General features: G+C 38.7%; 1 protein-coding gene and 1 pseudogene across 1 annotated transcript; one reads left to right on the top strand and one right to left on the bottom strand.

Moving 5' to 3' along the window:
* Positions 1 to 3692: 3692 nt before the first annotated feature.
* On the bottom strand, positions 3693 to 165754 carry RUNDC3B (RUN domain containing 3B). Its single transcript, XM_047753923.1, has 12 exons — positions 165303 to 165754; positions 134980 to 135095; positions 111436 to 111486; positions 107169 to 107302; positions 95354 to 95439; positions 86420 to 86509; positions 83639 to 83716; positions 67978 to 68146; positions 61585 to 61742; positions 37524 to 37670; positions 29407 to 29519; positions 3693 to 5555 (listed from the first exon to the last, which is right to left on the bottom strand). The coding sequence occupies exons 1-12, from the start codon at positions 165419 to 165421 to the stop codon at positions 5410 to 5412; spliced, it is 1407 nt and encodes a 468-aa protein (XP_047609879.1). The 5' UTR covers positions 165422 to 165754; the 3' UTR covers positions 3693 to 5409.
* Positions 165755 to 192628: 26874 nt separating this feature from the next.
* On the top strand, positions 192629 to 281007 carry LOC125111638 (ATP-dependent translocase ABCB1-like; annotated as a pseudogene).
* Positions 281008 to 288358: the final 7351 nt, after the last annotated feature.

The raw sequence follows: 288358 nt of genomic DNA on the forward strand, positions 1-288358 counted from the left end.
ATTTAAATTTACCTTGATTGTTATGCTTTTTTGATAAGTGATACAAAAAAAATTTAGCTTTTGAACAGTGCTCTCAAAAAGCAATCACATATTTCAACGTAAAGTCACTTATAAATACCAGAAGGGAATTCATCTTCCCCTGCCCCTATACTGACTGCACTTGTGGAAAGTTCTTATTTATGACTACAGTAATAAATCCTACACTTTTTCTAACATACTTTACCTGTAGTGTATCTGGATGAAAAGAAGGCTGAATTGAAGCTTCTCTAGATGTAAGTGGTAAAGAAGCATTAATAATTTGCTTGTGTTCTGAAAGCAAACAGTGTAATTCTGTTAATGTCAAAATTTCTCACCTACACATTTACTATGTGTAAGTTTTTTTAAGAAAAAATGTCTTATTCAAATATTACATGTTTGTTACCTTTCATATAATATATATATGACTTTTTAAAAAAGTAATATATTGGAGTTCCCCTTGTAGTTCAGCAGAAATGAATCTGACTAGTATCCATGAGGACATAGGTTTAGTCCCTGGCCTTACTCAGTGGATTAAGGGTCCAGCATTGTCCTGAGCTGTGTTGTAGGTCACAGATGTGGCTTGGATCTTGTGTTGCTGTGGCTGTGGCGTAGGCCGGCAGCTGCAGCTCCCATTTGACCCCTAGCTTGGAAACCACCATATGCCATGGGTGTGGCCCTAAAAAGACAAAAAAACAAGAAAAAACAAATAAAAAGGTAATACTGAGTTAAAATAAATTTTTCTTTTAGTTCTAGGAAAACTATTTACTATATTTAACCATAATCGACTCTTAAAAATTTCCCTCTTTTTTTCTGGGGCACAAATACCAGGGATATGGGAAAGGTTAGTGAATCACTTTTCAATTTTTTCAAAATTAACTTAAAATAAATTGCTGTTATGTTTTAATCTATCATTCAGCACTTACTGAGACCTTTTAATGTGATAGGTGGTATAGAAACACTGGAGATAAAACATTTCAGATTCTGTCACTGGCCTTTAGGTTTCAGCTGTGAAACCTTTTTGTGTATGCAAAAGGAGTAATGGAAAAGCAGAAGAATTCTCCCCTCAGTCTGGGGGTCAGGAAATGCTTTTAAGTTTGGGACAGGTGATCCAACTAAACATACCTGGAGGTTGGGAGTCTCAATCAGGCAGTGGTGTTTAGTGCCAGTGGCTTGAGCAGAGAGTATTACGTGGCCATGTAGGAGATCGGATTGGAAATGGAGGCCAGGGGGCCTTGTTCGCCAAAGGAGGAATAAGAAGGCAAGAGAAAACCGAGGAAGAATTTTTGGCACAGCTCTAAAAGTTAAAAGAGTTATGCTTTGTTTTTCCACAAGAGCAGTACTTTTTTTTTTTTGTCTTTTTGCCTTTTCTTGAGCCGCTCCTGCGGCATATGGAGGTTCCTAGGCCAGAGGGTCCCAGAGGGTCTGATCGGAGCTGTAGCCACTGGCCTACGCCAGAGTCACAGCAACGTGGGATCCGAACTGCGTCTGCGACCCACACCACAGCTCACGGCAACACCTGATCCTTAACCCACTGAGCAAGGCCAGGGATCGAACCCGCATCCTCATGGTTCCTAGTCAGATTCGCTAACCACTGAGCCACGACGGGAGCTCCAAGAGCAGTGTTTTTTTTTGTTGTTGTTGTTTTGTTTTTTGTTTTTTTATCTGAAAGAAAATAGGATAGCATGGTTTAGCATAGCATAGAGCAGAAAACACTAGAATGTGTCAGGTATTAAGGTCAAGTGTTTTATATATAGAGAGAGTGAAACTGGTTTTAGAAAAATAAAGTTCTGGTTTGGGCTAAAATATATTTTTTGAAATGTACCGAAATGACATTGATATAATTTTATCTTTGTCTTCCTGTCAGTGGAAAACAAAATGCTAAAGCTAAATATAGAAGTTGCTTTGATTACAGAAGAGCAAAGTGGACTAATTGAAAAAAATTAAGAGCCCTGATATTCAAAGCAGTCATGTGACAGTTTATCAAAACTGGAAATTTTAACCAACAATAGGAAATTTTTTTTAAAATTTTTGTTTTGTTTTTGTTTTTTGTCTTTTTTTTTTTTGCTATTTCTTGGGCCGCTCCCGTGGCACATGGCGGTTCCCAGGCTAGGGGTCTAATCAGAGCTGCAGCCACCGGCCTACGCCAGAGCCACAGCAACGCGGGATCCGAGCCACGTCTGCAACCTACACCACAGCTCACGGCAACGCCAGATTGTTAACCCACTGAGCAAGGGCAGGGATCGAACCCGAAACCTCATGGTTCCTAGTCAGGTTCGTTAACCACTGCGCCACAACGGGAACTCAGAGACACATTTTTAACCACTTAAAAACTTGTACTTGAATCTAATAAAGATGATTTAAGTAAAGCCCAGCTTAGTCTACTTGCATTTTTAAGGTTTCTGTCAGTCATAATAATCTTGTATTTGGTACTTACTGCTTAAGGATTTATGGTTTTATTTAATGCTGATACTTCAATAGATGTTGTCATTCTAAAGTATATCATATCATTAAAAAAATGAGTATTGGAGTTCCCTGGTGGCTCATCAGGTGAAGGCTCTGGCATTGTCACTTTTGTTGTGTGGTTTCGAATCCTGGCCCAGGAACTTCTGCATGCCTTGCCTGCAGCCAAAAAAAAAAAAAAGAATTTGACATGAGTTGTAATGAGGATTTCTCCAAAACCATTTTCATATTAGTATTTTAGGTATTACGTAAAATTTACCCCATTGTTGAAACAAAGGTTCAGTGTACAACTTGAATCAAGCAACTTTTTGTCAAGGAAAAAAGATTACTACTGCATGGTACAAAATGTTTAATATACATGCAACAAATATATATAGTACATCAAGGCAACAAAATACACATGGAAATATTAGGATATAATTCAGCATTCTGTTTAGAGGAGAATGTGTGAACCATAAACACTACTACCTAAAATTAAAGACTGAGACATACCTCATGCAAACATTAATAAACTACCTCTTATAACTAAATATGAAATGAACTATGTAGAAACCTGATTCACATTAGCAGATGAATTTTATACCAAGAGCTCCAAGAAAGGAGGAAAAGTCATTAATCCTCAGATGTCATGTTTTAAATCTGCATTTAGCAGCATGTTGATCCACAAGTTACTGTACACATTGGGCAAATTTGAAAAATTTTTATCAATTATGGGATCTTGTATTATTTCCTTTCTATATTATAAAAATGAATGGAAAAATTTAATAGTGATTTTTTAAAATTACTAAAGGATAATAAATGTCATTTGAGAGTGGACCATGTATGAAAGCATTTAAACATTCTGATAGTTGTTAGCAAAACAGCAATTGTGCTTAAAGCCATCCTAAAATTTTTGAAGTTCCTCTCCTTAAACCATTTCTCATTCCCTCCTCCCAGTATTTCTATTGTCCTCATTTAAACCTTCCTTCCATTCTCCGTGCTTATTACTGATTGCTTTATTTATTTATTTATTTTTCTCTTTTTGCCCTTTTCTTGGGCCGCTCCCGCAGCATATGGAGGTTGCAAGGCTAGGGGTTGAATTGGAGCTATAGCCACTGGCCTATGCCACAGCAACGTGGGATCTGAGCCGAGTCTGCAACCTACACCACAGCTCACTGGCAACGCCAGATCCTTAACCCACTGAGCAAGGCCAGGGATTGAACCCTCAACCTCATAGTTCCTAGTAGGATTTGTTAACCACTACGCCATGATGGGAACTCCTTACCGATTGCTTTAGATACCTCACAATAGGGTACACAGAATTAAGAATAGATTAAAGGTACCATTTCTCAAGAATACTTGCATTACTACAAGTACTAAAGCCTTAAGCTAAAGGAATAAAGCTCAGAATATGCTCTGGTACATCTAAGATAATTTATTTTAAGGGCTCCCAGGCCTCCTTTGTCCCTAAAATGACACTGTTTGACCTGTCTTACATATAAGACTAGCCTTTTATTACTATTTATTGTCTCAAATTCCAAATTATGAGAGTAAAGCTCTAAATATTGCAGAGACTCACCACTCTCCCACATTACTAATGACTGTGATAAGTGCTTATCTCCTCTCAATAAAATATTTTAGGAGGAACATTCTTTCTATATGTCAAAACTACTAAGTTTGCATGTAATGTTTTATTAACAAATAGAAATAAGTATATGAAGTCCCCAATAGGCATTGTAGAAGCCTCTTCATGTAAACAATGTATAAAACTTCTTTGGCACAACTGATCATTTTTTCCTCATGTTATTATAGAAAATATACTTCAGATATTTTCTCTCTCAATACAGTGGAATTTTTAGGGACCAAATGTATAGTTCCAAAATTTGCAAAAATTTAAAAGACAGCTCATAGCTTTTTTTTTTTTTTTAAAGAAAACATTTTTTACAGTGTAGAAGTGCAGCAGTTTTTCACAGTAGCATCAGCTTTAAAATGAGATTAGGGCATGATTAATGATAGAAACTGTGAAGCACACATGACACAATTTGTTGCTGTACACCAGGGAGAAAAACAGCACTAGATGTCAGACATAGTGTTAAGTGTGGTGATTAGCCTACTGATCCTTACGTAAAAGCTTCTCAATTCCTTAAATGATCCTGAAATCTTTCCTGATAAAATACTTTTTCAACATTTGTTCTATGTTTTGAAATGTTTCCAACTTATGAGGCATAAGCTTGATCAATTTTTAAACTGATAACCTTTTAAGAAAATCTTGGGGAAACAATGACAAGAAACTTAATCATTTTACCGAAATGACCTAAAATACAGTAAAGTACTTTCCCTATTACCCTAACAAATTCAGAAACTGACTGAAGACACATCCTACAAAATTTATAAAATGTTATGGGGAATGTTCAGTTGATGCCAAATGATAACTGTTAAAATCTGAACAAGCCATTGTGAAACTGTCGCTGAGAGCCTTCCTCCTCACTTTAAAGACAAGGCATTTAAACAATGGAACCTAGGAAGAAATTCATGAAAAATAAGTCATTTTTAGAAAATTTGATCATTGAATAAAAGAGCAAAAGAAAATACTTGGCTAAAGCATCTAGAATAAAAACACTGAACTCAGTTTCTAGTAATTATGATAAATTTAAATATATGTACAATTTGCCAATGGACTGTTAATTTGGAGGATCACTTGAACGTTTTTTTAAGCCTATTCAATTTTATACTTCCTCAGTGACAAATATAAGAAGTTTAAAATGAAAAATGGCAGGATCTTTTTTTTTTTTACTCAGAAGTTTACATGGAATGGACTGAATTATATAATAAGCAATAGAATTCCAGACATGTGCCAGAACAATAGAAAATTCCAAAGGTTTTCCCAGCAGTCAAACTTATGTAAATTGAACATGTGTAACATAAAAACTTTTGGCTTTTACATAAAATTTTTCAAGATGGAGTTAGACCTGGACTTGTCATCTCTGTTGTAGGACTTGCAAGGTAGTCATTAGATTTTAGGCTTGTTAGAGATTTGTAACTTGCCACTGATGTTAGAGACCCACAGAGACCAAGTAGTGAGGGAGTATCTTCTTTACCTGAAAGTTAGGATGAAGTAACAAATATTTAATTGCCCTTGAAGCATGATAGCAATAAGATCCTAAAAGCATTAAAAACTTACATACTCTACAAAATACTGCAAAACATATCTAACTATAAAGTTGAACATCTATATGTCAACATGTTTGATCTTTTATCATATTCAATGTTACCCTTAAATATTTTAGAGGGATTATTTGTGCTTCTCATAAAGTTCTAGATACGGAAGTCTAAAATATGTTTTGGCACAAAAAAATAAAAGTTTAACTTTTTTTGAGAATATGGTCATATTCAGTTAGTAAAGGATAACAAAAAATGAAAGTAATGGTACCAGTGCCGAGGCCCACAGAAGTATCAGGAAATCCATACATAGATAAAGTAATGCAGTAGAAGCAGAATTGCTTCAATTCAGTTGGAGGGTTTGATTCACTTACTGAATAAACATTTATTCAGCATTTGCTCTGCATCACGAATATTGTCATGTGAACTTAAGGAGGCCTATGAAGAAGGAAGGCAGATCTCTTTCCACAGCTGAGGAAAACAAGTTCTTTCCAGAGCTGAGTATGTATGAACCTACAGTGTGCAAAACATCAGCTCTAAGTGGCTGGTGTGAGGCTGTGAAAGGCTAATTAAAGTCTTTGAAAATTAGCAGTTTTCCAAAGAAGATGGAAGGCTTAGGTTTTACTCATGTGGTTATAGAAGTATAAACAGAATCACATATCAGATGCTTGAATATTATATATTGTTTGAAACAAGCCCTCTGCAGTGTTCTTAGTGTGACTATAACCCACCTTGTCATACTGTATATGAGAGTTGTGGGGCTCTCTCCTTTATTAAACTGTAGACTCTTGAAGAAAGGATATGGAATTTATTGTGTTCATTATTATATTCCCAGTGTTAGCACACAGGAGATACTCATTAAATAATTATGTACTTAGTGAATGATTCAGTAAGAACTGTGCTGAGACACAGCAGAGCTCCTGTGTTCTTAATAGTTGTGGGACCTGGGGAAGGCACCTTCTCTGAGCCTGTTCCTTCCTTTGTAAAATGAGAACAGATACTGAAAGATGACTGTTAACTTCATGGTTTTTGCTGACTAAAATAATACAAGAAAATATAGTGGTGCTAGGAAAACATATGGAAGAGTAATTGTTACATTTAGGTTTAACATGTTTTTATCATTTTATGTCAGGATCAAAAGATACAGATATTTCAAGAAGCCTTTTAATGTTTAAGCTTAAGAGACATATTTCAGGCCAAAATGAGCTCTAGAGTTCTTCTAAATGCCCCAGGAACGCAATTACTTTGGATAGTCTCTCCCAAATTTCTAATTCATTATTGACCTCTAATGTTTTAAAGAGATTTCCTGCTAATTACAGATACAGATATATAATTGTTTTCTTTATTGCAAATATATATCATATGTCACAGTTTACCATTTTAACCATTTTAAGTGTACAATTCAGTGGCATTAACTACATTCACAGTATTGTGCAGCTATTGCCACTATTTCCAAAAATTTTCAACGTCCCAAACAAAAACTCCCTACCTATTTAAACAGTAACTCTCCATTCTTTCCTTTTCCACAGTCTCTGGAAACATCTAATCTACTTTCTGTCCATGAATTTGCCCATGCTAGATTCATTCTTATAAGCAGCATCATAAAATACGCCCTTTTGTGTCTGGTTTATTTCACTTAGCATTATGTATTTTTAAGGTTCATCCATGTTGCAGTATGTTATCAGAACTTCATTTTCTATGGCTGAAAAACAGTCCATTGTATGGATAAACTACATTTTGTTTCTCTGGTCATCTGTATGGGTGTATGGGTTATTTTCACCTTCTGACTAGTGGATATAATTCTGCTATGAACAATGGTATACAAGTATCTGTTTAAGCCTTGTATTCAATTCTTTGAGAATGTATACTTAGGTTAAATTTTTTAAACAAAGATTATTGGGCAGAGACAGGATTAAGATGGCAGAGGAGGAGGACTGGAACCCACCTTCTTTCATGAAAACAACAAAATTACAATCAACTGCTAAACAACCATCAATAAACTAGACTGGAAACTCCCAAAAAAGATAACCTCCACCAAGAGACAAAGACGGAAGCCACATGGAGATGACAGGAGTGCCTATGTGATATAAGCAATCCCGTACCTGCAGGATGGGCAATCCACAGACTGGAAAAGCTCACCCACAGGAGTGAGAGTTACAAGCCCCAAATCAGGTTCCCATGCCTGGGGGTCTAGCATTGGGAGGAGGAACCCACAGAGCATTTGACGTTAAGGGTGTCGCAGGGCTTGTGCTCAAGAGGTCCACAGGACTGGGGGAAACAGAGACCCCACTCTTGAAGGGCACACACAGGCTTTCATATGTCCCAGGGCAAAACAGAGACTCCATAAGAATCTGGGACAGACCTACCTCCAGGTCTTGGAGGATCTCCTGGGAAAAAAATTGTGGCTCATTGTGGGGTAAGAACACTGGATGCAAAGGTCTCAGGAATAATTGTCAGCATGAACTCCCCTGGAGGTGGCCATTTTGGAAAAATCTGGCACCATCCATGAGGGCTGAGAAGCCCCAGCCAAACAACAACTGGGTGGGAACACAGCCCCATTCATCAGCAAACAGGCTGCCTAAAGACCTCCTAGACACACAGCCACCTCTAATCATACCCAGAGACAAAGCACCACCCACCAGAGGGATAAGAATCAGCTGTACCTACCAGCAGGCAGGCACCAATACCTTCTATCAAGAAGTCTGCAGCAAATCCCTGTAACGACTTCAGCCACAAGGAGGCAAACATCAGAAGCAAGAGAAGTTATAACCCTATTGCCTGCAATAAGGAGACCACATAATCTACAAAATGAAGGCAAAGATTAAGAATCAGATAAAGGAACAGGAAAAAAACCCCAGAAAAACAGGTAACTGATCTAGAGATTATCAATCTCCATGAAAAAGATTTTAGAGTAGTGATAGTAAGGACGATTTAAGATTTTAGAAATAAACTGGAGGCAAACATTGATAAATTACAAGAAACACTGAACAACAAATAGAAGATGAGTTCCCACTGAGGCTCAGTGGTAATGACCCCAACTAGTATCCATGAGGGCGAGCGTTTGATCCCTGGCCCTGCTTGGTAGGTTAAGGATCTGGTATTGCCATGAGCTGTGGTGTAGATAGCAGATATGGCTTGGATTCCACATTGATGTGGCTATGTCATAGGCTGGCAGCTGTAGCTCCCAATATACCCCTAGCCTGGGAACTTCCATATCTCGTGGGTGCAGCCCAAAGGAAAAAAAAGAAACAACAACAAAAGATTTAAAGATTAAGCAAGCAAGCAGAGATGCAAAATGCAATAAATGAAATAAAAAACTCACTAGAAGGGACCAATAAAGAGGCAACATGAATAAGTGAGGTGGAAGACAGATTGGTGGAAATTACTGATGAAGACCAGAAAAGAGAAAAAAGACTGAAAAGAAATGAAGACAGTCTAGGAGAACTCTGAGACAACTTTAAACCCACCAACATCTGCATTATAGGGGTGTCAGAAGGAAAAAGGAGGGAAAGGGCCAGAGAAAATATGTGATGAGACAATAGCTGAAAACTTCCCTAACATAGGAAAGGAATCACTCTAATCCAGGAAGCACAATGAGTACCATATAAAATAAACCCAAGGAGGGACACCCCAAGACACACACTAATCAAACTTTTTAGGGCTGCACCCATGGCATATGGAGGTTCTCAGGCTAAGGTCCAATCGGAGCTGTAGCTGCCAGCCTATACCACAGCCACAGCAACACGGGATCTGAGCCATGTCTGCGACCTACACCACTGCTCACAGCAAGGCTGGATCCTTAACGTACTGAGCAAGGCCAGGGATGGAACCTGCGTCCTCATGGATCCTCATGGATGCTAGTCAGGTTCACTAACTGCTGAGCCATGATGGGAACTCCATATTAATCAAACTTAATCAATCTGACCAAAATTAAAGACAAAAATATTGAAAGCAGCTAGGGAAAAGAAACAAATAATACACAAGGGAACCACAATAAAGTAATTGGCTGATTTTTCAGCAGTAACTCTGCAGGCCAGAAGGGAATGGCATGATATACTTAAAGTGATAAAAGGAAAAAACCTCCAATCAAGATTACCCAGCATTGCAACAGAAGAAAGGCTGGGGGAAAAATGTAATTGTAATGTATACATGTAAGGATAACCTGACCCCCTTGCTGTACAGTAGGAAAAAAAAAAAATTACCCAGCAAAGCTCTCATTCATATGTGAAGGAGAAATCAAAAACTTTACAGACAAGCAAAAGCTAAGAGATTTCAGCACCATTAAACCAGCTGTATAACAAATACTAAAGGAACTTCTCTAGGTGGAAAAAAAAAAGGCCACAACTAGAAAAAAGAAATATTGCAAATAACAAGGCTCACTAGTAAAGGCATACACATAGACAAGGTAGGAGATCATCCACACACAAATATGCTACCAAAACCAGAAATCATGAGAAGAGGAGGGTACGAATGCAGAATACTGGAGATGCATTGGCAATTAAGAAACCAACAACTTCAGCCAAAAATTTACAATAGATAGACACAAAAATAAAAAACTATACTAAAGATAGTCATCAAACTATAAGAGAAGAAAACAAGTGAAGAATGGAAGAAAAAAGACCACCAAAACCAAATCAAAAACAATTAACAAAATGGCAGTAAGAACACACATATCAATAATTACCTTAAATGTAAATGGACTAAATGCCCCAACTAAAAGACAAAGACTGGCTGAATGGATACAAAAACAAGACCCATATATATGCTGTCTCTAAGAGATCACTTCAGTTCTAGGGACACATACAAACTGAGAGTATTGAAGAAAATGTTCCATGAAATGGAAATTAAAAGAAAGGTGGAGTAGCAATACTATCATAAGGCAACTTCTAACAGCCTTAAAAGGAGAAATTGACAACACAATAATAGTGGAGGACTTTAAAATCCCACTTACAGCAATGGACAGATCATCCAGACAGAAAATCAACAAGGATACACAGCCCTTAAATGATGCATTAGACCACATGGACTTAATATTTATAGATCATTCCATACAAAAGCAGGAGAAAGCACATTCTTTTCAAGTGCCCATGGAACATTCTCTAGGATAGATCACATTCTGGCCCACAGATCAAGCCTTGGTAAATTTAAGAAAATGGAAATCATATCAAGCATATTTTCCAACCACAATGCTATAAGACTAGAAATCAATAACAAGAAAAAAATGCAAAAAACACAAACACATGGAGACCAAACAACATGTTCCTGAACAACTAATGGATCACTGAAGAAATCAAAGAGGAAATTAAAAATACCTAGATGTAAATGACAACAGACACAACAATCCAAAAACCTATGGGATGCAGCAAAATCAATTCTAAGAGGAAAGTTTATAGCAAACAAGCCTACCTCGGGAAACAAGAAAAAATCTCAAACAACCAAACTTTACACCTAAAGCAACTAGAGACAGAAGAACAAAAAAACCCCAAAGTTAGCAAAGGAAAGAAATCATAAAGATCAGAGCAGAAATAAATGAAATGGAAATGAAGAAAACCATAAAAAAAATCAATGAAACTAAAAGCTGGTCCTTTGAAAAGATCAACAAATTAGACAAACCCTTATCCAGACTTATCAAGAAAAAAAGAGAGAACTCAAATCAATAAAATTAGAAGTGAAAAAGGTGAAGTTACAACAGACATCACAGAAATACAAAGGCACCTAAGGGACTAATACAAGCAACTATATGCCAATAAAATGGACAAGCTAGAAGAAATGGACAAATTCCTAGACAAGTACAGTCTTCAAAGATTAAACCAAGACAAAATAGAAAATATGAATGGACGCATCACAAATATTGAAATTGAAACCATGATTTAAAAACTTAAACAAAAGTCTAGGGAGTTCCCGTCATGGCGCAGTGGTTAATGAATCCAACTAGGAACCATGAGGTTGCAGGTTCAGTCCCTGCCCTTGCTCAGTGGGTTAACGATCCGACGTTGCCATGAGCTGTGGTGTAGGTTGCAGATGCGGCTTGGATCCTGCATTGCTATGGCTCTGGCATGGGCCGGGGGCTACAGCTCCAATTCGACCCCTAGCCTGGGAACATTCATATGCCGTGGGAGTGGCCCAAAGAAACAGCAAAAAGACAAAAAAAAAAAAAAAAGTCAAGGACTAGATGGCTTCATAGGTGAATTCTATCCAAAATTTAGAGAACAGTTAATCCTTCTGAAACTATTCCAAAAAATTGCAGAGGAAGGGACACTCCCAAACTCATTCTATGAGGCCACCATCACCCTGATACCAAAACCAAACAGAGCTACTACAAAAAAGAAAATCACAGGCCAGTATCACTGATGAGCATAGATGCAAAAATCCTCAACAAAATACTAGCAGACCAAATCAGCAATACATTAAGAGGATTGTACACCATGATCAAGTAGGATTTAGATCCCAGGGATGCAAGGATTCTTCAGTAACTGCAAATCAATTAGTGTCATACACCACATTAACAAACTGAATAAAAACCTTATGATCCTCTCAGTAGATACAGAAAAACCTTTTGACAAAATCCAACACCCATTTCTGATAAAAACCCTCCACAAAAAGTGGGCATAGAGGGAACCTACCTAAATATAGTAAGAGCTATATATGACAAACCCAGAGCTAACATCATTCTCAATGGTGAAAAGCTGAAAAATCCCTGCTAAGATTACAACAAGACAAAGATTTTTGCTCTTTCCACTTCTTTTCAACATAGTTTTGGAAGTCCTAGCCACAGCAATTAGAGAAGTAACAGAAATAAAAGGAATCCAGGAGTTCCCTTTGTGGCTCAGTGTTAATGAACCCAACTAGTAACCATGAGGATGTGGGTTTGATCTCTGGCCTCACTCAGTGGTTTTAAGTAACCAGTGCTGCTGTGAGCTGTGGTTAGGTCACAGATGTGGCTTGACTCCTGTGTTGCTATGGCTGTGATTTGACCCCTAGCCTGGGAACTCCATTTGCTGCAGATGTGGCCCTAAAAAGCCAAAAAAAAAAAAAAAAAAAGAAAAAGGAATCCAAATTGGAAAGGAAGAAGTACAACTATCACTGTCTGCAGATGACATGATACTATACCTAGAAAATTTAAAGATGCTACCAGAAAACTATTAGAGTTTATCTATGAATTTGGTAAAGTTTCTGGATACAAAATTAATACACAAAAATAAACTGCATTTCTATATACTAACCATGAAAGATCATAAAGAGAAATTAGAGAAACAATCCCATTTATCACTGCATCCAAAAAAATTTAATATATCTAGGAATAAAAATACCTGAAGAGACAGAAGACCTGTACTCTAAAAACTATAAGGTGCTGATGAAAGAAAAAAAAAGATGACACAAACAGATGGAATGATATACCATGCTTTTGAACTGGAAAAATCAATATTGTCAAAATGGCTATACTACCCAATGCAATCCCTATCAATTAACCAATGTCATTTTTCACAGAACTAGAACAAAATAAAGTTTGCTTGGAAACACCAAAGACCCAGAATAGCCAAAGCAATCCTGAGAAAGAAAAATGGAGTAGGAGGAATCAGGCATCCTGACTTCAGACTATACTATAAAGCTACAGTCATCAAGACAGTATGGTACTGGCACAAAACCAGAAATATATGTCAATGGAACAGGATAGAAAACCCAGAAACAAAACCATGCACCTATGGTCAATTAATCTATGACAAAGGAGGTAAGAATATATACAATGGAGGAAAGACAGTCTCTTCATTAAGTGGTGCTGGCAAAACTGGAAAGCTACATGTAAAAGAATGAAATTAGGACACTCCCTGATGCTATAAACAAAAATAAACTCAAAATGGATTAAAGACCTAAATATAAGACTGGATACTATAAAAATTTTAGAGGAAAACACAGGCCATATACTTGCCCCCATAAACTTCAACATTTTCTCAGATCCACCTACTAGAGCAATGACAATAAAAACAAAAACAAACAAATGGGACCTAATTAAAGGTTTCTGCACAGCAAAGAAAACCCTAAACAAAATGAAAAGACAACCCCCAAAATGGGAAAAAATATTTGCAAATGAAGTGACTGACAAGGGATTAATCTCAAAAATATACAAACACTTCCTGCAGCTCAATATCAAAAAAACAAACAATCTTATCAAAAAAATGGGCAGAAGATCTAAACAGACAATTCTCCAGAGAATACTTACTGATGGCCAAAAACCACATGAAAAAATGCTCAACATCACCAATTATTAGAGAAAAGCAAATCAAAACTACTGTGAGGTACCACCTACACCAGTCTGAACGGCCATCATCAAAATGTCTACAAACAATACATGCTGAAGAGGGTCTGGAGAAAAGGGAACCCTTTTACAATGTTGGTAGGAATGTAAATTGGTGCAACTAATATGTAAAACAGTATGGAATTCCTCAAAAAACTAAAAATAGAACCTAGGCATCTATCTGAAGATAACCATGGCTCTAAAATATATATACACCTCAGTGTTCATTGCAGCATTATATACAATAGCTAAGACATGGAAACAACCTAAATGTGCACTGACAGAGGAGTGGATAAAGAAGATGTGGAATATATACACAATGGAATATTATTCAACCATAAAAAGAAATGAAATAACAGCATTTGCAGCAACATGGATGGACCTAGAAACTATCATGCTAAGTGAAGTTAGACAGTGAGATACAAATATCATATGCTATCACTTATATGTAGAATCTAAAAAAAAAATGATACAATGACCTTATTTGCAGAACAGAAACAGACTGTGAAAAACTTATGGTTACCAAAGGAGACAGGCGGTGGGGGAGAAGGATGGAGTGGGCGCTTGGGATGGAAATGTTCTAAAATTAGGTTTTTATGATGGTTGTACAACTATAAATATAATAAAATTCATTGAATTAAAAACCAAAGATGGAGTTCCTGTCGTGGCGCAGTGGTTAACGAATCCGACTAGGAACCATGAGGTTGTGGGTTCGATCCCTGCCCTTGTTCAGTGGGTTAACAATCCAGCATTGCCGAGAGCTGTGGTGTGGGTTGCAGACGCGGCTTGGATCCCACGTTGCTGTGGCTCTGGTGTAGGCTGGCAGCTACAGCTCTGATTAGACCCCTAGCCTGGGAACCTCCATATGCCTCGGGAGCGGCCCAAGAAATGGCAAAAAGACAACAACAACAACAACAAAAACCAAAAAAACCCACAAACAACCAAAAAACAAACAAAACCCCCCCAAAGACTATCACACAGTAATTGTAAGACTTAATATCTAACATAGTTACACAGGACTTCTTGGAGAAACTGCTATCCTAGGTGTGGGCATGAAATATACTAAAGCAACTCAGAACATCTTGTTTTATACAAAGTAAGGAAGCTGTGACAGGCTACTGGAATGTGAAAAGGATACAGGAGCCAGCTTTTTAAGTGTCTCTCAATGTCCAAAAGTGATGGTGACCTCCTGATAAGATACTATGACAAAGATCCATTATTTATGTTATAGTCTTGCCAAGTATGTTTAACCTGAGTATAATAATGATGAAGAATTGGACAAATCTAAATTGGGGGCATTTAACAAAATAATTGGCTTGGGCAATTAAAATATACAAATGTCAAGTGAGAGAGAAAGAAAAGTTGGGGTGGGTGTACTCTGCTAGATGAAAAGACACCAAAGAGATTAAATGCTAAATATACTGAGTGATCCCTGATTGGATCTTGGACCTAAAACATCAACAACAACAGTAACAACAAAAAACCTTGAAGGATATTACTGGAAAAGTGGAGAAATCAGAATATTCAATAATTATCAGGTAATACTGTACTAAGGCTAAATTTCCTGAGATTGTAATGGTGTGGCTTTTTAAGAAAACATCCTTCTCCCTAGGAGATACATGTTCATGTGTTTGAGATAAAGTGTCATGATACCTGCAGTTTATTTTCAAATGGAGCAAAAGAGAAAGCATGGATATGTGAGTAAATAGATGGAGCACATGCACACAAGAGCAAGATAGAGCAACAAGTGTGATAAAATGTTAACAACTGGTGAATCTAGGTAAAGTAGATACAGGTGTTCACTCTCCTGTTCTTTGTTTATAGGTTTGAAATTACCCAAAACGAAAAGTTGAAGTGGGGAAAGAAGGCAAGACACGTCAAGTCCTTAGCTCTAGCCTAAGGAAACAAACCATACAGCAGAGCTTAGTGCATAGCTAGGAAAGAAAGCATGGGGGGGATCCACAGATCCCAGCCTTCAAAAACCTATGGCTGGTTTCTGAAAATGCTGACGATATGGAGCACACAGGGCAGCGTGGTCCCCTCGAGGAAGCCAAAAGAAGCTTCATTCCAACACTTCTTTTAAAAATAAAAAAATTTTGGAGTTCCCATTATGGCTCAGTGGAAATGAGTCCGACTAGGAACCATGAAGTTGTGGGTTCTATCCCTGGCCTGAGTGGGTTAAAGATCCAGAGTTGCTGTGAGCTGTGGTGTAGGTTGCAGACGTGGCTTGGATCTGACATTGCTGTGGCTGTGGTGTAGGCTGCAAACTACAGCTCTGATTCGACCCCTAGCCTGAGACCCTCTGTATGCCGTGGGTCATAGCTAAAAAAAAAAAAAATTTTTTTAAAGGTGTGTAAGGATCTGGAGTTCCCACTGTGGCTCAGCAGAAATGAACCCAACTAGGTTCAGGTTCAATCCCTGGCCTTGCTCAGCGGGCTAAGGATCTGGTGTTGCTGCAAGCTGTGGTATAAGTTGCAGATGTGGCTCAGATATGGCATTGCTATGGCTGTGGTATGGGCTGGTGGCTGTAGCTGTGATTTGACCCCTAGCTTGGAAATTTCCATATACCACAGGTGTGGCCCTTTAAAAAAAAAAAGTGCACAAGGATCCAATATTGTTATGTTCATTGTGACTTCAGCTGTGCAGCTATTATTATAAAAGGAAATTAGCAAAACTGTTTTAAGGCAGAGGATTAAGGTGATTATTACAAAATATTCTTGATTATTACAATATCAACAGCAGCTAATGTACATATATACATACACCTAAACACATGTAAAATTACTGCAGTGGATTAAAAAACAACAAGTATATTAAAATCTGAATAAGGATTTTTTCTTTTTATGGCTGCATCTGCAGTATATGTAAGTTCCCGGGCTAGGGGTCAAATCAAAGCTATAGCCACTGGCCTACACCACAGCCAGAGCAACACTGGATCCAATCCACATCTGTGACCTCCGCTGCAGCTTGTGGCAATGTGCATCCTTAATCCACTGAGTGAGGCCAGGAATTGAACTGGCATCCTAATGGAGACAGTGGGTCCTTAACCCACTGAGCCACAGTGGGAACTCCAATAGTGATATTTTAAAGGGAATTTATTGATATGGGGAAGAATGAACTTGTCAAAGTTAATGAAACTTTCTAGGCCAGATGAATGGGAGAGTGGTAGTTCCTAGCTCAAATAAATTAGTCATCAGGAGCAGATGGATTTTTGTTTTACAGCAAGAAGGATCGGTTTTGTTTTAATTATATTGATATGGAGTCTAGACAACATAAGACTTCAGATGGTACAGATGCAAATTTTATTAGAAATCATTCATTGAGCAGAATTTTGGGTAACCTCTATGCGTTCTCTATCCTAAAATGATAAAAACCACTTCTTGTCCATAGGGAACTTAGTATACGGTGGAAACAGACACAAAATTCTAATAAAATGCAGTTAAGTATAGTGAGAATAATAATTAAAGGGCATTACAAAAGCTCAAAGAAAAAGCATTCAAACCAAATCAGAAGGTATGGGTTAGGATACAACTAGGCAAGTTTCAGAGAGAAAGTCAGCACTGCATGGAACCCTAGTGGACATGAATGCCCAAGGAAGCAGAAGCCCAAGGAGGCTCTGCCAAGGAACAGCATGAACAAAGAAAGGCACAGAGGGAAGAAACAGTACCCAAGGTACAGGGAGCTCCAAGCAAGATATGAGACTAGAGGAATGGGCAAAGGCCGTAGAAGACTTCAGAGGTCATATTAAGGTGCCTGGAAATTATCTTGTAATAATAACACATTTGTATTGTGACTCAAAATCAAGTTTTCTGAATTCAGAGACTACATTCTTGATCATATGCTTATATAGCAGCGAGGCAGTGAAGCCTTTTACATGAGGAAATCACATGTGTAGTCTGCATTTTAAATACTTCAGGGCTCTGTGAAGCATGACTACAGTGGAAATAAAATGGATGCAGGGAAACCAATAAGAAAGTTATGGCAGCTGCCTTAACCACATAAGGGACACAAAGAATGGAACACAGGTAGAAATCCTCAGATAGTTAAACTCGTAGGACTTGGTGAAGGCAAAATGTTAGGCGGGAGGAATCATGAACAACTCAGTACATTTTGAGAACTTTTCAGTGAGATCACTGACCTTATAGGAAGGAAGAGAAGTTTGGAGTAGGAAGGACGGGGTCAATAAAGAAAGGAAGAGGAAGTAAATATGTATCCTAATTTTAAGGAATGCCTAAAGAGATTCTTCAGCCACTGTCATATACCCATAATTACAGAGAAAATGTTACATTGAGCTGTTGTGTTAAGAACCATGTTACTTACCATTTTGAGATATCAATGATCAAGAAAATGGTTGGTCATCATTTTGTGCAATAAAATTTCCAACCACCTGAACCAATGTGTGTTGTAGTTGTAGCTGGACATGAAGGAGATGTGACATAGTTGTTTTTGCATGTGCTTACATGAACTTGGTCACAGGTATTCATACTGATAACACTTTGAGTTACCTGTGTTTATAGGCTGCTTAAAAGGACTTCAAAAATATTGCAGTAAAACGTGCCCCTAAAATTAAGAATTTGTTCATAGAAAAGCATGAAAATGGACAGTAGGATGTAAATTTCACATTACTGAAACAAATATTCATTATAGGAATTACAAGAATTCATACTTGTAAAACAACACAAAAGTGCTTGTGAAAAAGCAGGAATCTGTAAAAAGGAGAAATCTTCCAAGTGATGAAGCTTAGTATACAAAAGAATTGCTTATCAAATGCCAGTCATGTAACCGAAGGCAAACTAAATTCCACAGAATGGATAAAATTTGAAGCATAGGCAATTCTTGTGATTTATTCATGCATCATGCAGGATTTCTGTTAAGATGTCAGATATCAATTTATCATGGAATTCCTGTGGCTTTTGAAGAGAAGCTTCAGGAACATCTGATCCAGTTGAGGAAGAAAATGAAACTAAGGTAAATAGCAAAGTATCTGCATTAAAAATGTGGAAGAGGAGTTCCCTTATGGCCCAGCAGGTTAAGGATCTGGCATTGTTACTGCAGTGGCTTGGGTCGCTGCTGTGGCATGAGTTCAGCCCCTGGTCCAGGAACTTCTACATGCTATGAGTGTGGCCAAAATTAAAAAAAAAAAAACAAAATAATGTGCAGGATACTTATTGGTAATTTGAAAGAAAATCCCTTCAAGAGTAGAGTACTATTTTAGGAAATGGTTTATTGTGGGAACAGATGACGATACTGTCAAAAAAGACATAGCTACTGACAATTTTGATTAAAAAATGATTCAGAAGAGATGTACTCTGAACATGAGGAAGCGCTTGACAATTTGTTTTTATTTTCTCTTCTACAGATACAGAGAAGTAAAGTTAATTTTTTTTTGTGGTTTTTTTTTTTTTTTTTTCCTTTTTAGGGCTGTACCCGCAGCATATGGAAGTTCCCAGACTAGGGGTCAAATCAGAGCTGCAGCTCCTGGCCTGCACCACAGCCACAGCAACATGGGGTCTGAGCCATGTCTGCGACCTATACCACAGCTGGCGGCAATGCCAGATCCTTAACCCACTGAGTAGGGCTAGGGATTGAACCTGTATCCTCATGAATACTAGTTGGGTTCATTACTACTGAGCCACGATGGGTTCTCTGTAAAGTTAATCTTTAAAATCTATGCTTAAGGTCTAAAAGAATCAATGAACAATCAGAAAATAAAATTAAGAAAACATTTCCATTTATAATAGCATCTAAAATAATAAAATACTTAGAAATAAATTTAACCAAAGGCATGCAAGAGTTGTACACTGACAACTATAAAATACTGTTGAAAGAAACTCAAGGTTAAAATAAATGGAAAAACATCCCATGTTTTCATGGATTGGAAGACAATAATATTAAGATGGCAATGTTTCCCAAACTGATCTACAAAGTCAATGTAATCCCCATCAAAATTCTGCCTTTTTTTCAGAAATGAAAAGTTGATTCTATAATCCAGATGGAAATGCAAAGGACGCCAAATAGCCAAAACGATCTTGAAAAGAAACAAAGCTGTAGGAATCACATGTCCTGATCTTAAAATCTACTGAAAAGCACAGTGAGTAAAACAATGTGGCAATGAAGTAAGGATAATGTGGCACTAGCATAGACACACAGACCAACAGAATAGAACTGAGGATCCACAAATAATCCCACATATGTTTGGCTAATGAATTTCTTTTTTCTTTTCTTTTCTTTTTTGTCTTTTTAGGGCCACACCCGCAGCATATGGAGGTTTCGAGGTTACGGGTCTAAATGGAGCTGTAGCTGCTGGCCTATGCCAGAGCCACAGCAATGCTGAATCTGAGCAGAGTCTGTGACCTTCACCACAGCTCATGGCAATGCCGGATCCTTAACCCACTGAGTGAGGCCAGGGATCAAACCCGCATCCTCATGGATGCTGGTCAGGTTCGTTAACTAAGCCATGACAGGAACTCCTGGAGTTTAACATGAATTCTAAGACCATTCAATGAGACAGCAAGACATAGACAACTGAAAATCTACATGGAAAAGAATGAAACTAGCACCTTAACTCACATCATATGCAAAAAATTTACTCAAAATGGACAAAAGCCTACATGTAAGGTCTAAAACTATAAACTCTTAAAAGGAAACACAGGTATGAATCTGCATGATTTTGGATTAGGTAATGTGTTTTTAGATGTGACACCAAAAGCCCAAGCAATCAAAAGAAAAATATATATAGGACTTGGTCAAAATGTAAAATTTTGGGAGTTCCCGTTATGGTGCAGTGGTTAATGAATCCGACTAGGAACCATGAGGTTGTGGGGTTGATCCCTGCCCTTGCTCAGTGGGTTAACGATCCGGCGTTGCCATGAGCTGTGGTGTAGGTTGCAGACGCGGCTTGGATCCCACATTGCTGTGGCTCTGGTGTAGGCTGGCGGCTGCAGCTCCGATTAGACCCCTAGCCTGGGAACCTCCATATGCCGCAGGAGCGGCCCAAGAAATAGCAAAAAAAAAAAAAAAAAAAAAAGTAAAACTTTGTAAGTCAAAGAACACTAGCAAGAAAGTAAAAACACACCCTGCAGAATGGGAGCAAATATTTGCAAACTGTGTATCTGATAAGGGTCTACCATCCAGAATATACGTAAAGAGCTATCACAACTCAACAATAAAGAGACAAATAATGCAATTTTAAAGTGGTCAAAGGATTTGAGTAGATCTATCTCTGAAGGTGATATATGAGTGGCCAATAAACACATGAAAAGATACTCAACATTATTCATTAGAGCAGTGCAAATCAAGATCAGGAAATATCACTTCACAACTACTAAGATGGCAATATTAAAAGATAGATAATAACAAGTGTTGGTGTGGGTGTGGAGAAACTGAAACCTTCACTGCTGTAGGAATGTAAAATAGTACTATCACTTTGACAAATAGTATGGCAGTTCCTCAAATGGTTAAACATATGATCCAGCCAATTCTGTTCCTAGTTATATATCCAAGAAAAGTAAAAATAGATGTTCATACAAAAACTTGTACATGAATGTTCATAGCAGCATTATTCATAAAAGCTCCAAGGTGGAAACAATCCACATGTCCAACTGATAGATGGACAAATTGTGGTATATCTATACAATGGGATATTATTTGGACATAAAAGGGAATGAAGCAAAGATAAATGCTACAACACGGAAGAACTGCGAAAACATGCTAAGTCGAAGCTAGACAAAAAAGCTACACATTGTATGATTTCAACATATGAAATGTCCAGAATTGACAAATCCAAAGAGATAGAAGTAGATTAATAGTTACTCAGGGGCTGGGGAAGGGAATTGGGATTAAATGCTAAGAAGTATAACAGGGCTTCTTTACTGGGAAATGGCAATGTTCTGGAATTAAACAGATGGTTACACAACACTGAATATGCTAAACACGACTGAACTGTATACTTTATCTGTATTTATTATATTATTTTTCTTTTTATGAAGGTACCTGTGGCATATGGAAATTCCTGGGCTAGAGGTTGAATTGGAGCTGCAGCTGCAGTCTACACAGCCACACTTACACTGGATCCGAACCATATCTATGACCTATACCACACCTTGTGGCAATGCTGGATTCTTAACCCACAAGCAAGGCCAGGGACTGAACCCAAATCCTCTCCACACTATGTTAGTTTTTTAACCTTCTGAACCACAATGGGAACTTCTGAATTGTATACTTTAAAATGGTAAATTTTGTATTATAAGAATTATAATAAAACAGTTTTTAAAAAGTCTAAAAAAACTTTTTCATTTATTTTTTATTTTAAATATAAAAACGCTAAGGGGTTTGGAAACAATGTGTTACAGTTTAATTGTTGACATTTTCTTTTTCTTTATTTTTTTTGGTGGTGCATACAATAAATATATCATTTGATTAGATTTGATGAAATAAAGGAGCTACTAGGAGTTTCTAGCATAAGAGCTGTCATACATAAAAGGCTTAAAAAATACTTCTTGAAAAAAATGACAACTTCTCACCATTCCCACCAGCAATTAGGGTATATTCTGAATTTCTAAAAATTTCTTTTAATAAACAATAGAAATCTAGAATTGATTTTTTGTTTTTGATTTCTTGGGTTTTTTTTTTGGGGGGGGAGGCTGTACTCACAGCATGTGGAAGTTCAGGTCTTCTTCAAGAAACAAGAAAAATTCAAATAAACAACCTGACCTATCACCCAGAAGAATTTAAAAAAGAACAAACAAACAAAACCTAAAGTCAGCAGAAGGAAGGAAATAATAAAGACCAAAGAGGAAATAAATAAAATAGAGATTAAAAAAAAGAAAAAGCAATAAAACCCAGAGCTGGTTCTTTGAAAGGGTAAACAAAATGGACAAATCTCTGGCCAGGATCACCAAGAAAAAAAAGAGAACTCAAACAATTAAAAAAAAAAAGAAACTTCAACTGATACCACAGAAATACAAAAAACCATAAGAGAATACTATAAAAAATTATATGTCAACAAATTCAACAACCTAGAAGAAATGGATAACTTTCTATAAACATACAGCCCACCAAAACTTAAGCAAGAGGAAACAGATAATTTGAACAGACTGAGGACTATAAGTGAATAAAATCTTTAATTAAACTCTCTTCAAACAAAAGTCCAGAATCAGATGGCTTCAGAGCTGAATTATACCAAATATACAAAGAGCTTATACCAATCCTTCTCAAAGTCTTTCAAAAGACTGAAGAGGAGGAAACATTCCTAAAGACATTCTATGAAACCACCATCACTCTACTACCAAAACCAAAGATATCACCAAAAAGGAAAATTATTGAGACAGGATTAAGACGGCAGAATAAAAGAACTGAAGCTCAACTTCTCTCCTAAAAACAAAAACATTCACAACTAAAGACTGAGCAATCTCCACCCAAATGGACCGGAAACCTTAAAAAAGATACCCTACTCCAGAAGAAAAAAGGCCACATCAAGAGGTAGGGGGGATGATTTCACGATATAAACAACCCCATACCTCCTGGGTGGGAAGCTCCACAGACTGAAAACTAACTGGTTCACAGAGATTCACTTACAAGAGTGAGAGTTATGAGCCACACATCAAACCCTCACATGCAGGGATCTGGCACTGGGAGAAAGAGCTCCTGGAGCATCTGGCATTGATGGCCAGTGGAGCTTGTGCGCAGGAGCTCCAGAGGACTGGGAGAAACGGAAACCCCATTCTTAAAAGGCGCACACGGGCTTTCATGTGCACTGGGTCCCAGGGCAGAGTGAGATCTCCATAGGAATCTGGGTCAAACCTGACTGCAGTTCTTGAAGGACATCCTGGGGAAACAGGGTGAATGTGACTTGTTGTGAGGGAAGAACATTGAAGGCAAAGCTCTCGGGAATATTCAGCAGCATGCCTTTCTCTGGAAGTGGCCATTTTGGGAAAATCTGGCCCCACCCATCAGTCAGCAGCTGAGAAGCCCCAGGGCAAACAACAATCCATGTGGGATCTACAGCCTCAGTAAACAGACTACCTAAAGACTCCTCAGGCACACAGCTGCCTCTAATCCCATCCAGAGACTAAGCCCCACCCACCAGAGGGATCAGAATCAGCTCCACCTACCAGTGGGCAGGCATCAGTCCCTCCCAACAGGAAGCCTACAGCAAGCCCCCATACTGACTTCAGCCACAAGGGAGGCAGACACCAGAAGTAAGAGAGGCTACAACTCTATTATCTGTAAAAAGGTCACCATGCCAAAAACCTATAAAAATGAAAAGACAGAGAACTATAACTCAGATGAGGGAGAAAGGAAAAACCCCAGAAAATCAGCTAAGTGATGAAGAGATTCTTAGCCTCCAGGAAAAAGACTTTAGACTGTTGATGCTGAAGATGATGCAAGACATTGGAAATAAACTGGAGGCAAAGATGGGTAACTTACAGGAAACACTGAGCAAAGAGATACAAGATATAAAACTTAAACAAGAAGAGATGCAAAATACAATAACTGAAATAAAAATTCACTAGTAGCAGCTAACAGCAGAATACAGGAGGCAGAAGAACGAATAAGTGAGGTGGAGGACAGATTAGTGGAAATTACAGATGCAGAACAGAAAAGAGAAAAAAGATTGAAAACAAATGAAGAGAGTCTCAGAGAACTCTGGGACAACGTTAAACACACCAACATCCATATTGTAGGGGTGCCAGAAGGAGAAGAGAGAGAGAAGGGGACAGAAAAAATATTCCAAGAGATAATAGCTGAAAACTTCCCTAACATGGGAAAGGAACCACTCACTCAAATCCAGGAAGCACAATGAGTACCATATAAAATACACCCAAAGAGGAATACACTGAGACACATATTAATCAAACTAACCAAAATTAAAGACAAAGAGAAAATCTTGAAAGCAGCTAGGGAAAAGAAACAAGTAACATACAAGGGAACCCCAATAAGGTTATGGGCAGATTTTTCAGCAGAAACTCTGCAGGCCAGAAGGGAGTGGCATGATACACTTAACGTGATGAAAGGAAAAAACCTCCAACCAAGATTACTTTACCCAGCAAGGCTCTCATTCAGATTTGAAGGAGAAATCAAAACCTTCTCAGATAAGCAAATGTTGAGAGAATTCAGCAACACTAGACCAGCCTTACAACAAATACTAAAGGAACTTCTCTAGGCAGAAAAGAAAAGATAGCAACAGGAAACAAAAATTCCACAAATGACAAGGCTCACCAGTAAAGGTATATATACAGTAAAGATATGAAGTCATCCATGCACAATTATTCCACCAAAGTCAGAAATCATGAGCAGAGGTGGGTACAAATGCAGGACACTGGAGATGAACTTGCAATTAAGAGAACAATAACTTAAAACAATCTCATATACATATAGACTCATATCAAAACTTCAGAATAACTGTAAACAAAAAATCTACAATTGATACACAAATAAGGAATCTCTGGAGAAGAAATATATCTCATAGTAAATAAGTGCGTAATCCACTATAACCCTAACCCTAACCCTAACCCTTCTTCGAATGCTGTAGTCTTCTTACATCTGATTCTGATTTCCTCTCCATCAAAGAATTTATGATAATTATAATTAAATAATGAAATTGTAAAATTAAATAATACAGTTCTACAATTGTATTATTAATAACCATTTCTCTCCATGGTACAATGTAAGGTCTATAATGTCTTGTTTATCACATCACCTAGAATGGTGTAATGCCTATATTGAAGAATCAATAAGATGTAACAAATTGTGAGGACATATTTATATAGTTACACTGTTTTTTAACCAATTTATGCATTTTATATTTTACTTATTTTCAGAGGGTATATTATTTTCGTTATTCTTACCAGTTAAGTTATTCTTTTTATTATGCTATATAAAATATTTAATGGTAAAAAAAAATTACACTGCAGGAGTTCCCTGGTGGTCTAGCTGGTTAAGGATCTTGCATTTTCACTGTTGTGGGGCTAGTTATCTGAGGCCAGGAAACTTCTACATGCTGCAGGTGCAGCCAATAAATATGTAAATAAATTTAAAAAATAGGAAAATTATTGGCCAATATCTTTGATGAATATAGATGCAAAAATTCTTAACAACATTCTAGCAAATTGAATCTAACAACACATTAAAAAACATCACATACCATGATCAAGTGGGATTCATCCCAAGTTCCCAAGGATGGTTCAAAGTATGCAAATCAGTCAATGTAATACACTAAATCAAAAGCAGAAAAGTAAAAAATCTCACACTCTCTCAATAGATGCAGAAAAAGCATCCAACAAAAGTTAACATATCCACTCATGATAAAAATGCTTTCCAAAGTGAATATACAGGGAACATATCTCAACATAATCAAAGTCATTTATGACAAGCCCACAGCCAGTATAATAATGGAGAAAAGCTGAAAGTCATCCTCCTAAAATCTGGAACAAGATAAAGATGTCCACTCTTGCCATTTCTATACAACACTGTATTGGAAGTCCTAGCCACAGCAATCATACAAGAAAAATAAATAAAAGGTATCCAAATTGGAAGATGTAAATTGTTACTCTATGCAGATGGCATGATACTATATATAGAAAACCCTAAGGAATCCACAGAAAACTACTCAATCTGATAAATGAATTTGGCAAAATAGCCAGATACAAGATCAACAGTCAGAAATTGATTGCATTTCTGTATACTAACAATGAAATATTGGAAAAGGAATGTAAAAAAAAAATGTTTTTAAAATTGCACCAAGAAAAGCTAAAATACCTAGAAATAAATCTGACCAAGGAGGTAAAAGATTTATACACTAAGAATTACAAAACCTTAATAAAGGAAATTAAAGAGGATTCAAAGAAATAGAAAGATATCCCACGCTCTTGGATTGGAAAAATTAATACCGCAAAAATGACCATACTACACAAAGCAATTTCCAGATTTAATGAGATCCCTATCAAATTAGCCATGACATTTTTCACAGAACTAGAAAAATCCAGAAATTTATATGGAACCAATAAAGACCCAGAAATGCCAAAATAATCCTGAGGGGGAAAAAAAATCAAAGCAGTAGGCCTAACTGTCCCAGACTTCAGACAATATTACAAAGCTTCAGTAATCAAGACAATGTGGAACTGGAACAAAAACAGACAGACACACCAAAAGAACAGACTAGAGAGCCCAGAAATAAACCCAGACACCTTACAGTCAATTAATCTTTGACAAAGGAGGCAAGACTATATAATGAGAAAGTAAGAATCTCTTCAGTGAGTGGTTCTGGAAAAACTGGACAGCTGCATGTAAATAAATGTAAATCAAACTAGAACACACCCTCACACCATGCACAAGAGTAAACTCAAAATGGCTTAAAGACTTATAAGACATGTCACCATAAAACTCCTAGAAGAAAATACAGGCAAAATGTTCTCTGACATCAATTATACAAATCCTTTCTTAGGTCAGTCTCCCAAGACAACAGAAATAAGAACAAAAATTAACAAATGGCAGAATTCCCATCATGGTGCAGCAGAAACGAATCTGACTAGGAACCATGAATTTGCAGGTTCGATCCCCAGCCTTGATCAGCAAGTTAAGGATCCAGCGTTGGTGTGAGCTGTGGTATAGGTCATAGACACTGCTCGGAGCTGGTGTTGCTGGTGTAGGCCAGAGGCTACAGTTCTGATTAGACCCTAAGCCTGGGAACCTCCATAAGATGTGGGTGCGGCCCTAAAAAGACAAAAAGACAAAAAAAAAAAAGGCAACTAATTAAACTAACAAGCTTTTGCCCAGCAAAGGAAACCATAAATAAAACCAAAAACCTGAAAAGACAACCTAACAAGGGCTTACTCTCTACAACATACAAACAACTCATACAAAAAGAAAAAAACAAACAATAAAATCAAAAACTTAGCAGAAGACCTAAATAGACATTTTTCCAAAGAAGACATACAGATGGCCAACAGGCACATGAAAAGATGGTCAGCAACACTAATTATTAAAGAAATGCAAATCAAAACTACAATGAGGTGCCACTTCACACTGGTCAGAATGGCCATCATTATTATGTCTACAAATAACAAATGCTGAGGAGGGTATAGAGAAAAGGGAACACTCCTACACTGCCGGTGGGAATGTAAGCTGGTACAGCCACCATGCAAAACAATGTGGCGGTTCCTCAGAAAACTAAAAATAGAATTACCATATAATCTAGGGATCCCACTCATGGTAACATATCCAAACAAAACTATAATTCAAAAAAGATACATACACACCTATGTTCACTGCAGCACTATTCACAACAGTCAAGACATGGAAACAACCTAAATGTTCACTGACAAAGGGATGGATAAGATGTGGTACATATATACAATGAAATACTACTTGGCCATAAAAACAAATGAAATGATGCTATTTGTAGCAACATGGATGACATGTCTTATAATGAATTAACTCAGAAAGACTGATACTATATGATATCATTTATATGTTGAATCTAAAATATGGCACAAATGAACCTATCTATAAAACAGAAACAGACTCACAGACAGAGAGAAAAGACCTGTGGTTGCCAAAGGAAAGAAGGGGAGGGAGAGGGATGAACTGGGAGTTTGGGGTTAGTTGATGCAAATTATTACATTTAGAAAGGAAAAACAGTAAGATCCCATTGTACAGCACAGGGAACTATATCTAATCCCCTGAGATGGACCATGATGGAAAATATTAAAAAGAATGTGTGTGTGTATAACTGAGTCACTCTGCTATACAGCATAAATTGGCAAAACTGTAAATCAACTAAACTTTAATTTAAAAAAAAATGTGAGAAGCAGATCATACAAACACCACCTGTCCAATTCAAAGCGCTAGAGTGCACAGATCTAGCCTATACTGGTGGGTAGAAAAAAACTTCGAGCCAACTATGCTAATGAAGCTTAAAAATGAATAGGTTGAGTCTCGGAAACTGAAATATGATCATATAATTGAAGGTAGCCTGAAACATCACAAAACTGGACCAAGATGTTGCTCAGGAAGATGCAACCTAATGGAAAGAGGGGTCCTTAGAATATAGCTGAAAGTAGTAACAGGAAAAAATAAAACTTTGATGTTTATTCTCCAAGTGATTGAAGAATGAGGAAGTGATCAGTTGGATCAAAAGCTGCTGAGAAGTTTAATAGGATAAAAGTAGGGGACAACATCAGTAGTACGGCAGTGGCTGATCCCTTGATAAGTCATTTTAGCAAGTGGTAGAGACACAAAAGCCAAATCGGAGTGGGTAAAAAAAAAAAGCACAGTAAATGAGGAAATAAAGGTAACAATTACAGAATATCTTTCAAGCAGGTTAACTATAAACATGTAAGAAGAAAACAAGAACAGACCATTTTTAATCATAATGGCAGCTTAATTCCTAGCATGCTTCACAGAAATTTCACTATTTTTCTTTAGCAATTCTCTGTAACCAATGTATATATAATGGAGGAAAACTTGAAAAGTAATTTTCAAGATTTTTTTTTTACCTTCACTTAATGTGTCTTGTTTTCCATCTCCTTCCTGTGACTGTCCTGGATCTAGTGAGGACTGAGAAAGGCTAACTTCAGCTGATAACTGGTCAAGACTTTGACAACTTTTTCTGTAAAACAAGAGTGAAATACCACTTTAATTTCTTCTCACAAAAAAAGAATTCCTAGAGATATTCTTTAATGCTTTTCTTCAAGGTACTGAATTTCTGGTTAATTTTTCCTCAATTTCCCCCCCAAAGTTGGTCTTTATCTTGGTGGCAGTAGGATCTCTATTATACTTTTCCCTCCACCCTCTTTAGAGGTCTGTTTAATACACTAAAAAAAGAAAAAGAGAAACAGTGTGTCAAACAAATTTGGTTCCTTACATCTACTTTTGATGATCAAATTAGTTAAGAAATAGGGATTCTGGTCATTATCAATTATCAAAGGTGTGGAAAATCTTCTATCACTCTTAATGCAGAAATAAAACTGACATAACTTAGTGATGATCTAGTGTTTCCTAAGCACAACACCTTGCTAATGTTATAGATTGTTATTATATAACAATAATAACAAATAATTGTTATCAATTCCTATAACTTAGATGCTTAGAAAACGTTGGGTAGTGAAATACCTGTTTTTGCTAATACATCATCAAGATAATTAACCTTCTAGGACCTATTTTTAAGTGTGAGCACATTTTCTATTAAACAAATTCACTAGAAATAAATTAGAATAGAGGAAAAATTCAGTTATAAATGAAAAGTTAATGAATGTTTATATTTAAATGTTAATGAATGTTTATATATTTGTATAAATGTTTAAACCTCGCTCATATTTGTTTTGTCAGAATAAAGCTAACTCAAGAGATATAGGAGTTCCTGCCGTGGCTCAGTGGTTAATAAACCTGACTAGTATCCATGAGGAAGTGGGTTCAATCCCTCGCCTCGTTCAGTGGGTTAAACATCCGGCATTGCTGTGAGCTGTGGTATAGGTCACAGATGTGGCTTGGATACAGCATGGCTGTGGCTATGGTGTAGCCCGGCAGCTACAGCTCTGACTTGACCCTCAGCCTGTGAACCTCCGTATGCCTCAGATGCAGCCCTAAATAAACAAAAGGACAAAAAAAAAAAAAAAAGATATATACAGCTTTGGTGTTGACATTTCAAGTACATGAACAAAACTCATTATTATTTCTAAATATAAATAATCCAGAAAAAGGAGTATGTTGTTCAGGTTCAACATCTATTTCCCGAAGTAGCCAAACCCTATCTAATTCCTAGAAATGTTATATAGTCTATGATAATGTTATAGGAAAGCATATATAATTTAAATGATTTCTTACATAGCTATTCTCTATTCACATACTCAAGAGTAGACTTATAAATTTATCAACTGTGTGTATAAGAAGTATGAGAAGGATATATACAGTAGGTATCTATTTGTCTTTTCCTCTTAGAAATGAGGTAGAAGAATAAGGTGATGGAGTAACTTTCCCAGAATATAATGCAAGCAGCATTCTCACTTTATAACATAATGCCTTTTCAAATGTTCTAAGTATAAAAGTTCTTAATTATAATTCTAAGTAGCAGGAAAATCTATTGTACGCTACTTCTCAAAATTGTAATAGATAACACATATGTAAGCTATACAACAAGTAACCAAAAATGATACCCAATGTTTATATAGCACTTACCAATAAATGCTAGGCACTGTTCTACATATATTATATATGTTAATTTATTTAATCCTCAAAACTATCCTAATAGGTTGGAATTACTATTACACATAGTTTATGGCAGGGGATACTGGGCACAAAGAGATTAGATTTGAACATGGTAGTAAGGCTCTAATTCTATCCCCTTAACTACTACACTATCTCCCCTCCATTGTAAGAAGAAAAGATCTCGCTTCTAATTTATTAGAAATCTTTCTTCAAGAACAGTCTTATTTGCTAAGGTAAACTATGAAAACTATACTGCATTTAATCAAATCACTGAAACTTTCATTTAATTTCCATTAAAATCTTGTTTCTTTAGCTAAGGCAGAAAGCAGGAACATAGGATTTTTTTATGTGTGCTTTTTTTTAGGTCCGCACTTGGCCCTATGGCATATGGAAGTTCTCAGGCCCTATAGGGGTCAGGAACAGAGAAATTTAATAAAGCAAGTTATAAATGTTTCTTTTCCAAATTATTTTTCTCTGCCTAATAGGTAGAAGGCTTGCTTTTTAAAAATTATTTATTTATTTACTTTTTATTTCCTGGCCATACCTCTGACATATGGAAGTTCTGGGGCCAGGTGTTGAATCCAAGCTGCTGCTGCGGCTGCACTGGATCTTTAACCCATTATGCCAGGCACTGAACCTGTGCCTAGCAGCAACCCAAGCCGCTGCAGAGACAAGACCAGACCCTAACCCACTGCACCTCAGCAGGAACTCACAGAAGGCTTGCTTTTTAAAATGAATGGCTTAAGATGAGTTTCTAACACTGATATTTCACTTTAGGAAGCTTGTTAATTAATATCATTAAATTTAAAAATTATTCATAGAAATATTTACAAACAGCAAAATACCCAGAAGCATAAAAGACTTAGAATTCATTTGACTTTTGTGAATAAGGACTGGAGCTTGATAGCACAAATTTACACTCTCAAGGACTGTCACTTACCAACAAAGAAAAGCCTATGAAAGCATCCTATGATAATGGCAACACAAAATGAGCTTTCTGTGTGACCTACTGAAGTTCTTTTCAGAATATCATACTTCTATATCCAATGTGATCTGGAGACCATTGTGCCCCTTAATGAACAATCCTAAGTTTATAGGCTTTATTTACTTAACTAAATATCAATGAATATAAAAATAGGGGAATTCCCTTGTGGTGCAGTCAGTTAAGGTTCTGGCATTGTCACTGCAGCAGCTTGGGTCACTGCTGTGGCATGGGTTCAATCCCTGGCCCAGGAACTTTCACATGCTGTGAGCATAGCCAAAAAAAAGAAGGAACTTGGTAGACAATGATGTTCTGAAGCAGTAATAAACATTCCAAGCCAAAATTAAGTCCTCATTCATAAGATGTTAGGAATGGTACCGTACAGTATCTTCCTTGCATGAAAGTGACTACTTCCCACCATCTGGGGGGAATCTAGTTCAGCTGCTTTCAGTAATGACAAAGAATGGCTTTGTTTTCCACATTCTTACCTGATTTCCAATGCACCCGGCAGCTCCAACTGACAAACATTTTATTGTCATGGAGTAAACTGTCTATGGGAGTTCTCCTTTTAAAAGGTCATCACGAAGTCCTATCTTAGAATTCTAGACTCATTGAAATCACACTGTAAGATTTAAGTATCACACACCAGACACATCAAACCAAATTAAATGTCTATTCCTATTTCTCAGACTACAATTTTTTAAACGGCAAGAGCTGAATCAAAATGAATACCCAAAATAGAAAGAGTCATGCATTATGACTATATAAAAGTTTACAGTTTAATCTATCATTACATTACTAAATATCATTTTAATTAAATTTGTAGGAATTCTCATATGTTGTGAGCTTTGGGGGCATAACAAAAAGCCACTGAATTCAGTGTCTTACTATTTAAACATTTTAGAACTACTCAAATACAAACTTCTACACATAAAACTGGGTAACAAATAAAGGCAAGATTAAAAGAAAATTGAGCAACAGGCCTGAATTCAATTATTACAAAATTTTTCTACAACTTACACTTTCTATCAGTGCAGACACAATTATATAAATAATCCACATTACTTATTTGCCATTAGATATACTGAGGTCCATAATAATTCACATTATCTGGCATTCATTGGGCAAGAGAAAGTGTGATGCACAGAAGGACACATTATCCACATGTGGAAAATATAATAAATATATGTTCACTGTACACACAGAGGCACACGGAAACAGATACACCAATCTTTTTAATCTTGGTTTGAGTTTCATAGAAGTATGTTTAAGGAGCAAAATAAGCACTTGGTATAGCAGAAGATCTATAAACTCTTGCTTTTCTTTTTTGTTTAGGGCTGCATATGAGGCATATGGAAGTTCCCAGGCTAGGGGTCAAGTTGGAACTGCAGCTGCAGGCCTACACCACAGCCATAGCCACACCAGATCTGAGCCACATCTGTGACCTATACTGCAGCTCACAGCAACGCCAGATCCTTAACCCACTGAGCAGGGCCAGGGATCAAACCCATATCCTCATGAATGCTAGTTGGGTTCATTACCACTGAGCCACAACAAGAATTCCTATAAACTCTTAATTTACTAAAATTAACAGAAAGACTCAAGGGAGCTTGAAAGGGGATATATGTGACTCAGGTCAATGTAAAACTTATAATCTGTTCTTCTAGCCTCAGTGCTTTAGGAGTCCTACTCTAAAAAGAGTGCAAGGACACATATGGGAAGGAATACCTCTAATATACCTGAAGTGATTATATCTAATGCATCAGAAGTCATTAAGAATTAGCCTAAACAGTAGATGAGGGGCATATAAAAAGTCATAATTCTTAATAATTTTGTAAATAACAGCCAAATTGGGAAACAGTGATAAATTCAGAAGAATAGAAAAGCCTAAGTAGAAAATATAGATATGGTGACAATAAATCTGTTTTGGGGGAATGGGAATGAGTGAGTTAGCAATAACCTAACAAAGTCATATAACAGATAATCTAAGAAGATTATAGAATAAATATCTAACAAGCACATGTGACCCAGACTTTGCATATAAAGATATACATTAAAACAGAACTTACTGAGGAAGTTCCTGGGTGGTGCAGCAGGTTAAGGATCCAGCGTTGCTGCAACTACAGCACAGGTTGCAACTGTGGTGCGGATTTGATCACTGGCCCAGGAACTTCACATGCCCCAGGTATAGCCAAACAAACAAACAAACCCAACAACCACAAAACAAAAACAGAACTTAACAGAAATAAAAAAGAATCAATTGCTCTATATGTATGTTAGGGAGTGTGCTCTCTCTATATATTTATTGTAGAGCTTCTACAGTGAGCTTTAAAAAAATTTTAATATTCCTAAATGTGAAATAAAAGAAGAGATATAATAAAATGAAGCATAACTAAACATTTGGCATAAATAATCAAGAAATGAAATATTTTTAAAATTTTATAAACAGTATAGTAAGTGGAAATAAATTTAAGAGATATTGTGAAAGGGGTCCTTCCATGACCAGGTGACTACAGCCAGGTTATCCAATGGCTCTTTTTAAGAAGTGTCACCAAATCCATGAAATCCATTAAATCAAACAGCACACTCTGTTTCTTCTCAAAGCCAATCATATGAATAAATTTTCAAAGCCCCCATAGACTTAACTATAGACGTCCCATCCCATACCCTTAGCAGAAAATTATGACTCATTATGGATCAGTTTCTTTCTTCATGTTATCAAGAGAGCTAATGTTCCTTATTAAGAGGTTTTGGTGTCCTCCTCCATAAATGTTTGTTGGACTTATTTAAGATACTGATCAAATGAAAAGGAATCAGTGATTGAGTCAGTTCAAAAGCTTTGGCTTATATCATAAATTTGAGGACAGCAAAAACTGAATCCTGATGAAAAGATACAATTTGTTTCAAACATGACTTACACAGAGCCACTCTGTTCTGAAAATGCAAAATCTCTATTTTTACATGAAAATTTTGGTATTATTTATTTTGAACAACTGGGGATTTGCATTTTAATTTTATATAAGGTTTTACAAGCTAAGAAAACAGAGCTTTGGATGTTGGGTGAGTGAATATTCTCTAAACATGAAAGATACGAAGTTATATGAGTGTATAAACAAAAAAGATTATGTAAACTATAAATAAATAAAGATTTACCAGGAAGTGATTAGGTGCCAGGCGATTTATTACATCTTACAACTCAGTTTAAATAGGCATTACCCCCAAGTTTTACATGCGCACAAACAAAAGGTAAGAAGAAGTGGTGCTCAGTGTTACACAACAAGGAAGCAGGGATATCAGTACTACCCCTGAGCTGCACACTTTTTGTTCTGGGATATCAGTTTTTCAGTTGGGCCATAGAAAAAGCAATACCAGTACCTGAGGTCAGCCTAGATTAAAGGATGATGCCAGGAAGGAAAGTGTCCCTCTTCTTAATAGAGTAGCTAAGTCAAGATATATAAAATCTGCATCCATGCTAAACAGACAAACAGGCAGTTTCACTGCATTCTTTTCTGAGACTGTAATTTCTTTTGTTGCTACTATAATACTTTATAAAAACCAGTCACTATTACTACATGCCAATGTAAACTAAAAATCAGTATTCCACTTAGATGTCCTCATTCATTCCTCAATAGGCAGGCAGTGGTACCTACATGGCTTTTGGTTAAAATATTTTTTCCCTCCCCCCCATCTAAAGTGACAGTATAGATATTGCAATAAAAAGGCACAGTTATTAGTCTTTCAACTTGCCAGGATATAATATTATAATATTTTTGCAGGAATATTTCATACCAAATATCGCTATAAATTCAGGTTTTCAATTATAAATTAGAAATACAAATAAACTAATATTCTTCCATTCATTAAATATGTCACAAAAAGATAAAATTATATACTAGCATAATAACATATATTCCAGTTATTTATAACTTTCGTAAAGGTAAAGAGGAACTAGATTTGAATCCATGAAAGACTGAGTTAACATCTTGAATCATACTAAGTGTGCTGTAGTAGATGCTGAAGAAATGCTATACTGATTTATTCCATAAATAATCAGCTCATTTCCCCCTACTTATCTCTAACAGTCATGAAACAAAAACATCAACGCCTATAGCATTTTTTTAACAGTAAAAGGCAAAATTTATTTTGATTTCTACCTTTAACAAATGAAAAAAAATCAGAGTAAAGCAGGTGAAAATTATGTCTGTGCTGAACATTCCTTATAGATGTCTAGATACTAATTACCTAGTGAAAGCTGCCCTAAGAAGGACAGAAAGAAGTGTGAGGCTCTACCAGTGAAATTTAGAACAAGGGCGTTAAAAGCAGACAAAAAACAAAAAGAAAGAAAGGAGGAAAGAGAGAAGAGAGGAAAGAAGAGAGGGAGAGGAAGTAGGGAAAAGAGAAGAAAGAGAAGGAATGGAAGAGAGAGAGAGAACAGTAAAGGATGGAGGAAGCAGGGAAAATAATCAAAAAACTAGCTGAAGACTGGGAGGAAAATACATTGAAAAAAATTACCAAGATGGGAAAGTGGCTAAAAGCCAAAAGAAGGTAATACAATTTAAAAGTTCCAAAATGGAGATTAACTAAAGAAAAAGTGTCTAAGATTTTGCAGCTCTCTCAACACTAGGAAACTATGACTAAATGAAACAGTCCTGAATACTGGGACAAAGAATAAGAAAAGGACCTTGCAGCCTATAGGTAGAAAGATTATATCTTCACTATCCCTCCAAAATTAGATTTAATGAAAATGAAAACAAGTATATTTCAGACCCATCAAAAACAAATATATTTCTATGTTTTCACAAGATGGAATTTTGCATTTTCTAACAAGAATGAAAATTAGTCCAAAGGCCAATACAAACACCAAAGCTAGAATTCAAAAACAGATGGCTCGGAGTTCCCGTCATGGCTCAGTGGTTAACGAATCTGACTAGCAACCATGAGAATGCAGGTCTGATCCCTGGCCTCACTCAGGATCCAGCATAGCCTTGAGCTGTGGTGTTGGTTGCAGACATGGCTCGGATCCTGAGTTGCTGTGGCTGTGGTGTAGGCCAGACACTGTAGCTCCAATTGGACCCCTAGCCTGGGAACCTCCACACGCCGTGGGTGGAGCCCTAAAAAGCCAAAAAAAAAAAAAAAAAGATGGCTCATTAAATATAAGACTACAGACTTAACTGAAGGACTGACTCAGTATTAACTGGAGGAGAAATAGGTATCTGGCATAATATCACATAAGCATTTCTCAATTTTTTTAACTTCTCCAGGGTGCCTTGGCATTACCACATTCACTGCCTTCATCTAACCTTACCAAGTCAAAATAGTTTTAAGTCCTAATTTTACTCTAAGCTAATAATAATAATAATAATAATAATAATATGTTTTGGTACAACTAAGTTTGTAATTAGTTGGAAAAAAAAGTATTACACTTACTCATACCACTGTTTATTGTGTTTTCGGTAAAGCAACGTATCCAAGGCAACAGCATTGACATCCAGAGCTCCTGGGGAAGGCCACTGGTTGGTGAGGTGGGTAGTTAACTCTTGTCTTGATCTTAAATCATTATTCTTTAGCACAGTCCTGTGAATATTAAAATGGTGAGTGCTTTTGTCTTCACTGTTCTGCAATGGCAAGGAACCTAATGGTATCAATTTAGGCCCCCAAATTCACCTTTTAAAGTGGTATGTTAACAAACTGTGAACAGAACTACAGGAAGTTGGGGTGATAACTGCTTCATCTCTTGTAGTATGTTTTTATTCTTCCTTTACTGGGTATAGCAAATCACTACTAGTGAAATTCAAACTTCCTAGCTTTCCCCAGAGATACTGCTAAAGGACCTAGGTGCTCAAGCTGTATTTTACATCTTAACTAAAAAACAATGGTGATATCTTAGAGGTACCGGTGATCAGATCTCAGTAAAGATGTGGAAAAAAAAGATTCCATGTGTATGATTCTCTATTTCAAAATTCACCATCTACTAAAGCTATTTAACTCAGCAAACGAAAACAATTAAAATGAATAAAAATAAAATACAGAAAGATATAAAATTAAAAAAACCCATGAGATTCCTATAATTGTTTTTAGTAGAAATGACTGCTAATACACCTTTATGAAAATAATTACATTAATGACATGGACTGAACAATATAATCCACTGAAATATTTCAAGTACAGAATGAAGCCATTATAACAACTCCTAGTTTACTTTTCATTTTGGTAGAGCTGTTACTATCAATAACAACTTACAAAAGAACTAGCTTTCTGCCAAGATTTCAATTTCACAAACCAACTGACCACTGTCACAAGATTAACTCAACATTTAAACCGGTAGTTTATTTAGAAGCATAATTGTTTGCAAAGTTCTTATTCTACCTCTAAAAGGCCTTAAAATACCACCTAAGCAACCTGAATTCTTAAATAGGAGTCCATGACTTTAGCGTTCTGACTTTCAGAGACCACAGTCCTATTTTGGATGGCAGAGAGTCAGTGGTGTGCTAGCCAGATAATCCTGCATTAGACAATAGCACCCTGCACAATATCTCTGGCTATTAACCATGATTCTGATGGAATAATCCCACTTATACATCTCTAGCAAGCTACATATATTTATGATTTTATAGGATATCTGTGGGCATTTAAAAATATTTGCTCCACTGTGTCCATCAAGAAACTTCTGATGTGAATACTAGAGACTCTTTCAGAATGGACTACTAGAGGTGAAGGAAGGAGAGGTCAGAGAGAATGTGTCCCATTAAGATATTCCTTTAGGCCGGGTCCAAAGATTTCATTTCACTAGAAAAGGAATGAAAGGAATTCCCTGGTGGCTCAGGGGTTAAGGATCTGGTGTTGTCACTGCTGTAGCTTGGGTCACTATTGCGGCAAGGGTTTGCTCCCTCGCCCTGGAGCTTCTGCATACCATTATTTGGGGGTTTCTTACTAGATTTTTCTTTTACATATTTCCTCTGTAGGGTCTCCAGTGAATGTCACTGGAGAACTCAATTCCAATGTCATAACTGGCCTACAGGAAATATTCAGAGCAGAATATAAGAAAGGCAAATGTGCATCTGAGGAAACCACCTGGATAGAACTCAGTTAAAAATAATTGAACATTCTCCAATTTAGAATGTATTTTTTTCTGGAAAATGCAAACTTTTACACCATATAAAAAGGAACTGAAGTTTCACTAAAGTTTTTACACACAGTTTGTCCATGGAGGATTTTTGCCCTGTGATGAATTAAGGTACTGTCTTCAGGTCTTTGTGCTTAGAAGGCCTAATATTGTTTTCTATGGGAAGCTGCCTGGTCTTATGAAACCAGAGATAAGAGAATTCAACCTACTAAATAGGCCTAGTTTTAATTCATGCATCTGTTTTCCACCATTTTTGAAGAATATGGACTCAGTATATCCCAGCCCAGTTAGTATGAAAAGGAAAGCTTTGTGGAGGATCCTATGTAAGGAAGGCCCTTTCTATCACCACTCCAGTACACTAGGGCCCAGACAAGTGAATTAAATTAGGTTGAAAATCATCCCTGAATTTTGTATCTTGGCTAGAGTCCATTTAGAGTAACAAATAAACAAAGCCATTTATTCACTCTAGCATTGAAGTCCTGACCAAAATGTATCAGCAAGAAGACAATTTTTTTTTGGCTGTCCTGTGGGAATCCCTGTGCTTCCAATATGCCACTGATCCCAGTGTACCACAGAGGGAACTCCCCAAAAGACGTTCTTGATATTCCTACTCTACCATCCTCAGCCTACCTCTTTCCAGGACTACTTTTCCAGTCTTATCCATCCCATGTGTTACTGATACCTATCTAATGAATTCCATTTGTGCTTAGGAGTTGGTTGTGGTTGCTTGGAATCAACAAATCTTACATTTACCTTAGAACAAGCAAAATATACCTAGTTAACTTCAAGACTTACTCGGTGGTGATGCCAGCACCTCATACACCTAAGAGAAAAGTTATATTCCTTATGCTTCTTTTAGAAATGACTAGTTTAAAACTGAATAGCCTTGTCCTTCCTCTTGGCTTAACTATACTCTAAACACAATCACCTGTGAACTACAGATTAGGCACCCAGAGCACAGTTGCTTGTGGGTCACAGATTATAAGTACATAGTGTTTTTTTGGAGAGTCTTTCCTAGACTTCCCTAATCTCTGATAAATATGTCCTTTTTGCAAGTATTTTTATTTTAGGAAAATTCAAGATATGATAACTCAGAAGACCACCAAGATCACACTGAGATCTTGACACTGACTTCAGTGATCAAAGATTCCCCCCAAAAGAAAAATGCATATTTGCCCTCAACCCTGATTCTTATCCAGAACCCTGTTTTTCTCCTTTTTATTATAAAATTCCCCACAATTCTTCCCAAAGGAAGGCACAGTCTAAGGCATTAGCCTGCTGTGGCTTCCTTTGCCTGGCAAAGCAATAAAAGCTATTATTTTCTCCTTCACACAAAACTGTCTCCACGTTTCTATTTGGCACTGGTAGACAGAGGCTGAGTTTCAGCAACAGTGGCAATCCAACTGATGCTAATATGAGGAATGAGGATATTTTTCCTCATTTGGCCAGAGGTGTTTATAAATTTTGGAGATTAATCCCTTTTAAATTGATTCATTTGCAAAGATTTTCTCCCATTCTGTGGGTTGTCTTTTCATTCTGTTTAGGGTTTCCTTTGCTGTGTAGAAACTTTTAAGTTTAATTAGGTCCCATTTATTTATTTTTGTTTTTACTGTCATTACTCTAAGAGGTGGATCTGAGAAGATGATGCTGTCGTTTATGTCAGAGAGTGTTTGGCCTATGTTTTCCTCTGAGAGTTTCATAGTGTCTGGTCTTATATCTAGGTCTTTAATCCATTTTGAGTTTATTTCTGTGTATGGTGTTAGGAGTGTTCTACTTCCATTCTTTTACAATGTGGCTGTCCAGTTTTCCCAGCACCACTTATTGAACAAGCTGTCTTTTCTCCATTGTATATTCTTGCCTCCTTTGTCATAGATTAGTTGGCTGTAGGTGCATAGGTTTAATTCTGGGCTTTCTATCCTGTTCCACTGATCTATATGTCTGTCTCTGTGCCAGTACCATACGGTTTTGATGATTGTTGCTTTGTAGTATAGTTGAAGTCCAGGAGCCTGATTCCTCCAGCTCCATTTTTCTTTTTCAGGATGTCGTTGGCTATTCTGAGTCTTTTGTACTTCCAAACAAACTTTAAAACATTTTGTTCGAGTTCTGTGAAAATGTCCTTGGTAATTTGATAGGAATTGCATTGAATCTGTATATTGCCTTGGGTAGTATAGTCATTTTGATAATATTGACTCTTCCAATCCAAGAGCATGGTATGTCTTTCCATCTATTTGTGTCATCTTTGATTTCTTTTATCAGTGTCTTATAGTTTTCAGAATACAGGTCTTTTGACTTTAGGTAGGTTTACTCATAGGTATTTTATTCTTTTGAATGCGATGGTAAATGGGATTGCTTCCCTAATTTCTCTTTCTGATCTTTCATTGTTAGTGTATAGAAACAGTCAATTTCTGTGTATTAATTTTGTATCCTGCGACTTTGCCAAATTCATGGATGAGCTCTAACCATTTTCTGGTAGAGTCTTTAGGATTTTCTAGATACAGTATCATGTCATCTGCAAATAGTGATAGTTTTACTTCTTCCTTTCCAACATGGATTCCTTTTACCTCCTTTACTTCTCTGATTGCTGTGGCTAGGACTTCCGAAACTATGTTGAAGAGTAGTGCTGAGAGAAGACATCCTTACCTTGTTCCTGATCTCAGAGGGAATTCTTTCTGCTTTTCACCATTGAGAATGATGTTAGCTGTGGGTTCATCATATATGGCCTTTGTTATGTTGAGGTAGGTTCCCGCTATGCCCAGATTCTGAAGGTTTTTTTAAATTAGAAATGGGTGTTGGATTTTGTCAAAGGCTTTTTCTGAGTCTATTGAGAGGATCATATGGTTTTTATTCTTCAGTTTGTTAATGTGGTGTATCACACTGATGGATTTGTGGATATTGAAGAACCCTTGCATCCCTGGGATAAATCTCACTTGATCATGATGTACAATCCTTTGAATGTACTGTTGGATGCAGCTTGCTAGTATTTTGTTGAAGATTTTTGCATTGATGTTCATCAGTGAAATTGGCCTGTCGTTTTCTTTTTTTGTGGTATCTTTGTCTGGTTTTGGTATCAGGGCGATGATGGCCTCATAGAATGAGTTTGTGAGTATCCCTTCCTCTGCAATTTTTTGAAATAGTTTCAGAAGGATAAGTATTAGCTCTTCTCTAAATGTTTGATAGAATTCGCCTGTGAAGCCATCTGGTCCTGGACTTTTGTTTGTCGGAAGTATTTTAATCACAGTTTCAATTTCAGTTCTTGTGATTGGTCCGTTCATCGTTTCTGTTTCATCTTGGTTTAGTCTTGGAAGATTGTACTTTTCTAAGAATTTGTCCATTTCTTCTAGGTTTTCTGTTTTACTGGTATATAGTTGCGTATAGTAGTCTCTTATGATCCTTTGTATTTCTGTGTCTGTTGTTGCTTCTCCTTTTTCATTTCTAATTTTATTGATTTGAGTCCTTTCTCTTTTTTGCTTGATAAGTCTGGCTAAGGGTTTATCAATTTTGTTGATCTTTTCAAAGAATCAGCTTTTCATTTCATTGGACTTTTCTATCGTTTTCTTTGTTTCTATTTCACTGATTTCTGCTCTATCTTTATGATTTCTTTCCTTCTTACTAACTTTGGGTCTTGTCTGTTCTTCTCTCTCGAGCTGCTTTAGATGTAAAGTTAGCTTGTTTATTTGAGCTTTTTCTTGTTTCCTGAGATGGGCTTGTATTGCTATAAACTTTCCTCTTAGAACGGCTTTTGCTGCATCCCATAGGTTTTAGAGTGTTGTATCTTTATTGTCATTTGCTTCTAGGTATTTTTTAATTTCCTCTTTGATTTCTTCAGTGATCCATTGGTTGTTTAGTAGCATGTTGTTTAGTCTTCACGTGTTTGTGTTTTTTGCAATTTTTTTCTTGTTGTTGATTTCCAGTCATAGAGTGTTGTGGTCAGAAAAGATACTTGATATGATTTCAGTTTTCTTAAAGTTACTGAGGTTGGATTTGTAGCCCAGGATATGATCCATCTTAGAGAATGTTCCATGTGCACTTGAGAAGAATGTGTATTCTGTTGCTTTTGGATGGAATGTCCTATAAATATCTATTAAGTCCATCTGGTTTAATGCTTCATTCCGGGCCTCTGTTTCCTTATTGATTTTCTGTCTGATCTGTCCACTGCTGTAAGTGGGGTGTTACAGTTCCCCACTATTATTGTGTTATTGTCAATTTGTCCTTTTAAGGTTGTTAGCAGTTGCCTTGGATTTCCTTCTTTCTTAAAGGCTGAATAACAGTCCACCGTGTGCATGCAGGATCTTTATATATATCACATTCTCTTTATCCATTTATCTGTGACACATGGATACTAAAGCTACCTCTACCTCTCAGCTATTGTGGATAATGCTGAAATTAACATGAGAATGAAGTTATCTCTTCAAGATCTTGAAACTAAGCAGGACCCTGAGGGGCCCTCCTGTTTACCAATCCAGTCCCACTCCCCTACCCTTTCTTATTTGTAGAAAAAGGCTTTAGCTTTCTAGGCCTTCCCTGAGTTCTAAAGAGAACATTCAAGTGGTTATTAATTAGGGAAGTCAGGAAATGTAGAAACAAAGGAAAACCAGTCAAGAAACGACAGCTCAGTGTCTCAGTTCCTCTTCAGGGGATATACATAACCATCTGACATATATCTTTGAGTTGTTCTGCGGGAACTAAGACCCCCACCCAGGTGGAGGAAGGTAACTACATTCAGAGCACAAGCATGCAGACCATAGACTGGCTGGAACTAGAAGACTGATGACCAAGATTCCTGAAACACCAAGCAGTTATCTCTCACCACTAATCAATCAGAAGAAAGTCAAGCCCTCTGCAACTGTCATCCCAAAGATCATCCCAAAGTTCCAAGACTAACTGTGGATACCTGAATTTATTTCTGAGCTATTTTGTTTCAATGGTCTATATGTCTGTGTTAATTCCAGCACCATGCATTTTAATTACTGTAAATTAACAATACATTTTGAAATCAGGAAATGTGATGATTCGGCCTTTCTTTCTTCTCAAATTGCTTTGGCCATTCAGGGACTTTTGTGGTTCCATACGAATATCAGGATTATATCTTCTATTTCTGTGAAAAGTGGCATTGGGACTTTGATGGGAATTGCACTGGGGGAGTATGATATTTTCACAATATTAATTCTTCAAATGTACAAACTGGGGAGTTCCCATTGTGGCACAGAGGAAACAAATCCGACTAGGAACCATGAGGTTGCAGGTTTGATCCTTGGCTTTGCTCAGTGGGTTAAGGATCCAGCATTGCCATGAGCTATGGTGTAGGTTGCAGATGCAGCTCGGATCTGGCATGGCTATAGCTGTGGCATAGGCTGGTAGCTCCAATTCAACCCCTAACCTGGGATCTTCCATTTGCCATGAATGCAGCCCTAAAGAGAAAAAAAAAAAAAAAACTACAGAGGATATCTTTCCATTTATTTATATCTTCAATTTCCTTCATCAACATTAAAATATTTTCAGTGTACAAATATCTCACCTCTTTGGTTAAGTTTATACCTACGTATTTCATTCTTCTTGTTGCTATTGTAAATAAAATTTTTAAAATTTCCTTTTCAGATTGTTTGTATATAGAAACATGATTTTCATATGCTGATTTTATATCATGCAACCTTGCTGAATTTAACAGTTTTATGGCTGTCTTTGTTTTCTGTATTTAGGTGCCCTGATGTTAGGTGTGCATATGTTTATAATTGTTATATATTCCTTTTTTTGGGGGTGGGGGTGGGAATCAAACCAATGCCATAGCTGCAGTCCAGGCCACAGCAGTGGTGACAACTCCAGGTTACAGCAGGTAGTATATTCCTTTTGAATTGACCTTTTTATCATTATAGAATGACCTTCCTTGTCTCTTAAGAGACAGTTTTAGACAAAGTCTATTTAGTCTGACATTAAGTATAGACATCCTACTTTCTTTTGGTTATTTTTTATATCAAATATCTTCTTTTATCCCTTCAGTCAATGTGTGTCTTTAAACATGAAATGAGTCTTTTGTTGACAGCATAAGGCTAAATCTTGTTTTTAATCCATTCAGTCACTCCATGCCTTTTAATTGGTAAATTTAATCTGTTTACATTTAAGGTAACTACTAATGAGTGAAGACTTACTGCTGCCATTTTGTAAATTGTTTTTTGTCTTTCCTGTGGTTGTTGTGTCTCCCTTCCTTTGTTGCTTTCTTCCTTCGTTATTTGATGATTCTTTGTAGTGATTTGTTTTGATTCTTTCCTCTTTAATTTCTGTGTTTCTATTATAGGGTTTGGTTTTTCTTTTGTGGTTAGCTTGCATATTGAATAAAACATCATAGTTATAACTTCCTCTTTAAGTTGATAATATCAATTGCATACCAAAACCTTCCACCAAACCCCCAAAACCCCTCACCAAACCCCCAAGTAAAGCACTGTATTTATTACTCAAATGAATTTATCACATCTATAGTTGTATAATGACCATAACAATCCAGTTTCACAGGATTTCCATCCCACAGCCCAAGCACATCCCCCCACCCCCCCAAACTGTCTCCTCTGGAGACCATAAGTTTTTCAGTGTCTGTGAGTCAGCATCTGTTCTGCAAAGTTCAGTCTGTCCTTTTTTTCAGATTCCACATGGCAGTGAAAGCATTTGATATTGGTGTCCCATTGTATGGCTGACTTCACTTAGCATGATAATTTCTAGGTCCATCCATGTTGCTAAAAATGCTGGTATTTCGCTCATTTTAATGGCTGAGTAATACTCCATTGTTTATATGTACCACATCTTCTTGATCCACTCCTCTGTTGATGGACATTTAGATTGTTTCCATGTCTTGGCTATTGAAAACAGTGCTTGGAGTTCCCGTCGTGGCACAGTGGTTAACGAATCCGACTAGGAACCATGAGGTTGCGGGTTCGGTCCCTGCCCTTGCTCAATGGGTTAACGGTCCGGCGTTGCCGTGAGCTGTGGTGTAGGTTGCAGACGCGGCTCGGATCCCGCGTTGCTGTGGCTCTGGCGTAGGCCGGTAGCTACAGCTCCAATTCGACCCCTAGCCTGGGAACCTCCATATGCCGCGGGAGCGGCCCAAGAAATAGCAACAACAACAACAACAACAAAAACAACAAAGACAAAAAAAAAAAAAGAAAAGAAAACAGTGCTGCGATGAACATCGGAGTACATGTGTCTTTGCGAGTCATGGTGTTCTCTGGATAGATGCCCAGGAGTGGGATCGCTGGATCAAAACTATTTTTATTTTTCTGAGGAATCTCCATACTGTTTTCCACAGTGGTTGCACCAATTTATAGTCCCACCAACAGTGTACTAGGGTTCCTTTTTCTCCACACCCTCTCCAGCACTTAGTGTTTGTAGACTTTTGGATGATGGCCATTCTGGCTGGTGTAAGGTGGTACCTCACAGTGGTTTTGATTTGCATTTCTCTAATAATTAGTGATGGTGAACATCTTTTCATGTGCTTTTTGGCCATCTGTATGTCTTCTTTGGAGAATTGTCTGTTTAGATCTTCTGCCCATTTTCTGATGGGGTTGTTTGTTTTTTTGGTATGGATCAAGTAAAGCACTTTTAAAGTGTTTTATTATTTTTTCAGTACTCCTGCACAGTTTAAGTTTTAACCCCTCAAACATCAGTTAAATACAAAATATTTCACTGACAGCATTTTCATGAAAAATGAAAAAACATGTTTACTACTAATATCAAGTAAATGTATTAGCTGGACAATAGAAAATAGACCTAAAATATGTGAAGAGCCCACCATCTAAAAGTAAATGTGATTACCATTTTTTTTCGTAATAAACATCCTCAAAAGAGGGAGTTCAGAAAGTACAACTTAAAACTCTTTTTTTATTTTTACCAGTCCCAATAATTGGCTTCTAGATCCTTAAAAAATCTCTGTCCCACTATTTGTATAAAGTTATTTTACTTGCCAAGTAAAATACATTATCTTTTGAAAGTAAAGTTTGATTTTTTTATATGTAGCTACGTTGAAGTATGTGTCAGTATTAATTTGTCAATTGACTATTTCATGAGTTCTTCGAATATACCCTCAGTTGTCTGACCTGTGTATGTCTTTGATGGCAATACATAAATTCAAATACTGTGGACTTATAAACATAAAGCTCTCTATGAAATATGGAGTCCAGCTCTCCTAAAAATCAGTTTAAAAAAACAGTTTTCAGTTAAGGGAGTTCCTGTTGTGGCTCAGCGGGTTAAGAACCTGACTAGTATCCATGATGATGTGGGTTTGATCCCTGGCCTCACTCAGTGAGTTAAAGGACTGACATAGCCAAAAGCTGCAGTGTAGGTCATGGATATGGCTTAGATCTGGCATTGCTGTGGCTGTGGCTTAGGGTGGCAGCTGCAGCTCCAATTTGACCCCTAGCTTGGGAACCTCCGTATGTTGCATGTGTGGCCTTAAAAAGACAAAAAACAAAATAAAATAGTTTTCAGTTAAGGTACAAGGAGCTGTTTTCTTTTTCAAAGTAAAAACAGCTTAGTATTAATTCCTCCTTGGTATGACAGAAAGATTCAATGAAAACAATTCATTCTATGGAAACGAACTAAAGTCTGAAAAGTTCCTATACCTTCTAAATATATAATTTTCACTATATATAATTTGCCACCAACAATATTTTTCCTAGGATTACAATTATTCTTCACATGATTATATTATTTTAACTAAGTATGGTAGAATACAACACAATACAGTAAGACTCTGGACCATACACATCAAAGACTTCACAGTGGAAATTTGTCAATGTTTTTTAAAGAAAAAAACAAATTTAAAAGAAATGTGCTGTTAGTTACTGCCTCTCTCTCTCTCTCTTTTTTTTTTTGCCCTTTCTAGGGCCATATCCACGGCATATGGAGGTTCCCAGGCTAGGGGTCTAATTGGAGCTGTAGCCACCAGCCTATGCCACAGCCACAGCCACGTGGGATCTGAGCTGCGTCTGCAACCTACACAGCTCATGGCAATGCTGGATCCTTAACCCACTGAGCAAGGCCAGGAATCAAATCCGCAACCTCATCCTTCCTAGTCGGATTTGTTAACCACCGAGCCACGATGGGAACTCCCTCTCTCTCTTTTTTTTAATGGCCGCACCTGTGGCATATGGAAGTTCCCAGGCCAGGGACTGAATCTGATCCCCAGCTGTAGCCTATGATGCAGTTGCTATAATGCAGGCTCCTTTAACCCATTGTGCCAGGCCAGGGATCAAAACTGGGCCTCCACAGTGACCTAAGCCACTGTGGTCAGACTCTCTCCTTTTTTGTTTTTTAAATTTAGGGCCACACCCATAGCATATGGAAGTTCCCAGGCTAGGGTCCAATCAGAGCCACAGCTGCCAGCCTACACCATAGCCACAGGAGTGCCAGACCTGAGGTAAGTCTGAGACATACACCACAGCTCAAGGTAACACCAGATCCTTAACCTACTGAGTGAGGCCAAGGATGGAACCCACATCCTCATGGATACTAGTCAGGTTCATTACTGCTTAGCCACAATGGGAACTCCCTGTGGTTGGATTCTTAAACCACTACCAAAGTGGGGACTCCTACTGTTTTGTTTTAAAATAGCATTCCACATCCAAGTTATTAAGTGATTGGCTAAAATTCAGTCTGTTAGAATTTTTCACATGAGTATGGGCCAACAAGAAGGATATTTTAATTTTTAATAGAGGCTAATCTCAGGTAAAAATCTATGGTTCCCCAAAGATATTTCAGTATTCCCAGAAAAATGACTTGCTTCTAATAATACTTAATATTTTTTTTACACTGATCTTTCTCATGATGTTTTGCACCTGTGTTTCTGTATGTGCTTTTCCTTTTACCTAGGTAATCTTCCTCTCTTCCTCTCCCTTGGTCACCTAGAGAATGCCTGAAAAGTCCTATTCAAATATTAACTCCTTAGTGATGCTTTCCCTGAACCACCACTACTGTGTTACATTTGTCAAGTGTATATACTTTTATAATTGTACATATACATACATGTTCCTATACACTCATCACATCATTTAGATGCCATTTAGTTGACTTTGATATCCTTAAGATTATCTCATTCATGTCAAAAATTCTCAGTATCTGGTGCAGTTCTTGGAACAAAGTAGGTATTCAATAAATATTTGTTTATACATAAGAAATACTATTTCAATGGTTTATCTTCCAAAATGGAAATCTGATCTGATACTGGGAACTCCACAGAGCTCCTTAGCATGGCATATAAAGTCCTTTCTCATCTGGGTTCTGTCTCTCTTTTTCTCACACACACACACACACCCCCCTTCTCTCTCTGTCTGAGTAATAAGGAGCCACCATGCAGTTTCCTATGTTTGCTCAACTCTTTAATCTCTCTGTCTTTGGCTTTTATTATTTTCTCTGCCTAGAAGGTCCATCTCTTCCTATACTAGACTAGCAAATGTTTAAACCACTTTAAATAATGAGTATAAACATCACCACCTCCTTAAACCCTTTCCAGTTCATTCTCCTTTACAATGACATGCTTTGTTTCCCATTGTATCTATCACAGCACCTGTGACACCTTTATTTCTCTTTAATATTTATGTCTATACCCTCTGTAAACACTTTGAGGGCCACAACAAGAACAAATTTATTTCTGCATTCTTAGTACCAAGCCCAGCACCTAGGACAGAAGAGGGATTTAATAAATGTCAGTAGAGGAGTTCCCATTGTGGTGCAGCAGAAACGAATACGACTAGGAACCAAGACGTTACAGGTTCGATCCCTGGCCTCACTCAGGGGGTTAAGTATCTGGTGTTGATGTGAGCTGTGGTATAGGTTGTTGACTGTAGCTCTGATTTGACACCTAGCCTTGGAACCGCCATATGCTGTGGGTGCGGCCCTAAAAAGCAAAAACAACACAAACAAAATAAAAAACATCAGTAGAATGAACAATGTTGGAATACAAAACAGTAAATTTTATTGTTATCGAAATAAGCTGTGTCTCACTTTTCTGAATATAAAGGATAACACAGACTCTTCAAGAAAAAGGACCTTGAAAAAAATCAAATTGCAAAGGAAAATAGCAAATGTAGAATATATTCTACTTCAAAACTAAATACCAATGTGTCTTTCTTGCTTAAAATAAAACATGCGGGTAGCTTTAATGTTCAGGGAAGCAATTCAACTGCTGTTAAAAGCATAATAAGTATAACTTTGTTTTGTTAAACATCGCAATAAACTTATAGTCTACTGATTCTCTACTCTGACTATATATTCAAATAACTGGGGAAGCACTTAAAAAATACTGATACCCAAATCTTAGATCAATGAAATCAGAGTCTGTGATGGTGGGGCCCAGGCACTGAAAAATTTTAAAGCTCCCCTTGTGATCTAATATAATTTTTTCCCTTGTAAAATAATAACAAAACTACATTCTCTCTGGCTGTTGCTTCCTAGTCTCCTTCAGTGAAGGTGTCTTCCTCCACTTAATCCTTAATTTTCATATTCCTAACAATTCCTTCCACTTCTATTCTCAAAGTCCTCAAATAGATTCCCTGCAAATACAGGGTACAATGGCTTCAAAAACAATATTTTATATTCTTTTGAGCCTTCAATATTACATTCATTATTTTAAATGAAAGATAAAAAGACAAAAATTTCCAGTTTGGTCTTTCTTGCTTTGATAGATTAGGCACAAGTCTACTGTTACTTACAAGCTCTTTTAAAAGATGGAGAATCCCATACGTGATACTTTGATAGCAGTGCTTAGCCAATTCAAAGCTATTATTTTGTTCATTTATTTGATTCTTTACTTTGTATGCCCAAACTTGAGGTTATCCTCTCTCCCTCACTTTGTTCCTTCCCCACTTACTTCAGAGGCTGTGCTGATGCTCATGATGAAGTTAAGCTTTTAGCTGCTACATATACATAAGGGAGATAACCCTTGGCACTTAGTATTTATTATTTGTGACCCTGAGTATTCCTAAGTGACCCCAAAGGTCCATGATATAAGGCAATTTTAAATTTTTATAAGGCAATACATTTGGAGCCAATGGCTACAAGGAAAGTTTTGAGAGTGAGTCTAGCAAATGCCCAACATCCTTGCAACAAACCTTTGTTATTTTCCACTTACTATTTATTTCTTGATGTACTGTAATTCTCAGGATGCAGTCCAGTGGCTATTTGTGACAGGGCACACTGAGAAAATATTAGGCTATAATCTTTATGAAAATAAAGGATCTAATAATATAGCATGACTACAGCAATGCGGAATTTTATGCTAATGAGTAGAATGATGAGGTAGAGGGCACTAAAGTTTGGGAAGTAGAAAGCCATCAAACACAAGGCGTTGATACATTCCATATCCTCACTCTCTTAGAAACACAGAGTAAGAGAGCTACCTACTTCCAGCCTCTCTAGGCTGTCTTGGAAGAGGAAATGGACCATCACTCAGGCGCTATTTGTTTATTGTGGGTTTCAGTGTCTGCCATTCACCCAATGTAAACTCTATGAGGGCAGGGACTATGCTTTATTCATCCTGAGTTACTAGCACCTATAACAGCGCCTGGCTCTTCATGCATTCTCAATAAATATTTGTTAAGTGAATGACTGAATATTAGAGAAATTACGAAAGTAATTTAGCACCAAGTAATGAGAATTTACTCTTCTTTATTCATTTGAAGTTTACTAGAACTGGAAAATGCTTATATAGCTTGTGAATACCCTAACTTCATAATGTTAATATAAAAGTATTCTTTAATTGTACTTTGGGCTTTTGTTAATTTTAGACACAGCTGTGGTATAAATATTCACTTTATATAACTTTACAATTATTCTCCTCCAAATAAAAATTATTTTGAAAGAAGCCTAAAAATGAGCTATATATCAAAAAATTATAAATTATTTACCTATGCGATATTCTTGCCCAAAAAGTTAACCTAAAATCTAACAAAGTCTTTTAAGTGCTTTTCAACTATGTTTGCACTTTAAGAGATTGAAGTATAGCTGATTTACAATATCATATTAGTTTCAGGTGTATAACATAGTGATTTAATATTTTCATGAAGTGTACTCTTTTTAAGATTATTGTAAAATACTGACTATATTCCCAGTGCTGTACATTACATCCTTGTATCTTATTTTATCCTGATTGCACTTTAGACCTTAACTTGATGGTATTCTTTGAAAAGAAACATTTGTGAGCAATTTAGAACTTCACAAAAACCTCAACTATTTTCTTTTCCCTCTCATTTTAAAATATAAACCCTGGATCCTTAGAGGAAAGGCTGACTCCAGAGCAGGAAATATATAAGATGAACCTAGGATATTCTGTACCAGAAAGCAAGGAAGTTATCAAAGACAAATGGGTCATGTTAGAAGGGACACAGGAATTAATATGAAGGCATTTCCATTTCTTGTCTCTTTCCTTAGACAAAGACAAGAGAATTTGAGCATCAAATAGAAAAATAAATATAAGTGACACAAGTACACCGAATATACAGACATTTTGACTATAATGAAGAAACAAAACAAAACATTATTCTGTAATGATACACTAAAAATAACTGGCCTTATGGGGAGATCAGAGTTAGGGGCTGAAAACACGAAGTCTATTTAACCTTTTAACTAGAATACCTAGAAAAACACTAACAATCCTAATAAAATTTAAACCCAATTAAAAATGTGTGTTAAATTCCTATTAAAGAAAGAAATACTACAATAACTACAACGACAATAACTTTAACAACAAAAAAAGTAAAAGCCAGTTGATGGAAGAGGGTCTTGTGAGGAAAGGTCAAGGCTGCTGAGACTCAGGCTTGCCATGAAGGCACGGACAAAATGCACAAAGGTGGGTAACCACAGAACATGTACCTCTGAGTTCTAGTTCAACTGAACCAGAGGAATGCCTGGTGAGGGAGTATTATGTAAAGTGAGAGAGTGCCATCTATTGGTGGCCTGCAGTATTTGCCTATATTAGTGTATTTTGTATTCTGCTGATGTTATTTGCTTAGAAACATTAACTTCTAGGAAAAATCAACTATGAACCAAGGTGAGTTCTTTGCCATACTGATATCATCCTCTTTTTTATGACTCTTATATGAGTTAATTCACATTATAAAACATTATATATGACAATTTCACAATCTCAAAAATAAGAGAGGAAGGAAAACAAAATCTTCATTAGTAGCTAAGTAGGACATCAGGATCTTATTCTGAAAATTAATAATATCCTACAAAAACAGTCATGGTAACCACCAAACAGCTGTGATGAGAGAAAGTTCTTTATAGATGATTCCAGCCAATAAGCATGGAGGGAATAACAATTAGGATATCACTATTTTATAAATCCTAATGAATCAATTGCTATTAGGTCAAGCCATTAGAGGAAAGGCTGATGAGAACATTTACAAAGGAGAAATAAGGCTGTCACTTCAGGCTGTCACTTAAATCCACTCTTCTATCATAAGATCAATACAAGTGGGACAACCTGTCTGCTTCCCAATATGAGATACACAGCACTGCCTATAAAATATTCTTGTCATAAAAGCTAAATTTAACCCAGCAGTGGCTTCCAACGCTGACTACCCATTAGAAGCACCTTTGAAGAGTAAACACATTACACTTGCCTAGGTCCCACATTTGACCAATTAACAGCTATTGAGGTAAGTCACAGGCAGGCACCTTTGTTTAAAATATATATAGGATCTGGATTAAGACAGCAGAGTAGAAGGATGGGGGTTGACCTTCTCTCATAAAAAGCAACAAAATTACAACCAAATGCTGAACAACCTTCAATCAAATAGACTGTGAACTATCAAAAAAGGTTATCCTACTCCAGAAGACAAAGAGGAGGCCATAGCAAGACGGCAGGAAGGGCAATTACATGATATAAACAAACCCATACCTGCCTGGTGGGCAGCCCACAGACTGAAAAGTAACTGTATCACAGAGACTCACCTAGAGGAGTGAGAGTTCTGAGCTCCGTGTCAGGCCCCCATGCCTGGGGTTCTGGCACTTGGAGAAGAATCTCCTAGAGCATTTGGCAATGAAGGCCAGTGGGGCTTCTGTACAGGAGCTCCACAGGATTGGGGGAAACAAAGACCCCCATTCTTGAAAGATGCACACAAGCTTTCATGCGCACTGAGTCCCAGGGCAAAGCAGAGTCTCCACAGGATTCTGGGTTGGACCTGACTGCAGTTCTTGCAGGATCTCCTGGGAAAAAAGGTGGCAACTGAGGCTCATTGTGGGGGAAGGACACTGGAGGCAAAGGTCTCTGGAATAATCATCAGGGTGTGCTTCTCTGGATGAGGCAATTTTGGAAAAATCTGGCCCCACTCATCAGGTCAAACAATAATCTGAGTGGGATCACAGCCCCACCCATGAGCAAAGAGGCTGCCTAAAGACACACAGCCACCTCTAATCTTACTCAGGCACAGAGCCACCTCTAATCACACCCAGAGACAAAGCCCCACCCACCAGAGGGCTAAGAATCAACTCCACCTACCAGTGGGAAGCCACCAGTCCTTCCTATTATGAAGCCTATAGCAAGCCTCCATACCAACTTCAGCCACAAGGGGAGGCAGACATCAGAAGCATGACAGGCTATAACTCTATTGTCTGCAGAAAGGAGACCACACCAAAAACCTATACAAAATTAAAAGGCGGAGAACTATAATTCAAATAAGGAGCAAGAAAAAAGCTCCAGAAAAACAGCTAAGTTGTCTGGAGATTATCAACCTCCAGAAAAAGACTTTAGACTGATGATAGTGAAGATGATTCAAGATCTTGGAAATAAACTGGAGGCAGAAGAACAAACAAGTGAGGTGGAGGACAGACTAGTGGAAATCACTGATGTGAAACAGAAAAGAGAAAAAAGACTGAAAACAAATGAGACAGTCTAAGAGAACTCTGGGGAAACATTAAAGGCACCAACATCCATATTAAAGGGGTGCCTGAAGGAGAAGAGAGAGAGAAAGGGCCAGAGAAAATATCTGAAGAGATAAAAGCCCAAAACTTCCCTAAAATGGGAAAGGAATCATATACTCAAATCCAGGAAGCACAACAAGTACCATATAAAATTAACCCAAGGAGGAACACCAAAGACACATATTAATCAAACTGACCAAAAGTAAAGACAAAGGGAAAATACTGAAAGAAGCTAGGGAAAAGAAACAAACAACATACAAGGGAATCCCAATAAGATTATCAGCAGATTTTTCAGGAGAACCTCTGCAGGCCAGAAGTGAGTGACATGATATATTTAAAGTGATGAAAGAAAAAAAAACTCCAACCACGATTACTCTACCCAGCAAGGCTCTCATTCAGATTTGAAGGAGAAATCAAAAGCTTTATAGACAAGCAAAAGCTATGAGAATTCAGTACCACTAAACCAGCTTTACAACAAATACTAAAGGAACTTCTCTAGGCAGAAAAGAAAAGGCCACAACTAGACACAAAAATATGACAAATGACAAGGCTCACCAGCAAAGGATACATACAGTAAAGGTAGGAAATCATCCACACACAAATATGCTACAAAAATGAGAAATAAGAAGAGAGGAGTTCCCGTCGTGGCTCAGTGGTGAACGAATCTGACTAGGAACCATGAGGTTTTGGGTTTGATCCCTGGCCTTGCTTAGTGGGTTAAGGATCCAGTGTTGCTGTGAGCTGTGGTGTGGGTTGCAGACATGGCTTGGATCCTGAGTTGCTGTGGCTCTGGTGTAGGCCAGTGGCTATAGCTCCCATTAGATCCCTAGCCTGGGAACCTCCATATGCCGTGGGAGCGGCCCAAGAAAATGGCAAAAAGACAAAAAAAAAAAAAAGAAAGAAAGAAATAAGAAGAAGAGGAGGGTAGAAATGCAGGACACTGGAGATACACTTTCAATTAAAAGACCAACAACTTAAAACAATCTTGTATGTATATAAACTATATAAATACTTCAGAGTAACTGCCAAGAAAAAATATATAATAGAGACACACACAAATAAGAAAAATCAACTCAAATATAACACTAAAGACAGTCATCAAACCACAAGAGAAGGGAAGAAAAAAGAGCAACAAAAACAAATCCAAAACAGTTAATAAAATGGCGATAACACACACAACAATAATTACCTTAAACGTATATGGACTAAGTACCCCAACTAAAAGACATAGACTGGCTGAATGGATACAAAAACAAGAACCATATATATGCTGTCTTCAAGAGACCCACTTTAGTTCTAGGGACACATACAAATTGAAAGTGAGAGGATGGAAGAAAATATTCCATGCAAACAAGAATCAAAAGGGAGCTGGAATAGCAATACTCCTATCATACAAAATAGACCCTAAAATAAAGAATATTGTAGGAGACAAAGAAGGACATTATATAATGATCAAAGGATCAATCTGGGAGTTTCTGTCGTGGCTCAGTGGTACTGAACCTGACTAGGATTCATGAGGATGTGGATTTGAACCATGGCCGTGCTCAGTGGGTTAAAGATCTGGCACTGCTGTGAGCTGTGGTGTAGGTCACAGAAGTGGCTTGGATCATGCATTGTGGTGTAGGCTGGAAGCTGTAGCTCCGATTTGACCCTAGCCTGGGAACTTCCATGTGCCGTGAGTGTGGCCCTAAGAAGGAAAAAAAAAAAAAAGATCCAAGAAGAAGATATAAAAATTGTAAATATAAATGCATCTAATATAGGATCACCTCAATATATAAGTTAATTGCTAACAGCCTTAAAAGGAGAAATTGACAATAACACAATAATAGTGGGGGACTTTAACACCCCACTTACAGCAATGGACAGATCATCCAGACAGAAAATCAACAAAAAAACACAAGCCCTAAATGACACATAGACCAGATGGACTTAATGGATATTTATAGAACATTCCATCCAAAAGCAGCAGAATACATATTTTTCTCAAGTACACATGGAACATTCTCTAGGATAGATGACATTCTGGGTCACAAATTAAGCCCTGGTAAATTTAAGAAAACTGAAATCATATCAAGCATCTTTTCTGACCACAATGCTATATGACTGGAAATCAACAACAAGAGAAAAACTGCAAAAAACAGAAACACGTGGAGACTAAACGATACACTATTAAACAACCAATGGATCACTGAAGAAATCAAAGAAGAAATTAAAAAATACTTAAAAGCAAATGACAATAAAGACAGAATAATCCAAAACCTAGGTGATCCAGCAAAAGCAGTTCTAAGAGGGAAGTTCATTGCAATATAAGCCTACCTCAGGAAACAAACAAACAAAGTTCAAATAAACAACCCTAACTTTACCCCTAAAGCAACTAGAGAGAGAAGAACAGACAAGACCTAAAGTTAGCAGAAGGAAAGAAATAACAAATATCAGAGCGGAAATAAATGAAACAGAGGAGTTCCCATTACTGCCCAGTGGAAATGAATCTGACTAGGAACCATAAGATTGTGGGTTTGATCCCTGGCTTTGCTCAGAGGGTTAAGGATCCAGCATTGCTGTGAACTGTGGTGTAGGTCACAGACATGGCTTGGATCCTGTGTTGCTGTGGCTGTGGTGTAGGCCAATAGCTGTAGCTCTGATTCAACCCCAAGTCTGGGAACCTCCATATGCTGTGGTGCGGCCCTGGAAAGCAAAATAAAGAAATAAAAAAATGAAATAGAGATGAAGAAAACCATAAAAAGATCAATGAAACTAAAAGCTGGTTCTTTGAAAAGATCAACAAAATTGATAAACCCTTAGCCAGACTTATCAAGAAAAAGAGAGGACTCAAATCAGTAAAATTAGAAATGAAAAAGGAGAAGTAACAATGGATATCACAGAAATATAAAGGATCATAAGGGACTACTATATGTAACTATAGGCCAATAAACAGAAAACCTAGAAAAATGGACAAATTCTTAGAAAAGTGCAATCTTCCAAGACTAAACCAAGATGAAACAGAAAAGATGAATGGACCAATCACAAGAACTGAAACTGAAACTGTGATTAAAATACTTCCAACAAACAAAAGTCCAGGACCAGATGGCTTCACAGGCAAGTTCTATTAACATTTAGAGAAGAGCTAACACCTATCCTTCCGAAACTATTCCAAAAAAATTGCAGAGGAAGGGATACTCCCAAATTCATTCTATGAGGCCACCATCACCCTGATACCAAAACAAAAGATACCACAGAAAAAGAAAATTACAGGCCAATTTCACTGATGAACATAGATGCAAAAATCCTCAACAAAATACTAGCAAACTGAATCCAACAATACAGTAAAAGGATTGCACGCCGTGATCAAATGGGTTTTATTCCAGGGATGCAAGGATTCTCCAATATCCACAAATCAATCACTGTGATACACCACATTAACAAATTGAAGAACAAAACCCTCATGATTCTCTCAACAGATGCAGAAAAGGCTTTTGACAAAGTCCAAATACTTTAATTCTGATCAGTGGACTTAATGTTTTACTTTTTGCTGTGGTAGCTTAAAGAAATTGAAAACAGTTGTAAAGCTCCTTTGCAAAGCCAGGAAGATCAATGACACTGCCATCATGGAAGTATGATACAGATTCTTTTTCAAACTAAAAACTTTGAAAGTCTGCTTCCTTTAAATTATCAGATATAAAATAAATGCGATACATTCAAACTTAATTTTTCAAATGAAAATATCTCTGTGATAAAATAAAAACTAATTACACAATTATTTTAAGTTAAAAGCATTTAGACAAATCATCAGTATTGCTTGCCAAAGATAAATCGAATTATTTTTTAACCCTTCAATTTTAAAGAAATAACCAGAAAACTCTATTGTTTGCTTCATAATACATACATACATACATATATATATTTTGTTTGTTTGTTTGTTTTTTGTTTTTGTCTTTTTAGGGTTGCACACAGGGCATATGGAGGTTCCCAAGCTAGGGGCTGAATTGGAGCTGTAGCTGCTGGCCTACGCCACAGCCACAGTGACAGCAACGCAGGATCCGAGCTGCGTCTGTGACCTACACCATAGCTCACGGCAACACCAGATCCTTAACCCACTCCAAGTCAGGCCAGGGATTAAACCTGCATGCTTGTGGATGCTAGTCAGATTTGTTTCTGCTGAGCCAAGACGGGAACTCCCTGATTCATAATATTTTTATCCTTGCTAATAGCAATGATGGGTTTCAGGAGCTATTAATTGGCACCTTAGTGACTAATACAACATAGGGCACACCGTCTTTAATATCTTAGAAAAAGTTTAAGAAATAATATATGAACATAATTCTTTTCATCAAGATACAAATTCCCAGAAAACATTAAACTTTTATGTTTCTTAATAAAAACTTTACTTAAAAAAATCATCTTTTATATTTACTTAGAGTATCTTCTTGTAAAAATTATATGTTAATTACAAAAGGAACAGCAGTAACTACTTAGAACAGAAAAACACCTTAACCAAATGATTAAAATTAACATCACTGGAGTTCCCATCGTGGTGCAGTGGTTAGCGAATCCGTCTAGGAACCATGAGGTTGCGGGTTTGATCCCTGGCCTTGCTCAGTGGGTTAAGGATCCAGCATTGCCATGAGCTGTGGTGTAGGTTGCAGACATGGCTTGGATCCTGCATTGCTGTGGCTGTGGCATAGGCCAGTGGCTACAGCTCCGATTAGACCCCTGGCCTGGGAACCTACATATGCTGAGGGAGCGGCCCAAGAAATGCCAAAAAAAAAAAAAAAAAAAGACAAAAAAAAATTTAACATCACTGGAGTTCCTGTTGTGGCTCAGCAAATTAAGAACCCAACTAGTCTTATGTGAGGACGCGGGTTCGATCCCTGGACTTGTTCAGTGGGTTAAAGGATCTGGAGTTGCCACAAGCTGCAGCATAGGTCACAGATATGGCTCAGATCTGGTGTTGCAGTGGATGTGGTATAGGCCAGAAGCTGCAGCTCTGATTCCATCCCAGCCCTGAAACTTCCATATGCTGCAGGTGAGGCTATTAATAAAATTAAATTAAATTAAATTAAATTAACATCACTAATAAAAAGCCAACAGACTTCATGGACCTTTGAATGTGATTATTTTGAGGATACACCACTTATGTTATATTCCAGCCATAAATGGATAAGCTCATTCTTATCACAAGGAAAAACAAACAAATTCAAATTGAGGGATAGCCTGTAAAATTACTAACCTGCATTCTTAGAAATACCTATCTCTCGTGAGACAATAACTGAAAAACCATTCTAAGTTAAAAGTGACTAAAGAGACTGACAACCAAATGTGAAATGTGATCCTAGATTTGATTCTATACCAAAAAATCAAAAGCAATATAGACATTACTAAGGCAATTGATGAAAGTGAAATAGGAATTATAGGTAAAATGGAAGCATTGTATTGATTTAAATTTCCAAAATTGACAGCTGAATGGTGTGTATTTAATGGCATTTTTTTTTCTTTTTTGACTGCCCTGCAGGGTATGAAGTTCCCAGGCCAGGCATCAGATCCAAGCCGTAGTTATGACCTAAGCCACAGCTGCAACAATGCTGGAAACTCAACCCACTGAGCCAGACCACAGGGGGATCTCCAGGGGATCTCCAAACTGTAGGTATTTAAGAGAGTGTCTCTGATTTTGGGAAAGACACACTAAAGTAACAAAGGATAAAGAAATATTATGTATGCAATCTCTCAAATGGTTCAGGAAATCATATGTTTGTATGACATGTTTGATGACACATGTGGTAAAATGATGAAAATTGGTGAATCTAGGAAGGGGTACATGGGAATTATTTTGTACTATCCTTGCAAATTTTCTCAAAGTTTGAAATTATTTCAAAACCAAAAATTTAAAAATCATCTTTAAGATTAAGTAAATATTACTATGAAAAGATTTTCACCATAAAAAACAAGCTGATAAAATTAAGTTTGACAAAATTGTATGATTACTACAAATGCTTTGAACAGTGTAAGTTAAGGAGCTGTACCAGCATGTAGAACAATACACAGTTTTCCTCATGAATAAATGTCTTGCTGTGGAAAAAAAGTCAGCTCTACTAAACTATACTTAGTGACATTCTGGCACAACCTGGTAACATACAGTTTATAAACAGGCACTGTACTTTGAGTAATACCAGTCTTATATACAATCTTTTTGAAATCAATCAATCAATCACTAAATAACTATTTTTTAAATTAACATTTAACTGTAAACAGCACAACTGAAGGTGAGTTTTATTTTCTTTCTGTATTTTGTAACGTTTCTACAGTGAGCATGGATTACTTTTATAAGAAATAAGTAATTTTTTAAAAAAGAGTAAGCACAAACGAACAGTAAGCAACCAGATTTCTTTGAACTTGAACCTTAGGTCAAACATGACATTTTTCGTAATTCTACTACTGGCAAATTTTTTTCCAAAAGGTTTCACTTACAGCTGATCTTGAAGCTCCACAATTATGTATTCTAATTGTTCCTTCTCCAGTTTATGAGCCAGATCAGAATCTTCAATCCTCTGTAGCAGTATTTTGTTTTGGGAGACAGATTCAGACAGCTGGTTCTCTCGAAGTCGTAAGAGTTCTTCGAGATAACCCTGGAAATACAGATCACCAAGATACAGCAAGTGCAAAAATTCTAATACACATCTTGAAGATAAATGCTGAGTAGACTAAATGCTATTCTTACCCATACTGCAATGAAATCATTTCAAAGAATAACTGATGAAATGGTAGAAAAAATAATTGTTTTAATTGAATAACAAATTTAACATACCTTCTCCATTATTTAAAGCTCTTCCTTAAAGTTCAGTAAAATATGTTTGTAATTTAAGGTAAAACTTACTTAAAACATTATAATTTCTAAGCTCCACAACAGTGATAACACTAAGTGCCTCCTAGCTTCAAAATACAGACCTAGTTACAGAATGATCATTCAAAACCTGCCTCTATATGATTATTTTTCAAAAACAGTTATTAAAATTTTAGTGTTAACAAATTAGTGTGATGTGGTATGATATCTAGGTTAGGCCAGCAATCTTAGGGGTTGCCTTGTGTCATATTCCAGTTCTACTATTTATAAGCTATGTGTACATGGTTGGGTAAATTACTTAATCTCTCTGTGCCTTAGCTTCACCATCTAAAAAAGTGGGAACAATAATTTAAACTAGTTGAGAAGATCAAATGAATCAATAGAGGTAAAGCGCTTAGAATACTGCCTGGTACCCTGTATGGAATATATAATTCCTAGCTATTATTATTAGCAAACTCCTAACAGATATGATATTTCTTAGATCCTCTCTTTTCACTCATTTATTGTTTCTTTGTCCTTTTGCTCTGCTTATAGGAGTCTTCACTGAATTTATCCTCCAAATCCTTAACTTAAATGTTTCAATTTAGGAAATCTTTTAAATTTCCAATATTTTTTCATGCTTCCTACTGCTCCCTTATCATGGCATTCTATTCTTTTTAGATACAACATACCTTCAAATTCATCTCAGGATATTAATTACAATCTTTTTCTTAAAGTATTCTTCTATATCATTTATTATTCTTTCATGCATAACTTTTTCAGCTATTTTGGCTTTACGACACATATCACTAGTAACTAATACTGTTCCTATCATTAAAATGATACTGAAATTAAAGTTAACTTTTACAGGAGTTCCCATCATGGCTCAGAGATAATGAACCCAATAGTATCCATGAGGAGGTGGGTTCAACCCCTGGCCTCGCTCAGTGAGTTAAATGATCTGGTGTTGCCATGAGCTGTGGCATACGTAGGTCGCAGGCATGGCTCGGATCTGGCATGGCTGTGGCATAGGCCAGCAGCTACAGCTCCAATTCAAACCCTAGCCTGGAAACCTCCGTATGCTGTGGATATGGCCCTTAATAAAAATAGTTAACTTTTACAAATATATGCACACATACAGCTTAATATAGGCTATATATGATTGTTTATAAACATCAGTAATTAGCCAATATTTAAATATCCATCACCTAGATTTCAGAGCCCTTAGAATGTTTTTCCCTGATCATCATCTCCTGCCTCCTCTGCAAAGGTAGCAATATCCTGAGATATCTGTTTATCATCCCCTTGCTTTCCTTCTTTACCACAAACGTATGTCATCTTAATGCATTGTTTAGTTTGGCTGGGTTTTATGTGCATTCTCTTGAAATCTGCTTTTTCATTTACAATGATAAGTCTAGCTATAGTTTATTCGCTCTCAAAAACGGATAGTATTCTGCTGTACAAACAGTGCAGCTTATCCATTCACTCTCCTGTGAATGGCCATTTGGATATTTTAGATTTTAAAGGGGACCTTCTGTATAGCCCTGAGAACTCTATCCAATATTCTGTGATAATCTATGTGGGAAAAGAGCCTGAAAGTGAATGGATGTGTGTACATGTATAACTGAATCACTTTGTTGTACAGCAGAAATTATCACAACACTGTAAATCAACTACTTCAATAAAACTCTAAAAGATGAAAAACAATCCAATTTACTGGAACCTTCAGTTATATGATAACTGCTACACACATCTGAGAGCTTCTAGGAGAAGCTATTGGTATTGATAAGTAATATTTATAAAAATTCTTCATTTAAGTTTTCTAAGGTAGTGACATAAAAGTGTTAAAATTATTAACAATTAGGGGGTTTCCATTGCATTTACAGTTTTGTCTGCTCTTTCAATTCTTAAAATTGTCTATCTGTGCCTTAATTCTTAAATTTAATAATGGTTGAGACTATTTCATTAGTATTTACAGATAATCAGTTTTTGGCTTTATTAATTCTGTAAGTATATGCTCTTCTTTTTCAACTGGTTTGATTGTTTTCATCTACTTCTTGGATGCTTAGCTTTTTAATTTACATTCTTTCTTTTCTAAGGTAAATAATGCTCTCAGTACTGCATTAGTTGAAAATTAGTACTATTAATATGCATTGTTTCCATTCATGTTCATTTCTAAGTATTTCCTCATTTCATTTTAACCCATAATTTGGAAGACTTTATTTTTTAAAATCCCCATTGGTGGACTTCAGGTGGTGGTAAACTTTTTCTTTTTTTTTTTGTCTTTTTTTTGCTATTTCTAGGGCCGCTCCTGCGGCATATGGAGATTCCTAGGCTAGGAGTCGAATCCGAGCTGTAGCCACCGGCCTACGCTAGAGCCACAGCAACTCGGGATCCGAGCAGAGTCTAACCTACACCACAGCTCACAGCAACGCCAGATTGTTAACCTACTGAGCAAGGGCAGGGACCGAACCCGCAACCTCATGGTTCCTAGTCGGATTCGTTAACCACTGCGCCACAACGGGAACTCCAACTTTTTCAATTGGATGTAACTTTACTGCATTGTGATCACTACTATATTATTTGATATTTGTGGATATCTCTTTTGTGACTTAGTATACTCCATAAAAATTGGATAGCTGCCCTATGTGTGCTTGAAAAGAATGTGTGTTCCAATTGTTAGCATTTATCATATTTTAGATCAAGCCAACTAATTGCATTGTTCAGGTTCATTACAGCCTTACCAATGTTCTCTCCGTTTAATCTGTAAATTATTAGAATGTTAAAAATTTCTACTATAACTAAGAATTTATCCATTTCTCCTGGATATTCTATCAATTTCTGTGTCCTATTTTTCATGGCTATACTGTTAAATACATGTAAGTTCAGCACCATTATCCATTCGTGGTGAATTCTTTTTAAAAAAGACAATGGAGAGTTCCTGCCATGGCTCAGTGGAAACAAATCTGACTAGCATCCATGAGGATGCAGGTGTGATCCCTGGCCCCGCTCATTGGGTTAAGGATCCAGTGTTGTGGTGAGCTGCGGTGTAGGTCACAGACGCCACTCAGATCTGGCGCTGCTGTGGCCGTGGTGTAGCCCAGAAGCTACAGCTCCAATCCTACCCCTAGCCTGGGAACTTGCATATGTCGTGAGTGCAGCTCTAAAAGAAAGCAAAAAAATTAAAAAATTAAAAAAATTTGAAAAAGACAATGTCTTTCTTTAGTCTTAATAATGCTTTTTGCTTTAATGTCTATGTTGAATGATATCAATATAGAATTATTTTGGTTAGGATTTGCCTATTATATTTTTATTCTCCTAATTTCAACTTCTTTGTGTCACTATTCTATGTATGACTCTTATAGACAGCATATAATTAAAATTTATGATTTAAGAAAATTAAGAATTTGTCTTATTTGGCAAGTTTACATCATTTACAGTGACATTCAGTCTTTCGGTTATACTGAGGTTTATTTCTACCACTTTATGTTTTCTTTATACATCCTTATTTTTTCTCATTTGCTCCTTTCTACTGTATTAATCAAATTTTCCTCATTTCTTTCTCATTTTAAGTTTAAAAGCTAATTTTAAAAGCTAATTCTTTGTCTTTTAATTGCAACTTGGAAAACAGGCATACATATTAAAAAAATGTGTCTATACTCCTTTATTGTAATACAAAGACCTCAAAAGGCTTTAGCTCTGGAGTTCCCACTGTGGCAGAGTTGAAACGAATTCGACTAGTATCCATGAGGATGCGAGTTCAATCCCTGGCCCCGCACGGTGGGTTAAGGATTCAGTGTTGCCGTGAGCTGTGGTGTAGGTCACAGATGCAGCTTGGATCTGGCATTGCTGTGACTGTGGTGTAGACTGGCAGCTATAGCTGACCTCCAGCCTGGGAACTTTCATATGCTGTGGGTGTGCACCCCTGCCCATCAAAAAAAAAAAGGCTTTAGCTTCAATCACTCTCTCTCACTCTTTATGATATTATTAGGTAGTGTTTTAGTTCCATTTTGCTTCCCAGGGTGGGCTGCAGCCAGAACTAATTGTTAAGCTTAAGACATTTGGTAATTCAGTTTTTAAAACACTGCCATTATTAAAAATTAAATTATACAAACTTAAAATTAAATAAATTACATTAAAGCAAGGAAGTAACTACTCAAGATCCATCACTTCCCAAATGTCTTATTATTATCTGTGTTCTTCAAGTCATTTATATTTCCTGTGTCTGTCTTGTAGAAATACTATATAATGGTGACGTACTGTCCATTTCTTCCCAAATCAGCATTCAGTGACATACACCGGTAATTTTAAGGTGGCTGTGGTGGGAGTATCTATCCTGGATAAATCGGCAAATGTTACAAATCAGGGCTCATCTATTTCCTCAGCAAAAGCCATTTTTTTTAAAAATTATTTAACCATAGTTGACTTAAATGTTGTATTAGCTTCAGGTGTATAACAAAGTGAATCATATACATATATGAATATGTATATATATGAATATATATATTCTCCATTCTTTTTTCCAATATAAGTTATTAAAAACTATTGAGTAGATTTCCTTGTGCTATACAGTAGGTTCTTATTAATTACCTATTAAAAGCTAGTTGTTAAACATATTCCAGAATACCACTGCCATCCCATCTTATTCATTAATATTGCTGCTGTTGTTTTTTAATTTATCAATTTCTTCTTCTTCTTTTTTTTTGTCTTTTTGCCATTTTCTTGAGCTGCTCCCATGGCATATGGAGGTTCCCAGGCTAGGGGTCGAATTGGAGCTGTAGCTGCTGGCCTACGCCAGAGCCACAGCAACGTGGGATCTGAGCCGCGTCTGCAATCTACACCACAGCTCATGGCAACACTGAATCCTTAACCCACTGAGCAAGGGCAGGGATCGAACCACAACCTCATGGTTCCTAGTCGGATTCATTAACCACTGAGCCATGACGGGAACTCCTATTTATCAACTTCTGTGCTTACTCTGGCATTTAGCATATCATTTCTGCCTTCTAGGTTCAGTTTCCATCTTGAATGATAGTGGGCCTAGATCTGCTGCTCCCCTGGTGATATTAAAACACAAGTAGCTCAGTTAAGGGAATGGCCCCTCACTGCCACCCCAGGAGCCTGCAGTGGCTTTAGCTCATGACTTATTTCTCTTGATTTTAGGCCTGTCCTTGTTTACAGTACTTAGCTCCTATTCTTTGAGAAAGCAGTTCTGTATGAAACTCTTTCAAAACTTTATTCTACTCAGAATTTTCAAATTTTTGCAATGTTAAGATGTTCAGATTATCTTCATCTGACTTCTTGCTGGATTTTTCTTTAACAGGATGTTAAATTTTTCTTCATATACATTACATACATTTTTATAGCTTCTGTAAGCAGGATCTTCTTTATATTTCCTAACTAGTAGTTTCTGTCTACAGAAAATCTCTTCATATTTGTAAATTTTCTTTGTAGCCATTTTCCTTGGTGTATTTTTTATTGTTCTCATATTTCTACTGCTAATTCCATTGGTCTTTCCCTATATAGAACATCTATGAATAATGATAATTTGAAAGGAAGGGTAGAGCGAAACTAGATATCAGAGTAAAAAAGAAGAGGTTAGAACTCAAGATGATAGAGTTTATATTCCATTCTGTTATATATTCCACTTTGACTACTACAGTGATTAAAACACAAGAGCTGCTAAAATACCTGATTTTAAAAAAAGAGTGAAAGGCATACATGGACTTTCTTAGGCAATCACTGCATTTTTACAAATCAATCTTTCATAAAATTAATCACAGTAATATCTCAAACATATAAATGAAATTGCATACAGAATGACTTATTTTTATATTAAAACATAAATTAGAAAAAATTTAACAAATAAAAGCCTCTCCTAAAACTTGTCCTGATTTTTAATTAAGAGGAAGACAATCCAAGAACAGAAAGGAAGTAGCAATAGGTCAAAACTTATATTCAGCTAAAAGATCTTTTGGTAGTGATGGTCCAAAGGCAGTAACTAAAACTAAATTAAATGACTTTTGACAACTGATAAATACCTTCTGTTCCAGGGTTAGTTGATATTTTTGTTTAACTCTCTTACACTTGTTGAACCAACTATTCTCATCCATGATGAAAGGTGGCCCAACGTTCTCCGGAGTGCTGCTTTCACTACCACTGCTTCCCAAAGTCCTCAGCTCCTCCTCATCACTGCTGATGCTATCAGAACTGAGAAGATTAAAATTTTTAAAATAAATGAAGTTCATAATATGCTTCACTTTGATTTTTTTTTTCCCACTTTTGCATTTTAGGGCCACGTCTGTGGGATATGGAAGTTCTCAGGCTAGGGGTCCAATTGGAGCTGCAGCTGCCAGCCTACACTACAGCTCATGGTAACACCAGATACTTATCCCATTGAGTGAGGCCAGGATCAAACCCTCATCCTCATGAATTCTAGGTGGATTCATTTCCGCTGCACCACAACAAGAACTCCTCACTTTGATTGTTAAGAAATACTTCTGTATTTCCAAGCTACTAGTGAGCAAGCTCCAAAATATTCAGCACTAACTAAACAACTACAATACAGAAGATGAATAAGGTTTAGATATAGGGTATTAACACAAAAACTGTGAGGATGTCCCGAGGAAAGAAAAGACTTCCAAAGAAGAGAGCCAGAAATGCCACATGTGCAGTGAAGAGCTTTCTAGCTGGGTTTTTTACATTGTCCCACATGGATCACTACCTGTTCGATCTCTATTGCAAGGCAGAAAGAGCACCTCCATGGAGTTTCAGTTGTGGTTCAGCAGGTTAAGAACCCAATGTTGTCTCTGTGAGAATGCAGGTTCAGTTCTGGCCTCAATCAATGGGTTAAGGATCCAGTATTGCTGCAAGCTGTGGCAGGCTGCAAATGTGTCTAAGATCAAGTGTTGCTGTGGTTATGGCGTAGGCCCCAGCTACAGCTGCAATTCAACCAGTAGCCTGGGAATTTCCACATGCTGCAGATTCAGCCATAAAAAAGAAAAAAGAGCCTTCCAGTCTGCTGTCAGCAGGTAATAATATCAGGGTAGTGTTCAAGATCAGCTCAGCTCTGACAAAGAGAAGATAATAGTCATGCCCGTGCATTTTCTATTGGGGGAAAAGGAGGTGAGGTAGAGAGAATAGCCATTACAATTCATATCTAAAATTCCTTATGACATAAATATGGTATAGGAATACAGAAAAAGGTGGGAAAAAAGTAAAAGAGAAACTAAATGGAGAGGAAAGTGTGCTAAGATGGCTGTCTGGTTCAGAAGAAAAATACAGGAAAAAAGAACAGGGAAAATAAATTTTACAGTATCAGCAATGATATTAACATATAGGAAAAAGAGCATAAACATAGTCTATATAACCTTCAAGGTACACAAATAAACTCTATTCTATCAAACAGAGGAGCAAAATAAGAAAATACAGTAGGAGTTCCAGTTGTGGCTTAGAGGTAATGAACCTGACTAGAACCCATGAGAATGCAGGTTCAATCTCTGGCCCAGCTCATTGGGTTAAGGATCCAGTATTGCCATAAGCTGTGGTGTAGGTCATGGACGTGACTTGGATCCCATGTTGTGCAGCTATGGCTGTGTGTGGCCAGCAGCTGTAGCTCCGATTTGACCCCTAGCCTGGGCACTCCCAAATGCTGTAGGTGCAGGCTTAAAAAGCAAGCAAACAAACAAAAAAACCAAAAGTACCCCAGTAAATTCAAAACAAAAAATAAGCATTAATACAAAACAAATTATAAAAACCTTAAATGAATTAAACTCAACAACCAGAAGTCAGGTGCTCAGCTTTGATTAAGACAAATAAGGGCCAATAATTAAGGTGTCTACAAGTTACACACAAATAGGAACAATTAACATTAAAAAAATGGGAGTTACCTGGTGGCCTAGCAGCTTGTGATTTAGCATTGTCACTGCTGTGGCTCAGGCTCGATCACTGGCCCAGGAACCTCCACATGCTGCAGGTGCAGCCAAAAAAAAAAATTAAATTAAAAAGATGGAAACACACCAAGAAAATATGAACCAAAAGAACTTCAGGTCAGAAATTATAAATCTGAAGGTTAAGATAGATATTATGGTAGAAAATATGGTAAGGATCAATGAAGGATATTATATATTTCATCCTCTCTGATCTTTGTTAGCATCTGTTGGGTTCCTGAGTCTGGGGTCCAAGCAAATTGCTGATTTGAATCAGACATGATGAGATATTCCCAGTAAATGATCCCAAAACAAACCAATAAGCAAACACACAGCAAAGGAAATTCACCTGTCACATTTTTGGCTTTGGGTAAACTTGGAGAAAAGAAAGCAGTGGCTGATAATAAAGTTCCAGCTTTTAAAAATAGGCCAATTGAACTTTAGATGTTATTTGACATTAAAATTTAAATGAATGAGTAAAAAAATCAGATGAAATTGAGGTGGAAATTAGTAAAATTGAGGTAGATATGAAGAAATTATATACATATATATTTATATATTACTTTTTTTTTTGTTTTGTTTTTTAGGGCCACACCCGAGACTTATGGAAGTTCCCAGGCGAGGGGTTCAATCAGAGCTGCAGCTGCCGGCCTACACCACAGCCACAGCAATGCCAGATCCAAGCTGTGTTTACAACCTGCACCACAGCTCACAGCAACACCAGATCCCCGACCCACTAAGTGAGGCCATGGATTGAACCTGATTCCTCATGGAGACTAGCTGGGTTCGTTTCTGCTGTGCCATAATGGGAACTCCCCAAGAAATTATACTGATTAAAGATTTTCAAAGTGCTAAGAAAAAAAAAATAACTGCTATGCTAGGATAGCATGTACAGAAAGAGAGCAATATAAGTATATTTTCAGAAAACTAAAACTTGAGGGATGTACCAGCAAATTCTCACTAAAAGAACTTCCTAATGGCTGTAATTCAAGAAAATGATCCAAGAAGAAACAGTAAACAAAGAAAATAGTTAACCTATGGAAAAACTGTAAACAAATACTGAGAGTATGAAACACTACTAATGATGCCCACTTTATGTATTTTAAATAAATCAATGACAGACTTAAAATTTTGGAAGGTAATAGCATATGTTATAAATGAAATGATTAGGGAGTTCCCTTTGTGGCTCGGCAGTTAACAAACCCAACTGGGAATCATGAGGATGCAGGTTCCACCCCTGGTTTCCCTCAGTGGGTTAAGGATCTGGCATTGCTGTGAGCTGTGGTGTAGGTCACAGACACAGCTTGGATCCCATGTTGCTGTAGCTGTGGTGTAGGCCATCAGCTGTAGCTCCAACAGGACCCCTAGCCTGAGAACTTCCATATGCCATAGGAATGGACCTAAAAAGCAAAAAAAAAAAAAAAAATTACAGTTAAAACAATACAAAGTCCTCCTTGAATAGACATTTCTCCAAAGAAGACACACAGATGGTTAATAGATACATGAAGGATGATCATCACTAATTATTAGAGAACTGCAAATCCAAACTACAATGAGGTACCACCTCACATTGATCAGAATGGCCATCACCAAAAAATCTATAAACAATAAATGCTGGGGAAGGTGTGGAGAAAAGGGAATCCTCCTACACTGTTGGTAGGAATGTGAATTGGTGTAGCTACTATGGAAAGCAGTATAGAGGCTCCTTAAAAAACTAAAAATAGAGTTATCATCTGATCCTGCAATCCCACTCCTGAGCATATATCCAGAGAAAACTCTAATTCAAAAAGATACATGCATTCCAATGTTCACAGCAGCACTATTTACAACAGCCAAGACAGGAACAACCTAAGTGCCCACTAATGAGGTGAATGGATAAAGATGTGGTATATATATACAATGGAATATCACTCAGCCATAAAAAGAATGAAATAATGCCATCTGCAGCAACACGGATAGACCTAGAGATTATCACACTAAGTAAAATAAGTCAGAAAAAGACAAATACTATATGATATCACTACATATGGAATTTCAAATATGACACAAAGGAACTTATTTATGAAAGAGAAAAAGACTTATAGACATAGAGAACATATTTATGGTAGCCAAGGGGAACGAGAAGTGGGAGTGGGCTGGGCTAGGATTTTGGGATTAGGAGATGCAAACATTTATATACAGAATGGATAAACAACAAGGTCCTATTGTATAGCACAGGGAACTATATTCAATGTCCTGTAATAGACCATAATGGAAAAGAAAATGAAAAATCATATATCTATATCTGTCTATATCTATATATCTAAATATACATCTGAATCACTTTGCTGCAGAGCAGTAATTAACACAACACTGTAAATCAACTATATTTCAATGAAAAAATTTTTGTAAAAATTAGAAAAATAGGAGTTCCTGTCGTGGCTCAGTGGTTAACAAATCCGACTAGGAACCATGAGGTTGTGGGTTTGATCTCTGGCCTTGCTCAGTGGGTTAAGGATCCAGCGTTGCTGTGAGCTGTGGTATAGGTCGCAGACATGTCTCAGATTCCGTGTTGCTGTGGTTCTGGCAAAGGCCGGTGGCTAGAGCTCCAATTAGACCCCTAGCCTGGGAACCTCCATATGCTGTGGGTGCAGCCCTAGAAAATACAAAATAAATACATGAATAAATAAATAAAATAAAAAATAAAAAAATTAGAAAAATAAAAATTAGAAAAATACAAGGCCCTTATTTATCTGGATAGGTGCTAAAGCTATTCAGTTTAAATATGGATAGGAAAAGTAATGGAATAACAGTAAAAGAACAGTAGTATGTAAATTACAAACTAGTACAAGAATAAAATGGGAAAAGTAGAGAAGTAAATCCCACCTCTCTGCCCCCCACCAAAGAAAACAGAAAGAGTAGAAAAAGGGGAGAAGGATCAAGATGATGGAGGAGTAAGATGTGGCACTCACCTTCTTTCACAAAAACATAAAAAAAATCCATCTACATGTAGAACGATTCACAAAGAATGTCTACTGAACACTGAAAGAAGACCTTAAACCTCCAAAAGGGGCAAGGAACCCACCACACAACTGGGCAGAACAAAAGGAAAAAAAGAGAGAGAAGAAATCAAGACAGGACCAGCACTCCTGAGAGGGAGCTGTGAGAAGGAAAGGAACCCACACCGTGGGAAGCCACATAACTGATGGGGAAGATCAGCCAAGATGGAGGGACCTCAAAGCCTCAGATAAAAGCACAGCAACTGGACTGAGGAGGGCAAAGCAGAGTGAGAGCTGAGCAGACCATCTGTATCACCATCCCTGGACACCACAGCCTGAGACACTCAGGCTGTATGCTGAGACTCAGGCTACAGAAGTCATTTCTGGGGAGAACTGGGGTTTGCACATGGAGACAGCCTGAGGGGCTAGGGAGCAGCAGTATGCCATGGGCTGGGGAGTGGAGTGCCACAGCCGAGGGAACTGGAGAGGAGGTTTGGGCTTGAAGGAGATGTATGGTACCATTACTGGGGAGGGTAAGAGGAGGAGGAAGGGCGGACTGCCATAGAAATATCTTTCCTGTGCACAAGTGGACTCTCAGAGGGCAGGGCACCTCTGGAGCAGGCTACATGTGGCAAAGTACCACCTGCGTGGGCTACGGGTGAAAGGACACCTCTTGTGCAGGCTATGGGTGGCTGGGCACCTCTTGCTCAGGCTAAGGGCAGTAGGGGGCTAAGCACAATGCGGCACCTCTTGTGTGGTCCACAGGCAGAGGGGGCAAACCATGGCAGTCATCTCAAGCACCATGGGTGGCCATGGCCCACCACCACCAGGGGTCTGTGAACAGGCACCACCTGTGGCCCCAGTCACATCAGAGGTCGGCACACAGGAGGACACTGAAACAGAGAACCACCTGTTGTTCTCTCACTCCCCTGGGAATGCACAACATGCTGCTGCCACTGCCAAACAATCTGGGTACCACCTATGCCTGCCTGAAGATCACTGTCACTTCCCAGGGCCCTGCAACTAAGAGACGCCTGAGCCCTCCACTCCCCTCAGGTCTGTGCCATCATCAAGGGCCTAGCAACCAGGCACAGGCTACTAGCTCTGCCCATTGCCTCAATCTCCCTGGAAGCACGTACAGCACCCAAAAAATAAATATTAAGCCCTCACAAAACACCTAGTGGTGTTTGCACATATAAACAGCCCTCCAAGACCACATTGGTTGTTTGCCCTAAACTCACAGAATAAGAAAAATATAGGCAAAATGAAGAAGCTCAGAAACAGCATTTCCAGTAAAAAGCACAGGAGAATTCACTTGAAGCAGCAAACAAACAATGAAACAGACTTAAACAGTCTAATAGAGACCAAGTTCAAAAAGGAGATACTGAAAATACTGAAGGAATTAAGAGTGAATATGAAGGAATTAAGAGCAGATATGAACACTTTAGAAAAAAACTAAAAACTGTAGGAAGGAGCCAAGAAAAAATACAAGATTCATATGCAGAGATGCAAGCTGAATTAAAGGCAATGAAGAGCAGGAGGAATAATGCAGAGGAACAAACTAGTGACTTGAAAGATAGAATAATGGAAATCAACCAATCCAGATAGCAGACTGAAAATCAAATGAAAAAACATGAAAGCAATACAAGAGATCAATGGGATAATATAAAGCAGGTCAATCTATGTAAAATAGGGATTCCAGAAGGAGAAGAAAAAGAAAAGGGGAATGAAAATATATTTGAAGTAATTATGGCTGAAAACTTTCCAAATCTAAATGAAACAGATATCAAGATACAGGAAGAACAGAGGGCCCCAAACAAGTTGAACCCAAATAGGACCACACCAAGACATATTGCAATAAAAATGGCAAAAGTTAAAGATAAAGAGAGAATTCTAAAAGCAGAGAGAAAAAAATGAAGACTTAATTGTAAGAGAACCCCCATAAGGCTATCAGATGATTTCTCTACAGAAACACTACAGGCCAGATGAGAGTGGCAAGATGTATTCAAAGTTCTAAAATGGAAAAAAAAAGGCAGCCTAGAATACTCTACCCAAAAAGAATATTATTTAAAATAAAAGAAGAAATAAAAAATTTGTCCAACAAGCAAAAACTAAGAAAGTATGGCAATACTAAACCCATTCTAAAAGAAATACTGAAAGGGGTCCTCTAAATAAAAAAGTAAGAAGAGGGAGTTCCCGTCGTGGCACAGTGGTTAACGAATCCGACTAGGAACCATGAGGTTGCGGGTTCGGTCCCTGCCCTTGCTCAGTGGGTTAACGATCCGGTGTTGCCGTGAGCTGTGGTGTAGGTTGCAGACGTGGCTCGGATCCCGCGTTGCTGTGGCTCTGGCGTAGGCCGGTGGCTACAGCTCCGATTCAACCCCTAGCCTGGGAACCCCCATATGTCGCGGGAGCGGCCCAAGAAATAGCAACAACAACAACAACAACAACAACAACAACAAAAACACAAAAAAGACAAAAAAAAAGGTAAGAAGAAATAGGATGGAGGAAATCACTGTTGGAAAGCAAACACTTAAATAATCCACTATACAGATCTTAAAGAAAAAAAAATATTGTAAAAGCAACGATAAACATAAGGACCAGTGAAAGGATAAACATGAAGATGTTAAAAAAGGATTTCAAAGTCATAAAATGTGGGGAAGGAAAGTAGAAAAATCTACACTTTTTTTAATATAATGTATTTGAGCCTATATGACTATCAGGCTAAAGCAAGCAGATATAGGAAACGGTTAACATATTTGAAAAACAGGTCAATCACAAATAAGAAACAAATATTACATTCACAAATACTAAAAAGAAGAGCATACAGGCATAAAATAAAGGAAATCATCCAATGAAAAAAAGAAAGGAACAAAGGAGAAACATTCAACCAACTGGAAAACAAGGTTTAAAATGGCAATAAATATATATTTATCAATAATTACTTTAAATGTTAATGGGCTGAATGCGCCAATCAAAATACAGCGTGGCAAACTGGATCAAAAAACAAGAGCCTACAATATGCTGTATATAAGAGACTCACCTTAGGGTAAAGGACACATATAAATTGAAAGTGAAGGGATGGAAAAAGATATTTCATGCAAATGGGAAAGACAGGAAAGCAGGGGTTGCAATACTCATTTCAGACAAAATAGACTTTAAAACGAAGGCCAGAAAGAAAGACAAAGAAGGACATTATTTAATGGTAAAAGGATCCATTCAAGAAGAGGATATTACAATCATCAATATATATGTGCCTAATATAGAAGCATCCAAATACATATAATGAATACCAACAGATATAAAAGGAGAAACTGATGGGAACACAGTAACAGTAGGAGACTTTAACACCCCACTCACATCAATGGACAGATCCTTTAGATAGAAAATCAATATCGCAACAGAGATCCTAAATGACTTAATGGAAAAGTTAGATTTTGTTGACATTTTCAGGACACTGCATCCAAAAAAAATCAGAATATACATTCTTTTCAAGTACACATGGAACATTTTCAAGGATTTACCACACACTGGGGCACAAAAATAACCTCAACAAATTTAAGAGTACAGAAATTATTTCAAGCATCTTCTCTGACCACAATGGCATGAACCTAGAAATCAACCACAGGAAAAGAAATGAGAAAAGACTGACTACATGGTGACTAAACAACATGCTATTGAAAAACCAATGGGTCAATGAGGAAGTAAAAAGGGAAATTAAAAAATACCTTGAGACAAATGATAATGAAAACACAATCATTCAAAATCTATGGGATACCACAAAAGCAGTTCTTAGAAGGATGTTCATAGTGACACAGGCCTTCCTCAGAAAAGAAGAAAAATCTCAAATGGACAACTTAATCCACCACCTAAAAGAATTAGAAAAAGAACAAACAAAACCTAAAGTCAGCAGAAGGAAGGAAATAATAAGATCAGAAGAAAGCAATAAAATAGAGAGTCAAAAATTAATAGAAAAATATCAATAAAACCAAGAGCTGGTTCTTTGAAAGGGTAAACAAAATTGATGAACCTCTGGCCACTCACCAAGAAGAGGAGAGAAAAAACCCAAATAAACAAAATAAGAAATGAAAACGGAGAAATTTCAATGGATACTGGAGAAATACAAAAAACCATAAGAGAACACTACAAACAATTATATGTCAACAAATTTGACAACCTAGAAGAAATGGACAACTTTCTAGAGACTTACAGCCCACCAAAATTGAATCAAGAAGAAATACATCAACTGAACAGACTGATGACTAGAAGTGAAAATTAACATGTAATAAAAACATTCCCTACAAACAGAAGTCCAGGACGAGATGGCTTCAAAGGCAAATTCTACCAAACACACAAAGAAGAACTTACACACATTCTTCTTAAACTTTTCCAAAAGATTGAAAAAGGAACATTACCAAAGCTACTTTATGAAGCCGCCATCACCCTAAGACCAAAATGAGACAAAGATACTACCAAAAAAGAAAATTATAGGCCAATATCTTTGATGAATATAGACGGAAAAATTCTCAACAAAATTTTAGCCAACCAAATCCAACAACATATAAAAAAGACCGTGACCAAATGGGATTCATCCTAAGTTCACAAGGATGGTTCACAAATCAATCAATCATATACCACATTAACAAAGGAAAAGTCAGAAACCACATAATCATCTCAACAGGTGTAGAAAAAGCATTTGACAAAATCTAACGTCCATTCATGATAAAAAACTCTTACCAAAGTGGGAATTCCTGATATGGCTCAGCTGTTAATGAACCTGACTAGGATGCATGAGGATCTTGGTTTGATCCCTGGCCTTGCTCAGTGGGTTAAGGATCCGTTGTTGCTGTGAGCTGTGGTGTAAGTCGCAGACACAGCTCAGATCTGGTGTTGCTAAGGCTGTGGTGTAGGCTGGCAGCTATAGCTCCTATTGGACCCCTAGCCTGGGATCCTCCATATGCCATGGATGTAGCCCTAAAAAAGTCCAAAAAACTCTTACCATAGTGGGTATAGACGGTCCATACCTTAACATAATCAAAACCACTTATGACAAACCCACAGCCAACATAATCCTCAATGAAGAGAAGGTTAAAGTCTTTCTGCTAAAATCTGGAACAAGACAAGGATGCCCACTCTCACCACTGTTATTCAACATAGTATTGGAAGTCCTAGTCACAGCAATCAGACAAACAAAAGAAATAAAAGGTATCCACATTGGAAGAAAAGAAGTAAAATTGTCACTCTATGCAGATGACATGATACTATACATAGAAAACCCTAAGGACTCCACACAAAAACTACTTGGACTGATCAATGAATCCAGCAAAGTAGCAGGATACAAGATTAACATTTAGAAATCAGTCACATTTCTCTACACTAACAATGAAATACAGGAAAAGGAACATAAAAAATATATTACCTTTTAAAATTGCACCCCCCAAAATTAAACGCCTAGGAATGAACCTAAGGATGTGAAAGACTTATATGCTGAGAACTATAAAACATTAATCAAGGAAATTAAAGAGGATTCAAAGAATTGGCAAGATATTCAATGCTCCTGGATTGGAAGAATTAATATTTTAAAATGGCCATACTACCCAAAACAATCTACAGATTCAATGCAATCCCTATTAAATTACCCATGACATTTTTCACAGAACTAAAACAAACAATCCAAAAATGTATCTGGAACCATAAAAAAACAACAGGAGGCATGACTCTCCCAGAGTTCAAGAAAGTATTAAAAAGCTACAGTAATCAAGACAGTGTGGTATTGGTACAAAAACAGACATAGAGACCAATGGAATGGAATAGAGAGCCCAGGAAAAAAACCCAGACACCTATGATCAATTAATCTTTGACAAAGGAAGCAACAATATAAAATGTGAAAAGGACAGTCTCTTCAGCAAGTGGTGCTGGGAAACCTGGACAGCTGCATGTAAATCAATGAAACCAGAACATACCTTCACACTATGCATAAATAATAAATTTAACATGGCTTAAAGACCTAAACATAAGACAAGACACCATCAAACTCCTAGAAGAGAACATAGGCAAAACATTCTCTGACATGAACTATACAAATGTTTTCTTAGGTCAATCTCCCAAGGCAACCAAAATTAAAGCAAAAATAAACCAATGGTACTGAATCAAACTTCCAAGCTTTCATACAGCAAAGGGAACCATAAAAAAAAGGACAAACTATAGAATGGGAGAAAATAGTTTCAAACAATGCAACCAACAATGGCTTAATCTCCAAAATATGCAAACAACTCATACAACTCAACAGTAAAAAACAAAGAATCCAATTGAAAAATGTGCAGAAGACCTAAACAGACATTTCTCCAAAGACGTTATACAGATTATCAACAAGCACATGAAAAAATGTTCAACATCACTAATTATTAGAGAAATGCAAATCAAAACTACTATGAGGTACCACCTCACACTAGTCAGAATGGCCATCAGTAACAAGTCAACAAATAACAAATTGCTGGAGAGGGTGTGGAGAAAAGGGAACCCTTCTGCACTGTTGGTGGGAATGTTAAGTTGGTCCAACAACTATGAAAAACAGTATGGAGGTACCTTAGAAAACTATACATAGAACTACCATTTGACTCTGCAGTCCCACTCTTGGGCATATATCCGGACAAAACTCTCCTTGAAAAAGACGCATGCACCAGCATGTTCATTGCAGCACTATTCACAACAGCCAAAACATGGAAACAACCTAAATGTCCATCAAGAGATGAATGGATTAAGAAGATGTAGTACATATACACAATGGAATACTAAGCCATAACAAAGAACAAAATAATGCCATTTGCAGCAACATGGATGGAACTAGAGAGTCCCATACTATCTGAAGTCAGTCAGAAAGTGAAAAACAAATATCATATGATACCACTTATATGTGGAATCTAAAACATGGCACAGCCTATCTATAGAATAGAATCAAACTCATAAACATAGAGAACAGATTTGTGGTTGCCAAGGGGGAGGGAGTGGGATGGACTGGGAGTTTGGGGTTAGTAGATGCAAACTCTTGCATTTGGAATGGATAAGCAATGAGGTTCTGCTGTAGAGCATGGGGAATTATACCCAATCAGTTGTAATGGAACATGATGTAAGATATTATGAGAAAAATAATGTATATATTTGTATTACTGGGTCATTTGCTGTACAACAGAAATTGACAGAACATTGTAAATCAACTATAATATAAAAAACCTAAAGAACAAAATAAAGAAAAAGCAAGATAAAGAAAATAAATCATCTGTAATCTTATTACTCTGATGTAACCAGGGTTTTTTTTTGGCTGCTCCTGCAGCATATAGAGCTTCCCAGGCTAGGGTTGAATCAGAGCTGCAGCTGCCGATCTAAGCCACAGCCACAGAAACGTGGGATCCGAGCCATGTATGTGACCTACACCACAGCCCATGACAACACCATATCCTTAACCCACTGAGCGAGGCCAGGGATCAAACCCACATCCTCATGGATCCTAGTTGGACTCATTAACTGCTGAGCAATGAAGGGAATCCATAACCAGATTTTTTTTTTTTGTCTTTTTGCCATTTTCTTGGGCCGCTCTTGCAGCATATGGAGGTTCCCAGGCTAGGGGTCGAATTGGAGCTGTAGCCACTGGCCTATGCCACAGCCACAGCAATGCAGGATCCAAGCTGAGTCTGCAACCTACACCACAGCTCACGACAACGCCGGATCATTAACCCACTGAGCAAGGGCAGGGATCGAACCACAACCTCATGGTTCCTAGTCGGATTTGTTAACCACTGTGCCACGACGGGAACTCCATAACCAGATTTTTTTAACATCACTCTTTAGTGTATATGGTGTATGTATATTTTAATATATTTATGTAATAAAATTGATGTCATATTGCAAAAAGAAGATACCGATGAAAGAAATTAAAGATGACACAAACAGATGGAAAGATATACCATACTCTTGGATTGCAAGAATCAATATTGTCAAAATGACTATAATATCCAAGATAATCTACAGATTCAATGCAATCCCCATCAAATGACCAATGGCATTTTTCAGAGAACTAGAACAAAAATTTTAAATTTGTATAGAATCACCAAGGACCCCAAATAGCCAAGACAATTCTGAGAAAGAAAAATGGATCAGAAGCCAGGCTCCCTGACTTCAGACTATACTACAAAGCTACAGTCATCAAACCACTATGGTACTGGCATAAAAAAAAATTATAGACCAGTGGAACAGGGTAGAAAGCCCAGAAATAAATCCATGCACCTACGGTCAATTAATCTATGGCAAAGGAGGCAAGAATACACAATGGAGAAAAATTCTCTTCAGTATGTGGTGCTGGAAAACTGGACTGCAAAAGAATGAAATTAGAACACTCTCTAACACCATACACAAAAATAAACTCAAAATAGACTAAAGACCTAAATGTAATACTGGCTACTATAAAACTCTTAGAGGAAAACACAGGCAGAACACTCTCTGACATAAATTTCAGCATTATCTCTTTGGATCCACCTCCCAGAGCAATGAAACTAAACCCAAAAATAAACAAGTGAGAAATAATTAAACTTAAAAGCTTTTTTACAGAAAAGGAAACCAAAACAAAAAGACAACTCACAGAATGAGAGAAAATATCTGCAAATGAAGCAACCAATAAGAGATTAACCTCTAAATTATACAAAGATCTCATGAAGTTTCATATCAAAAAAACAAACAACCCAACTGAAAAATTGGCAGAAGATCTAAATACATTTTTCCAAAGACAACATACAGATGAGCACCAGGCACATGAAAAGATGCTCAACATCAGTAATTGCTACAGAAATGCAAATCAAAATTACACTAAAGTATCACCTCATACTGGTCAGAATGGCCATCATCAAAAACTCCACCAACAATAAATGCTGGAGAGGGTGTAGATAAAAGAGAACCCTCCTACTCTGTGGGTAGTAATGTAAATTGGTACAACCACTATGGAGAAAAGTATGGAGGTTCCTTAAAAGACTAAAAACAGAACTATCATATCATCCATCAATCCCATTCTTGGGCATATATCTAGAGAAAATCATAATTTGAAAAGATACATGAAGCCCAATGTTCCAATGCACTTAGTGGGTTAATAGAAGTAAAGCATTTAGAACAATGCCTGTTATACAGTAAACATTCAATAAATAGTATTACTATTATTTATACTAGCATTATCTTCACAAAGAGTCCTATAATCCAACATATCTCAAAACAGGATAATTTCCTTTCCCCAAAAGTACCCATAAGGATATCCATTCTAGAATTTTTTAGTTAAAAAAAGGATACAGACTAAAGGTTCACATGTGAGGGGATGTTATGTAACTTATGATGAACACATCAAATAAAATTCACTATAGCTATTAAAAAAGTACAATTTATGCTGTTCAAACATTTTTGAACATGTTATGTTCAAGGGAGTTTGTCGGTGTATTTCATTTCTTGATCTAATGTAATAGAACTAGCCCTTTTCCCAAGGGATCCACTTATCTAAGTTAGAAATCTTGGTACCATAATACTCTTTTCCTCCTTCTCTTTCATCATCTAAAACATCTTCACACTTCTAGCTCTAAAATCATTGTATCTCTCTCACTAGATGGTGATTACCTTGGTTACAGGGACTGTATTCCTTTTTAGAAGTTCACAAAGTTCCTATAGTCTTCACATCTATGTATCCCTGGCACCTAGTAAAATTCTTGTTCCTACATTAGGCACTCAATAAATGAGCATGTGTGTGTATATGTATATTACATATATACATATAATACTCACTTTCTCTTCCTCTCTCCCTTACAGCTTTGGCTTGATCAAAACATCTTTTAAGTATATAATGATCATTATTCTATTCAGGAAATCAATTATGTAAGCAAATCTTCAGAAAATCTATAGATTTCATATGATTAATTTCCAATGTTGATGAGACTGTGGGAAATTCATAACACACAATAATGGTAATAGGATAAAATGACACAACTATAAGAACAAACTTTAAGAACCACCGAAATTTTCATTGTACTTACCTGAATAACTGTAAATTTCACAACAGAAACAAAAAGAAATTTTATTTGCCCAAAAATGTTCATTATTCTTTCCTTCAAAATGGTGATAAAATGAACAACAATTTAAATAATGAATTATAATTTTAAAATCTCAATGCACTATTACAGAGCTTTTAAAGTGGACTACGTCAGTTTCCAGCCCAGGGCAGACCAGAGCTGCAGCCTGAGCCAGAGCTGCAGCAATGCTAGATCCTTAACCCACTGCAATGCAAGGGAATTTCCTAAAAACTATATTTATTCTGGGATTAAAATTAAGTAAAAAATGTATATTTACATATATACTAAAAATGCAATGGAGTTTACATTTTTGAATAATTTCTGATACTGAAAATAAATGTTTTAGAAGAAAGTAAGAGAACAGTCCTTTTTTTTCTTTTTAGGGCCACACCCCCGACATGGAAGTTTCCAGGCTAAGGGCTGAATTAGAGCTACATACAGCTGCTGGCCTACGCCACAGACACAGCAACAGGGGATCCAAGCCGGGTCTGCGACCTACACCACAGCTTACAGCAACCCTGGATCCCCTACCCACTGAGAGGCCAGGAATCAAATGTGCATCCTTATGGATATTAGTTGGATTCATTTCCACTGAGCCATGGCAGGAATTCCCGAAGGAAGTAATCTTAATCAGATGAATATATTGTAAAAGACATTCAATTATAAATTAAGATATCAATAACGTCTCAAAATGTAAAGTACCTTTGGGTAAACTTTAAATACGGTGTATAGTCTATTACAGCAGGAAAGTTGCCATCCAATCCTCCCTTTAGGCAGAAGCTAGGACAATAGACAAAAAATATATTAAAACATGAAATTTTAAATTAAAGCATTATAAACAATCTCTTGCTAGAGACATTTGTTTCATCAAATTGCAGGTGAATTTTTTATTTGTAATTTAAATGTGACTTGCTACAAATAAACACCTCAATAAAGATATTCTACCTTCAATGACAAAGGCTTGTGTAAGTGTATAACACTGTTACATATCATGTAAAAGTAAATTTACTGAGAAATCTGTTCAAGCACTGTTTACTTATTTCATACTATCTTGGTTTTCAATAGACTCAAGATGTCACTAGAGAATTTTCAAATTTCAACTTTGATCACATTTACATACAAATTCTCAGGTGACACTGAGTATCTCCTAAAGAGATGTGACTAATTAGAAAATGAAAGTTTTTTTCCTAAACTATCTCGATAGGTAAGAAAGTTGGATCTTATACCTAAAAAGAACACTAAACATTTTCTATAGTACAGTCAATCCTTTTTGAAGCCATGGAGATAAGAAAAAGGTTAAGTGACTTGCCCAAAGTTGTGATCCCAGTAAAGAAACTCAGGATCTCCTGGTCCCCCAATCCAGTAATCTTTGCTCTATATAATGCTATATCCAACTGAATTTTTTCTTTTTTCTTTTCTTCTTTGTATGGCCACATCTGCGGCAAATGGAAGTTCCCAGGCTAGGGGTCAAATTGGAGCTGCAGGTGAGGCCTACACCATAGCCATGGCAAGACTAGATCTGAGCTGCATCTGTCACCTATGCTGCAGCTTGTGGTAATGCTGGATCCTTAATCCACTGAGCTAGGCTGGGGATCAACCCACATCCTCAGACAGACAGTGTTGGGTTTTCAACCCACTGAGCCACAAAGGGAACTCCAATTGAATTTTTTAGAAAGGTAGTTACTTCATTGTTAAAAGAAAAAATACATCTTTTTAAAAAGATAAGCACATGAATATAAGACACAAGTTGATATTTCAAAGAAAAAAACTCATATATGAACTACTACCTTCTGGTTTCTTTGGAAAGTTTGCCTACTGAAATACTTGTTGTAATATATTAACATTAAGGGTACATAAGTATTTTTTCCAGACCTGAATAAGGAGTGAATCAAAGTGGCAACATTTGATATGGGCTTTCCTTCATTTATAGATACATTACCAAGGTATATTTTAAGACATTTGCTCCGCATACAGAAGCAATAAATTGTAATAAACCAAGAGTTTAGATAATTATCCCATTTTTTCCAACCAAAAAATTAACTGCATTTATCATGTGCATCCTTAACAATTACATTAATTAACCAAACCCCACTTTACTGCATCTATCATGTTCATTTTAAACAATTAAGATAATTAACCTAACCATTTTATCAAATTTTAAACAGTACAAAGTTATAAAGTGAAACATGTTTTGGAAAGGAAGTAATTTACTAGAAAAAGGTAACCTCAGTGAAAATGGGTAGCATTATTTTTAATTCATGACCTAAAAGCATATTTTCATTTAAGTTTTATACTTATTTTGTAAATATTATTGGATTTTTAAGTGATACATTTCAATAAAAATATAATACTTCCTTCATTCTTATATTCCAGTTCTTGTTATAGACAAACCTTTCACTTTTAGTTTAATATAACCTGTTGGATCAATTAAAAAAGTGCAAAAGCAGAGTTCCCGTCATGGTGCAGTGGTTAAAGAATCCAACTAGGAACCATGAGGCATTGCCATGAGCTGTGGTGTGGGTCACAGATGCGGCTCAGATCCCAAGCTGCTGTGGCTCTGGCGTAGGCCAGTGGCTACAGCTCCGATTAGACCCCTAGCCTGAGAACCTCTATGTGCCTCGGGAGCAGCTCAAGAAAAGGTAAAAAGCCAAAAAAAAAAAAGTGCAAAAGGATGCTTCCATCAACTTAAAAATTTACAATGTTCACTTTTTTTTTTCTTTTTTTGCTTTTTAGGGCCACATCTGCAGCACATGGAAGTTCCCAGGCTAGGGGGTCTAGAGCTGCAGCTGCCAGCCCTACATCACAGCTACAGCCACAGCCACAGCAACACAGGATTTGAGCCACATCTGTGACCTACACCACAGCTCATGGCACAAAACCCACTGAATAAGGCCTAGGATTGAACTCTCATCCTCAAGATACAAGTTGGGTTCGTAACCCACTGAGCCACAACAGAAACTTCCTACAATGTTCATTTTTAGCACTTGCACTTTTAGTCTTGAATCAATACATCTTGTTGATAATGAAAGCAAATATTAACAATTGTTTTAATGCTCCAGATACATAACAAGAGATCTAAGACATCCAAGAGAGCCTGTCAAGATCTTTTTCTCAACACAGGAGATAATGAAAATCTTTCTGGCTTTGAATCTACTTTTAGTGTATTTCTTTTTCATTTTAAAGCAATATTTGAAAAATACTAAGAGGTAAGATCCAAAACCTTCCTTCAGTGCAACCAGAGTACATGATTTTTCAACTTGGGGGATGTGGTCCAAGCTTTCCTTTTATCCAAACTAGAGAGCTATCCTATCAGTTAATTCCTTAAGTTTGAGACAGTCTCTTTTTTGAGAAAAAACATATTCTGAAAACTGATGTGAGTCAAAAGGGAACAACATAAATCAAATTAATATCCAATTGTGTGCTTTACTCAGAAAACTGAAACAATAAGATTACATTAAATCAGAATATATACTCTTAAAGTACCTGAAATCAATAGCATTGAGTCCAAGCAACATGCCAGCAAGCATATTTGCTTCCTCACCCAAGACAATTGCTCCATCTTCATAAAATCTCCTAAAAAATGAAATGAATATATAAATATTAAAAACAGACTGAATTTTCATCCACAAAAATTATTTAGAGCCCAAACTAAAGTAGAAAGAACTAAATTTAATTTGTCAAAACAAAAACGTACTTGGATCACTCAAGTCTTGTAGATATCTGAGGAGGAAAAAAACTACCACTGTAACAAAAAATATCATTTTAAGTGTTTCCACCTTTCTTAAAATGAATGTCCAAAGCGACTCATTCAATGGGCCTAGAGTGTCTAGCATTTTACCCTGAATGGAGCAGTGTAAATGCAAACTAAGAGGTGTCAAATTCACAATCATTTATACTGGTCTATTTTCAAAATGGTATTAACTACTGTTCTACACACACAACAAACACAAACATACATTCTGTTTTCCTTTAATTCCAAGGGTTATTAACCAAATTAAAAACTAGGAAGGTGTGATAAACAGTAATTTACGCTAGCCTTCAACACTGCAATACCAATAGGGCAGGTGGACTACCAAGGTGGCTGCACATGAGGAAGTATCCATTGTATCTTTTACAAAATGAGGATGCTAATTCCTGGAAAGCTTTCTGTTTTGGTTAATGTTAGTTAATGTTAGTTTTTAAAATACTAAAGTTTTATTTTAGGAGTTCCCATTGTGGCTCAGCGGTAACGAGCCTGACTAGTATCCATGAGGACAAAGGTTTCATCCCGGGGCCTCACTCAGTGGGTTAAGGATCCAGCGTTTGCTGTGAGTGGTGGTGTAGGTCACAGTTGCAGCTTGGATCTGGAGTTGCTGTGGCTATGAAGTAGGCCAGCAGCTATAGCTCTGATTAGACCCCTAGCCTAGGAACTTCCATATGCTGTGGGTGTGGCCCTAAAAAGACCGGGAAAAAAAAAAAAAGTAAATTTTATTTTAAAATATTTTAAATAAACATTTTGGGAAAATATCATTTAATATGGGCTTAAGGTATTTTTTTCCACAAAAGAATGTAAGATCACTGAATCTACTTTTTACAAATAATACTAAGCAAAAACTAGTTTATGTTCAATAACAGGGGCAATTAAATGGTTATAACTATATTACACATAGGCAGTGAAAATCACTCTATATCAAAAGGACACCTCCCTAACTAAGAGGAAAACATCTTTTTTTAAAATTTAAATTTTTTTTTTTCTTTTAAGGGCCACACTTGCAGCATATGGAAGTTCCCAAGCCAGGGGACAAATCCGAGCTATAGCTGCCTGCCTACACCACAACCACAGCAAAGCAAGATCTGAGCCATGCCTGCGACCTACACCACAGCTCATGGCAACACTGGACCTCAACCCATTTAGCAAGGCCAGGGAATGAAACCTATGTCCCCATTGATGCTAGCTGGATTAATTATCCCTGAGCCACAAAGGGAATTCCCGAGAGGAAAACATCCTAGTAAATGAAATTTGTCTTGTTCTTTTCCATATTCATGGGTTTATAAAGGCTGCATATATAAAGTTTATATGCTCATAATCCTATCACTGATTTTGAATAGTTCACTGTTTACCAAATACCTTTACAGTCGTATTTGATACTTGCAAAGCCCATGAAGTAAAAGCAGAAAGAAGTGTCATTCATTTCAAATTCACCATCAAGAAAAGAGTTGAGTTAAAACAATTTGCGGAGTTCCCATCGTGGCGCAGTGGTTAACGAAACCAACTAGGAACCATGAGGTTGCGGGTTCGGTCCCTGCCCTTGCTCAGTGGGTTAACGATCCGGCGTTGCCCTGAGCTGGGGTGTAGGTTGCAGACGCGGCTCAGATCCCGCGTTGCTGTGGCTCTGGCGTAGGCCGGTGGCTACAGCTCCGATTAGTCCCCTAGCCTGGGAACCTCCATATGCTGTGGGAGCGGCCCAAGAAATAGCAACAACAACAACAATAACAACAACAACAAAAGACAAAAAAAACAAAAAAAAAAACAAAAAACAATTTGCCCAAGCATATGTTGACTAACTGCTTAAGGAAGAAACTGAATTCTTCTTACTTTAAGTTCTATATAATTTCTTTCTTTTTTTTTTCTTTTTTTCTTTTTTTGGCTGCATCTGCTGCAATAAGAAAGTTCCAGGGCCAGGGATTGAGTCTGAGCTGCAGCTGCAACAATGCGGTTCCTTAACCTACTGTGCCAGGCTGGGATTGAACCCATGCCTCTGTAGCAACCATGCTGGATCCTTATCCTGCTGTGTCACAGTGGGAATTCCTATGTATTTTCTATTAACCATAATACTTCTTGTAAAACAAAAATATTTAAAGAGAATTTAACCTCTGTTATGGTCCTTAAGGAATTTTAAATGAATAAAAGGTACAAAGGAAAATTAGAGACGACTATTTACTCTCCGATAGATGTAAGCCTGGAAACAAACATCGTGGGAAAATTAGCTTCGATTAGATGTTTTCTCTGCCCTTGGAAATACAGAAAATGCTTTTATTCATTTATATAAAAGGAGGAAAATTAAAATTTCCAGCCTAAATGGAAGGAATTTCTACATATTCAAATAAGGTATTCTACAAAAAGTAAAGATATTTAGACAAATCTATATATCTGAGATTCTGTCCCTGCTCCAATGGCTGAAATGGTTGTTGACAGATTATTTTATCAACTCCTTGAAGAACTATGATTTCAATGATCCTAGAACACCAAATTCTATAGGACATATATATATTTTTTTTTTTTTCTGACTTCTGACATGGGTAATCACCCATTATTCCTAGTAATTTCCTATATAAGAAAAAGTCTACTTTCATTCATTTCTAAAATTTTTATTATTTTTTCTTTTTCAGCTGTCCCTGCGGCATATGGAAGTTCCCAGGCCAAGGAAGGAATCCAAGCTGGTGTTGTGACTTAGGCTGCAACTACAGCAATTGGCACTTCCACAGAGACAAGCTGGATCATGCAATACCACAGAGGGAACTCCAAGAAAAGACCTACTTTTATTTGCCTTAACCCCACCACGTTTAACAGTAACTTCTAAGAGATTAAAATGATTCTTGCTTGTTTCCTACTGTCAATATTATATGAGGAACTACTAAAGAATACTTAAACCAAAACTGATTTTTAGACATCTTTTTAAACCTAAAGGTCACTTACATGTTTGTTATATTGTTCTAATGATTTTTCTTTTGGCTTTTGTCTTACTACTGATATTTTAAAGCTAACCAATATAAGTGAAGTGCTTGCTATATGAGAAACTGAAACAATATTGCACAGACTTGATTTAATACAGCAGTCTTTACTGCAACAGAGGGGAGAAGAGGACAAATAGAAGAGGAAAGGATAGTTAAGAGAACTGTCCACCCTATGCTGAATATTAAGTAAATGTACTTCTAAGTTTGAGATAATGGATTTAAAAAAAAACTTATTTCAGTGAGTTCCCGTTGTGGCTCAGCGGAAGTGAACCTGACTAGTATCCATGAGGATGAAGGTTTGATCCTTGGCCCTGCTCAGTGAGTTAAGGATCCTGCATTGCCATGAGCTGCAGTGTAGGTTTCAGATAAGGCTCGGATCATGCATTGCTGTGGCTGTGGTGTGGGCTGGCCACTGTAGCTCCAATTCCACCGCTAGCCTGGGAACTTCCATTTGCCACACCTGCGGCCCTAAAAACCAAAAAAACCAAAAACTTAATTCAGTATTTAAAAGAATACTGAACTGATCAGAAAGACATTTTTATCGCTTAAAGACTTAAGACATTCATGTACATTAAAGAGGCAGATGCTATTAGGAAAAATTCATTTTTTATTCCCTCAAACTGACATATCAATAATTTGACTAAAAGTTTGATTCCTATTATGAGTACTTTCAAAGACTTTTAAAGGCTGTAAGTTTTCAACCTCTTCATTTTACCTCATAGAAAAACTGGAACATAAGTTTGCTTATATAACCAAGATTATGTAATCAATGAGCCAAGAGCAAAGCCCAAGATGACTAATCCAATAATAGTAAGATATACACTAAAAAAAAATTTCCTTTCTTTCACTGAAAATATTTTTTGTTCTAAAGACAGCATTTTTATGAGAAGGATCTAACCAAGTATAGTGACTTGAAAAAATGTATTATAAATATTGAAAGTACCAAGGTGAAAAACATATTAAAAACTTCTATTTAAAGATTTACACAGTAGACTGTATCTTTAAAGAAGTTTTGTATTTTAGAAACAGAGGCAAATTGTGAACAACCATATGACATTACTGTAATCTGGAAGAAAAGCCTCCACTTTCTATTAGGTATATTCTTTCCAGTTACTTGTATGTTGAGCAGAAAAACATTAGAAACTAGAAAAGTAATTAAAATAATACCCTAATAAGAATAATGCTTCTTTTACCACATATAATTTAATTCCAACTGAAAAATGTCTCTATAATGCTATCCTTTGTATTCATTCTCTAAGACTATTATAAGGCCTTTCAGGTCTTCAATTACAAATATTCTTTGGATGGGATCCAAAGTAAACTACCAGAATAGATTGTGTTGATACTGCACAATATCATGCTTCAGAATTTCCTCTTTTGAGAGTCAGATGTGATTTTACACACTAAAAGTGCAATATTAAAATATGAAGGCACTTATAAACCAAAAAAATTTCATCATCTACATTCTTGTTTTCTTCTTCAATTTAGTCTTTAAATAAGAAACTTAAGGGAGGAGATAAAATTCTCCCTCCTGACATACAAAACAAATTACAGCATTAAAAGAAATGTTCTATTCTATTCAAAGTCAAACTGAATCAAAATGAAAAACTGGCAAAAAAATAAATATCCAAAAAAGTCTTGCTGAGAATGTGAGATTGTTTAATCATTTTATCAACAAATACATAATGTAGCAAGAACAGATGTATCAGAGAAAGTGGTGAACAAGGTAAAGACTCCTCCTGATGGACCTTATAGTCTAGGGGAGAGGACAGGCAACAAAGAAAAAGATGATTAGAGATGATTAGTATAAAATAAATAAATTGGTTATTGAGGTATAGAAAAATTAAAGGAGAATCCAACTTTGAAGAAAGTCATTAAGAAAGACATTCTCAAATGTTTAGCCTGAGACCTTAGGCCCACACAAGTTTGATCACACAGGGCTTTGTAGGCCATACAGCATTAATAATGACTGTGAACATTTATCAAGTATGAGGCATAGCTGTAAGGGCTTTACATGAATTATCTTCTTTAACTTTACCAACATATATTATGCCATGGAGGGAGTAAGCAATTTGCTCAAGGTTCCACAGCTAGAAAGTGGTGAAAACAAGAGATGTGTTTCACAGAACCTGCTGGCTAAAGTAATAAGAAACAATTTCAATGTTTAAATGTGGGAATTGACAGGATCTCTTTTACTTTTAAGAAGACTGGTTGGAAGCTGGGCAGTGACTGGAAGGGAGCAAACTGGAATCTCAGTTGGGAGGCCAATAAGGGAGTTTAGGCAAGCGATGAGAGAGGTACGCCTTACTGTCCTAGTCATGGTGATGAAAGTAAATGGGTATATTCATGATAGATTTTGGAGATACGACTGAAAAGACTTTCTAATGGAATGACTATACAGACTGAAAGAGAAAGAAGAGTCAAATATGAATTTTAGATTTTGATTTCATCAGCCACGTGGGTAAGGCAGTGAAACCATCTGATTAGGAGGAGGTAAGCAGAGTTAAAGGGGAAAAAAAAAAATCAAGAAATCTGAATTATTTAGTGAGAGATTTAAATGTGGTATCATATGTAAGCAAGCACTATAAATGTATCTATCTCCCCTTTTTTGTTCTGGGTCCATGATTGGGAAGTGATTCCCCATGGACCCACCGGCATAATAAAGATATTCTCCATCTTCAAAAAAAAAAAAAAAAAAATGTGGTCTCACGACCATACAGATGGTAGTTAAAGCTCTGGGGAGATGGATGAAATTCTAACAAGAGAGAAAAAGAAGATCAGACAATGGAGGACTGAGTTCAGGGAATACTGATAGCTAGAAGCTATGAAGAGAAAAAGAATCCTCAAAAAGAGCAATTTTAGAGGGAGAAAGAAAAGTCAGGGAATATTATATTGGTTAAAAGCAAAGGGGTTTCTCAAAAAAAGAGGAAGTTTTCAACTATTTTAGCCAGGCAACAGAGTACCATGCTGTCAGAGAAATGTCTGTTAAGTTTTGGTAGCTGTGGATTACTGGGATTCTTTTCTTTGGTGGCATGCTGAGAGGTAGAAGCTGGACAAGAACAAGGAGTAACTCTAAGGTAACAGTGTGTATAAGACTTTTGAGAAATTTGCTGATGAAGTAGAACATGGAAATGAGCAGTATGAGAGGGGAGTACAGGTTTGGATAATATATATTTATATATTGTTACAAGAATATTTTAACTTCATGGACATTTTTTAGAGATGATTCATTTCCTTTTTTTCCAAAAAGAATTTCCCTTAAAAATTTTAAACTACTCACTCTAAAAACAGTCTACTCAAGTATTATTTCCACCCAACTGTATAAACTAAGAAACAAGACCAAGAACTCAGAGAGATTATTAATGCTTTCATTTCTATTTAGAAAAGACTATCATAAATTTAATGCAATCTTGTTATTGTACAGAAGATAATCACTGTATAAACTTGGTTTGATTTCATGAATTTAGGACTTTTGGGTTTGTTTTATGAGATTCTGATACTTTTATTTTTAAAGCCTTACTATCTTCAATATTCAGTATCTTTCATAATTAAATATATTTACTAGTGATGATAAATAAAAGAAAAAATGTTTCATTGCAAAAGGTTTATTTCAAATGTCTAAGAGTTTATCATCACCTCACTGTCCATCTTTTGAAATATCTCAAGAGTGGTATACTGCTTGAAAAGACTTCAGTAAGCATATATCAGATTCACTTTATGCAAACACTTCTTTTAGTTAAAAATCTTTATATCCTGATTTAATCATTTAATCATGATTATCAAATTGATAATCATGACCATTTTTTTCTTTGTATCTTCCAAATAAAAAATTTATTATTACCTAAAAACAGAGACAATTAAATAAAGCTATTATTTGTGCCAACTAGTTAGCTAAAAAAAAAAAAAAAAAAGGAGCCATAATAAAGGCCCAGATTTTCTTACAATCCAAAATGTCAAATATGACATCAGGACATGGAAATTAAGTTGTCATATGATTTCTATGTGTGTGTATATATATATATACACGTCTGATTTTCTCTGTCAAACTGGTTTAGAGTTGTTATTATCTGCTTTTCTTTCAGAAAAATGACTAATGACATAGAAATAAGTATGGTAATTTAAAACTGCTTAAGGCCGGGCTGTCTGATAGAACCTGCTGCTATATGTTCTATACGTGTGCTATATGTGTGCTGTCCAGTTTGGTAGTCATTAGCCAACCCGGGCCAGTGAACATCTAAAATGTGATAAAACAACTTAAGAACTGAATCAGTAATTTTATTTAATCTTTTTTCTTTTCCTTTTTAGCCACCCCGGGCCAGGGACTGAATCCAAGCCAAAGTTGTAACCTACTCCACAGCTGCAGCAATGCCAGAGCCCTAACCCACTCTGCTGGGCTGTGGATTGAACCCACTTCTTTGACACCATCAATCCCATTGTGCCAGAGTGGGAACGCCTATTTAATCTTACTTTTAATTTACATGGTGGCATGTGGTTAGTGGCTACCATACGAAACAGTACATATAAGATGTACTGAAATTATTGAGTATTTTCATTTATAAATACTTTTGAAATGGAAAAAAAGTGGTTTCCTTAACAAAAGCTATAAACATAGGTCAGTAGACCAGAGTTGAGTAGAAATCACTGTTGTCCTAATATGAACTTTTTTTACTACCACCATAAAAAATTAATAAAGTCTTGGGAGTTCCCATTGTGGCAGAGCAGAAACGAATCCACAAGGATATGGGTTCAATCCCTGGCCTCTCTCAGTGGGTTAAGGATCTGGCGTTGCTGTGAGTTGTGGTGTAGGTCGAAGGCTCGGCTGGGATCCTGAGTTGCTGTGGTTGGCAGCTGCAACTCTGATTCGACCCCTAGCCTGGGAACTTCCATATGCCACAAGTGTGGCCCTAAAAAGCAAAATAAATAAAGTCTTGTTTTGCACAATGTGCCATCCCTTATGTCTATACAACCCAAGAAGAGTACTGTACAGACCACCCTTAAAAGATAATTGAACAGGAGTTCCTATCATGGCACAGTGGTTAACGAATCCGACTAGGAACCATGAAATTGTGGGTTCAATCCCTGACCTTGCTCGTGGGTTAAGGATCCAGTGTTGCCATAAGCTGTGGTGCAGGTTGCAGACGCAGCCTGGATCCTGTGTTGCTGCGGCTTTGGCGTAGGCCGGCAGCTGTGGCTCCAATCACACCCCTAGCCTGGGAACCTCTATATGCTGTGGGTGTGGCCCTAGAAAAGACAAAAAAAAAAAAAGACAATTGAACAATAATTATACTATATAAGAATTAAAGAAATTAATGATTCATTTATATTCTTTAAAAGCAATGAAATAGATGTTGTGTGCAAAGAAAAAAATGTTAAAGCAATTTTAGAGTTAGACTTTTCTTCAAAATGGTTAGGAAAAAGTCTGTGAAGAGGATGAAACTTCAAGTGTTGAAAAAGTAAGACTCGGAAATTATTCAGAAAAAAGGTATTCAAAGCATAATGTGAAGCTTGAAAACCAAGGTAGATATATGTTTACTTGACAAACTGCATTTTCCTGAGATAACAGTGGATTTATGTGAGAAGAACAAAAAGGAGGAAATAAAACAGGTGAATAGTTTAAAAACAAGTTTTCATTCTATTCTAGTTCTAGGTCTTCAGTTGAATCTTTAAAATATATGTATTTGAAAATTAAAGGGACTTTTAAACCTGGTTGTTTTGAAGTCTCTCAGAGCTGTAGAGATGTATTCAGATAAGTGTTTTTCCATGAGTGCTACTCTGATCCAGGCTCTACCCTAAAAGGAAGAAGAAAGAATCAAATATGAAAAAAAAAAAATTAGAAGTTACAAGATATTTTGCCCATTATGTCATAAAAATACATGAATTTTAATTTGTAAATAATAAACTATTCATTTGATAAAGACTAAAAATATTTAAGTAGATGAAGTAAAATTAAATTACATATAGTATATAGTTCATTTTTTAAATTTTTAATTAAATTTTTTTTTTTTTTAAGGGCGGCACCCGAGGCATATGGAGGTTTCCAGGCTACGGGTCAAATCAGAGCTGTAGCCGCTGGCCTATGTCACAGCCACAGCAATGCCAGATCCGAGCCATGTCTGTGACCTACACCACAGCTCATAGCAATGCCAGATCCTTAACCCACTGAGTGAGGCCAGGGATGGAACCTGCATACTCATGGATCCTAGTCAGATTTGTTTCCGCTGAGCCATGACAGACACTCCTAGATTTCGTTTTTCTGAAATTGTAGGGTACAGCTTGTCAGATTAACTTTTGAGCTTCTGAAGGGACAGAACCATCAATACTGAGTTGTTTGGGTTAGAGACTTCTTGTGAATTATACAGGGAAATCACAAAACATCTCTTTACTTCAATGCCCAAATCAACATGCTAATTAAAATGAGTCCCCTTATAAAACATGAAGAGTCTATTCTCATTAATAAAAATAATGAGTCTCACACCATTTGTTTCGTCCTTCCAGAGGGAGGTTTTAGACAACTAATAATGAACAAAATTTCATTATTTATCAGGCATCTAAATCATGATTACTGAATCTGGTGACCCCAGAGCATTCTAAAAACTATTACTAAAAATTTGAACTAGAAAAAACAACCACACAACAAAAACACCCCCAGAAGCATACTCTAGAACAAAATCACAAATGTATATAATTTTGACTAAATATGAATAATTTTACTTTTGAATGTTAGGACTAATAATTTATATTTTTCTTATAATCTAAAGCATTTCTTCGGGATTCTTTGTTAAAATGAAAGAATATAAGAGATTTTGTTAGTGAAAATTTTATATTTCACTTCCTTTCATTTTCTCTCAACCTTTTCACAGATCTCCAGAAAAACCTATGAAGAGTGACTATATAGAAAATCAAAACACTGCAGTGACAGCTGAGGATAAATGTGATATTAATCTCTCCCTCCCCACCCTATATATATATATATGATGGTCCACTACCAGTATGGGGAAAAAAAAGGCATTGAAATGTCTACACTGGTAGAGATGTCTATAATTCTAGTGAGTTCGCCAAACTGTGGGACAGGAATGATAAAAGAGGAGTTAATTTAGACAGTAGTAAAACCAGGCTGGCTAGAAGCAGCAGTGTTGCTGGAAAATAGAGGGATGATAGGGGTGTGGTCAGCATGCCAGTCAATTTGCCCACTAACTTCAAAATCCTTTAGCTTGCCCAGTGCTCAGACCATTGTTTCTGCTGAGTAAGCCTAGGGGAACCTACAATTAACTGTAGCTGACTGGAAGAGAGGAAGGAAAAGGCAAGCATCAGCCAGCAGTCTCAAGTTTCTTAAAATTTCATTTAAAAGACACAGAGACTGGTAGTAGTGGCTTGATTTAAAAGGCTACATTTTAAAACAGAAGCAGAGGAAGTTGTTCTGTGGATAAAGTTAGACACAGCAGACTATGCTATTTTTAGATAAGAAACATGGGGGAAAGCCCTGCTTCCTGATTTATTAATTTCAATCCATACACAATTGGGCTGCATCTAGTTTCCTGTCCTTGGATGTTTGCTAAACTCTGTTATACTGTCATAATAAAATGGTTCTGATTTTAGTAATTTCTTTTCCTGCAACAAAAGAAACAGAAGATAAACAGACTCATAAAGTTTGCTGAGGCCATAAAGTGGGAAAAACCAAAAATTAGATTTAAGATTTTAGACTTTATCATTCAGATAATGGTGATGCACTGAAGGGTGTTGTTATTTTTACAGACAAAATATTTGTCTGTTTGCCATTAAAGGTTTTTGAAAAAAATTAGTCAATATGTCTTAAGAATATAATTAATATATGCTTGGCTTTGTTTAAACAGCGTTATACATCAAGATACTTCTTCCCAAGAATTTTGTGTCAGGTTACTTAACTACATGAGGAAACAAAAAATACAACTGGAAGACAGGAAACTCATCTCACCACCAAAGTGACCAAACTGGGGTGTTCCTGTCATGGTTCAGTGGTTAACGAATCTGACCAGTATCCTCATGGCCCTGCTCAGTGGGTTAAGGATCTGGCATTGCAGTGAGCTGGGGTGCAGGTCACAGACGTGGCTTGGATCCTGCATTGCTGTGGCTGTGGCATAGGCCGGCAGCTGTAGCTCTGAATCAACCCCTAGCCTGGGAACCTCCATATCCCACAGGTGCGGCCGTTAAAAGACAAAAGACCAAAAAAAAGTGACCAAACTGTGTAAGTTCTGTAAGAATGAGTATTCCGTGTTTTCCTACATTGATTTTCTTGTACAGTGAAGTTATCTAGTATTATTACTCTTTATATTTTAATTGTATTATCTTTACTTAAAAGCCCATTATCTGCATCTCCAATAGGCCTACTTCAATTGCATTTTTTTATATTTCTTAGTTTTGTTCGTTTAATCTTGTTCCTTATATGCTTGGTGATTTTCTGATTAAATACTAGACATTGTGGAGGAAAATGTGTAGTAGCTCTAATGCTACCTTTCTCCAGAACAGATTTACTTTTCTTCTGGTAGACAGACAGTATGCTTGAAAATCACCCTGCACCACTTAGGAGTTACTACTTTTATGCCTTTTTTTTGGACTGGTCTTCATTTGAATTTCCCTTACCCCACAAAGTACAGCCTTTCTGGGGTCTTAAATAAAAGCCTGGAGTGTTTGCAGGGCCCCTCCAATTTTTCTGATGGCCAGATTTGGGGTCATCACAATAAAGAATTGGAGGTAGGAAAAGTCAATTGGTAGTTTAAAAAGGAGGTAGATTTGTGAGTAAAAGGAATGAACATAAAAATGGTCTCTTGGCAGTACTATATCTTATTATAAAGTTCTGGTACCCGATAACACGTGCATATCTGTGATTAACACTCCATCTGCCTCTGCCTCCTTAAGTAGAAAATTTGCCTAACAAGCCTTTGGGACAAAGCACTAAGGCCGGCTTCTGAACAAAGGAAAAGGTTAACAAGAAGATGGGACCAGGAAAAACTGGGAAGGATTAGGGCTCTATGTCATAGGAATGTATTAAGGATGACACTCACGGCTCTGATGTGGGATACTGCTTAGGAAAAATTTGTCAGGTTGGAAGGATGAGTGGATATGTGAACGGTTTATGTGAGTAGAATATTCAGAAATTGGTCCAAGATTAAATTAAATTCATATTAAATAGAAGGAATGTACAGGATAAGCAATCACAAAATATGAAAGCCTAGTCCAACCAAAACCAATAACTTAGAAAATAAGAACACTCTTAAAAACAATGAAAAACTAAAAAACAAACAAACAAAACCCCCCAAAAAAACCTGACACAAGATATGCTGGAAGGTAGGAAGAATTCAAGAACAGTATAGAGTTCATATTTTGAGGCCAAAAAGAAACAAACTAAGGGGGAAAAAGGATTTCTTGAGCTTGAAATCAGTTGGAATACTAAGAAAATCCAATGGAAATACCTGCAAAATGAGAAACAGAGTTTCTGTCAGAGGTCATATATTATGCTTATATGTAATTAGCCCAATTATAAAATGGGGAAGATGGGTGAATTCTGAACTGAGAGAAATAAGTGCCTGTTGAGATGAAGTTCTTTTTCTGAGAGTGCTAATTCTAGTCTGAAACTTAAGTTGATGTCTCCCTAATCCCTACATACTATAGAAAGAAGAGATGCAAATACATCTGAGATGGAAAGATAACAGACATGATATTTAATTCAAATACTCTATTTCATTGATAGGCTATGTACAGGTCCTGGAAAATAAGCTCAGCTAGGCAAAGACTATGCAAAGAAAAAGAATGGTCTACATTTCACAGATCTTAGGTTAGAGTGACTAAGCATTATATCTTTCATGATGGCAAGTTTCTACAATGTGAATCTAAGTTGTACAGTGATACTATGATACAGACAATCCTGATTCATTCAAATCAGCTCAATTTAAAGACTCTTTCTGTACAGAATCAGTCATTGCTCCATAGTGCATCCTATCTTTTTAACTGTTTTGGTCCCAAATATACTGAACCGCGCATCTGCACGTTTGATTCTTGGGTTCTATCATGCGGTTTTCACAAGTATCAAAGCTGGATGAGAGTGTTACAAATGCTAGCAATCACACTGTACTGCAGCTCAAAGGCTCAATAAACCTGGCACCTGAGATATTTGTTTAATCCTTCAATCTCGACACTTGGCAGAGGTGATTTACTGAGTAGATTAAGTACTTCGCTCTTCACGCCTGTGATGAACAAAGACAGGAGTAAATCTTTGCCTGCAGACTTTTCCCCACATAACCAAGCAAGTAATCACTCTTTCCCTAATAAATGGAATCTGTTTGAGGCCTCAGCAAAACAAAGACATAAATATAAGATTTGGAACATGATTGTTCTGTGGTATTTTGATACTCAACACCATTTTTTAAAATAGAATAAATATTAACTCTCACTGCAGGATAGTATCTTGCTGTGCAGGGCCTAGTCCCAAGAGTCTTATTAAGAGAGCTAAGGTTATCTGACGTTTGGGTTTCTCTGGGTCGCCCAGGTCAAAATGCTACATTTTTAATGTTTATCTTCTCAACTACCTTTTGTATTCTAGGATACACTATTTCTAGAAATATATTCTCTCCTATACTGAAGGGGTTTCTAATATATTTGTAATGTTAACCTTTCCTACTTTTATTTTGAAGATAAGAAAATAAAGTTTATGTACCACCAGGGTACCTTCTATTTTTATAAACTTGATTCATTCAAATTTTAATTAGTCTTTTAATCTTAACCTATAGAAACCAAGATACAAACTCAACTAAGATGTGAAAAAAGAATTCGAATTGCACATTTTAAAAAATTGTAGTCAATCAGACAGTTAGAAGGTAAACAAATAAATTCAACAGTTCCAGAAAATGGAGGCCTGGAGTTCCTGTCATGGCACAGCGGAAATGAATCTGCCTAGGAACCATGAAGTTGAGGATTTGATCGCTCACCTCGCTCAGTGGGTCAGGGATCTGGCGTTGCTGTGAGCTGTGGTGAAAGTCGCAGGCTCGGCTCGGATCTGGCATTGCTGTGGCTTTGGTGTAGGCCGGCAGCCATAGCTCTGATTCAACCCCTAGCTTAGGAACTTCCATATGCCGTGGGTGCAGCCCTAAAAAGACAAAAGACAAAAAAAAAAAGAGAGAGAGAGAGAAAAGAAAATGGAGGCCAAAGGACTACTAAGACAACAGTTGTGATTAAAAAGGGTTAACAGATGCAAACTGTTACATTAAGAATGATAGGCAATGAGATCCTGCTGTATAGCACAGGGAACAATATCCAATCACTTGTGATGGAACATGATGAAAGATAATATGTGAAAGGGAGCGTGTATAGATGTATGTAAGAAATTTATTAATATTTCAAAAAACAAGACTTAAACATCCATGAGAAAAAATTTTTAACAAAAATACCTAGCTATAATTGACTTAAAAATGAAGACATTTATTGGCTTAAAACTGTGTAAGGCAGAGAGGAAAACTGATTTGATCTAAAAGACTTAAAAGATACTGAAGCAGAAAGTTAACTGTTGCTCAGACAACCTTTGGTTGGAGATGGAAAAGAAGCAGAGAAGGAGGAGGGAACAGTTGTTGTATAAAGTAACCTTTACAGCTTCAGTCTTCAAAAGGCGACAAAAATCATAGCTACCAATTTTATCCAAAAATACAATTCTGTAATTATGAATTCTAAAGTGTTAAAGTTTCTAATTATATCACTAAATTTAAATGTTACAAATCTTGTTTTAAAAAATTTAGATATTTGGGAGTTCCCGTCGTGGCGCAGTGGTTAACGAATCCGACTAGGAACCATGAGGTTGCGGGTTCAGTGCCCTTGCTCAGTGGGTTAATGATCCGGCGTTGCCGTGAGCTGTGGTGTAGGTTGCAGACGCGGCTCGGATCCCACGTTGCTGTGGCTCTGGCGCAGGCCGGTGGCCACAGCTCCAATTCGACCCCATATGCCGCGGGAGCGGCCCAAGAAATAGCAAAAAGACAAAAAAAAAAATTTTTAGATATTTGTATAACATTTATATGAGGAATCTAAAAAATAACACAAACCAGCAAATATAACAATAAAAAAAAGCAGATTCACAGATGCAGAGAACAAACTAGTGGTTACCACCGTGTGGGAGGGGAGGTAATATAGAGATGGGAGGTACAAACAGTTGAGTGTAAGGCTACAAGGATGTATCTCACAACATGAGGAATAGAGCCAATATTTTGTAATAATTGTAAATGGAAAGTAAATTTTAAAATTGTAAAAAAATAAAAATAAATTTAAAAAATCTAAATGTTTGGTCTATGTTTTACAAAATATTTAATTTCACTGTATCTGCAATTTTGCTAAAATTTTTCTGAAAGAAAAAAAAAGATTCCTAAATAAAAATAGATACAGAAACAATAAACTTAAAAACTACACTTTTAAACAATGGTTGTTATACCTTTGTTTATTATACAGACGTAATTTATAAGCTTAGAATTGTCAGATAATGAACTGAATTATGTATATCGTAAAACTGCACACATCTAGTATTTTCAATCTTTATTTTCTACTTACATTTCATTCTGTAACCTTTTTTTTTTTTTTTTGCTTTTTAGGGCTGCATTTGTGGCATATGGAAGTTCCCAGGCTAGGGGTAGAACTGGAGCTGCAGCTGCCCGCCACAGCCACAGCCATAGCCACGGCAACACCGGGTCCAAGCCACATCTGTGACCACTTCCCTTCTTAAGTGTCAAAAATAGTAAGGAAAGTTACCTATGACAAGCCAATAAAAATAAATAAATAAAACTACTATACTAAGGCTGATACAGCTTGTCACCAGCTCAAATCTTAACAATATAAAAAATTTTCAGGACTCCAAAGGGCTTTTATTTAGGTTATAATATATATTTACTGTACTGTAAGTCAAAACTGGAAACTTTAAAAATATTAAGCAATTAGGAATTGCTGTTGTGGTACAGCAGAAACGAACCTGACTAGGAACCATGAGGTTGTGGGTTTGATCTCTGGCCTTGCTCAGTGGGATAAGGATCTGGCGTTGCGTGAACTGTGGTGTAGGTCACAGATGTGGCTGGATCTGGTATTGCTGTGATTATGGCATAGGCCAGCACCTTGTAGCTTCAATTCAACCCCTAGCCTGGGAACCTCCATATGCCATGGGTGTGACCCTGAAAAGAAAAAAAAAAGCAATTAAAAAATAATGAACCCATTACATGCTAACATTATAAACCATATTTATATTACTATAATAATGCTACGTTAATTCTATTTACAAAAACTATTAGGGAGAAAAGTAGCTTTGTTTAACATTTTTTCACATTTCATCAATGGCTTAATAAAAGAGAACCAGGTATCTGTTTCTGCATTCCATGTGTTATATGTGTTGTTCTAGTTGAAGCACACTGGAAAAAAAATCTAGTTTCATACAGATACACGGCTAGAAAAAGGAATCTTTTAACAGTCTTTTCATATAATTGTGGGTGATATTCTCCTTTGGTTCTAATTGAAACTCAGTAAATGATAATTTCTATTATTTTTTTCATTATAGCTGGTTTACAGTGTTCTGTCAATTTTCTACTTAGAGCATGGTGACCCAGTTACACATATATGTATACATTCTTTTTTCTCACATTATCATGCTCCATCATAAGTGATTAGATATAGTTCCCAGTGCTATAGAGCAGGACCTTATTGCTTATCCATTCCAAAAGGCAATAATCTGCATCTATTAACCCCAAGTTCCCAATCCATCCCGCTCCCTCCCCTTTCCCCTTGGCAACCATAAGTCTCTTCTCCAAAGTGACCATGATTTTCTTTTCTGTGGAAAGGTTCATTTGTGCTATGTATTAGATTCCAGATAGAAATGATATCATATGGTATTTGTCTTTCTCCTTCTGACTTACTTCACTCCATGTGAGAGTCTCTAGTCCATCCATGTTGCTGCAAATGGCATTATTTTGTTTCTCTTTTTAATGGCTGAGTAGTATTCCATTGTGTGTATATTACCACATCTTCCTAATCCAATTGTCTGTCGATGGACATTTGGGTTGTTTCCATGTCTTGGCTATTGTGAATAGTGCTGCAGTGAACATGCGGATGCATGTGTCCTTTCAAGGAAAGTTTGTCTAGATATATGCCCAAGAGTGGGATTGCTGGGTCATATGGTAGTTCTATGTATAGTTTTCTAAGGTACCTCCATACTGTTTTTCATAGTGGTTGTACCAGATTACATTCCTACCAACAGTGCAGGAGGGTTCCCTTTTCTCCACACCCTCTCCAGCATTTGTTATTTGTGGACTTATTAATGATGGCCATTCTGACTGGTGTGAGGTGGTATCTCATGGTAGTTTTGATTTGCATTTCTCTAATAATCAGTGATGTTGAGCATTTTTTTTTATGTGCTTGTTGGACATCTGTACATCTTCCTTGGAGAAATGTCTATTCCGGCCTTTCGCCCATTTGTCAATTGAATTGTTGGCTTTTTTGCTGTTGCGTTGTATAAGTTGTTTGTATATTCTAGAGATTAAGCCCCTGTCAGTTGCATCATTTGAAACTCATTTCTCCCATTCTGTAAGTTGTCTTTTTGTTTTCTTTTTGGTTTCCTTTCCTGTGCAAAAGCTTTTCAGTTTGATTAGGTCCCATTAGTTTATTTTTCCTTTTATTTCTGTTGCTTTGGGAGACTGACCTGAGAAAGCATTTGTAAGGTTGATGTCAGAGAAGGTTTTGCCCATGTTCTCTTCCAGGAGTTTGATGTTGTCTTGTCTCACATTTAAGTCTTCAAGCCATTTTGAGTTTATTTTTGTGCATGGTTTGAGGGTGTGTTCTAGTTTCATTGATTTGCATGCAGCTGTCCAGGTTTCCCAGCAATACTTGCTGAAAAGACTGTCTTTTTCCCATTCTATGTTTTTGCCTTCTTTGTCAAAGATTAATTGAACATAGGTGTCTGGGTTTACTTCTGGGTTCTCTATTCTGTTCCATTGGTCTGTACGTCTGTTTTGGGCCAGTACCACACTGTCTCGATGACTGTGGCTTTGTAATAGTGTCTGAATTCTGGGAGAGTTATGCCTCCTGCTTGGTTTTGTTCCTCAGGATTGCTTTGGCGATTCTGGGTCTTTTGTGGTTCCATATAAAATTTTGGATTGTTTGTTCTAGTTCTGTGAAAAATGTCATGGGTAATTTGATAGGGATTGCATTGAATCTGTAGATTGCTTTGGGCAGTATGGCCATTTTTTACAATATTAATTTTTCTAGCCCAGGAACATGGAATATCTTTCTATATCTTAGCATCTTATTTTCTTTTAATTATTATTATTATTTTTTGTCTTTTTGCCATTTCTTGGGCCACTCCCGCAGCATATGGAAGTTCCCAGGCTAGGGGTCTAATCGGAGCTAAAGCCGCTGGCCTACACCAGGGCCACAGCAACGCTGGATCCGAGCTGCGTCTGCAACCTACACCACAGGTCACAGCAACGCCGATTGTTAACCCACTGAGCAAGGGCAGGGATTGAACCCGCAACCTCATGGTTCCTAGTCGGATTCATTAACCACTGAGCCATGACGGGAACTCCCTTCATCTTCTTTAATTTCCTTGATTAATGCTTTGTAGTTCTCAGCATTTAAGTCTTTCACCTCCTTGGTCAGGTTTATTCCCAGGTATTTGATTTTTTGGGGTGCAATTTTAAAAGGTATTGTATTTTTATATTCCTTTTCTAATATTTCGTTGTTAGTATACAGAAATGCAACTGATTTCTGAATGTTAACCTTATATCCTTCATACTTTGCTGAATTTGTTGATCAGTTCAAGTAGTTTTGGGGTTAAGTCCTTAGGGTTTTCTATATATAGTATCATGTCATCTGCATACAGTGCATAAGTTTTACCTCTTCTCTTCCAATTTGGATACCTTTTATTTCTTTTGTCTCTCTGATTGCTCTGACTAGGACTTCCAATACGATGTTGAATAACAGTGTTGAGAGTGGGCATCCCTGTCTTGTTCCAGATTTTAGTGGGAAGGCTTTCAGCTTTTCTCCATTGAGTATTATATTGGCTGTGGGTTTGCCATAAATGGCTTTGATTATGTTAAGGTATGTTCCCTCTATACCCACTTTGGTAAGAGTTTTGATCATGAATGAATGTTGGACTTTGTCAAATGGTTTTTCTGCATCTATTGAGATGATCGTATGTTAACGTGTTGTGTGACATTGATTGATTCGTGTATGTTGAACCATCCTTGTGCACCTGGGATGAATCCCACCTGGTCGTGGTGTATGATCTTTTTTTATGTTGTTGGATTTGGTTGGCTAAAATTTTGTTGAGAGTAAATGATAATTTCTTAAAGGTTAATTACAACACGGAATCTATAACCACATCAATGAACAAATATTATATTACATTAAATATACTGGTCTGTCTTGCACTTTGAATGGATTTTACTCATGCATGATTTTGTAATTCCACACATCAGTTATTCAAAAAATAAAAATGATGCAGGTCTACAAGGCTGACACACTCCATTAAACAATATAAATGCCTTTATGTTAGTAATCAACATTAGTGTTAGCAGAAAAGTCTTTAAGTACCAGGAAGCTATCAAGATTAAGATGTAGTGAATACAGTATAAGTGTTCCAAAATTCTAATTTTTACTTAAAGTTTTAATTTTACCATTGGCAACAAATACTGTCAAGGTGTCTTGAAGAAATTGGTAATTTACTTCATTTTTATTTAAGAAATGTTTACAAAAAAGCCTAAGTCTAAAAAGCTCTAGTTTGAATGATTTTCTTTCAAGTAAAATAGTATTACATGACAAAAGTGTTTAGTTAACCTAATAATTCAAACTACTGTGTGAGTACTTTTTATTTGTGTGAGTGCAAATATCAACCCAGTGCAAAAAGGCAAGTGATATTTTCGCATAGTTTTGACATTTTGGGTCCTAAGGTAGGACACTAAAAGCCACTGAATTAAGTAATTCAGGAAATGTAAAAACTTCACAGACTAGCAAATATCTTACAGTGCTTCTCAAAGAAGAAATTCATACAGACTAGCTTCATATCCTCCAGCTATTTATAAAGCCACAGTAAATATTCAAGAGTTATCCTAAAATAACTACATGCAGTGATTAAAAAATGAAACAAGCCTATGAAAGATATAAAATTGGTCAGATACTTAATTCCAACAAAGACAAGGAAATAAATATTTTACATAGCAAAGAGCTCAAAATTTTCTATTGGGGTGCAAAACTGCTAGGAGTTACCATTGTGGATCAGAGGGTTAAGAACCCAACTAGTATCCATGAGTATGTAGGTTCCATCCCTGGCCTCAGGCAGTGCATTAATGATCCGTTAATGATCCAGCCTTGCCCAAAGGTGTGGTGTAGGTAACAGAAGCGGCTTGGATCCTTGGCTCCAATTCGCCCCTAGCCTGGGAACTTCCATATGCCACAGGTGTAGCCATAAAAAGACAAAACAAAAGAATGCTTAGAATTAGATTATACGTGTTGTATATTATTATTTACATCTTACCTTAGCTCTAGAGGAACTGACATTTTCCATGTTTTCAATGCTGCAGATACAATTCTGTGAAACTTTCCGGCAAGCCACTCTGATATAGTCCCAGAAGCTACGAGGACTTTCATAACCAAACCAGGTTACTTGACCTTCAGGAGAAAAATTGTAATACAAAATAAAAGAAAACTAGACTAGAAATTCAAATTTCAAGAACAATAAAGCTCTGAAAAATAAAAGGCAGGAGAGTGTATGATAGTGGAAAGAGTACTGATCTCAGGGTCAAAAAGGCCTTAAGTCTGGTCCTGTTCTACTTTTACCTAGTTGTGTTACTTTGGGCAATTTATTTATTTGTTTATTTTGTCTTTTTAGGGCTGCGCCTACAGCATATGGGGGTTCCCAGGCTAGGGGTCGAATTGGAGCTGCAGCCGCCAGCCTATGCCAGAGCCACAGCAACGCGAGATCTGAGCCGTGTAGTCGACCTACATCACAGCTCAAGGTAATACTGGATCCTTGACCCACTGAGCAAGGTCAGAGATCAAACTCAAGTCCTCATGGATGCTAGTCAGGTTCACTAACCACAAGACACTTAAAAATCTCTTGCAGTTTAATATCCTATTATTCTAACATGGTCTTTCAGATAGTCCAAAGATATCCCTTCCTTGTGGTTCTCGTTAGCACTGAGTTAAATATCACTGGTTGCATCCTAAAGCTTTCTCTTCTTGGAAAAAAGAAAAAGAATTAAAACACAGCATATTTTCTCCTCTTCAGAGAGATGCTTCAAGGAAAAGAAACACTATGTGGTCTATACTGTAAGACTTCCTAGATTACAAACTGAGAAACTAAATAATTACCCGAATGACATATTGCCATGACTCCCAGGGCCTTAAATATACCAACATTATCTTCACAAAACTTCTATGTATCAACAAACAAGATGAGAGGATGACTTGGCTTGATTCTGCCTTCCTTCCTCTTCTATGTGCATCATTTCCAAATTGAAATTCTTATATAAAGACTCTGAATTTTTCGCATTCAGAAGGATATGCTTTAACAGAAGGCAAATTCCCTTGTTAAAACCTCCAAACGAACTCTCATGTAAATTGTCTGCATATTCTAGGATTTTATTTAAACAATTAAATAATTTCTACATCTATGAAAAAGGTTGAATTTAATTAAAAATAATAGAACTGTTCAATTGGTTATTTGAGATATTATTACTTGAACATCACTTTTACTTAAATACAGATTAAATGCTAGCAGAAGATGTACTTGGACTATTAGTTTGTAACCAGTATTCAACAGGGAAGTTAAAAAACAAAGCTGATCATGCCTTTAAAAATAATTATTGAAATAATAATTACTCCAAAGATATTGTCATTTCCTTTAAAAAAAAATCACATACAAGAAACTAACTAGTCTATAATTTGAAGAAATTTTATTTCAGAGATAAAACATTCTGTCACTAACAAAATTCTCTTTTTAAAGAAAATTCTTTTTAAGAGAATTTTGTTGCTGACAAGTAGAGGTACATAAAATGCTTTTAATTATGCATATTTTTAGAGGCTGACTTTTTACCAATGACAATGTTAACCAAGCTTTTTAAAACTTATTTTCAACCCATCAGTCTAACTCTAATTGGTTTTAGGCACAGAAATAAGTGGTCAAAGTTTCCTAGACTAAAATGTGATTATCTACTAAGTAGCCATGTGGTGCTTTTCCCACTAAAATGCCTCATTTTCAACATGTAAAAACGACCTGTGATCTCTAAGGTCCACTGTTCCTCTAATTTTTTTTCTTCTATATTATTTAAGTTAAACACCTATTCACATCATGCAATATGTTTGTGTTTTGCTTATATCTTATTTTATGGCCAGAATGAGATCTTCTAAAAACAAGAACTAAAATTTCCAAAATGATTCTCTATTTGCTAGTGGTTAATGACACATCATCTTTTGATAATATAAAATGTAAATTAATCTATTAAGTGACTTCCTTTCTCCACACTTTGTATTAGTACTTAGCTATGTAAAGAGCCAATGAAAAGATTAGTCTCACAAGCTGAATTTCTCTTTGTGTTACAATATATCACCTAGATGACAATATCAAAGGCAATTATCTTGGAGCTTCCATTCATCTGGATAATCAATAAAAGATAGTCCCATCAAATTTTAATAAGCCACTCTTAACATCACTGCAAAAGTTTCAGATACTTAAAGGAAACTGGTTACCTGTGGATTTTTTTAAATGGTGTTTATTTATTTATTCATTTATTTTCATTTTTGGCTGCCCCACAGCATTGGAGTTCCCAGGCCAGTGATCAGATTGAGCCACGGCTGTGACAACTGCAGATCCTTAACCTATGTGCTGGCCAGGGATCAAACCCGATACCCAGTGCTTCCAAGAGGCCGCCAATCCCGTTGCACCACAGTGGGAACTCCTACTTGTGGATTTATTGTTGCCAATACAGTAATATTTAGATACTTAACTTTTAACTTTTCACTGTATTTTATTTTATTTTGGCTGTGCCTGTGGTGTGTAGAAGTAGCCAGGACAGGGATTGAAACTGAGCCACAGCAGTGATGTCAGATCTTTAACCAAAAGGCTACCAGGGAACTCCTAACTTTTTACTTTAAATTTTGTAGCAGCAATCCTAACTTTATTAATGTTAATTTATAAAAATCAGTTTAATATTTTCTACTATCTTTTTACTAAATAGAGAAAATTCCCATTTACGTAAGAGGTCGGAATATTTTCCTTTAAAAAAAAGCTCTATTATTAGTTAAGTTCACATTTATTATACCACCTAGCTTTAAAGTAAAATTATGAAGAGTTCTCTTGTAGCACAGTGGATTAAGGATCTGGTCTTGTCACTGCAGCAGCTTGGGTCACTTCTGTAGCACAGGTTCAGTCCCTGGCCTGGGAACTTCTACATGCCATGGGTGTGACCCCCACTTCAAAAAAAAGTAAAATTATGACACTGATTAATTTTCTAAATAAAATCTCATGACAATGTTCTAAAAAAAGAAAAATTTAAACACTTTAAAAAATAAATTCAATTACACTTTAAGCTGATGCTGAAGTCTGAGTACAGATTAGATACTCAATGGTACTTATAATACTAGCTCTGCATGTTAGCTATGTACATACAGGATATTAGAGGCTACCTTAAGTAAATCATTTAGCAACTACAAATCACAGTCACTAATCTATAAAATGTGGTTATCATCATTTGGTATTGACAATTAACATCTTGTTCACTAGAAAGGAACACATCCCAAACATCTAAAGTACATATCTATACCATAAAATAGTCAATTCCTAATCTTTCAAAACAAAGAAAAATTAAGATAACCAGGTTCATCAAAAACATGAAACATGAATTTAACTTAATAGGCTTTTTTATTCCAGTAATTTTACCATCTTTTCAAGTAGAGTACAAAGGTTGTGTTTTTCCTTCCACCAGTTTAGAATAGAGGTAGACTGAACTAGAGTACTGAAGGTGGAAGTCCACAGAGAAATGCGCAGCCTGAAGATATCAAGCATAATGTGTTCAATAATGATTACGGTTATACAAGGAGATATAAACAAAAGAAATTGTTTAAAGTGATTGTGGGAATTAGCACTGAGGAGATAAGAAGACATTTGTTTTCTACTTTCTATCCTTTCTTAGTGTTATCTTTAAAATAATGACTACGTATTTCTTTCTAAAGTAAAAAAATATAATAAAAGGCTATGTCATTAGTACATGTATTCTATCTAGAAGAAAGGAAACTAAGGAATATATTCCCACCAGTGGCTTAAGAATGGTAAAGCAGTTACTGTTGACAGTGCCCATGAATGTTTTACAGAGCGACTTTGTAAAACTCACACAACTTCCTTGAGTCCCAGTTTTCATGATTACAAACATTACTACACAGCACTTAGAAAATTGAAAAAATAACCAATAAATCTTACACTCTTCAGTTATAATAAAGTATAAATAACACAGATACACATGACTAAATTTTTTTTAAACCATAGAACTTCATAGAAATATGAAGGGGGCCACACAGGAGAAGGAGAGTAAATGATTATATTGTGTGGGTTTACAAAAAAGTTTTAATTTGAAAATCAGCATAAGCATTGCTGTGCCCTCCAAATTAACAAAAACAAAAACAGAAAGCTTTGCAAAACCCATGCAATGTACTAAAAAAGATCACTTAACTGATACAGCCCTCCCCAGTAAGTCAATTCCATGCTCCCGTGCAGCTCAGTGGCGGGAGACATCACCAGCATAGAGTACCTTGAAGAGGTATTTGGAGATGAGCCAGCCATCTGCAACTTTGGGACATCTCTTTAAAAAAAATAAAACAACAACAACAACAACAACAACAACAACAACACACAGATGTTTAAGAAACCTGACATTACAAGAGCAAATTGAGTAGCTCCAATAATTGGGCTACATATAATCTTGACACAGTAGACACCACTTTTACTTAATAAACAAAATGATTATGAGCTCTACTCAGCACGAAAATCAAGCGGGTCCTTTGCAGCCTATTCTGCTGGAGCGGCTAGGGTGTCTCTAAGCATTAGAAGTGAAAAGCAACTGCTCCCTGTTTACTTTCATCCCCAGCATTTTTACCCAAATATAATAAACCAATAATTAAAGAATACAAAATGAGCAAAAAATTTGACTGAATTAGGTAGGTTTGCACCACAGAATTTTAAGACTGGTTAGGAAAATTACTCACTTATTATACTACATGGCTCAGAAAGTTAACTTTAAGAATAAATAGGCGGAGTTCCCGTCGTGGCGCAGTGGTTAACGAATCCGACTAGGAACCATGAGGTTGCGGGTTCGGTCCCTGCCCTTGCTCAGTGGGTTAACGATCCGACGTTGCTGTGAGCTGTGGTGTAGGTTACAGATGAAGCTTGGATCCCGCGTTGCTGTGGCTCTGGCGTAGGCCGGTGGCTACAGCTCCGATTCAACCCCTAGCCTGGGAACCTCCATATGCCGCGGGAGCAGCCCAAGAAATAGCAACAACAACAACAACAACAATAACAACAACAAAAGACAAAAAAAATAAAAATAAAAAAAAGAATAAATAGGGAGTTCTCATCATGGCACAGCGGAAACGAATCTGACTAGGAAGCATGTTTTGGGTTCAAGCCCTGGCCTCACTCAGTGGGTTAAGGATCTGGTGTTGCTGTGAGCTGGGGTATAGGTCGCAGATGTGGCTTGGATCTGATGTTGCTACAGCTGTGGTGTAGGCCGGCGGCTGTAGCTCCGATTGGACCCCTAGCCTGGGAACCTCCATATGCTGAGGGTGCGGCCCTAACAACAACAACAACAACAACAACAACAAAAAGCAAAAAACAAAACAAACAAAAAAAGAATAAATATCTTTTTACAATTAACTTTTCTAGAAGTTATAAAATTCATTTCTAAAAGCAGCTCTCTCTTTTTTTGGTCTAAGAAGAGTTTGTATCAAACTCTTTAAGAAGAGTTAAAGTTGTATTTTTTTTTGGAAGTATGAAAACAGCCCTTAAACACCTAGCAAAATGTTCTTCAATTTAACCAATGTTGACTACCCTATATAAAATATTGTTTTTCCTATATCTTCCAACTATTGTTTAACAATCATCATCCGGAAAAGTACTATCAATTCCTGCCTATGATGTTTGGAAATTCCCGATATAATTACAAAGGAAAACTTCAAAGCCAAATTTCTGAACTCATATTCCAAAATATTATTTTCTGGTTTCATAAGCAAACACTAAAACCTTTCTTTTTCTTTCTTTTCTTTTTCTTTTTTTTTTTTTTTTTGCTTTTTAGGGCTACACCCTCAGCATATGGAAGTTCCCAGGCTAGGGGATAAATCCGAGCTACAGCTGCTGGCCTACACCAGACACAGCAATTCAGGATCCAAGCCATGTCTGCGACCTACACCACAGCTCAGAGCAACGCCAGATCCCCGAATCACTGAGTGAGGCCAGGGACCAAACCTGCATTCTCATGGATACCAGCCAGATTCGTTTCAACTGCACCACAACGAGAACTCCCCAAACACTAAAATCTTCATGAAGACAAAGTTCCACACCTTTTCAAATACTTAGATCTCTTATGAAACTAAACAAAAGCCAACCAATTACAGTTAGTATTGCATGAAAAATGAAAAGGAGATATATATATATAATTGTGCTATTGGCTACTTCTACGCCTCTACTATTCATCTCTATCCTATCTCCATTTGTGTTGTTGTACACAAATATTAAATCTGTAAGACACACATCCAAAAGGATATATAACCAAAAGTTACCCTAGGTGAAGCCCATATTAGAACATGATGCTCTTTCTACAACAAACAAAATGAACATCTCTCAGCATTAAATGTAAATCAGAACAGAATTCTTTTCATTTCAAATATTAAGAATACCAATTCTTAAATGTTCAAACCACATTTGCTACCTCTGCCTTGAAAATAAAGTTAGGTATCTTATTTGTAGCCATTTATATAATCAAAGAGTTATTAAAGCAAAAACAATTTCCAGGAAAATCATACTTAATATTACTTCCAAAAAATGTATCAAATAAGATATATACCATGTCCAGATTTATGTCATGGCTTAATCAATTTCTGGAATGAAAATGGAAAACCATAATTGATTCTGTTATAAAGCTCAGTTTATAGTTTAGGGTTTTTTAAGCTGTTAATATGTTAGCTCTTATGTCCTGGTTACACCAATTATTTTGATCTTGGCTGTGAAACGCCATGTAAAAATTTTAACATTTAAAACATTTTCACTTAGTTGTAGACATTAATCACTTTAACTATAATTTAATATTTTACCTTAGATTATAAGCAACCAGAGACATCCAGATCAAAGGACAATACACTAGATTCCAAATCATCTGCAGTCAAGTTTCAACACCACTCTCATTTTTTAGATGGGAAAGGAGAGGCACAGAGAGAGCCTGCTAGACCCAGCACATACATCTCTGTTCCCTGTAGCCTCATGCTGATCTACTTCTTTGGCTACAGACAATATATGACAGAGGGAGGAGAATTAGTCGGTTGGCTTTCTGAGGTGGGTATGAGTTCTTCCTCAGAAAGAGGAAAAATAATGGGGCAGTGAACATGCAGTGTGACTGGGGTAAACATTCCTCACATAAAATTTAAATCCTTAACTTAGTTGCTGACAAAAATAAATATATATGTGAATGACAAAGCTTACATTATTTCAAAGTAACTCAAGGAGTGCTTATTAGTATAAAAATTCTCATTTGCAATTTAAATAAAAACTTTTGTTTTAAAATATACAGTAGTAAATATTTACATATTTTATTTACAACATATAACATATATCCATATAAAATAGAGCTATATTAATAAGTACATAAAATTTATTTACACATTTAAAATATGTAATGTTAAGACAAGACAGTTGAGACAAACCTTAAGAACAAAATTCTGGAGTTCCCGTCGTGGCTCAGTGGTTAACGAATCCGACTAGGAACCATGAGGTTGTGGGTTCGATTCCTGGCTTTGCTCAGTGGGTTTAGGATCTGGCATTGCCCTGAGTTGTGGTGTAGGTTGCAGACACGGCTCGGATCCCGAGTTGCTGTGGCTCTGGTGTAGGCCAGTGGCTATAGCTCCGATTAGACCCCTAGCCTGGGAACCTCTATATGCTGCAGGAGCAGCCCAAGAAATGGCAAAAAAAAACCAAAAACAACTTTCAAATGTACCATTATAATTGCATAATATATTGTGATATTAGGTGTTACTTAGTTTCTAAAATTTCAGCCAAAAGAAGAATCTACTCAGAAATGGATATACAATAAAAGAATGCTTAGTTATACTGAAAATAACAGTATTTTCTTTTTCTGTCTTTTTTTCTTTTTAGGGCTGTACCAGAGGCACATGGAGGTTCCCAGGGTAGGGGAAGAATCAGAGATGAAGCTGCCAGTCTACCACAGCTACAATACCACCAGATCCAAGCTGAGTCTGCAACCTATACCACAGCTCAAGGTAATGCCAGATCCTTAACCACCGAGTGGGGCCAGGGACAGAACCTGCATCCTCATGGATACTAGTCAGGTTAGTTACTACTGAGCCACAAAGGGAACTCCTGAAGATACAGTATTTTCTGACCCAGAAGTATATAATTTTCAAAAACAAATAATGAAAATAAATGAAACTTTATAATCTTTATATTAACATAAAAAATGGCCCTCATACATTAAAAATTATTGACCATTGCCTTAAACAAATGAATTGGCCTTGGTGATGAGACTAAACATAATTTTAATCCACAAATATGATATTTATTCTTTTATTTTTTCATTTTAGCCCTTGTCCCAACCTTAGCTTTCTATTTATTCTAATTTCTTTGATGACTGAGCTACATTATCATGATTGATAAAATTTGATAAATGTTATTAACAATTACATAGAAAGTGAATCTTCTGCTTTTGCTGTTTTAGTCTAATTTTTTCTCTTCCTCTCTGTGTCTGTATATACTTTTCTAACAAAGATACAAATAGATGACTTTATTTTTATGTGATCCATAATGGATTCCTGAAAAGATCCCCATTGAATCAATTTGTAAACTGCCATTTATAAGCAAGTAAAAAAACTGATTATAAATTATCAGATAGCAATCAGATTTTCACATTTTCTTTTTCTTTTTATTTATTTATTTATTTATTTATTTGTCTTTTGTCTTTCTTTTGTTGTTGTTGTTGTTGTTGTTGCTATTTCTTGGGCCGCTCCCGCAGCATATGGAGGTTCCCAGGCTAGGGGTTGAATTGGAGCTGTAGCCACCAGCCTACGCCAGAGCCACAGCAACGCAGGATTCGAGCCGCGTCTGCAACCTACACCACAGCTCACAGCAACGCCGGATTCGTTAACCACTGAGCCACGACGGGAACTCCACATTTTCTTTTTAAATGGCAAGGCCAGATAGAATATATTATGTCATTGATAACAATGCGCAAGTTGCTACTATTTAAAATTTTGAATCTTCAACCTTGTGTTCATATGTAAGAAAAAAAAATCATTCAGTAGTTACCGTTGTGATTTGGGATGCATAAGCAATGAGATCCTGCTGTACAGCACAGGGAACTATGTCTAATCACTTGTGATGGAACATGATGGAGGATGATGTGAAAAAAGAATGTATATATATGTATCACTGGGTCGGAGTTCCCATTGTAGTTCAGAGGAAATGAATCTGACGAGCATCCATGAGGATACAGGTTTGATCCCTGGCCGTGATCAATGGGTTAAGGATCCGGTGTTGCCCTGAGCTGTTGTGTATGTTGCAGATGCAGCTCATATCTGGTGTTGCTGTGGCTGTGGCATAGGAGTTCCCACTATGGCACAGGAGAAACATACCCAACTAGTATCTATGAAGATGAGGGATGAGGGTTCAATTCCTGGCCTCACTCAGTGGGTTAAGGATCCAGCATTGCTGTGAGCTGTGGTACAGGTCACAGATGCAGCTTGGATCTGGCACTGGCATGGCTATGGCGTAGGCTGGCAGCGGTAGCTCTAATTCAACCCTTAGCACAGTAACTTCCACATGCCACACCTGCAGCCCTTTAAAAAAAAATCATATTTACAATTGCAATATGAACTGTAATTTGGCTAACAATGAAACAATATCATCTTTTCTATGTGGCCACTTTCCATTTCTTAATAGCTTCTGAAATTAAAATGGAATATATGTAACAAACTTCTTAAATGTTTGCTTTAAAGGGCCATTTACAGGTAGATGGTAGGTACATTAGAAACAAAAGTATTTTGTTAATTGGTCATTCAATAATTTTAAAAACTGAGCACCAAAAACATGCAAATATTTTACATCTGAAGTCATAGTGACCTTAAAGAAATTTAGGAAGAATTTCAATAAAATAAAAATATTAGATTATATGAATGAGCAAGTCACTGAAATCAGAAAAAATCAAGAAAGATGTAGGAAATTATGATGTTCTTCAAAAATGAAACAGTCTGTTAAATTGTGCAATCTTTCCCCTGTACTACAAAAAATATTTACTTCCTTTAAATGAGCAATATTTGAGCATTAAAAGTATCAAAACTGTTGCTAAATTATGTGACAAAAGATTTTAGCAAGACTACAACTTTCCATTACTGAAAATAAAGTACTATTTGATAACACGATAACTTTGATAATTACAAATAAGTTGCTCTATGCTGATGTGCAAAAATGATAAGGTCAAACAAGAAATGTCCACTACTTTTCTGACAGAAACTCAAAGGGTTAAGACAAATAAACATTAACAAGAACTACCACCAGAGGCCAACAATTCTTGCTAAATCCAAGAACTGGGATCACCTAGTAGAGTCATAAAAATTTTTTAACTCTCTCATGTATTTAAAAAAAAAAAAATGTCCGCTGGTACAACAGCATCAGCAGGGTCTTGGGAGTGCTGGGATGCTGGTTTGATCCCTGGCCCAGCACAGTGGGTTAAGGATCTGGCATTGCTTCAGCTGCAGCATAGGTTGCAACTAAGTTCAGATTTAATCCCTGGCCTGGGAACTCCATATGCCCTGGGGTGAACAAAAAAAGAAAAAACAAACACTAAAAATATCCTAGGCAATGTTATCAACAGCAGCTATTATTTAGTCCTTTCCATACTTTCTTAGATGTTGTACTCCCTCTCAGAAGCCAAATATAAATTGGAACCCTTTAATTGGAAGGAGTGTTGTGAAGTTCATATAAAATAAACGAAAAAATTTCCAAGAAAAACCATTAATGAAGAGTTCCTCTTGTGATTCACCAAGTTAAGAATCTGACTAGTATGTATGAAAATGTGGGTAATTCCTGGCCTCACTCAGTGGGTTAAAGGATCCGGCATTGCTATGAGCTGCAGTGCAGGTTGCAGACTCAGCTCAGATCCTGCATTGTTGTGGCTGTGGCATAGGCTGGCAGCTGCAGCTTCAATTCAACCCCTAGCCTAGGAACTTCCATATGCTGTGGGTACAGTCCTAAAAAGACAAAAAGGAAAATATTAATGAGTCTCAACTTCTGTAAATAAGAAAATATTCAAATTTGAAGATTAAAATGATTCCTTGAAAATTGTGGCTTGGTTATAAAATATAAAGACTATTTTGTCTATAACGCATAAGAAATAAAAGTATTTGAGATATTTTTCTTGTTCTTCACCCAAAAATGCCTACCACAAATACAGTAGTTAAGAGTACTATTGAGGAATTCTCTTGTGGCACAGAGGGTTAAGGATCCAGTGTTATCACTGCAGTGGCTTGGTTCACTGTTGTGGTGTAGGTTTGATCTCTGGCCCAGGAACTTCTATATGCTGCAGGAGTGGCAACAACAACAACAAAAACAACAACAACAACAAAACAAAACAAAGTATTGACAGATCAGAAAGAGAAATTAAGGAAGCAATCCCATCTACCATCACATCATAAAGAATAAAATACCTAGGAATAAACCTTATTCAGGAGGCAAAAGACTTGTACTCTGAAAACTGTTAGATGTTGATGAAAGAAATTAAAGATGACAAAAACAAATGGAAAGATATACCAGGCTCTTGGACTGGAAGAATCAACATTGTCAAAATGAGTATACTACCCAAGGCAATCTGCAGATTCAATGTAATCCCTATCAAATTACAAATGGCATTTTTCACAGAACTACAACAAAAAATTTTAAATTTGTATGAAAACACAGATGAACCCAAATAGCCAAAGCAATCCTGAGAAAGAAAAATGGTGCTAGAGGAATCAGGTTCCCTGATTTCAGACTATATTAAAAAGCTACAGTCATCAAAATAGTATGGTGCTGGCACAAAAACAGCAATACAGACCAATGGAACAGGATACAAAGTCAAGAAGTAAATTAATGCACCTATGGTCAACTAATCAAAGACAAAGGAGGCAAGAATAGGAGTTCACACTGTGGTGAAATGTGATTGGCAGTGTCTTAGGAGCACTGGGACACAAGTTCCATCCCCAGCCTGGCACAGTGGGTTAAAGATCTGGTATTGCCAGAGCTGCAGCTTCAGTTGCAACTGCAACTCAGATCTTATCCCTGGCCCAGGAACTCCATTTGCCACAGGGCAACCAAAAACAAAAACAAAGAACATAGGAGGCAAGAATATACAATGGAAAAAAGACAGTCTCTTCAATAAGTTTTGATGGGAAAATTGGACAACTACATGTTAAAGAATAAATTAGATCGGAGTTCCCGTCGTGGCTCAGTGATTAACAAATCCAACTAGGAACCATGAGATTGTGGGTTCTATCCCTGGCCTTGCTCAGTGGGTTAAGGATCCGCCGTTGCCGTGAGCTGTGGTGTAGGTTGCAGACGCGGCTCGGATCCCGCATTGCTGTGGCTCTGGCATAGGCCAGCAGCAACAGCTCCGATTCGACCCCTAGCATGGGAACCTCCATATGCCATGCGAGTGGCCCAAGAAATGCCAAAAAAAAAAAAAGAAAGAATAAATTAGATCATTCTCTAACATCGAACACAAAAATAAACTTGAAATGGATTAAAAACCTAAATATAAAATTGGATATTATAAAACTCTTAGAGAAAAACACAGGCAGAACACTCTTTGACATAAATCGGAGCAGTATCTTTTTGGATCCACCTCCTAGAATAATGACTCTAAAAACAAAAATAAATAAATGGGACCTGATTAAACTTAAAGGCTTTTTCACAGCAAAGGAAACCATAAACAAAACAAAAAGACAACCTAAAGAATGGGAGAAAATACTTGCAGATGAGGCAACCTGACATCAAGGGATTAAGGGATTAATTAATTAAGGGATTAATATCCAAAATAAACAAACATCTTCAGCTTTACATCAAAAAAACAAACAATCCGATCAGAAAATCACCAGAAGATATAAACAGACATTGCACCAACAAAGATATACAGATGGCCAAAAAACACAGGAAAAGATGCTCAACCTTACTATTAGTGAAATGAAAATCAAAGTTCAATGAGGTATCACTTCACACTGGCCAAAGTAACCATCATCAAAAAGTCTATAGGGAGTTCCTATTGTGGCTCAGCAGGTTAAGAACCCTGGCCTTGCTCAGTGGATTAAAGGATCCAGTGTGGCCATAAGCTGCAGCATAGGTAGCAGATGAGGCTCAGATCTGGCGTTGCTGTGGCTGTGGCACAGGCTGGCAGCTGCAGCTCCGATTCTACCCCTTGCCTGGGAACTGTCATATACCAAAGGTGCAGCCCTAAAAAGCAGACAAAACAAAACAAAGTCTACAAACAACATATGTTGGAGAGGGTGGGGAGAAAAGGGAACCCTCCTACACTGTGGTGGGAATGTACATTCGTACCACCATTGTGGAGAACACTGTAGGTGTTCCTTAAAAAACTAAAAAGAGAACTAACATATGATCCAGTAATCTCACTCCTAAGCTTATTTCTAGAGATAACTATAGTTTGAAAAGATACACACAGTCCAACGTTCATGTTTGGCACTATTTACAACAGCCAAACATGGGACCAACCTAAATGTTCACAAACAGGTGAATGGATAAGGAAGATATGATACATATATAAAATGGAATATTACTTAGCCATAAAAAGAATGAAATCATGTCATTTGAAGCAACATGGATGGACCTAGAGATTATCATATTAAGTGAATTAAGTTAGAAAAAGACAAACATCATATGATACCATTTATACATGGAATCCAAGAAAAAATGATACAAATGAATTTATTTACAAAACAGACTCACAGACTTCAAAAACAAACTTATGGTTACCAAAAGGGAAAGGTGGGAGGGAGGGAGAGATTGGGGGTTTGGGACTTGCATATGCACACTATTGTATATGGAATGGATGGTCAATGGAGACCTGCTGTATAGCACAAGGAACTCTTCTCAATATTCTGTGACAACCTACATGGGGAAAGAATCTGAAAAAGAATGGATATGTATATATATTTATAACTGAATCACTTTGTTATATAGCAGTGATTATTACAACAATGTAAATCAACTATTCTTGAATAAAACTTTAAAAAAGGAGTACTATGACAATCACATAGCTCCAAACAGAAGTGAATAATGAAGTATGTGGGGACTGTGTGTTTTAGAATTTTTGACGTTTGAAACTATAAATATTATGAAACTAAGACAAGAAAAATATTTCAAATGTTTCAAAACAGGAATAAACTCTCAAATGAAAAAAAGAATAAAATGAAATAATAAACTTCCAGTAATAATGTCAGAAGACTAATACCAAAGAAAAATAAGGCCATTAATCAAAATGGGCTATATAAGAACTAGTTTCACCTGATTTAAATAATTAGTTCTTTTCTATTCTAATTTAAAAAACTCCATCAAAGAAACAGGCAAAGATCATAATAAATATTTTAGGGAACAAAATTAATAAACACGAACATACATTCAATCTCATTTATAAATAAAAAATTAAAATAAAGTTTTATATACTTCACATTAATAGAAGGCAAAAAAAGATATTTTCCCTTACCAAATTAAAAAGGAAAAATATTAATAACAACAGTATAAAGAAGATGAGAAAAATAACCACATACATTACTGTTGGTACAATCTGATAGACAATACAGCAAAATTTATTGAACAATAACAGTATAGATATCATAATGTGCATGCCATTTAATTAATTACAATTCTAAGAATTCATTGGCTACTATTATTAATAGAAAATGATTTTTTTTTTCTTTTTAGGGCCATACTTGCGGCATATGGAAGTTCCCAGGCCAGGGGTGGAATCAGAAGCCAGCCTACACCACAGCCACAGCAACACGGGATCTGAGCTGCATCTGTGACCTACATAACAGCTCATGGCAACCACTGGATCCTAAGCCCACTAAGTGAGACCAGGGATCATACATCACAGCTCATGGCAACCATTGGATCCTAAGCCCACTAAGCGAGACCAGGGATCAAACCCACATCCCCATGGATACTAGTTAGGTTCGTAAACTGCTGAGCTACAACAAGAACTCCAGAAAATAGTTTTAAATAAATTAGAAAAGTATATAAAAACATATTTTCAGTGATATTTGACAGTATAATTATGAAAGGAAAACTTTGGTAAAAAAAATAAATAGGATATTAGTTATAATTCATTCATACAATGGATTATATATTTGTTTAAAAATGAAATGGAAATATACACGGGGGATAGTAAACATATGCTCAAATTTCCACTGTGGCTCAGCAGTAATGAACCTGACTAGTATCCATGAGGTTGTGGGTTTAATTCTCATCCTTGCTCAGTGGGCGAAGGATCCACCATTGCTGTGGCTATGGTGTAGGCCAGCAGCTGCAACTCCAATTTGACCCTTAGGCTGGGAACTTCCATATGCTGCTGTATGGACCAAAAAAGAAAAAAAAAAAAGTGCATAAATGTTCACAAAAGTGCTATTTACAAGAGAAAAATGGAAACAATCTAAATGTCCATTAAACAATTAATGGATACACAAAATGTGGTGTATCCATATAATAGACTATTATTCAGCAGTAAAAATTAATTAGATACTGGTACACACAACAACATGGATGAACCTTGAAAACATGCTAAGTGAAAGAAGCCAAACATAAAAGGCACATATTTTGTGATTTCATTTACAAGAAATATACAGAATAAGTAAATCCATAAGGACCAAAAGTGTATCAGTGGTTTCCAGGAAATGGGAAGGAGGAGACAAAAGGAACTGACTACTTAGTAGATATGGTGTTTCTTTTTAATGTAATGAAAATGTTTTGGATCTGACAGTAGTGATAGTTTTACTACTTTGTGAACACACTAAAATCCAATAAATTGTACATTTTAAAATGGTTAAAATACTAAACTTTGTTAATTTAGTTTCAAGTTTTAAAATACTGATAAAACAGGACATCCCTTGTAGTACAGTGGTTAAGGAGCCAGTGTTGCCACTAGTGACTGGGGTCGATGCTGTGGCATGGGTTCAAAATCTGGCCTAGGATCTTCCACATGCCAAATATGGTTTTATATTTGAACTTCTTGTCATTTTTACAAGGAGCAGGGGTAACAGGGAAGGCAAAAAAATAAGTGGTGGCTAAAGAAGACAAAAGTATATGTATACAGAAAGGAGTTAAATTAAGGAATCATACTAGAACTTTATTATTGCTTTTATTTATTAATTTTTTTAAAAAAGCATAGTAGATCATTAACAGGAATGCAAACAAAGCAAAGCAGTCTATATGGCCAACACAGGATAAAATCTTAATTTTTTTTTTTTTTTGGTTTTTTTAGGGTCCTTCCCCTGGCATATGGAAGTTCCCAGGCTAGGGGTCAAATCAGGGCTAAGGCTGCCAGCTTATGCCACAGCCACTGCAATACCAGATCTGAGCCATGTCTAGGACCTATACCACAGCTCACAGCAATACCTGATTGTTAACCCACTGAGCAAGGCCAGGGACCAAACCTGCATCCTCATGGATACTAGTCAGGTTTGTTTCCATTGAGCCATGACCAGGACAAAATCTTGAAATGAAGAAAGTGGTTTTTCAAAAGGTATTAGAAAATGAGAAATGATAAAGGCTATACGCTTAAGAGTATATAAAGTATATATGACTTTATTCAAAAAAGATACATGAAGAATATGGAAATTTGAGAGACACAAATTTTTCCAGTTACCTTTTTCACCATACTTGCTTTAGAGACTAAACTTTCTGTTTTTAGAATCTACATAGTTGTATATATACTACTGAATCTTAAATTTATTATATAGAAGTTAATTTAATTTCCTATACAATTTAATCCACTGAACCAAATTTACCATGCTACATACAATCCTGGATGTTTTAAGAATTTTTTCAATATTATGATTTTTCTAAGATACAAAATCTGCTGAAGGTTTCCTAATTTCCAGTACCTAACTTAAAAGAATGTTTTTCAGAGTGGCTTTGTCTACTGCCTAAAAGCCAAACTTTGGTAACTTTCAGAGCCACTTTATCTATTCCACCATGATTTTTGGTCTGAGTAGGTAGGTTTTATTGGGTGAATTGTGTTCATATGTTACCACAGAAACAACTCAAATCTCATTTTATGTGCAAATCAAGAATCAAAAATTGGAAAACATTCAAAAATGAACAAAGAAAATTCAAAAGCCAAATGGATAGGTTTATCTTTGCCCATTGTTTCTAACAGTATTTACACTGCACTTCAAAAGGTGGCCTCATGGGGAGATAACTATTTATCATTTAAGTCAGGAAGAGCTTTGAGGTTCAAGCTAGTGTTCCTGAACAATGCTTAGGTATCATAACAGTTCAACTGGATTGGAGAAAGTCTAAAATGTCAAGTCACAGGAATTCTACTCTATTTTAAGCATCTGAATCCAGATGCTATCAGGAAAGAAAAAAATCCAGAGATTATTAGTTGGGGGATCAAGAAATAAGAATTTCTCAGATTTCTGTTTTCCAACAAATATTCACTATGTTCCTACCATATCTCAGGCACTGTTCCAGAAGATACATCAATGAACAAAATAAAGATCTTTATCCTAATGAAGCTTATATTTTAGCAGAGCTATAGAAAGCCAAAAAACAATAATCATAATAAGTAAATCACATAATATGTTAGAAGACAAAAAAAGCAGCACAAGAAAAAGAAGGCAGGAGTGCTTGGGATGAAAGGAGGAGAGATGAGTTAACATTTAAAATATGCTGGGAGTTCCTGTTGTGGCACAGCGGAAACAATTCACCTAGTATCCATGAGGATATGGGTTTCAATCCCTGGCCTTGCTCAGTGGGTTAATGATCAGGTGTTGCTGTGAGCTGTGGTTTAGGTTGCAGACGTGGCTTGGATCCTGCATTGCTGTGGCTATAGGCTGGCAGTGGTAGCTCTGATTCTGCCCCAGCCTGGGAACTTCCATACGCCACGGGTGCAGCCCTAAACAAAACAAAACAAAACAAAATAAAATGAAATATGCTGGAAATGTTTAGGCCTTGATGAGCAGTTGTGAAATCGATGGGGAGTCATCCATTTGGAGATCTAGGAGAAATGTTTTCAATATAAAAGAACCACCAGTGCAATGGTGCACTATGACAGCAATGTGCCTGCTACAGTCAAGAAAAAGGAAAAGACTGATGAGGTTAGAGAATAGCAATTTAAAAACAAAAAAAAAGAATTCTCCCTATGTAAATATAGCTGAAAATAACGTTCAGAATCAAGGCAAAATCTAAATTAAATATGAGTCAGCAAGCCCAATGTTCATAAGCATAATTAGCAGATATAACTCATAGGAAATTTGACATAGTATCTCATTATATCTGGTCATTTTTTTCTTTAATTAGCAGTGTATTACTAGTTGATAGAGTTTAGTCCACTATAGTATTCAGAAGCTTTTTTTTTTGTCTTTTTTGCCATTTCTTGGGCCGCTCCTGCGGCATATGGAGGTTCCCAGGCTAGGGGGTTAATGGGAGCTGTAGCTGTTGGCCTACTCCAGAGCCACAGCAACGATGGATCCGAGCCGCATCTGCAAACTACACCACAGCTCATGGCAACGCCGGATCGTTAACCAACTGAGCAAGGGCAGGGATCGAACCCGCAACCTCATGGTTCCTAGTCGGATTCGCTAACCACTGAGCCACGACAGGAACTCCTCAGAAGCTTTTCCATTTTAATCAGTTATTTTCCAGATAAACTTTACAAAATTTACTACTATATCCCATCTCCACACCACCTGGCTCAAGTTTTCAAGACTGTTTCTGACCAATGTACTGCTAAATTTCATATTTTTTCTGAAAACTGTCTGGTTTATAATATACTACTATAATCAAAGTCACAGATTACATTTTAAAAAATGTAATTTTAATTTTTATTTGAGGCATTTTTATGCCTCCTTCTTGTGTGGAGCCTTCTCTGATCCATTTAAGCAGAAAGGATTATTCACTCTTGTGGCACATCACGCTAATACTTTGATGACTCAACGACACAAACACACATCATTATTTGTTAACACATCCTCCATCTGCCCTCCAAAACTGAATTTCATATTAAAGCATACCTTATTAATCTTTATATCCCATACTCTAGCACAGGGCCTAGTTGGACTGCTTAAATAAGAGAATGAATGGGATAAAGAGAGTAGGGTGTATATGTGTGGGAAAGATTAAAGGAAAAAAAGGAAAAAACAGGAAGGCATGCCAAATTTAAAGCATCTGATCTAGAAAAAAGAATAGAAAACTCACATGATGACTCATTTTTAAAGTAGAGGAAAAGTAAGTTATATTAGCTCCCCCCCAAAAAAAAATGAAGGGGCGATGGTGAAGGAATCTTCTTTGGGGTTTCTACTATGCTCTATGAAATACTACCCAACATCCTAAAGTAACTGGAGATCAAGAAGTGGGAATTTTAAGTATTACAATGAAAAAATGGGATTTTTGCCATTTTAAAACATTTTAATGCGAAGGAATAAACTTTGAAGGAGTTATAAATATTTTTTTTAAACCTACAGTAAATTTACTAGGAATGATGAGGTTGCGGGTTCAAGCCCTGGACTCGCTCAACAGCTTAAGGATCTGGCATTGCCATGCGCTGTTGTGCAGATGCAGCCCAGATCTGGCGTTGCTGTGGCTGTAGGGTAGGCTGGCAGCTGTAGCTCTGATTCCACCTGGGAAACTCCATATGCTGTGGGTGTGGCCCTAAAAAGCAAACAAAAGAAAAGAGAAACATAAATGTTGCTTTCAATAGTTATAAACATCCTGAGGAAGAAAATCTGCTCTATTTTTGGGGGGGCCATGCCCATGGCATGCAGAAGTTCCCGAGCCTGCAACTGAACCTGCACCACAGCAGTGACAACACTGGATCCTTAACCTGATGTGCCACCCAGGGAACTCCCCCCTCACCCCCAAAATAGGCTATATTTACTCAGATAATCACTACTTCTGTTGCTCCTTCTTTCTTCACCAAGTTCTCAATTTCCTGGTATCATCTTCCTTTAGTCTGAAGGACTCTTGTTCATTTCTTTTAGACCAGGTCTACTAGTAACAATGCTTAGTTTTCCTTCGTCTGAATATTTCTTGATTTTGCCTTGATCTTTGAGGTATGTTTGCACTGGACATACAATTCTGAGTTGGCAGTTCTTTTCTTTCAGAATTTTAAGCTATTGTTCCATTGCCTTCTGCGGTTCCTAATGAAAAACCTGCAGTCATTTCAATTGTTCCCTATACACAATGTACTAGGTTTCTCTGCTTTTTGAGGTTTTTAATCTTTCACTTTCAGAAGTTTGGTTACAATGTATCTAGGAGTGCTTAATTTTGGATTTGCCTTTTCAGAAGTTTGCTAAGCTTCTTGGATCTGTAACGTCTTTCTCAGACCCAGGAACCTATAGCTTTACTTTTTAAAATATATTTTCTGCACCAATCTCTTCCCCCTCTCTTTCTGGGATTCCAATGATGTAAATACCTTCTGCTATTGTCCAACAGGTCTCTGAGGCTCTGGTTCTTCAGTTTGGGTAACTTCTATTGATCTTATTTTCAAATTCATACACAGCTCTATTATCTCCACTCTGCTATAGAAACCTACCTAGTAAACATTTTATTTCAGATAGATTAATGTTCTAAAATTTCACTTTGACCTTTATAAATATTTTATTTCTCAATTCATAACTTTTATTTTTCTATTCATTTCAAGAGTAGTAACCTTACACCATGGAGCATGGCTATAATGGTTGATTTAACATATGTGCCTGATAACCCACCTTGGGACTGGCATCTTTGATTGTCTTTTCCTCTGACGACTGGTCATATTTTTTCTGGTTCTTTGTCTATGATGTAACTAAGGGTTTTTTGTTTTATTTTGTTTTGTTTGCTTTTCAGGGTCATGTCTGTCGCATGTGAAGTTCCCAGGCTAGGGGCTGAATCGGAGCTACAGTGGCCAGCCTATGCCAGAACCATAGCAATCTGAGCCACGTCTTTGACCTGTACTACAGCTCACAGCAATGCCAATCCTTAACCCACTGAGTGAGGCCAGGGATCAAGCCCACATCCTCATGGATCCTAGTCAGGATCGTTAAGTGCTGAGCCATGAAGGGACTCCATAATTAAGTTTTATACTGGATGTTTAAAGTATTAGCTTTAGACTCCAAATGTTGTTAAAATCCCCTAAAATGTATTGACTTTTGTTTTGTTTTGGTAGGCAATCAACCCAGTTAGATTCAGAGAGCCAAATTATTTCTTGCTCTATGTGGGCACAAGTTCCAATATAAGTCCAGTTTGTAAAAACTTAGCATGCTTCTTTGGGCTGAACCCATGTATATGCTACCCTGGGACTGGGTGGTGGTTTGTATCCTAGCTCAATCCTCACATTCTTGGTTGTGAAGCCAGAACTTATTTATGCTGGTCATTATCATACAGAATTAGGGCATTCTGTTTTCCAGCATTCTCTTCCCTGAAAAATGCTCCAGCTACCAGGTCCTTCTTTTTCCTAACACCTCTAGACTAATAAAAAGTTTCCTTTCCGAGTTTTAACCTCCCACACTATGGCACAATTCTGGGCAACTCAAGTTGCTCTTGAGGGGAAGTAGCAAGAAAAGAAAAAAGAATAAAATGGGAAGCCCCAGTAGACTCGGGCCGACAGGGGCTCCTTTTCCTGATACTCTGACCAGAAAAAGAAGGTTACTGTTGGAGCTTTTGTTGTTTGCATCCTTAGTATAATTAAGGACCAAGGGCCCCTCAGGTTAAGGATGAAAATATAGAAGAGAAAAAAATAGCTAAGACACTCACGTCTAGGATGGCTCTTCAAATTTTGATCTCTCTTCCCAACCTAGCTGCTACTGTTGACTTTCCAAAGTACTTAAGTAGTTGCTTTTTGTATTGTGTCCAGAGATCTAGCTACAATCAGTGGAAGAGTGCTCTGGACTGAACTGAGTTTCCCCAACCTTGTATGCTGAAACCCTAATAGCCAATGTTACTATATTTGGAGATAGGGCCGATAAGGAGATATTAATGTTAAATGAGGTAATAAGGGTAGGGTCCTGATCCAGTAGGATTAGTGTCTTTATAACCTGGGACATCAGAGAGCACTCTCACTCTCTATTTCTGCCATGTGAGGACACAGCAAGAGGGCAACCATCTACAAGCCAGGAAAAGAGTCCTCATCAGAATCTGAATTAGCCAGCATCTTGGTCTTGGACTTCCCAACCTCCAGAACTGTGACAAATAAATTTCTGTTGTTTAAGCCACCCATTCTGTGGCAGTTAGTTTTATCAGCCCAAGCATACTGAGACAGAGTTAGGGCAGTAGTGGACTTACTCCATCTTCACTGGGTGTCATAAGTTCAATTAGCTTTTTGAATTTTGAAGGCAATATTGTGGTAAAGTATACAGTATACTAAAAGATATAAGACAAATATTATCTATGCTGTCTGAAAAAGGACAGAGTAGAAAAACAAGGGAAGTTTTCTTAGGAAATTTGCCAGAGATAAGAAAAACGAAAATGATGAGCTTAGAATGCAGTAATACATAGAAAAGAAAGGAGAAAAACCACCTGTGGGAAAAGCTTATTAAGAAGTGGCTAAAGGGAGTTCCCACCGTGGCTAAGTGAAAATGAACCCTACTAGTATCCATGAGGATTTGGGTTCAATCCCTGGCCTCGCTCAGTGGGTTAACAATCTGGTGCTGCCGTGAGCTGCAATGCAGGTTGCAGATGTAGCTTGGATCCCATGTTGCTGTGGCTGTGGCATAGGCCAGCAGCTATAGCTCCAATTTGACTCCTAGCCTGGGAACTTCCATATGCCATGGTATGGCCCAAAAATAAAAAAAATTTAAAAATTAAAAAAAAAGAACTGGGTAGAAAGGAATAGAGGAAACAGAAGGAAGAGTGCAACTGAACCAGAAATTGAAATAGTTACTCAAATAATATTTCAATGGAGTAGACCTCGTCGTCAAGCAGAAAATAACGCTGTATCTACAGGAACGAAAAAGTAATTCAAAGCCAGGGCTAGAGGACAGAAATGGGTGGATTTATGTTTAAAAAAAAAAAGGATATGGAAAAAAGGGTATCTAAACTTTAAAATACATTATACTGTATTACATATATATGAATATATTATACAATGATTGTATATAATATATGTATTATAACATATAATATACAGCTATATATATGTCTACTTTTTAATTAAAAAATTTTAAATTACATGAAAATAGAGACTATTTAAAAGGAACTCATGAATACTTATACTTGGTGCCAGATTTGTTTTACCTAACTTTACATGCTTTGACCATTAAGTTTAACCGTTCAATGAAATCAAAAACAAAGACCAATGATAACTTTCAAAAAAAGAAGAGAAAGTTTTGGAATTTTCTTTACAGAGAGCAAGAATCTCTATGTGGAGTGGGAAACAGAATTTTAGGAAAATCTTTTTCCTCCCCAGACAGAGCAAGAGAAAATTAGAAATGCCTGATAAAATATAATAAGTACACTTTTAAACAAAGCAAGCACATGGAAAAAAACCTCAAGAGGTCAAAAATAAAAAACAAACAGAAAACAAGGGCATCTATTAAAACACTAAAACTGAATGCATCAAAATAGACTCAAAATACAGAAAGCAAAAATACACATATATAAGAATAACCCATTCAGAAAAACAGTTTAAAATTTCTAAGTTATTACTAGATCACACTGACAAAAATGTGACTGGCATTTGAAAAACATAATCAACAATTACAGAATACACATTCTTCTGAATATGGAACATTTACTAAAACTAATCATAAACTAGGCCATTAAGCAAATCTTACAAATTTCAATAAATGTCACACAGACCAAATTCTCTGACCATAATTCAATCAACATAGAGGTAAAAATGAAAAGGTAAAAGTTCCTATTTTCAGAAACATTAAAAATAAATGTCCAAATATCATATAAGCCAAAGAAGAAATAATATAAAGTAGAAATTATCTGAAAATGAGTAATAGTGAAAATAATACATATCCAAATTTGTAAATGTAGCCAAAGCAGTACTTGAAGAGAAAACTGAAAAGCAATCTGCTCAGATTTCAGTATAAACAGAATATACTCAAAGAAGATAAAATGGAGGAACTAATAATGCCATTAGCATGTACAAATGATCGACAGAGCCATAAATTAGTTATTTGGAAGACTAATAATAAAATTAACAAATCTCTGGCAAAGAGAAAAATAACTAACAATCAATATTAGAGACACAAGGAGTTCTTGTTGTGGCTCAAGGGTAATCAACCTGACTAGTATCCATGAGGATTCAGGTTCAATCTCTGGCCTCGCTAAGTGGGTTAAGGATCCAGCACTACCTTGAACTATGGTGTAGGCTGCAGATGCAGCTCAGCTCCCGTGTTGCTGTGGCTGTGGTGTAGGCCAGTAACTGCAGCTCCAATTTGGCCCCTAGCCTGGCAACTTCGAAATGCTGCGGGTGTGGCCCTAGAAAGATGAAAAAAAGATATATATGTTAGGGACACAAAAGAGGACCAAGTAGCTGACATTAGTGTGGAAAATAATAGCAGGTATTCACTGATGGATCTTTTGCTTCATTCTTTAACAGGAGCCTGAACTAAAGGCAGGTGGCCCTCTGTATCCATGGATTCAACCAACCGAGGGTGAAAAAAATTTTAAGTCCAGAAAGTTTCAAAAAGCAAAACTTGAATTTTCTAGGTATTGGCAACTAATCTAAATAGCATTTACATTGTATTAAGTATTGTAAGTAATCCAGAGATGATTATGCAGTCCTCCTGTATAGTTTAAATTCTTAGTTGTCAGCTATATTCCAGAAAAGTAAGACCATCATGTTATTAAGGAATTACTGCAAACAAGATTATTATGTGATTTATATGTGATTTAAAAAGCCTCCTTTTCTTCAGTAATGGGGTTTTTAGAATGAATGAAGCTTTCCACGTTACTTGTGTTATTAGCACAGCCTATATTAGCCTATGGGCGGATTTTATCTTTCTCTAAAAAAACGTGATAAATGAAATGCCCCTTTATTTCAGAAATAAAAAGTAGTTAGAGAAAAGCAAATCTTACAAACCTATGAAGTTACATATTTAAAATTTTTACTTTTATCAAGAAAAACATTGGAAAAATTAGTTGTTATATAACTAAATTTTAAGTGAACACAGGGTACCATCAAAATAATTATAAACTTCTCCAAAACGAAAAGCAATTTGCTACAAATTAGAATGCCAAAAAATAAGAAATACTACATGAAAGTTTCTAGACACTCAAATCTTTAATAAAATGCCTCATCTAGAAAGTTACAGATAATTTCATGATTCATATTTATATGAATAACAGTGACCACAACAGTTCATCTATAGGAAATTTTTTCAAAAGCATATTTTGAATTATTAATCTTACCTAGCTTAAAAAATTCACACAAATCTTACCAAATCATCTTTCTTACTGTCTTTGTCATACTAGCAGAATTCTTATCTACAAATCAAATAGAGATTCTATTTTCAACACAGTAGTTCACTGGCTTCTCAGAAATAACACTCACAATATAGAAATAAGTCTAAAAGTCTATGTCCTATGTTGTGCTAAGGCATGACTCAGAAGATGGCACAAAGACATGCAGGAGAGATCTACTTATGTGGTAGTGAGTCTGTCTAATCACTTGGCATGGAAATCTCAAATGGCCTGTTTTCTATTATAATTGTTTATGTTTTTTGTGAGCAAATCACATGCTAACTGGTATACCAAATCAAGGAAATTGAGATCTTATGATAAAACACTTAAGAACATTGACATATATCAAGCTCTACTGTATTACATATGTTTTTATATATTCATAAATTTATATATAAAATAAAAAATACCTAAATAGCAGAAATTAACACACTGTAAATCAACTATATGTCAATAAAAAATAAAAATATGATCACCACATAATATAATAACCATAACATTATTTCAAAATACTTTCAGACCCTTTGCTTTTAGAAAAACTTATTTTTTCATAAAAGGTAACATATTGACAGAAAACTTAGAAAATACAGAACAGGGAGTTCCCGTCGTGGCACAGTGGTTAATGAATCCGACTAGGAACCATGAGATTGTGGGTTCGGTCCCTGCCCTTGCTCAGTGGGTTAATGATCCGGCATTGCCATGGGCTGTGGTGTAGGTCGCAGACGCAGCTCAGATCCCGCATTCCTGAGGCTCTGGCATAGGCCAGTGGCTACGGCTCCGATTAGTCCCCTAGCCTGGGAACCTCCATATGCTGCAGGAGCGGCCCAAGAAATAGCTAAAAAGACAAAAACAAAACAAAACAAAACAAAAAACAGAAGAGCAAAAATAATAAAAAATCCTTCTTAAATACAGAATAACCAACTTCTAACAGAAAAGCACCGGTGATTTTATGTGTTCCTTTTTAAATTGCAAAGGGCTGAATGAATTCAGATTTTGTTTCCCCATTTAAACTCAACTGTTTGTTTTAAGTCCACAGAACTGTTCAACTGATTTAATAATCATAGTAAAACTTGATACTTTTGGTATCAAAAAGCACAGAACAGAATTAATCTTCAGATAAATTTGAGATTCTCATAAATTATATTACCAAAGCAGATTACTTATTTGATAATACTATACCATTAAGACCATAAACATAAAAACTTAATGTTATCAACTATAATTTATATATTTTTTAATTTATGATTTTTATTTTTTCTATTATAGTTGATCTACAATGTTCTTTCAATTCTGCTGTACAGCAAAGTGACCCATACATATATATACATACATATGTATATATATATATATACATTCTTTTTCTCACATTATCCTCCATCAAGTGCCATCATAAGTAACTAGATATAGTTCCCTGTGCTACAGAGCAGGATCTTATTGCTTATCGACTCCAAATGCAATAGTTTGCATCTACTAACTCCCAAATCCCAGTCTATCCCATTCCCTCCCCTTTCTCCTTGGTAACCACAAGTCTGTTCTCCAAGTCCCCTAAGTTTGTATATTTATTTTTTATTATTTTAAAAATATTTTATTATTTTGAAAGAACACAGCTTCCATCTTCCCTTTTATTTTAAGAGATTTGTTTCTGACATAAATGTACTCACTGATTTATTTTTAAACAGATGAAGTAGCATCTCTTTTAGATAGTTCTTTTTCTAACCTAATTACTGCTAAAATTTTTTCAAAGATTCTGAGTTTATTTTTTTGCTTTTTTAATTTTTATTTTTTGTTAGGGCCACACTTGCAGCATATGGAGGTTCCCAGGCTAGGGGTCTAGTCAGAGCTACAGCTGCCGGCCTACGCCACAGCCACAGCAACGCAAGATCTGAGTCGTGCCTGCAATCTATACCACAGCTCATGGCAACGCTGGATCTTTACCCCACTGAGCAAGGCCAGGGATCAAATCTGCAACCTCATGGTTCCTAGTCGGATTGGTTTCCGCTGCACCGCGACAGGAACTCCAAAGATTCTGAGTTTAAGGAAGATAAAATTAAGCACAAAAACCTTAATGCCTGGGGGCTTCTTTGTAAATTGATTAAAATACCATCCAGTAATCTTTGAAGATGGGTATCCTTTTAATTTAGGCTTTTAATTACACACAGAAAATTATTCTGCTTCTTGTATGTGACATTCAATATATTCAACAATTTTAATGCATCTTGGAAATGGATACATTTCCAAGAATAAAGGTTCTTTACCAGGGACATAAGCCAAAAGATCAGGCATTCTAAAATCACTTTTATGTTTCTCAAGATGCTGTGTGGCTGCTATCTAAATCACACTAGATTGTATGATTTCTAAAATTTCAAGCTGGTTAATAAAAGAACTGTTGGAAGAAAAATTAATACATTAGCACTGTTACCTTTTAGCCGGTGACTTAGAATCTGTTCCAAAATAGCTGCAAAATTATTAAATTCAGGAGAAGAATCATCAATTGTCTCAAAGCAGGATCGATCAATCAGGGTCTTCACAGAAAACCTATGAAAAAAAGGAGATTATTATTGCTTTTAAGTAGAGTTGATTCATTCACCTAATTAGGACAAATCAGAGGAAAGTAATTTGGTGAAGTATTACAGAAATATTTGATAAGATTATACATTCTGACAACTCTATTTACTCAAATTCACTCTGTAAACAGAAAATTTTACATAAATATCAGGCTTTTCATGTATACATTTGCTATCTGTGGTGACTACATTAAGACTTAGGAATAGCTCACTGTCCACACAGCCATTAAAATCAGAATAAAAAAATGATCTAAATTATTAAATCCAAAGCCATACTACTTGTTCAGAGGTTTGAGCATCAGACCAAAACACTTTAAGGGAGTTTTGGAGTGCAAAATTGAATACAATAGGATGTAAGTATTCATGAAGTGTAGCTCCAAAGTTTTTATGTGCTGTAATAGGAAAACTTATAACTCTATAAAGCATGGTCTTTTTCCTTCTCTTTGGAACGTCCTTTGTCTCTATTTTTGACTGCCAAAAATCAATGTACTTTCTAGGACTCAGCTTAAGAGCCTTATCTTCAATGAAGAATTATCCTCCTACATATTCCTAGCACAAAGTAGCATTTTACCTGTATCTCCCTTAAGAGAGGATTACAGTTTACCTGACTGCTGTTATTTGTGTTGTCTGTCTCTATCTTATTAGAAAATAAACTCCTTCAGGGCAGAAGCATATCTTCTGCATGTCTTTATTTTCCTCAGCATGTAGAACTATGCCTTGAACAATATACTCAGTAAGTACTTCTTGATTTATTTTTAAGACCTGTTTTGAAGGAATCACAAGGAAACATTTTAAAGCTAATGTCACAGCAAGACAAAAAAAAAGTTTATGATTTTCAACATGTATATCTTTGTGTAAACAGCACCAAAATCAGGATCTAGAACAGTTCTATTGCCCCTAGCGATTCCCTCAGGCTATCCCTTTATAGTCATACCCTACAAAGGGTGATACCAGAGTGCCTAAGCAAGCCTAGTCAAAAGGGTATGAGGAGAAGGGGATAACAATGAGAGCTGTCAAAAAGTTAGAAATGTAAACCACGAAGGAAATAGAGTGCAAACTGTTCTTTAGCTTTTAGGCTTATCAGCGATGCTTATTCAAGCAGGACAAAAAATACAGGAGACAAGTATAAAGGAAAATATAGAGAGATCTGTTTATATGAGTTGTATCTATCAATTTTACAATGCTAAAACTGAGAAATGTTTAAAATACAGACAGTCCTCCCTTTGTATAATAGGGCAGGGCCACATAAATGACTGCTAGCTGAAATGATGCAGAGTGATCTTAATAATCAATGAAAAAAATTACAACTGTTTTATGACCTTTATGAAATTTTTGTCAAAAGATTAAAATTTTTGGATTTCCCACTGTGGCTCAGCAGAAATGAATCAGACTAGCATCCATGAGGACATGGGTTCGATCCCTGGCCCCACTTAGTGGCTTAAGAAACCAATGTTGCTGTGAGCTGTGGTGTGGGTAGCAGATTCAGCTTGGATATGGTGTTGCTGTGGCTGTGGTGTAGGACAGCAGTTGTAGCTCCAATTCGACCCCTAGCCTGGGAACTTCCATATGCAGCTAAAAAGGAAAAAAAAAAGATTAAAAATTTCTCACTGCTGGCTATAATATATAGGGAAATGGAAAAAATTAGTCAAATATTTATCTAGTACACTGTAATTTAAAACATCAGCAATACTAATAATCTTCATTGCAGAAAAACTTTTACAATTTTTTACAAATCTTTAAAAAAGAAATTTTTTTGTGAAAAAAAGAAACTTCTTTGTAAAAAACTAATCAACAGTAGTGTGAACAGTGCTTGCTTTCTTCTCACTGTATAACAAACATGAATGAGCATGTTTTCCACACCTGGCAAACTGTCATATTCTTTTCTAAGTTTGGATAATAAGTTTCCAACATTTTATCCTTTGCACTTTCAAAGTTGTGAAAATCTCTGAAAGGACCTATAATGTGAAGAGATTTCCTAAATCATTTTCTCTGGGCCATCTTCATATACTTTCCCTCACAACCACTTTACTCATTTATATCATTATGTTCATCTTCAGTAAGTTCCTCTGGCTGAATATCTAAATTATCTTTTTGCAGCAATGTCAACATTCCCATGATAACTATTTCTTCTATGACTCCATTTATGTTCCATTCAAACTTCACTTCCAGCAATGACTGTATTTCTTTGCCACAATTTCATCTTTCTTGGCCAATTCAGTCTTTCAATTATGCATTTTTATGAAATGGCATGAGGGTTTACAACCAGGAGGCGGGAAAGCAATGTTAACTACAGGGTTTTTTGTTTGTTTGTTTTTCTTTTTAGGGCTGAACCCGCGGTATATGGAGGTTCCCAGGCTAGGGGTCGAATCAGAGCTACGGCTGCCAGCCTACACCACAGCCACAGCAATGCCGTGGCTGCGACCTACACCACAGCTCATGGCAAGGCCAGGGATTGAACCCACAACCTCATGGTTCCTAGCTGGATTCATTCCCGCTGCGCCATGAGAGGAACTCCACAACTACAGGTTTTGATTTCTGTGTATGAAGTATTAACAGATGCGTAGTGACCCATCCTAGACAGATTTTGAAAGAAGGGATGTGTTTGGTCACTAAACATGATGTGCATTTCTTATTTACACAGTGATCCATGGACTAAAGAGACAGCAGTCAAATTTTATTTTATGCAATTACTCATAGTTAATATACAATGGTAGTCAAATCAGAACCATTTGGTTGTAGGATTGGTATTATTTAACTAAATTGTAGCAACTAAAATTAGTGTGTATTGAAGTTCCCTTTATGGCTCCATGGTAACAAAAGAGACTAGTATCCATGAGGACATGGGTTCAATCCCCAGCCTTGCTCAGTGGGTTAACGATCTGGCGTTGCCATGAACTGTGGTGTAAATTGCAGACAAGGCTTGGATCCTGTGTTGCTGTGGTGAAGGCCAGCAGCTGCAGCTCTGATTCAGCCCCTAGCCTGGGAACTTCTATATGCTGTGGGTTCGGCCCTAAAACAAACAAACAAACAAAAAAAAAAACCAGTCAGTATTGGAACTGTGCCAAGTGAAGACTACATTACAGATTAATTACAAACAAAATAAACTCATTACAATGTTAGTATAAATATTATTAAAACAATAGTGACAAAGTAATCTATCTTTTTAGAAAAGTATAGCATCTAAGACAGTAATGTACATAGGTGAAATGAAGTGAAAATTAAACTTAATGATAAAAAATAAGAGAGTGCTTATTTCATAAAAAAAAAATGAAGGTAGAACTCAATTTCCACCTGTAACAGTCTGATAAGACTTTTGTCACTATTGTCCTTCAGGAATAACACAAAATTACCTAACAAATGTTCGTTGTAAATGTAATGGGAAGAAAAAGCCACAGAGAGTAACAAATATATTTCTGTAGCATCAAGAACCATACACAAATCTATTAGCAGTCAATAAAATATGAGTCTTTTTTGGTTCCTAGTCGGATTCGTCAACCACTGAGCCACGACGGGAACTCTAATATGAGTCTTTTTGGGGGCCGCTCTCACAGCATGTAGAAGCTCCCAAGATAGGGAATGAAGCTGTACCACTGCATCAAACCAGTGACAATGCCAGATCCTTAACCTGCTGAGACCACCAAGGAACTCTGAAATTTGAGTCTTTATATTATGTATTAGTATAGATTATCTTCTATAGACAACATTATCTGGAGTTCCCATTGTGACTCAGTGGTAACGACCCCAACTAGTATCCATGAGGATGGGGGTTCAATCCCTGGCCCCGCTTAGTGGGTTAAGGATCCAGTGTTGTTGTGAGCTGCTGTGTAGGTCACAGACACAGCTCGGATGTGGTGTTACTGTGGCTGTGGCTGGCAACTACAGCTCCAATTTGACCTCTAGCCTGAGAACTTCCATATTCCACAGGTACAACCCTAAAAAGACCAAAAAAAAAAAAAGAAAAAAGGAAGATATTATCTGCATGACAAAAAACCTAAAATGGTAAATCTCACAGCACTGTAATAGTTTTAACTCAGTCTATGACTAAAAACTGAAACAAAAGCAAAGTGCAAATATCCCAAAGCACATCATTAGATGCAGCTTTTGTTATTTCCAAGCATGAAGATATTTTAAAGGTAAGAAGCCCTTTTATTTTTCATTAATTAATTAAATTTATTTATTTGCTTTTTAGGGTCGCATTTGCTGCATATGGAGGTTCCCAGGCTAGGGGTCAAATTGGAATTGTAGCTGCTGGTCTATGAAACCGCTACAGCAATGCAGGATCCGAGCCACATCTGCAACCTACACCACAGCTCACTGCAACACTGGATCCTTAACCCACTGAGCAAGGCCAGGGATCAAACCTGTGTCCTGATGGATGCCAGTCAGATTCGTTAACTGCTGAGCCACGGCAGGAACTCCCAAGAACGCCTTTTAAATAATTTCTATTATAATAAGGTTAATAATGAAGAAAAATTATGTCTCCTGGCATTGCTTCATTATTTATTGCCTGATAACACAATCCAAAACTTCAGAAGGCAAATAGTTCCTTAGAGTCCATGTTTTGCTTATAGCTAGCTGAGTCTTCCCACTCAACATTCACTTCTCTAGAGTCATGTGGCTAGCTTCATTTTGCCAGAATAGTGGGAATCTCTTCCTCCATAACATAGTAACTAAGACTCTTTATAAAAATCAATCTGTAAAAAGAATTTTAATACATCCAAAAAATATCACACAGATGCTGAGCTATTTCCTGATAATGATGACATTAATATTAGTCATCTATTTCCCAAAGAAGACTAAATTTTAAAATAATTAAATGACAATTTGATGAATATCTAAAAATACCAAATCAAGTCTAAGTAACAGCTTTTACATAAGAATTAAAAAATCAGAAATTTACATAAAGGATCTTTTAATTAAGTGCATTTTTTTGAAATGTCTCTGTCTTAGAAGACTCTTTCCCACCTTCAATGTCCAAAGGAAATTTTTGTAATCTTAGTAATAAGAGTGAGTTCCTGTCATGGCTCAGTGGTAATGAACCTGACTACTATCCACAAGGACACAGGTTCGAACCCTGGCGTTGCTTAGTGGGTTAAGGATATAGTGTTGCGATGAGCTGTGGTGTAGGTCACTGACAAGGCTCAGATGTGGCTCTGCTGTAGCTGTGGTGTAGGTTGGCAGCTGCAGGTCCAATTTGACCCCTAGCCTGGGTATTTCCATATGTCACAAGTGCAGTCCAGAAAAAAAAAAAAATGGAAAAAAAAAGAGAGAGAAAGGAGTAAGAAAGAATGATGGTGACTAAAACCATCAGCTTAAGAAAGCAGACTACCTTTATCCTTTTGGCAACATACTAAGAAAATGAGATGGTTATCAAAGCTATGTTTAAGAAGTCTTCTTTGGAGTTCCCGTCATGGCACAGTGGTTAACGAATCCGACTAGGAACCATGAGGTTGCGGGTTCAGTCCCTGCCCTTGCTCAGTGGGTTAACGATCCGGCCTTGCCGTGAGCTGTGGTGTAGGTTGCAGACGCGGCTCGGATCCCGCGTTGCTGTGGCTCTGGTGTAGGCCAGCAGCTACAGCTCCGATTTGACCCCTAGCCTGGGAACCTCCATATGCCGAGGGAGCGGCCCAAGAAATGGCAAAAAGACAAAAAGAAATCTTCCTTACAACTATATTAAATTAATTCCTTCCACAGTTCATAGGTTTATAACATAAGTATAACAAAAAATTAAAAAGCAAAAAAAATGTGACAAAAGGTAAATTTTAAGAATAATAAAATTCCTTTTTAAAATATCTGCACTCCTTATTAGAAAGAAACCATTTAAAAAGTAGACTTTCATCCTTAAAGCCCCGCATTAGTAATCTACACATATGTATTCACATATATACAGAGCAGTTGAGTAGCAAAGAAATGTACTCCCATCTCTTTACAACAAGCTTATATAATTTTAACCATATACCAAATATGCTTCAGAAAAAAATTAATTTCACAAAAAACAGATTTTATTATCTATACTGTTATATCCCTCTACATGGAATTATACCTGAAGATAACTAAACTACATAAAAGTTTCTAGAATCCTATTTCAAAACTAAAAGGGGTTCAGAAAAGTTACAATCATTCATAAGAGTGAAATTATTAAATAGAAAATAAGTATCCAAAGTGTGATAGAGTAGTCTTTCCATTACTTCACACCAAATTTAGAGGGTTCCTTTTATTGCTAGCACTCTTTATCAAGGGGTGAGGTAACTGTCCTCTGCCATGAATATAATATCCATCATTAATAATCAACAAGGAGTTGCCAAGAGAGATGATACAACCCACCTCAAATGTAATGTGAAATAGTGATTATGGATGATAATGAGCACAGTCCAGATATCTGTTCATTGGAAGGCTTATTTCTTTTCTTATATTTTATACCAGAAACCTCATATCTTTTTCAATCAGCCATTTTCCTTCATTTTTTCAAGTTTTATGCAAGTTAAGAATTCCCAACCAGCATGTGGTTCCCTTTTATTTTCTGTAATTTTAATCTCTTTTATAAACAGAAAAAATACTTTTCACCTATCTGTTTAGCAGGGGTCTACAGATTACTACCAAACAAGCCAAATCCGAACAATTGCCTGTTTCTATAAATGAAGTTTCATCAGAACACAGAAGAAAAAGTTCCAACCATCTTCTCTGGAATATGTACCCTGAAACTCCAAAGTTGTTTTTTTTTTCCACCCACTTTTTACGGCTGCACTTGCAGCATATGGAGGTTTCCAGGCTAGGGGTCATGTCAGAGCTACAGCTGCTGGCCCACACAACAGCCACAGCAACGTAGAATCTGAGCTGCATCTGCGACCTACACCACAGCTCACAGCAATGCCAGATCCTTAATGCACTGAGCGAGGCCAGGGATCGAACCCACCACTAGTTGGATTCGTTTCTTCTTGCTGCAATGGGAACTCCCTCAAAAGTCGTTTTTCGTATAGTGTGTATGTATCATTTTAAAAAATTTCACTCAATATAAAAATCAAAAGGAAAGAGAGAAATGTTTTAAAATAGTTTCAGTTCCCATTGTGGCTTAGTGGAAACAAACCTGACTAGTATCTATGAATGCAGGTTCAATACTTGGTCCTGCTCAGTGGATTAGGGATCTGGTATTGCCCTGAGCTGTAGTGTAGTTCAAAGATGCAGTCAGATCTGGCGTTGCTGTGACTCTGGTGAAGGCTAGCAGCTGAGGCTCTGATTTGACCCCTAGCCTGCAAACCTTCATTGCTGTGGGTGCAGCCCTAAAATCTTTTTAAAAAAATTATCTAAAAGTAGAAAGTAGCAGAGACAGGATTAAGACAGCAGAGTACAAGGACTGGAGCTCACTTTCTCTCATAAAAACATCAATAATCACAAGCAACTGCTGAACATCATTCAACCAAACAGACTACAAACTATCAAAAAAAGATAACCTACTCCAGAAGACAGAGAGGAGGCCACATCAGGATGGCGGGGGGGGGGCAATTACACGATATAAGGAACCCCATACCGGCTGGGTGGGCAGTAACTGTACCACAGCAACTCATCTATAGGAGTGAGAGTTCTGAGCCCCATGTCAGGTCTGGCATTGGGAGAAGGAGCCCTCAGAGCATTTGGCATTGAAGGCCAGTGGAGCTCCATGGGATGGGAGAAACAGAGACTCCATTCTTAGAAGGCACACACAGGCTTTCATGTGCACTGAGTCCCAGGGCAAAGCAGAGACTCCACAGGAATCTGGGTCAGACCTGACTGAGTTCTTGGAGGATCTCCTGGGAAAATGGGGGGGTTGACTGTGGCTGATGGTGAGGGGTATGGACATTCGAGGCAAAGGTCTTGGGAATAATCATCAGGGTGTGCTCCTCTGGACATGGTGATGTTGGAAAAATCTGGCCCCACCCATCAAAGCTGAGAAGCCCCAGGCCAAACAATAATCTGGGAGGGAACATAGTTCCACCCATCAGCAAACAGCCTGCCTAACTCCCCCAAGCACACAGCCACCTCTAATTTCACCCATAGAAAAATCCCCATCCATCAGAGGGATAAGAATCAGCTCCACCTACCAGTGGGCAGCCACCAGTCCTTCCCATTAGGAAGCCTACAGAAAGCCCTCATACCAACTTCAGCCGCAAGGGAGCTTGACATCAGAAGCAAGAGAAGCTACAACTCTATTGTCTGCAAAAAGGAGACCACACCAAAAATCTATATGAAATGAAAAGGCAAAGATTATGACTCAGGGGAGCAAGAAAACAACCTCCATGAAAAAGACTTTAGACTGATGATAGTGAAGATAATTCAAGATTTGGAAGTAAACTGGAAGCAAAGATTGATAAATTGCAAGAAATATTGAGCAAAGAAGTACAAGATTTAAGGATTAAGCAGGCAGAGATGCAAAATACAATAACTGAAATAAAAAATTCACTAGGAGCAACCAACAACAGAATACAGGAGGCAGAAGAACGAGTAAGTGAGGTGGAAGACAGACTAGTGGAAATCACTGATGTGGAACAGAAAAGAGAAAATAAATGAAGACGGTCTAAGAGAGCTCTGGGACAATGTTAAATGCACCAACATCTGTATTACAGGGGTGACAAAAGGCAAAGAGAAAGGGACAGAAAAAATATTTGAAGAGATAATAGCCCAAAACATGCCTAAAATGGGAAAGGAATTGCTCAAATCAAGGAAGCACAAGTACCATATAAAATAAACCCAAGGAAGAACACCATGAGACACATGTTAATCAAACTGACCAAAATTAAAAACAAAGAGAAAATAATGAAAGCAGCTAGGGAAAAGAAACAAACAACATAGAGGGAACCCCAATAAGGTTATCGGCAGATTTTCCAGCAGAAACTCTGCAGGCCAGAAGGGAGTGGCATGATACACTTAAAAGTGATGAAAGGAAAAACCCTCCAAACAAGATTACTCTACCAGCAAGGCTCGCATTCAGATTTGAAAGAGAAACCAAAAGCATTAGAAATAAGCAAAAGCTAAGAGAATTCAGCACCACTAAACCAGCTTTAAAACAAATACTAAAGGACCTTCTCTAGGTGGAAAAGAAAAGGCCATAACTGGAAACAAAAATATGACAAATGACAAGGCTCATCAGTAAAGGCAAATATATAAGTAAAGGAAGGAAATCATTCCCACACAAAAATGCTACCCAAATCAGAAATCATGAGAAAATGAGGGTAAAAATGTAGGGCACTGGAGATTCACTTGCAATTAAGAGACCAACAACTTAAAACAATCTTGCATTCATATAGACTCCAGCATCTAAACTTCAGGGTAACTGCAAATCAAAAATCTACAAAAGATAAACACACAAATAAGAAAAGGTAATCCAAACACAACACTAAAGATAGTCATCAAAACATAAGAGAGGAGAAAAGGAGGGAGAAAAAAGACCAAGAAAAAAAAAAACAATTAACAAAACATCAATAAGAACATACATATCAATAATTTCCTTAAATGTAAATGCACTGAGTGCCCCAACCAAAAGACACAGACTGGCTGAATGGATACAAAAACAATATCCATGTATATGCTGTCTTCAAGAGACCTATGTCAGTTCTAGGGACACATACAAATTGAAAGTGAGAGGATGGAAGAATATTCCTTGCAAATGGAAATCAAAAGAAAGCTGGAGTAACAATACGCATATCAGACAAAATAGATTCTAAAATAAAGAATGTTACATAAGTGGCAAGGAAAGACATTACATAATGATCAAAGGATCAATCCAAGAAGATGTAACAATTGTAAACATATATGCACCCAACACAGGATCACCTCAATATATAAGGCAACTGCTAACTGCCTTAAAAGGAGAAATTGACAATAACACAGTAATAGCAGGGGATTTTAACACCCCACTTACGGCAATGGACAAATCATCCAGCCAGAAAATCAACGAGGAAACACAGGCCTTAAATGATGCATCAGACCAGATGGACTTAACAGATATTTATAGAATATTCCATCCAGGAGTTCCCATCATGGTTCAGTGGAAACAAATCTGACTGACCATGAGGACATAGGTTCAATCCCTGGCCTTGCTCAGTGGGTTAAGGATCCAGAGTTGCTGTGATCTGTGGTGTAGGTCACCCATGTGATGTGGATCCCATGTTGCTTGCGGCTGTGGTGTAGGCAGGCAGGTACAGCTCTAATTAGACCCCTAGCCTGGGAACCTCCATATGCCATAGGTGCAGCCCTAAAAAGACAAAAGAAGAAGAATATTCCATCCAAAAGCAGAAACACATTCTTCTGTAGTGCACACGGAACATTCTCTAGGATGGATGGCATTTCTGGCCACAAATCAAGCCCTGGTAAATTTAAGAAAATCTTATCAAGCATCTTTTCTGACCATAATGCTATATGACTAGAAATCAACAATTAAAAAAAAAACTGCAAAAAACACAAACACATGGAGACTAAACAACATGCTTCTAAACAACCAATGGATCACTGAAGAACTCCAAGAAGAAATTTAAAAATATCTAGAAGCAAATGACAACAAAGACACAACTATCCAAAACCTATGGAATGCAGCAAAAGTACTTCTAGAGGGAAGTTTATAGCAATACAAGCCTACCTCAGGAAATAAGAAAAAGCTCAAATACACAACCTAACTTTACACCTAAAGCAACTAAAGGAGAACAGACAAGACCCAGCGTTAGGAAAAGGAAAGAAATCATAAAGATCAGAGCAGAAATAAATGAAAAAGAAATGAATAAAACCATAGAAAAGATCGATGAATCTAAAAGCTGGTTATTTAAAAAGATCAACAAAATTGATAAGCCCTTAGCCAGACTCACCAAGAGAAAAAGAGAGAGGACTAAAATCAATAAAATCAGAAATGAAGTTACAACGGACATGACAGAAATACAAAGGATCCTAAGTGACTACCACAAGCAACTATAGGCCACTAAAATGGTCAGCCTAGAAGAAATGGACAAATTCTTAGAAAAGTACAATCTTCCAAGACTAAACCAAGACAAAATAGAAGAGATGAACGGGCCAATCACAAGTACTGAAATTGAAACTGTTATTTAAAAACATTCAACAAACAAAAGTCCAGGACCAGATGGCTTCACAGGCAAATTCTGTCAACATTTAGAGAAGAGCTAACACCTCTCCTTCTGAAACTATTCCAAAAAATTGCAGAGGAAGGAAAACTCCCAAACTCTTTCTAGGAGGCCACCATCACCCTGATAGCAAATCTTACAGAGATACCACACACAAAAAAGAAAATTACAGGCCAGTATCACTGATGAACATAGATGCAAAAATCCTCAACAAAATACTAGCAAACTGAATCCAACAATACAGTAAAAGGACTGTACACCAAGATCAAATAGGTTTCATTCCAGGGATGCAAGGATTAGTCAATATCCACAAATCAATGTGATACACTGTTAATGATACACCACATTAAAAAACTGAATAATAAAAACGATATGACCCTCTCAATAGAGGCAGAAAAAGCCTTGGACAAAATCCAAAACCCATTTCTGATTAAAAAAAAAAATAAAACCTCTAGAAAGTGGGCATAGAGGGAACGTACCACAATATAATAAAGGCCATATATGACAAACCCACAGCTAACATCATTCTCAATGGTGATAAAATGAAAGAATTCCCACTGATATCAGGAACAAGACAAGGAGACTGCTCTCACCACCACTATTTGACATAGTTTTGGAAGTCCTAGCCACAGCAATCAGAGAAGAAAAAGAAATAAGAGGAATCCAATTTGGAAAGGAAGAAGTAAAACTATCACTGATTGCAGATGACATAATACTATACCTAGAAAATCCTAAAGATGTTACCAGAAAACTCTGAGAGCTCATCAATGAATTTGGCAAAGCTGTAGGATACAAAATTAATACACAGAAATTGACTGCATTTCTATATAGTAACAATGAAAGATCAGAAAGAGAAATTAGGGAAACATCCCATTTGCCACTGTATCAAGAAGAATAAAACACCTAGGAACAAACCAACCTAAAGAGACAAAAGACCTGTACTCTGAAAACTATAAGACACTGATGAAAGAAATCAAAGATTCCACAAACACATGGAAAGGCATACCATGCTCTTGGACTGGAAGAATCAATATTGCCAAAATGACTATACTACCCAAGGCAATCTACAGATTCAATGCAATCCCTATCAAACAACCAATGTAATTTTTCACAGAACAAGAACAAAATACTTTAAAGTTTGTTTGGAAGTATAAAAGACCCAGAATAGCCAAAGCCATCCTGAGGGAAAAAAAAATGGAGCTGGAGGAATCAAGGTCCCTGGCTCCAGACTATACTACAAAGCTACAGTCATCAAAACAGTATGGTACTGGCACAGAAACAGAAATAAATATCGGTGGAACAGGATAGAAAGCCCAGAATTAATCCCACACACCTACAGTCAACTAATCTGTGACAAAGGAGACATATATAAAGGACAAAAGACAGTCCCTTCAACAGCGGTGCTGGAAAACTAGACATATAAAAGAAGGAAATTTAAACACTTCCTAACACCATACATAAAAATAAACTCAAAATGATTGAAAGACTTAAATATAAAACTGGATACTATACAACTCTTAGAGAAAACATAGACCAAACACTCTCTGACATAAACTGCAAGAATTTCTTCTCAGATCCACCTTCTAGAGTAATGACAACAAAAACAACAACAAACAAATGGGACCTAGGTGAACTTAAAAGTTTTGGTACAGCAAATGAAACCCTAAACAAAACAAAAAGATAACCCATATTGGGAGAAAATATATGCAAATAAATCAACTGACAAGGGATTAATCTCCAAAATATATAAACACCTCAATATAAAAAAAAAAAAAGCCCAAAATATCCCATCAAAAAAGTTGCAGGGAGTTCCCGTCGTGGCGCAGTGGTTAACGAACCCGACTAGGAACCATGAGGTTGCGGGTTCGATCCCTGCCCTTGCTCAGTGGGTTAACGATCTGGCGTTGCCGTGAGCTGTGGTGTAGGTTGCAGACGCGGCTCGGATCCCGCGTTGCTGTGGCTCTGGCGTAGGCGGCCACAGCTCCGATTTGACCCCTAGCCTGGGAACCTCCATATGCCGAGGGAGCGGCCCAAGAAATAGCAAACGGCAAAAAAAAAAAAAAAAAAAGTTGCAGATCTAAACATACAATTCTCCAAAGAAGACGCAGAGATGGCCAAAAAACATATAAAAAGATGTTCAACATCAGTAATTATTAGAGAATTGCAAACCAAAACTATTATGAGGTAACACCTTACACCAGTCAGAATGGCCATCATTAAAATGTCTACAAATAATAAGTGCTGGAGAGGGTGTGAAGAAAAGGTGACCCTCTTAAACTGTTGGTGGGAATGTAAATTGGTGCAACCACTATGGAAATCAGTACGGAGATTCCTCAAAAAATAAAAATAAAATTAGCGTTTGATCCAGCAATCCCACTCCTGTGCATCTATCCAGAGAAAACCATGACTCAAAAAGATACATGTACTCCAATGTTCACTGCAGCACTGTACACAATAGTCAAGACATGGAAGCATCCTGAATGTCCATCAAGAGAGGAGTGGATAAAGAACATGCGGTACATATACACAATGAAATATCACCCAGCCATGAAAAGGAATGAAATAATGGCATTTGCAGCAACATGGATGGACTTAGAAATTATCATTTAAGTTAAGTTAGTCAGTGAGACACCACATCATATAATACCACTGATATGTGGTATCTAAAAATAAGATACAATGAACTTAGCAGAACAGATACTGACTCACAGACTTTGAAAAACTTATGGTTTCCAAAGGAGACACGTTGTGGGGTAGGAGAGGATGGGCTGGGGGTTTGAGATGGAAATGCTGTAAAATTGGGTTGTGATGATCATTGCACAGCTACAAATGTAATACAATTAATTCAGTTAAAAAAAATGTTCAAACCAAGAAAACTTCCCATCTGAAAAATCTCATTTGACTTTTTATATGAAAGAACTCCTACTTAAAATCATTTTAATAAAGAATAACTAGGAGTTCCTGTCGTGGCTCAGCGGAAACCAGCCCAACTAGTATCCATGAGGATGTGGGTTCGATCCCTGGCCTGGTTCAGTGGCTAAGGATCCAGTGTTGCTGTGAGCTGTGGTGTAGGTCGCAGACATAGCTTGGATTCGGTGTTGCTGTGACTGTGGTATAGGCCAGCAGGTACAACTCCAATTTGACCCCTAGCTTGGGAACCTCCATATGCCACAGGTGCAGCCCTAAAAACACAAAAAAATAAAGTAAAAAAAATAAAGAGTAACTATATACTTGGATCATACCTCCCCTTGGAATCCAATTCTTCTTTATCCAAGGACAAATGAAAATATATAAATAACATATTTTAGCAGAGGTAAGCTCCTAGTAAACCAGATATTCAATGAAGCAGTAAGTAAATAGCAAACACAGGGGCTTTGATATTCAAAGGCCCTGGATTCATACCTGGCTATGCTATTATTCCATTCCTGGTCGATACACTTAACTTTTCTGAACCTCAGTTTCTTCAGTAATCAATTACCTAATTACTATGAGGATTAAAGAGATAATATATATATATATAAAACACTATTTAACACAGAATTGACTTATACAAAAATTATTAAACTTAGCACACATTCCATTTCTTGTTAGAGCATCATCATTACACTTAAAAATATTTAAGCATAAAAAAGAGGCAGAGATTTTGAGTCCTTGTACATAAACTGATGTTTTAAAAAACAGAATACTTGGAATTCCCATTGTGGTGCAGCAGAAATGAATCTGACTAGTATCCATGAGAACATGGGTTTGATCCCTGGCCTCACTCAGTGGGTTAAAGATCTGGCGTTGCCATGAGCTGTGGTGTAGGTCACAGACTGAGCTCAGATCTGGCATTGCTGTGTCTGTGGCACCTCTGATTTGATCCCTAGCCTGGTATAGGTGCAGCCATAAAAGCAAAAAACAAAGAAACAAACAAAACATAATACAGAGCAATAAGGGTTTATCAATACCAGAAACGCTAGGAAAATGAAGCTTCACAGTTTCTGATAAACACATACACACACAAACACATGTACACACAAAAACTAGATCCAGTTGGCCTGCCAAAAATACTAAAGACAGCATAGCATAAAAGGAAAAGTGGTAATGTTAGCCCTAACTATAAAATATATGATTTAAATTAAAAAATTTTTAATTAGAATTTTAATTATTAATTGTAAATACTCAGTCTATTTTCCTCCAAAAATCACATTCTCCATGCATTATATAAATTCATGTATTTTCTTCAAATTTTAGACACAGATGGTTTTTGGTTTGGGGGAGGGGTTTGGGGGTCACACCAATGACCTATGCAAAGTTCCTGGCCAGGATTCAAATCGGATCCTTAACCCACTACACCAGGGTGGGGATTGAACCCATGCCACTGCAGAGACATGCCAAATCCTTAACCCACTGTGCCACAGTGGGAACTCCTGTTTCGTGTTTTTTTTCATTTATTAAAATTTTAAATTGTATTTTAATATCAATTTGCCTGCTATATAACAGAAGATTTAGGTTTATAATTACAAATACTAAGAGATATTTTCAAATCTTAAAATTAAACGTTAAATTTTCATATTTGGGGGAAATTGTTATCCTATCTTCTTCTTCTTTTTTTGTCTTTTTGCCTTTTCTAGGGCCATTCCTGCAGCATATGGAGATTCCCAGGCCAGGGGTGCAATCAGAGCTGTAGCCGCCAGCCTGCACCAGAGCCACAGCAACGCTGGATCCGAGCCACGTCTGCAGCCTACACCACAGCTCACGGCAACGCCGGATCGTTAACCCACTGAGCAAGGCCAGGGATGGAACCCACAACCTCATGGTTCCTAGTCAGAATCATTTCCGCTGTGCCACAACAGGAACTCCCCATCTTCTTTTAAGGACAATTACCATCACTGCAGAAAACTGATGATAATTCAATTTAGCAAAAACAAAATGTGTACATTACATAAATTTTCAAGTTTTGTATTTTCAAAGTAGTATGCATTTTAGAATTTTTAACTACTCTTGTGAAATATTTTTTATAAAATAGAAAATTCAAATAGATTGCTTTGGGAAGATAAATATTAAAAATATATTTGTTAAGTAGACTCACAGACATGAAAGCGAAACTTAAGGTAACAAAGGTAACATGGGGGCTTGGGGGTAGGGATAGGAGTTTGGGATTAATAGATACACACTACTACATATTAAATAGATAAATAATAAAGATTAACTCAGGGAACTATATTCAATATCTTATAATAACCTATAATGAAAAAAATCCTAAAAAGATTATATATGCATATATAATTATATATATATATAACTGAACATTTTGCTATACACTTGAAGTTCATACAACATTGTAAATCAACTATATTTCAATAAAGATATATTTATTTATTTAGTTCAGTCTTCAATCTTTTTTTAATTCAAACACTGAAAGACATGATTTTTAATTTTTCCATTCTTACAGCAAATTTCAATTAGAATAACTCCATTCAAAAGAGAGCAAATTCTATTACTTAAGCTATTATATTTTTTAAATTTATTTTTTCACAGTTTTAAAGGTTTTTTTAAAAGCTTTAAATGTTAAATATTTTCAGTTATTATAAAATATTTGCTCTTTTCCCCATGTTGTACAATGTATCTTCATAGCTTGCTTTATACTGAATAGTTAATACCTCTTAATCCCCTACACCTATTTCACCCTTCCTTCCTTCACTCTCCCCATTTGGTAACACTAATTTGCTCTCTATATCTCTGAGTGTAAAGCTCTTAGATGTTTAAAACTCTACTATCATTAGATATTAGTCATTAGGTGACTTTTTAAAAAGAAATGAGTATGATTCTTTGATTCACTTTTCAATCTTATTTTGAAAATGTCCACTGCTATTATTCTTCACTCATTTGATAAACATGCCTACTATATACTACATTGGGAATAAAACAGATGTTGAATAAACTATCATTCCTGGATTTGAGAAATTCACATTCTAAGACAAAAAGATAATTAGATTACAGCATAATGAGTCCATATTTATTTACATAACCTATTCCAGAAAATATCTGAGATTATTTATGGAAGCATTTAAATATAATCAGTTGGCTGCATACATTAAAACTGAGGAGGACAGGAGTTCCCACTTGGCTCAGCTGGTTAAGAACACAACTAGTATCCATGAGGATGTGGTATCGATCCCTGGCCCCATTCAGTGGGTTATGGATCCAGCATTGCCATGAGCTGTGGTGTAGGTCACAGATGTGGCTCAGATCTGGTGTGGCTGTGGCTGTGGCTGTGGCGTAGGCTGGCAACTGCAGCTCCAATTTGACCCCTATCCTGGGAACTTCCAAATGCCCCGGGAGCATCAATAGATGCAGAGAAAGCATTTGACAAAGTCCAACATTCATTCATGATCAAAACTCTTACCAAAGTGGGTATAGAGGGAACATACCTTAACATAATCAAAGCCATTTATGACAAATCCACAACAAATATAATACTCAATGGAGAAAATCTGAAAGCTTTCCCACTAAAATCTGGAACAAGACAGGGATGCCCACTCTCAACACTGTTATTCAACATAGTACTGGAAGTCTTAGCTACAGCAATCAGACAGACAAAAGAAATAAAAGGCACCCACATTGGAAGAGAAGAGGTAAAACTGTCACTGTATGCAGATGACATGATACTATGTATAGAAAACCCTAAGGACTCCACACAAAAACTACTTGAACTGATCAACAAATTCAGCAAAGTAGCAGGACAGAAGAGTAACATTCAGAAATCAGTCGCATTTCTGTATACCAACAACGAAATATTAGAAAAGGAATATAAAAATACAATACCTTTTAAAATTGCACCCCAAAAAATCAAATACCTGGGAATAAACCTGACCAAGGAGGTAAAGGACTTAAAATGCTGAGAACTACAAAGCATTAATCAAGGAAATTAAAGAAGATGCAAAGAAATGGAAAGATAGTCCATGCTCCTGTTGGAAAAATGGCTATACTACCCAAAGCAATCCACAGATTCAATGCAATCCCTATCAAATTACCCATGACATTTTTCACAGAACTAGAACAAACAATCCAAAATTTTATATGGAACCACAAAAGACCCAGAATCGCCAAAGCAATCCTGAGGAACAAAACCAAGCAGGAGGCATAACTCTCCCAGAATTCAGACACTATTACAAAGCCACAGTCATCGAGACAGTGTGGTACTGGCCCAAAACAGACGTACAGACCAATGGAACAGAATAGAGAACCCAGAAGTAAACCCAGACACCTATGTTCAATTAATCTTTGACAAAGAAGGCAAAAACATAGAATGGGAAAAAGACAGTCTTTTCAGCAAGTATTGCTGGGAAACCTGGACAGCTGCATGCAAATCAATGAAACTAGAACACACCCTCAAACCATGCACAAAAATAAACTCAAAATGGCTTGAAGACTTAAATGTGAGACAAGACAACATCAAACTCCTGGAAGAGAACATGGGCAAAACCTTCTCTGACATCAACCTTACAAATGCTTTCTCAGGTCAGTCTCCCAAAGCAACAGAAATAAAAGGAAAAATAAACTAATGGGACCTAATCAAACTGAAAAGCTTTTGCACAGGAAAGGAAACCAAAAAGAAAACAAAAAGACAACTTACAGAATGGGAGAAATGAGTTTCAAATGATGCAACTGACAGGGGCTTAATCTCTAGAATATACAAACAACTTATACAACGCAACAGCAAAAAAGCCAACAATTCAATTGACAAATGGGCGAAAGGCCGGAATAGACATTTCTCCAAGGAAGATGTACAGATGTCCAACAAGCACATAAAAAAAAATGCTCAACATCACTGATTATTAGAGAAATGCAAATCAAAACTACCATGAGATACCACCTCACACCAGTCAGAATGGCCATCATTAATAAGTCCACAAATAACAAATGCTGGAGAGGGTGTGGAGAAAAGGGAACCCTCCTGCACTGTTGGTAGGAATGTAATCTGGTACAACCACTATGAAAAACAGTATGGAGGTACCTTAGAAAACTATACATAGAACTACCATATGACCCAGCAATCCCACTCTTGGGCATATATCTAGACAAACTTTCCTTGAAAGGACACATGCATCCGCATGTTCACTGCAGCACTATTCACAATAGCCAAGACATGGAAACAACCCAAATGTCCATCGACAGACAATTGGATTAGGAAGATGTGGTAATATACACACAATGGAATACTACTCAGCCATTAAAAAGAGAAACAAAATAATGCCATTTGCAGCAACATGGATGGACTAGAGACTCTCACATGGAGTGAAGTAAGTCAGAAGGAGAAAGACAAATACCATATGATATCATTTCTATCTGGAATCTAATACATAGCACAAATGAACCTTTCCACAGAAAAGAAAATCATGGTCACTTTGGAGAAGAGACTTGTGGTTGCCAAGGGGGAGGGGGAGGGAGTGAGGTGGTTTGGGAGCTTGGGGTTAACAAACTATTGCCTTTGGAATGGATTAGCAATGAGATTCTGCTCTGTAGCACTGGGAACTAATCTAGTCACTTATGATGAAGCATGATAATGTGAGAAAATAGAATGTGTACATGTATGTGTAACTGGGTCACCATGCTGTACAGTAGAAAAAAATTGTATTGGGGAAATATCTATTAAAAATAATAACAAAAAATTAAAAAAATAAAAATTCAAAATCTTTTAGAATATTCTCTGTACAGAATTGTTAGAAATCAATAACTAAAAACAGAAAATCCTCAACTTTTTGAAGTTAAAACAATATTCTATCAAATAACCCATCAGTCAATGAAGAAGTTCCAAAAGAAATTAGAAACATTTAAAACTAATTAATAATGAAGACACAAGTTTTAAATCTTATTTGCTATCTCAAAGCACTGTCAAACAAGGGAATGTGCAGTCTTAAAATGCACACATTCAAAAGAAGAAATGCTGAAAAACAATGATCTAAAGAAACTAAAGAAATCAGAAAAGAACAAAAACTTTAAAAAAGTGGAAGGAGGGAAATAATAAAGACCAAAAGAGAGGAGTTTCCACTGTGGCTCAGCAATAGCAAACCCCATTAGTAATCATGAGGATGTGGGTTTGATCCCTGGCCTTGCTCAGTGGGTTAAGTATCTGGCATTGCTGTGAGCTGTCGTAGGTCACAGAGAGGTTCGTATCCTGCGTTGCTGTGGCTACGGCATAGGCTGATCCGACCTCTAGTCTGGGAACTTTAATATGCTGCACATGCAGCCCTAAAAAACAAACAAAACAGAAACAAACAAATAAACAAAAAAAAGACCACAAGAGAAATCAATAAATTATGAAACAAATATATATCACAGGCAATTTACAAAGTCAAAGGCTAGTTCTCTGAAGTTATTAATAAAATTTATATACTCTCAGTGAGAAAAAAAATGGGAAAAACAGAGATTACTAATATCAGGAGAGAAAAATGGAAACTGACTATATTTTAAACACTAAAAGGATAAAGAGTATATTAAGGAAAGCTTTAAGCTTGGTAACACATGAAATGGGTGTATACCTTGAAGAACTCACTGAATTGTTCAGTATCTGTTAAATAAATTGAATCTGTTACTAAAAGTCTTCCCACAAAAAGAGTTTGTAGTTCAGATTTCTTCCCTGGAGAATTCTTGCAAAAGTTTAAGGAAGAAATAATATTCATCTTACGCAAATTCTCCTACAGAACAGAATAAAAGAACATTTCCCCATTTGTTTTATAAGGTCAGATAATTCCAACGCAAATTCTAACAAGGAGACTGTAAGAAAGAACAATTACAGTCCAGTAAACTCCACAAACAAAAATCCCAAATAAAGTGCAAAGATAGGTAAAAATGGTAACACAGCACAACCCAGTTTTTTTTTTAATTTCAAAATGGCTTAGCATTAAAAAGTCCATGTAACTCACTACATAAAAAAGGAAAGCAATCTTATGCTCATCTTGATAGACAAAGTATTTGATAATACAGTTTTCAGTACCTACTTATGATAAAAATTCTCAGCAAGTGAGAAATAGAAGGGAACTAAGAAAAACCTACTGCAAACATCCCTCTTAATGGTAAAACAATTCTTTCTGCAATACTGTGGTCCTAACCAGTGTGGTAAGACAAAAAGAAAAGGCATAGAGTTTGAAAAGGGAAGAAATAAAACAGGCAGAAGATATGGCAATGTACTCAGAATGCTTGAAAAAAAAAAAAAAGGCAGAATATCTATCAGGTAGGTAAACATGGTAAAATTGCTAGATTACAAGACCAATATTTTATTTTATTATTTTTTTGGGGCAACACCCCCAATATGTGGAAGTTCCTGGGCCAGGGATTGAACCCACACCACAGCAGCAACCCTAGCTACTGTAGTGACAATGCCAGATTCTTAACCCACAGCACCAGATGAGAACTCCACAAGACCAATATATTTTTTTTTGTCTTTTGTCTTTTGTCTTTTGTTGTTGTTATTGTTGTTGTTGTTGTTGTTGTTGTTGTTGTTGCTATTTCTTGGGCCGCTCCCGCGGCATATGGAGGTTCCCAGGCTAGGGGTCTAATCGGAGCTGTAGCCACCGGCCTATGCCAGAGCCACAGCAACGCGGGATCGGAGCTGCGTCTGCAGCCTACACCACAGCTCACGGCAACGCCGGATCGTTAACCCACTGAGCAAGGGCAGGGACCGAACCCGCAACCTCATGGTTCCTAGTCGGATTCGTTAACCACTGCGCCATGACGGGAACTCCAAGACCAATATTTTTAAAGGCTAATTCTATGTCTTCATGTCAGCAGAAAATAAATAAAATTAAAAAATTTTTAATAATCTATTCTAATGACATAGAAACGTAAAACATGGGAGAAAAAATCTAAAAAGACATGTATAATAGCTACATGTTCAAAACTGTAAAACATCTTGACAAAAATTTCAGAAGAGTTAAACACATGAAGAGATATACTCATGGATTACATGTAAGTCTTGTAAAGATGAGTTTTCCCCAAAATGATTTATAAATTAAGTGCAGTCTTAATAAAATCCCAGCAGACTGACAAACAGATTCTAAAATTTATTTTGCAAAGGCCAAGAACAGCCAAGATAATCCTGAACAATAAAACTGGAGAATTTACACTACAAAACATCAAGACATAGAGTTACAGTTATTAAATAAAGCCAGTATGATATTAGCTCAAGGATAAAGAAAAAGACTAATGGAACAGAAGAGAGAGTGCAGAAGCAGATACATAATGACCTAGTCACCTGGCTTATCATAAATGTGACACCTGAGTATGGTGGGAAACGCAAGGTCTTTTTAAGAAGTGATACCAGGTCAAACTGACTTTCCTAAGGAAAATTCTTAATCTTGACTCCTATATTTCACAGCATAAACAAAAATAAACTACAGATGGACTGTTGGTATAAATGTAAAAAAGCAAAACAATAAAGCTTTCAGAAGAAAACAGAAGAATATTTTCATTATTTTGGAGAAGGCAAATTTCCTAAGATCACAATGAGCAGTAATCATGAAGGACATTTATGAACTACTTTTCATGATGAACTTCTACTCATCAAAATACACTACAAAGAGAATGAAAATCAAGTCACCAAATGGGAAAAGATATTTGCATTATATGTATCCAGCAAACATCCGTATACAATGCACAGAGACCTACTCTTCCAAGAGTCTGACATCCCTGATGATAAACAGCTTGAACTGGCAATTCACAAAACACTTCCGAATGGCCAACAGATTTATGGAAAGGTGCTTAACATCAACAGACATCTGAAAAATACAAATTACCTCAATCCACCATGTGACACCCCATCAAACACATTAGAAGAGACAAAGAGAAGACAAAAAATTTCAAGAGGCTGGTGAGGATATGGAGCAAATGGAATTCTTACACAGTTGACCCTTAAGCAACACAGGTTTGAACTGCGCAGGGCCACACATATGCAGATTTTTTTCACTAAATACAGTACTACATGATCAGTGGTTGGTTGAATCTGAGGATGCAGAACTGCAGATACAGAGGGGCCATTGTAGTTAAACATGCAGATTTCTGACTACATTGAAGGTCAACCTTCCTATCCCCCACATTGTTCTAGCCAACTATACACTGCTCACTAGTATGCAGACTGATACAATGCCTTTGGAAAACTGTTGTATCCATTGAAGCTGAGCATATGCATGCCATATGACCCAGGAACTCCACACCTATGTATTTATCTGACAGAAATATGTACCTATAGTTACCAAAACACATATTCATGAATATTCAATTATAATAGTCAAAAAGTAAAAACAACTCCAATGTCCATTAGGCAGAGTGGATAAATTGTGGTATACTTATATAAGGGAAAAAGACTAAGCAATGAAAATGAACAAACTACAGCTATGTGCAACAAAAAGGTGAATCTCACAAACATAACATTGAGCATATTAAGCTAAATGGAAAAAAGTACATATTGTATTATTTCATTCATTGCAAATTCAAAAAGAGGCAAAACTAAACCACAGTGTTGAAGGCTAGGAGAATGGTTACCCATATAAGGGCAGTAACTGAAAGGGGACAGGGAAGAGGTTTCTGGGGATTTAGGTAATGTTTGCTATTATTATTATTATTATTACCCCAGAAGTTATTTATTTTAAAACTGGAAGCCTATACCTTTTGACCACCTTCACCCTTTTGCTAACTTCCCATCCCTTTCCTCTGGCAACCACCCATCTGTTTCCTGGGTTTATGGATATGGTATTTTTAAGATTCCACATATAAATGAGATCAAAGAGTATTTGTCTTCTTCTACCTGACTTTTTTCATGTCGAATCATGTCCTCAAGGTCCATCCATGCTGTGGCAAATGGCAGAATTTCCTTTTTTAGGGCTGAATAATATTTCATTGCATATGTACGTATTTTCTTTACTTATTCATCAACTGATGGAGACTTAGGTTGTTTCCATGTCTTAACTATTGCAAATAATGCTGCAATGCACATGGGGCTGCAAATACCTCTCTGAGATAATGATTTCATTTTCTTTGGGTAAGACTTTTTTCTTAACCTGGGCGCTGGCTACAACCTTGTGTTGTCAGTGCAAAAAAATCCACTATAGGAGCTCCCTTCTGGTGCAGTGGGTTAAGGATCCAGAGGTGTCACTGCAGCAGCTCGGATTGCTGCTTTGCAGCAGTTTTGATATCTGGCCCAGGAATTTCTATATCCTATGGGTGCAGCCAAAAGAAAAAAATTGACTACACATTTATGCTGTATTTTTCTATATGCATATTCTAAGTCAATAAAAATTTATATAAAAATGGAACAAAAGTGTAGCTAGAAATAAGGCTAAATACGGTACTATGATGTTCTACTCATGTTTTAGAGGTTGACTACAGATTTAACATTAAGATTTTTAACAGCCGTATGAGAAAAAGAGAAGCCGTCAGTTATACACTCATTTGTGTCCAGCAGATATAAATAAATCAACTGCCTAAAGGTACAATTCTTGGCACTAAAAAGAGATATTTCTTATAAAAGTCTTCATAAAAAGAAGACACTTTTGGATACAATAGACAATGTTCCTGACAATATCATCAAGATCCTCTGTGACTGCTCCTTGATGTAGGCTCAATGTAGGCTGATAGAATCTTATGAATGCACAACAGGGGAAAAGAACTGGGGATAGGAGAGTGTGAAGCAATGCAGTCACATATCCAGCTGTTCTGGGATGATCTGGACTGACACAGAAATACATTTTTATAAATCTCTAAGACTGAATACAATAGTAGATAAACTTTACATGTTCTCCCTTGAATGTCATATTTCCCAACTGAGTTCTGATATTCATCAATCAGCAGTGAAGTTCAGATAATACCCTCCAGTAAATATTTAGGGAGCGGCTATTCTCTGCTGCCAGTTGAACATGAACCCAGTTTAGATAGCGGAAGACACAATGACCTTTTGTGAGTGCTGAGGAGCCTACCTCTGAATAGTAACTGAAAAGACAGTCATCCTACCTCCACTGTGAACACCTACTACGCCACAGCCATGGCAATACTAGATCCTTAACATACTGTGCCACAGTGAGAACTCCCGGCTTTTTTTATTTTTTTAACACCTCATAAAACTATCTCTTTTCCTAGTTCACAATCAATTATAATGAGCAAATCAGGATGGGAAGCACAAATAAAAGAGCTTACAGAAACAGACAGAGCTGTAAGAAATAATAGCTAACTTGATAGGAAGAGACAGCAAACGCAAAAGCAGACCAAGAACTCCACACACTGCCATCTTCTGGGGCCATGTAGCAAACAGCTCTAGGTACATGAACAGTCTCCAAGGGTGGCCACTGCGCAGGGCATATTCATAGATACAGATCCAGAGTAAAATCATCAGTAAGAATTAAACTATACTATGTAGAGTCTTTTTAAACTAAGTTTGGGAAATGCATAGTCCTTTTTTTAAAAAAAATATCCAAAATGTTTAAAATATTATTGTCTACTGCAGTTTAAATTTGATCACTTATATTATAAGCTTCAGCTACACAGAAGATTGCACTGCACAATAAATACTGAGTAAAAGCACTGCAGCTGATAGGAGAATTTTAAGTTTAACTGAAACATTAGTTATAATATATGAGCACTTCATTTCCCAAGTAAAGTGAAAACCTGAGGTACTATTGTTATTTGAAGCAATATTCAAGTTATAAATTAATATCTTGACCTATAAAAAACTAAGAGCAACTATGTAAATGTTATTAAAAGTACTTTAATTTTGAAAATCATCATTTGTCTGCACTGTGCTTAGCTCATTATATGGTCTCCTTAAATATCTCATTATTCCTTTCTATCCATATGACAGGAAATTTAGGATCTTGTGTGGGGAGTTTCTCTTAAAGCATTAGTTTAAAAGGTTAACAAATGTTATTTTTAAATGTTTATGCATATATAGATTTAAACATATATTTTAATAATTTATTTTTCCATAAACTAATGTTAACCCACAGAGGAGTTATATTTTAATTCTCCTTGTCAACAGAACTAAAGTCAAATTAAGGAGTTCCCGTAGTGGCTCAGCAGAAACGAATATGACTAGTATCCACGAGCATGCAGGTTCGATCCCTGACCTCGCTTGGTGGGTTAAGGATCTGGGGTTGCCCTGAGCTGTGGTGTAGGTCCCAGAAGCGGCTCGGATCTGGTGTTGCCATGGCTGTGGTGAAGGCTGGCAGCTACAGCTCCGATTCCACCCCTAGCCTGGGAAACTCCACATGCTACAGGACAAAAACAAAAAAAAACAAAAAAAAGTAATATGTAAGCTTTTCAGTAAGCTATGAAACTTTGAAATGATAGAAAAAATGACTAAGACCTGATTTTCTAAGAAAATGCAGGTTAAAAAAAAATCCTGAAGGACTTTAACAATTTAATTTTTCTAAATGGTAGAGGATATGCAGGGAGAATATTAATTGTACACAGAACCAAAGTCTAAGAATATTCTGGAGATAAGTGTGGAATATTTAGAGACCTTAAAGTACCTACTCTCTCTGTGAAAAATGACAAAACAGTTTGTATTTTCTGAGATAAGTATCACCCAAGTGTTTTTAGTCTACAAGATATAGATATTCGCTTAAAAAAAAAACTGATGAAACAATTATATACATAATTAACAAAGAATCAAAATTCAATTCCTGACTATCCTACATAACCAAATAATTCACTTCCAAAGGTCCAATTATAAGAATATTGTTCCTGTATAAGGCATTTTTAAACCTAAAGAATTCTGTAGTTATATAATCAGGTTTTAAAATTAAACCTTATTGAGAGTATGTCTAAATTGTTTAAGGGGTAATGAAAAGCATTACTGTGTAATTATTAATAGATATATTAGAATGATAGGGGGTGGAGCGAATTTGTTTAATTTAGTTTGGCTTTCTATATTGTTCCTTTTTTTCAGATTATCAGTAGAGAATCACAATATGGGAACTCACAGTTCAAAATGTTTTTGTTTACAGAGAAAAATGCACATGCCTCATCTAGCTACCATTAAACATATGTCTACCACTACCCTACTCATATTTAGAGAAATTAAAACCAAATACAGAGTTCCTGTTGTGGTTCAGTGGTAAGGAACCCAACTAGTATCCATGATGACAAGGTTGGATCCCTGGACTCATTCAGTGGGTTCAGATTTGGTGTTCATTTGAGCTGGGGCCTAGATCCCAAATGCGGCTCGGATCTGGCATTGCTGTGGCTGTGGCATAGGCCAGGTTCTACAGCTCAGATTTGACCCCTAGCCTGGGAACTTCCATATGCCTTGGGTGCTGCCCAAAATAGGCAATAATAATAATAATAATAATAATGAAAACCAAATACCAACTCATTCTGCTTGAAGGCTATTTTAGTTTTAGGGCTGTTATTAAAGGTTACCAATGATCTAGTCCAAGATTACTTTACAAACTGGAAAAAAAGAAGGTTGTATGGCTTGTTAAAGGATATACAATTAATTAACGACAAAGTGAACTTAGAACTTGATTATATTTCCACTAAGCTAGCTTCTTTCCAACTTACATATCAAATCACATTTGATCTGCTATATAAAAATTAAAAAATAAACTCCTTAAGAAACATTAGTGAGATATACCCAGGTTTTAGTAACTCTGGAAGACAAAAGGGACAGAAATGCATGAACACTGATCTGTTCATTTTGCTAAGTTTTAGGTGGGTATATTTGAAATATCAACGTGGCCTAAAGTTGACCTTTTCCAAAAAGAAAAAGTCTTTTAGACAAAGCCTGTCTAATAGATCTCATTATTAGACACGGGTAATAGTTTATATGCACCATCAACTATTTAGACATGAAGATAATCTTAGTAATATTATCCACAAAAAAAAAAATACAGAAGTTGAAATCTAAGTCAAAAATTAAAATTACTTTAGTCACAATACTAAATTTATGTGTAAACTCTAAAGTCAGCAGTTATACTTATTTCACACTGGGAAAGAATAATTAAGCAAATAAAAGTAACAAAAGTACAGCTAGCCTATACAACTGTCCATACAAATCAGTGTGATGTGACTGAAATTTCTTACGCCTAACTTCAAATGTAATTTAAATAAACTTCAAATGTAATTTAAATAAGATTGAAGTACAAGTCCCTTTTCTCTCCGGAACTGCCTCAGATGCCAAAAACGGAGGTGCAAAAGGAATAGGGAGTTCTGGATATCCAGCAGTGGGTTGAGAGGCCCACAGCAGCAGCTGTGCAAGCTTGGGTTCAATCCCCAGCCCAACTCAGTGGATTAAAGGGATCCGGATTGCTGCAGCTGCATCATAGCTCACAGCTGTGGCTCAGAGTCAATCCCTGCCCTAGGAGCTTCCCGTGGTAGGGCCAATTAATAATAATAAAAAAAAAAAAGAATAGTGCCCTCCACTGAAAATAACACTTCAATAAATATTTACTGAGTGTCAGATGCTATATAGCACGAAGTAAGAATTAACGAAAAAAGAACTGAGCAAAAAGCAGAGAAGATCACTGCCCTGTGAAATTTAACACTTACGGAGCTTTTATGAAATACATCACCTGGATAAGCACTGTATATGTTCAAGTCTGCTAGAGAACATCCACTTTTTAAAAATAATTCTTAATAAATGTAAAGTTATAAAAATCATCCTTGCTTATTGTTCTATTAACCCTAATTATATATGTATAAAAAAGATTTGCGGGAGTTCCAACTGTGGCTCAGCGGTTAACGAACCTGACTAGTATCCATGAAGACATGGGTTCAATCCCTGGCCTCACTCAGTGCCTTAAGGATCCGGCGTTTCCATAAGCTGTGGTGCAGGTCGGCAGCTGCAGCTTAGATTTTTCCCCCAGCCAGGGAACCTCCATATGCCACAGCTGTGGCCCTAAAAATCGAAAAGATTTGCTTAGATGTAAAAAGCCTTCCTACAGCCTATCTTCCTCAAAAGGTTGCATCCTAGACAACACAAATGGTAAATTAAATAGATTTCATATTAATATTCCACTCTCCCTAACTCCGAGTGCCTTAACAGTGAGGCAGATGTTCCTGCTAGGAGAAAATATCTGTCACAGTACAAGTTAAAAAAAAAAAGTCACTCAAAGTTATTGAATACAGGTCCTGCTATAAATATCTATATTTCACTTAAGATGCTAGACACATTTTAACACAAGAAAAAATACAGCTATAAATTGCAAATGAGGAAAAAGTTTCATTATTCTCTTATTCTTAGTGGATTTTGAGTGGCTGATGGAGTTTGATAGAACAAAGTAATTTTATAACTTAATGGTTCAAAGAAGTTCCTAAGAAAGGGATGCTTAGGACTTTAAATTTTTTAACACCCAGAAATAAAACGTAAAATGTCAGACTGTTAAACGTCAGTTATTTCGGAATGTAAGGCTTATAGAAAGTAACTATTCCTTTTATGTTTATTTTCTAATAACATTAGAAATGTTACTATTACTATAATGTAATGTAATACTACATTATAGTCGGAAAACATTTAGGGAAAGGCAGACCTTGAAATCACTGACTAGGTCTCCTCCACACTCCCACTCTTGACAGCAACTGCAGAAACAGCACTAGCACTGCAATTTAGAATGGAGAGGACACTGCACACATACACACTTGGCTGGCACTCGACATTTGGGGCCCGAAATGACAACACATATGTAAGCAAGCCAAAACAGAAGGCGCTCCGATTTTGAGGCAACACAGTAAACAGTCACAGTAACCACCACTTTACTAAAAGCTGGCTGACAGCTTCAGGCGCACAGAATCAAAGAGCTCTTCTTCCCGGCCCTCCTCTTCCCCACACACTCGAGAGCCCATTCAAAACACATCCTCCCCCAGCCCCGCCCCAGCCCTGCCCTCAGCAGCTCCCAGCACAGAAACTGACCGAAAGTCCGGGGCCTTGGCGGCTCCCAGCCCGGCCGGTCTCAGGACGCTCCGGGCCGCGGACGCGCCGGGCGCCGCAGCGGCTGGAGCTCCAGCCCGTGGTCTCCGGGACTCACAGCGGCTCGCGTTCCCCGCAGCCCTCAGCCCGGTGCGCCGGCCGCCCCCGCCCCTCTCCCCGAGCGGCGGCCGCGTCGTACCTGCACACGGTGATCAGGTTCCTCCTCTCCACCGCGGCGTTGCGGGCGCTCAGGCTCTTCTTGCCGCTGCCACCCGCGCCGCGGCTCCCACCCAGCCCCACCAGGCTCCGCGAGGCCATGGCGGGCTGACCCCCGCGCCCCTTTTGTCTGGTACGACCTGCCTGTTCCCACACCTGCTTCCCCGGGGACTCCCTCAGCGAGCGACCGTTAAGGCGTGGGAAGGTCGTAGGGAAGGAGCAGGGTCAGAGAGGGGATGAGGAAGACGGCGGGGGAGCAGCCCCCGGGAATTGGCGGCTGGCTCTCCGCACCAGAGCTCCACACACACACACACACAGACTCACGCGCACACACGCATGCACCGCCCCCGCCCTCACGCGCGCCGCCAGCTGCTCAGCCGCGCGTTCGGGCTGGAGTCCGCCGCTCCCTTATTTCCTCAGGGACCTTGACGGTTTTGCGCGCGCCCGCGCGCGCGCGTGCGCTCATGGGCCCCGCAAGCCCAACCACCGGCACCTGGCAGCCACTAGCGCCCCAGCTGCAGCCTCGGCTGGAAGCCTTAGGGCTCGCGCGCGCAGCCCCGCCCTCCCAGCACCTAAGGGGCCGACACCGCCCAGTCGAAACCAATCGCAGTGAGCCAGGGGCGGGGCCGGCCGCAAGGAGCTTTAAAGCAAAGTGCTAGGGCCTGGCTCTGGAGTGTGGGTTGCTGTCAAGACGCCTGGCTTGAGCTCGCTAAACGCGTGCTGCAGGGGGATTGTGGGATGCGAGGCTCAGGAGTGCCTCAAGCGTGTTGCGACCCTTTCCCGGAGCCTGACTGACGGTTGGGCTTTGTAGCTCTAAAGGCTGATTACGTTCCTTGGAGGCCGGCTCCCAAGTCCAGGGGCATCCGAAGATACAACGCGGGCAAACTGCAGTGCCAGTTCCCGCAGTTGACCCAGGGCCTGACTCCCAGGAAGGGAGAGGGGTTATTTTTGTTCTAACGCCCTCCCCTGGCCTAACAGACACCTACAAATAACCCAAGGAAGGAAATTGCCCGCAGAATATTCCTCTTGGGGCGTCTGGTGGTGGGGTTTTTGACCCTCCACACCACGTCTCTCCTCCTCTAACCCCCAGCACGGGCTTCAGCAGGGACTGGCCGCCCACATAAGAATGAGCGCGGAGGGAGTGTACGCTCTGCTCTTTGTGCCCTTCTCCCCTCCTGGACAGTTACTCGGAATTGGGGTGGATGCCATGACTCTTAAGCGCAGTTTGGTCTTGGATGGGCCTGGATGCTCCCTGCCAGAGGCCGGAAGTGCTGCCCCTGTGTGCGTGTTTGGAACATAGTGCCCACTTTACAGAGCTTCTCCATTCCTCCACCCTTAGCAGCAGGGAGGTCCTGGCTTTAGTCTCCCGTTCTCTGGCGCTCAACTAGGTCGACAGTTCACCACTTTGTGCATCATTATGCCCAGATTTTAGAGTGAATTCCTATTGACAGCTATCCCTACGTGGTGAGTTTGGTGCTGTGCATAGAACAGGTTCTCAATAAATGTTCATTTAATTTAACTTGAAGTCACATTTGGCATTATTTGACTCGAATTTTACAGTTTTGGTGGCTCCAAAATCCATTAAACTTCCATTCTTGTTTTGAGTTTCTGTCAAAGAAGAATGCTGTAGAACAGGAGTTCCCATCATGGCTCAGTGGTTAACAAACCCGACTACCACCCATGAGGACGCAGGTTCCATCCCTGGCCTTGCTCAGTGCATTAAGGATCTGGCGTTGCTCTGAGCTGCGGTGTAGGTCGCAAACGCGGCTGAGATCCGGCGTGGCTGTGGCTTAGGCAGGCGGCTACAGCTCTGATTCAATCACTAGCCTGGGAAAGTCCATATGCTGCGGCTTCGGCTCTAAAAGACAAAAAGACACACACACACACACACAAGAAAAGAATATTGTAGAACAGATATATATAGTATAGATATCTCTTTGTATGTTACACAAAGTACTGCAGGAGGTACTGTTACTCCATGTTGAATGCTTTTATTTGTTTTTTGAGGATTTCACCCAGGATATATGAAAGTTCCCAGGCTAGGGGTGGAATTGGAACTGCAGGTGCTGGCCTACACCACAGCAAAGCCTAGCTGTGTCTGCAACCTACGGCTCATGGCAACATCAAATCCTTAACCCACTGAGCCGGCCAAGGGCTCTAACCAGTCTTCATGGAGGCTAGTCAGGTTAATTACCACTGAGCACACCGGGAACTCCCTGTTGAACACTTTTAAAACCCAGAGTTTTCTATATTAAAACTATACATTACTAATTTCTGAGGTTATAAAAAATTCTAAATCTCTATTTTAAATCCTCAGAGCAATCCTTGGCCTAGGAACTTCCACATGCCTCTGGTGCAGCCAAAAATAATTAAATTAATAAAATAAAATAAAATCATCAGAACAAACAAATTTTTTAAATAAAAAGATAAAGACTTCTCATCGTGGCTCAGTGGTAACAAACCAGACTAGTATTCATGAGGATATGGGTTTGATCCCTGGTCTTGCTCAGTGGGTTAAGGATCCGGTGTTGACATGACCTGTGGTGCAGTAGGTCACAGATGCAGTGGGGACCCCGTGTTGCTGTGGCTGTGGTGTAACCCAGCAACTACAACTCTGATTTGACCCCTAGCTTGGGAACATCCATGTGCTGTGGATGTGACCTTAAAAAAAAAAAAAAAAAAGACAAAAAAAAAATCAGGGCAAAACTGAACCTTTTAATCCTCTTAATCTAATCACAGTAAAATATAAATACATGTAAAAAAAAGTTGTCTTAACTAACTTACTACAATAAATATTCACATATTAAAATTATAAGAAAACAGTTTAGACAGACTTTAAACATTATCTTTCACATAAATAAAAGCAGGAGGGTTTTCCAGTACAGTCCATTTATTACCAAACATTTCTTGTCTGCTCTATGGTGACACAGAGGCTCATAAGGAGGTTTACACTACTCAAAGTGAAATTGTTGGCATTTAAACACACATTAGGAGTGCCCCTCTGGCTCAGTGGTTAACAAATCCGACTAGGAACCATGAGGTTTCGGGTTCCATCCCTGGCCTTGCTCAGTGGGTTAAGGATCTAGCGTTGCCCTGAGCTGTGGTGTAGGTCAAAGACACAACTTGGATCCCGCATTGCTGTGACTCTGGCATAGGCCGGTGGCTACAGCTCTGATTAGACCTTCAGCCTGGGAACCTCCATATGCCACAGGTGCAGCCCTAGAAAAGACAAAAAGACAAAAAACAAAACAAAAAACAAAAAACAAAACCCCACATTAAAACTGCACGGGACGAATTCCCATTGTGGCCTAGCAGGTTACAAACTCAGCTAGTATCCATGAGAATGTGGGTTCGATCCCTGGCCTTGCTCAGAGGATTAAGGATCCAATGTGACATGAGCTGTGGTGTAGTTTGCACACACGGCTCGGATCCTGCATTGCTGTGGCCATAGCATAGGCCCACAGCTGCAGCTTGCAAATGACCCCTAGCCTGAGAACTTTTGTATGCCACAGGTGTGGCCCTAAAAAGACAAAAATACAACAAAACAAAACTACATAGGGGAAGAGTGGACAGCCATCAAATATCAAGAAAATTCCATGCAGGAATTCCCATCATGGCTCAGCAGAAACAAATCTGACTAGCACCCATGAGGAGGCAGGTTCAATCTCTAGCCTCGCTTAGTGGGTTAAGGATCTGGCGTTGCCATGAGCTCTGGTGTAGGTCGCAAACACGACTCAGATCTGACATTGCTGTGGCTGTGGTATAGGCCAGTGGTTACAGCTCTGATTCAGTCCCTAGCCCGAGAACCTCCACATGCCGTGGGTACCACCCTTAAAAGACAAAACAAAACAAACAAACAAAAAACCATGATGGTTTGTCTTAAAGGAGGGAATGAACACATAGGTCTAAAACACAAGAAAACAAAACAGAGTGATCACATCAAATGGAGAAAAGCGAGGTGTTCTTATTTTCAAAACTGGCTTTCTAGCCATTCAAGGACATTTTCATGGTATTTGTACTACAAATTCATGACAGAAGAGTTAGTAAAAATCCGTCTTAGATAATTAGGTAATTATTTTTCAAATGCTACTTTTATGGGATTCAGTTGACATTGGTACTTACTAAGCAAGATTTCTCCTTAAACCAGTTTTTGCATGTACAACGTGTCATTAAACTGCCACATGGGGGCATTATTTGATAAAGCTTTTTCTTAATTATTCTGAGCTATATGTCCTAGGTCTCAGTCTTTCCTCAGGTGATTAATCTGGAGATAAATATATCCAGTACAAAATACAGTACTACTGTAGAGCCAAATGAATTTTCACACTAGTTTTTGAACTTATTTTGGCAACTACTGCAGTGATTTATTTTATTTACCCAAGCATTTGCACAAAGATTATTCAGAAATGAAAAAACACAATAAAAATAATGAAAACAGTAGATGCCTACCTTAATCAACAAGAATCCTGTAGAACCGAATGGGCAGATCATACTTCGAATAACCTCCACTTTTCCAACCTCCTTGTTCTCCCCATTAAAAAAGACAAAATTATAACTGTAACATATAAAATATCCTCAAGTCTAAAATGTTCTAAGCCAGACAAATTACCAAGCCATCCTTTGTTCTAATCTCAAATAAGACTTGCCCAAACCTAGCAGCCATACAGAAAAAATAGATAAAATTGAAGAGACAATTTTTTTTAAAAATCCATGAAGCAAGTTTCACCATAAATGCAAAGGAAAAATGACAGACTGAGAAAACATAGTTGAAATTCACATCATGTACAAAAAGCTAATTTCCTTTATATATAATGCTCCTGCACATCAGTAAGCACTATTTCCACAGAGCAGTGAAAGTGGAAGCCAAATAGGAGAGACTGAAAGAGTGGGAAGTGAGAAACACACAACTTTATTAAAAAGTTATTGTGAAAGGGGCCACAGGTGCCGAATAGAAATGAGGAGACAGAGTTTTGGGTGAAGGAGAAAAAAACAGCTTTTATTGCTTTGCCAAGCAAAGGAGACCATAGATGGCTAATGCCTTAAAGACTGAGCCCCTCTTGGGAGAGAATAGAGATGATCTTATATTTGGGATTGGAAAATAGGCTGCAGATAAGAATCAGGGTAGGTGCAAGCTTGCATTCTGCACTGCTGTTTAGTGGCCCTGGGACTGGTTCTGGTGGTCCTCCCTCTTTCTTGAATGAAGAATGCTTCTACAAGTAGTTAACATCTTTCAATTGTTGAGGGTTTTATGTCTACAGAAGAGGTGAAAGATATTGCTTTTTTGTTTTTTTTCCCAAAGATATTGTTATGTGTATCACTCGAGGGGGAACTAGGGCCCTGCCCCAAGTCTGCACTATTGTTTCTTGACTGCTCCTCACTTGGCTCAGCATCCACTCCCTTCCCTAATTAGCAACTGTTTGAACCTACCCTTTGGAACTCAGGGAAGGTCATGGAGGCTGAAGCTTATTTCTTAAAAACAAGAAATGGGGGACCCAAAGGCTTTGTGCTCAGGAGCCCCACAGGCCCGACTCAGTTACATAGGAGAATGTTGATTAGAAGAATGATAGTATATTATCCCTTTTGTGTTGTTACTTTTCATGGAAGTGACTTGAGCACTTTTTAAAGCTGATGGAATGAATCCACCGGAAGGAAAACATTAGTAGTGCAAGAGAGAGAAAAAAATGATAATAGGTGAGAAAGTGGAAAAGCTTTGGGATCTAAGGCAGAAGTGGAAGGATTGAGATTTGGTTAAAGGTACTAATTCTAAATTGTAACCATAGAGAAGCTTAGAAGTATGGGTATAAGTAGTTTTAGGCTTTTATTATTAGAAAATTAAGGAAGTTTCCTCATGATAACTTCTGCTTTACATGCAATTTTAAAGATAAAGTCACTAGCTGAAAGATTCAAACAGTTCTTCTTTCAGTGAGTAGTAGAATAAGTGGACTAATGAAATTTACAACTCCTGGTCAATGTTTGAGGACCAATTTAAAATCAGTGATGATGAGGGTTGGCGATCCGGTGTTGCCGTGAGCTGTGGTGTAGGTTGCAGACGCAGCTCTGATCCTGCGTTGCTGTGGCTCTGGCGTAGGCCGGCGGCTACAGCTCCGATTTGACCCCTAGCCTGGGAACCTCCATATGCCGCAGGAGCGGCCCAAGAAATAGCAAAAAGATAAAAAAATAAAATAAAATAAAATAAATTAAAAAAAATAAATAAAATCAGTGATGATGAATTTACAATGAGACACAATCCATTCTATTGTGTGAGTTTCCTTGGTATTGTTAATGACTTAGTCATCTCCGTCATAACAAAATATCATAGTCTCTGTGGCTTAAACAATAGAGGTCTGTTTTCTCAAAATTCTTGTGGCAGGGGAGTTCAAGATCAAGGTGCTAGCCAATTTGGTTCCTGGTGAAATCTCTCTTTCTGGCTCATACAGGGCGCCATCTCCCTCTGTGCTCACAAGAGCTCTGTGTGCAGAGGGTGGGGTAGGAGGTGAGAGTGCAAGCAAACTTTCTGGTGTCTCTTCTTAGAAGAGCACTAATCCTATTTTTATGGCCCATCCTCATGACCTCATCTAACCCTAATTACCTCCCAAAGGCATGATTTCCAAATACCATCACACTTGGGAGTTAGCGCCTCAATGTATGAATTTGAGGGGAACACAGTATTTGGAATAATTAGACTGCTGGTATTCAAATAATCAGGAAGATTTTTATTTTAAGCAGGAATGTGATTTTTATGAGAGGGTAAAGCCATAAATACAAGGAAGTTTGGGATATTACCAGTGTGATTATAAAACACTTTAGGTTGGATACAAAGGGAAAGAAGAAAAGAGACAAATGATGGAGGATGGGGTAGAGAAGAGGCATCCAAGGACTGGATGATCAGTTGAGTTTGAAGAATAACCATATGGGTATAGTTACACAAGCATGTTAGGAGAGGAGATTAGAGATTGTGGTCAGAGAGTGATATGCATGAATTAGCAGTTTTGGAATTAGAGCAATTATAGGTGATGACAAAATCCAAGGTTTATAACCACTGTAATACGTGCCAATGGAGGAGTGGAAGAGTAGAGCTGGTGATGAAATGAGGTAAAAAAAATCATACGTCAGAGTGTTGAATGACCATTTCCATTGTTAGGAAGTCATCCAGAATTATGGCAGGATTTAGAGCACAAAATAGCTATTTTCTCTTCAATAATTCAAGGGCAGCAACTGGGAGATTAGTTAATGACAATACTGTCAAATCACCTAAGCCTCAAGGATTGAGAGCAAATATTGTTGGTTTGCTTGCTTTTTATTAAGGGGGTGGAAGAGTAATGGTTAGGCAGTGGCAATAGAGGTGGCCAGAAAGAACACTCCTTCTCTGGGCCTGAGGTATAAGAGAGATGAAACTATTTCAACAAAAAAAAAAAAAGAAAGAAAGAAAAAAAGAAAGAAAAAGAAAAAGGAGTTCCTGTTATGACACACAGGAAACGAATCTGACTAGTATCCGTGAGGATGTAGGTCTGATCCCTGGCCTTGCTCAGTGGATTAAGGATCTGGCATTGCTGTGAGCTGCCCTGCCGTGTAGGTCACAGATGCAGCTCAGATCCTGCGTTGATGTGGCTGTGGTGTAGGCTAGCAACTGTAGCGCTGATTCAACCCCTAGCCTGGGAGCTTCCATACGCCACTGCTGCCGCATTAAGAAGCAAAAACGAAACAAAAATATCCCTTTGAGAATTTGACAAGGGGAGTTCCCGTCGTGGCGCAGTGCTTAACGAATCCGACTAGGAACCATGAGGTTGCGGGTTCGGTCCCTGGCCTTGCTCAGTGGGTTAACGATCCGGCGTTGCCATGAGCTGTGGTGTAGGTCGCAGACTCGGCTCGGATCCTGCGTTGCTGTGGCTCTGGCGTAGGCCGGCGGCTACAGCTCCGATTCGACTCCTAGCCTGGGAACCTCCATATGCCGCGGGAGCGGCCCAAGAAATAGCAACAACAACAACAAAAAAAAAAAAAGAAAGAAAGAAAGAAAAAAGGCTGATCAAAATAAGATGGCATTGATCTTACAATTTTTTGACGAGGGCCATGTGACCTCTTCTTTTTTTTTTTTTTCTTGGACTTGGAGAGTGGTGTTAATAAACTAAAAATTACAGACTCCAGATACTGCGTGGATTATATTAAAGAATCTTCAGAGTCATTCTCTGATGCAGGAGCCATTCTCCATTTATAAGCCAGGAAACAGAGACAGAGAAGCCAAGCAACATGGTCACATAATAATTGGCAGAGCTGAGATTAAAATCTTGATCTGTTAGATTCAAATGTATCTATTAAATCCATTCTTTTTCCTAACATGTTTACTATCTTTTTGAGAAAGTAGCTCCAAGTAAGGATTAAACACAAAACCCCGGCTTTGCACACATCATACTTAGGAGTCATGAAGGGTTGTAGGAAAGGACCAAATCCGTTCTTCAAAGAATATAGAGTCTTGGGAGAGTTGTGAGCACTGAAGCTCAGGCTTCCATAATGCTTTACAAGAAGGGTAGAATGAGTTTCACCATTGGAGCTGGCAGGAGAGTCACCTGGTCCACTTAGGAAGGGCAGTGGTTCTTCCATTTCTCTCCTCTCTCTTACCCTTCTTTTTGGACTAGAACCTTAGCCTCATGTTGCACCAAACTGAATTATTTTACACCAAAGGAAATTATACCAAAGAGAATTACTGTCAGCATTCTCCAGCACAGTTCTATCCTCCTTCCCCCTCTTTTGTGCTTCCATCACATATCATCAACATTTTTCTACGTCACCTTAATGACAATAAAAACTTTTCTGCAACATCATACTAACAATATTCCATGGTGTGATTGTATCATAATTTACTCTGTCAATCTCACGTTGTTGAACTTTCAACTTGATTCCAACTGCTATGTTATTATGGGCAACATAAGCACCACAGTATCTACATACCCATGATTCCTGCTTTAAGGGAAAATTTCACATACACTTTCTTCTCTTTCTTTTTTTTTTCTTTTTTTTTTTGTCTTTTTGCCTTTTCTTGAGCCGTTCCTGTGGCATATGGAGGTTCTCAGGCTAGGAGTCTAATCGGAGCTGTAGCCACCGGCCTACGCCAGAGCCACAGCAATGCAGGATCTGAGACGTGTCTGCGACCCACACCACAACTCATGACAACACTGGATCCTTAACCCACTGACCAAGGCCAGGGATGGAACCTGCAACCTCATGGTTCCTAGTCGGATTTGTTACACACTGCACCACGGCGGGAACTCCTATACTTTCTGATTCAGAAACTATGTGCTGAGTCAAAGGATAGAAAATTTTTTTTTTCTTTCTAGGGCTGTACCTGCAGCATATGGAAGTTCCCAGGCTAGGGGTTGAATCAGCAGAGCTGCAGCGCTGGCCTACGCCACAACCACAGCAACGCCAGATCCAAGCCTCCACTGCAACCTACACTGTAGCTCATGGCAATGCCAGATCCTTAATGCACTAAGCAGGATCAGGGATCAAACCTACATTTTCATGGTCACTAGTTGGGTTCATTACTGCTGAGCCACAACAGGAACTCCAGGATGTTAAAATTTTAATGGTTAAAAATTAATTTTTCTCTTGAGATGTCTTACCAATTTACTTTCTACTCTTAGCACATAAGAGCATTTTCCTAAACCCTGGCCCACTTTGGGAACTATCATTCCTTTGCTGTTTTTCTATATAATAAGCAAAGGGCAGTATTTTATTTAATTTTAATGTTTTAAAATTATTTGTGAAATTGCACATGTATTTCATGTTTTTATTTGTCACCTATATTTTGTCTTTCAGTTTGCCTATTCAAGCCCTTTGTCCATATGTTCTAAAAGAGTATTATTCTTTGTTATAGTGGCTTATTAACATATCGGTCTATTGTATGTACAGCAAATAACTTTCTCTAGCTTGTTGTTGCCTTGATAATGTGGCCTAAAGAGTTATTATATATAAAGATGTCGAAGGAGTTCCTGTTGTGACTCAGCAGTACTGACCCTGACTAGTATCCATTAGGTTCGATCTCTGGCCTTGCTCAGTGGATTAAGTTTCAAGTGTTGCCATGAGCCGTGGTGTAGGTCTCAGATGAGGCTCAGATCCTGAACTGCTGTGGCTGTGGTATTGGGCAGCAGCTGTAGCTCTGATTTGATCCCTAGCCTGGAAACTTCCATATGTCACAGGTTTAGCCCTAAAAAGCAAAAAAAAAAAATGTTGAAAATGTTTTTATAAATGTAATTCCTCATTCTTTTCTTTTACTGGTCTTTCCTTTGATCATTTTGAGAAGGCCTTTGCTACCAGCAAGGTTGTACAGATATTTTATGGTTTCTTTTTTACATCAAAAGTAGTTCATTTAGGAGTTCCCTGGTGGCCTAGTGGTTAAGGATCTGGTGGTGTTACTTTTGCAACTAGGGTTTGATACCTGGCCTGAGAACTTCTGCATGCTATGAGTGTGGCCAAAAAAGTTCATCTATTTTTCTCATTTAAAAACATACTTCTGTAAAAGTTTATATGCACTATGACTCCAGGAAGACAGATATCATCATATTTATTATGTTTAGCATCTGGCAAGTTGTCACTAATACTAAATAAATTTTTTTGTATTAAATAAATATTTTTTGAATGAAAAAGATAGTTCATCTATTTGGAATACATGAAGGTATGAAATTAGGATATATCTTTATTTTTTCCAAATAGCCATTTGCCCAATTCTACTTATTAAATGATCCATCTTTCTGTACTCATTTGAAATGTTAAATTTATCATTTAAAAACTCTAGTAGTAATTTTGCACTTATAACAAAAGTTTCTGCTCATGATGACAAATCCATAGAAATAATGAACATAAATATTTAACAGCAACTTTTTTTCTAGATAGCTCTCTAGACAGACAACAGAGATATTATGTACTTAATTTTACCTGATGGGCTCTTGTTACATATAGTCAAAATATATTTTCACTATTTGCTACTGTTTGTATTTGTTTATAATGTTTTCTTCCTTTCAAAAACTTTTGTATTTTGGAGTTCCCATTTGGCTCAGAGGGTTAAGAACCCAACCTGTATCCATTAGGGCGAAGGTTCAATTCCTGGCCTTGCTCATTGGGTTAAGGATCCGGCATTGCTGTCAGCTGTGGTATAGGTCTCAGACACTGCTCAGATCTGGTGTTGCTATGGCTAAGGCTTAGGCTGGCAGCTGCAGCTCCAATTCAATCCCTAGCCTGGAAACTTCCATATGCTGCATGTGTGGCCCTAAAAAAGGCCAAAAAATTTGTATTTTTATGTAGTCAAATGTCTGTATTTTGGAGTTCCTGTTGTGGCTCAGCAGTAATGAACCTGACTGGTATCCCTGAAGATGCAGATTCAATCCCTGACCCCAATCAGTTGGTTAAGGATCTGGCATTGCCATGAGCTGTGGTGTAGGTTGCAGAAGATGCTCGGGTCCCAAGTTGCTGTGGCTGTGACATAGGGTGGCAGCTGCAGCTCTGATTTGACCCCCAGACTGAAAACTTCCATATGCTGTGAGCACGCGCCCCCCCAAAATCAATTTTATAGCTACAATTGTGTGAATGCCAAATTCTATAAAGTATTTTTTGCAAGTTATTTAGTCAACTTATTCAAATGTAAGGTCTTTAAAAATAATCACCTTGGGGATATTTGGCAAAAGGTAAACATCAGTGAGAAATGAGTTACAAATTTCCCAAGTGGATTTTTTTTTTGGTGGGGAGGGCTCCACCCTCGGTATGTGGAAGTTCCCAGGCCAGGGATTGAACCTACACCACAGCAGTGACCTGAGCTGCTGCTATGACAATGCCAGATTCTTAAACCCCTGTGATACAGGAGAACTTTTCCAAAGAGGATTTTGAACCATTGATACCGAGGATATAAAAAAATATATATGTATTCCTGGGAGTTCCTGTTGTGGCACAGCAGAAATGAATCCAACTAGTATCCTTGAGGATGTGGGTTTGATTCCTGATCTCACTCAGTGCGTTAAGGATACAGTGTTGCCATGAGCTGTGGTGTAGGTCACAGACACAGCTTGGATCCTGCATTGCTGTGGCTGTGGTGTAGGCTGGCAGCTGCAGCTCCAATTTGACACATAGACTGGGAACTTCCATATGCCATGGGTGTGGCCCTAAAAAGCTATATATATATATATTCCTTTAATTCTTTCTGTAGATAGACTAAGCAAGACTTCTTAAACTTAAAACAATTTTCAATAAAATTCCCTTTGAGCAGTCCTTAAAGTCAAGAGAATGAAAATACATTTTGGTACCAATATACTATTTCCGGCATTAAATTTTGCATATGTATGCTTAAAATATATCAAAAAGACAATGGTAGTAGTGACTGCCCCCCTGACTTTTCATCATCAAGTTAATCGTATTGTTACCGAACTCTGATTTGGCTGCTCATTGCTCAAAAACTAATACTCGAGAGAGAATTGTTGGTTGGAAAGGAAAAGTTACTTTGTTAGGAGGCTGGCAACCTGGGGAGAAGATGGACTTGTGTCCCAAAAACAATTCTCAAGATTTTGCTTGATTGCAAAAGTTTTAAAAGGGAGAATCATTTGAGGAGGGGGTCAGTCTTCATTATCTTCCACTGGGTGCAGACTTTCTTCTGATTGATTGGTGGTGAGATAACAGGGCAGTGTTTCAAGAATCTTGGGCTCAGCCTGAAGTTACCATCCTCCACCTGAGTGGGAGCCTTAGTTCCTGCAGAAGAACTCAAAGGTATTTTATATATATGTCCCTTGAAGAAGAACCAAGCCCTGAACCCCGCTTTATCTTTGTGCTATTGTTTTTCGACTGCTCCTCCTTTGTTTCTGGGTTCACTCTCTTCTCTGATTAGCAACTGTTTGAATCTACCCTTTGGAATACTGTCGCAATTCTTTGAAAACTCCATCTTATCCTTCTTTACTTTATCCCATCTTCCTGCTTGAAAAACAATCACAGTGCTGGTAAATGACTTAAGCTTAAGAACTGTTATGTGCCTAGAGGTCAGAGTAAGAGCTTAACCTTTTACTAGCTAAGTGGCTTTTAAAATAGTAAAAGAACTTATATGATAGTAAACAAACCCTATATCATCCACCCATAGCCACTCCTCACTTGATCTCATCTAAAGAGTACAATAAAAGCAGTGTGGATTCTTGAGGAAGGGCTCTTGGTCCCTGAGACCTTGAGTCCCCTGGTTCCCACCTTTACTTAAGATAAATGTCTCTGTGTCTTGTTTTATGTTAACTTTTTTTTTCCTTAAGCTCCATAGCACCTGTTCTTCAGCCCCATCCTGCTGAGCTGGTCTCGGCAGAATACAAGGAAGGTCAAGGAGGCTGAAGGAAGCCTGTTTAAAACAATCAAGAAATAGGGGACACAGAAAGGATCTGTACTCGGGAGGGCCCCATGGGTCCTGCTCAATTTCTATTTCTATTTCTACATATGCTAATTTTCGACTACTAAGAGCTCTGCTTGGTGCTCAAAAATTGGACAGCTGCATCCTTCGAATCACAAATCTGGCCAAGTATATTTACCTGTGTCAACCAATGAACCTAAAACAAATGGAACTGAGCAGAACCCTGTAGGACGCAACCCCCCACCTCTACCACCAAGTACGAAACCCGTTTATGTCCCCTGCTTCTTATTTTTAAAAAAGCTGAGGTCTCTCAGGTCTTTCAGAATCACAAAAGATCAGGCTCCAGCAGTTAATGATTAGAAGAATAGAGTCACAGACTCAGTGTCTGATGAAAGTATGAGATTAAAACTATTGCACATAGTAATCTACATCTTAGTGGGCATTAGAATAATTGTGGCTTGCTTTGCCCATGTATGTAAGTAGCTCATTCGCCTCTTTCCTGTTTGTCTATTTTTGTTTCCCTTCAACTTTAGTCATAAAATGACATCACTAGATAACACTTAATGTAGCTCCTGATTTTTGCATTACTAAATGTACACAATGCCTTCCTAACCTATGAGTTGCTTTCCTGGATTAAAAAGAGTAAAAATGAATAATTAAGTATTTAAAGAATGACTGACTCAGAGTTCCCTGGTGCCCTAAGTGGTTAAGGATTCAGCATTGTTGCTGCTGTGGCTTGGGTTCCATCACTGGCCCCCCAAAAAAAAGACAGGAAGAAGAAGGAGAAGAAAAGGAAGAAAAATGACTCTTTTCCCCTTTCCCTTTGGTAAATCTCACATAGGCTATAGAGCATCCAGTCGCAGGAACCATAGGAGAAGGTGGCATCCAAAGGAAGATCAAAAGTCAGCAGGTCTGCACGTAATGGAAAGAGGCTGAAGAATCTGACCTCCTACCTTAATGATTACTTATATAGTTTCCACCTTTTCCCTGTAAAACTTGTCATGGCTGAATGAAATCTTCAGAGTTGATCTGAGGACACGAGTTCACCTTCTCTCCACGTTGCCCCTTTCTTCTGAATAGAGCACCTTTTTTTGTGTGTGTGTGCTTTTTCAGGGCCGCACCTGCAGCATATGGAGGTTCTCAGGCTTGGAGTCCAGTTGGAACTGTAGCCATGGCCTATGCCAGAGCCACAGCAATGCACAATCCAAGTCGTGTCTATGATCTACACCACAGCTCACAGCAACACTAGATCCTTAATCCACTGAGTGAGGCCGGAGATCAAACCCACAACCTCATGGTTCCTAGTTGGATTTGTTTCTGCTGTGCCACATTAGGAACTCCTAGAGCACATTTTCTTTCTACCAACGCTTGCTCTTTGATTATTGGCTTTTCAGCAGTGAGCCACCAAAGCTGAGTTCAGTAATATAAAAAGAATGCTGTGATTATCATTTAGGTCTTTACCAAGCTTATGTTTAATTTACTGCGTTTTGTATAAGTGATCTTGATAATGAGGTTAATATCCTCTCAGATCTGGTTGGCAGAGCTTGGAAGTAAATGCTTAGTGGCTATATTTGTTTTCTATTGTTATGTTACAAATAGTGGCTTAAAAACAAGCATTTATTAACTCACTATTCTGTAGGTTGGAAGTCTGGCACAATGTGACTAGAGTCCCCTGCCCAGGGTCTCATAAAGCTGAAATCAAGGTGTCTGCTAAGCTGTATGTTCATCTGGAAGCTCTAGGAACAATCTACTTCTAAGTTCTTTTGGGTTGTTGATAAAATCCAGTCCTTCCTTTGCAGTTGCAGGAGTGAGTTCTCTGTTTTATTGCTGGCTGTTGGTCAAGTATTGCTCTCAACTCTTAAAGACTACTCTCGAGTCTTTTTTTTTCTTTTTTTTTAGGGCTGCACCCACAGAATATGGAAGTTCCCAGGTTAGGTTGCTAATGGCAATGCCAGATCCTTAATCCACTGATCAGGGCCAGGGATCGAACCTGTTTCCTCATGGATGATAGTCGGGTTCATTACTGCTGAGCCACAATGGGAACTCCCTCAAATCTTTTTCATATGTCTTTCTCCATCTTCAATTTAGCAGCAGAACACTGAGGCCTTCTCATGCTTTGAAACTCTGATGTCCTCTTCTGCCACCAGACAGAGAAAATTTTGCTTTTAAAGGGTTCATGCAATTAGGTTTGGCCCACTGTAAATCCTCGCTCTCGGTCCACTGATTAGTATCCTTATTTATAGCTGCAAAAATAAAACTGCATTTTATGGTGAGAAAAGAAAATTTAAACATAAAAATTTTCTCTGCTCTTTGGCCTCCTCTCTCCTCCCAACTGCGCATCGAATATCTGATCAATAACAAAGAGCAACATTCTCCTAGCAACAATAAGACTGCTTTTTGTTTGTTTGTTTGTTTGTTTGTTTTTGTCTTTTGTCTTGTTGTTGTTGTTGTTTGTTGCTATTTCTTGGGCCGCTCCCGCGGCATATGGAGGTTCCCAGGCTAGGGGTTGAATCGGAGCTGTAGCCAAGCTGCATCTGCAACCTACACCACAGCTCACGGCAACGCCGGATCGTTAACCCACTGAGCAAGGGCAGGGATCGAACCCGCAACCTCAAGGTTCCTAGTCGGATTCGTTAACCACTGCGCCACGACAGGAACTCCAAGACCGCTTTTTAAAAGATAACATTCCTGGAGTTCCCTTCATGGCTCAGTGGTTAATGAACCTGACTAGGATCCATGAAGATATGGGTTCGATCCTTCGCCTCGCACAGTGAATTAAGGATCTGGCGTTGCTGTGAGCTGTGGTGTAGGTTGAAGACACAGCTGGGATCCCACGTTACTGTGGCTGTATCATAGGGCAGTGGCTGTAGCTCTGATTCAACACCTAGCCTGGGAACCTCCATATGCTGGGAGTGCAGCCTGAAAAAAAAAAACCACCCCCCAAAAAAAAGAAAACAACAACAACAAAAGATAACATCCTTCTTAATCTTGTAAGGGGCCACAATAATGACACTTTGATCTGGATTGTGTAAACTGTCAATAACATTAGCCCAGTCAAGTTGACAGGTAAAATTAGCCATCACAGATGCTCACTATGTGACAGACACTGTGCTAGTCTGTGGGGCTGCCATCATGAGCAAGGAGTTTAAGGGAGTTCTGTTGTGACTCTGTGGGTTAAGAACCCAACTAGTATCCATGAAGATGTGGGTTCAACCCCTGGCCTCACTCAGTGGGTTAAGGGTAAGATGTGCCTGAGCTGTGGTGTAGGTCAAAGACATGGCTCGAATCTGGCATTGCTGTGGCTGTGGTGTGGGCTAGAGGCTGTAGTTTAGATTCAACCTCTAGCCTGGGAACTTCCATATGCTGCAGGTATGGCCCTAAAAAAAAAAATAATAGTAATAATAAAGAGTTTAAGGTTTAGATGAAAAGAGAGGTATTAATAAAAACTGAATAAACACATATACAAACTTATAAAGTATGATAAATGCTCCAAAGGAGAGGAGACCATACCAAAGAAGAACTTAGGAAAGTTACCTGGAAAACTTGGTTTGCCTCTTGGTAGGTATTGAGCCCAAAGACACTGTCAAGCCAAAGACTGAGAGAAAGAAGGAATTATTGGATTTATTACTTGTAGTACATAAGGAGAACACAGGTTTTTTTTCCCCAAAGTAGTATCTTCCTGAACAGCAAAATTGGGGAAATTTTAAGCTAAGGATACATGCATATTCAAGAAGTGGCTTAGGGGAGTTCTCTTTGTGGCACAGAGGAAATGAATCTGACTAGTATCCATGAGGACTTGGGTTTGATCCCTGGCCTCACTCAGTGGGTTAGGGATCTGGTGTTACCGTGAGCTGTGGTGTAGGTCACAGACAAGGCTCAGATCTGGCGTTGTTGTGACTGTGGCATAGGCTGGCAGTTGCAGCTCAGATTCCACCCCTAGCCTGTGAACTTCTGACGCCACTGGTACGGCCCTAAACAGCAAAAGCAAAAGGAAAAAAAGTAAGCGGCTTGGGCAGTCCACAGAATCCAAGCTTCAGTTGATTACAGTCACAAGTTTCAGAGAAGGTCAACATTATCATTCCTTAGGTTCCAGGGCTCTGGTAGTTGGGTTCTTCAGGCTATCTTTACTAATGGAATAGAACGGAGAACCAGAGTCTTTATAACTGACATATTAACTTTGTATTGTTATTTCTCTAGTCCGCATTTTTTCTTTTTTTTCTGTTTTTTTTTTTTTTTTTTTTTTTTTTTTCTCTACCTGAGGCATATGGAAGTTCCTGGGACCAAGGATCAAATCTGAGCCACAGTTGCAACCTCTGCCACATATGTGGCAATACCAGATACTGAACTCACTGCACCACAGCAGGAATTCCCCTTTCTGCATTCTTTTGTTCCCTTAAAATCATCGATTACTGAGACCTTCCAAGGTCAAGTGTTTTGGCCAGGCCTAAATCACAAAGTGGATTAGGTCAAAAATGCCTTCTCTTGTTTCAAAAAGGCCAGGTCTGGTTCTCTTTTTTCAGGGATCCCTGACCCTATCTGGCTACAGGAACAGGAATCCAGAAGGTACTGTTTCCAGAGAATACGATGTCAACAGTGCCTCTGGAGTTGAAAGACACTGAGTCCCTGCAGGGGTCAGGGAAGGAAGTAATAAATGAGATGAGGTGTGAAGGAAGAATTCACACCACAGGTGAGCTGAGGTGTAAAGGTGCTTAAGGTGGGAGAAAGAAGGTAGGCTGAAGGAAGAGCATACAGAAATGATCTGTGGCTGGAGGAAGTACACTGCGCCTGAGGTCAATGTGGCTGGAGCTCATAGAGTAAAGAGGACAAGGAGGTACTGTTGGACAAAAGACTGGAAAGGAAGACAGGATTTGCTTTACGCAAACTCACTGATCGCATTAAGCATTTTTTTTTTTTTTTGTCTTTTTAGGCCATACCCATGGCATATGGAGGTTCCCAGGTTAGAGGTCTAATTGGAGCTGTAGCCGCCAGCCTATGCCACAGCCACAGCAACACCAGAAACGAGTCATGTCTGCAACCTATACCACAGTTCACGCAATGCCGGATCCTCCACCCACTGAGCGAGGCCAGGGATCAAACCTGCAACCTCATGGTTCCTAGTCGGATTCGTTTCTACTGTACCACAACGGGAACTCCACATTAAGCATTTTGATCTTTATCCTAAGAGCACTGAAAGCCCTTGGAACTGTAGCAAAAGGCTGACCAGACCATATTTGAGTTTTAAAATGACACTCTAGCTGCTGTGTGGAGAATGGTTGAAAACAGCAAGTAAAAATGCTGCCACATTATGATTTGGCAGCACTCAGCAAGATTTCATTAGTTTCCCTGACTTAGGGTTTTATAGTCTTTGTGATTGAAAACTCTAGTTAGCGCTTTCACACTGAACTAGGTTCCAGATAATAGAGGCCACTACTATGCAATTTCATGCACTTTATAGAAGAAAAAAAAATTTTTAAAAACCTCCACTTTTTTCCAATAATGTACCTGTGGTTTGGCCTCATATGAGAACACTACCCATTGCCACTCTTTAGTGTTCTCTAACCATCAACACAATGAATGATTTTCTTGTTGGAAAATCCCTCCTTTATAACATATGGGAATCCCTACTTGAAATACATTCCTCATCAAACTGTTTGTCTGCATAATTATCATCTTCTATTCAAAAGAAAATTAAAATAAATAGAGAACAGGTAAGAGTGTGGGGATTTCCTGGGCAACAGTTTTTAAAGGCAAGCCCTGGGATTTCCCACTGTTGTTCAGTGGTAATAAACCTGACTAGTATCCATGAGGACAAAGGTTTGATCCTTGGCCTTGCTAAGTGGGTTAAGGATCTGGTGTTGCAGTGAGCTGTGCTATAGGTTGCAGACGCAGCTTGGATCTATGGCTGTGGCATAGGCTGGAAGCTACAGATACTATTTGATCCCTAACCTAGGGACTTCCATATGCCACAGGCACTTCCCCTCAAAAATATTAAAAAATAAAAAATAAATAAAGGCCAGGCCTGAGGGCAGGATTGTCCTAGTTATGCCTGAGTTCCCTCCGCATTTAAGTGAAATATAGCAATCAGACCAGTGACTTAAACCATTAGAAGAACCCCAGGCCAGCAGATATAGATAATCTTATTTTACTATTATTATCTTTTTGGCTGCACCAGAGGTGTGCAAAAGTTTTCAGGCCAGGGACTGAACTCATGCCACAGCAGCAACCCAAGCCACTGCAGTGACAACTGGATCCTTAACCAGCTGAGTCACATGAGAACTCCTTATTTTACAAATTTTTTGTTTCCCAGTTTGAAGGGTCAGGCAGAACTCTAATGGATGAGATGCATTAAATAGAACATATAACCCCGAATCATCCCATATTCTGTTCCCACGGGCTTGTCCTCTGCTCTGACTTGCCACGCATATATATTCCCGACCTGTATTAATCAGGACTCTCCAGAGAAAGAGAAATATAGTGTGTGTTTCTGTGTCTGTGTGTCTGTGTGTGTCTGTATCCATGTATCTATAAATTAATTATGAGGAATTGACTCACACAAACATGGAGGCTGAGAAATTGCACAATTTGCTGTCTGCAAGCTAGAGACCAAAGAAAGCCAGTAGTGTGATTCATTTCCAGCCCAGAGGCCTGATAACCAGGGGAGCCAATGGTGTAAATCTTACCCCAAGAATAGAAGATGAGATGAGAAGTCGCAGCTCATCAGTGAGGCAGGAAAAAAGAGGCAAATCCCACCTTTTGTTCTATTCCAGCCCCCAGTGGGTTGGATTATGTCCACCCACATTAGCGAAGGCAATTTTTTTTATTGAGTCTACCAATTCAAATGCTGATATCCAAAACACTTTCACAAACACACAGAAGTAATGTTTAAATTTTGTTTTGTTTTGCTTTTTAGGGTCGCAGGTGCAGCATAAGGAAGTTCCCAGGCTAGGGGTTGAATTGGAGCTACAGCTGCTAGCTTACGCCACAGCCACAGCCGCTCAAGATCCGAGCCACGTCTGCGACCTACACCACAGCTCACAGCAATGCCGGATCCCAGACCCACTGAGCAAGGCTAGGGATCAAACCTGCATCCTCATAGATATGAGTTGATTCGTTTCCGCTGTGCCACAACGGGAACTCCAACATCTATCCTTTCTTAGACATTTCCTCTTCTTCAGTCTCATAAAGAATGATTTATTCTTCAGGTTTGTCTATGAGAGTGTTTGAATGATCTTTGTACTTCTGTTGTGAACCCTCATGCTGTATAAGTTTTCTAAGGCCTTACAATATAGAAACCAAAACAATTCACTAACAGTCCAGGATAAGTTCACTCTTAAGATATCTTATGATTCTGGAGTTCCCTTGTGGTGCACAGTGGGTTAAGGACTTGGCATTGTCACTATAGCAGCTCAGGCTGCTGTTGTGGCTTAGGTTCCCTTCCTGGCCTGGGAATTTCCACATGCCGAGTACAGCATAAGCAAAATCTGGTGTGAGTAAGGATGTGGCAGATACTATTCAGCCATAAAAAAGAATAAAATTATTGCATCTTCAGCAACATGGATGGAACAAGAGATTATCACAATAAATGAGGTAGGTCAGAAAGGGAAAGGCAAATATAATATGATATCACTTATATGTGGAATCTAAACTGACACAAACGAACCTATCTATGAAACAGAAAGAGACTCTTTGATAAGAATAGACTTATGGTTGCTGGGGGGTGGGGGTGGGGTGGGGGTGGGGAGGGATGGACTGAGAGTTTGGGGTTAACAGATGCAAACTATTAACTCATTGTGCCCAAACCAGCACCTCCACAGAGACAAACCGGATCATTAACCCACTGCACCATAGTAGGAACTCCCAAAAAAGCCTGTATGTAAATTCACAGTTAGTCCACGTTTTTCTGAGTCAACTTGCTCATTAACTTTTTTCTATTCATTTAACACATATTTATTGAGCATTCACTATGTGCCAGACACTGCTTCCAGGTGCTTGGAACAGCATAGCATGACATTTGAGTAAAGACCTGAAAAAACTAAGAAATGAGACCTATGGGCCAGCCAATTTAAGGAAGAGAGTTTCAGGCAGAGTTAGTGCTTAGTGCAAATGCCCTGGAGTGAAAGCATGCCTGGATGACGGAAGAACCAATGCTGATGAGACTGGACCTGAACAACCCAGGAAAGAATAACAGGAGATGATGTCCGAGGTGAGAGGGTCCAGGTCACGGAGGGACTTAACAGGCCATAGGAAGTACTTTGAATTTTACTCTCAGGGAGAGGGGAAACAATTGGATCATGACAAAATTTGACTTGGCTTATTCTTGACAATATGGGAAGGTAGAGAAAGGCTCTTCAGGAGACTAAAAGGTACTGAATTGCATTTTTTTTGTTTTTTGGGTTTTTTTTGGAATTCTTGAATTCCGTTCCCTGAATTTACTTCTTTGTTTTTATGGAGCACGTTTTCCTGTTTCTTCTGAATAAAGAGCACGCTCCCACGGCATATGGAGGTTTCCAGGCTAGGGGTTGAATCGGAGCTGTAGCCACCGGCCTACACCAGACCCACAGCAACGAGGGATCCGAGCCACGTCTGCGACCTACACCACAGCTCATGGCAACACCGGACCCTTAACCCAATGAGCAAGGGCATGGACCGAACCCGCAACCTCATGGTTCCTAGTCGGATTCGTTAACCACTGCGCCACGACGGGAACTTCGAGAGACCAATTTTGAAGTTATGTAATGCTTGTGGTGACAGATGTTGGGGGAAGGGCAACATAGGTGTGAAATTGTATTGTATTTGATCATCAGTTTCTTTATTATTATTATTTAAGACTGCAGGTATACGGCATACAGAAGTTCCCAGGCTAGGGGTTGCATTGGAGCTATAGCTACTGGCTTATGCCACAGCCACAGCAATGCCAGCTCCAGGCCTCATCTGTGACCTACACCACAGCTCATGGCAATGCCAGATCCTTAACCCACTGAGTGGGGCCAGGGATTGAACCCACATCATGAATGGAAACTACTTGGTTTTGTCACAGCTGATCTCCAATGGGAACTCTGTTTTCTTTATTATTTAGGTACTTGCTTTTTGCCCCCTCTATTATTCTGCAGAAAGTAATAGAGAATAAATCAATATAGGTATAGACATGCGGACTGAAAAATGCCGAGGAAGGGCAAAAGTAAGTTGAAAAGGGGGTAGTATTACTAATATATAGCAATTGTTAAGTATTCTATGTGTATCAGGCACTGTAGAAGCCTTTTATTTTTATGTTTATTTATTTATTTTTAATTAAAAAAAATTTTTTTAGGGCCACACATGTGGCATATGGATATTCCTGGGCTAGAGCTTGAATCAGAGCTGCAGGTACCAACCTACACCACAGCCAGATCGAAGCCAGATCCAAGCCACATCTGTGACCTACACACACAACAGCTCATGGCAATGCCAGATCCTCAAACCAGTAAGCGAGGCCAGGGATTATACCCGCATCTTCATGAATACTAGTCAGATTCATCACTGCTGAGCCATAACCAGAACTCCCTGTACAAGTCCTTTAAATACACAAATCATTTAATTTTGCAATAACTCTATAAGGTACCATTATTATCTCCTCTTTACAAAAAAGATAACTCAGGGAATGAAAGGTTAGGTAGCCTGTTCAAAATTACAGAACAAAAGCAACAGACACAGTACTTGAAGTCCAAGTTGTTTGTTGAGTCAGGTACTAAAGAAGAAAATTGCTGTAAATTAATTTAAAGACTTACATATGGAAAGGCACAGAGTGAAAAAAAGAACACATTATCTGAGAGGTGAGTTGGGCGGAAATAGATTGAACACACATGTACGTGTTGGGGCCAGAGAGGGAGCGAAGGAAGTGAGGTGGATGAAGGTGGTCAGAGAGGGACAGCGTGTTATAGTCCTTCAAAGCTCAGTGGAAAACTCTCAGGTGTGCTAGAGTTGGTGGTAGGGGAGCCACTGCAGGCTTTCTGAGGTGGAGTCCAAGATGAAAATATTTCCTAGGGCTTGGAAAGGCAGTGTAGGAGAGTGGACTGTTACAATGTACCACAGTGCAGGCGGGTGGTTAAGAGTGTAGTTATGAGACCTGGAAGCTGGACTGCCTTTCAAGTCCTGGGTCAGCTGCTTACCAGTTGTGGGACTTTGGGCAAAAATGTCAACTTCAGTTTCTTCCACTCTAAAATGGGCATAACAATAATAGTACACACTTCAGAGGATAACTGTGATGATTAAACGAGTTCATCTCTTTCAAGTACTTGGAATGGTTCCCTGGTATATGGACAGTGTTAGTTATTATTAATCCCGTAGGTATGTACAGAATAGACTGGGGCAGGGATGCAAATCTTGAGGGTTGGGAGCGTACAGAAAAGTTGGAGAAAGGTCTACATGCTGCTGGTGGAGAGAAAGGTACAGAATTATGGGGAAGCACACTTCAAAAAGTAAAGCTAGGGAGTTCCTGTTATAGCTCAGTGGGATAAGTACTTGACTAGTATCCATGAAGATGCAGGTTTGATCCTGGCCTAGCTCAGTGGGTTAAAGGATCTGGCATTGCCATAACTGTGGTGTAGGTCACAGAGGTGATTCGGATCTGGCGTTCCTGTGGCTCTGATTTAGGCCAGCAGCTGTACCTCTGATTCGACCCCTAGCCTGGGAACTTCTATATGCCACAGGTGTGCCCTAAAAAAAGAAAAAAGAAGAATAGCTGTTCAAATGAAGATGAAGATGTGTGAGTGAAGACTTGCAAGGGGGCTGCCTTCCAAGAAGTTTCACTAGAAATTAATGAGGCTCAAAGAGTAGCTAGTCCAGCTGTTAGATTTTACTAAGAGTGGCCTGGAGTAATGCACTAATGTGAGACAGGAGTCAAAATCTTTAAAGTCAGGGACTGAGCTTTGGGAGTAGCTAGAATTGCCCATTGTTTTAGGTCCATTGTGTTTTATATCTTTATCTATATTTATATCTTCGTGTAGCAGAGCAAAGAAACATTTTTTAGGGCCCCACCTGTGGCATGTGGAAGTTCCCAGGATAGGGTTCTAATTGGAGCTACAGCTGCAGCCCTATGCCACAGCCACAGATCCAAGCCACATCTGTGAGCTATGTTGCAACTTGCAGCAACACCGGATGTTTAAACCACTGAGTGAGGCCAGGGATGGAACCCGCATCCTCACCGACACCAGTTGGATTTTTCACCCCCTGAGTCACAATGGGAACTCCCTATATATATTTCATATAATTGAAAGACAGAACTTTATTAAAAATTCTCTGGGCTATTCTGATCCTTAAACTACATATATCCTTGAGAGAGATTTTCACTTGAAGCTCAAGGCTGTAGAAATAGTGTCATCAGCATTACACATGTAAACCTTAAAAAAAATCCTGTTAACCATAAAAGAGAATGAAATCATGTCATGTGTCGCAACATGGATGGACCTAGAGACTATCATACTAAGTGAAGCAGGTCAAAGACAAATGGCACATGATATCAAGTATATGTGGAATCTAAATAATGATACAAGTGAACTTATTTATAAAACAGAAACAGACTCACAGACACAGTAAATAAACTTAACTGTTACCAAAGGGAAAATGGACCAGATAGGGAGGGGAGGGTTGGGATTAACAGATACACACGACTATATATAAAATAAATATTGAGTACCTACCATATAGCACAGAGAACTATATTCAGTATTTTGCAATAACCTGTAAAGCTGGGACAAGGTAAAGAAAAGCGGAAATACTATAGCAGTGGAATAGTTAAAATAGCCTCCATTAGATCTTATTCTTTTAGCCCACACTATACCTTTTCTCACTCAATTGTACTTTTGCAAATAATTGCCCCTGATTACTATTGTATGATTCACCTGGTGTTTACTGCGCTGCAAAAACACTTCCCAACACACCTTTCCTGTAAGCATTCTTCATTCCAGAAAGTCAGGATAACCCCAGAGACCACTAGGTCTTGCCCCAAGACTTCCTGATACCAGCTTTGAAATTTTCCGAAGAGAAGAAGAATGAAAATTTGCACCTACTTTCATCCTTATCTGCAGCCCAATTTCCCACTCGTAAACTAAAGACCCCCTTGCCATTCCTTCTCAAGGGAGGGTAGAGTCTTTAGTGTATCAGCTGGCTGTGGCCTTCTTTGCCAGGTAAGACAATTAAAACTACTCTTTTCTACTTTACCCTAAACTGTCTCCCTGTTTCTATTTGGCACAGGTGAACAGAGGGCGAGTTTGGGAAACAGAAGCAAAGAGCAGAGGCAGGAATCATATTAAAAACACATGTGAGAAAGAGGAACGCGATAGGTATACATTTGCCCCAGGTGGACCACTGGTGTCGTTAGGCCTTAAAACAGTTGGATGGATGCTGTGCACGTGCATATTCCATTAGAACACAGAAAATGTTAGAAACCTGTTAGAAAGTCTGATTAACAGTTTGTAATGAAAAAACCTGATTGTATGGCTCAGAAAAAAAGAATCAAGTTAAGGAAAATTTGGAGTAAAAGGTGGAAAGAAAATTATGGCTTTGAAGTATGAGTTACTTAGGGAACATAGGGAAAATACACTATGCAGTAAAAAATAAAAGGGTTTTCTTCCTTTAAAATTTTGCAGTGAGCTGAGAGGTAACTCATATGTTGGAGAACGTAAACAAAAGGTTACAAAAACATCTATTTCCCCTAGGTTGATAAGTATGAAAAGCTCTGATGTGAGTTAATTCTGTTTTATGAGTTTAAGCTGTGAAGATTGCTCTTTTCAATCTTTTGCTCTTCTTCAATTTGAAGAAAAAAGACCAGAAAAAAAAAAATGGTAACAGTAAATACGGAATTAGATTACAGCTAAAGGAATATACTAAAATACACAATATTTTAATAATCCAAATTAAAATTTAAGAGTTTTAAAATGTCTTGAGAAAAACATAAGCATTACTCTGAGTTCTAACATTTGAAAATATTACATTCTTTTCCATACATTTCTACCCTGAAATGTCTGTTTTGACTAATAATTTAAAAAATTATTATTTTTTCTGTTTATCTTAAATAAAAGATAATGGACACACCTCAGAAACTGTCAAATATACTGAAGAAAGACTTGTAAAAAATTTTAATCTGGATTTTTTTTTCTTTTTAGGCTGCACCTGGGACATATGGAGGTTCCCAAGTTAGGGGTTCAAATCAGCTGCAGCTGCAGGCATACACCACAGCCACAGCAAAGCAGGATCCAAGCCCTCACTGTGACCTACACCACAGCTCACGCAACTCAGATACTTAACCCACTGAACCAGGCCAGGGATGGAACTGCATCCTCATAGTTAATGGTCAGGTTGGTTACAGCTGAGGCATAATGGGACCTCCCCAACCTGGCCTTTAAAAAGGTTGAAGTCATTTTAACTACAGCATGGGCAAAAGGTCAGAGGTGGTTGTAATAAGCAGATAAAATGCCAAAGAAAATTTACTTTTTCTACTCACGACACAAGGAGTGAATTGTATATCCAAATCCCTATCTACCTATACATACTTCTGTGCATATGGAGACTTCTGAGGACTTGCAGAGACATGACTATAAATGTAAAAGTCCCTAATGAGTGAGCTGATAAACGTTTCTCTTCCTGCCGTTCTGCTGAGGGGCAGCAGAAGCAAAGACATTCCCTCAGCAATTCCAACGCTTCACAACTTGTAGTGCAATCAGGATTCAAGTGAGAAGGTCAGGAGTACTTCTAAGCAGTCTGGCTGATTGTCAAGGCCGCAGAGCACTGGGGTGTGGGGGGGCACATTGGCTCCTGGCTCCCTTAGCCACAGGAAGCCCGGACGTGTTCTACCAGCGGGTCCTTTGAGGCTCAAAAGAGCCTAGGCCACGGTGCGCCGCCCTGGGGCTTCTGTCTCACCTCTGCCTTGCGCGGTTCTTGCATTTGGCTAGTCCGCTGTGATTTCTCCTTAGGTCGCGATGGATCTTGAAGAAGGCCGAAACGAAGGAGCAGGAAAGAGGAACTTTTTGAAAAGGGACCAAAAAAGGTAGCCACTTTCAGGTTTTATATGGTTTAAGAGATTTGGGAGATTTGTTTCTAGTCTCCAACTCTGAAATAAAAGAAGAGTGAGTGATGATGATGATGGTGGTGATGAAGACGGTGATTTTTTTTTTTGTCTTTTCTAGGGCCGCTCCTGCGGCATATGGAGGTTCCCAGGCTAGGGGTCTGATCAGAGCTGTAGCCACTGGGCTATGCCAGAGCCACAGCAATGCGGGATCTGAGCCGTGTCTGTGACCTAAAGCACAGCTCACGGCAATGCTGGATCCTTAACCCGCTAGGCAAGGCCAGGGATCGAACCCGAAACCTCAGGTTCCTAGTCAGATTTGTTAACCACTGAGCCATAACTCGAACGCCTGAAGATGGTGACTTTAATCTTAAACTCTAGCGGCTTCAGAAGTTTGCTGGCTAAGTATAGCATTTGCATAGTGAGCTTCTTTCTCAGCTTTCTGGCCCCCATCCACGGTCACATTCTTTTCTGTGTTTTAAAACCTTCTGCTTTACAAGTGATATCAATCACCCATGAGCCTGAACCCTGGGCTGTGCTTGTGCTTTGCTTTGTGGTCCAGTGTGTTGCTTTTGGTAAAATGGTCACGTAAACAATTTCATGTTTGTGTCATAGCAGATGGGACAGAAGGCCACAGCTACATTAAGGCATTTTTTTTTAAGGCAATGACTATCTGCCCCCCACAGAAGAAACTGTGAGGAGACTCTAGTACCAAAGAAATTAATAGAATTGTGTGAAATGATCCTGATTGAAATTACCCCAGAGAGAAAATAATTATATTCTGATCCCATTGTAGTGTCTGTACAGAAAATTTTAAACTTTGCCCAATAAGCTCTTAGCAAATTATAAAATAAAACAAATTATTAAATGTATTAATACTATTAGAAACCAAGCTTTTCCATGCAAGAGAAAAGAAATACCAGTGTGAACATTAAATAAGTTTTGAAAAAACAATGTTGAATTAGAAACTTTGGTGCAATTTCATGATTTTTTTTTAAAAAAAAAAGTTCCATTTCAGCAATGAGATCCTGCTGTATAGCGCTGGGAACTATATCTAGTCACTTATGAATGGAGCATGATGGAGGATAATGTGAGAAAAAGAATGTATATATATATGTATTTGTGATTGGGTCACCTTGCTGTACAGCAGAAAATTGACAGGACACTGTAAACCAGCTACAATGGAAACAAATATTTAAATGTGAGAGAAAATGAAAAAAAAGTTCCATTTCTGTCCTTTGAAAGGGAGAGTAGCAGTGAGCATACTTAGTGTCAGATTTTGGTTTCTCACAAAACCTTACAAAAAGGAATCTGCACCCCATAGAAAAAGAGCTAATAGGAATTGAGCCTGGAGTTCTTACGGTACTTGAAAACAGGAAGTGGAGTTTAGACGAATTGTCAAAAAGGATGCAGAAACTGGTTGAAGGGGCTTCCACAGACCAAATTTGGGCATTAAAAAGAATAATGACTGTCCTTGATTGTGAAATACTGAATAAAGTACAATCCCTGAATCCTTAATTAAATTCTGAGAGGAAGAGAAAAACTATAAGGGGGTGGGATAAGTGGAGAGAGAGAGAGAAATTGTTCTTTATAGGACTATGCCAGCTATCAAATACATATACATATATACATTTCCCCTCATTTTTGGGCACCTTTCAGCATATGGAGCTCCCAGGCAAGGGATCAGAGACAGTTACAACCTAAGAAACAGCTTCAGCAGTGCCAGATCCCTAACCTACTGTCCCAGACCAGGGACTGAATCCACATCCCAGTGGCTCCCAAGTCACTGCCAATCCTTCTGTGCCACAGTGGGAGCTCCCAGCTATCATAGTGAAACCTGCTTCTTTTATTTTTTCCTTTATAGGGGTGCACCTGCAGCATATGGAAATTCGCAGGCTAGGGGTCAAATCGGAGCTACAGCTGCCGGCCTACACCACAGCCACAGCAACACGGGATCTGAGTTGCATTTGCGACCTATACCACAGCTCACAGCAACACCAAGATCCCTGACCCCTGAGGGAGGCCAGGGATTGAACCTGCATCCTCATGGATACTAGTCGGATTTGTTTCTGCTATGCCACAACAGGAACTCCCAGTCAGAATTATTAACTTTTTCATACTAAGTTCTCAAATCTGTGTGTTTCACACTTACTGCACATTTCAGTTGGGACTCAGTTTGAAGCAGACTTGTTCAAGATGTGGGACATTCTATAAGACATCTGTTCTTTTTCTTATAAAAAGTCAATGTTTGGCAGGAAGTGGAGTGTAGATTTCCAGATTTAAAAAGGAGACTTAAGGAGTTCCTGTTGTGGCTCAGTGGTTAATGAATCCAACTAGGAACCATGAGGTTGTGGGTTCAATCCCTGGCCTTGCTCAGTGGGTTAAGGATCTGGCGTTGCCTTGAGCTGTGGTGTAGGTTGCAGACTTGGCTGGGATACTGCATTGCTGTGGCTGTGGGGTAGGCCGGCAGCTACAGCTCCGATTAGATCCCAAGCCTGGGAACCTCCATGTGCCAAGGGATCGGCCCTAGAAAAGGCAAAAAGACAAAATAAATAAATAAATAAAAAAGAGACTTAAGAGACAAAACACCCAGTGTAATGTGTGAACCATAATTACATCACAGGTCCAGAAAGGCAAAACTTGTAGAAAACATTCTTGGAAATTTTGAATATGGATTGAATGTTAGATGACATCAAAATTGCTATGGCTTTTCTCATATGTGATAATGGTAGGAAAACATGTGACGTGCCATAATGTTTGCAGCTTACTTTCAAAAAAAAATTTTTTTTTCTTTGGTCCCTTTTGCCATTTCTTGGGCTGCTCCCAAGGCATATGGAGGTTCCCAGGCTAGGAATCTAATTGGAGCTGTAGCCGCCGGCCTACACCAGAGCCACAGAAACGTGGGATCCTAGCCTTCTCTGCAATCTACACCACAGCTCACGGCAACGCTGGACCCTTAACCCACTGAGCAAGGCTAGGGATTGAACCCGCAACCTCATGGTTCCTAGTCAGATTCATTAACCACTGTGCCCCACGAAGGGAACTCCTCAAATTGTTTATCAAAATGTTAACAGTTACATACTTCCTTATACATATAAAGCAAATATGATTAAAATGTTAATTGTTGGATCCAGGTGAATTTTATATGGATAGTAATAACTACTCTCTACTATCTTGCTGTATTTTGATTTTTGTCTATTTGAAACTTTTCATAATGAAAAATTCCCATATGAACCAAATGGAAATAGATTATACAGAGTAGAAGGTAGCTGTTACCCTTTTTGTTTTTAACTTTTTACACCTGGTACCTTAAACAACTATGTACTTTTGACAGAACATGTGGTAATATTGGGACAAGAAGTATTAAGAGTGTGTGAAAGGAAATGCTAAAGAAATTTGTTTGACAGATTGGTGGTTTCCAAAAGTGGAGGAAACGGGGGAAAAATGGGTGAAGAAGTCAAACAGTCCTAATTTCCAGTTATAAAATAAGTCATGGGGCTGAAATGTACAGCCTTGTGACTATGGTCAGTAGTATTGCATACTTGAAAGTTGCTGAGAGCAAATCTTAAAAGTTTTCATTATAAGAAAAGAATTGTGTGACTATGTATGACAGATGTTAACGAGACTTATTGTGATGATCATTTCACAATAGACACAAGTATCGAATCATTATGTTGTATACCTGCCGCTAACACAATGTTGTAGGTCAGTTATACCTCAGTTTTTAAAAAAGGCATTCAATAAATATTCCTTAGAAATTTATATTTAAGTTTTTAAAAAGGTGTTCAATAAATATTCCTGAGAAATTTAAATTTATATTCCTCACAAAATAAGAGTCCATATTTAATTTTTATTCTTTTTAAGGCAGCACCTGCACCATGTGGAAGTTCCCAGGCTAGGGGTTGAATCAGAGCTGCTGCTGCTGGCCTACACCACAGCCACAGCAATGCGGTATCTGAGCCTTGTCTGCAACCTACATATCATGTCAATGCCAGATCCTTAACCCACTGAGCAAGGCCAGGGGTTAAATTCGCATCTTCAAAGATACTGGTTGGGTGTGTTACCGCTGAGCCACAACAGGAACTCCCAAATAATAGTCCATATTAAAAAAAAAAAAAACACGAAAAGAACAAAAATTTGAGCCTGCATATACCTTCATTTAATTGTTGATTCTTATCATGGCCTACAGAATTTTTTTCAAACTAGAATTTTTTTTTTAGTTAAGTAGCTCTTGTTAAACTGTGCTCAACATTACTGATTTTCATCTGTTCTTAATAAAACTATATATTTTTCCAGTTTTATTGAGATGTGACATATAACACTATTTCAGTGTAAAGCATACAATGTAATGGTTTGACTTATAAATACTGTGAAATATTACCATAGCCAATATTATCATTAGCCAACATGCATCATTTTATATATAAGAAAAAGCAAAAGAAAACATTTTTTTTCTTGTGATGGGAACTCTTGGATCTACTCTCTTGATAATTTTCCTATGTACATACAGCAGTGGTAACTGTCAGTCACCTTGAAATTTACATCTCTAGCACCTCTTTATCTGATAACTGGAAGTTGGTACCTTTGGACCAACTTTCTCCCATCACCTCCTCCCACCTCTAGTAACCACAAATGTTATTTCTTTTTAGGGCCACACCCACAGCATTTGGAAGTTCCCAGGCAGGGGTCAAATTAGAGCTACAGATACTGGCCTGCACCATAGGCACAGCAACATCAGATCTGAGCCCCGTCTGTGATCTACACTGCAGCTCATGACAACATGGGATCCTTAACCCACTGAGCAAGGCCAGATATTGTACCCGAGGGAGTTCCCCATCATGGTTCAGCAGAAACGAATCTGACTAGCATCCAGGAGGTCTCAGGTTCCATTCCCTGGCCTTGCTCAGTGGGTTAAGGATCCAGCATTGCCATGAGCTGTGGTGTAGGTTGAGACGTGGCTTGGATCTGGCATTGCTGTAGCTGTGGTGTAGGCCAGCAGCTGCGGCTCAAATTCAACCCTTAGCCTGGGAACATCCATATGCCACAGGTGAGGTCCTAAAAGGAATAAATAAATGAAAAATTTTTAAATAAAAAAACTCTGCATTCTATTTGGCATTAGAAAGAATCATGTGGCTTGACTAATAGGTGTGGATCACAGTACCACTGGCTTGGCTAATGTTTGGATCATAGTACCATGTGGCATATTTGTACTTGTAAAGATCCTTTATTAAAATGTGATTTGATAAGCACCTTGCCTTTTGTCAGCTGTTGGGGGTGAGAGTCATTGTGGAAGTGTGTTTCTGTGCAATGCCGTGTCTCAGAAGTAGGAGGTTGCATATGGTAGCCTGGTGTTTAGGGCTTAGACTTCTCAGCTTTTATCTTGGCTTTGGCTGGCTGTGTGTGCTGGGACAGGTTAGTGAACTCTTCTCACCTGCAGTTCTCTCGTCTCTCAAGAAAGGTCAACAATGTGCCTGCCTCACAGAGGTTAAGATAAGGTTAAATGAGGTCCTGCATGGGAAGTGTTTACTTAGTGTCTGAAACAGCATAAATTCTCGGTAGCTAGAGTTTTAGGAAATGTAAATGTAAATAAAATGCTTAGAGCTAAAACTCAATTTTGTATGGCTGTTTTTTCCCCTCTCCTCCTGATTCCAGGGATATTGAAATCATACCTTTACTGGGAATAGGGTGGGACCAAATCTGAAGAGTTACGTTTGTGTATTTTGTGTGTTATGTCCTTCTAACATCATTCCAAAGCCAAATAGGGGATATTTATTTTTTTATTATTACGTTTTTTTGTCTTTTTAGGGCCACACCCATGGCATATGGAAGTTCCCAGCCTAGGGGTCCAGTCAGAGCTGTGGCTGCCGGCTTACACCAGAGCCACAGCAATGCAAGACCCAATCCGCGTCTGCGACCTACACCACAGCTCACGGCAATGCCAGATCCTTAACCCACTGAGCAAGGCCAGGGATCGAACCCGAAACCTCTTGGTTCCTAGTCGGATTCGTTTCCACTGCACCATGATGGGAATTCCAGCTAAAGAGGGGATTAACTCTGGATTTTTTTTTTTCTTTAGAAGTTGCTTCAACTCTTTGACCGCATGGAGCATAAAAAGCAAAGACAACAATGAATTTACTTTTTGAAATGGAAAAATCTATACAAACATGATTCTTTGAAATAGTTTATATATATGTATGTGAAACTATAGATGCAGAGGCTAATCATGGTTGGTTTGCTTTCATATGCTGGGTGGCAGTTACACAGGGTGAAAAACTAGTTACAGAGTTAGGTTAATTTGAATCTTGGCTGAAAATAGTTGACCTTCCAATGCCTGAGAATAGCTTTTTTGCTGTTTACAAACCACTTTTTCACTGTAGTTTTTCTGGGTTGCATTTATTGCTGTAATGATCCATTTAGGGCTCCAGATATCTTTTCACAATTAGATTTGCTCATGGAAAGTAATGTAATTACTTTTCTTAAAAATTTTTTTGGTATAGTTGATTTATATTCTATCATTTTCTGCTGTACAGCAAAGTGCCCCAATCATACATCTATACATGCTCTCTTTCCCATATTACCTTTCTTTTTTAGGGTAATTTATGCCCTGCATGTGATCGCCACTACCCTCCATTAGTAAAAGGTATGATTGAGGACAATATGTAGGTAGTAGGTAGAATATATACTGTTAGAATTACTCAGATGATAATTAAGGGGGTTAACTCCAGAGACATGAATGATTTTCTAATTGGACTAAAACCAGGAAGCTCTCTTCATTTAGCTTCCTGGCTAAATAAAGTTGTGTTTCTGTGTGTACTCATCATAGAGAATTAGGAAATACCAAAGGTACAAGGAAGAAGATATTTTAATAGAAAACTCAGGACACACTGATAACCACATATATAGATTTCTAAGAAACATGTAAACATACTTAAACTTCATAAATGGGTGGTATTAACCTGTTTTTAATTTTATTTTTACTTTGTTTTATTATATTTTTGGCCATGCCCGGAGCATACGGAAGTTCCTGGGCCAGGGATCGAACCTGCACCACAGCGGTGATAATGCTGGAAACTTTAAGGAACTGAGCCACCAAGGAACTCCTAAGCAGCTTATTTTTTTTTCTTGTCTTTTTGCCTTTTCTAGGGCCACTCCCAGGGCATATGGAGGTTCCCAGGCGAGGGGTCTAATTGGAGCTGTAGCTGCTGTCCTATGCCTGAGCCACAGCAACGCCAGACCCAATCTGCGTCTGCGACCTACACCACAGCTCACGGCAATGCTGGATCCTTAACCCACTGAGCAAGGCCAGGGATTGAACCCACAACCTCATGGTTCCTAGTCTGATTTGTTAACCGTTGAGCCACAAGGGAACTCCTAACCAGCCTTTTAAAATGAATGCTGTATTGTAGACCAGTTTGTATGTCTTATTTGTTATTAAATATAAACTCTGTTAATTGAGTAATTTAAAGATTTATATAGTTTTTAAAGTTTTGTGTAATTCTATTGCATGTTTTTCAGTAAAAATGATGAAAAGAAAGAAAAGAAACCAGCTGTCAGTGTTTTTGCCATGGTGAGTTTGAATGTATTCCCTCTTCACAGTGCTTTGGAAATTTGGCTTCTCCTGATCTAGAAAAGAGGTATTTCACTTGGTATCACACACTCTTGGAAAGTATGTTAATGGAGTGGTAAAATGAACTTTAGCTTGTCTAGTTTGTTTACTTTAGCTTGTTTTCAGAGGAATGCCCATCATAACTTGCCATGTGCATTGGGGCCCCACAGCCACCCTTCTTGGCCTAGATTTCAGTATTCTCTGAATGAGTAAGGTGATCTGTTACCTGGGCAGGCACTTCTGCCAGCGATGGTCTCAGCCATGTGGATAGAGGACGTCAGCCACATGGAGGTCTGTTCAGGGAAACACAGGGTACCCTGTCATCAGTGGCTCTAATCCTGGCAGGTTTGAGGTCAAAGTCCCAGGCACTCATATAATAGAAGTTAGCAATGAATTATTTATTACTATGACTTGGTACATGTCATTGTTCTTCTATGCTGGAATATGAAAACTTTAATATGATTAATTCTTTATCTCGTTTTCTGGTTTTTGTTTTGTATTTTTATTTTTGTATTCTCTGAAGAGAAAATAGGTAGCAATGTGGTTTTTTTGTTTGCTTTGGGGAATTTTTTTTTTTTTTCTTTTCAGGGCCATAACTGTGGCATATGGAAGTTCCCAAGCTCAGGGTCAGTCAGAGCTGCAGCTCCCAGCCCATACCACGGCTATAGCAACATGGGATCTGAGCCTGTGTCTATGACCTATATCATAGGTCATGGCAATGCCAGGTCCTTTACCCACTGAAAGAGGCCAGGTATTAAACCCACATCCTCATGGATACTGGTCAGGTTCGTAACCCGCTGAGCCACAATGGGAACTCCCATGCCCACTGCATTTCTTAAAGCCTGGAAGTTGAGTCTAAAGGTTTTACAACATTCATGTTAAAATATTTTTGGTAAGGAATGTACATGGGGGATGCTGTGTACTTCATGAACCATCACATCAGGAACCATCACATGTTAAGGTGTTGTACTTTTTTTGGCACTAAGTTTGATCACTTGGTGAGGGTGAGGATAGATTGGGTCCTCCCTCTGTGGTAGAGGGGTCTCTGCCCCCTTACAACTATGAGGGGTGTTGGGGCATCATGGGAATGTGATGCTTCTCCTAATAGTTATTGTACCCACTGGTGTTTCTCTTATTCTTTAGATCTTTCCTGTATTTTCACCAACGGTCTTTGACTGATTTACCTACCAACATGTGTAGTTAACTAGTTACATTAACTAGTTCTTCCTTGACATTGCATCCCCTCTAGGAAGTATGTTATTCTTCCATTTGCCCCACGATCATCACAAGGACAGTCAGTATGCTTTCTCCATTACTTCATCTCCATTACTTCCTCCCCTATGCCACAGCTTGCAGCAGTGTTGGATCCTTAACCCACTGAGTGAGGCCAGGGGTGGAACCCACATCCTCATGGATACTAGATGGGTTCTTAACCCACTGAGCCACAACAGGAATTCCTAACTCTAATTGGGTTATTGCAATAGTTTGGCTCTGACCAGGGTGGTCGCAGTAGTAGTCTTAGCACTGTTTACATTTTGGATATATTTGGAAAGTAGAGCAAACCATCTCGAAACTGTGCTAATTGTTCTTATTCTCTGTATTTTCTCTTTTTTAGTTTCGCTATTCGAACTGGCTTGATGTGTTGTATATGTTGCTGGGGACTACGGCTGCCATCGTGCACGGAGCTGGACTGCCCCTCATGATGCTGGTTTTTGGAGAAATGATAGATAGCTTCGCAAGTGTAGGAAATTTGGCACACATAAAAATTCCCAATGTAACTAGTGGAAGTGAGTATTGTTCCTGGTACTGGTTTTATTGGAAGTGTGAAGAAATATCAGTCACTATGAGTGAAGTTTGTGGAGCTCTTACTAAATATGCACTAGTGTATTCAGTGCTGTAGGAGGTGGAGGGGTCTGAGCTATAGTTCATATTTGTGATGAATTTGAGAAGATAATACACACAAACATTAGATTATACAGTGGGGAGTTCCCATTGTGGCGCAGCGACTAGTAACCATGAGGTTGTGGCCTCGCTCAACCTTAAGGATCTGGCATTGCCGTGAGCTGTGGTGTAGGTTGCAGACGTGGCTCAGATCTGGCGTTGCAATGGCTCTGGTGTAGGCCGGTGGCTACAGCTCCAATTAGACCCCTAGCCTGGGAACCTCCATATGCCACAGGTGTGGCCCTAAAAAGACAAAAAAAAAAAAAAAAAAGAATATACAGTGGAAATTCTGGTGAGAGATGTAGAAAAAGAGAGAGCTCTATGAAGTCAGAAATAGCCCAGAGAGTTCAGGAAAAGATATAAGAACTGGATTGATTTGGACTTTGAATGATAAATGGGAATCAATTAAGAGATTCTCGGCTGTAAGAGAGAGTTCTCCAACATGATTTACACGTTTTTAGTCCTAGAAGCTGGATAAATTGGATGTAGTTGCTATCAATTGAGTTGAGGAAGGTGGAAGGAGACTAGGTTTGGTGGTAAATACCACAAATTTAATTTTGGACATTGTCATAGGTTGGGCTTTTTGGAAACGTGAAAATGGAGACATGAGGACAGGAGTGTTTGTGTGTGTATGTGTGTGTGTGTGTGCGTGTGCGTGTGTGTGTGTGTGTGTGTGTGTGTGTGTGTGTGTGTGTGTGTGTGTGTGTGTGCTTTAGGATTAGAGAAATAGCAGCTTGTTTTGTTTATGTTTTTGTTTTGGCTGCATCCACAGCATGTAGAAATTCCCAGGCAAGGATCAAACCCTGGAGGAGGAGATGGGTATAAACCATCACAGTCTATTCTCACATTGAATTGTGCATAATTTTCTCTGGAGTTGTGTGGGTTACTCTGCTATCGCTAAGCCGCTTGAGTGGAGGTCCTAGTGAGCTCGTTCACAAAGGAAGAGTCTTTTCCAGGAGAAAAACTGTCGTAAAAGGCAGCTTTGAGAGCGAGGAGAATGAATCAGGGCTTGGAGGAAGAAAGCTCTCATCACTTCTCTACTGCATCTCTTCTCAGTATGTGGAAAGTAGTTTCATGGCTCAAAGGGTGGAGCTTAGGCTCATGAAACTTAAGCAAACTATCTTATTGTGCTCAGTGTCCCCTCCAAACCCCACGGTTAGAGGCTTCAGGAGCATGACGGTCAATCAGAGACTTGGGCACTGTCTTCTCTCCCTCCAGAAAGCGACTGCACAGTGCCCTTTACTGCTGAGATGGGGAGAAGGGTGTGGGGGTAAAGAAAACATTCGGAGAGTCATGGGGTGACTTAGTGTGGGGAGATTGCAAAGGGACGAATAGGACATGTTATGGATCTTGGACCTAACCTTTGTGGAGTGGACTGCCATTGTAGGTTCTTAGGAGAAGCAGTAGAATTATATTTTTGCTGCCAAAGATAAAATCTGGGAGCAATATAAAGACTGGATTGGAGTAAAAAGACCACTCTAATACCACTGAGGGACAAATAAAAAGTACTTGGTGCAAGAGGTGGTTTCTTTTCTTTTTTCTTTCTTTTTTTTTTTCTCATTTTGGTCTTTCTAGGGCTGCACCCATGGCAGATGGTGGTTCCGAGGCTAGGGGTTGAATCGGAGCTACAGCAGCTGGCCTACACCACAGCCACAGCAATGCCAGATCTGAGCTGTACCTTTGACCCACAGCACAGCTCATGGCAGCATGGGATCCCCAACCCACTGAGTGAGGCCAGGGATCGAACCCTTGCCCTCATGGTTACTAGTCAGTTTTGTTTCAATTGAGCCATGATGGGAACTCTAAGAGGTGGTTTCTGATAACAAAATTGTATACAATGAGAGAGGGAAGGAGAGAGAATAGTTGTACAAATAAAGGAGTCAATTTTGACCTTGAAAATATTTTTTTACTTTTTGAACTGTATACAAATTATTGTAAAGTTAGAGGGAGGGATTAATTAGGAGTTTGGGATTAAAATATAGACACTACTATATATAAACAAATATCAGTAAGGACCAATATACTGTATAGCCCAGGGAACAATACTCAATATCTTCTAATAATCTATAATGAAGGTAGTTCCAGTCGTGGCTCATTAGTAACGAAAACTGACTAGGATCCATGAGGCTCGATCCAATGCCTGGCCTTGATCATCAGGTTAAGGATCTGGCATTGCCATGTGCTGTAGTGTAGGTCACAGAAAAGGCTCAGATCTGGAGTTACTGTGGTGTAGGCCTGCAGCTGTAGCGCGAATTCTACCACTAGCCTGGAAACTTCCATATGCAAAATAATAATAATAATCTATAATGAAAATGAGTTTTGTAAAAGAATATGTCTATATTCACACATACATATGTAACAATAAGTTTGCTGTACACCTGAAACTAATACAACTTTGCATATCAACTATACTTCAATAAAATTTTAGGAGTTCCTGTCGTGGCGCAGTGGTTAGCGAATCCGACTAGGAACCATGAGGTTGCGGGTTCGGTCCCTGCCCTTGCTCAGTGGGTTAACGATCCGGCGTTGCCGTGAGCTGTGGTGTAGTTTGCAGACGCAGCTCGGATCCCGAGTTGCTGTGGCTCTGGCATAGGCTGGTAGCTACAGCTCCGATTAGACCCCTAGCCTGGGAAACTCCATGTGCCGCGGGAGCGGCCCAAGAAATAGCAAAAAGACAAAATAAAATAAAATTTTAAAAATTATTGTACCTAGGAGCAGTGATGCCAAAGAGTATTTGTTTAAATCCTCTTATCCTTTATCCCTGGAGTTGAGAAAACTAGTAGTAGGTATAAGTAGAAAACAGATATTTGGACTTGAAAATTTGTCTTTTTTTTTTTTTGGTTGAATTGGTTGTATGTGGAAGTTTCTGGGCCACGGATCCAACCCCTGTCACAGTAGTGACCCGAACAACTGCAGTGACAACACTGGATCCTTAACCTGCTGTTCCCCAGGAGAACTCCTTGAAAATTTGTCTTTGTTTGATCTTGATGCATACTAGTGACGATACCATTTAGAAGCATCTCCTGGCTAGAGAGAGAAGATAGAAAATCTTCCAAGACTGATTTGGAGAAAAATCCTCACCCAGTAATTTAATATCCTGTTCTATCTTTGAAAGTATGGAGCAGAAGAAGTCTCATAACCAATGAAAATTAATGTGGACACTTACTACTCCACTTGACATAAGGTGGAAGCTTTCTCTGCTTCACATTTTGCAGCATCTCTGCATCTCTTTCTGACTTCCTCCTCTCTCTGTTACTCCTAAACCTACTCTTCTCTGGGTTCTCTGCTTGGTTGTGCTTTCCTCCTTATCTGCTACCTGTCTGCTCAAGTGAGAAGAGATGGTTTTTTCATGCCCCCTAAGACGTATGACACGTATGTCTTTAGACCTAACTCTCTGCAGAACCGGATGGCTGCCATACTTATTGAACATCTTCAGTTGAATGTCCCAGGCATAAAGATCTTCAGAACTGAGCTAATAACCTTCTCACATCCGACCAGATCTCCTCTTTTTGCTGACCTCTTATTTTCCACCATGACATCACCATTCTCCTCATGCTTAAACTGGAGGTCTGATTGTTTTTATTGTTACTCTCTCTATTTATATTCATCAGTTGCTAGGGCCTCTAACTTTACACTCTCTAATTTATTTTTATTTTTGCTCTTTAGGGCCATACCTATGGCATATGGAGGTTCCAAGGCTAGGGGTTAAATCCGCTGCAGCTGCTGGCCTAAGCCACAGCTTACAGCAACAGTGGATCTAACCTACTGAGCAAGGCAAGGGATTGAACCCATGTCCTCATGGATATTAGTTGGGTTGTTACCACTGAGCCACTGATCCTCACTCTCTAAATTTTATGGGCACTTTCCTTCTTTCCTATTCTCATTATGAATAACCCTTTCCTTACATAGTTTCACTAGCTCCATCACTCTGTCTGCCCCTGTTCCTGTTCATCTTATATATTGCTTGCTGCTTAGTTACCTTAGGCCAAACTTCTAATTTTATCCCTTTCTGCTCAAAACCACTGAATGCCTGCTAGTTTTTACACACCATATCTGTAGAACCTGGATCATCTTTCCAGCCACACACACCCTCCGTCCATCTGCACGGCACACCCCACACCCCTGCAAAACTGGCTTACTCATTCTTCAAACATGAAGTGAGATTTTGTCCATAGTGTTCCCTTTGACAGAAAACCTGTCAAAATCACACTTATCTGAACTACTAATACCGTAACTCTTGAAATGACTGAAAGATTTAAAATGCGCCTCCATGTTATGTAGCCATCTTGATTATGATAATTTATCCTGAAAAATACTCACTATATATTTGTATGTAATATATGCATACAGGTATGTTCAATGCAGCATTGAAACTTTCGGTTGGAAGCAAGTGAAAGAAATGCAACTTTGAAAAATTGGAGAGACACATATACACACGAATACTGATATGGAAAATTGGATGTGGGCTACGATTCTATCTTTTAAAATAACTGTGTATGTGTATGCATGCATACAGAAGTGAAAATCTGAAATAATTCACACCAAAATATCGAACAGTGGCTATTTTGTGTGCGTGTGTGTCTGTTTAGAGGGTGTGTTAAAATTTAATGTACTTTGTCCCAAAATGTTTGCATTTGCTAATATTGCTTGATGAGCTCACTGGTATTTATTCCATTATTCTATTATATATATATAATATATATATATATATATATTTTTTTTTTTTTTTCTTTTTAGGGCCACACCTGTGGCACATGGAAGTTCCCAGGTTGGGGTTAGGGGTCGAATCATAGCTGCAGCTGCTGGCCTATACCACAGCCACAACATTGTGGGATCTGAATTGTGTCTGTGACCTAAACCACAGCTAACAGCAATGCTGGATCCTTAACCCACTGAGCAATGCCAGGGATCAAACCTGTGTGCTTATGGATACTAGTTGGGTTCATTACTGCTCAGCCACAACTGGAAGTCCTCTATTTCATATTTTTAAGATAAAAATAAAAACTGGAGAAATGCAGTGTTAATTTGGAAATACTAAGTGCTCTAGTGTCAAGTCTGCACTGATGATAATCAGGACAAAGGCCCGGGAAAAGATTTTTCTCTATTTCATCTCAGGGTAATATTTCATAAAATCAAGGACATCAGTATTTCTGTTGACAGACTTCTTAGTCCATGTAGGTTTCTTCTTGTATATAAGCTTCATTGAATTTAGTGTGTGTGTGGTTGCACATGGCCAACAATGAAGGATTTAAATGCATGCCATGATGCTTATACATAATTAAAATCAAGTCAGTTTGACCTATTTTTGTGTAAATTGTTAAGTGACACAAGTTTGGTTCATTTTCATGTGCTTGTTTTTAATGGAGAACAAAGAGATATAATGGTGTATGTTTGTGGTTGATCTAGGTCTTAAGGATCATACACATTTTGGCTGCACACTGGAGGAAAAAGTGACCAAGTAAGTAGACATTTTTCTTACAGTTGGTAAGTTTTTCTGTTTCAATCCAATTGCATCAGTGTTTAAATTATTGCATTATAGTAAAGATTCAAAATTTTGAATAGATCAATCAAATTCACTGTCAATTTTCTAAGAGGACAGTATGTAGGATTTTTTATTTTTTGGTAGAATTTTTTTTAAAGAACCTATTCTGCATAAAATGTGCTAAAGTTAAGTTTAAGCCTAGATTAGGCTGATATATGCATTGGTGAATACAGAATATCATCTACAGGGAAATTAGAAGAATTCAAGGTGGCCTTTTAAAATGCAATTAAAGGGAGTTCCCATTGTGGCACAGCAGAAATGAATCCCACTAGTAGCCATGAAGATTCAGTTATGATCCATGGCCTTGCTCGGTGGGTTAAGGACCTGGCATTGTCTTGAGCTGTGGTGTAGATCACTGATGTGGCTCCGATCCTGCATTGCTGTGGCTGTGGCATAGGGCTGCAGCTGTAGCTCCAATTCAACCCTATCATGGGAGTTTCCATATGCTCCACCTGTGGCCCCAAATGCAGAAAGAAAAAAAAAAGTTTTAAAAATAAAAAATAGATAAATAAATAAAATGCAGTTAAATTAAGAATCACGTTATTTACAATGGCTTTGTAATTATTAGTTTGCTTCCCATATGATGCGATCGGTCAACAAGATTTTTTAATTTTATTTTTTGCCTTTTAGGGCCAAACCCGTTGCATATGGAAGTTCCTAGGCCAGGGGTGGGATCTGAGCTGTAGCTGCTGGCTTACACCACAGCCACCAGCAACAGGGGATCTGAGCCTTGTCTGTGACCTACAACATTGCTCACAGCAACACTGAATTCCCAACACACTGAGCGAGGCCAGAGATCAAACCCATATCCTCATGGAAAGCAGTCGGATTAGTTTCCACTGTACCATAACAGGAATTCCCAAGATTTATTTTTTTTTAAATATATCATGTAATTCAAAACAATAAAATAAAACATCCCAGGATAAATATGGTCCTTCTAACCTTAACTCACCTTGGGAAACTGTCATTAATGATTTAGTTATCTTGAAGTTGGCTCTCAGAAAAGTTTTTTTTTAAATTCAATGAATTTTACTATATTTATATTTGTATTACCACCGTCTCAACCTAATTTTAGAACATTTCCATCCCAAATCCCTGGTGCATCCCTCCCCCACCCCTTCTGACCTGTCTCCTTTGGTAACCACAAGTTTTTCAAAGTCTGTGAGTCTATTTCTATTCAGCAAATAAGGTCACTGTACCCTTTTTTTAGATTCCACATAGAAATGAATGCATATGATGTTTATGTCTCACAGTCTAACTTCACTTAGCATGATAGTTTCTAGGTCCATCCATGTTGCTGTAAATGCCATTATTTCATCGCTTTTGATGGATGAGTAATATTCCTTCGTGTGTATGTACAACATCTTCATTACAGACTCCTCTGTTGATGGACATTTAGGTTGCTTCCACGTCTTGGCTATTGTATATAGTGCTGCAATGAACACTGGGGTACATGTGTCTTTTCGGGTCATAGTTTTCTCTGGATAGATGCCCAGGAGTGGGATTACTGGATCGAATGGTAATTCTATTTTTAGTTTTTTTCGGGAATCTCCATACTGTTTTCCATAGTTGTTGCACCAATGTACATTCCCACCTAGAGTGTAAGAGGGTTCCCCTTTGTCTACACCCTCTCCAGCATTTATTGTTTGCAGAGTTTGTTTGTTTGTTTGTGGTGGTTGTTGTTGTTGTTGTTTTTGGTCCTCTTAGGGCCCCACCTGTGGCATATGGAGGTTCCCAGGCTAGGGGTCAAATCTGAGCTGCAGCTTCTGGCCTACATCACAGCCAGAGCAATGCAGGATCAGAGCCTCATCTGTGACCTGCGCCATAGCTCATGGCAATGCCGGATCCTTAACCCACTGGGCAAGGCTAGGGATTGAGCCAGTATCCTCATGGATACTAGTCAGGTTGTTCCCACTGAGCCATAACAGAAGTTCCTGTTGGAAGTTTTTTAATCACAGTTTCAATTTCAATACTTTTGATTGGTTCATTTATCTTTTCCTTTCTTCCTGGTTTAGTCTTAGAAAATTGTTTCTTTCTAAGAATTTGTTCATTTGTTCTAGGCTGTCCATTTTATTGGCATATAGTTGTTCATAGTAGTCTCATGTGATCCTTTGTATTTCATAACTTCTCCTTTTTCATTGCTAATTTTATTGATTTGAGTCTGCTTTTTTTTCCTGAATGAGTCTGGCTAAGGATTTATCAATTTTGTTGATCTTTTCGTTCAAAGAACCAGCTTTTAGATTCATTGATCTTTTCTATGGTTTTCTTCATTTCTATGTCATTTATTTCTGCTCTAATCTTTGATTTCTTTCCTCTGCTAACTCTGGGTTTTGTTCCTTCATTCTCTAGTTGATGTAGGTGTAAAGTTAGAGTGTTTATTTGAGATTTCTCTTGTTTCCTGAGGTAGGCTTCTATTGGTATAAACTTCCTTCTTCCTTCTTAGAACTGCTTTTGCTGCCTCCAGTAGGTTTGGATTGCTGTGTATTTGTTGTCATTTACTTCTAGGTATGTTTTAATTTCCTCTTGGATTTCCTCAGCAATCCATTCATTGTTTAGTAGCATATTGTTTAGTCTCTGCATGTTTTTTTAGGTTTTTTTTTTTTGCTTTTTTAGGACCACACCTTTGGCATATGGAAGTTCCCAGGCTAGGGGTGAAATTAGAGCTACAGCTGCTGGCCTGCACTATAGCCGCAGAAGCACAGGATCCAAGCTGTGTTTGTGCCTTAAACCACAGCTCAGGGCAATGCTGGATCCTTAACTCACTGAGCAGGGCCAGGGATCAAACCTGCATATTCATGGATACTGGTCAGGTTTGTTTTCACTGAGCCACAATGAAAACTCTTCTTGTTGTTGATTTCTAGTCTTATGGCATTGTGGTTGGAAAAGATGCTTGATATTATTTCAGTTTTATGAAATTTGCCAAGGCTTGATTTGTGGCCCAGAATGCTATCTTTCCTAGAGTATGTTCCATGTGCACTTGAGAAGAATGTATATTCTGCTGCTTTTGGATGGAATATTCTATAAATATCTATTAAGTCCATCTGGTCTGATGCATCGTTTAAAACCTGTGTTTCCTTGTTGATTTTCTATCTGGATGATTTGCCACAAGTGGAATGTTAAAAATCCCCCGTTATTATTGTGTTATTGTTGATTTCTGCTTTTAAGAAGGTTAGCAGTTGCCTTATATATTGAGGTGATCCTATGTTGGATGCATATATGTTTACAATTGCTAGATCTTCTTCTTGGATTGATCATTATGTAATGTCCTTCTTTGCTGCTTATATAACATTCTTTATTTTAAGGTCTATTTTGTCTACCATGAGTATTGCTACACTAGCTTTCTTTTGATTTCTGTTTGCAATGGGGTATCTTCTTCCATCCTCTCACTTTCAATTTCCATCTCTTGGTCCCACTTTCTGGCAAATTCTGTCACTTCTTTTCATTCCTTTATGTGCAGGAACAACAACCCCAAGTGTTCATCAGCTTATATGGAGGTAACTCACCACACAAGTCTTTCACAATAACCAGCATTCTCTCAATGCAAAGTGTGTGGGCCGAAATATATTCACACATGACTGTGTTACCGTTCTTAGCTCCATTTACCAATTAGAAAACTGAGGCTTAGAAAGGTTAAGCAGCTTGCCCAAGGTTACACACACTTAAATGAAGAGCTAGGATTTGCCTAAGACAGAAACCATATTCTTTTTTTTTTTTTTAAATGACCGCATCTGCGGCATATTGGAAGTTCCTGGGCCAGGGACTGATCCAGAGCCACAGCTGTGGCAACATGGGATCCATTGAGCCACTGCCCTGGGGCCAGGGATTGAACCCATGCCTCTGTAGTGACCTGCGCCTCCCCAGTCGGATTCTTAACCCACTGCACCATAGCAGGAACTCCTGAAACCATACTCTTCAGTGTCGCACTATATCAGGGCAGCCACAGGTGGATACTGACCATCAATTCTGTTGAGGAAGGCGCAATAGCCAGATAACTGAAAAAGCCAGGATGAATGGTCTGGTGGGGAAAAGAGGGCATCGATGAGAAAGCGGAACCTGTGCAGTGTTCTTATTGTTTTTCAGGTACGCCTATTATTACAGTGCCATTGGTGCTGGTGTGCTTGTTGCCGCTTACATCCAGGTTTCGTTCTGGTGCATGGCAGCCGGAAGACAGATATACAAAATCAGAAAACAGTTTTTTCATGCTATCATGCAGCAGGAGATAGGCTGGTTTGATATGCATGATGTTGGGGAGCTTAACACCCGGCTCACAGAGTAAGTACCTGGGTTTGCGTTGACCTCAGACGTGCTTCATCTTAATAGAATGAAGGTGATGTCATCCGATTTCCTAGGAGCTGTCAGTGTATCACTCAGAAGCAGTTATGAAACCAGATTGCTTCTGAGCTGCCACCATGTCTTATGCATGTTTTTGTACCCAGAACCCTGGCAGGGCATGAGGGCACTGAATTTGGGGTTGGATTTGCCAGACTCAAGGCATCCTCTGGGAGTGGGCATCAAAGCAGCAACATGATACTTCCTGAGCAAATTTCTGAGCAAATCCTACATGTAAACATGTTTACTCCATGCCGAAAAGCAAACAAGCAATGTGACTGGATTCAGGAAAAAAAGTTCTGTGTTCACAATCCTGATGTTTATTTCTGACATTGTTCTTTCAGTGACATCTCCAAAATTAATAACGGAATTGGTGACAAAATTGGAGTGTTCTTTCAGTTACTAGCAACGTTCATCATTGGTTTTATATCAGCATTTTTACGTGGTTGGAAGCTGGCTCTCGTGGTTATGACCGTCAGTCCTATTCTTGGTCTGTCAGTTGCTGTCTGGGCAAAGGTAGGTGAAGCCTGTGAATGCAGACTATTTCCACATCTTGAAACATACCCCTCACCTCTCCCTGCAGTGCCAGGCTGTTTTTGCCAATGATGACCCTGACTCTAGACTTGATACTTGGTCTTGAATCTTCTGTTCAGCATCAGTGGGAATGAGATGCAGTTTCACTGACTCCTCTACCTACCGAGACTCTGTGCTGTGCTGGGCTCTGCAGTTATTTGGGGAAGGGATGATAAAGAGAGGAGTAGCTCTTGGAGTTCCCGCTGTGTCACATCTGGATTGGTGGCATCTTTGGAACACGGGTTCAATCCCTGGCACAGTGGGTTAGGGATCTGGCTGAGGGTGCAAGTATGGCTCAGATGTGATTCTGCTCCCTGTTCCAGGAATTCCATATGCCACCAGGCAGCCAAAAAAACCCCAAAAAACAAAAACAAACAAAAAAAAACCCAGAAAACAAAAAGGCAAAAAACCCCAAAGGAATAGCTCTCATCTCATTGCCTACCTTCATATAAAAAGCATACTCTGCACTACAGAGCTGTTTTCCCTTGGAGATAATTCCATATTCCGTAGTAGAGTTTCAAGTTGAATGAACAATACATATGTCTTACCAAGAACCAAGAAAATCACAACTTGAATGAGGAAAAAAAGAAAACAATTAATTACCAAATGCTGAGAAAGCTTATATGTTAGAATTACTTGGCATGGATATTAGAACCATAATCACAAAAATGATTAATTAATCAACTACAAATTCTCCCGATACAAAAGAAAATAGAAAATATCAGCAATGAAAAAGAAGTTATGGCAGCTCAATATCAAAAAACAACCCAATCAAAAAAAATGTGCATATTTCAGGTGTTCCCATCCTTCCTCAGTGGAAAGAAATCTGACTCGTATCCATGAGGACACAGGTTCAATCCCTGGCTTCGCTCAGTGGGTTAGGTATCTGGTGTTTCCTTGAGCTTTGGCATACGTGGTATACGAAGCTTGGATTCTGAATTGCTGTGGCTGTGGTGCAAGCTGACAGCTGCAGCTCTGATTAAATAGATATTTTACCAAAGATATACATATGGCCAAAGAAAATTCATGCAAAGATATTCAACATTGCTAATTATTGTAGGAATTCAAAAATGCAATGAGGTATCAACCCACAGCAGTCAGAATGGCCATCATTTAAAAAAATCTACAAACAATAGGAGTTCATGTTGTGGCTTAGTGGTAACAAACCTGACTAGTATCCATGAGGATGTGGGTTTGTCCTTGCCTTGCACAGTGGATTTAGGATCTGGCATTGCTATGAACTATGGTGTCATTTGCAGTTGCAACTTGGATCTGGTGCTGCAGGTGCAACCCTAAAAAGCAAATAAATAAATAAATAAATAAATAAATAAATAAAAATTTACAAACAATAAATGCTGGAGAGGGTGTAGAGAAAAGGGAACCTTCCTACACTGTTGGTGGGAATGCAAATTGGTGCAACAGTATACCAATTTGAACAGTATAGAGGTTCGCTAAAAAACTAAATATAGAACTATCATATTATTTAGCAATCCAACTCCTGGGCCTATATCCAGAGAAGACCATAATTTGAAAAGACATGCACAACAGTGTTCATTGTAGCACTATGCGTAATAGCCAAGACATGAAAGAAACCTTAATGTCTATCAACAGAGGACTGGATAACAAAGCTATGGTACATATATACAATGGAATATTACTCAGCCATAAAAAAGAATGAAATCATGCCATTTGTAGCAACATGGACGGACCTAGAAATTATCATACTAAGTGAAGTAAGTCAGACAGAGAAAGGCAAATGTCATATGAGATCACTGATATGTGGAATCTAACAAAAAGTATATGAAAGTACTTACAAAATGGAAATAGACTCAAGATTTTGAAACCAAATTCATGGTTACCAATGGGGAAATGTGTGGTGGGAGGGATAAATTAGGAGTTTAGGACTGGCATATACACACTACTATACATAAGATAGGTAACAAGGACCTACTGTATAGCACAGTGTAATCTACTCAATGCTGTATAATAACCTATGTGGGACAAGAATCTGAAAAAGAATGGGTATATGTATAACTGGTTTACTTTGATGTACACCTGAAACACAACTTTCTAAGTCCACTATAGTCCAATAAAATTTATTTTTAAAAAGGAAATTCCCAAATTAAATAGCAGGATTATTTTGCAAGAGGTGATGAAAGTGATGCAAAGAGTAATGCATACCTTGGAATGATGATGAAATATATTCAACTTGTTTTATGCATCAAAACTAAATGTGTGGGAGTTCCCATCATTGCTCAGTGGAAATGAATCTGACTAGTATCTGTGAGGATGCAGATTCAATCCCTGGCCTCACTCAGTGGATTAAGGATCTGGCGTTGCAGTGAGCTATGGTATAGGTCTCAGACATGGCTTGGATCCTGCGTTGCTGTGGCTGTTGTGTAGGCTGGTGGCTATAGCTCCGATTCAGCCCCTTAGCCTGGGACCCTCCATACGCTGCGGGTATGGGCCTAAAAAGACCAAAAAAATAAAGAACATTGCAAATGTGTAAAATACAGTAAAAATAAAGTTATGAAGAAAGGATGAAATGAAATTGGAACTGGAAGATACAACAGAAACGAAAGTCATGATGAATGGGCTTCATTTTGTTGAGTAGAGAAGACAGGAGAGAATCAGTAGACCTGGAGATGGAACAACAGAATTCATCCATCATGAATCAAAGAAAATGAAAAGAGCCTCAGAGACCTATGGGACAATAACAAAAGATAGAACATTTGTTACCATCAGAGTCCCAGAAGAAAGGAGAAAAGTGAGGCTGAAAGAGTATTGCAAGAAATCATGGCTGAAAATTTCCAAGGTTTGTGAAAGATAAACCTTTAGATAAAAGATGCTGAGATAACCCTAAACAGGATACACTCAAATAAGAGCCTATGATAAAGCACATCATAATTGACCTATTAAAAACTGAGGTCAGAGTTCCTGTCGTGGCTCAGCAGAAATGAACCTGACTAGCATCCATGAGGCCGCAGGTTCAATCCTTGGCCTTGTTCATTGGGTTAAGGATCTGGCACTAGTGTGAGCTCTGGTGTATGTTGCAGATGTGGCTCAGATCCCGTGTTACTGTGGCTCTGGTGTAGGCCAGTGGCTACAGCTCCAATTTGACACCTAGTCTGGGAACCTCCTTAATGCCTTGGGTGTGGCCGTAAACACACACACACACACACACACACACACGCACACGCACACGCACACGCGCGCGGGCAAACTGAAGTCAAAGAAAAAAAATCTCCAAATCAGCTGAGAGCAGATGGCAGACTGCCTGTAGGGAGGACCAATTTGAATGACAGTGTATTTCTCAACTCAAATCATAAAGGTCAGAAGGAAATGGCTAAGTATTTTTCAACTGCTTAAAGAAAAGAACTGTACACTATCTGTGGTAAAACTATTTTCCAGTAGTGATTGGGAAACAAAAATATTCTCAGATCATAGGAAACTAAAGAAATTTTCTGCAACCATAGTAACTGAATGAAATTCTTCAGACAGAAGGAAAATAATAAAAGGATTATTGGAAGGGAAAAAGAACAACAGAATGCAGAAATGTGGGTTTTCCTTTTTCTTTTTCCCAGGAGATTCTTAAGTCATATTTAATGATTGAACCAAAAACTGTAAGTGGTAAAATGTTGATAGCAGTAGATTTTTATGTCACCCATGAATAGTATCCAGAACAACCATTATGAAACAAAAGATATATTCAAAGACATTATAAATAAATCAGGATGGAATCCTAAAAATCAAGTAACACTCAGAAAGGCAAGGAAAGAGAAGCAGAGGAATGAGAAAGATAGGAAATAAATAGAGAGCCAGTAATAAAATCATAGACTTGGAGTTCCCACCATGGCTTGGTGCTAATGAATCCAACTAGTATCAATGAGGATGTGGGTTAGATCCCTGCCTCGGTCAGTGGGTTAAGGATCCAGCATTGCTATAGCTGTGGTGTAGGCTGGTAGCTATGTAGCTACGTAGAGGTCTCCAGTTCGACCCCTAACCTGGGAACTTCCATATGCTGTATATGCAGCTCTAAAAAGACAAATAAATAAATAAATAAATAGGTAGACTTAATTGTTAATATATTAATTAACTTAAATGTGAATAGTTAAAAAATACTAGTCAAAAGAAATTTGTCAAGACTTCCCATTGTAGCTCAGTGGGTTAAGGGCCTGACATAGTCTCCATGAGGCTGTGTGTTCAATCCCTGACCTTACACAGTGGGTTAAGGATTCTGTGTTGATGCAAGCTGAGGCACAGGTCACAGATGCAGCTCAAATCCGGTGTTGCCATGGTTGTGAGGTAGCCCTCAGTTGCAGCTCCAGTTTCACCCTAGCCCAGGAACTTTCACATTCCACAGATGCCGCAGAGTGGGTTAAAAAAACCCCATGACTCAGCAACTCTCTGCTGCTTGCAAGAAACTTCAAATTAAACAGCATAGGTAGAGTGGAAGGAAGAGGTTGGAAAAACACACACCATGCAAACATAAATTTTTTTTAAGGTATGGCTGTATTGATGCCTGAATATTTACTTCAGAAGAAAGAAAATTACTACAACAAAAGAGGAAGATTGCATAATGATAAAAGGGATCATTCCACCAGGAAGACATAATGATCGTAAATATGTATGCATCAAATAACAAAGCCTTAAAATACATGAACTAAAAACCAAGAGAGTTTATGGGAGAAATAGAAAAACTACAATTATTTTATTATCCTCTCTCAGCACTGATAGAATTACTAGCCAGAAAATCAGCTAGACTCTAGAAGATCTGAACAACATGGTCAACTAATAGGATGTAACTGACATTCACAAAACATTGTACCCAACAGCATCAGTATGTATATTAAACATCCACCAGTTTAGATCATACCCTAGGCTATAAAATAAACCTCAACAAATTTAGAAGTATTGAAACTATAAAGTGTGCTTTCTCTGACAACAGTGGAATCCCACTAGAAACAAACAATAGAACAACGAGAAAAAAATCTCTAAACATCTGGGAATTCTTAAATATTACATTTTTTTTTTTGGCCACGCCTGAGACAGGTGGAAGTTCCTTGGGCAGGGATCCAACCTGAGCCACAGCGGTGACAATGCCAGATCCTTAACTGCTAGGCCATCAAGGAACTCCGAAACAACATTAAAAAATAATCCATGGATTATAAAAGAAGTTTCAAAGGAAAAAAAATACATGTAGCTAAATGAAAACAAAGCACAAAATATCAAAATATTTGGGATGCAGCAAAAGAAGCATGGAGAGAAATGTATAACGTTAAATTTCTTCATTAGAAATGAGAAAGGATCTCAAATCAAAATAAGTTCCTACCTCAAGAAGCTAGAAAAAAGAAGAGCAAAATATATCCAATGTGAGCAGAATAAGGAAATAAGGATGAGAACAGAAATAAGTGAACTTGAAATTAGGAAAATAATAGAGAATATCAATGAAGCAGAAAGTTGTTTCTTCAAAAAAAAATCAATAAAATTAGCAAGACTACAAAAATAAAAAGACACAAATCACAATATCAAGAACAAAATAAAAGTTTTCTGGTGGCTCAGAGGGTTAAGGATCCAAATGTTTTGGCACTGGGTCCTGCAGTGGTGTGGGTTCAATTCCTGTCCCAGGAACTTCTGCATGCCCTGGCCATGGCCAAGAAAAATAAGAAAAAGAGAGGATATTACTACAAATCCCACAGACCTTAAAAAGATAAGGAGTTCCCACTGTGACACAGTGGGATCAGTGGTGTCTTGGGAGCACTGTGCCTGACCTGGCACAGTGGGTAAAGGATCTAGCATTGCCGCAGCTGTGACTTAGGTCACAACTGCAGCGAAGATCTAATTTCTGGCCTGGGAACTCCATATGCTGCAAGGCGGCCAAAAATTTAAAAACTATATAAAAAATAAAATATTATGAAAATGGGTCCACTCACAAATTTGAATAACATTGATGGGTTAATGTTAAATTTCTGGTTAAGATACTGTTCCAAAGTTTTGAAGATGTTATTATTTGGAGAACACTAGATGAAGGGAATATGGGATCTCACTGTATTGTTTCCTACATCTGTATATGAATCTACAATTATCTCAAAATGATGCTTTAAAAAATAAAACATATATAAATAATCTCAAAAGAAAATAAAATCTTACACTGAGAATTGGGAAAAAAGGGACAAAAATGAAGGTCAAATCATCTTTAGTGGTTAAAAATATTGCTTCTGAATATATATTAGCTTGAACAATATAAAGTTGTGTATATTAACTTTTTCTTTTATTTGTCTTTTTAGGGCCACACCCCCAGCGTATGGAAGTTCCCAGACTAAGGGTCAAAACGGAGCTGTAGCTGCTGGCCTACACCATAGCCACAGCAACACCAGATCCAAGCCACATTGGCTACCTACACCAGAGCTCAGGGCAACACCAGATCCTTATCCCACTGTGTGAGGCCAGGGATAAAACTCCCATCCTCATTGATACTGGTTAGGTACAACTGAGCCACAACAGGAACTGCTATATTAACTTTTAACTTACAGGAATAACAATTTCGTGTGTCTTGCACTAACACAATTAGCCTTGGTTAAGAAATTATCAGCCTTTGAAAGGAGAGAATGAGTTAGTGAAATTTTACATAGTTTATGTGGATAACTGTAGTAATGCAACTATCATCAGCCTATTTCTATTACAGGAGCAGTGAAGTTGGCTTTTCATATCTCTGAGAATATTTTGGAGGTTTTTGTCTTTCAACAAACATAATGTGCTAAAAAACGATACAAAACACTTAATGAAGATTCTAACATAGTCTTGCCTAAGCGTGTGCCTATGATTACAGAAGACCATAGAGGAGCCAGGTTTATTAAATCAATTGGAGTGGTACTTGATATTTATTTATTTTGTTTTTTTTAGGGCCACATGTGCAGCATATGGAAGTTCCCAGGCTAGGGGTCAAATTGAAGCTGCAGCTGCTAGCCTACGCCACAGCTCACAGCAACACTGGATCGTTTACCCACTAAGTGGGGCCATGGATCAAACCAGCATCTTCATGGATACGGGGGTTCGTTACCACTGAGACACAATGGGAACTCTTGATATTTTAATAATAAATTAAAACAGCATGTTTTGGAGTTCTCACTGTGGCTCAGCAGGTTAAGAACCTGACATAGTGTCCATGAGGATGCAGATTGGATCCCTGGCCTCGCCCAGAAGGTTGAGGATCTGGTGTTGCCATGGCTGTTGTGTGTGCTGACCCCAGTCCAGGGAACTTCCATATGCCACAGGTGTGGCTGTAAAAAACAAACAAACAAACAAACAAACAAAACACATTTTGAAACTCCTAATTCAAAAATATTTCTTGTAATCTTCTGGTTGGCTGCCTCCAGTGTGGTTAATGGTTGTGGGGTGAGGTTTCCAGAGGAGCAGAGAGAAATAGCTACAATATGTTGTACGAACTTCTTACATGATGCAGGCCTGTTGATTCAGGGATGGCAAGGACCGCCCTGACTCAGACCCAGTGCTATGAGCGATTCTGGCAAGTGTGGCAAGGCAGCCCTAGGACGGTCACTTTGAGAGCTCAGGAAGGTCTGGTGCATCACTGGAGTATTGTTTTGGGTGCCAAAGAGGAAGGTACATACAGCACAATATCTGCACATGGAACATAGTCAATAAATGGGCATTTGCCTTCCCCCACCCACTCTTACATCTATCATAGCGCCTTTTACTTTCACGCTTAGCAAAGGAAAATATACACCATGCAAATCAAAACAATTTTGAGCTGTTTATGACAAGAAGGAATAGACTATTTTTCTTAAAAAACAAGTCCACAAATGCTGTAAGTTATTTATTGGAAGAGTGTTACACTGTTTACTCAGAATTTCATTTGAATTGCTCATCTGCAATATTGAGTTAGATAGTTGACTAGTCAGGCATTCCAGGTAAAAATAGTAAGCTTAGTCCTTTCCCCATGCCAGCTGATCTGATTTTTATCACAAGGCCCTGCGGGATGCCAGAGGAGTCCACATGTCAGTAACTGGTATTAGAAAGAGATTGACTCCGATGGCTGTGAATTCATGCTTTGGAGCCACACGGATTCAACTTGAGTCTCGGATGTTTCACTGACTAGGAAGTGACTTGACCTCTTCATCCCTCCGTTTTCTCATGTATAGAGTGGGGAAAATAATACCTACCTCACTGTGCAATGGAGAGGAATAAATGTGACCCATTACTGTACCTTCTATAGAACAAAGGCTCAGGGACCAAGCCAAGGGATCAAAGAACATCCATAAAACAAAGACCTCCCTGGTGGCTGAATGTGCTGCTCAGGAACCCCAGCAAAAGGAACTCTGTCTTGCTGTGCTGTATACTTGAAACAAACATGATATTGTAAATCAACTACACTTCAATTAAAAAAATTAAAAATAATAATTTAAATAATTTAAGTTAAATTTTAAAAAATTTTTAAAGAGAGAACTCTGTTTCCCCAGCATGTGACATCTTGAAATCCTGTCAGCACACACTGCTTGGTTCCCTGCATTCTTCTGACTCCTATGTTGGCTTTTTTGAACCAGAGTGCATTAGCAGCAGTTATGTCGAGTACTCACCCCATTTCCTTGATGTACAGCCCTTTTTTCTATATTTTTATAGTATATACCTCCTTTTCTGAAAGTTAAAATCTCCCCAAAGTCTCAGGTTTATTTATTTATATGAGGAGTAAGGAGTATAGTGAAAAAAGAAAAATTTTAATTCATCACAGACCATTTTAGTCCAAAACGAATTGGAAGTGGCTTACAGAGTGCGTATACATGTACACTAAAAAACAGGACATGATGACCAAAGATGAGTAACAGATTTACATATAGTAACATACAAGGAGCATTAATATATATTTGTTTTTCTTTACAAAAAATAAAAACTTCTAAAAATCTTTTAAATTATCTGAAATTGCATTTTTAAACAGATACTGTCTTCATTTACTGATAAAGAACTCTTGGCCTATGCAAAAGCTGGAGCAGTAGCTGAGGAGGTCTTAGCAGCCATTAGAACTGTGATTGCATTTGGAGGACAAAAGAAAGAACTTGAAAGGTTTGAGTCTCTTTTTTAAAGTTGGTAGACGTGATAAATTCTGTGTCACCTTATGTGCCCTTCAGGTTGATGGGGATGATTATTAGTGTCTTCTCTGTAAATGTGTTTCCTTAAATGTCTTCATGGATATATTACTGCATAGCTAATATTCTGGAAAAGTTATAATTCTAATTGTACTCTTACCTGTTAATTCAAAGCATTTTCTAGAGTTTCCAGGGTGGATAGTGATATAAAATATTTTATTAAATGTGAAACATTTAATATCTCTGGTGATAATTTTTTTCCCAGCAAATGTATTCTTAATTCTCTAAGACTGAATAAGTATTTTGTATAAGATCTATGGAGTCATTTTAGCCTGTGGTCTCTTCCCCCTCTTGTGAAGGCCCCTAATTAGCTGGGTGAAGCTCTGTGATATGGAAGATAAAAATGTAATGAACAGTGTGTTTCTACCAAATTTCAAAAAATTTTTATTATGTATTGTTTAGTATTTTCCTTGCAACTATCCACTTTTATTAGGTTCCTGAGAATGTAGATGGTAATTTACTCTATAGTACTCATCAGATGTACTGAGTTACAGCCAGTGATAGATTTTATTCAAAATTGAAAGTGTCATAATATTCTGATCTTATATTTAAATGTTATGCATATATATATTTTTATAAATAGTAAAAACTAAACTACATTGTTTGGTAAATGCATAAATTAAAAACAAGGGAATTTTTATAAGCCAGAATAATGGTTCCTTCTGGGGGAGATAAGGGGTTGGTCATAAGAATGGGACACATAGCAGGGGCTTCTGTGGTTCTTGCAGCCTTCTGTTTCTTGACCTCAGCTGTGCTTACATGGGTGTTCATTGCATATATTTTTTAAAAGCTTTATGATTATATGTATGTGTGTTTATTTTTATTTAAATATAGTTGATTTACAATATTGTGTTCATTTCAGGTGTATAACAAAGTGATTTGGTTTTTATATATATATATATATATATATATATACCTATGTATGTATATATCTGTATAGTATTTTCATTTCTTTTCCATTATATTTTATTACACGATACTGAATATAGTTACCTGTGCATACAGTAAATCCTCATTGTTTATTTTATACACAGTATTGTGCATCTGTTAATCCTGTACTCAAAATTTATCCTTCCCTGCTTCCTCTTTGGTAAGTTTGTTTTCTATGTCTGTGAATCTGTTTCTGTTCATCTGTATCATTTCTGGGGATTCTACACGTAAGTGATATCCTATAATACTCGTCTTTGTCTTACTTCACGTAGTGTGATAATCTCTAGGTCCATCCATGTTGTTGCAGATGACATTATTTTGTTATTTTTTATGGCTGAGTAATATTCCATTGTATATATACCATATATTCTTTATCCATTCATCTGTCAATGGACACTTAAGTTGCTTCCATGTCTTGGCTATTGTAAATAGTGCTGCCGTGAACGTTGTGGTACATGTGTGTTTTCAAACTAGAGCTTTTGTCTTTCCTGGATGTATTCTTTATAAAGTGAACATATATATTTCTAGTATACTTTGTTCATATGATACATTTCATACCCACAAAAATGTCTTAATGAGAGTAATTTTTGATGGCTAACTAATCTAGTTTAAAGGAAAGTAATTCCTGTGTCACACCCCATTTTTTGCTTTTGCCTTAATATCTGACTAATGAAATGCAAACTCTTGGTTAATTACCTCAGAAACATCTAATCAAATGAAGCCCCTCCTCTCTTGGAGCTCAAATTCTACGTGGGGGAGGGGATGGGTACAAACAACTACAAATAAAGTATCTATTGAACTAGTTGGGATATATATGACTTGAGGAAATAAAATACCCCTAGAGCCATAGGGAGTATTTAGAGAGGTTATCCAGCAAAATCCTTTCCAAATAGTTAATGTTTGAGTAGATACAGAATGAAGTAACTTGGGATTCCTTTCTAGTTTTCCTTGATGGAAAAGCGGATCATCAAAAGAAACTTTTCAGGAGTTCCCTTTGTGGCTCAGTGGTTAACAAACCCAACTAGGATCCATGAGGATGTGGGTTCGATCCCTGGCCTCGCTCAGTGGGTTAAGGATCTGGCATTGATGTGAGCTGTGGTGTAGGTTGCAGACATGGTTCAGATCCCACATGGCTGTGGCTGTGGCTGTGGCCAGCAGCTATAGCTCAGATTAAACCCCCTAGCCTGGGACCTCCATATGCCGTGGGTGCAGCCCTAAAACAGAAAAAAAAAATCTGTTCATTATCATAGGGAGACAGATAAAGCCTACCTACTTCTGCTTAGTTTGTGAGCTGAGGGAGAGCATCTCTCCATAGAAATCAAGGTCTCAGGCCTCACTCTCTGTGCTGTTAGGATCTGAATTTATAATACTCTGTGGACTAGGGAACTATCTCTCCCCTGAGCTGAGGATTTCACTTTACATGCACCCCAGTGTTCCCAGAAGCATTATTTACAGTTGCTGAGATATGGGAGCAACCTAAGTGTCTGTTGATAGATGAGTGAACAAATAACATGTGGTATGTGTATATAGTGGAATAATACTCAGCCATAAAAGGGAATGAAATTTTACCATTTGCAGTAACATGGATGGACTTAAAGGTTATACTAATCAAAGTCAGTCAGACACATAAAAGCAAATACTATATCACTTAATATGTGGAATCTAAAAAATGCAACAAACTAGTGAATACAACCAAAAAGAAGCAGACTCATAGATAGAACAAACTAAAGTGAGGAGTGGGAGGGGAGGAGGGGCAATATAGAAGTAGGGGATTCAGAGTTACAAGCTATTATGTATAAAATAAGGTACAAGATTATATTGTACAACAGGGACCATAGCTAATATTTTATAATAACTGTATATGAGTATAACCGTTAAAATTATGAATCACTGTACTGTAGACCTGTAACATATAATATTTTTTAACTCAGTGAATTTTATTATATTTACAGTTGTATAGTTGTATGTTGTAAAATATGCCTGTGAAGATCATTGTACAACTGTAACATATAATATCGTAATCACATATACTTCCATTAAAGCATCTGGGAGTTCTCACTGTGGCTCAGTGATAAGGAACCCAAGTAGTATCCATGAGGTTCTATCCCTGGCCTTGCTCAGTCAGTTAAGGACCCTGCATTGCCGTGAGCTGTGGTGTAGGTCACAGATGTAGCACAGATCTGGCATGGCTGTGGTGCAGGCAGGCAGTTGTAGCTCTGATTCAACCCCTAGCTTGGGAACTTCCATATGTCGTGAGTGTGGTCCTAAAAAGAACACAAACAAACAAACAAAAAGACTTTAAGCCCAGTGATATCTATATTCATCAAAGATACTGGCCTATAATTTTCTTTTTGGGTAGTATCTCTGTATGGTTTTGGTCTTGAGGTGATGGTGGCTTCATAGAATGTCTTTGGGAGTGTTCCTTCTTCAACCGTTTGGAAAAGTTTAAGAAGGATAGGTATAAGTTCTTTTTGTATGTTTGGTAGAATTCAGCTGTGAAGCTGTCTGGTCCTGGACTTGTGTGTGTTGGGAGTGTTTTTATTACATATTCCACTTCACTTCTATTGATAAGTCTGTTCAGTTGCTCTATCTTAATTCAGTTTTGGTGGGCTGTATGTCTAGAAAGTTGTCTCTTTCTTCTGGGCTGTCAAATTTGTTTGTAGTATTTTCTTATGTTTTTTTTTTGTATTTCTGCAGTATCTATTGAGATTTCTCCTTTTTCATTTACTATTTTGTTTATTTGAGTTCTTTATCTTCTCTTCTTGATGAATCTGACCAGAGGTTTGTGAATTTTCTTTACCCTTTCAAAGAACCAGTTCTTGGTTTTATTGATTTTTTTTTCATTTGTTTTTATGGATCTCCATTTTATTGATTTCCTCTCTAATCTTTATGATTTTCTTCCTTCTGCTGACTTTAGGGTTTTTGTTGTTGTAGTTGTTGTTGTTGTTGTTATTCTAATTCTTTTAGGTATTGGGTTAATTTGTTGATTTTTCTCTTCTTTTCTGAGAAAGGCCTGTGTTGCTGTGAACTTTCCTCTAAGCACTGCTGTTCCACCATCCCATAGATTTTGAATGGGTGTGTTTTCAATATCATTTGTCTTGAGATTTTTTTTAATTTCCCATTTGATTTTCTTGTTGACCCATTGGTTTTTTTAGTAGCACATTGTTTAGTCTCCAAGCAGTTAGTTTTTTCTAATTTATTTTCCTGTGACTCATTTCTAGTTTTGTGCCATTGTGGTCAGAGAAGATGCTTAAAATAATTTCTATACTTTTAAATTTGTTGAGATTATTTTTGTGCCCCAGTGTGTGGTAAGTCCTTGAGAATATTCCATGTGCACTTGAAAAGAATATATATCCTGATTGTGGGAGATATAATATCCTGAAAATGTCTATTAGGTCTAAATTTTCTATTGTGTCATGTAGGATCTCTGTTGCCTTATTGATTTTATGTCTAGAGGATGTGTCCATTGATGTCAGAGCGGTGTTAAAAGTCTCCTACTATTACTGTATTACCATCCATTTCTCCTTTTATTTCTGTTAGTATTTGTTGTATGTATCTGGGTGCTTCTATATTAGGGGCACATATATTGACAATTGTAATATCTTCTTCTTGAATGTATCCTTATCATTAAGTAGTGTCCTTATTTGTCTTTATGGCCTTCATTTTAAAGTCTATTTTGTCTGATATGAGTATTTCAACTCCTGCTTTCCTGTCTTTTCCATTTGCATGAAATATCTTTTTCCATCTCTTCACTTTCAATTTATATGTGTCTTTTGCCCTGAATCTCTTGTAGACAGCATATTGTAGGTTTTTAGTTTTTTATCCAATCTAATGCTCTCTGTCTTTGGATTGGATCATTCAGTTCATTGACATTTAAGGGAATTATTGATAAATATGTATTTATTGCCATTTTAAACCTTGTTTTCCAGTTGATTCTATGTTTTTCCCTTGTTGCTTTTTTTTTTGGTTGGATGATTTTCTTATTTTATGCTTGTGTCCTCTTCATTTTAGAATTAGTGAATTTAATGTTTGGTTTTGATTTGTGGTTGCCCTATTTTTCAAGTATGTTAACCCCTTCCTATATCTGCTTGCTTTAGCCTGATAGTGATAGAGGCTCAAACACATTCTAAAAAAAAAAAAAAAAAAGAATCTAGACTTTCTTACTTTCCATATTTTATGATTTTGAAGTCCTTTTTGAACAGCTTCATGTTTGTCCTTTTGCTTACCATCACTTTTACAATGAGTTTTTTTCCCTTTTAGATCTGTATACTAGCTTATTTAGGTGATTGCTCTCCATTTGTGACTTCTTCCATGCTATTTGTTCTTCTTTTTCATTTAGAGGATCCCTTTCAGTATTTCTTTTAGAATGGGTTCAGTATTGCTACAGTGTTTTAGTTTTTGTTTGTTAGAGAAATTCTTAATTTCTCCTATTTTAAATAATATTCTTGCTGGGAAGAGTATTCTAGGCTGCACATTTTTCCCTTTTAGAACTTTAAATATATCTTGCCACTCTCTTCTGGCCTGAGGCATTTTGTAGAGAAATCAGCTGATAGCCTTATGGGGGTTCCTTTCTAATTATTCTTTGTTTTTTGTTTGTTTTTGTTTTTTGTCTTTTTAGGGCAGTACCCACCGCATATGGAGGTTCCCAGGCTAGAGGTAGAATCAGAGCTGTAGCCACTGGCCTATGCCACAGCCACAACAATGTCATATCTGAGCTGTATCTGTGACCTACACCATAGCATGGCTGGATCCTTCTCCCACTGAGTTAGGCCAGTGATTAAACCCATGTCCTCATGGATGCTAGTCAGATTTGTTTCCACTGGGCCATGATGGCAACTCCATAACTCTGTTTTTCTCTTGCTGCCTTTAGAATCTTCTCTTTATCTTTTGCCATCTCTATTAAAATATGTCTTGGTGTGTGCCTGTTTGGGTTCAACTTATTTGGGGCCCTCTGTACTTTCTGTATCTTAATATCTGTTTCCTCTAGATTTGGAATGTTTTGAGCCATAATTTCTTCCACTATATTTTCAATCCTCTTTTCTTTTTCTTCTCCTCCTGGAATTCCTATTATGTGTAGATTGGCCCACTTTATATTATCCCATAGATCTCTTATATTGCTTTCATGTTTTTTCATTTGGTTTTCTGTCTGCTGTCCTGACTGGGTGATTTACAGTATTCTGTCTTCAAAGTCACTAATTCCTTCCTCTGCATTATTCATTCTGCTTTTCAGTGCCTTTAACTCAGCTTGCATCTCTGCAAATGAATTTTCTAATTTTTATTGGCTCTTCCTTATATTTTCTAGCTCCTATCTAAAATAATCTGTATTACTGTTCATATTTGCTCTTAATTCCTTCAGTACTCTCAGTCTCTCTTTTTTGAACTCAGGATCTATTTGACTGCAGAGATCTGTTTCATTGTTTGCTCCTTCAGGTGAATTCTTCTGTTCTTATAGCTGGAAATGGTTCCTGAGCGTCCTCATTTTGCTTCTATTTTTCTTATTCTATGAGTTTAGGGAAAACAACTACTGTAGTCCTGGAGGGCTATTTATATGCACAAGTGCCCCTTGGTATTTTATGAGGGCTTACTGTTTATTTTTCAGGATGTTGTCTGTGCTTCCAGGGAGATGGAGGAAATGGGCAGGGCTAGTAGCTGGTGCCAGGATGCTGGGCCCTTGACAATGGCAAAGGGCCATGGTAAGGTGACACATGCTGCCCCTAGTTGCAGGGCTCTGGGAAGTGACAGTAATCATCAAGGGGAGGCAAAACCTGGAGTGTTTGGCAGTGGCAGCAGCAGGGCCGGTGCATTCCCAGAGGAGTGAGAGCCACAATGGGTGGTGCTTGGTTGCAGTGCCCTCTTCTTTACCAACCACTGAGGTGACTGGGGCCACAGGGGGTGCCTATTCACAGACTCCTAGTGGTGGCATGCCATGCCCACCTCTGCTGTCTGAGATTTCTACTGCGGTTTGTCTCATCTGCCTGTAGATCACGTAAGAGGCACTGCGTCATGCTTAGCCCCCTGCGGCCCTTAGCCCACAGTAGAAGTGTCCAGCCACCTGTAACCCATACAAGTGGTGCCTTACTGCCTGTAGCCTGTTCAAGAGGCGGCCCACCCTCTAAGAGTCCCTGCAAGTTCAGGGAAAGATATTGCTATGGTGGTCCACCCTCCTCCTCTCACCCTCCCCCAACAGTGGCACCTTGCTCCCCCAGTGGGCCCAGACTCCCTTCCGGGGACCTTCATCTGCAGTGCTCTGCACCACAGCCTGTGGTGCACCACTCCCTAGCTCCTCAGGCTGTCTCCACATAGCCAAGCTAGTCCTGTCCCCAGAATTGACCTCTGGTGCCTGAGTCTCAGTGCCAAGCCACTGCCCAAATGTGGTATCCAGGGGCAGTTGTACAGATGGTCTGTGTGATTCTCACTGATTTGCCTTCCTCAGTCCAGCTGCTGTGATTTTCTCCACCACTTCGAGGTCCCTCTGTCTCAGCTAATCTCCCAGTTGGTTAGTTAGCTTCCCAGGGTGAGTTCCTTTCCTCTTTCACAGCTCCCTCTCAGGAGGGCTGGCCCCGTCCTGATACCTTTTTTCTCTCTCTTTATTTCCTTTTGTTATATCCAGTTATGTGTGTGGGGGGGTTTCTTGCCTTTTTTGGAGACGTAAGGTTTTCTGCCAGCTTCAGTAGATACTCTGTGGGAATCATTCTAAATGTGCATTTTTTTTTTTTACATCTTTGTGGGAGAAGGTGAGTGCCACATCTTACTCCTCCACCATCTTGATTCTTCACCCATCTTTTCTGAGTAATTAGGTATAGTTTTTTTTTTTAAAGAGAAGAGGGTGATCAACTTTAAAATATTTCATTCTAGTTCTGTGCAAAATGACCCTAGTAATTTGATAGGGATTGCATTGAATCTGTGGATTGGCTTTGGTAGTATAGCCATTTTGACACTATTAATTCTTCCATTCCAACAATATGGTATATCTTTCCATTTGTTTCTGTCATCTTTGATTTCTTTCATCAGTGTCTTACAGTTTTCAGAGTACAGGTCTTTTGTCTCTTTAGGTAGCTTTATTCCTAGGTGTTTTATTCTTTTTGATATGATGGTAAATGGGATTGTTTCCCTTATTTCTCTTTCTGATCTTTCGTTGTTACTATATAGAAATGCAGTTAATTTCTGTGTATTAATTTTGTATGCTGCAATTTTACCAAATTCACTGATGAGCTCTCACAGTTTTCTGGTAGCATCTTTAGGAATTTCCAGATATAGTATCATGTCATCTGCAAACAGTGATAGTTTTACTTCTTCCTTTCCAAATTGGATTCCTTTTATTTCTTTTTCTTCTCTGATTACCTTTGCTAGGACTTCCAAATCTATGTTGAATAGTAGTGGTGAGAGTGGACATCCTTGTCTTGTTCTTGATCTCAGCGGGAATTCTTTTAGCTTTTCACCATTGAGAATGATGTTAGCTGTGGGTTTGCCATATATGGCCTTTATTATGTTGAGGTAGGTCCCCTCTATGCCAACTTTATGGAGGATTTTTTTGTTTTGTTTTGTTTTGTTTTGTTTTTTGCTTCTTAGGACCACACCTGTGGCATATGGAAGTTCCCAGCTTAGGGGTCAAATTGGAGCTACAGCTGCCAGCCTATGCCATAGTACAGCAATGCAGGATCTGAGCCACATCTCCAACCCATACCTCAGCTCATGGCAACACTGGGGCCTTGACACACTGAGTGAGGCCAGGGATCAAACTGGCATCTTTAGGAATCCTAGTAGGATTTGTTTCCACTGTGCCACAACAGGAACTCTTTTGGTGTGTTTTTATTAGAAATGGGTATTGGATTTTGTCAGAAGCTTTTTCTGCATCTATGCATCTATGCATCTAGATGCAGCATCTAGATCATAGGGATTTTATTCTTTAGACTCTTAATGTGGCATATCACACTGATTTGTGATATGGAAAAATCCTTGCATCCCTGGGCAAAATCCCATTTGATCATGGTATACATCCTTTTAACATATTGCTGGATTTGGTTTGCTAATATTTTGTTAGGGGTTTTGTATCTATCTTCATCAGTGATATTGGCCTGAATTTTCTTTTTTTGTGGTATCTTTGTCTGGTTTTGATGTGTGGTTTTAGTCTGAGGGTGATGGTGGCCTTACATAATGAGTTTGGGAGTTTTCCTTCCTCTGTAATTTTTTTGCCATAGTTTCAGGGTAGGTGTTAGCTCTTCTCTAAATGTTTGATATAATTTGCCTATGAAGCCATCTGGTCCTGGACTTTGTTTGCTAAAGGTTTTATTTTTTAAATTTTATTTATTTTTTATTTTTTCCACTGTACAGCATGGGGAACAAGTTACACATACATGTATACAGTGTTTGTTGAAAGTTTTTAAATAACAGTTTCAATTTCAATACTTGGACTGTTTAATTAATCTTTTCTTTTTGTCCTTGGTTTAGTTTTGGAAGATTGTACTTTTCTAAGAATTTGTCCATTTCTTCTAGGTTGTCCCTTTTATTGGCATATAGTTGCTTGTAGTAATCTCTTATGAACCTTTGTATTTTTGTGATGTCGGATATAACTTCTTTTTCATGTTTAATTTTATTGATTTTAGTCCTCTCTCTTTTTTCCTTGATGAGTCTGGCCAAAGATTTATCAATTTTGTTGATAATTCTCAAAGGACCAACTTTATTTTCATTCATCTTTTCTATGGTTTTCTTCGTTTCTATGTCATTTATTTCTGCTCTGACCTCTGATTTCTTTCCTTCTGCTATCTTTGGGTTTTGTCTCATCTTTCTCTAATTGCTTTAGATGTAAAGGTTGTTTATTTGAGATTTTTCTTGTTTCCTGAAGTAGGCTTATACTGCTATAAACTTCTCTGTTAGATCTGCTTTTGTTGCATTGCATAGGTTTTGGATTGTTGTCTTTGTTGTCATTTGCTTTTAGCTATATTTTAATTTCTTCTTTGGTTTCTTCTATAACCCATTGATTGTTTAGTAACATGTTGATTAGTCTCCACGTGTTGGTGTTTTTGCAGTTTTTTTCTTAATGTTGATTTCCAGTATATAGTGTTGTAGTCAGAAAAGATGCTTGATAGGATTTCAGTTTTCTGAAATATACCAAGGCTTAATTTGTGGCCCATATGTGTTCCGTGTGCATTTGGGAAGAATGTGTATTCTACTGCTCTTGGATGGAATATTCTATAAAGATCTATTAAGTCCATCTGATCTAATGCATCATTTAAGGCCTGTGTTTCCTTGTTGATTTTCTGTCTGGATGATCTGTCCATTGCTATAAGTGGGGTGTTAAAGTCCCCTGCTATTATTGTGTTATTGTCAGTTTTTCCCACTAAGGTTGTTAGCAATTGTCTTATAAATTGAGGTGGGTGCATATATGTTTACAATTGTTAAATTGTTTTCTTGGATTGATCCTTTTGATAATTATGTAGTGTCCTTCTTTGCTAATTATATAACATTCTTTAGGGTCTATTTTGTCTGATATGAGTGTTGCTACTCCAGCTTTCTTTGGATTTCTGTGTGGATGGAATATTTTCTTCCATCCTTTTATTTTCATTTTGTATGTGTTCCTAGAACCAAAGTGGATCTCTTGAAAATAGCATATATATGGATCTTCTTTTTTTATCCATTCAGCCAGTCTATGTCTTTTGGTTGGGGCATTTAGTCCATTTACATTTATGGTAATTATAGATATGTATGTTCTTACTGTGATTTTATGAATTGTTTTGTATTTCTTTTTCTTGGCCTTTTTTCTTCTCTTGTTCTCTTGTGGTTGAGGACTATCTTTAGTGTTGCGTTTGCTTTTTCTTATTTGTGTTTGTATCTATTGTAGAGTTTTGGTTTGTAGTTATCATGAAGTTTTGATATATATATTACAAGATTGTTTTAGGTTCCTGGTCTCTTAATGTCAAATGCATCTCCATTTCTGTATTTGTACCCTCATCTCACGATTTCTGATTTTGGTAGCATATTTGTGTGTGTATGATTTCCTACCTTTACTATATGTGTGCCTTTCCTGGTGAGCTTTGTCATTTGTCATATTTTTGTATCTAGTAGTGGCCTTATGTTTTCTACCTGGAGAAGTTCCTTTAGCATTTGTTGTAAAGCTGGTTTAGTGGTGCTGAATTATCTTAGCTTTTGCTTGTCCATAATGCTTTTGATTTCTCCTTCACATCTGAATGTGAGCCCTTCTGGGTAGAGTAACCACGGTTGGAGTTTTTTTTTTCATCACTTTAAGTATATCATGCCACTCTCTTCTTACCTGCAGAGTTTCTGCTGAAAAATATACCGATAACCTTATCAGGGTTCCCTTGTGTGTTATTTGTTTGATTTCCCTAGTTGATTTCAATATATTCTCTTTGTTTTTAGTTTTGGTCAGTTTGATTAAATATGTGTCTTGGGGGTGTTCCTCCTTGGGTTGATTTTGTATGGTACTTGTTGAGCTTCCTGGATTTGTGAGAGTGATTCCTTTCCCATGTTAGGGAAGTTGTGGGCTATTTTACCTTCACATATTTTTCTGGCCAGCTTGGCCAATTCTTGAAAGTTTAGTTAGGGAGTTCTCTCATGGCCTAGCAGTTAAGGATCCTGTCTTGTCATTGCTGTGGCTCCAGTTTGATCCCTGACCTGGGAATTTCCACATGCTATGGGTATGTCTTAAAACAAAAACAAAAACAACAATTAATTCAGCAAATTTATCCAGCATCTGGAAATGGAAGATATCTGCCATTGTGTGATCCTCAGCGAAAAATAGTAAGGTGAAGAAAGGGAGGGAGGAAAGTAGTAACAGATGTAAGAAAGAAATCATCAAAGAATGGGCTGATAGGGGTGAGGAAGGTAAATTTAACTATGGTGGTCAAGAAAGCAATGTTTGATGTTTGAGGAGGTTTCATGGAGGCTCGGACTTGAGAGATGAGGAGAAGCCTACCATGGTGGAGTTTGGGAGAGAGGGGTCTTCCAAATTTCCTGAGGTGGCAAAGACTTTGGTATGTTCTGGAAAATATCCTCAGGTTTGTGTGACTGGAGCTCAGTTGTGTGAAGGGAGGTTGAGGTGAATACAGGCAGTTGGGGGTTGCTGGGGGCCAGACTGTGGGGACTTCTACACCATGGTGAGGAGTTTGGATTTTATTCCAACAGCACCAAGAAGTGCTCGAGATTCTTAAGGGAAAGACTATCCATATTATGTTTTTTAATCATTACTGGGAATATAATTCGTCTGGTGAATGAATAAGAATGGTCAGAATTGAATATGTCAAGAGACTGTTGAAACGCTCCCAGAGAAGGGTGACAAAATTTGGAAGCAGAATTGTTAAAATTCTTCTTCTTCTTTTTTTTTTTTTTTTTTTTTGCTTTTTATGGTCACGGCTATGGCAAATATGGAAGGTCCCAGGCTAGGGTTCAAATCTAGCTGCCAGCCTATGCCACAGCCACAGCAAAACCAGGTCTGAGCTGCATCTGTGACCTATGTTGCAGCCTACAGCAACACCAGATTCTTAACCCTCTGAGCAAGGCCAGGGATCAAACAGGGAGTCCTCAAGGATACTAGTTGCGTTTGTTTCCACTGAGCCACAATGGGAACTCCTATTACAACTACTCTGAGGCCAAATATAATCCTTTAGTTTTCTAATTCTTTTCTTTCTGTTTTTTTTTAGAGCCACACCTGCACCCTATGAAAGTTCCAGGGCTATGGATCAAATCAGAGCCATAGACACAAGCGCTAAACCACAACCACAGCAATGCCAAATCCCAGCCACATCTAGATCATTAAACCACCAAGCAAGGCCAAGGATCGAACCCCCATCTTCATGGATATATTTGGGTTCTTAACCCACTGAGTCACCATGGGAACTCCTCTTTCTAGTTCTTACACTTCTCTTTTCTTATTCCACATAGACAAGTAATTAGGGTCTTAGTCTGATTTTCTCTTAAAATTACTAGGTGTAGTAGGAAGCTGGCTCTTGTAAATTCGCCCCTCCTACCTCAGATCCAAGTCACAGTTGCAACCTAAGCCACAGCTGTGGCAACGATGGATCCTTAGCCCACTGTGCCAGGCCATGGCTTGAACCTGCTTCTCAGTGCTCCCAAGCAGTTGTGTCAGAGCCGGAGCTGCCATTCCCCTTAATTTAAAAATGATTTTTTTTCTCTCTCGTTTGGGTCTCCCACATGTTGTCCTATTAGTATGCTTTCTCTTGGCTTAGCCAAAATTATTCCTTGCTCTGGTAAGTGGTTATTTGCATCGTTGAAGTTTTATATCTTGTATCTCTTTGCTCAGTGTTTCCTGTAAGTTACCCATCTTTGCCTCCAGTTTATTTCCAATGTCTTGCATCATCTTCAGTATCAACAGTCCAAAGTCTTTTTCCTGGAGGCTGAGAATCTCCTGATCACTTAGCTGATTTTCTGGGTTTTTTTCTTTCTCCCTCATCTTGAGTTATAGTTCTCTGTCTTTTCATTTTTATAGGTTTTTGGTGTGGTGACCTTTTTACAGATAATAGAGTTGTAGCCTCTCTTACTTCTGGTGTCTGCCGGACTTGTGGCTGATGTTAGGGCGGGGGATGGGGGGTGGGGGTGTTGCTGTAGGCTTCCTGATGGGAGGGACTGATGCCTGCCCACTGGTAGGTGGAGCTGGTTCCTATTCCTTTGGTGAGTGGGGCTTCGTCTCTGGATGGGGTTAGAGGTGGCAGTGTGCCTGGGGTGACTTTAGGCAGCCTGTTTACTGATGGGTGGGGCTGTGATCCCATTTGTATTGTTGTTTGGCCTGGGACTTCTCAGCACTGATGGGTGGGGCCAGATTTTCCTAAAATGGCCACCTCAAGAGAAAGGCACCCTGCTGAATACTCCCTAGAGCTTTGCTTCCAATGTCCTTCCCCCACAACAAGCCACATTCACCCCTGTTTTCCCAGGAGGTCCTCAAGAACTGCAGTCAGGTCTGACCCAGATTCCTATGGAGACTGCTTTGCCCTGGGACCGACCCAGTGCATGTTAAAGTCTGCGTGCGTCTTTTAAGAATGGGGTCTCCGTTTCCCCCAGTCCCGTGGAACTCTTGCGCACAAGCCCCACTGGCCTTCAATGCCAGATGCTCCGGGGGCTCTTTTTCCCACAACATGTGGGAGTTTGTTGTGGGACTCAGAACTCTCACTCCTGTAGGTGAGTCTCTGTGAACCAGTTACTTTCCAGTCTGTGGGGCTTCCTACCTGGGAGGTATGGGGTTGCTTATTATCATGTAATTGCCCCTCCTACCTCTTGATGTGGCCTTCTCTTTGTCTTCTGGAGTAGGATATCTTTTTGAAGGTTTCTGGTACATTCGGTTGAAGATTGCTCAGCTCTTAGTTGTAAATTTTGTTGTTTTTAGGAGAGAAATTGAGCTCCAGTCCTTCTATTCTGCCATCTTAATCCAGCCATCTTCATATGTTTTTAAGGTCTGTTAAAATGTTGCAAGTTTGCAGATTCTTTGACCCCAGCCTTTCTCAGAAATCATCCTGGAGATGCTTTTACAAGAACTCTGGAAAGCGACCTTTTCCGAAGCCTCCAGGAGCAGAAATCAAGAGGGGAAAATTAAAGTGCATTCAGGGTGACCATTCGGGGACTGTGAAGCAAGGACTGCAACACAAGGGGAGGGCCTGCTCCCAGGGCGGGGCCGGTTATTTGTATCATTGTTAAATATGCCCATATTATTTAAGAAGAGTAATTTTTTTTCTAAGTGTCAGTGTTTTTGTTATGTAACTTTAGCCCCTTTTAAGAACTCCTACTTTTACCATTTTCATACTAAAGCTTTTAACGAATTGATGATTTTAGTATCTGGTCTTGTATATGTGACATTTTTGTTGAAAAGCTAATCAAAAAGCCCATGTAAAACAAATATTGTTTTGTGTCTCCTCCCTCCTTCTGCCCTTCTTTTTTCATTTATCTTTTCTGGCATCTAAATGATTTTCTTCCTTGTTGCTTCTTCCTTTGCAAATGTTTCCTCTGGCTGCTTGGGACCCAGCAAATCAGTGAAATAATTTCTACATTAGTCTTGGTAAGCAGAACTGAAATAAAGGAAATAATAACAGGGTATGAGTCACAAGCATTAAAGTTCCTTAAATGTAATCATGCATAATTTATGCCTAGTGATTCTTTCACATCCAATCCACTTAAAAAGTGGGAGAGATATATATCAACCATTGAAACATTTTTGTCAAAGATTGTAACTGGCAAGTTGAGGATTTACATTATTGGAGAGACATTTGAATAATATGTTACCATTTTATCACTATGAAATTTCGTTTCAATTTTCTCTCTAGTGCATGCAGTAGTCATATAAATTTAATTTGGCCATGATTTGGTAACTGGTAATTGGTGAAGTAGTTTTAAAAAGGCATAAATGCATCCTCATATCTGAGCAGAGCTTGACTTCTAATTAATGGGACAGTCCTCAAAAAAATTAATATAATCCTGTGTAATATTTACATAGTGATATGTTTATGGATTAGCAACTTCAAAATGTAAATTCTATGTGGAAATAAATTCTTTAATTTCAACAGTTGTGAGCGCCTCTTTCTGCAAGGCAATGTTCTGCAGCGAGTTGTGTTTAAGAGGATTTATTTACATGTAAAAAGTTTTATAGGGCAATTCAGAGCCCCCAAAATGCTCTCACACATGTATCTTACCATTTAGTCTTTCCATCAGTCCCACAAGGAGGCAGAGCAGGGAGGAAAGTGCCCTCAGAGCTTCCTTGATGTTCAGATTTAAAGGACTTACTCATATTGAGCAGTTTCTAGAATTATATCTTTATCTGATTAATACGTTTAAAACACATGCAGATGTTAAAGGGAAAACAAGAGTGTTTTCATAGCCTCTCTTTTGTCTCATGTATGAAACAGTGCAGTTCTGGAAGTTTACTAAATAGTACTTCATTTACTTCACAACTTCTAAGGCAATTTTAGAATATTGCTCCACAAGTTGATTTTGTCTCCAAAGGCCTCAGTTTCTTCTTCTATAAGCAGGGATTAAAATAATACCAATATCCTAGGGTCAGTGTAAGGAGAAAAGGAGAGAATACATGTAAAACACCTACCATATCACTGTGCACATCCTTAGTACTCAATAACTGTGATGCTGTAGTGACCCTTTTTGTAAAATTTATAAAGATGTGTGACAGTGTTTGTTACTTCTCCCAGGTATAACAAAAATTTGGAAGAAGCCAAAAGGATTGGAATAAAGAAAGCTATTACAGCCAACATTTCTATTGGTGCCGCTTTCCTGTTGATTTATGCATCCTATGCCCTGGCATTCTGGTATGGGACCACCTTGGTCCTCTCAAATGAATATACTATTGGACAAGTACTCACTGTAAGTGATGTTATATTAGGAAATGAATCACTGTTAAAATGCCTGTGAAATTTAGTGGTTTTGGCTTGACTGCTAGACAATATGTTTTTAAAGAGTTATTGAATAATACAAAGAACAGTGAGCAAAAGCATGGGATTTGATATCAGGCCAGCTTGGTTCACATGCCACCTGTGCCACTTATTAGCTGTATGATTTGGTTCAGCCACGTAGACTTTTCAAGACTCTGTTACCTCTTCTGCCAAATGGAAATGACAGGAACAAGGTACTATAACTTTTAGTGTTTAAGGACTAATCAAGAAACTGGTATAGACTCACTTAGCAAAATTCTTTCTATGCATTTTTTTTCTTCTCTTTTTTACAGTCGCACCTGCGGCATATGGAGGTTCCCAGGCTAGGAGTCCAATTGGAGCTATAACTCTGGCCTATACCACAGCTATAGCAATGCAGGATCCGAGTCATGTCTGTGCCCTACACTATAGCTCACGGCAGCACCAGATCCTTAACCCACTGATTGAGGCCAGGGATCGAACCTGCAACCTCATGGTTCCTAGTCAGGCTCATTTCTGCTGTGCTACAACGGGAACTCCCATGTGCACTGTTGGATGATACAACTCCTGTGATTTAAAAAGAAATCAATAATGACATTAGTCCCCTTTAACCTCTGAAGAGAAACAATGTCAAGTCTATCAATAAGAAAATGATTAGGATAAAATGAAAAAAAAAATTAAAACTTGTTCATGAGACCTCCAAGAGAACACAATCTGGTGGAGAGAAAAAAGACTTAACATGATAAAAAATGTGTCCTTTATAATTTACAAAATGTTTTCATAGATACTGCTTCATTTGATACAACAACACTAAGGCTGCCAGGTAGAGAAAACAGAATCCTTTAATTTTTGCAAATTAAGAAATCAAGGGAGTTCCCTTCATGGCTCAGCAGTTAACAAACCTGACTAGGACCTATGATGGGAGGGGTTCGATCCCTGGACTCGCTTTGTGGGTTAAGGATCCAGCATTGCTGTGAGCTGTGAGGTAGGTCACAGACTCGGCTCAGAGCCCACACTGCTGTGGCTCCAGCAAAGGCCAACAGATGTAGCTCAGATTCGACCACCAGGCTGGGAACTCACATGTGCTGCAAGTGCAGCCCTAACAAAAAAAAAAAAAGCAAAAGCGGAAAAAAAAAGAAAGAAATTGAAGCCCAGAGACTTTAGGGAATCAATCACCTCAAGACTTACAGCCAATTAGTGCTTAATTTAGCATTCAGAACTTAGGCTTCTGATTCTCACAGCATGTGTTTCCACTATACCCTGCTAATGATCTAAACCAAAATTCTTGGCCATTGAAAGATTAAAACATTCTAGTCATATAGAATTTATTGTTCCATTCAGCCAGTAAGACTAATTCAGCATTCTAAACTGAAAAGTACCTCCACGTTAAAAATATTCTTAACACCCATTGTTCATATGTTGCCTTCCCATTTAAAGATTTAATTAGCTATCCTAGAAGAATTATGAAAACAATTGTACTAAACCTTAAGTAAATTGATGGTTTTCTTTCACATTCCTCAGGTCTTCTATTCTGTGTTAACTGGGGCTTTTAGTATTGGACAGGCCTCTCCAAGCATTGAGGCATTTGCAAATGCAAGAGGAGCAGCTTATGAAATATTCAAAATCATTGATAGTGTAAGTCTGGGCTGGCTGTTTCTGTATCTGTCTAAAAAAGTTGATTTCTTTATCACTTCATCTGACTCTCAATAAATGTCATTAAAAGTAGTTATTGTAATCTAGTCATCTTCTGCAATTTTATTCTGTTTAGAAGCCAAGCATTGACAGCTATTCAAAGAATGGACACAAACCAGATAATATCAAGGGAAATCTGGAATTCAGAAACGTTCACTTCAGTTACCCATCTCGAAACGAAGTTAAGGTACAATGAGAAATGACTGATTAGCGATCCAACAGTATATTGGATGTTGAGTTTCTGATATCTTCCTTTAGAGATTGTAAAAAAATAAAAGGGTGTATTTAAACCAGTTTTGAATCAAACTGTTGGTTCATCACTCAATATCTATGTATTACCTGTAAGCTTATTCTTCATTCATCCTGGTAGATCTTGAAGGGGCTCAACTTGAAGGTAGAGAGCGGGCAGACGGTGGCCCTGGTTGGGAACAGCGGCTGTGGGAAAAGCACGACGGTCCAGCTGATGCAGAGGCTCTATGACCCCACGGAGGGCGTGGTGAGATGCCCCTTGCTGAGCTAGCCAGTGCGGTGACCTCTGCAGATCACACATCACAATCAGCAGCGGGTGAGATCACACCTATCTTTTCCTTCAGGTCAGTATTGATGGACAGAACATCAGGACGATCAACGTAAGGTATCTGCGGGAAATTATCGGCGTGGTGAGCCAGGAGCCCGTGCTCTTTGCCACCACGATAGCTGAGAACATTCGCTATGGCCGGGAAAATGTCACCATGGAAGAGATTGAGAAAGCTGTGAAGGAAGCCAACGCCTATGACTTTATCATGAAACTGCCTAACGTATGTCCTTCTCGATCTTTGTCACGTGAGAGGGTCACGGGGTCTGGCCTGATGCATAGGACGTTGGGAAAGGACTCTAAACTGGAGGAACCTCCTACTTAGGGAAATGGAGGTTATTCAGATTTTAAAGCTCTAGCAGCAGCAACTGGGAGTAGATGTATGTCTTTCATTAGGGTTGCTTATCACTCTGCTTTAAGAAACTGGACCACGCCTCCTGTGAGGCTTGTGTTGTTTATGTGATGACGTCCCACCTTAAAATCTGAGCTGACAGAGCTTCTTCTGTTGCTTACTCCTCCTGTGTTTTCTGTGATGTAGAAATTTGACACCCTGGTTGGAGAGAGAGGGGCCCAGCTGAGTGGTGGACAGAAGCAGAGAATCGCCATCGCTCGGGCCCTGGTTCGTAACCCGAAGATCCTCCTGCTGGATGAGGCCACGTCAGCACTGGACATGGAGAGTGAAGCGGTGGTTCAGGTGGCCCTGGATAAGGTGTGTGAACCTCAGTTCAAACATAGCTGGTTTACAGGAATAAGACCATTCCATTCTTGGAGTTCTCGCTGTGCTGCATCAGAAAGGAATCTGAATAGGAACTATGGGGTTGCAGCTTCAATCCCTGGCCTTGCTCAATGGGTTAAGGATCTGGCATTGCTCTGAGCTGTGGTATAGGTTGCAGACAGGGCTCAGATCCTGTGTGGCTGTGGTTGTGGCGTAGGCCAGTGGCCACAGCTCCAATTGGAGCCCTACCCTGGGAACCTCCATGTGCCGTGGCTGCAGCCCTAAAAATAGACGAAAAGACACACACACACACACAAAAGAACACTCCATTCTTAATTCTCAATATTACTTGTTTTAAATTTTTATTTTATGATTTAAATTTTTTCACTTTTGATAAGTTTTTTTGAAGTGTAGTTGATTTACAATCTTGTGATAATTTCTGTCATATATATCTTGTTTTTCAGATTCTTTTCCCATATAGGTTATCATAGAAAACTGGGTAGAGTTCCCTGTGCTCTATAGAAGGTCCCCATTGATCAACCATTCCATATACCACATGATGCATATGCCAATCCCAATCCTCCAATCCAACCACTTCTAAGTTGATTCTTTAAGCTCTTAAAACCATCAGGCCTGTTTTAACATCTCTTTATATCTCTGGCATTTTTTTTTTAGGTAGAGATGAATATACTTTCACTGAAAGATACTTGCAAATTCTATAAGTTAAACAATGAGAAATTTAGGCTCCAATGAACACTGGTCTTTGCCGTCATCCTGAAAACTTAGCCTTAGAGATAACCTGTTGTTTAGGTTTTGTGAGTTTCTACTGTTGTCAATAAGAAATTATGACTGTTGTCAACAAAAGGAAGGTTTCCATTTAGTTTTCAAGATACTAAATGCCGACTGAAGACTGGATGGGAAATGAGAAATCTCTTATCCCCAGGAGAGTGGCAGAGAGCTGATGATGTTGGGAAATACCTGACCATGAAATGACCTTGACCATCAATAGAGTTTGACGGTCGTGCAGTTCTTGAGTTGTGTGATTCATTCACCAGATTGGACTTGAGTGCTCCTGTTGTGCCGGGGACACTGTGTAGTTGGTCTTTAGCATGTGGTGGTAACCAGGCTATAGCTCTGTGAGGACAAGGAACATGGAAACCTTTTAATATATAAGTCCTCTGAGGTGAAGTGTCACAGTAGAATTCAAAAGCAAACTCATCTTTGCTCCAACTCTCCCCCTCTCTAATAATGAAACAGCACAGTTTCTTTAAACTCCTGTCAGTGTGCATAATAGGAGAGAGGAAAAAGTTAGCGAACATTTTGTGAACCAAAAGAGGGAGAGATGGGACTGTGAATAAAATACTTAGAGGCTTATATAATATTAACATGTAACTCTCATATTTGTGTTTCTATTTATTATAATAAAACACCATTTTTTATTATAATTGATTTACAATATTGTGCCAATTTCTGCTATACAACAAAATGACCCAGTCATTCATCTATATAGTTTTTTTTTTTTTTGTCTTTTTGCCATTTCTAGGGCCGCTCCCGTGGCACATGGAGGTTCCCAGGCTAGGGATCCAATCGGAGCTGTAGCTGACGGCCTACACCAGAGCCACAGCAATGCTGTGGCTACACCACAGCTCACGGCAATGCTGGATCCTGAACCCACTGAGCAAGGCCAGGGATCGAACCCACAACCTCATGGTTCCTAGTCGGATTCGTTAACCACTGTGCCACGATGGGAACTCCTACATTCTCTTTCTTATATGATCTTGTGTGTTATATCCCAACAGACTGGATCTAGTTCCCTGTGATGTACAGTAGGACCTCACTGCTTATCTATTCTAAATGTAATAGTTTGCATCTAGTAACCACAAACTCCCAGTCCATCCTATTCTCTCCCACCATCCCCCTGGCAACCACAGGTCTATTCTCTATGTCTGAGTCTGTTTCTATTTTATATACATAGGTTCATTTGTGCCATATTTTAGATTCCACATATAAGTGATATCACATGGTATATATATTTCTCTTTCTTACTTAGTATGAGAATCTCTAGTTGCATCCACATTGCTGCAAATGGCAATATTTCATTCTTTTTTATGGCTAAGTAGTATTCCACTGTGTATATGTACCATATCTTCTTAATCCATTCATCTGTTGATGGACATTTAAGTTGTTTCCATGTCTTGGCTATTGTGAATAGTGCTGCTATGAACATTGGAGTGTATGTATCTTTTTGAATTATAGTTTTTTTCTGGATATATGCCCAGGAATGGGTTGCTGGATCATATGGTAGTTTTACAATTAGTTTTCTGAGGAACCGCCATACTGTTTTCCATAGGGGTTGTACCAATTTATATTCCTACTAAAAGACATCTTTTTAAACCATTAACGATACATTTACTGAAACCAGAGACCTTCTATAGCTACTATAGAAGAGAGCTTCCATACCTTCTATAGCTAACACAGTTTTGCAGTGTCCAAAGCATTGGGGGTCAGTACATATATATTGAAGGAAGGATTTTTCCATAGAATTGTTCATGTGTTCAACAACCAAATTTCTTCTCTCTGTAGGCCAGAGAAGGCCAGACCACCATTGTGATAGCCCATCGTTTGTCCACAGTTCGCAATGCTGATGTCATTGCTGGTTTTGATGATGGAGTCATTGTGGAGAAAGGCAGTCATGATGAACTCATGAAGGAGAGAGGCGTTTACTTCAAACTTGTCACAATGCAGGTATAGACTAAGTCTAGTGTTTTCCTAGAGGATCTCAGGTTTAAGCTGATTTTGTTGTGTTTGGGGCTATAAATCAATGTTATTTGACTTGATTATCTTGAGAAGAGGGAAAAATTACATGCTGGCAAGGGATCAGGATCAGACCAGTGTTTTAGATTTTTCTCTTTTTCTTTAAAGGAGGGGAAATAAAGAAGGATAATTACAGAAAATTAACATTAAGAGAAGTTTAAAACCGAGCTCACCACTCTGGTAGCCACTAGCCATGTTTGTCTTAAGCAGTTCAGTAGTGATTAACCTTGAATTGAAGTACTTATAAGTAGAAAATACATACTGGAGTTCAAGGTCTTTGTACAGAAAAAGAATGCAAAATATTTCAAAATCTTTACACTGATTATACATTGATTTAATATCTTGGATATATTACGGAGTTCTCATTGTGGCCCAATAGTAACAAACCTGACTAGTATCCATGAGGATGCAGGTTCAATCCCTGGCCTCACTTAGTGTGTAAAGGATCTACTCTTGCTGTGAGCTGTGATACAGCTGGGATCCTGTGTTGCTACGGCTATCATGTAGGGCGGCAGCTACAGCTCTGATTGGATCCCTAGGCTGGGAACTTACATATGCCTTGGGTGCAGCAATAAAATGAGAAAAAAAAAATCTTTGCTACATCAGGTTAAATGAAAAAACATAGTGAAGAATGATTTTCCCTCCCGTTTTTTAATGTGAGGGAAAATTTAATTGAAAATTAAAAAACTTTTAATTGACAAATATGTGGTTCACAATATGTTTTGCAACATATTTCTATTGATGACACTGCTCCAAAGCAAGTATAATTGAGCCAAAACACCCACAAAGGTGTTCCTGTTGTGGTGCAGTGGAAACCAGTCCATCTTATATCCATGGGGATGTGGGTTTGATCCCTGGCCTTGCACAGTGGATTAAGGATCCGGCATTGCCATGAGCTATGGTGTAGGTCACAGATGTGGCTCAGATGCTTGCTGTGGCTGTGGCATAGGCTGGGAACTGTAGCTCCGATTGGACCCCTAGGCTGGGAAATTCCATATGCTATGTGGCCCTAAAAAGCAAAAAACAAACAAAACAAAAACAAAAACAAAACACCTGCAAAAAGTAGATGACTATATAAGATGCACGTAATGGATATCATCTTGTTTCAAAATATTTAATGTGAATCCTTATTTACTGGCTTTAACTTTCAAATGTAATCACAACAGAAAATAGCAGTTTAGCTTGATCCCTTCCTGTAAGGACTTAAATTGCCATTTTCCTTGATATTGGATGTTCAATGATTAGTTTTCATTGATTAACTGAGCCTAACCAGCCCATGCATATTTCGTGTTTATTTTAGACAAAAGGCAATGAAATTAGAAAATGCAGTTGGTGAAGCCGATGTCTTGGACATGTCTCCAAGAGATTTTGGATCCAGTCTACTAAGAAGATCAAGTCGCAAGAGTGTCAAGGGACCTCAAGGCCAAGACAGAAAGCTTAGTACAAGAGAGAGCTTGGTACGGAGAAACCTGTAGAATTGTGTCTTCACCAGTGGGCCAAGGCTGGGATAGGAGTGGGAACAAGAAGGGGGTTATCCACAAGCCTCTTGTTCTGTCCCCTCGTGTGTTCAACAAACCCAAATCTCAACATTTTAGACACAAGTTAGAATTAATGGGAGTTCCCTGGAGGCTTCACCGGTTAAGGACCTGACATTTTTACCGCTATGGCACAGTTCAGTCCCTGGCCTGGGAACCTTAATATGCCCAGGTCTTGGTCAAAAAATAAAAAAATTTGGAGTTCCCTTTGTGGTGCAGTGGAAACGAATCTGACTAGGAATGACGAGGTTGCAGGTTCAATCCCTGGCCTCATTCAGTGGATTAAGGATCCGGTGATGCCATGAGCTGTGGTGTGGGTCGCTGATGCGGCTTGGATCAGGCATTGCTGTGGCTGTGGCATAGGCTAGCAGCTGTAGCTCCGATTAGATCCCTCGCCTGGGAACCTCTATATGCCGTGCGTGCAGCCCTAAAAAGACAAAAAAAAAAATTTATTAAGACAATTTATATAACAAGAACTTTAGAAATAGAATTTGTAATGTAAAGAGACAGATTATAATGGGTCATCATATATAAACATTTCTATTCCTTCATCCCTACTTACAAAATTTTTTGTCACATTTAAAATGTCAAGTCAGACTTAAAAGTTTATGGAATCAGAGGACTTCCCTGGTGGTCTAGTGGTTAGGATTTGGTATTTTGCAACATAGCCCATGTTTGATCCCTGGTTTGGGAGTTTGGGAACTGAGATCCCACATGAAGCCTCTGCACGCAGGATCCTAAAAAAAAAAGTTTATGAAATCATCATTTACTTCTTAAAAATAAAGGAGGAATATAATAGAATCTGTCAGCACTCGTTTCAAAGTTAAATAGCCATCAATTGATATGGAAGTAGGAATAAGATCTATTCATTTTTAAATTTCCATACATACAGAAGAACGTTACATCACTTAAATCAATTAGGTGTCAATTCTTTTTTATTTTATTGCATTTATGGTTGTACAACAATCATCACAACCCAATTTTATAGCATTTTCATCCCAAACCCCCAGCACACTCTACTCTCAGTTCTTTTCCTTACTAGTCTGTTGTAATGTTTTGTGTTCTCCAGGATGAACACGTACCTCCAGTTTCCTTTTGGAGGATTCTGAAGCTGAATATAACTGAATGGCCTTATTTTGTGGTTGGCATATTTTGTGCCATTATAAACGGAGGTCTGCAACCAGCATTTTCAATAATATTTTCAAGGATGATAGGGGTAAGTGTTTCTGTCCATTTGGGGGTTTGCTCGTGTGAAAAATGAACTGTTCATATTTGTAACTGTATACAAAAGCTACAAAAAAAACCCAAGCACTTTCGTATGACACTAATCAGCTTGAGGATGTAGGAATGGATGTCTGGTTTGTGATAAAACAGGTACTTTTTCGAAGCTTCCTTTGTCATGGCAGTCACTTTCTGTCCTAGAGCCCCAGGAACGAGATCCCTGAAAAATAGTCCATGAAGCTAAGTGACTGTCCCCTACCTGCCATCACTGGACTCTAAGTAAGCCTCAGGACTGTCATATAGAGTTCCTCACACATCTGTCACATGGCTGCACCCTGATAGGTGCTTGTCAGGATGTGTCAGGCCATGCGCATGTTAAGCTGCAACCAAACGTGATGGCTTCCGAAAGACTGAGGTTGACAGAGCCTGGTTGCACCTGCTTTCCATGAGGGCATTTTACGTTCCAAGCTAGGCAGGAGTCCTTTCTGTTTAGTGGCAGACGTTCCAACATCAAGCTCAGGTGCCTTTGCCGGAACGTTGGAAACACTGTGGAGAAAAAGGTGGATCACTCCACAAGATGCAGCCCAAACACTAACTTCTGATTATACAGAAAGATGTATAAATATTCAAGGGCACCCAGAGCCGGCTAACTTATTTAAGTGACATTCAGGACACATGTTCTCAGTGTTTGCTTTGTGCCAGGTATTGTTCTAGGTGCTGAAAGAGTAGGAAGAAGAGAAACTGTGTGATTACATGGAGCACATGTTCCAGGCCAGGGGAGAGAAGACTTTGTCTATAAAGGGTAATAGAGTAAATATTTAGGCTGTGCAGGCCATATGGTCTCTGTTACACATATTCAACCTTGCTACTATAGTGCAGAAGTAACCCTTCAGAAACAAATTAACATGACTGTGTTCTGTTAGAACTTTATATAAGCATTTGGTGGGTGCCTCATAGCCACTATACATTGGGGCTAGTCCCTGTTCTCACATTTGTCTTGCAGGCAGACAATGGCATCATCAGAAGGAAAAAAAAAAAAAAAAAAAAAAGGAATGAAGCAGTTAGGAATAGGTTTGGCTACATATACAAAAAACTTAAATTGCAGACCTTCTGTTTTCCTCATTCCTCATGTAATGATAGGCCTAGAAACACATGGTCCAGGGCTGACTCTCTAGATCCTAGATATTGGGTAGGCAACAAGCTCTCTGCCTCCTTGAAGTTGTATAACCCAAAGTTTAGGGTTGTGGGCTCTGAGTTACAGCAGTCGGGGGTACATCCTTGAGTCATCGCTTGCTGGCTGTGTTATCCTGAGCAATTAACTAACTTCTCTATGCTTCAGGTTCCCTCTGTTAAAATGGTGATGATAATAAAACAAACCTTGGAGTTCCTGTTGTGGCTCAGTGGGTTAAGAACGCAACTAGGATCCATGAGGAAGGGGGTTCAATCCCTGGGCTTGCTCAACAAATTAAGGATCCAGCACTGCTGCAATCTGCAGCATAGGTTGCTGAGGTGAATCACACCTGGCATTGCCGTGGTTGTGGTGTAGATCGGCAGTGGTAGCTCTGATTCAGTCCCTAGCCTGGGAACTTCCATGTGTCACAGGTGCGGCCTTAAAAAGAAAAAGAGAAAGAAAAAAAAAAAAAACCCTCAAGAGGTGGTTGTGAGGATCAAGGATAGTGTACATAAATTTGCTTAGAATAATGCCTGGCACAGAGTGGGAGCTCACTGATGGTCAGCTAATATTTTCATTGGAATGACTAATCAAGAAAAATTGATTTCTTCCCCCAAACTTTTTTCCTTCTTCTTCTTCTTTTCTTTTTAAGTCTTTTTAGGGCAGCACTCATGACATATGGAGATTCCCAGGCTAGGGGTCAAATCAGAGCTGTAGCCGCTGGCCTACGCAAGAGCCACAGCAACGACAGATCTGAGCCGCATCTAAATGACAGATCCACAGCAATGACAGATCTTTAACTCACTCAGCCAGGCCAGGGATTGAACCTGAGTCCTCATGGATATTAGTCAGATTCATTTCCACTGAACCACGACAGGCACTCCAAAGCTTTTTTCCCTTTTTAAGAGATAAACATGCCTGGATTGGGTTAGGAATGAGGCTCTCCTCCAAGACTGATTTGGGCCCAGTGTGAAGGGAGATGTGTTTTCTTTCCCTGTGGAGTGTTGTTGTCTGTGTGCCTCAAGCCCAGGGCCTCCCATTAGGTCTTCTAACCAAGGTCTCCAAAGGGTGGTTCTAGGTCAGCCAGCCATGGTCCGCCCCTAACTGTCTAACCCCCATCCTACAAAGAAGGCTGGTTTGAGAACCTCCTTTCTTCCAAAGGGCCTGGGCTCAATGAATGAGCACCTCTGGTTCACCAAAACCACATCAGCAGACACAGTTCAACTTCAGACAAATTGAAATGTCCAGATTGTAAAACAACCAATTGCCATTTGATGCAGTTTCCCATCAAAGGAAGAACAGACTGGGAGTTCCCATTGTACTCAGTGGTATCGAACCTGACTAGAATCCAAGAGGACTCGGGTTCAATCCTTAGCCTTGCTCAGTGGGTGAAGGATCCAGCATTGCTTTCATTTGTGGTGTAGATCACAGACGTGGCTCAGATTTGGCTTTGTTATGGCAGCTGTGGCTGTTAGCTACAGCTCCAATTTGACCCTCAGCCTGGGAACTTCCATATGGCATGGGTGTGGGCCTTAAAATAAAGGGGGGGTGCGGGCTTGGTCCATTTGTGAATGAATGACAGGCCCACTCTTGGCTCCTAGGGAAGCACAAGACGTCCCCTTTTAGGTCTGCCCTGAAGGAGCCAGCCTGACCTCCATATACTAAGGCTCTCTTGACCCCGAATGCCCGTGCTAGTTTGGAAATGGGTCAGACTTTGAATGATTGCTTCAGTGATTAAACTGAAAACCCTTTAAATATTTTCTTAACAGGTTTTTACAAGAAATGATGATCGTGAAACCAAACGACAGCATAGTAACATGTTTTCACTCTTGTTTCTAATGCTTGGAATTATTTCTTTTATTACATTCTTCCTTCAGGTAAATGTCTATATTTTCACTTTTGTCCATTTTGAGAAAGTTATCGTTACTCAACTGGGGTAATTTACTAAACATCTGTGTAATTTGCGTTTGGAGCTCTTGCTGTGGAACAAATGGGATTGGTGCCATCTTGGGAGTGCTGGGACACAGGTTTGATCCCCAGCCTGGCACAGTGGGTTAAGGATTCTGCATTGCCAGAGCTGCAGCTTTCGCTGCTTGGATCTGATCCCTGGCCTGGGAACTCCATACACTCTGGAGCGGCCAAAAAATAGTTCATTTTTGCATTTTAGTAGAATTGCTTGTCTATTCATTCACTGGGCTATTGGCAGCCAAGTTTCTTTGATGTGTTTAAGATGTTTTGCTTCCTCTGGCTCCCTTCCTTCCCTCTCCACACCATCTCCTCCCCTAACTGGAAATACTAATGAGGTCAGAGGGAACAGGATTTTGATCTAATAGGATGGTTGGAAAGAGAACTGGGGTCTAAAAATGGGATTTAGGGGAGCCCTGGACATACGTTTGGATATAAGTACTGCCAGTGTCAGTCCGCTTCATTACTCAAAGAAATGCCTTCCAGTGTTCCAAAGCAACAATGAAACCCAAACCCCAGCAAGTCATGCTGATTTTAAAAAAATATGAAGAGCTTATTATTCAACTTTTGCTAAAGGACAAAGAACCCTTGAAATAATGGAAGAATGTTAGTCCTGAAACAAAAGCTGTAGGAAACATTTGTAAAGAGTCAGATTTTATAGCTTGCAACGGATTTGGCTAAAAGTAAATTGCAAGGAACTAAGAGACCTAAAGGCTCAGTAAGGTAAGGCAGTATGAGCTTTGGTATTGGACACAGGCTCAAGGACGTGTTGCACCAGTTCCTAATTTTGTGTCTTTGGGCAGGTAAGTAACTTAAACTGCCTAAGCCTCAGTTTCCTCATCTGTAAAATAGGGATAATGGTAGCTGACTCTTGATGATTGAAAGAGATGACAAGACTAAGTGTCTAGGCCTATGGGAGGCAGTTCTAAACATACTTATTAAATGAATGATTGATTAATCACCTGTAATTTTTAAAAATGGAACTCTCAACAGGTCTGTTTATTTTACATGGTGTAAGCAAGTGTTTGAATTTTGAAAAAACAGAATACTTTTCTACACATGATAGGTGGTCCTAAAGAAAACAGACTGAACGCCTTTGTTACTGGCGTTCTTTGGGGAATTTTATTGTCCTAGAATACATGTGACACTAATTGTATATGAGATGCCATACCAACCATTGAGGCCATAGGAGTTTTGGAGCTATGCATTTGCTGAGGGTGCAGGTGGTTAAGGAATGTGGAGGGAGCTGGGCTTTGGACTGGAGATGTGGATTGGTGAAACAGAGGTAGTCAAAGTGGTACCTTTGTAACACGACTCTGCTTGGAGAGGCTGGAACCTGGCTTGACTGGCAAACAAGGTGAGATGAGATGCCCTGAATCACAGGACCTTAGAAGTGTAGAGAAGGCACAGTACCTCATAATAATGTTCAAACGAATGCTACCTCCTCATTTAGAAATGAAGGAAGGCGCTCACTGGGGGATTAAGTCCCAGGCTCTGGGTTCCCATTCTGGGTAAGATTCTCTTAGACGCAGATTCAGATTCCAGCTCTGCCACCTTAGAACTGTGGCCTCTGGCAACATAGCAATCCCTCTAAACTTCCATTTTTTTCTATAAAACGGTGATTGTAGGTTTGTCATGAGGACTTCCAGGGATAATGTTTGTGAAGTACTTAACAATGGCTGGTTCTCAACAAAAATAACAGCAGGAATATTCATGAAGTGGGTAGGATCGTCCAGATTTCATTCAGTCTAATAGTGGAAATCTTAATCTGGGCATTTCCAAGGAAAGTGAATCATTTCGGTAACTTCAGGCTTCAACTCAGTTAACCCGTCCTTTCTCCATCTCCCACTTCTCCCTGGGTGGGTATCTGTGTTATAGGTGAGGCTGTGCAGCCATTACAGCCCTGGGTGGAGGGCGCTGGTCTCTGGACATCCCATTCCACCCCAGCTTCATGCTGGTGACTTCAGGGGCCTGGGGCCCTCAGCTATATGGTCCAACTGCTGTCTCCTTTATCAGGACCCCTTGGAAGATTTGGCTCTATCTCACTGTGCTCTTTGCACGTGTTTCTTGCCTTGCTCTCAGTACTGTCCAGCATGCTACTTGGGACACTCTGGTTGTCCTCCTCTGCTTCTCTGATTCTGCTGGAGACTTGGGCCTCTTGTTGGGGCTTCTCCTCTTGTCATACACCATCCAGCCCTTTCCACTCTGCTTTCCCCAGGCCACTGTGTGGCAGCCCTCATCTGCAGCCTGCTGCTCCCCAGAGCTCCAGAGAGAAACGAGAGCATTGCTTCCATCGAGTCCAGATCCCCAAACTCTCTGGGATGAGGTCTGTCCTTCTTCCTTTCCAGATGTGGCCCAGCATGGCCGCACAATCACATCTTACTCTCTTCTTTCCCCAAACTCTCTTCACTCCTTCCAGACACAGGTTATAGCTTTGGGGGATCGGGACAGGGCAGTGCAGAAGATTCTTTCTTGGTAATCCTTCCTCCCCAACCCAGGTCCCTCCTAGCCTTTTTTGTTTTGTTTTGTTCTAATTAAAGCGATATATTTCAGATCTTTGATCTCTGCATCCTTTATGGCTGGGTGGCTATATATTCTTCTTCCCCGAGAGTACAGCTCAGGTCCTGGTGTAATCATGAACTGCATCCTTTTCAGTAGCACAAAAATGTTCTGCTTTGGATGATACATAATTTAGACCCTTGGTTTAGAGGGCCCCCTGCCTTGGGAACAACTCCCCAGCTTCCTGAGGGACAGACACTGGTTCACAGAGAGAAAGGATCAGGGTCAGGGAGGGGGCAAAGAATCCACTTCCTAGAGTTCCCGTCCTGGCTCAGTGGTTAATGAATCCGACTAGGAACCATGAGGTTGCGGGTTCGATCCCTGGCCTTGCTCAGTGGGTTAAGGATCCGGCGTTGCTGTGAGCAGTGGTGTAGGTTGCAGACACGGCTCGGATCCCATGTTGCTGTGGCTGTGGTGTAGGCAGCTGTAGCTCCGATTCGACCCCTAGCCTGGGACCATCCATATGCTGCGGGAGCGGCCCGAGAAATGGCAAAAAGACAAAAAACAAAAACAAACAAGCAAACAAAACCACTTCCCAACAAAGCCCTGATTGGCCTGCCAGGTGGCTGGGGAGCATAATGTCGAGTTCAAAACTGGGCTGTTCCAACTCTGCCCGAGGTGCAGCTACACACCATAGTGCTCAGTCACCAAAACATGGCCAAGCCTTGAAATCGCGCTTTCTGACTTTGTCTGGTGTCCTGCTTTAGCAATGGCACCACATCCCCCTCCTTTTGTGTCATCAGTGGCTGGGTTCCTGACAAGTCTTTCCCATGTGGCATGTTATTCTTCACAGGGCTTCACGTTTGGCAAAGCCGGAGAGATCCTCACCAAGCGGCTGCGGTACATGGTTTTCAGGTCCATGCTGAGACAGGTATGTGTGTTGAGGATTGGGCCGAGATGTGCCCATGGGGAGCTGGCGGGAGCACTGTCAGGTTACTCCGAGCTCCTGCCCTGATCTGCGCTCAGTCTCACCTCAGAGCTGCGGCCAAGCCGCCCATCTGGTCAGGCTCAGAGACCTGCCCTGGGTGGTCTGCTGTGCGTGGGCACAGGGACCAGGATCCCAGCGAGACAAACAGTCTCCAGGGCAGATTCCCCTGCAGCCTCGACCTCAGCAGCTGTAGGCAGAGCAGGTGGCAGTGATCCTCAAGACCCCTCAGCCCTCTCCCCCCTTTCTTTCCTTCTTTCCCCTGGGAGACCCAGGACACTTGTTTCTCCCCACCCAGACAAGGCCTCTGCACCCCTTCTTTCCGTAGATGACAAGTCAGCCCCTTTCCTGCCACTATCTTTGCTGGGGTTAAACTGATACACTAATTCAAGCTGCAGTGTGACTAGCTGATAAGGACTTCACGGAATGCCTCTCACATTTTACACCTTCAAAACCCTGACAACAGACAGATGGGAATGTTTTCCTGGGGAGAGGAGAAGGGGGTCTGGTCCTGCCACCCAAAGCAGCCAAGTTCCAAGGGGAAGGTTTCCTGAACAATCATGCAAGTGTTATCTGTGACATCATGAGTTCACGTTTTAAAATCTCTACTACACTGGTGCTCCAGAAGGATGTCCTGGACGTGCAGGGGTTACCTGAACCCTGGCTGAGAAGCACTGGTTGGCTGTGTTGGGTTTCAGAATGACATGCACATTTCCCTTCCCACCCCTCCCACTGCCACTTAAAAAGAAGACATATTTATGGGGATTGCCAGCCTGTGAAGGACAGAGCCAGGCCTGAACCAAGTGAGTGAGAGAGCACTCTTCAGTTGAGGGTGCTGTCTTATGATATTCAGTCAAACCACATTTATAACTGAGATTCAAGTGAGATTCAAGGCTTTGGTCCAGGGCCAAGTGCCCCGTTACCCCACCAGCCCCCAGGCCAACTCCTAGGTCCATTATACTTTGGAAGCTCAGCCGTTGATTTTTTGTAATGCCCTCTCCATAAATTATTATGTCTGGCCAATGTGCACTGAGTGCCTTCTGCTTATAAAGCACAATACTTACTATGTATTGTAAGGCCTTCAGATCTGGGTCCCTTTCTGCAAGGAAGTTACATTCCAGTATGGGTGGCACTTAAACACTTAGCAATTACAAAAAGCAAATTGATACATAACATAATAAATGATAATGCTTTTTTTTCTTAAATATTTTGGAAAAATGACAAGCCACTGCCTTAATTGCAAATCACAATTTGAAATAACTTCTTAGGTCCATAGTTATTTTTGTAACAGACGTAATCTGATTCTTCTTACAATCTTTTTGGTATTTGTGTATTTTTAAAATTTTCTTTTAAAACTTTTTATTATAGTTGATTTACAATATTCTGTCAATTTCTGCTGTACAGCAAAGTAACCCACTCAGACATATATATGCATTCTTTTTTCACATTATTTTCCACCATTTGTGTATGTATTTAAAAATGTTATTGGTTTTACAGAGAAAATCCTATGTTGAATGTTAGATTTTGTTCTAGATTTCTTTTGTTGATTTTTAAAACCCAAATCACTTATTCTGCCCCAAGCAACAGTTATCTGCTTATTTGACTTCTCTATCTGGATGTCTAATAAGCATTTCATACCCAATATTTCCAAAATTGAACTCTTGAATCTCTCCTCCCCCAGGGCTTACTCCTTCCCTCGTCCTCCCCCATGTCAGTAATGGCACCTCCTTTCTACCAGTTGTTCAGGCTGAAGACCTTGGAGTCATCTTTGACTCCTCTTCTTTGTTTAATATTACAGCAGCCTCCTAGCTGGTCTCTCACTGCTGCTCTCCTTATCCCAGTCCAGTGGGGTCATTGCACAAAAGCCAGAATTATTTGTCTAAAAGTGAGATCATATCCTGTGCCCTAAACCTGCTGAAAGCCACCTCCTAATCCTCAGGATATAATCTGGAATCTTATCAGTTACCTATAAGGTCACTTACAATGTAGTCCCCACTACCTCTGAGACCTCATCTTCTGTAGCTTCACCCTTTCCAATCTACTGTGTACCCATTAGCTTCACTGAATATGCATAAGGTGGTCAGGAGGGCCCAATGAGAATGGAAGTCTGTCCAGAGGAAGAGGCAGCTTTTACACATTCACACAAAGATGCTTGTAAGGCTGGCAGCACTCCTTATGGCTTTCTTGATGGTTCCTGAACTGATGAAGTATGCCTTGGCTTCAGGGCATATGTACTTGCTATTTCTTCCTTGTCTCTGATAATCTTATCCTTCAGGTTTCTGCTCAAATGTCACCTGAGAAAGACCTTCTTCTTCTTCTTCTTCTTCTTTTTTTTTTTTTTCCTTTTTAGGGCCATAGCTGCAGCATCTGGAAGTTCCCAGGCTAGGGGTCCAATCAGAGCTTCTGACCTGTACCACAGCCACAGAAACTTCAGATCCAAGCTGCATCCATGGCAATGCCAGGTTCTTAACCCACTGAGCAGGGCCAGGGATGGAACCTGCATCCTCAGAGTTCCCATTGTGGCTCAGTGGAAACAAATCTGACTAGTATCTATGAGGACACAGGTTCGAACTCTGGCCTCGCTCAGTGGTTTAAAGATCTGGGGTTGTTGTGAGCTGTGGTGTAGGTTGCAGACTTGGCTTAGATCTGGCATTGCTGTGGCTGTGGTGTTGACAGGCAGTGGGAGCTCCAATTCAACCCCTAGCCTGGGAACCTCTATGTGCCGTGAGTGCAGCCCTAAAAAGACAAAAAACAAAAAACAAAACAAAAACCTGAATCCTCATGGATACTGGTCAGGTTTGTTTCTGCTGAACCACAAAGGGGACTCCAGAGAGAGACCTTCTCTCTCTCCTCCTCAGTCTATGAAATAATGCCTTCCCTCACTTTTTTTTCCCTCTTACCTTGCTCTATTTTCTCCCACCTGACATGTATAAATTAGTGGCATCTATCACTAGAAGCAGATCTGTCTTTTTTGGTCACTCTTGAATAGATCTGGCACATAGAAATTATGTTGGAACAAAGCAGGCACTCAAAAAAATTTTTTTTGACAAATAAAATGACCTATTTATGAGTTTGTCTATGAAGTGCCTTTCTTGTCTATTCAGTGTCAGGTCCTGGGTGCTATATGTTGGAGAGAGAAGTGGTAGATAATCCTGTCCCTGCCCTCTGTCTCATGAATAGGTCTGTAAGATAATGAAATCATTTTCTGTGCCACAGGATGTGAGCTGGTTCGATGACCCTAAAAACACCACGGGAGCGTTGACGACCAGGCTTGCCAATGATGCTGCTCGAGTTAAAGGGGTACTGACTGCCTCCCTTCTTTTGCGACTGTCTTAATGCACCATTTTGAATTTCAGCATGAAATTTATTTTTTAAATTTCAGCATGTGTTAGTTCTCATCCTCACTAAGAAAATGTTAAACTTTTAACTTACGCAGTATATCGTGTGCCCCATGGCAAATACGTTCATGATTTAAGTATCATATACTGTATCGTGTGTAGATAACTTAGCATCTTTGTTTTGTTATTTTCCATCTTATTCATGCTATTAACAAAATATGTGTGTAAGGATAATTATTTAGAAAAGGAAGTATTTATCAGCATATCATGAAGGTCCAGTCTGTTTTAATGATGCTTTGCAAATCCATAGAAACTTGTAATTGCTATAAAAAAAAAAGAAAAGAACGTGTGTAGATGCTGTAAGGAAGTTTAGGGGCAATAAAGTTCAGAGGGGAGGGAAGAATATCTTAAAACATTTGAAAGAAAGTGAAAAGAGTGTGAAAAAATTAAAAGGCAAGGATAGAAGGAACAACATTCACAGTTCTGCTACTCCATGAATCTCTTTTATTGATAGAACTAGAAGTTACTGAACCTACAAGTTTTAACTCAATGAATTTTATCATATTGATAGTTGAACCACAGAAATATAGATCAGTCGAACAGGATAGAAAGCCCACTATTAAACCCATTTACTTACACTCGACTAATCTATGACAAAGAAGGCAAGAATATACAATGGAGAAAAGACAGTCCCTTCCATAATGGTGCTGGAAAAACTGGACAGCTGCATTTAAAAGAATGAAATTAGAACACTCCCTAACACTGTACACAAAAATAAACTCAAAATGAATTAAAGACCTAAATATACAACCAGATACCATAAAACTCTTAGAGCAAAATATAGGCTGAACACTCTCTGACATAATCACAGCAATATCTTCTCAGATCCACTGCCTGGAGTGATGACAATAAAAATACAAAAAATAAGACCTATTTAAACTTAGCTTTTTTGTAGTTCCTGTTGTGGCTCAGCGGTGATGAACCCAACTAGCAACAAGGAGTATGTGGGTTCAATCCCTGGCCTGGCTCAGTGGGTTAAGGATTCGGCGTTGCTGTGAGCTGTGGTGTAGGTCGCAGATGCAGACTGGATCTGATGTTACTGTTGCTGTGGCCAGCAGCTACTGCTCCCATTTGACCCCTAGCCTGGGAACTTCCATGTGCCATGGGTGCGGCCCTAAAAAACATCAAAAAAAAACAACAACAAAAATTGGGAAGATCTAAACAGAGAATTCACCAAAGAAGATATACACATGCCAAAAAAATACATGAAAAGATATTCAACATTATTAATTATTACAGAAATACAAATCAAAACTACTACGAGGTACCACTTTACACCGGCCAGAATGGCCGTCATCAAAAAGTCGACAAACGAGTTTCCATTGTGGCTCAGTGGTTGGCGAACTCGACCAGCATCCATGAGCACATAGGTTCGATCCCTGGCCTCGCTCAGGCCTGGCGTTGCCATGAGTGGTGGTACAGGTCTCAGACACAGCTCAGATCCTACATTGCTGTGGCTGTGGTACAGGCCGGTGGCTGCAGCTCTGATTTGACCCCTAGCCTGGGAACTTCCATGTGCCATGAGTGTGGCCCTAAATAGACAAAAGACAAAAAAAAGTCGACAAACAATAAATCCTGGTTAGGGTGTGAAGAAAGGGGAACCTCTTACACTCTGGTGGAAATGTAAATTGGTACAACCACTATGGAAAACAGTATGGAGATTCCTCAAAAAACTAAACAATAGAATTACCATTTGGTCTAGCAGTCCCACTTCCGGGTATCTATCCAGAGACAACCATGACTCGAAAAGATATGTGTACCCCAATGTTCACTGTATCACTATATACAATAGCCAAGACATGGAAGCAACCCTAATGTCCATTGACAGAGTGGATAATGAAGATATAATACATATATACAAGGGAATATTACTCAGTCATAAAAAGGAATGAAATAATGGCTTTTGCAGCAACATGGATGGACCTAGAAATTACCATGCTTAAGTGAAGTTAGTCAGACAGTGAGTCACAAACATCACATTCTATCACTTATATGTGGAATCTAAAAAAAAAAGGATACATTGACCTTATTTGCAGAACAGAAACTGACTCACAAACTTTGAAAAACTTATGGTTATCACAGGGAACAGGTTGAGGGGATGGCTAGGCTGGAAATGTTGAATCAGCAAGTTTCGATGTGTGGATCAATGACAATGTCTTCTTTAACTACAACTGTTTATGACAAAAATCCACAAGTTGGAGTTCCCTCATGGCTCAGCAGGTTAAGGACCTGGCATTGTCACTGCTGTTGCTCTGGTTATAAATGTGGCATGGTTCAATTCCTGGTCTGGGAACTTCCACATGCTGTAGGCACAGCCAAAAAAAAATTTAAGAAATCCATAAGTTGATGTGGTTTTGAAAAAAAAAAAAGCATGTATCTCTGCCATGTACTTCCCTCCCATGAACCTTCTCCATCTTCAGCAATTAATCTTTCTGTAAGATAGTACTATAATAACATTTCTTCTAATAAGGAGGTTCTGTAAGAATGAATTAGGTTACACATGTGGAAGCACATACAGTTATAAAATTGCAACATAAATCTTAAGCAATGTTTTTGTCTTTTTAGGGCTGCACCCATGGCATATGGAAGTTCCCAGGCTAGGAGTCGAATCAGGTACATCTGCCTTCCCATGCCACAGCCACAGCAACAGGGGAATCCAAGCCTCATCTTCCACCTACACCGCAGCTCAGGGCAACACCAGATCCTTAACCCACTGAGTGAGAACAGGGATGGAACCCTCATCCTCATGAATACATGTCGGCTTCATTAACCACTGAGCCACAACAGGAACTCCCCGAATTATCACAATCTTTAAGAAAATATATCAGCATGAATTTTAAAGATATTATCAAAATGTCTCTCTGTCTTTTGTTTGCTTCTTTTGCAGGCTATTGGTGCCAGGCTTGCTGTCATTACCCAGAATATAGCAAATCTTGGGACAGGCATTATTATATCCTTCATCTATGGCTGGCAATTAACACTTTTACTCTTGGCGATTGTACCCATCATTGCAATAGCAGGAGTTGTTGAAATTAAAATGCTGTCTGGACAAGCACTGAAAGATAAGAAAGAGCTAGAAGGTTCCAGGAAGGTGAGTTAGATGAAATATCATTGCTGACCTAAGGAGAGTAAAATACTCTCATCAGTGTTCTTCTGTTACTCACGACCACTTGCTTTTCTGAGGATGCTGTTATAACCATTCCCCAATGCAGTCCTGTTGGACATTTGCTCAGCAGATTGAAAGCTGAAGAAAAGTAGCAAAACACATGCTTAGATGCCCAGACCGACAACACTTGCATCAGGGTTTCTAGTTTCAGATGGTTGTCTTCACACCCTTTTCCCCTGCTTGTCCCCCAGCGTTTCTTTTTTTCTCTCCCTCTTTGTCTCAAACCAGAAATCCATTGCTTCATTGAGGAGAGTAGGTCCATTTAATAATATGTGAAGGGGCAGATTAAAAAATGGAAAAGGCTGAAAGGTCTTTATTCCATCTGGCTTAAATTATTCTCATTCTTTTTATCATGCCATCTCCCTTCATCTTAATTCTGTGTACCCTTACTCTAAAATTTTGGGGTTTTTTTTGGCTACATACTTGTCTGGTGGTTGTTGCTGTTTTAAACAGATTCCTATATGGCATTTGCTGCGTTTCCAAAACAATTGCTTTACTCGTCAGGGTGACCCTAGGAGGAGGGTATGTTATTAGCTCCTTTTTCCAGTGAGACTGGGGCACAATCAGATAATGTCCCCAATGCCTTAGAGCCAATTAGTCTCAGAGCCAGGGTCCAAACCCAGCAGTCATGCTCCCAAGTTGTGCCGCTGTTAAGAAATGAAGAGGTCTGCTGATGGCTGAACATAACCTGCTATCACATGATCTGGCTCATGGCCGAAATGAGTGGCCAGAACAGGGCTGACCCCCCGACTGACCCTCCCATCCAGGAAAGGGCTACGCCCATCAGTGGACCCTCAAAGGTGCCCAAGTGTCAGGGCAGGGACTCAGGCAGATCGAGTGGCCCCGGTGTCTGAGGTACTTTGTCTCTGGGCCCGGCTCCCCATCCCTTAGGATGACGAAGGGGTCCTAGAGGCTGGTCCTCACCCCAACACTTTGTCCTGAACCCCCCTGCTATCCCCTCCTCAGGCTTTTTACCCGGGGTCCCTGGGATTCCTTCAGGAAATTCCTTTGGGCCAGCCTTAGTGCTTCTCAGCCATGGTCGATGGGGGAACGACCTCAAGTGAGGTTTCCCTTCAGGCCTTCAGAAGCCGGCCAGTCCTGAGGTTCAGCAGGATGGTGCCGGCCCCAGGCATCTGGCTGTGGTCAGGCCCAGGGAACACTGGCTTCTGCTAGGAAATCCATTCTGTGACTGGTTGCTTCATTTAATCCTATACTTTATTGATTTTTCTCCCATTGGTGTGGACTCTTCATCTAATGAGCAGATGGAAAACCCGAGGAAAAAAATGTGTATAAGAAGAAAATGCATTACCATTTAATAGTGTCATCATTTCCTGAGGTTTCAAAATGTCCCAGAAGGGAGTCTTAGGTTGTTTATAGGAAGATCAGTCTTAAGCTAGTGTAGATCTTAACCACGGCTTAGCACCTTTGAGGTGGTTCATCAGCTTAAGAGTCTGGGAATACTGTCAGAAGGGGCAAGGGAAGGGATGCAGATGGAGAGAGAGATATGTGTGAATATGGCAGGTTTCCTGGGTGAAGGTAGAGGGTGAGGTAGACACTCTGATGCACTCAGTGGTGGTTCACGAGAGGGACAGAAGCATGTGGGGAAAGTATTGCACCAGCCAGTTTAGGACGTGATAAAACATCCACTCCCATCTGACCCTCATTCTCAGCTTACTGAGCATTAATTATGTACCAGGCATCATTCAAAGAGCTTGGTATGCCTCACCTCATTTGACCTTCTCCGTAACTCTTGAATTATCTCTGTTAGGTAATAAAAGCCAAGGTTCAGAGAAGTCAAGAACTTGCCCAAAGTCACACAGCATCAGTCTAACTGATCTGTCTGTCCACTTTCTCTAGTCCTTGCACAGAAGCCACACTCATCTCTTACAAACACAAACAAGATCATGCTAACGTCTAAACCCTCCAGCAGCTTCTGATCACACTGGGAATAAAATCAACCTTTTATCTTGGATTATAACACTCTGCACAACCCAGCCCCTGACCTGGCCTCGTCATGTTCTCTCCATCGCCTGCCCTGCTCTGGCCTCATGGACTCTCTTTCAGTTCCTAAAACTCCCCAAGCTAATTCCCTGTGGTCTTCATATCTCAGAATTAGTACCTTTTCAGAGGTACTAATCCTGGCACTTGAATTTATTCCTGACACTTTTTAGCACTTGATATTTCTTTCATATTTCTTTGTTGATCTATATATATTTCATATTTCCTTGATGGTCTAGCTCCCCTACTAAAATGGAAATCGGGGCCATATCTGTTGGTTTTGCTTTAGAGGGACGCAGCAGGCCCAGGATTCCAGAGCATGATTGTGGGGTGATGTCAGGGCTGGCTCACATCCTCCATCCTGCCCCTGATTTGTGTTCCATCCATTTCTGTCACATTATTATTTACTACTACTTTTTTCCTTTTTGGTCACCTGTGACACATGGAAGTTTCTGGCCAGGGGTTGAATCCAAGCCACAGCAGCTGCAACAATGCTGGATCCTTAACCCACTGTACTACAGTGGGAACTGCTGCCACATTATTATTGATGAGTGAATATTTTTATAGATTAGATTCTTCCTTTCATACATAAAAGCTGTAATCATATTTTATTTGAAGGTAAGAAGAGAATTGTGAGGTTTTTTTTTTTTCTAGAAACATTTTTTACTTTCTTCAAAATGATTTAGTTCATGATGGTTTCTGAGGGAAACTCAGTGCTACTTCCTCTTCTCGAATTAGAAAGTCAGCTATAGGAGTTCCCATCGTCACTCAGCAGTAACCAACCCAGCTAGCATCCATGAGGACTTGAGTTCCATCCCTGGCCTGGCTCAGTGGGTTAAGGATCCAGTGTTGCCCTGAGCTGTGGTATAGGTCGCAGATGAGGCTCAGATCTGGCATTGCTGTGGCTGTGGTGTAGGCTGGCAACTGCAGCTCTGATTTCAACTCCTAGCCTGGGAACTTCCATATGCCATGGGTGAGGCCCTAAAAAGACAAAAAAGAAAAAGTCAACTATAATCAAAATGTTAAAAAACGCACACACAAAATGGTGTTAATAACTGCACTTCTTTCATAGGTTAAGTGTGAAGATAAAATTACTAAATATATGAAGCCTGTTTAGAACAGTAATTAAAAAAAGAAAGTTCTCTCTCCCCATAGCAGGTACTGAGTCTTTATGGAAAACTCTGGAGTAAATGAAGCTGTGAGGATGCAGAGTACTGGATTAAGCCCTTTCCTAACTGCTTAGGAAGCAATTAGCCCTTTCCTAATTGAAGGTGATTGTCCAGTGATTATATTGTTTTACTTGCCATTCAAGGTCTGTAACTCAATCTCATGCTTTTATTGTGCTGTTCACACTTTCTAAAAAGTGATGACATTTACAAACCAGTCACAAACAAAACATACCTGGCTTAGAAAATTTACATTGAAATTTAGAGTAAAGTCTGTTTTCCACCAGACAGTGTTATAGTTTGTGGGATTTTCCGACTCATATAAGAAACTTCTCTGTGTTTGATGCCTTATAATTGAAAACATTTCTGCTATGGGTCTGAACAAAGATTGTCTTTGAGGGTTTGATTGGAGATGACTTTTTGTCCTCTAACTTTTTACTTTCTGCACTTTCAGGATGTTCTAAAATGAGTATATATAATTTTTTATAACAAAAAGAATTTTATAAAATATTTTGATATAAATTGCATCTGGACAATTTCCTATATTAGTAGCTTATGGAAAACATCTTGACCTACTGGGCCAGAGTATAATACTTTGAACTTTATTATTATTATTTTTTTAGGTATGTCCCAATAAAACTTTATTTACAAAAACAGGAGACCAACAGGATTCTACCTATGGCATATAGTTTGTAAATCCCTGCTCTAGACCCTACTTTCACTAGACAATGCAGTCATAACAATCTTACTGATTTCCCTGCCTCAAGACCTGAATTATAATCCTCCTTAACAAATAAAAAAGTATTTCAGCAGTTAGATTGGCTTAATTATGAAATGACTTACATCAAAATAGTGATTCTATAAACATTGATGTGTTTAGACATATTCAATGTGTCTACTTTAGTAGGAAGTTGAGAATGAAATGAGTCATTTCAAAGATTCAGTTTAATGTAAGGATTCACTCAAATTTTGTTTGGCTTCACAGAGGGCCTTGGAGGCAATTAAAATTAAGATGAACCCATTTTTAAGCCCTCTAAAGTGAAATTATTTTTTAATTTTTAAATGATTTTTGTTTTTTCCATTATAGTTGGTTTACAATGCTCTGTCATTTTTCTACTGTACAGCAAAGTGACCCAGGCACACATATATATACATACATTCTGTTTCTCATATTATCCCCATCATATTCTAACACAAGTGACTAGATATAGTTTCCATTGATATATGGCAGGATCTCATTGCTTATCCATTCCAGATGCAATAGTTTGCATGAGTTTATTTTTAAATATGTTTTTTTTCTAAGAATATAATATTGATTGGTTTTCTAATAGCTTTCTGTGTGAGTCTTTGGACTGGCTTAATGTCATATCAAATATTTGCTAGTAGCAGTAAAGAATAAGTGAGATTTGGGTTTCATGATCTGTAAACTGTAAATCATTCTAATGTAATTGAACACGTCTTTATTTGTATCAAATATGACCAGTGTAGAAACCAGAGAAAGGAAAAACACTGTAATAAAATGTCTCTCATTGATTTATAATTTAGGCATAATTCTACAAGTTGATCTCTTAGAGTTCAAAGGGACTTCTGAGATCCTCTTGTCCACCCTCCTTATTTTATAGATGAGGCAAATGGGACAGAGAGGTGTTTCAAGGTCCTGTGCTGATGCAAGCTGAAATCTCCTTTTGTGCACTGGTGTTTTTGTCTTTTCCACAGCCCTTTACCCAGATTTCACAAGGTGGTAAAGGGCGTATTTGTCCTAATCAAATAGCCTTATTGGGAATTACATTCAATTAAAATACAACACAACTGAATGGGGTGGCCCAGCAGGTAAGGATCTGGTGTTGTCCCTGCTGTGGCTCACATTTATTCCCTAGACCAGGAACTTCCACAGGCCACCCATGTAGCCAAAAAATGTTTAAAATAAAACAGAAGAATTTAAACAATATGGGCAAACATTTATGTACAAGGATGTTTACACAGAATTACTTTTAATAAGAACTGAAAACCTTAAAGGAATGCTTAGCCGGCTGGGATATTAAGTGGCCTTTTAAATATTCCATTGCTAATGTATATTTATTGACCTTGGAAATGTGCTTGATATTTGTTAAGGTAAAAGAGAAGGCTATATGGCCAAATACAGAACTTGAGCCCAATTTTGTTAAACAGGTATCTTTAGGGAAAAAAACTACATGTACACCCTTACGTAAAACATATGTAACTTTTCATTACCTTCTCTACCTTTGCAATCTTTTCCAAATATTCTTTAGTTGTCTCAAACGACAACTGTACAAAACATACATATGTTACATTAAATACATGTATGTAATAACTATAAACTTAAAATGTGATCATAATAAAACACAGAGCACTGCCGTAGAGAGAGAGAGCACTGCAGTAGAGGTAAAATACTGAGTTCTCAGGTTAATTTTGCTCCTGTAAAGTGACGTGGCTTTAGTCAGTGCCTTCATCTGTTTAACCTTCAGCTTCTCCTTCTGTAAATTGGAGTTTGAATTAGTCCATCTTCCTTCCAGACCTAAAACTCCATTTGTGACAGATTACTTAGTATCCTTTTCCATAGCATCGAAGCTCATGGGTCATACTAAGTATTATTTAATATGTGATATTAAAAACATTTAATAATAAAATTAATTGTCTTAATCTCTTTGATGGAGTTCAGACTCATTGTGCCTGTGGTGACTGGGCCCTCTCTCACACAGATTGCCACTGAAGCAATAGAAAACTTCCGAACTGTTGTTTCTTTGACTCGGGAGGAGAAGTTTGAATCTATGTATGACCAGAGCTTGCAGATACCATACAGGTAATAACCCCTGAAGAGTGGGAGGGGAGTGTGGGGAGTTTTTCAGTCATCACATTTGTTTTCTGCAAGATTACTTTTGCTGGAAGGGAGGGGACAAGTGGAGAAACTCCTAGGAGGAAACCAATTGGGATGCACTTATAATCATCCAAGAGGGAAATCTCAGACTCTGACCTAAGGCAGGGACATCTCTGAGACAGAAGCGGTAAGAGCAGGTAACTGATGGGATGGGAAGAGGGAGGGGATACTGAGAATGACTCTGATACTGAGTTGGCCTGAGATCCTATTACATGTTCCCCTTGGGAATGAGTTCTTTATGGAACATGAAATTTGAGGTATCTGTGGGTTCTGAGGATGTGATGCTTCTTGAGTTTTCCTTCCCTTCTTCTCTTTAACCTTCTCCAGTGGACGCCTTCTGTTCTCCCTTTAATGAGCTCAAGGCGAGGGCTCTAAAAAGTGATGTCAACATAGGCAAGGTCACCCTCTCTGAATCTTGTTTCTTCCATGGTGAAGGGAGAGGGCTGAAACTTATTGATAGTTTTCCAAACTTTTTTTTTTTTTTTTTTGCTTTTTAGGCTGCATCCACGTCACATGAAGTTCCATGGCTAGGGGTCAAATCGGAGCTGCATCTGCTGGCCTACACCACAGCCACAGACACACCAGATCCAAGCCATATCTGCAACCTACACCAGAGCTTATTTCAACATGACCTCACTACCTGGAGATGTAGTTAATTCTTCATTAAAGATGAAGACCCTGGGATTTCCTGTTGTGGCTCAGCAGTAACGAACCCAACTAGTATCCATGAGAATGTGGGTTCAATCCCTGGGCCTGTTCAGTGGGTTAAGGATCTGGCATTGCCATTAGCTGTGGTGAAGGTTGAAGATGCAGCTATGATCTGGCATTGCTGCGGGTGTGGTGTAGGCTGGCAGTCAAATCTTCAAATCGACCCCTACCCTGGAACTTATACATGCCATAGGTGATGCCCTAAAAAGGAAAAAAAAAAAAAAAAAAAGAAGAAGAAAGATGATGACCCTGAGGCTTTAGAGGTAGTTTCCTAAATTCTCACAAGTAGTGACATAAGGACTTAATGTTTTGGAAACTCAACTCATTTTTGTTTGTCATACCTCCATACCCACTTGCTGACCTCTCAAAGGTGATGTTTCAAGGAATGAGGATCAATATCAAGTAAGCGTCACAATGTCTTCTTTTCAGTAACTCTTTGAGGAAGGCACACATCTTTGGAATCACTTTTTCCATCACCCAGGCAGTGATGTATTTTTCTAATGCCGCCTGTTTCCAGTTTGGTGCCTACTTGGTACAACATGGCTACATGGAGTTTCAGGATGTTCTCTTGTAAGTATGGGCTTCATGTTTCTATTTCAGCTCTAGATTCAGACCAAGGTGAGGATAAAAAAAAACCTCACTTTCTCACTTTGGAGCTTCATGAAGACTTTGGAGATTCAGATAATGGCATTTTATGTCTGCGTATCTGTGTGTTATCACTGAAGTGCTGTATTCATTTGGGGAATTGGTGTCTTCCCTTCTCCCCAGTGCTGACTCACACATTTGACCTTCCCAAATCCATGACAAGGTGGGATGGTGTTTCAATGAGGCATTTCCAGAATGTCTGGGCATTTGAGAAGAAGCCTAATCTGGAGCCAAGTACCTGGTTCCTTGTAAAGGACTCTGAACAGGGCAGCTAAAGAACAGGTGTGGAGGGCTGAGTTCTGAAAGCCCTGGAAGATTCCAGGATAAATTTAATTTCCTTGACAAAAGAAAAACAGTTAGAAGGTAAGAACCAGAGAAATTCAGATGTGATAAAGGAAAGCTGAACAGGAGATCTGCTGCATCACTGTGAATGCAGCACCTTGCTCAGGAGAAGACAGGCTTGGACTTACTTATACTTCTGAAATACCCAGATATGTGGTTCAGTTGTGAAAAGTGTGTGGAATTTTTCTGTGTCCAGACTTGGTGAAGGCTGAGCTGCTCTTTGGTGGTGTACCACAGTTAGTGGTAGTATAGTTTTATGTTTTAACCAGAGTCATCTAAGCCTAGAAATATAATGTGTTAGTATAATGTTTCCATCCTGTTTAGACATCTACTTGCATATTCATTGTAGTTTTCAAGATGACTCCAACAGAAGATTTAAAATTTCCCCTCAGCATCTTCCTGACAAATGATATTCAGATGCTATTATAATTGTTACCAAAAGATGAAAAGTGGGAGTCATTGGTACTTTGATTAGATAATTATTTGATCTATTGCTCAACTCCCAGCTTAAGTATTCTGTTGATGGATGTGGCTGACTCTTGAGCATTTAGACTCAGAAAAAAATCAATCTTCCAGGTGAATGATGTGGCAGACTCTTGAGCATTTAGACTCAGAAAAAAATCTATCTTCCAAGTGAATGATTGTCTGAAGAACAATTCATTTTATTATTATCAGTATTATTATATATTTGCATTTTCGGCCATCCCGAGGCATATGGAAGTTCCCAGGCCAGGGATCGATCCAAAAGGATGTACATTTTCCTTCAATTTAAAAAGGAACTTTTTAACAATAGCCTTCCTCAGTCATATTTCCTAAAACAGAGCATGGAAGGCAACTTAGGGCAAGTGCCCTGGCTCCAACAGTGAGAGCCAGACTTGATGTCCTGTGAGGTCCTTCCCAACTTAGAGATGCCAGGATTCCTGTGTCATAGATTAAGGATGTTGATGCCTCTTGAGAGCAGCACCATATTGGGTTCTTTAGAGAGCTCCGTTTGCTGTATAGCTCATAGGTTTTCTAAGAATCGGATGTATTTCCAGCAAAACTGCCCAAACCCATTATTGGTTGGCAAATAATGCTGCACAATCACCACCCACCAATGCCCAGTGACATTGGATAGTAAACATTTATTTGTGCCTTTAAGTCTGTGGGGCAGTCGGGCAGTTTCTGCTGATCTGGGTTGTGTGTGTGTGAGAGAGGGAGAGAGGGAGAGAAGGAGAGAAGGAGAGAGGGAGTGGGGAAAGGGGGAGGAGGGAGAGAGGGAGGGAGAGAGAGAGGGAGAGAGAGAAAGCATGCAAGGTCCCGAGTCACAGGCTTGGAAGTGGTGACAGCCACTTCCGCCACTTCTTAATTGCCATAGCAAGTCCAAAGGCCACAGATTCAAAAGGTAGTAAAAAAAATTTTCCACTTCTTAAATGGAGGAGCTACAAAGTCACATTACAAGAAGGTGAGGACACAGAGCTGAAACATGAAGCCCTTTTCCAATCAATCAGTCTATCACACAGATAAAAAATGAAAAGAGTTTTGTGTTGTCTTTATTTTTTGACTGATGTGATTGAGCCTGTGCTCTCTGGTTGTAGAAGTGTCAACTTTCTAGTATTGCAGTCATAACTCTTGGCACATTTTGACTTTGTTGTGTGCAGAGTCTTCTAAGCTATTGTCTATGGTGCCATGGCCATAGGGCACATCGATTCATTTGCTCCTGACTATGCCAAAGCCAAAGTGTCGGCAGCCCATATCATCACGATCATTGAAAAGGTCCCTCTGATCGACAGCTACAGCACCACAGGCCTACAGCTGGTCAGTTTAAGGTTTTCATTATATAATCTGCTCCTAACTGGTGAATGAAGAGTATTTTAAGAGGAAGTTTAATACCATCTATGCTTTTTTTTTTTTTTAATTTGCTGGTAATAAAATGAAACTTTCTAGGTCATGTGTTCATTTTAATAAATGCTGAAAATACATGGTAACATCTAGTACTTTTGCACAACGGAGCCACAAAAAATATGGAAACACTGCCCACTTTAATCCCAGTCAGGTTTTATTATATGTAAGTTACTCTATTTTGGGGGAACACATTTAAGTGATCACATTTGTATTGTGTTAACAAGACATGCTCTCAAGACACCAACCCTTTGATTAGCAGAGGCAACTATACATAGAATGGATAAACAGCAAGGTCCTATTGTATATCACAGGGAACTACATCCAGTCTCCTGTAATAAACCACAATGGAAAAGAATGTGAAAAAGACTATATGTGTATAACTCAATCACTCTGCTGTAGGGCAGAAATTAACACATTATAAATCAACTAAACTTTAATAAAACAAATTAAAAAGAAACACTGACCCTTTTAGATCTTAGGTATTAATTCATTTTAGTAGTTACAAATGAAGCCTGATTTTAATACAAGTTCACTACCTTCTGACACCTGGAGTAGAGAGGTTTGGCTATAAAATGAGCTTTTAGGATTGCAGCAATCCAAATTACTGCTATTCTGATTTTAGAATACCGTGGAAGGAAATCTGACATTTAATGAAGTTGTGTTCAACTACCCACTCGACCAGACATCCCAGTGCTTCAGGGGCTGAGCCTGGAGGTGAAGAAGGGTCAGACCCTGGCCTTGGTGGGCAGCAGTGGCTGTGGAAAGAGCACGGTGGTCCAGCTCCTGGAGCGGTTCTACGACCTCTTGGCTGAAAAAGTGGTGAGAACACCTTCTTTTTCAGCTCTTTTCAAGTTTTTTGTCTATAGGTCTGGATGTATTTAATTCTCATGGATAAGCCCTGGTTTTACCAACCTTTCAACAACAGTTGATATCCTAGCTTTGGTCTCTGCATTGTGTCCACTGCCCTAGCCAATTTCTCCTGCCTTTCTCTCAACACTGCTCCTCTCCCCTGCTCTGCAAGCAGCCGTTTTACTACCTAACCCTCTTCCCTTGATTGGGTCTCAGTTGTCATGAGAAGATCCAGGAAAAATCAGTCACCAGAAAGATAAAGGAGAGGTACAGAGAGAGACAAACAGGATGGGAGCCAGGGATGGGAAGGGTTTCAGCAAGAACATGGTCAGCAATGGCAAGTGCCATGGAGAGATGGGGTGAGATGAATGCTGAAAAGACATGGTAGGAGTTGGCAGTTAACGGGCTGCTTTCTGACCTCTTTAAGTTTTGTCGGTGGAGTGGTGGTAGTAGAAAACGGTTGAGAGTGGCAGAGGTGTGGTTAGCAGGGGAAATGGAGACTAAATGAGAAAATCAAAGGAGGAATTCCCTGGTGGTACAGCAGGTTAAGGATCTGCATTGTCACTGTAGTGGCTCAAGTTGGATATATTTCATAATTGTGGTCCCCAAAACAAAACAAAACAGAAAACAAACAAACAAAAAAAAAGAAGATCAAAGGAAAATAAGAATGGGGAGGCAGAGCCCAGGTAAATGTTGCAGATGGGGAATCTTACACATTTTTATGGCTGAGGATGAGAGAAAACCATTGATGAAGAGAGGACATTGAAACACTTTCTAAGGAAAAAAAAAAGCAACATCCACACATTTGGGAACAGATAAAGAATACAGAAGGATTCTGTCATGTTTCTGGAACTAAAAGTAAGTTGAGGGTCAAATTTATTCTTGCAGCATTCACTAAATCTTCAGTGAGTTCCTGTCAGGGGTGGCTTAGGTATTAGGAATGAGATAGGAGTCTTGAAGGGAGTAGTGAAATTTTAAATGACTATAATGGAAAATAGGAAGAAAATCAAATTGGGAAAGAAAAGAAAATAGAGGAAAATACTTTCATTATGTCAGCACTCAGTTACGGGTGCACTCAGAGGTGATATTCAAAATACTCAAACACTGGAATGATATAGACAGTGCCCAACCAGAATGGACACCTGCTTTGTACAGTCATATTGATGCCAACCAGCTGCATATGGGTTCTCAATGCACTGATGATTGATATGAAAATAGAATTTTTAACCTTTAGTCCGGCTCTTTTTGCTTCCCCAGGGTAATCATATTAAATGCTTACTTTATTCAAAGACAGTTATGCATTTAATCAGTCCATTCTTTAAAAGTTACACCCTAATTTTTACTACCTTGTTTTATATTTTCTGTGAATTCTGATTTTTGCTGTTGTTGTTGCCACCCACGGTGAATGGAGCTCCGCGGCCAGGGATTAGATCCTATCCACAATCTCAATCTAAGCCACAGATATGGCAACCCAGGATCCTTAACCCACTGTGCTGGGCTGGGGATCAATCCAGTGTCCCAGTGCACCCAAGGTGCCCCCAATTCCATTGCGCCACAGCAGGGACTCCGTGTATTCTGATTTTATGCTTCATTTTTGTGATTTGAATTTGACCTCTCAGTGAAGACCTTGCTGACAAATGAAGCAGTCAGAGGAGAAAATGTTAGCTCTCAGACACTGAACATGGTCCTTAACAGACATTTTTTTTTTTCTCTTCTGGCTGCTAGGCAGAAATTCCGAGTCCAGGGATTGAACCTTTGCCAAAGCAGTGACAACACCAGATCCTTAACCTACTGCACCACCAGGAAACTCTTTAACAGACATTTATTAAACAATGTTTTAAATGTTGAGCTCCAATGAGTTATAGGGGATTGTGTCTGCCCTCAAAGATTTTAACTCAAGAGAAAGGGCATATCATTCCATGAGTTAGACTGAAGAAGCTAAGCCCAGAGTGTAGGAAATAGAACTGCTCTAGGTATTTTACAGAGATACCTATTTAATAAGGGGAATTAAGTGCTTACACAATCATTGGAAAGGTTATCAGAAGTGAAGAAAAAGGAAAAAGGTAAAAGTCAGTTACTCCAGTCCTTTGATATGTGAAAGGCAGAAACGGAAGAATGAGGAAATGAATGCTGAGTACATAGGACAATAATCTCAAGACCACACTGGTCATGCTGTGAAAACATGTTCTCACCTGTTGCAGGAATACAATGCTTTGCTCCTCTGCATTTGCACCAGAGCTTTGAAATACTGGCAACTGCTGCATAGCAGCCAGGCTTCTAAGTGGAGGTGTCCTTAATAAACACTAGTAAATGTGACAAGTTTTGTTTATGAACATTTATGACCCTTAACTCAGTAGGTTACTAGTGATGAGTTCTTACTGCCACAAAAAAAAAAAATGAGTCTGGATTTGAGCATCATTTGATCATAAGAGCTAAATCAGGGACTTGACTCTGAGGTCAGGAAATCCTCATGACCATCAGTGAATCTCAAATCACATTCTGAGAATTACTAATCTGAGCAGTGGTTCTCAAACTGGTGTGCATCAGAATGACTGAGAGAGTTACTAAAGCCCACAGCCACCCTGGCTCTTTCATGAAGGTTATGGCCTGGCCTTTTTTTTTTTTTTTTTTCATAATTTTCCCAGGTGATTCTCATGCCGAACATAGTTTGAAAACCACTGAACTGGTAAGTTTGAAAGGTTTATATCAAATTGTGGAGCGTCTTGAAGCTATGGAATTGTTCAGAGTGGAGGTGTCAAGCTGTGTGGGCCTGAAGGTTGTACAATTTCCAGGATGCTACGTAAAAGAATATAAAGTTAAGAATAAAAAATTAGGTACAAAAGTGAAGATTTACTTCAAAGGGAAGGAAATCACAGCAAAATATTGAAACCTTAAGGAATCTGGTGCCTCATAAATGCTTACCCAAGAGCTTTTTGACTGCAGCCCAGCCTCCCTCCCACCCAGAACACTGTTCAGCTCCCAGCATTTACCTGCACTTGAGAGTCAATTAAGTTCATTAACTTGGCTGAGACGCACTCTGATTTGAGTTTCTCTGACCTTTCTTTTCCCCCCTTGCCAGCCCACCCTACCCACCACTGCCAGAGTCCTTTCTGTAGAGGGTGCAGTTAGAAGCCTGGTGTGTGGGTATTACTGGGTGCCTGGGCTAAGATGGTAGCTTTCCTCTTTTGAGGCAAGACAGAAAATATCTTTCAATTCTGAGATGCTCGTGTTGCCAAAAAACCCAACCTGTGGCATGTGGATCTGATCTGAACTCCCTCAGTAATTAAATGTGACCTTATGCAAGTGACTTAACTCTGCTCATGTCCTCATCTGTAAAATGGGGACTAAAACCACACCTGCCTCACAAGCATTTGATGTGAAGATTAAATAAGAGAGCACACGAGGCATACTTATCACAGGACCTAGATTATAGTCAGTGGTTTTTTTTTTTTCTTTTATGGCCATCGCATGGCATGTGGATTTCTCAGGCTAGGGATCAGATCCAAGTCACAGTTGTAACCTTCACCGCAGCTGAAGCAACACCAGATCCTTAGGCCACTGTGCTGGTCTGGGGATCAAACCTGTATCCCGGCGCTCCAGACACACTGGCGATCCCATTGAGCCACAGTAGGAACTCATCAGTGCTTGATATTTTATCTGTGGGTTATTTCAGATTAAGTAGCAGAGTAATGCATACTTGATTGTTTGCATTTCTGAAAGTAGGCAGTAGATCTAATTGTGCAGAATAGTGACAGCTTGTCATTTTGTTGTTGTTTAAATTATTCACCATTTTAATTTGGCCTTTCATTGCTATTGCCCATATGTTACTTTCCTGTACATCTTTATTGAGGCCAGTATCTTTTGAGGCGTGTTCATTGACTCCCCAGAGTTCCTTGGTCCTCTTTCAGACTCCCATCCACTCCTCAGCCACAGAAGCTCTCTGACTTCATCTGGCTCCTAAACGTTTTCCCTCAGGAAAGGATTCTTCAGTGAATAGGGGTTTTAAAGTGTTTGCAATTGCTGTGCATGATGTGGGCATGAGGAGGTCCAAGAGTCTCACCATATTCACTGTGATGGAGAAACTCATTAAAACTTGTTGAGACACAACATTTATCTGATTATATTAGGCAGTACCTATTTTTGTCGCAGGGGTATAAGCCTGGAAAAAATAATTCTGTTAAACTATGCTTTCCTTAGATTTCAATTTTCACGGCACAGTGTTCAATCTAACAAGACCTGCCATTTTGCCACATCCTTGCATAGTTTTTCCTGCCTCTCTTCATCTACTTTCCCCCTTCACGTAACACTATGAGGAAGCCTGGAGCACAGATGCTTGAAAGAGTCTCCATGGCAACTGGGCTTGTACTAATAAGGTCATGGCTGTGTTTTCCATCCATCCTTGCACCTGCCAGCTTCAAAAACAGAAGCTATCCTCACAAAACAGTTTGTACCCTACTCCTAGCCAGTTGTCTCCCAGAGGCAGCAAGACAGGCACACGGGATTCGGAGGCTGTATATAGTTCAGAATATACTCATCACCACTATTAGAAAAACTGAGTCATTGATTTCTTCCTTAGGGGGGATAAGCAGTTTTCTCACTTGTGCCAGGGATCTCTTGCAGAACAGATCTCTGGGGCAAACTTATCTGCATCATAGATGAGGATTTTTATCTGCAAGGCTGTAAGAGGCACTCCCCAGGCTTTTGCAGGATAATCTGGGGTGTCAGGTCACTAGAGTAAGGGCAGCCTCTCCCTCCTACTCCTTTGCCTCAGGATTATACATTTCCCCATCCTTTCATCCACCTAGACATCTGTCTATATGCTGTAGTTCCAAGTACATCTCTCTCTCTCTCTCTCACACACACACACACACACACACACACACACACACACAGTTCCAAACTGCTGACTTGTCCTTTACATGCTCTGTGCCCAGCACTGTGCTAGCGGGGTCCATACATGATTCCTTTAATCCTCCATTCTGTGGGTTTAGGAATTATCATCATTCCCATTTTACCCACAGGGAAACTAAGAGGAATTAATTCACCTTCCTAGGGTGAACACCCCTTTAATGATATAGCTGGCACCCTTCCACACTCACTTCTGTTTCATTAAATGGGTGCATTCCATTCCTCAAAAACCTGATCCTAACAAACAGGTCAGATCAGAAGCATGACCTGCAAACCTAGTATGTGGTCATAGCAGTTAGTTATTTCCAGTGTGGTCATGGCCACTTTTCCTGTGCAAGAGTAATACATAAGGATCAAGATGCGGGGCTACACCCAGGAAATAGAATGCATTTTTATTAGCTTCCTGTGGCTGCAGTAACTTCAGTGGAGTAAAAGAACATAATAAGTTCTGGAGGTCAGATAGCTAGAGTAGATCTCTGTTAGCGAAAGTCAAGGTGTCAGCAGGGCTGAGATCTTTCCGGAGGCTCGAGGGGAGGATTTGCTCTCACATCTCATAGCGTGTGGCCCCTCCCTCCATCTTCAACACCAGCAATGTTCGTAAGTCTTTTTCATATTGTACCACTGCCATATACACATTTCTGCCCCCCTCTTCTGGAGTTAAGGACCCTTATGGTTATGTTGAGTCTACTTGGATCCTTATTTTGAAGTCAGCAGCTGAGTAACTGTAGACCTTAATTCCCTCTTGCTACATGAACAACATTCACAGGTTTCATGGGTTAGAACATGGATATCTGAGGTGAGGGGGATCATTATTACGCCTACCAAAGGCCTATGTCAGCAACCAGGGTTAAAACAGACGAAACACGGGAATTCAATGGTGGCCTCGAGGTTTAGGATCTGACATTGTTATTGGTGTGGCTCGTTTTCACAGCACTGGTGCAAGTTCAATCCCTGGCCCAGGAACTTTTGTATGCTGCAGGCACAGCCAAAAGCAAATAAAAACAGAAGAAACATGACAGTTCCCCAAGGCCTATGATTATGACCTTATTCAAGGAAACTTGACAATCCAAACTAAAAAACAACAAAGAAATGTCTCAAAATTACTTGGCAATTTTTTTTTCTTTTTTTACTGCCACACCTGCAACATATGAAAGTTCTCAGGCCAGGGGTCAAATTGGAGCTATAGCTTCTGGCCTATGCCACAGCCATGGCAACACTTGATTCGAGCTCTATGACCTACCCTGCAGCATGTGGCAACTCTGGATCCTTAACCCACTGAGCGAGGCCAGGCATCAATCCCACATCCTCACAGAGACAACCTTGGGTCCTTAACCCACTGAGCCACAAAGGGAGCTCCTCACTTGGCAATTTTAATGTATGGAATAGTAATATTAATTTTGCTGAACTCTGAATGTGCTGGTCCTGAAGTGGCTCTGCGAATGCTTGATTTCAGCTAATTGATGGCAAGGAGATTAAAGAACTGAACGTCCAGTGGCTCCTAGCACACATGGGCATCGTGTCCCAGGAGCCCATCCTGTTTGACTGCAGCATTGCTGAGAACATCGCCTATGGGGACAACAGCCGGGTCGTGTCCCAGGAGGAGATCGTGCAGGCGGCCAAGGAGGCCAACATCCACCCCTTCATCGAGACACTGCCTGATGTAAGTCTCTCTGCAAATGAGGTGCTTAGGAGCCTGTGGCAGCCTCGCCACTGGGCTGACTCTCATGGGTTGGTTACCAATGGTGAAGAGAAATGGGCAACCAGAACCCACACCCAGCTGTACACGGGCATCTGGCCACACTTCCTGTCCCCACTCGATGTCACGATGTACCTGCTCACCGACTGACTCTCCCTGGGAGCAGCCTGACCCATGTCAGTCCATACGTGTGGGAGGCCTTTCCCTCCCAGGCTGAGTGTGGGGCCCACAGAAGCAGGGGTGGCCCTCCCTCCCCATCGCTCTGCCAACCTTCCTTCCTTCCCTCTGCCTCCTTCTGTGGATCAGGCCAGGGAACAGGACCCATGCCAGAAGGAAGGCTCTCTGAGTACGGCTGAGCCATTGGAGTGACCGTGGTGTTGTGTCATCTCTCGCCCTCTTGCGCATTTCGTGGGCCCCAAGCTCCGCTTTTGGGGTGGATCAGTGAAACCTTCCCTGGGCTTTGGTCCCACAGATGCCCTCTGAATTCTTCCTTGGAAATTAGATAAATGGGAACTTTCCCACTCTCATGAGTCCTACAGGTCCAATTTTTTTTTCCCCATGCCTATGGCATGTGGAAGTTCCTGGGCCAGGGATCAAACCTGCAGCACAGCAGAGACCACGCCAGATCCTTAACCTGCTGGGCCCCCAGGAAACTCCTCATAGATCCTGTGTTTCTGGAGTACATGTAGCCCTCACTTATCCACCCTGCCCCCAGTATCACTAGTTATGTTCTCTACTCTAAGGAAGAGCCCTCTAAAAAATAAAATGCAGTAGCCTCAAACCAGCAGAGAAGTGAAGGATGGCAGTGCCTTATGGCCTCATCCTTTCCAATATGTGCTTTTCTAGAGGCTCTTATTTGGATAACTGATGTCACCCCATCATAGGCCCCAGGAAGAGGATTTGTCCCTCCTTTAACCTTCTAGCCTGATTGTGGATAACTGGCCCTTCGCAAGGCTAGAACATTTAAAGTGTATAACTTTAATCCCCTTTACTAAGGACGAAGTCAGTGTTCCCAAAGTCTGGGTGCTGATCAGCACATCGGCATCACCTGGGAACCTGTGAGAATGCAGATTTCCAGGCCCTATCCCACACCTGCTGATCAGAAACTTGAAGGTAGGAGTCTAGCAATCAGTGTTTTATTTATTTACTATTTGGCTGTGTCCATGGCATGCACAATTTCCTGGGCCAGGGACTGAACCTGTGCCACAGCAATGATCCAAGCCATAGCAGTGACAATGTTGGATCCATTAACCCATTTAGCTACCAGGGAACTCCTAGCAATCTGTGTTTTAGCATCCTGGTTGATATTGATGCAAGTGAAGTCTGAGAACCACTGGACTAGGGGTTAACACAGATAAATAGAGAGTAAGTGTTATCTAGCTTAGATATATACCTTGTGTTAGTCTACCACAGGACCCCAACTCTCTGGGCTCTGTCACACAGCACCACTGTAGACACCGTGATTCATTTCCTCAGTGTCTAGGCATGGAAAGGGAAGGCAAAATCCTTGAAGTCCTATTTTCTGTCTCAGGGCCCATTTCTTCCCTGGAGTGGTTTGTACTAGGATTTACATCCCGCTGCAGGGGCTGGTCTAGTTGCCTCCTCTCAGGATTACAGCCCTGCCTTTACCTGCCTCACAAGGATCCATATGGTAGCAGTGCAGCCTGGCAGCCTCTGCACGTGCATAGGACATGCTTTGGTGCTCCCTGGCAGCTGCAGTGCTGGGGCAGGCCTATCCTAGGCATCTGCTGGCACCTCCCCTGGGCTCCCTCCCTCCCATCTGCAGGTGGAGACCTCTGTGCTGAGTGCTATAGAACTAGGGTTGCCACAAGCACCGGGTAAACTGGAGTTCCTTCTGTGGCTCAGTGGCTTATCTTTGCAGAGGTCTGGGATCAATCTGCAGCCCTGTGCACTGGTAAAGTATCAAGCATTGCCACAGGTGCAGTATAAGTCCCAGCTTTGGCTCATATTTGTTCCCTGGCCTGGGAACTCCATATGCCGTGGGTGTCCTCCCCCCCCCCCAAAAAAGAAAGAAATGGCAAGCAAAAGTAGGCTACCTACATAGATCATGAATTCTAAACTGAAACTCTGGGAAATCCTATTGTGGTTCGGTGGGTTAAAAACCAGACATATTATGGATGAGGATGTAGGTTCCATCCCTGGCCTCACTCATTGGGTTAAATATCTCGTGTTGCCATGAGCTGTGGCATAGGTCGCAGACTCCGCTTGGATCTGGTGAATGCAGAGCTGCGGCTCTGATTTGACCACTAGCCCAGGAACTTGCATACGCTGTGGGTGTGGCCCTAAAAGCACACACACACATTAAAAAAAATGCCTCATTTACACTAAAACATAACTTTTTTTTTTTTTTTAGAATTTTATTTTATTTTTTTGTCTTTTTGCTATTTCTTTGGGCCACTCCCGCGGCATATGGAGGTTCCCAGGCTAGGGGTCAAATCGGAGCTGTAGCCACCGGCCTACGCCAGAGCCACAGCAACGCAGGATCCGAGCCGCATCTGCAACCTATACCACAGCTCACGGCAACGCCGGATCGTTAACCCACTGAGCAAGGGCAGGGACCGAACCCGCAACCTCATGGTTCCTAGTCAGATTCGTTAACCACTGTGCCACGATGGGAACTTCTAAAACATAACTTTTAATGCCCAAATGTCTATTTTCAAGAAAAGAGGTCAATTCTGCAATTTAGAGCTATGCTTTATTGTTTAATTCTCTATGGACCCATTCTTAGCTTCTGAACATAAACTTTGTGTTCATGGAATTGGTTAGAACTTCACCAGTTCTACTTTTCATAATAACTAAACCCTCTTTACAGAAATATAACACCAGAGTGGGAGACAAAGGAACGCAGCTCTCTGGGGGCCAGAAACAGCGCATTGCAATAGCTCGTGCCCTTGTCAGACAGCCTCTTATTTTGCTTCTGGATGAAGCTACATCGGCTCTGGATACACAAAGTGAAAAGGTAAGCATTTAAACTGGATGCATTCACAGTTGAATCAGTTGTCCTTAAAAATGTATGCTTCTGTCGTCCACAGTAGAGAAGAGAACTCAGCCAGATATGTTGACTGTTGCTTTGGGGGGGGGGGGGGCGGGGAGCGCTACACTTTCTGTGGCCATCCTTCAAGAGAATGGTGATGAGGCAAGGCAGATTAGTCTAACGGCACTTGGGCTCCAAAAGACAGCCCTGGATCACTTTGTGGTGACCTAAGAAGCTGCATTCAGGAGGCACAGTCTCATTTCCAGTGGTAGCATCTCCTGAGTCACTATATAAAGAAGTAGAAGCCAGTGCAGTGTTATAAGTTGATTCTACCCTAAGGTAAATATTAGCAATTGCTTTCAGTTTGAGGAAAAAGTTAGTAGTCTGGTATCTGAAAGACACTCATTCTGAATTTTTTTTAATCTTCAAAATGTCAAAATTCAGGGAAACTGTGTTTGGCCTATATTCAGGCCTCTTGGATTTACTGTAGGGATCGACCTGAAGGAGGCTGCATGGCCAGCATACTGCTAGAAGCTTTTAAATGACTGGATGGGCTGTATTTACTGTCATAACTTTGAGAAGAAATAACTCCTGCTGGAGAACTAATCCAAATGAGAATTCGGTATTCTGAAATGACAGAACCCTTGCTTTGTAGAGTCTATCCATATCCACTGACACTACTGTTCAAGAAGCACTTACTGTTGCAGAAATGAATTGTGAGGATTGTGATGGAGGAGGATTTAAAGGGAGAGTATTATTATGATCGGAGTCAATTTATGTGATAACTGAACAGGTTGTCCAAGAAGCCCTGGACAAAGCCAGAGAAGGCCGCACCTGCATCGTGATCGCTCACCGCCTGTCCACCATCCAGAATGCAGACTTGATCGTGGTGATTCAGAAAGGCAAAGTTCAGGAGCATGGCACACACCAGCAACTGCTGGCACAGAAAGGCATCTATTTCTCCATGGTCAGCGTCCAGGCTGGAGCAAAGCGCTCATCAACTGTGACCATATGAGTTGTTAAAATTGTCTAACATTTGTGTTAAAATATGGTATTTAGGAGTTCCCTTTGTGGCTCAGCAGTAACGAACCAGACTATTATCCATGAAGACGGGTTTAATCCTTGACCTCATTCAGTGGGTTAAGGATCCAGTCAGTGTTGTGGTGAGCTGCCATGTAGGTTGCAGACTCATCTTGAATCTGGTGTTGCTGTGCCTATGGCACAGGCCTGCAGCTGCAGTTCTGATTGGATCCCTAGCCTGGAACTTCCATATGCCACAGGTCTGGCCCTGAAAAAAAAATACAAATTTTTTCAAATATGGCATTTAATCAAAATTTTAAAAGTGAACACACTGGAAAAACTAGGTACAGTTACTTGTTTAACATTTTCTGCTACCACTGAAGATCATTCCACCAAATTTAGAATCTTTATAGAATTTGAAGGAACAAAAAGAAGTATCACTAAATGGAATAAGATAACAGCTTTAATTGCATTATAAAATTTACAGAATTAAAAGTGATTTTTTAAAGGCGTAAATTTTTATTTATATTTTCTTTTTTCAGACTGTAACTGATTACCTTGCTAAAAGATTATAGAAGTAGCAAAAAGTACTGAATGTTTGCATAAAGTGCCCGTAATAAAACTAAACTTTTATATGACTTGAGTCATCTTGTCTAAAATAAAATGCATGTAAATATATCTTCTCCCACTTGGATTACTGAAGATCATTTCTGCACCAGAAGACTTCTTTAGATGTTTCCATTGTGGCTCAGCAGCAATGAACCCAACTAGTATCCATGAGGACATGTGTTTGGTCCCTGGCTTCACTTGGTGGCTTAAGGATCTGGCACTGCCAAGAGCTGCGGGCAGTATAGGTCACTGTGCTGTCGCTGTGTATGTATAGGTTGGCAGCCACAGCTCCAATCTGACCCCTATCCTGGGAACTTCCATATGCCTTGTGCATGGCCCTAAAACAAACAAACAAACAAAAAACCCAGACTTCTTTAAAAACTCCTGTTATTTTGTCTTTTTAGAGCCACAACTGCAGCAAATGGAAGTTCCCAGAGTAGAGATCAAATTGGAGCTGCACCTGCTGGCCCACACGCACACACCATAGCAATGCCAGATCCCAGCTGCATCTGCGACCTACACCACAATTCACTGCAAAGCCAGATCCTCAATCCACTGAGTAAGGTCATGGATTAAACCTGCATCCTCATGGATACCAGTCAGGTTCGTTATTGCTGAGCCATGATGGGAACTCCAAACATATTAATTTTTGTGGGAATGCTTAAACAGTATAATAATCCCTATTATACATGTCTTTTCATATTGGGTCCTACAAAACCATCTGGTTTCATTCTTCTTGGACTAGATCCTGCTGATTCTTCCATTTCACATTTTGCCAGTTATCAAACCAACTACACAGACCAATACAAGATTTTAGGGGCAGAGGTAAGACAGGATGGACATTTATGAAGCATATACCCTGATGTATATTGACTATTTTGCATTGCTCTTATAAGAGGCCCTTACAGGATTTTAATATTTTTTTGCACTTTTAAAAATATAATTATTTTTCTGTTGTGATAATGAATCACTTTCCCCAGAACATGGTGTCTTACAAAGTTGATCCCTCTGGTGGCGGATGTTTAAAATGTGCCATAAGTTTAAATACATCATCAGGAAAACAGGATGAAAAAGGAAAATGGCATCAAAAAATAATACTGTGACTACAAAAAGACAAGCCAAAAAGCACTATAAACATTATTGAAAGTCACAGACTGGGAGAAGTATTTGTTGTGTTTATTATAAACAATTGGTATCCTTAATATATAAAGAAATTTAAAAGGAAAAAAATATCATGACCTCCAAGGAAAAATAGACAAAGGACATGGTCCAGTTGAAATGGAGTTTTAACTAAAGAACAACCCCCCCCCCCCGCCCCCGGCTAAGAAGGCAGCTACAAGCCTTTCCAGCTGTGCTCATCACTATGCCACCCTTCTTGTAATAATTTAACAACTGTGCACTCTCCGTCCAAGCCAGCAGCCCTGCTAATCAGGTACCCAGCATTGCTTATAAGTTCTGCTTCTGTAACCTTGCTTGCTCAGTTTCTTAGGGAGGAACACTGTCTGCTTGGGGATGGGGGAGGTCCGGGATGCTTACATGGGAAAATCAAGACCTTGTAGTGTATAAAAGTTACTGAGAACAAAGACCTGGTGCTCAGACTCTGGACGTGACTCCTCTGAGCCCGCACTGGTGCTGAATAAACCTTGCTTTTCCATATCTCCGAGTGCTGTTTGTCTCCTTCCATTGCCACAGTTTTTGTGGTTTCCGCAACACAGTAATGCCCAAAGAAGAAACACATAATAAGGAAAACACGCACTCTCAAAAAAATGCAGATTAAAAGCAACAAACATTTGAGGAGTAACATCAGCAGAATGAGACATCCCTTGTTTTGCCTCAAGAACTGTGGTTTGGAATGCAACCATAGACAAAGGAACCTTTTAGGGAGCTGGAGGGCCCAGTACCACATGCCAAGGGACCTGAGAAGAGTTTTGCTTCTCTGTGGGTCAGCCTTGGTCCAGGAGTCCCTGGAAAATACTATCTCCGAAAATCACCTACCCATCAGAGAGCCTTTGTACAAGTCCAGGTTTCCAGAAGAAAATTTCTAGGATAACTTTACAGCAAAAAACTACAAGTTTGGATGCATTGGGAGGGTGTGAGGAAAAGTTTGACCTGAAGATACACCATCCTTATGCCAAGGTGACATAGCTTAGGGCCAAGAGAGATTTCATCCTGTGATTGCTTCCTGGTGAAGTGAGAGCTTGTGACTGACACCTGGCTTCCCTATCTGTGTGGGAGGCTGCCAAAGAAGCTCATTTCTCTCTCCCCATCCACAGTATTGAATATGAGCTACATGACTGGGAGGCAGGAAGAGATGGAGAATGGCAGATAGCTCTTGGTGAGAGCATTAAAGGGACACAGATCCTTCTAACTACATTCAAGAAGCTTGCCCTCAAGCTTCTGGGAATGCCTCACCTGCAGATCCCTCCAGCTGGCCCATGGGCATTCCCAATGCTCAGTATGCCTCATTCCCACACATCCCCTGCCCCTGAGGCCAGCTCTGTGTGTACTCCCAGTAGCAGTGGCAAGAGCAAGATCTGGAAGATGGCTAGTGAGCACAAACAGAAGGCTGGTCTGAATCTGTGCGTCAGGGAGAGACCATGAACTTGAGCTTTAGCACCACCTTTGACAAAACAAAAGGAAGGCAGCCAATACATGGCCTGGTTCATTGCAGGATCAAGAGAAGGCATATAAGCTTAAGAATTCCACCACAAGAGGGAGCAGGAGGTGTGGATCACCTGTATCCAGAGAAGGTCTGAGAAAGCCTTGGAATCACTAGCAGAGCCAGTGATTCCCAAGACATGAAGATCCGTGATGTACCTAAAAAAGAGATCAAAAATAGTTTTTAAAAAACTCAATGAGTTACAAGCCAACACAGAAAAACAATTCAACAAAATCAGATAAACAATACAAAACAAAATGAGAAATGTAGCAGGGATAGAAAATATTAAAAGGAACCAAATTCTGAAGCTAAAGAATACAGTCAATGAAATGAAAAGAATAATCAAGAGACTCAGAAGCAGAATAAGTCACAAGATGAAAAGCAAGAACTTTGAAATTACCCAGTCAAGGTAATTGAACGAAGAAGAGAGAATGGAAAAGAGTGAAGAAAGCCCATGTGATTTATGGACTACTGTCCAAAGAATGAATTTGTGTATTATTGGCATTCTGGAAGGAGAAGAAAGGACAGAAAGCTTATTTAAAGAAACAGTGGCTGAGAATTTGCAAAACGTGGGGAAAGATTAGATCTTTAAGTTCATGAAGCTTGTAGGTCACCCAATAAAATCAACTTAAGAGAGAGCATCTCCAATGCACATTATAATAAAACTGTCAAATTTTAAAACAAAGAATCTTAAAAGCATCAAGAGAGAAAAAGAACTTTTAACTTTAAAGAGAACCCCCATAATGCTATCACTGGATTTCTCAGCAGAAACCTTGCAGGCCAGAAGTGTGGAAAGAAAAAAAACCCTCCCAATCAAGACTATTCTGTCCAAGGGAGTTCCCTTCGTGGCACAGTGGAAATGAATCTGACTAGAATCCATGAGGAGGCAGGTTCGATCCCTGGCCTTGCTCAGTAGGTTGGGGATCTGGCACTGCCATGTGCTGTGGTGTAGGTTGCAGACGTGGCTTAGATCCCAGATTGCTGTGGCTGCGATGTAGGCCAAGGGCTACAGCTCCAAATCGACCCCTAACCTGGGAACTTCCATATGCCATGGGTGTGGCCCTAAAAAGAAAACAAACAAACAAAAGAATACTCTGTCCAGCAAAGGTGTCCATAAGAAATGAAGGAAGGAGAAAGACTTTCCCGGACAAACAAAAGCTGATGGAATTCATCACCACTAGACCTACCTTATAAGAAATGCTGAAAGGAGTTCTTCAAGCAAAAATGAAATGATGCTAATTAGTAACATGACAATATATGAAAAATGTATAGTAAAGGTAAGTGTACAGTCAAAATGAGAATACTCTGATGCCATAGTATGGTACTGTATTAAATGTTACAGGACAGGGAGTTCCCATTGCGGCTCAGAGGTAATGAACCTGACTAGTATCAATGAGGATACCGAGCAAGGATTTTATAGCTGGCCTTGCTCAGTGGGTTAAGGATCCGGTGTTGTCATTACTTGCAGTGTAGTTTGCAGACTCGGCTTGGATCTGATGTTGTTGTGGCTATGGCTACAGCTCCAATATAGTCCCTAGCCTGGGAACTTCCATATGCCCAGGGTGCAGACCTAAAGAGAAAAAAATAAACAAATAAATAAAAATAAATTAAATGCTATAGGGCACTATAAAGATTAAAGGACAGGAGAATTAATAACTATAGCTACAATGTATTAATACACAGATAATACAAAAGAAATTATGATATCAAAAACATAAAAGGGGGAGTAAAAGGTTAGAGGTTTTTGTATTCAAGTTGTTATGAATATAAAATAAACCATTATATCTGTAAGATGATTTATGTAAGCCTCAGAATAACCACAAAGCAAAAACCTACAGTAGATTCACAAAAGATAAGGAGAGAGGAATCAAAGGATGTCATTATGGAAAATAATCAATTTATAAAGGAAGGCAGTGAGAGAGAAAGTAAGGAATAAGTGAACTACAAAATAGCCAGAAAGCAATGAATAAGACAGCAGTAGTCAGTCTTTATCTATTAATAATTACTATAAGGATAAAAATTGATTAAAATCTCCAATTGAGAGACGTAGAGTGGCTGGATGGTGAACAAAACAAGACCCAACTATATGCTGCTTACAAGAGACTCACTTTAAGGACACACACAGGCCCAATGGGAAGGGAGAGAAAAAGATATTCCATGCAAGTAGAAACCAAAAGAGATCAGAGCTAGCTATACTTATATCAGACAAAATCAACTTAAAGCCAAAAACGATAACAAGAGACAAAGAAGGTCATTATACAATGATGTGGGGGGTCAATTCAACAAGAAGATACCACGCTGGGAACATATATGCACCCAACATTGAAGCAACTAAATATATTAAGTAAATACTAAGAGATTTGAAGTGAGAACTAAACAATAATACTATAATTATAGGGGACTTTCAACAATAAATAAATCAGCCAGACACAAAGTTAACAAAGAAAGGTAAAATTTTAACTATACTTTAGGCCAAATGGATTAACAGAAGTGGAGAGAAGAGTCCATTCAATAGCAGCAGAATATAGTGTTCCTAAGTAGACATGTAAAATTCTCCAGGGCAGATCATATGATAGGTCACAAAACAAGTATTAGTAAATTTAAGAAGATTGAAATGATACCATGTATCTTTTCCAAGAACAATGATAGAAACCTGTAACCAATAACAGAAAGAAAGCTGGAAAATTCTCAATAATATGGAAATTAACACACTCCTGAACAACCAATGGGTTAAGAAATCAAAGGGGAAACTTAAGTATCTTGAAACAAATGAGGACGGAAACACAACATATCAAAATCCATGAGATGTGGCAAAAGATGTTCTAGGAGGGAAGTTTATGGAGATAAATGCCTACACTGAGAAACAAGAAAGACTTCAAACAAGTTAACTTTATATCTCAAGAAACTAGAGAAAGGAAAACTAAGACCAAAGTTAGCATCAGAAAGAAAATAATGAAGATCAGAACAGAAACGAAAAAAACAGAGACCAGAAAGAACTTTGTTTTTTGGGGTTTCTTTTTGAAAAGGTAAGCAAAATTGCCAAAACTTTAGCTAGAAAGAAAAACAGAGAAGACTCAAACTCAGAAATTAAAGAAGAGGAGTTCTCAGTGTGGCTCAGTGGTTAACGAACCTGACTAGTATCCATGAGAATGCGAGTTCGATCCCTGGCCTCGCTCAGTGGGTTAAATACTTGGCACTGCTATGACCGGTACTGTAGGTCACAAATGTGGCTTGGATCCTGCGCTGCTGTGGCCAACAGCTACAGCTCTGATTTGACCCCTAGCCTGGCAATGTCCATGTGCCTCAGGAGCGGCTTTAAAAGCCAAAAAAAAAAAAAAAAAAATCAAAGAGGAGAAATTACAACTGATGCCACAGAAATAGAAAGGTTTATAAGAGACTATAAACAGTTATACACCAACAAATTGGATAACCTGCAATAAATTGACAAATTCCTAGAAACATACCATAGCAAGACTGAATCATGAACAAATAAAAAGTCTGAATAAACCAGTAATGAGTAAGATTACATCAGTAATCCAGAACCTCACGACAAAGAGAAACCCAGGACCAGATGGTTTCACTGGTGAATTCTACCAAATATTTAAAGAAGTGACACCTGGAGTTCCCATCGTGGCGCAGTGGTTAACGAATCCGACTAGGAACCATGAGGTTGCGGTTTCGATCCCTGCCCTTGCTCAGTAGGTTAACGATCTGGTGTTGCCGTGAGCTGTGGTGTAGGTTGCAGACGCGGCTCGGATCCCACGTTGCTGTGGCTCTGGCTTAGGCCGGTGGCTGCAGCTCCGATTCGACCCCTAGCCTGGGAATCTCCATATGCCGAGGGAGCGGCCCAAGAAATAGCAAAAAGACCAAAAAAAAAAAAAAAAAGTGACACCAATCCTCATACTCTTCCAAAAAAACTGAAGGGGACAGAACACTTTCATTTAATGAGGCCAGCATTGTCCTGAAGCTGTATAAGAACATTATAAGAAAACTACAGACCCATATCTTTGATGAATATTGATGAAAAAATTCTCAAAAAAATACTACCAGAGTGAATTAAACAGCACATTACAAGGAT

Source organism: Phacochoerus africanus, chromosome 11, assembly GCF_016906955.1.
Source record: "Phacochoerus africanus isolate WHEZ1 chromosome 11, ROS_Pafr_v1, whole genome shotgun sequence".
Taxonomy (NCBI): Eukaryota; Metazoa; Chordata; class Mammalia; order Artiodactyla; family Suidae; genus Phacochoerus; species Phacochoerus africanus.

Excerpts from the sequence above, each read along its gene's own strand:
- RUNDC3B (XM_047753923.1), bottom strand. The coding sequence starts at position 165,421 with ATGGCCTCGCGGAGCCTGGTGGGGCTGGGTGGGAGCCGCGGCGCGGGT. Across the intron at positions 61,743-67,977 it reads AACTAACCCTGGAACAGAAG|GGTTATCTCGAAGAACTCTT; the intron begins GTATTTATCAGT and ends CTGTATTTCCAG. Across the intron at positions 5,556-29,406 it reads ACAAGACACATTAAGTGAAG|GTAAAGAAGATACTCCCTCA; the intron begins GTAAAAAAAAAA and ends CCTAACTTTCAG.